General features: G+C 47.3%; 6 protein-coding genes and 1 long non-coding RNA gene across 22 annotated transcripts; 4 read left to right on the top strand and 3 right to left on the bottom strand.

Moving 5' to 3' along the window:
- Positions 1-6165: 6165 nt before the first annotated feature.
- LBX1 (ladybird homeobox 1) lies at positions 6166-7510 on the bottom strand. The gene is made up of 2 exons (XM_048944827.1): positions 6818-7510; positions 6166-6665 (listed from the first exon to the last, which is right to left on the bottom strand). Exons 1-2 carry the CDS (start codon positions 7140-7142, stop codon positions 6166-6168), a joined length of 825 nt encoding a protein of 274 aa, XP_048800784.1. The 5' UTR covers positions 7143-7510.
- Positions 7511-59041: 51531 nt separating this feature from the next.
- LOC125693222 (uncharacterized) lies at positions 59042-65898 on the top strand. 2 transcript variants are annotated; one of them, XR_007377013.1, is made up of 7 exons: positions 59042-59468; positions 59638-59779; positions 60630-60887; positions 61321-61398; positions 64254-64336; positions 64802-64960; positions 65378-65898. It is a non-coding gene; the product is annotated as an uncharacterized LOC125693222 (long non-coding RNA). The 2 variants fall into 2 exon arrangements; XR_007377014.1 differs by lacking the exon at positions 64802-64960.
- A 3382-nt stretch (positions 65899-69280) lies between these two features.
- BTRC (beta-transducin repeat containing E3 ubiquitin protein ligase) lies at positions 69281-176646 on the top strand. Of its 13 annotated transcripts, none has more exons than XM_048944805.1 (16): positions 69281-69415; positions 85131-85199; positions 96060-96167; positions 114450-114527; positions 124686-124775; positions 153117-153348; positions 157627-157813; positions 161580-161676; positions 163146-163283; positions 163760-163878; positions 166229-166478; positions 167159-167277; positions 171235-171345; positions 171951-172029; positions 175047-175240; positions 176233-176646. In XM_048944805.1, exons 1-15 carry the CDS (start codon positions 69368-69370, stop codon positions 175206-175208), a joined length of 1887 nt encoding a protein of 628 aa, XP_048800762.1. In that variant the 5' UTR covers positions 69281-69367; the 3' UTR covers positions 175209-175240; positions 176233-176646. The 13 variants fall into 13 exon arrangements, with proteins under 13 accessions (XP_048800762.1, XP_048800764.1, XP_048800768.1 ...); XM_048944806.1 differs by lacking the exon at positions 69281-69415 and adding an exon at positions 74731-74801; XM_048944807.1 differs by lacking the exon at positions 85131-85199.
- A 4940-nt stretch (positions 176647-181586) lies between these two features.
- Positions 181587-188397, top strand: LOC125693210 (solute carrier family 2, facilitated glucose transporter member 5-like). Its single transcript, XM_048944819.1, is given in 16 exon segments — positions 181587-182678; positions 182680-182827; positions 182830-182879; positions 184452-184550; positions 184732-184892; positions 184958-185082; positions 185183-185328; positions 185494-185626; positions 185857-186044; positions 186126-186236; positions 186520-186621; positions 186889-186964; positions 187461-187588; positions 187687-187869; positions 187991-188042; positions 188045-188397. Coding segments are annotated over 16 exon segments (1764 nt in total). The 5' UTR covers positions 181587-182648; the 3' UTR covers positions 188077-188397.
- A 3828-nt stretch (positions 188398-192225) lies between these two features.
- Positions 192226-215797, bottom strand: POLL (DNA polymerase lambda). Of its 3 annotated transcripts, none has more exons than XM_048944799.1 (9): positions 213530-215797; positions 205306-205483; positions 204785-205082; positions 203984-204140; positions 200677-201000; positions 199935-200108; positions 198917-199045; positions 197054-197222; positions 192226-196776 (listed from the first exon to the last, which is right to left on the bottom strand). In XM_048944799.1, exons 1-9 carry the CDS (start codon positions 213776-213778, stop codon positions 196412-196414), a joined length of 2043 nt encoding a protein of 680 aa, XP_048800756.1. In that variant the 5' UTR covers positions 213779-215797; the 3' UTR covers positions 192226-196411. The 3 variants fall into 3 exon arrangements, with proteins under 3 accessions (XP_048800756.1, XP_048800757.1, XP_048800759.1); XM_048944800.1 differs by lacking the exon at positions 213530-215797 and adding an exon at positions 212411-213068; XM_048944802.1 differs by lacking the exon at positions 213530-215797 and adding an exon at positions 208144-211809.
- Positions 205480-213291, top strand: DPCD (deleted in primary ciliary dyskinesia homolog (mouse)). Its single transcript, XM_048944836.1, has 6 exons — positions 205480-205885; positions 206155-206235; positions 206845-206969; positions 207715-207848; positions 211816-211918; positions 213089-213291. Exons 1-6 carry the CDS (start codon positions 205822-205824, stop codon positions 213191-213193), a joined length of 612 nt encoding a protein of 203 aa, XP_048800793.1. The 5' UTR covers positions 205480-205821; the 3' UTR covers positions 213194-213291.
- Positions 215798-216298: 501 nt separating the features above from the next.
- FBXW4 (F-box and WD repeat domain containing 4) lies at positions 216299-274716 on the bottom strand. The gene is made up of 9 exons (XM_048944820.1): positions 274349-274716; positions 263914-264009; positions 260894-261079; positions 259679-259811; positions 257596-257690; positions 230272-230337; positions 217224-217364; positions 216903-217044; positions 216299-216667 (listed from the first exon to the last, which is right to left on the bottom strand). The coding sequence occupies exons 1-9, from the start codon at positions 274624-274626 to the stop codon at positions 216551-216553; spliced, it is 1254 nt and encodes a 417-aa protein (XP_048800777.1). The 5' UTR covers positions 274627-274716; the 3' UTR covers positions 216299-216550.
- Positions 274717-284436: the final 9720 nt, after the last annotated feature.

The following is a 284436-nucleotide window of genomic DNA, read 5'->3' as shown; positions in this document are numbered from 1 at the left end:
TAACGCGTTCTGCATCTTTGGTTTTAATGCACTAACTGGCAGCTAAGCAGTGAGGGGAGCACAGGGGTGGGGAGCGGAGATGGAAAACCTGGGGAGGAAGCAGGGATAGGCGATATCCATATTTCTCCCTCTCTCTCCTGCGAGTCCTGCCCTGGCTGCCCCCCTCCCATCTCCAAATCCATCGCACCAACTGAATTATCAACTAGAATTTGATTAATATGCAAATCTGAGGCAAACAGCTCCATATAATTCTTTCAGTGGAGAGTAATTAATCAACAGTTAAAGCAAATTAATACATATATCAATTTTGTCAGGAACATGCTTAGTTCAATAGCCCGTAAAATTGAAGTTTGAAGTATTAAGGGGCTCTACAGAAACGTTATGACTAAAACTTTCAAATTGATCCTATTTAGTAATCAATCAGGCTCTCCCCTCGGGTTAATCTGTCTAATTTTTCATCTCAAATCATACACTTTAGTGACATGCCATCTAGCAAACAGTCGATAAAAAGTTAACAAAAATGATAACGACTCCGGCACACAGCGGTTCCTGCGTGCGAGCCGTCGGGGGCGAGCGGGCCGCCCAGCGCCGAGCCTGGACGGGGCGATCCCGGGAAGCCCGACGCCGGCAGCCCCCGCCTCGCCGAGCGCCTAATTAAATATGTCATTATTTTCTCTACTCTTCTCATTTGCTTCTCCCCTCCTCCAGCCCAAGTGGGTTGATTTAACGCCGGGAGAGCCCGCGGGTTCCGCGGTGCCCACATCGAGCCCGTTCGTGGTTCCCTCCCCGGGGGGTTCGACCCGGTGCCCCAGTGCCACCCAGCGCTGCTCTTCAACACCGCGATCCCGTCGCCCGCCCGCCCACTCGGGGCTCTGCTCCGATGCCCCTTACCCTCACTGGGTTGGGTGATGATGTCACTGCAAGCGCTGGTGACGTCACGATGCCTTCGCGCATAACCCGAACCCATACAGCGAGGCGCATGAGGGTGCCTCCCTCCCTCCCTCGGGGCCTTATCCCGGCGTTGAGGAGATCCCGGGGCGCGGGGCGGACAAAGCGCAGCCCTTGGGTGCAGGAGGCCCGAGGAGAGGCGGCACGGCCCGAGGGGGCGGGCGGGGCACGGCGCGGCAATGGGGAGATGCTCCCCGACGGTGCGTCCCGGCTGCGGCTCGCGGGAGACATCGGGGCTTAAAAGGACCAAAGGTTGTGCGGAACTGCGCGTGGATGCCAGCGCCGACGGGACTGAGTGCAGCGAGCGCAGCCCCACCGATAACGCGGCACCGAAGCTTTCCGAGCCCCTTTCCCGGCTCTCCCCGACCCCTGCCCGCATTGCCCCGGGGGTCCCGGCCCCTCAGTGGCTTCGGCTCCGAGCTGCCCCGTGCTGTTAAATTTGCCCCGCGCCTCCGGGCTGCTCTTTGCACTGGAAGAGCTGCGCGGCTCTCCGCGGCTCTCCGGGCCCCGAGGTCCTCCCCGTTTTTTTCCCTTATTCCTGGCAGCAACGGAGCAAATGCGAGCAGGCAGAATGCTGGAGACCGCCCTGCCGGTCCCGGTGTCCCTGTCCCCAAGTGCAAATCCCTTATGAGCCGCTCTCCGTCCCCCGATCCTCTCGCAGCCCCACACCGGGGCCCTTCAGGGGAGCGGAGCGGGGAGGCTGCGAATCCTGCCCCAGCCCCAGAATCGGGAAGAAAAAGCCTTTCCTTTCAGCAGAGACTCATGCATCAAACTTCAATTTTCCGGACGATTGAATTAGTGATTTTTTTTCTCCTGAACTAAAATACACTTAAGTCTTTGGGATTAATTACCACGTTCTGGTCCCTCAGACTGTAGTATTAGTTATCGTTGCCATATTCGACATCAGCCCTGACACCTCATAAAATAAGGAACTGAATTTCACTGACTCAACCTGCTTTAGTCCTGTTGGATAATTCAGGAGGGGGCTTTATTCTCCGTCTGGGAGCGCTGTGTGAAGTGAACAAGATCAAATATGGATCTCCTCTCCCCCCACACCCCTCCCCCCCCCAAAAAAAAGAAGAAATAGAAGCGTGACAACCCCCCCCTAAAGTGAACCACTGCAGATCAGACAACACCCCACACCGCCCCCTCCCCTCCCACATCCACACGAAATGCGAGGCAGTGCCAGCTTTAGGATGAAGGATGGGGAGGAAGGGGCTCTAGAGGATTGGGTTTGGGTCGGAGAGGGGGTAACCGTGGGCCGGGCTGCGGGCTGCGCCGAGCTCCCCCCGGTAAGGGGACAGCCCGACAATGGGGTGCTGCCTGCGCCCCCCGCCCCGCACCCGGCACACGTCCTACGCCCGTCCGTCCCAACGGAGGGACGCAACACAGCGACGTGGGGACATCCGGGACAGCGGCCCACTCTCTCAAAGCCCCCCCAGCGCTCTCACTCCATTTGGCCAAACTTCACATTTTCACTTGCACCGATCCTGAGGTCGTGAAGCCGCCTTCCCCGGGCTTTTCCCATTTGTGTGTCCATTATGTGTAGGGAATCCTTCGCTGCCCACCCGAAGCCGCAGCTTCTGTGGGCTGATTCCTTTAGGAAACACGATTCTCCCCATCTCCATCCCTCTGCCCCAGCGCGGGGCCGCAGCATCCCGGGGGGTGAGAGGGGTGGGGATGGGGTGTAGCGAGAATCCGGACACTACGGTGGGGAGCGTTGCCTGGGGGAGATGGGGGGGGGAAACGGGACCAGTTCTGTCCGCCCAGAGACCCACCGAGGCCGGGCAGGGGCTTGCCGCCCGTTGCTCGGGGTGCCGGCCCCCCCAAGACCGGCTGGTTCAGGGGTACGGGCACTTTAGGGGTTTGGGGGCACAGGAGGGGTTTTGCCGGCCCTCGCCCTCCGGCAGCAGCGCTGGGAGCCGCCCGGGAGTCGCGGTGGGTCAGTCCCATAGGGCCCGATCCGGCGCCGTCACCTACTGCTGCTGCGGAGAGACAGAGAGAGAGACATTAAAACAAGGTGAACAAATAAGGAACCCCACCCGGCCGAGCGACCTGCACTGCGAGGGAGAGCAAACCCCGAGCGATACCCACCCAGATGGGGAACAAATGCTTGGCAAACGGGGGGCACAAGCCGGTCCTTGGGTTTGGAGCTAAAAATATATAAAAGCTTTTTTTTTTTTTTTTTTTTTTTTTTTTTTTTTTTTTTGGTACGAAATGAAATCACCCCAATTTCAGCTGCCTTTTTTCTTTCTTTCTTTTTTTCTTTTTTTTTCTTTCGGTACGCAAATGCAATCGCCCCGATCCCGGCTGTTTGCAAATAGGGCCGAGCCAAAGGAGCACGCCGCAGCCCTTCGTTGGAGGCTTTATTTACCAGCCCGCCCCATCCACGTGTGGCAAACGAGAAGCTCGGCCCCGCGTCGCCTCTGTTTGCACACAGGAGTCCATAGATCCCAAATCCAAATGAACTCCGAGCCTTTTTTTTTTTTTCTTTTAATTTCTTGGTTATATTGAATTGTAGTGTTTGCAGCCTCATTAAATCCATTCCAAGACAAAAGGATAAAAGACTGAGGGGAGGGAGGGAGTGGGGGGGGGAGGGGGGGGGGAAAGGGGGGAGGGTGGAGAGGGAATGGGGAGAAAAAAGAAGAGATAAAGCAAACAAATAAAGCCCTTTAACTAGATCTTCACATAAATGTCACAGTTTCTCAGCATTTACGATGTGCCTGTTTAGCATAAAAACACTTAAGGACAAGATTGAAGGCTTTGCGAGGGATCTGGACAGAAGTCAAAGCTATCGTTGGGAGGGGGAAAAATAATAATAATAATAAAAAAAAGGGGATGGGGGCGTGGGGGCGGAAAACAAGTGCTCTTCCAAACGGTACGAAAGAAAAGTGGATTTCATTGTAATTCATAGGCTTGTTCCAAATACCAAGAGAGAAAGCGAGAAGAATAGAAGCGCACAGATGCCCCGACGAAGGGAGAACAGCTCTGCTCCTATTGTTGCGGAGTTAAACAGTGGAAGGGAGGGTTAACCTAATCCATCAAATTGTCTGGAAATTGTGAAGAAAATTCAAAAACCATATGGTCTCCAAGCGCTCGCCTTCTCTGTGCTGCGGAGGGGCACGCTTGTTTCAGCATGGCGAACCGCAGGAGGCTGTATATGCTCCATTGTCGCTTGTCACTTCAGAGAAGAGGGCTCATTTGTCCCCAGTTTTCATGCTTTACGCTAAAAATTACAACCCCATCCATTCTCAAAGAGGAGAAAGATTTATTTAGCCTCGGAGAAACTGGACCGAAAAAAAAAAAAAGACCAACCCAGCCCGCAAAGCAAAGCAGCCCCGTGCTATCCGGGCACTGCTCGGCGGAGCCGTGCCACTGTACACCAGATTTGTCTTTCTCACATAAATTTTGCGAAGAATAGGGAGAAACGCGCGATGTGAGCCTGCAAAGGAGGGTCACGGTGCCAAATAGGGGAAGGGGCTTCATTTCGGAGGAGGGGAAATAAATAAATAAGAAAAGAGAAAGGAAAAAGAAGAAAAAAAAAAGGAGAAAGGAAAAAAAAAACGGGGAGGGGGGAGGAAGGAAAAGAAAAAAGAAAAGAAATAAAATGAAAGAAAAGAGAGAAGGAAAAAAAAGAAAAGAGAGAGGGAGAGAGAAAAGGAGGGGGTTAAGGGGTACCGGGCCCATTTCCCAGCCCCGCGCCCCGCAGCCGCGCAGCTTCAGGCCGGCGGCGGGCGGCTCCCCCCGGCCGCACAGCCTTTGTCCCGGCGGGTGGGGGCGGCCTCCTCCCCTCCCCTTTTCCCCCCCTTCCTTTCCCCTCTGCTTCGGCCGTCGGGGGGTGCGGAGGTGCGCGGCGCTCGGCCCCGCGGTGGGGATGGAGCGGCAGCGCCGGGCTCGGGGAGAAGGAGAGGAAGAAAAAGGAGCCCGAAGGCTGGAAGTTCTCTCAGGTGCTCCTTCCTTCCCCGCGGGTGCTGCGGCTCAGGGAAATCGAAATGAGAACGGGGTGAGGGTTCCGGGGGGTTCAGCTCGCAAAGAAGGACGTCGGGAGGGTATTAAAATGGTAAAGATTTTATTGTATCGGAAAAAAAAAAAGGAAAAAAGGAAAAAAAAAAAAAAAAAGAGCTATCTGTACAATTCTAAGAGACGGTAAATAAAGCGACACTGTCCCTGTCGGAACTTAAATAGCAGGCCTGTCGGGTTTGTACAATTCAAACGAAAGAAAAAAGGGGGAAAAAAAAATAAACCCAGATCTTAAATCTGTACATTTTATTTTAATTTACAGCGTAATATTTAAATGTATCGATCTCGGGGTTCGCCCTTTTTATTTCCGGAGCATGCAAAAAAATTTCTAAAAAGAGTAAAAAATAATTCTAGGATTTTTTTTAATTATTATTTTCTTTTCTTTTTTTTTTTTTATTTTGTTTTGCTTTGTTTCGTTTCTTACCACCTTCATATCAAAAATACGAAAGGCAGCTTTTTCACAAAAGCACAGCGATAGCAGGAGAAAAAAAAAACGGTAAAAATAGCCTTTAATGGGTAAAACGAGGCAGAAATCGCACGGGGGGCAAATCTATGCTCTAGGGGAAAAATGAAAAAGGAAAAGAAAGGATTATAGTATTCAGCTTGCGTTATAACCCGTCCCCAAGTTCCCAAAATTGCGAAGGGAAAAAAAAATGTTTTTTTTTTCTAAGGGGAAAAAAAAAAAAAGCATCAAATCGATTCGTGCACATTTGAGACATGCAAGGAAGGAGAAGTCGCGAATTTTGTGCGGTCGCCGGGTTAAGGATCACCCAAATTTCCCCGAACGTGGCTCGTTTCGGCGCCCAGAACTCGGCTTGGCGCCGGGTTATGGATGAAAGAATGCCCGTGGTTAGCTGGTACAAAAAGAAATCGTAACCGAAACCTCGAAAAGAAGGGGGAAGGAGGAAAAAGAAATCCAATATATACGTTTAAATATTTATACAGAAGCCGTCCGTAATTGCACCATTCCGAAGATGTACGGGCGGAGGGACAGACCGACTCTGCGCCCTACGGTTTGGCGGTGTGGGTGAGCGCAGCCGCTTATTGCTGTGACCGAGGAGAGAAGCGGCCCGGCCCGGCCCGGGGGTGCCGGGTTGGAGCTCTCGATTTGACGGGGGTGCGTGTGGGGGGAGAGCGGGGCGACGGGCCGGGGCTGGGGGGCGCGGGGGGGGAGGTGGGAGGCCCGCCGGCCGCCCCTCAGTCATCCACGTCGATCTCCACGTCCTCCTCCTCCTCGTCCTCCTCCTCCTCGCTGTCCCGGCGGCTGCGGGGCCGCTCCGTGGGGGGCGAGGCGGGGCGGGGCGGCGGCGGGGCGCCGGGATCCCGGGCGGCGGGGGGGGGCGGCGGGGAACCGGGCCGCGCTTTGCCCCGGCCCTCGGCGCTGGGCTCCAGCTCGGCCAAGGCCACGATGTCCACGGCGGGGTTGGGGCCCAGCTTCTTGGCCGACTCCACGTCGGCCTTCATCTCCTCCAGGTCGCGTTTGAGCTTGGCGCGGCGGTTCTGGAACCAGGTGATGACCTGGGCGTTGGTGAGCCCCAGCTGCTGGGCGATCTGGTCCCGGTCCGCCGGCGACAGGTATTTTTGGTAGAGGAAACGCTTCTCCAGCTCGTAGATCTGGTGGTTGGTGAAGGCCGTCCGAGACTTCCGACGCTTCTTCGGCGTCTGCCGCTGCCCGAAGATCGTCATCCCGTCCCTTCCTGCCGACGAGCCGTCACATTGCCACCTCGCCACGAACAATCCCCCGGCCCCCTTCCCCGGCCCTCCCGGATCCCCCGCTCCTCTCCGCGCGCCCTCGGCTGCGCTCACCGCCGCCCCCCGACGGGACCCCCGCACCCCGTCCTCGCCTTACCTTCGGCCGCCTGCAGCACGCTGACTTCCAGCCCCTTGAAGGTTTTGCTGGCCAGCTCCTCCAGGGCGCACAGCGGCGACGTCTGCGAGAGCAGCGCCCGGCCCGAAAGCGGCAGCCCGGCCGCGGGGTGCTTCTCGGCGGCGGACAGCAGGTGGGCCGTCCCGCACAGCGCGTAACTCCTCCGCACCGACGGCTTGTTGAGGATGTCCTCGATGCTGAAAGGGGTGAGGGGTTTGTTGGAGTTAGCCGGAGGCGGGAGGTGATCCAAAGGGCTCCTCCGTCGTTCTTCCCCCGAGGAAGGCTTGGCTTCTTCTTTGGAAGTCATGGTGGGGCCGGGCGGCGCGGGGCTGCCTTCCCCACCCGCTCCGGGGATGCGCTGCCGCGGGGAGAAGAGCTCTGGGAGGCGGCGAGCAAAAGTTGAAGCGCAGCTCCGGGTCCGGCCGCGGCCACGTCGGGGGGGGAAGGGGGGCGGCCGCGGGGAGCGGAGCGTGGAGCGGAGCGGCCGTCGGTCCCGCGCCGGAGGTGGTCGCGCCGCGCCTCTGTCCCGGGGCTTCGGGAGCGGATTTTTTCCCTCTCTCTCTCTCTCTCCTCACTCTCTCTCTTCTCTCTCTTCTCTCTCTCTCTCCCTCCTCTCTCTCTTCCTCTTCCCGGCTGCTATTTTAAGAAACACCCCAAATCGCTGCACTTTCCCTGCCCTCCCCCCCAGAAAAAAGAGAGGATTCCTCCCCCCCCCCCCCCCCCCCCCCCCTTCCCTCACCTCCCCGGCACGTAATCAAAAATTAAAAAATAAAAATGAAAAATAAAAAAAGATACATAGAAATGTCTTAAAAAATGAAGACTTCGAAGAGGGGCAGAGCAGCCCTCGCACCGAGCCCTCGGACCGGGGGGAAAGAGGCGAGAAGAGACGGGGTAATTGACTATTGCTAACAAGTTATTGTTGATTGGGAGGTAATCAATTATCTTCAATGACACTTTTCGCCCTCTCTCTCTCTCGCTCGCTCTCTCCCGCTCTGTCCAATGCAGGCTTTTGCAAGTTCGGAGACCCATTAATTAGGAGGCGGTATGGAGGTGGAGCCCGGTTGAATTATAATGCTGAATGCACTTGTCATATTCGGGCCCTGCTATTTGTTAGGACATATATATTTTTAAATTACATTACAAAGCAGCCTTTATTGCATCGGGGTAATACGGCACAGTGAATAATAATAATAACAAAACAAAATACGGAGGCGTCTTTTCAAAAATTATTTTACTTTATGATTACTATTATTATTTTTAATAGAGATTTTTTTTTTTTTCTTTTTTCTGTTTCTCCCTCCTCTAAATCTCGGCTTCTACTTCATTTCAAACGTCTCTCTCCGGCTCAACCCGGAGCCCTTGTGCTGTTTTAGTGAGGGGAAGAAAGGGAGAACGTGTCTCCAGGTAAGGCAGTCCTTTCCTTTCCAACGAAACCCGAACACCGCTGCATCGGTGGTGCTGCTGTTTCCCGGCGCCCTACACCAGAGCGGGGCGCGGGGCCGTGGGGGCTCGGACCCCCACTGGAAGTTTCTGCGTGTGGGGCTGCGGTCTCTCCAGCGGTTTGGAGGCTCCCGTGAGGGGAGGGCTTGTAATTTGTTATAGGGCCAGGAGACAAAGCACGGGGACCGAGGGGGGACGGCCGGACCATGGAGGGGGGGGAAAGGGGGGCAAATGTCCGCAGTTCTCCCCGCACGCAACCCGCGGCTCGACGGGGGGGTCCGGGCGCTGCGGGAGGAGATCCCAACGCCGGCTCCGGCCCCGACTTTTCCTCCTCATCCCGGCTGGCGACTCCCAGGCCGCTGTAGGTACCAAACAAGCACAAAAGAAGCAAATGGCTTCTCTCCTTAAAGCGCCCTCTTCCCATTTTTTATGGCTCTCTGGGAGTCTCTTTATGCAGTGACCTATTTTTAAAGGCCTATATTGGGTTATTCATCATATCAAATACTGCGAGGAGCTGGGGGGGAGCCGGTCGGGGGGGGAGCGAATTACAGTGATTCTAAATCGCCGGGCTTCTTTGCTTTGCTAGGTAGATTATTTGCTTCGCATTGCTTGGGTTTTATGAAGTGATTTAAACATATTTTAACCAATTAGAGACTTTCCTCCTCTCCCTTGTGTCCCCTCGCATTATTTTCCAGCGTGGCGTTTTATGTCAGGATCCGGGTTTTATTGAGAACTCAGCCGGGGGTGCTGGTGTTATAATTACAGAAACGAGATTTTATTTAATTTATTTTATTTTTTAAGGATGGGGGGGGGGGGGGGGGGGGAAATGAATGGGGGGGGAAGGGGGGGAACCCAGGGCAGGGGAAAAACTGTGCTGGTAACTGCAAAGAGATGCAAAGATTCCGGGTTTTCCTGCAGGGCCCACAGTCCGCATCTCCCCTTCTCTGCCCGAGTTGGAGGCAGAGATTTGAGTGCTCCCCACTTCTTCTTTTTTTTAATATTTATTTATTTATTTATTTATTTTGGATTCCAGCAGAATCAAAACGGGTGGAGCGCGGGGGGCGGGCGGCAGCCTCAGGGCAGGTTCGTGGGGCTGAGGGGGTCCCTGTTCGTTTGCCTGTCCCTGGCAGACGGTGGCAGAGCTCGGGCGCTGTGCGAGGAGCTCAGCTCAGCTCAGGCCTTGCGCCTGCCCTTCTCCTCGACCTCCCCCCCCAAAATATCACACCGCTGGGAATAGGACATCTGGGATGGGGTCCGACGCCACTCCCCCGGCGGGGCCCGACAGACCCCTGTGCGCTGCGCTCTCGGCTGCAGAGCCTTTGATGGTGTTGGTTTGTCCCCTGCGCTCCTTTTTGCCATCGCTGCAGCTCTCTCAAATCCGTACAGAGACCCCGTATCTGCCCTCCGGGAGTGGCCAAAAACGAGGGGACGGACGGACAAACCGGGTTGCCCCTGCCCTGGCTTAGCGGAACAGCTCAGCAACACATCTCTGCACTGAAATTTATCTTATTTTATTTTAGCAGTCCGATTGGGAACTGGCCCCGAATTAGAGACCCTCCGCACCCCGCAGCCCCATCGCGTCTCCCCTCCCTCCGCGAGCAGCCCGGGGCGAATCCTGCCGCCTGCTCCAAACTTCTCATCCTTCGGGCTCTCCTCCTGCCCGACACGACGGCGGCACTTCTCTCCTCATTTTGGGGTCGTTAGCAGAAAAACGCCCTCAATGGGAGAATTTCACACCCCTGCCCTCGACTGTGCCTAGGAGGGACTCGCCACCAGGCTCCTCCTGGAAAAGTTTGGGGCTGAGAGGGAAGCGGGGCTGGGGGTTCCCAGGGGGTCTCCGGAGCCGTCGGGGAGGTGCCGCGCCGGGACTTTGCCTTTCTCCAGAGGAGAAATGCGAGGGCAGCAGCGGCCTTTCCGCGGAGCAGAAAAGCCGAAACTCCTGGGGACGCGTGGAACCCCTCGGCTCCGAGTGGGCACCTCTGGAGGCGCAGCTCCTTGAGGGTTTTGGGGTAGCAGCGAGTTCCCTCCCCCCTCCTCTCCCCTTCCCCCAAGAGCGTTGCGCGGAGCGGCTCTGCGGGGGCTGCTCGGCTTTGGCTGCGCTCGGCCCGCTTTTGTCCAGGAAAATGTCACAGCGCTGGAATTAAAGCGGGCGGCATAAATCATTCAAGTGTTGATCACCAAAGTAACTGCGTACAAATGACACCTCCTTTCCCGACATAGCTGAGCCGTGCACGGCTCCCAGTTATGCTTGCCCTCTTTGAGTGCCCGAAACGCGTTGCTCCCTGTTAGCAGCGCAGGGAGAAGCAGCTCCGTGCCCTCGGGCTGACAGCGAGAGCGGAGTCCTGGCACAGCATCCCGCACGGGGCAGGGCTGGAGAGTCGGGATCCGAGAAAATAGCCAGGGGATGGGTGGAGGTTGGGCCGGGGGGAGGGGGAGAGGGGTTTCTCGAAGCCCCCTCCCCTACTTTTGGGGCTGCGAGTCCGGAAGAGGAGGGAACGCTTCTCCGTCGTCGATCCCATCAGAAAACAACCCCCTCTAGGTGCGCACCCGCCGGTCCCCGCCTCTGCTGGGGAGGGGGTGAGGGGGGCCCGGGGAGCTCGGTGGATCTGGGGAGAAGCCCCTCGGGGCAGCCGATCTGCGGAGGTCGTTTTGTAGCTGTCGTCCGCTCTTTCCTCCCCTCGCAAACTCTTTCCCTTGTGGGGGGAAAAAACTTCGCTGCACCAAAAATAAATGTGACCCGAGCTCCCGCAGCCGCCAGAGGAGCTGGGGCCAGAGGCAGCGCGCCCGGCCCGGCCCGACTGCAGCGCGGCTCCCGCACACGGCTCTGCCCGGCCCCGGGAAGCGGCCAAAGCCGCGCTCCTCCGGGGTCGCGATGCGGGACACTGGAGGGGTGCGGAGCGCGGGGCGAAGCTCTGCCCGAGCCCACTCGCAGGGGAAGAAACCCTCAGCCCCGGAACCACCGCACAGAGCGGAGAAGGGGTAACAGCTCTGTCGTTTCGTTTACAAACCGACTGCCAGGGAGAGGCAGAGGCGTCGAGGCAGGAGGAGCTGCGAGGTGCGGTCCCCCCCCGCCCGCCTTGTTTACAACTTGTTTCTGAAGCCCGTGAGGGGAGCTGGGCACGGCGGCCCTATGCATTTGAGCAAGAGCCGGAGCAGCGATAAGCGGGGGTGCTCCCGGGCAGGGTGCCTAGGACCTGGGGCAAGGAAAAATAGGGGACCCTAGCTCCCGCAAATCAGACACAAACACAAAACTAACGCAACTCCCGAGACGCGTCCACCTCCTCCTGTCACCCTGCACGGGGTCGGGCGGTTTTCCAACCTCAGATGTTGGGGATCAGCGCAGACCCCGCCTTTAGTGCAGCGATGGACCCTCCATCGGGGGGGCTCTGCGAGGAGCAGCGGGTGCTATGGGCCGCTCTTTGGATACGGGCTCTCACCCGGCCGGGGAGCAGAGGGATGGGGCCCTCCTGCAGCCGCCGCATGGAGGGAAGCAGCTCGGTGCGTTTTTGTTCTTTTTAACTCCAGTATTTTCATTTGCAGACCCAGCAATCCTGTAGGACGCAGGCTCCCAGGAAGAACAGCCGCGACGTGCCTATCCGTGGCCCGGCAAGGCGAGAACTTGATGTATTTTATTTTTAAGTATTTCGATGGATGCGCTCGTCCCTTCTCCATCCCGAGACAGAGCAGACGGGATCACTTCCCCCAGATGAGGACAGCACAGGGGTTCCCCCCCAACCTGCGATTTGGCTCTGGACAAAACTTTGTTGGCCGGGGGGGACAGCGACACGGGGCTGTGACAGCCGAACCGCTCTGGCTCCTCCGAGAGCTGTAATATCTCCTCCGCTCCCGGCACGCGTGAATAATTCACAGGGCTGCCAAATCTATGTGACGTGTGTGGCAGCTCTGAAGGAGACGAAGGCCCTTTTTTGGGGGGCAGGAGGAGATGTGGGGAATCAATTGAAACTTAATATAGGGCGTGGGGGGGGTGGGGTGGGGGGGAGAATGGCGGAAATAAGGCAGGCAACTTCTTCTAATAACAACTGGCTGTTAATAATTCAGGAGCAGTCATTGGATTATAGCGCAATATCCGAAGTACGCGGTGCCGGCACAGTGCGGGTGGATAATGTAATCGGAGCTCATTTCGGCTTCCAATAAATTACAGCAGCAAAAGTTTCCTGTTAAAGCAGTTATTTGTATTTCTTTTCTGAAGGTGATCCCCCTCCCTCCTCCTCTTCCAACAACGGCAGTGAGGAAATTAATTAAAAACTAATATTCCCACCCCTTGCAAAAGCAGTACCGATATGAGGAGCGGGAGGCACTGCCAGAGTTTGCCCATCATCTCTTTCAACTTTGCGTGCTGTCAGGCTGCTCCCCCCATGCTTCCTCCACCTCACTTCTTTTTGTACTATTTCCCCAGCCTTCCTTTTCTTCATCCTACCCCATCCAGCCCCGTAGAACCTTTGCAGACACGGGCACTGCCACGTCAGTGGGGGATTTCCAGCCCATGGACCCCCCCCTAATCTCCCTTGGGCCACCAGTGGGACATGATGGAAACAACACCCTGGCACAGTTCTGTAGAGTCCAAGACACTGATATTGCTAGAGTGATGGGTTGGCCATGCCCAGTTGTGTCACCCTTCCACCTGCCAGGGGAGCAAGCTTGGACCAGATTTGGGCCCCTGGGGATTTCTTAGGGCAGAATTCAACTCTTTCCCCTGTGATAAAATGCTACTAGGAATTAAAATATGACTGTCCCTAAAGTCAGTCCTTCATTTTAGCCTTGCTGTCCTTGTCCCTCTGGGAACCTGGAATGAGGGGGTAGCAGTGAGCAGCAGGGTCAAACAGTACTTCACTTCACTTTGAAATCACATGTGGGTGAGTTTGCAAGCCCTCAGATGGCAGCTGTTCTTTCCCTTCCAAGCAGCAGCGCAGTGTAGCACCCCTCCCTGCTCCCCAACCCAGCTTTCCTCTTCTCACACCCCTGTTTCTCTCACCAGATCTTAACTAAATAAAATAAAATAAAATAAAATAAAATAAAATAAAATAAAATAAAATAAAACCTCAGAGGCTTCTCAAACCTCTCCCAGCCCACACTGCGCAATAGCTGCTCTCAGCTTATGGTGCACCTGTACCAACACTGCTGTGGGGCTGTGCTGGCTCCTGGCTCAGGCGCTGCACCTTGGGGTGATGGGGAGAGAGAGGAGCTCCCTGCAGGAGGCTGGGGTGAAGAAAAATCCCTATGTGACAGACCTCTACTTGATATTTCTCTAATCCCTGCTCAGAAAGCAACTTAAACTCCGAACTCTGAGGTTCAATATCACTGCAGAAGTATCTCATCTTCAGCAGTTCCACTGAGCCTCCCAGGGCCAGGCCATCTCCCTATGCCTCGCTCACTTCACAGCACCCTGTGCACTGAGTTCCCACTTTGCCCTGCCTGCACCCGGGGCTCTTTTTCACCTGATGTACAATCATTGCAGTGCTTGCACTTCACTGCCTGGGCTTTTTTCTTTTTCTTTTTTTTTTTTTTTTTTCCTGGGCACTCAGTAAAGCATGTGTAGTGAACAGCCTCTAGATCTCTCCCATTTTTCTGCTTGAAATCTCCTCGGGGTCTACTTAGTTCTGCTGCTTTTTACAGGTGCGGAGAGAAACTCTTTGCTGATGCCAAATCTGCAGCGACACGCGGAGCCGGATCCTGCCTGGATACGACCAAAAGCAGTCAGGACCCCACGTCTGCAGCTGTTGGTATTGCAGCCTAACCAGGACCCACAAGTGTCCTCAGTTAGAGCTAATGAGGGGGGGGTAAGACCCAGAAGGGCGAGGCGTTAAAAGCAGAAATAGCGCGATTCAAAGGGAGTGCGAAGTGGATGGTGTGGGTGCTGCTCGTGTCCTGGTTCAGCCTGGAATGGCTGCGGTGTTTGTGCGGGGGGCCCGGAGCGGTGCGGAGGTGAGCAGAGCCCGTCGGGGCGGGGAAGCAGCCGCTAGAGGGAGGAAGGGGAACGCTGAGGGATCGGGGCCGGCCCGGTGCGACAGCCTCTGCCTGACTGACTCCTGGCTGTCCCGGCCCATGGGGCTGTTTTCCTCCAGCTTCCCCTCTTCCACACCTCAATCCTGCTTTTTTCAGGCCAGCAAGCAGCGTACCTGCTCCTGCGGCTTCTTTTCGTTCCAGCTAAGAGCGGTGTTAAAGGCCTCCAGTGCCCTGCTAACCTATTGCCAAAATCCCTTATTGCAGCTCAAGTGAGCGTCTGTGAGTTCTTGCACAGAGCAGAAAAGTGACTTCAATTTCTGAAGGTTAAACGTTTGTTGGCTGGTAATGCAAGATACAAACCGTAGCAGATACAGATTTTTCTTTAAAACCTATAGCAGATCCTTAAATGCTGACCTCATTCCACGTGGGGCTGTGGGGAGGGGTGATGCTGAACAGTGGGGGCAGCAGTGCCCTTCTACCTGAGCTGTGGGCTTCTCTGGGGCTGCTCCCCCTGTGGTCTTTGCCCTTTTGCCCTGTACATGCCCACGATCTGCAGCTCAGCGTCACAGAGCTGGGCATGCCATGCTGCAGGAACATGACCTTTTGCTCTGAAGATGGTCAGAGCTTTGTGCTGGCAGCAAAACGGCATACCCGGTACAAATAGAATCGTTCTGATAATAAATCACCATCCATAATAAGAAGGCATCGTTAATAATAAGTCATCCGGGGCCCTCCTGAGACCCGCGCACAACTTACTGCAAAAATAGATAGGAAACATGGTGTGATCATTACAAGGAAGACAACAAATAAAAGGGAAAATGACTTTTATAGGCATTTAGCTCTTCTCTCCTTTCCCCCAGCTTCCAGCCGGTTCTGCTATCCGCCTGTACCAGCGTGGCTATGATTTAAGCTTGGGCACAGACAGACCGAGCAGTGCAGATGCTGAGCCCTGGGATCCAGCACCTGGGAGCTGGGCAGCAATTCTTCCTCCTTTCTCCCGCCCGCTGCTCACAGTGTGATCCCTTTGCTATCCCTATCTCCACAAAGGTCCTGCACGCAGGCGGGCGCTCCCTGCCTATGATATACAGGAGCCAGCTGAGGCCTTGCCCATAAACGTCGGCTCTTTCTGTACCTCTTCAATTGGCACGATTTGTTGCCTGCTCGTGGCTTTGTTCCTGCTCAGCTGATGGGGTGGCAGTCATCGGTCCCCTAATAGGGCTCTGGCAACCTAAAGAATGGGTGTTTGCATCGAGAACTCTCCAGGCTCACAAACGTTCTTGCTCGCGTTTGTTCAAGGCTGAATTTGCAGGCCTTGTGCTGTTCCATCAGCGCTGCTGTCCTGCAGCACAGGGGATAGAGGTTAAGGCTGTTAAAATCCTTCTTGCTTTCTTCCCTTGTTTGCGTTTGCCAGGCAAACAATAGCAGATGTTATATAGTCAGTTCAGTTCGCTACTAGTCCCATTATGTTCTATTTATGTTTCACTTTATTGGCTTTTTTTTTTATTTTCCTATTATTGTTTCACTCTGGGGGAGGCAGAGGATATAATATATTCATCTTTATTATACAAAATCTGTGTGAAGCATTTAATAAAATGCTGTTTCCACACAGCTAGGAATATTACTGTTAGCTATTCTTAAGTTAATGCTCCTATTAAAAAATGTTTGATGGCTGCAGTGACTGGAACTGGTGTGGACAGAAAGCACACGCACCACTCCATAAGGCACTGGTGGCAATCTAGAGACTTCCTGATGCCTCGTGGAAAACTTCTGGTTAGCCAGATTTCTGCTTGCTTCGCATATTTCCAGCACTGTTTCTATTATTAGTGGTCATCAGAAGGAGAAGTTTTGTTTTTTCTCCCCCCTGCCACTCCTTCTCAAACTCCTCTGGGCAGTGGGAAAGGGCCGATGCTTTTCTGTTTTACAGCCTCAGATGGATTATCCCCAGTGCAGGGGACGGACAGCACTCGGTGCAGGTGTCTCCCCAAAAGCCACCCCCAGTCCTCTGGCCTCAGGCTGTGTGCTGCCCTGCTGGGCAGGCTCTGTCCCCCAGTCTTGATGCTTCACTGTTTTTCTATTTTTTTTTTGTTTGTTTGTTTGGTGGTTTTTTTTTTTCTTTTTTTCTGCTTAAGACCTCAGGGGCAGTTCTGCACCCACCCTCAGAGGGTAGGTAGCCTCAGGTAGGGCTTTCCTACCCTGAGAGGCACCCCCGAAGATGGGCAGATACTTATGGACTGGGTGAGTGGTAAAGATAAAGCAAGCCTGATTTTCAACCAGCTCCTCTGCTTTTTGGCTGTGTGGCATTGACAGCTCTGAAATAGAGATGAGTTTCCCACTGGGATCTGTGATTCCAGTGATTTTCCCATATCCCTCAGTCTCCAGAAGCTATTAAGCAAAATCACTTTCTTCCCCACAACCTCCCATTGCAGTTTCTGATCTGATGCTCTGTGCTGCTGTAACACACAGCCCCCGAGACCCCCTCCCCCGGGGCACCTCCCAAACCAGGGTGTCTGCTGAGCACCCCCAAAAACAGCTATGGGATCAGTCTCACAGAGCTTCAGCCTTGTAGGTTCCCCAGCACAGGGGAGGTGGTGGCATGGGGAAATGTTACCTCTGTCAGTCTGATTTTCCTTCTCTTAATGTAAACCCATGTCCCAGGAAAAAGGACAGAGTTGTGTTTCAAGTGCTCCTTGATGCTGATGGGAGAACTATGTGAGGAGCTGATCTGGATGACTCAAAGGCAGCAATGCCCATGCAGCCTGGGGAGATGTGTGGGGAGGTGGTAATGCTGACATTCTACCCTAGAAATGGGGTCTGGAAGAGCCAGCAGAACCCATGGGTGCATCCAGCCCTACGTGCCATGAGGGTAAGTCAGCCCTATTGACAAACGCAGTACCTACCCAGCAGGTGAGTGGCACCTCCATTACTTCAGCTGATGGTCCTGAGGAATAAGGAGTGGTGCTTTTTCACTCTCGGGCCCTTTCCTTCACTCTTGGTCATACTGAAGGCTGTTCTGGTAGAAAATCCTCCTGGCTGTAAGCTCCCAGCTCAGTTTCCCATAACCAGCACTGGATCATGTATCTCTATCACCCAATACCTACACCCCAGACACCATTTCCCCAGATTAACCAAGTTTAGAAACCTCCATGGCCTCATGTCCTCTTCCACCAGCCCCAGAGCTCCACAGAAACAAATGACCACTAGCATCACATCTTTCCAAAGCTGCCCTCCCCTCTGTGCCAGCCCCATTGCCTTCCCCTCCCTGCACTGGTCTGTCAGAGGAGGCTGCAGCTCGGTGCTTTGCTGGCTGCCTCCATTCCTCTCGCATCCCGTTTCCCTGGTTTCACATGGCAGCAGCCCGCGTTTGCCTGCACGGAGCCTTCCTCCGGTTGCTGGCAGCCACGCTTCCAAGCCCAGCTTGCCGTGCTCCCCAGGGTGGCGGGATTGATTGGCTCCAGCCGGAATGGGCATGGCTCTCCGCTGCTTGGACCGAAATGCAACCATCTGTTACACCTCTAGTTAAAAGTACATAAAGTTGAGCATTTGTGTGTAGACAATACCACCCCTGATACGCTTTCCACCACACATCCCTCTCCCGCTTTGGCAGGATCTTGCACCGCGATGGGCCCAGTACAGAACAACCGGCACTTCAGCTCTGCTGGAACGAAGCGGAGTGGATGTAAATCAGCCCTTCTCACTTTGCTGCAGCTGCCTGCCCTCAGTTCTGCCTTGTGCCTTGCCCCTTGCTGGGGCTGAAGCCCGCTCTGTGCTGGCACCCGTGGTGCCAGTGGAACCAGGTGAGTGATCCCTTTGGGCGAAAGCACTGACGATGAAAGGGCAGAGATGAGATGGGGAAGATGAAGCTATCACAATAGCTCAGCCAGTGTACAGCTGTATGGCCCATGAAGCCCTGCACCTGTGGAGGGCTGGAGCTGCCCTGCTCACTGCTGCCAGCCTGGCCACGTGCTATGCTTGCCTTCAGCATGTTCCTGTGTGGCTGTGCCATGTAGGAGAGGCAAAGGGGCAGGGTGGGAAGGTGGCTGCCATCCTCACCCTGGAAACTATTGAACATTGGAGGTTTCTGCTATGGCCTTAATGACATGAGTCCTGGCTTTTCTGTGCTTGCTTTCCAGCTCTGTTCCTGTTTTCATGACTTCTCTTTCTTGAAAGAAATGCTGCTGGGGAGCAAGGCTGCTTGTTGCTCCACCAGCAGCTGTATTTTTCTGTCCATCCTGCTGTACCTCCTCAAGTGATCTTTCCCTGTCCACCACCATGCTCAGAGCTCTCGAGCTGTTGGCAGTTGCTTTCTGAGAATGGGCATGTGTGGGCAGGATGGGTATGGGTTAGTAGGGAAGGGCTGGTGCCAGCAGGCTGGGGGAAGCCCAAACATGCAGTAATGGTCACAATACAGTAAAAGTTTGTTGTTGTTCCATGCCTGTCCCAAGAATGTGGGCTGTGTGCCCAAGGAAAAGCTATGGGGCACAACCAGGGGATGGAGGTGGAAACTGACCCTGACAAGGCTCAGATGAAGTGACAACATCACTTTTGTGACGTTTACACAAGAGCTGTTCTCAGTAGCTGATGGATATTTGGGGGCCTGAGCCCGCTCTCAGGTCTCTCCTGACTCACAGAGGGGCATGTGGTGACGTATCACCGTCCCTGACCTCGATCCTTTTGTGGAGCTGTGGTGGGAAAGGCTAAAGGCATGTCCTGGGTTTAGCTGGGGTGTCTCTGAAAGCTGAGAGCAGGGGAGAGACATCTGAGCTGGGCAGAGGGACAGCAGATGGATTGGAAGGAGCATAACCTCATGGAAATGCATGCTCCAGTCCCTGCAGCTGGCATTAAGGGTCAATTATTTTCAGTGTAACAACTCATTTCTAAATGGAAAGAGAATGACCCGCTGACACTGATAGGACCTGCTGATGTCCATCTCCCAGCCATGGCAGAAGACAACAGCACTAGCCTTGAGCAGCTCACCCTCATTGGCCTGTGCTACCCCATGCCTGGTGTAAGTGACACCCCAACCCTGCCAGCTCCTTGACCTGGGAAGAATTGCAGTCACCCAAGTGGGGCAGCCTGCTGCAGAGGGAGCCTCAACACAGCCCAGAGCCAGGGCAAGGGGCTGCTGTGGTCAGCAGGTGGCAGAGGGAAGGGAGAGAAGCGTGGGGATGAAGGGAAAGATGAAGGTCTTGCTGTAAAAAGATCCCAAAGGGAGCACAGGGACAGGTCCAGCCAGCCTGCAGGCTGGACAAAAGAGATGATGACAAGCAGCTATTTTAGCTGGTGGCCTGCAGCCACCTCGCCTTGGCAGTGAGTTCAGCCCAGCTCCTAAACTGGGTGAAATTCTGCCTTGGATCTGGTGCTGGAGAGGGGAGCCAAAGCAGTGGGGTGAAAGCTGCTACTAGGCTCCCCACCATCTATGAAACACTGGGAATCAGGTTTACACTACACTGAGGCAAAGAACCCAAACTGGGAGCTGGGATGGAGAAAAGATGCTTTGCAACACACTGGTATATATTTTTTTCTTGTCGTTTTATTTGTAGTTTTTTGGTATAGCTCTTGGGGGAAAAACAGCTGGTACATCCCAAGTGTCACTTCTACGTTCCCTGCCTGTTGCCTTTGGGGGGGCTGTGGGATCTGCCAAAAGATGAAGTACTCAACCCACAAAGCTCCCGCTTTCCTTCCAGTGTGGGCAGAAACTCCATGATAGCCAACGAGGTGGGAGCGCGTGCTTGGAGCACAGCCTGGCTGTCAGCATGCTTGTTGAATCAGGATGGAGCCTGTCACATAAACATTAAAACATGTCTGCAAACATAGCTGTTTCAAATTCATCACCCCAACCCGCATGTAGGCACCTCTCTGGATACCCCCGTAGCCAGAGCAGTGCTGCTGGGTGATGGGATGATACCATTAATAGAAGCCGGGCCCCAGGCTGTGCCAAGCAGGCATGGAGCAAACCCAAGAATCTCACACATTATTTGAGTTGAGTCATCATTGACAGAAAAAAATCCTACCCGAAGCTCCTAAATCCATGGGAACAGCCGAGGATGAACTTGGTTGTGCTGCTACTCGAGCAGCGATTCCTCCAGCATCACCTCTGGCACTTTTATCCTATTTGAGTCATTCTATTTGTTCTTGATCCTGTTAACTTCATCCTATCAATTCAAATGCATTTCCATAAACCCTTACGGTCTTCTTCCTGCATTCATTTTAGTTTTTAGGCAAACAGGACAAGCTCTGTCTGTCCTGGAAATGGTTTCAAACTCAAAGAAGGGGGGATTTAGGCTGGATGTAAGGAAAATATGTTTTACAATATAGTGGTGAGGCATTGGTACACCCTGAGATTGCCCTGAGAGGTGGTGGTCCCTGGAAATACCCAAGGTCAGGCTGGAGAGGCTCTGAGCATGTGATGGAGCTATAGGAGTCCCTGTTCAGTGCAGGGAAGTGGGTCCAGGTGGCCTTTAAGGGTCCTAACTCAAATGATTCTATGAAAATCTGCAGGATCCCGGACCCGTGCCTTCCCCATCATTGCTCTGGTTGTGCTCCCCTGAGCACAAGTCCCGTCTCGTGTCACGTACATCTCAGCTGGAAAGAGGAATAAAAGGTCTTGTAGTAAATAAAGATGAAAACCCAAACAGCATGCACGGCGCCGTGTTCAAAGCGCTCTGTGTGTTTGAAATTGGCAGCCCTATAAAATCTGAGTGGGTCCTGTAATGTCTGGAGTCTGGGGAGCGGGAGTTTGAAGGGAGATGGCAGGGGTGAGGACTGCAATGTCCCCTCCTTGGGGCTGTGATGGTGATGGGGGCATGGAAATCACCGCCCTCGCCCTTCACCGTGGCTCTTGGCGGATGGGTTGGGGCCAGGAGATCTCCTCTCCAAATAATCCCGGACAATCAGGAAGTGCTTCTTGTTTGATGAATTAGGTGTATAAAATCCGTGAAGGGCTCACGGATGGACAGACCTTTTCCTTTCTTCATGGGGATAATATTTCATGATTTGGGGAGGAAGGAGCGCAAAGGGGGAGGGGGGGGAATAATTAGTAATTTGTGATTAACTCTTTTCACGGGTATTTTGTTTCTTTGTTCTCTGATGCCGCCTGGAGCCATTTAAAAAATGACTTAATGACAACAACCAAACTAATCACTCTTTGTAACTAATGACTGTGTCAGAACTTGGAAATCAAACCAAGGGTCCTCGGCAAAGTTGCAAGAGAGACACAGAGAACCAGAGAGGGGGTGGAGAGGAATTCTCTCCCTGGTATCAGATGAATGGTCAGGAAGGGCCCCGAGATCTGTGGTGATAAAGGAAATGACAGAAAACCTACCCAGAAAGCAGGCAGCTCTTCTCACTGATCCAAGCCCATTAGGGTTGTTACAAACCCCTCTCCCTCTACCCACTGGATAAAGGTTTCATTCAGTCACGCTTGGGAGCAAGCTGGACTTCTTGTCCAGTGCATCTCTTAGCATAAGTGTTTCTCTGAGCTCCAGCAATGGGCTGGCACAGGGACATCCAGCAAGGTGGGAGAGTTCTGATGGAGCTCGGGTCTCTAAGATAGGTTTATCTCCATCAACGAAATCCAAGCTCCAACTTCAAATGATGGAGGTTCATGATGGGTTCATCTCCATCATGAATCTCCTCCACAATGGAAGATGAAACTTGGGTCTTTAAGATGGGTTCATTGCCATCATTGGAATCACTTGCAGCAAAAGACAAAGTCAAGAAAGCCAGAGGCCTGCTGTGTCCTCTTTCTTTGATTCTCCTTTGATTTGTGCATGAGATCTGCATGGGAAGAAGAGATGACTTCCAATTTCCAATACTGGGGGTTCAAGATGGCTTCATCTCCATCACTGGAAGGTCATCAGGATTCTGATGGAGCTTGCATCTCTAAGATGGGTTCATCTCCATCAGTGGAATGTCATTGCTGGAGATGAACTCATCGTGAACCTCCATCACAGGAAGCTGTAGATCATCTCCTCTGACTGTGCAGATCTTGTGCATGAAATGAAGAAGAATCAAAGAGAGGATCACCGCAGGCTTCTGGCTTTCCTGAGTTTGTGTTTGCTGCAGGGTGATGGGGGGCTGTGGGAGTTGCATGGAGAGAGCTGGGGATTGCAGGAGGTGGGAAGCATGCACAGGGCCACAGAGTGGCATGGAGCAGGCTGATGTCACACTGGGACCTGAAGCTTGTGGTCTCTAATTGTGTCACATAGCAAACAGTGAGAGCATCACATCCAAAGCCCTTTGGAGCTGTGATTGAGAAAGGCAAATCCATCCTGGTACCTGATTATGACACTGACATTAAAAACACCAGGAACCTCTAATCAATGGAGGTTAATTTATTTAGACCATAAAACAGGAATTTACTTGAAAGGGGTCATGGTGTAGCAGCAGCTGAGGCTCCAGCCACCTCTGGCTTGACCATAGCTAAGGTGGAAACCACAGCTCTCCTGGATGGCATCTGCTTGTCTGTTTGACCCTGTACTGGTGTCAGGCTGGGCAGCTCTTGTTACAGAAAGGTGAGAAGTTATGTCTCAGATTGGGGTTATCTTTGGTTTCCCTGCAGTTGGGACTGTCCCCACTTGAATGTGCTCAGGGCCCCAGATTATGTTGAGAATGGAGCCCAGCTTTCTGAAATGTTGCTTGTATGGCTCTGTCCTCCAGTGGTACCCATGCTGGGGGTCCGTTGGGTGGACATGGCCAATGACTATCAGGTCCAGAAGCTTCTGGCCAGGGGTCGCATCAGACAGCTCTGATCCTGAACAGCAAATTTCAGCTCCTGCCTTGGTGTGGAGGTGGAAGAGATTGCCTTGGCCAGTCACTTCTGTTTTCCTTGGTTATTGTTTAAAATGCAGAGATTATGAGGTCAAACTTTCCCAGCCAATATTTTTTCCTAATGAAAAATGTAGTAGGGTATGAGTCAGTGATCGAATCCATGCGTTGAATGTTCCACTCTACAGTGATTTCCACAGACAGAACTTCAATAAATCTTGTTTTCACAGAAATTATATGAGGCCGATGCTCTATTTTTGCCAGTTTAAGATCACTTTTCCCCTCTGCTGTGCTCTGTCCAAGTGGAACTTTCCTCCAGCTGAGCTGAGCCTTTGCAACAGCAACATGACTGACCCTTAGGGCTGCGGTGCGAGCAGGGCAGGGGGATGGCAGTGTCCCCCAGAGTCCCTTTGAGATCACCCCATCCTCCCCCACCAGTGTGGGTTCTGACCCATGCTCTCCCCGCATCGCAGCTCTTTGTCAGCCTCTTCCCCACTGAACGCACCCGCGCATTTTAGCACTGTCTGCAAAGCAGTTTGGGAATCAATATTGCAATCGTGTTGTAAGTGAATTAGTTATAGATCAGCTTGGGGTAGGGCTGGCTCCTAGCTCAGCAGGCCGCAGGGAGGGATGTCACCACTTCAGCAATGCAGAGGCAGCATCCCCACCTGGGGACGGGGAAAGCAAGGCATGGAGCAGTGAGCTGGATGCTGCCAAAGCGCACCCACCTAGCTCTCAGCAGCAATCCATACGCGGCCGTCCTGCTGCTGTGCTGTCCCCATTAGTTCCTTGTCACAGCTCCAGGATGTTCTGGCTCCTAAAATTAGCCTGGGCCTGTGCTCAGGGGGTTTCCCTTGAAATGATCCCGCTGTCTCCTCTCTCGCCTTTGCACCGCTGCAAAAACAACTCACTTCTAAAATAAGCCTCTCCTCCAGCTCCCAGCTTAAACCTGAGCAGCAGTGTGTGACGGAGCGGGGTTTGGGTGCCTGTTTTAGGGGTGTGCCGCTGGAGGGGATCAGGGGTCCTGCTGCTGTGCTCCCAACAGCACATTTTACAGATGTGTAAAAGGATGTGTGTGTAGGTATAAACACCTCTCCTCGATGCACGCGCTCAAACACACAGGATTTCCTCCAAGACACTTCATTAAAGGCCATTTTGTCCCCACCTTTCACTGTATATTATATTTTATCCACAAATCACATCTACTCAATGACTTTAAGGGTTTACTGCTCTTATTTTTGCATTCCCCAGATGTCGGGGGATGTCAACGAGATGGCTGCATTAATCCAAGCACTCCAGGTCTGTCTCCAGAGTGCCCAGGCAGGGGATTTCTCTCCCTCTGTCTCCTGTTGTATTCCTGACAGTAAAGTAATTTGCTTGTATAGATTCTGGCAAAGAGCCCTGCACAAACTCTGGCTGCTCAACAGTGTTGCATTTTTAACTCAAGGTTGAAGAATTTCTGCCTGGAGACCTCTGGGATTTGGTTCCTGCGCCAGGGTTGCTGGCTGCTGGGATTTGATCTGTGTCACAGCACTGGGTGGCTCTGCAAGTGGGGTGCACTGGTGCCTTCCGTAGGATGAAGCTGTGTAAAATGGGTCCCACCATGGGCAGAGCCCTAGCCTCAGCATTTAGGGTGGAGCAGGGCTCTCTCTTGTCTTCCTATTTCTTTAGACAGGCTGTGCTCTTAACTGCTGCTGTGATCTGGCACTGAAGGCACGGTGGCGTCATGCATTCCATTCACCCATCCATTCAGTCACCCATCCGTCCAACCATCCAACCTTCCATCCTCCTGCCCATTCTCCCACAGCCGTTACCACATGGACAAGTCCTGTAATGGCCCATAGTCCAGAGATATTCTGCAGTGCACAAAGGGAATATGGAACCCATGTCCAGGTGTGTACAAGGAAAGCAAGCAAGTGCATGGTGCCTGGCCAGCAACGTGGTGGAAAGCAAAGTAAAATCCATCTGGGTCTGCAGCAGGAAAGGGGAGAAGAGAGGCCTGAGTTTGGGGGCAGAGAATGGTTTGGGGCCAGGAGCAGCGCTGGGTGCAGTAGTGATCCTGTTCCCCCTTGCTCTGCCCCAGCACCCCAAGGTGCACCTCGTCACCTCATCACCCCATCACCCACCTCCCGCAGCAGCTGCTTCACTGCATGCAGCAGTTTCAGCAAAAGCACGAAGAAGCCTGCATCCAATTGAAACCACAGGGGGGACTGGGGAGGCAGAAGGTAATTTCCCGAGCTGGAATATGGCCAGGATACAAGGACTAATATCCTGGCTCTTGGGAAAACAGTCATGGGATCTTTGCTCTCTGTGAGTCATCCCAATCTCTGTTTTAAGTCAGATCTGGAAAAGGGAAAAGGAGACAAAGAGAATAACTCCTCCAGGAAGCTGGGGCTGCAGGACATGCCTCGAAGCTGCTCTCACTACAGGGAAGAACTCCCAGATGTGAAGCTGGGAGATGCTCAGAGGGGTCCATGGCAAAATGGGCGTGGGGATGTAGGGCAGTAGGCTGACACTGTGTACTCATGCTGTGGCTGTGGGCTGACCCCTGGAGACACCGTGACCCTGCTTGGCTCTGAGTAATCTGCTCTGCAACACAAATACCCCAGATTAGCTGTCTGGAAAGGTCTGAGCTGGCAACCAGTGCTAGAGGCTGGGGCGCTTCTGGTGCAAACATAGAGTGCTGCCTCTCCTCCCGTGGGCACATTTTGTCTCCTACTTCTGAGCATGTAGGTATGAGTGAAGACCCAGTACAGGTGAATGCATCCCACAGACCACATTGGGAGATGTTGTCCTAAATCCTACTGAGAGAGAGCAGGAAAAGTGCCAGCACTTTGCTATGCTCTGCAGTTCCACCTCAGCCTCTGCCTGCTGGCAGCCAGCATTGAAACCAGCCAAGCCCTAATATTAACAAACCCTGACCACTGCATTGTGATTAATTGGGTTTGCACATGTAGCAAGAAGTTCAGAGTGGCAAAAATGATTTGCTCATGGGAAGTCCCCAGCCCAATACTTTGACCCCACTGCCTGTAACTGTGGCCTTTTGATCTCCCCAGAGTGAGCAGAGCTGAGATGCTCATCTTGCTGTGGACTGTTTCAGTAAGCTGAGTCTTCCCGAGATGTGACAGCAGCTCCCCCAGACCAAGGAGACAGGCTGGGACTTTCGACTTCTGCAGCCAAACTACAAAAGTATCCACACACCCTTCCATCCGTCCATCCATCCATCCATCCATCCATCCATCCATCCATCCATCCATCCATCCATCCATCCATCCTTCCCCTAACCATCCATCCATCCAACTACCCAACCACCTACCCATCCTTCCAGCCATCCTTCTACTTCCTACCCAACCACCCACCCATTCTTGAGCTCCCAGAAGGTTCCTTGAACCACAACCTGCCCTTCCTGCACAGATTAAAACCCTTTGGTCCATTACTAACAGTGTAGCCCTATGCACCCATGTGCCCAGCTGTGCATGACCAAGGGACCAGCCTAGTGCTAGGCTGTCTGGCAGAAAACCCAGCTCCAAATCTTCCCAAAGGCTGATTGATTCCCCAAGGGCTGCACTGTGTTTTGCAGGAGCAGCACATGTGTGCAGGAGTGGGATGGGGTAGGAGCCATTCTCCAGGATTGCTGGGTGTTTGCAAAAGCAGTTCTATTAATCAATAAGGAGCAGTCACAATAATGAAACATAGAGTAGGAAGAAAAGATCTCAAGCTTTACATCACTGGGGGACCACGGGGCTTCCTTAAAATGGGGCAGGAGAGGTTGGGAATGCAGAGCCTGCAGCAGAGAAAGCAAACATGCTTCCCTAGCAGAGACATGGCAGGACTGCAGCCCTTCGACGGGATCCAGTGACAAGGGGAAGGCTGGGAGAGGACCAGGCTTCTGCAGACACAAAGGAGAAGCCGGTGGCGGCGACTTTCTCTCTGAAAAGTCACGTTTGCCAGAGTAGGCTGTGAAATCCAAGCCGTTCCCAAGAGCTCATTCCCTTCCCACCCCCCAGTCTGGGGGAAGGAGTCATTCTAATTTTGTTTTTATTATCGTTATTCCCTCCTGGGCGAGCGCTGGGAAAGTGGTGGATTGTGCAGCTGCCCTGTGGGATGGGGGATGTGAGGGATGGATGTCAGAGCTGGGGCTCTTCTCACCTTCTCCCCAGCTTCTCACAGTGCCAGGCATGGCTGAAACCAGAGCATCTCCTGCTGCATATCCCCCCACCTCCCCACTCCCCCCTTGGTGGGGTGGCCTCACTGGTCCAGATGGAGGTTGCAGCTGGAGGAGGTGATATTTGGGGGTGTCCTCAGCCCCCTGTCAGCTGCTGGGGCTGGGCTTTAAGCCAGTGTGATGCTTCAACCTCTGCTGCGAGCCTGCTGCACAAAGAGAACACTCATATCCCAAAATACTGAGGAATGAAGTGGCTGCAGCTCAGAGAGCACATTGGGATTGCAGGCACTGGGTCCGAGGTGAGCCCCTCCCATTAAGAAGTATCTGCAGCTCTTCCCCTGGCAAAGGCACTATGGTCTGTCCCATGGAACTTTTCCTTCTACCTTCTGCCTTGAGTTTTGGTTCTGTACCAGCAAAACCTTGGACCTGGAGGAAGGGCCAGCATCTCTCCCTCCTCCTGTGGGCTCTGTCCTCAGTGGGAAGATGTTTCACAGCTGGCCCACCCTGCAGCCCAACAAAGAGCCTCCAGTTCAGGCCATGGGAGGAAGAAGGGAGCAAAGATTTATTCAGTGAAATTAATGTAGTGACAGTGTGTCTTAATAGCCTATTTACCAACATCTCCTTCACTCTCTCACTTAAAGGAGGAAACTCTTCCTACCTTCAGCTGTGCCCATCTCACTGCTCCACAAAAGATGCCTCCAGAAGGGCTGAGTCCCATGGGAACAGGAGGGGCCCCAGTCTCCCCCAAGCAGATCCAATGGGGTTCACCTGAGGATCTGCATCCCACGCTCACTCCTTCATCCTACGCAGACTGGCAGGAACGGTGAGGTTGAGTGAAGCATTTACACGCCAAGTGGATTAGCCAAATTGCATTAAGCCCCCTTGGGGACATCCTTGTTCACAGCCTTCATTTGATTTCTCTTTCCAAAGCCCATCGAGCCGAACGTGATTATGGCCTCTTAATCCTGCCCGCACGCGTCTGCATGGGGTTATGCAGTAGAAGAGATGCCCTTTGCAGGAGGATGGCTGAACCTCAAGCACAGATGTTCAGCAGCTGTAAACCCAAAGCATGGACAGTGGGCACTGCTGCCCGACCCAGGAGCTGTTCTCACCGCTAACGTGGAGGACGGGCTGATGTTCCACTGCTTGAAAGCGGCCATGGTTCGCTCTTATTATCAGCACAAGGAAATCTCAGAGAGCTCCTTGTGCAGAGAGACAGGGATGAAGCTGCAGGGGATTTCCGTGGCTCTTTCAGCTGGCACTCAGCACACAAACTCTCTTTTCTCTGTGTCGGACCGCCTGCCAGGGGAGCAATACCATCCCTGCTGTCTCAGGACCGTATAGCATAATCTCCTTCATAAAGCAATCAAGTTCCAGACAAAAACCAGCTAGATTTCCACCCCACTGAAAGGTTTTGTTTCCAGACCACCGCTAGTAGGAAATATTCCCAAAATGTGCTGCTTTTTCTAGACTGAACAAAAATAATTTAAAAAAACCCCACCCCACAAAAAGTGTTATTTCCCCATGGAAACTGTTGGTTTTGCCAGAATGATATTTTCCATTAAAAACGTCTTGCTGGAGGACTCCCAACAAGGCAAGCTGCCTCAACACTGCTTTCAATCGAATACAGACATCCTTGTTTGCTTTTGTTCTCAAACTCATCCCTCCAAGAGAAGGGTCGGTGGCAGTGCTGTGCCACCTATCAGAGGAGTCCCATGTCTGGATTTTGGAGGCATTCCTTTCCTGAAGCATGGCTCTAGCAGGGCGGCTGTACTGAATGTGCAGATAATCAGTATCTGATTGGATGAGGAGCTGATAGTATCATTGACCTTTTTAAATGTTTTCTCTGGCCTGTCTTTCTGCAAATCTGAGGCTTGATTTTAGGCAAGGGCTTTGTCCACAAGGAAGCATGACCCTGTTAACCTCTGCATTCGAGGGGTGACCTTCCCTCTGCCCAGCTGCAGGAGACGGTGATGCATACATGGACTTCCACACACATCCTACAGAAGTCACACTTGTGAGATGATGCTGGGTCAGAGCTGGGCTGGTGCAGAAATGGCTGCAAAAATGCTGAATCAAAGCAGGGTGAAGCTCTTGTGGGGCGGCTGCCTTAGCCACCCCTCCACACCATAGAATCATTTAGGATGGCAAAGACAGCTAAGGTTCAACCATCAACCCAACCCCATCAATCACATCCCTCAGTCATCTCCTGTGCTATGTCATAGTTTTTGGACCAGGCTTCACTGGGAGGTACGGGGCTAAATTTAGGACAGTAGGACTTAGGGAGATGCAGACAGGAGGAGGAAAGGGGATGATGAACTGCAGGTGCTGGTCCTCACCAGATGGAGCTGTTAATTGAACTGGGGTGGATGGCAATTGGGTGAGGCCTCATTAGTAGAGCAAAGTGGCACTATAAAAACCCAAGGAACAGCAGCGTGCCAAGCATTGCTGGGGTGCTTGGGGAGAGGGTGTGTAACCTTTTCACAAAGGCTTGGGACTGGGTGGTGTTGGTTGCAGCTCAGGTTATCTTTGTTGGGCTGGTCTTGGGAAGGAACTCAAGGGCTGAGGGAGCAGCTCTGGCACAGTGTAGGGGTAGAAGCAGAATTTGGAGTTCTGTAAAAAGCATCCAGGTGTTGCAGCCTAGCAGGGGATGAGATATGGTGTGTGCCTCTATGTTGTAAGTGTTACCCACAAGGAGAAGGTCAACTTCTCCTTGTGTCTTTCAGCTTGCATCTGTGTGCATTTGGGGTGGCTTGAAAAATGCTGAGAGAGAATGAAGGAGTTACACTGCCTGACTTCAGCCTCATGATGTCTAGTGCAGAGGAGAAGAAGGGCACAGTGAGTCCTGAGCACAGCCTGCTCCTATACAGAGGGCACTGATAAGCATGTGTATGAACACTCATTCACATACTTTAATCATGTGGTTATATTTCATTTTTGTCTTGGGGAGTGAGCAAATGATCCATGTTCAAACCCAAGCTAAAACTTCTGCTAAGGAAAAGAACCGTTAAACTACTGCACAGTGAGGATACGGAGGGTTAAAATGTTTGGGATTAATTAACTGATTAATTAAGCCCTCCAACTCTACAGCCCTGCTATTGCAAGAGGGGTGGGCTTGGGAGCATGTGATGTGGGGATACTGGGAGAAGGTGCTTGGCATGAGAGCTTTCTATATATGCTTTTGAGATGATGGGTTTAAAGGCAGCAATGCCCTGCAGGGCCCATGCAAGGTACCCTTGCATCTCTGCTCTGGCTGCTTCCAATCTTTTGGCAGGTAATGGAAGCAGAGCACAGGATCATTCTCCAGCCCTCACCTCACTGGGAGGAGGAGGCTTGCCATTGCGCACCTGAGCTGCAGCAGCACCTACAGGCTTGTTCCTTCCATTCACCCAGCTGTGTCCCCTGAGGATCCTTCTCAGTCCGCATAGGATCACTGCTAATTCTCATTCTCCACGAGTTGGCTGTGATTGCAGCAGTGCCCACGCCCCCTGGGGAGCCACCAGCCCTGCTGCTGGAGCTGCAGCGTGTCTGCAGGGCGCCCGGCGGGTCAGCATCTAAGCAGACAAGATGGATGCGCAGCACAGCTGAAAGAAACACAGCGAGTCCCATTTCAGAGGCAGGAGAAATGGAGCAGAAAAAAAGATGAAGGCCCCAGTCTCCTCTGTGTAAAGTTTTGCTGACAAAAGTTCGTGTGCATCCATGAACTGGGGAATTCCCTGGTTGGGAGTGAACCAGGAGGCAGGGTCAGGGCTCCCATCTGCAGTGCCTGGTGTTGTTGCAGGGATGTCTGGACTTGGGGCACTGAGATGTGCAGCTACTGCTGGTCCTCACTCGTGCCAGAGGTCTGGCATTCTCAGTGTGCCAGGGAGGGCAGAGACAGGAGGAGGATGCCCAATGCTGTGTAAGTGGAGTGGGTGAGTGCTGGGGCCAGGGCTCTCTCCACCTCTTGAAAGCAGGGGTATGTCATTTGGGACTGTGTATTTGGGGGCTAGCCCTGTGGCTTCTCAGCATGCGGAGAAGGTGCAAAAGGAGTCAGCAGACTGCAGCTAATTGTGAGCTGGGGGTGGAGGCTGAGCAGATGACCTTACTGCTGGTTTGGGACATGGTAGGGCTTGAGTAGGGGGTGAGAGCTGCCTCCAGAGGATGCTCCAGCAGAAGGGGTCTCCACAACCTCTGTCTACAAGGACTATTTGAGCTCTTGGGGAGCAAGGACAGTAAAGAGCCTGCAGTCAGGATGCATGGGATTTGGGCAGAGGAAAAGGGAAGGAGATCTCATGCACTGACATGAGAATGCTGCCATGGGTGGGATGCTGGATGGAAGTGCTGGGCTGCTGGGAGGGGATAGGGAGGGGGAGGGAGTGGGCTGCCTGCGTGGCCCCCTGGCACTGACTGCTGATGCTTCTTTTTGTGCTGCCTGACAGCGAGCACCTGGTGCACCCACACGCGGGGCTGCTGGCGGTGCAGGCACACACACATAGCCCTGCAGGTGGGAATCGATGCAAACATATGCTGCCATTAATGTGAAAATGACTGCTGCAAACATGAGGGGCTCTCTATTCATGGCCATCCCCTCTCTCTGTGGGGAGGAAGGGAGGATCAAGTGCAGGCTTTTATCTGAAATCCTTCCTTCTCATGGCCTGGAAGAGACATGGGGTATTAGGCTGAATATGATGTGGGGGGGGGGGGGGGGGGGGAAATGGGATAACAGCCCAAGCTGAGCCGCTCTCTGCCACAAACTGTGCAAGGTCTGCAGTGCTGCCTTCCCCTCTCCCTCTCAACACCTCCCTGGTGCTGCCAATTCTGCCCTTGCCCATTGCTGAGGAATGTATAGGACTGGGGAGAATGCTGTGACCAGATGCCATAATGGTGAGTGCTCCTGGCAGATCTGAGGGGAAAAGTACCAGGAGAGCTGTAAGTTCTACTTTCATGGTTAGAGCAGTGCTGCTGATGGGTATTAGGGCAGTTCTGGTGACCAGAGTGGGAGAACCCAGTCTGCCCCAAAGCATGGTGCGTTCCTTTGCCAACCCTAATATATGTACATGCTGAATTCCCCAGCATCTGCCCCTTGCTGATATCCATTTGTTAGAAGGTGGATGCATCTCTGATTTGGGAAATCAATCACACTTAATTGAAGGGTGATTGTTTTCACATATGAGCCTGCCACATCACTTTCATCTTTATCACATTCCCTTTCTCTCTGGGTTTTGTGTGACAAGATACTGCAGTGCAGGAGGGAAGGGGTCGCTGACCTTGGACCTGGATATAATTGAAAAAAGCAGGGCAATGTCTGCTTTCTTTCCTTGGGTGGATCAGTTTGCATTTCATTCAGCTGTCGGACAGAGCACGTGTGTGAGCCCAGGGCCATGTTCAACCCTATCTCTGTGCTGCAGCAGGGAGTGGTTCCCATCCTCTGGATGTTTGGGACCATCCTCTTTTTCATCTCGCTCTTTGTGGTCCCATTGGAAGCTGTCCTGTGCCTGGACTGAGCCTCTTTTCTGGTATAATATGATGTTCAGTAAGGCTCTGATTGCTTTCAGGAGCCCCCATAACACAGATGGTGCATGAGCCGTCCCTCCTGGTGAGCCTCAGCCCAAGCCCACCCTGTATCCTTTTGGGATGTATCATTCTAAAGGGCTCACAGCATGCAGAGCTGTCTTTCTGTCTGCACCAGCAAGCTGAACTGCAAGCTGCTCCCCAGCCTCCAGTTTGAAGGTCTCTATAGTATTGACTTTCTCGCTCTTGGAAGTGGCTCATTTATCTTATGCTCTGCATTTGTCTTGCCTGCCAGTGCAGTAGTAAGTGACTGGAGTTGGCTGCCAGCTTTTCTCCCTTAATGACACACCACATATGCAGACAAAGATCTGAATCGGAGCTTTGGAGTCAGTCCCCACTTCCTCATTCTGAAGAAGGGTTTCTTAATGCACTTTCTTCTTTGTGGTTTGTCTCCAGGCTTGGCAGTTGAAGAGACTCAATCCCCCTGACCCTAAGAAGGCTGTGATCCAGAGCATGTCTCCAAATCCTGGGCTCATCTGAAGGCTAATGGTGTCAAGAGGAAGGCCCCTGATTGCTCTTGGATGAGGCAGCTGTGAGTTACTTCCACTTTGGTTCTTTTCCTTGCAAATCTCTCCCTTCTGCCTGTGGGTAGGGCCTTACCCAGCTCAGGATGAATAGAAATCTTCCAGACAAACATAGCACGGAGAAAGAATTGGAGTTGAGGGTTCTGTGCGCTTGAGACTGTGGTGCCAGTTCATTCTGAGCTACCCCTAGCATAGTCCTCTCTCACTGGCAGGGGCTGACTACTTGCAGCTCGTTCAGATGCGACTGAGCCAGATCAGAGAGCGGGGAGCTGGTGTGATGGAGCCGTGGGTCTCACTGTGTACTGTTCATCTTCGGTGTCTTTCAGGATGGAGCTTTCTCCATCACTTGGTGGGAAGTGGTGAACTTGCTGGTGAAGGACATGCCAGCTCCCTGTCCAGAAACTGCTGTGCTCTGGAGCAGGAGGGAGGAGCCATCCAGCCAAAAGCAATGACCTTAGCATTATTTGCCTCTTGCGCAAAACTCTGATGAAAACAGATGGAATGTTTGCAAGTCTTTAATAAAGACAAAACAAACCAAAACATTGCCTGGGAATCTGAAGGCAAGTTTCTATTTGCTCTTGGTCTTGCCAGGCATGGCAGGAAGTGGGTTGTAATAGTTGTCTTCTGGGGACAGCCCAAGGAGAATGGGCACCTCAAGGTGGGCAGGGCACGTTGTCCCCACTGAGCATTCTGTCTGCAGGAGCTGAGGGAGCTGAGCCAGACACCTCCACCCTCATCCATCAGCAGGGATGGAGCAGCCCATGCCTCCCTCCTCCTTCCGCTGCTGTGTGCTTTGGACATGCACTAAAAGCAGAGCTGTCGGTTAAAATAAGAGCTGCTTTTCCGGCTCCCAGAGGAACCCTGCTGTGACCTGCGAGGTGTTGCAATCCCTCTCTGCCACTGGCCTGCCTGGGTTTTGCCACCTTCCTCCCCCTTCCATGGTGCTTATCGCAGCGTTTTGGTAGAACTGCCCTTGTCATATAAATCTGAACATAATTCTCTCTTTCCTGTTAAGCTAAAGAAAATAAACGTGTAGGGCTGTTACTGGAAGCCAAGCTGTAGGACTGCCCTAAATTCTCTTCTTATTGAGTCTGGGCTGAAAATCACTCAATTCTGCTGAGGACACACATCTATGCTTGCACGCGCGGGGAGGGGGAGGGCGAAAGAGAGTGAGAGGACGCGGTGTGTATAAATATCTCCAGCTCTCTAGATAGTCGGCAGATTTATTCCGCTGCCAAGCCTGCAGAAAATTGACTTGTTTCATGGAGGCAGGCTATTGACACATTACCGCGAGGAGGGTTAGGAGAGAAAGCGGTGCGGCTGGCGCCCCTCTATTATACGATAATGTAATCAGCATTGTGGGAAATGACTGTGGGTAAAATGGCATCGCTGACATTTATATTAGAGGATATTGATGGCAGGAACTGTGACCACATCTATCGTACCTCCCGTTTGCCAGGATTGACACAGACGGCTCTTGTTGGCTGGATTTCCTCTCCCTCTCCCTCTCTCTCTCCTTCCTCTTAGCTCCGTTGCTCGCTGCTGTCACTGCAGATAGATAATTGAAAAATGGATCTCACCTTTCCAGCAAACAGGAGTGGTTCAGGCAATTACTGCAGAGGTTATCTACTCAATCTCGGGGCCTCGTCTCCGAGAGAGATTCAGAGGAAATTGGATTTTACATGGATGTTTTATTCTGCAAGGGCTTTAGTATAAATAGAGGCAAGGAGACACGGGCAGGCTGCGAGGACCATGTGCAGAGGGGCAGAGTGGGGCTTCAGCGAGGTGGTGCCGGTACCACACTGCCTCTGTGGAATTTCTGGTGCCTATTTGCCCGTTTGGGGATTGTGTTCTGTTGGGGTTTTTCTTCCATGCTTTGAGTATCTTTGTGAGGTGGAAGTTCAAGAAACTCTAACCCCCACCCACTGCTGCCTGACCACATTTTGCCCCTGGAATCTAAAAATAAAAAGGGAGTTATTCCTGAAGGCAATACATATAAGCAGATGGCAAAAATGCTTCGATGACGAGAGGGCAGAGGAGAATGAGATATATTGAAAGGGCTCTGGAGAGCAGCCAGATCTTAAAGGAGAGAATAGACCCCAGGAAGGGGGTATTACCCGAAGGCCCATTCCCCATGAAGAGCATCCTTGAAGAGGACTAGGCCTTGAAGCGGTTGTCTGTACGGGAAGCAAAAATACACCTGTGGTCCTGTAGGACATGCAGCGATGCCAGGCTTTGGGCTGTGCTTGGTAGGAGTCCAGCCCTTGAAAGCAATTTGCAGCTGGCATCCTGGCCATGGGAAACTGCTGAGCCGGAGCGGTCAGGGAAGGACCTTGAGGGCTGGTGACAATTCAGTGTGCTGAGATGAGCCATTGCTGTGTGTGCACATGTGCAGTGTGCACTGCAACTGGTTTCTGCTTGGGAACTGCATGGGAATTGACCGCTGCATAGCTGGCCTTGTAAATAGGCAAATAACAGGGCATTAGTGTGATTGCTGTAGAGTCTATAGCTCTGTGGATAAATGATATGTGTTGATGTCCGGTGTTTTTTACCAGTACTGAATTCACACTGGAAAAACATTTTAAAGAATAGGAAATGTTTTCAGCTTGACAAGACTGAGATGGGATGTCAGGGGGTCAGCATCATGCAGCCCATCCTGCTGTTCCATGGTGAGCTCAGAGGAAGGCTGTGGGGCAGCCAGCACAGCAGATGAGCTGCGTTGACACATCGTGATCCTGAGCACATCCAGTTGGTTGCACAGGACGTGCAGGGACTCAGCATTGAGCTAACAGCTCTTCAACAGTTATCCCAGATAGAGTGAGTTTTGTTGAAGGCGTTCAGCACAGCATCAGACAGCCGCATGAGCCATCTATGAGCTCAGCTGTCCTCAGAGCCATGGGTTCTCACCCTACCATGCAGTTCTGCTGCCCAGCATGAGCTTTTTCACCCTCTCCTCTGCCTGTCCCCTGATGTCAGTGCTGGAGGTGCTCATCTCTCTCACTGAGCAAATCACTCCTGACGTGTGGTGGCAGCCACTTCCCTACTGGAAATTTGTCTCCAGGGTGCCAGGTGAGCTCCTGTTCTTCCTCAGGCAGTGGGGAGGCAGAGGTAGGATAGGATCCCTCAGCCCTCCTCTCCCCATCATGCTGAAAGCCATTGTGTTTTTGTTTTGCCATTGTGCATCTTTTTGAGTAAATGGGACACCAAGTACCTATGGTGTGCCACAGAAGCTGAGGAATGATGGTTTTGAGCTGTGAATGATGCATTGGAAGAGGAAGAGGAGCTTGAGGCATGGTGAAGGGCTACTTTAAAAAACAGTAGGCTAAAAAAATTTCAAATCACAGTGAAACAGTGCATTGGCTTCATTTCCTCCTGAAATTTTTCATTTGAAGAAAAAGGCAATGAAATGCAGCTGAAATGATGTTTCTGACAATGTGCCATTTCCCAGCATGACCCCTCAGACCCACTCGCACCAATGCTGCTAACTAGTTCTGTGTTCCTCAGAGCCTGCAGGAGCCATGTGCTGGTGAGTTCTTGGTGGTGGATCTGAGCTCTGCAAAAATATTCCCAAACACATCTCCTAAAAGCCCAGCAGAGTCTCCTGGTACATTACCTTCTCTCTAACCCCTACAATTGCCCTGGAAGTGGTATTTGCATTCACTGCCTAGCCCAGATTGCAGTGGATGGTTATTGCTTGCTCATAAATAGCTGCTGTGCTCCACCTTGGAGGCGGCTATGCTGCACAAAGCTGGCAAGGAGGCTTTGCTGCTGTCTAAATAAGCTTTCCTGAAGTGGGATGGATGCCATGAGACTGAAACTCTTTTAAAAGCACTGAGCTCCTTGGATGGAGGAGCACAATATTGTTTTATTAGTATCACCACAATGGTTAGCTGTATTAGTAATATCAATCTCATTATAGTCATTATATCTGGTTGGGATCAAAAATGATGAAGCTTTAATAGCTGTCAGAGGTGCTGTGTCCCAGGCCACATGCCAAAGCTTTCCCCGCTGGGAGCACAAGTGTATTCACCAATGATCTCAGCAGCAGAGTTAGTTTTCCACAGCATTACTTTATTTTATGTCCTGGACTGGGGTCCCTTTTTGTCCCTCCAGCCCCATAGGATAAAGAACTGCCTCTGAATTTCTCCCAGTTCCACTTGAGGTAAGCTCACAGACATGATGCTGGTGCATTGGGTGCATGCATCCAGCAGTCAGGGCATGGCTGAGCACTCCCATCAGCATCCAGCACTGTTTGCTGGGGCGTTGAGTCACAGAGCTGCTGCAGCCTGGGTACCTGGGGGATGTGAGCTCATTGGGATGTCCTCTGAGCAAATGGATGGAGAAACTCGAAGGCCCTCTTCCCCCCGGTCCTTGTTATTGCTGCAGATGCATTTGCATGGCTGCAGACTGAACTGCATCCACCTGCAGCCCCTATCTGGATACGTCTGTGGTGGTGTTCTTGGCTCAGTTGGTGCTTAACCTCCCCATGTCCTTGCCCTGGCCGTGCCACCCTCTGCTCCTCACCATTCTAGCTTTCCTTCCCACTCCTCCCGGTATCCCTTACATCAACCCCGGGGCCGGAGGAAGGTGGGAAGGACGGGTGGCATTGATCAATGGCTCCTTCCTGCCCAGCCAGGAACCCAACCCGCCCAACTTTATTGCTGCAACCAGATCCCGACTCGAGGGATGTTACCACAACCCGGTTTGCCCACGGGGGCCCAAAGAACAAATACCTTCCTAACAGCCGTGACTTCAGCCCGCACATGTCCCGCGCCCCGGATGGCTCCTCTGACAGAGGAAGCCCCCGCCAGGATTTACAGGGCCCGACCACTTCCTGAAATTGCTGCTCCTGCTCATTATATCTCAGTCCCGGGTCCAGATCCACGTTTGAAGGGAAAGGAGAGCCCTGGGAAGGAAGCAGGAGGAGGTGTGTGTGTCCCAGTGGGCTGGGGGATGGCAACAGACCCCACTGTGGCCAAGTCTTTTTACTACCTGTGATGGAAAATGAGTGCCAGCTGCAAATCAAGGATTTCAACAGCCTCTCTGAAGGCATGTCAAGCATTTTATGGCTGGAAATACATTCAGGGTTTATGATGGGCTGCCCACTGATCTTTCTTGCATGTTCCCACTCTGCCTTTGGAGGGAGAGGAGTCTCCACCAACTGATCACTTTTTGGGTGGCAAATTGATTGGTTCCATCTGCTGCTTTTCTGCCTTCCTGCTCCCTAGTGAGGGTTTAACCTCATGTCGAGACAGGCTGGGAGCTGATTCGGAGGAGAGCCTGGGCTTGCAGTGGGATGGAGCATATGGTGCAGATCTGTAAGTGTCACATACATCTCTGTGTCTTACTCTCTACATTCTCCAGCACCCAACATGTGCAAACCCCACCATCAGTATCCAAGCTGGGGTCTTATAAAGCAGGTATGGGAATGGGAGCAGGACCTTCTTCTCCCACGTGTGTATATTCCTAAATCCTGCCAGAGTGTCGCATCCCTTCTGTCAGAATCTTTGGAGGCTATCCAAAAGTTTCAAGAGTTGTTAAGGAGGAGAAAGAATCACAGACGTGATTCTCAGGAAGAGTGGTGAGGCATCAGCACAGGCTGCCTAGGGAGGTGATGGGGTCACGGTCTCTGGAGGCATTCAAGACAAGGGTAGATATGGTACTGAGTGACATGGCCCGGAGAGGCACGGGCTGGTGGTTGGATTTGATGATCTTAGTGGTCTCCCAACCTTAACGATGCTACAATTCTGTGATCCTCATCCTCTACATACATATGTATAAACATATGTTTTAGTGCCTATATCTAGCTATTCTCAGCAAGGCAAAGCTGTTGCAGGTGATCGTTTACTGTTGACCTACCATCCTTGATGCACTTCCTCACAGAGTTGTGGATGCCATGGCATACTAATCTGCTTGTTTAGAGGCTTACCAAGCAATTACTTCCAATCCAATGTTGCTCATTAACGTACCCAGCAGGATTTTACTGGTCTTCACTTTTTGCTCATCTCCCAGCTGCTTCTTTTAGCAGCTCCCTGCCTTTCCTTCCATCCACTCTCCTGGTGGATCTGCTTGCCTGACTCTCACCTTGCATAAGCTCCAAGAAGGATTGCTTTTGTCTCTGCTTGTGAAACGAACCCACGCTCAGCTCAGCCACCCGGGTCCTTCTGTTCAGCCGCTTGTTTAATGGCTGCGTTTGATTTCTATTGATCAGTCTCTTCCCGTTGTGCTCACATCATATTTTCCAGCTTTCTCTGCAATCACAAGAGCTAAATCTTCCCCCTTAGAGCGAGAGGGGAAAAAAATGACATGGAAATTTCCCTCCTGTGTCCTTGTGCCAAGAGCTGGGGGTTTATGCAGGAGACAGAAGAACCAAGGAGGGACATGGTAAGAGGAGCTGGACCTGCAGGGTTTTGGGAGGGATATGGCCTGTAACTCTGTTAACTTTAGAGAGAATAGAGTGTGAGGTCTGAGAGGGAAGAGCTGTGCTCCAAACTTAGAATAATGGAATCATAGAATCATTAAGGTCGGAAAAGACCTCTAAGATCATCTAGTACAACCATCCATCTATCACTGCCCATCAGCCATGTCCCTCAGTGCCACATGTGCGTGTGGAACTTGAGGACAACAGGGCTGACTTTAAGTGGGGCTGTACATCAGTTCCTGCCAAGCCCCATGGTGGCCAGCTTGATTTGCACCCTGGCTGCCAGTTTGCCTGTTGCTATGGCTGCCTTCCTTCTTGTGCCACAGCTGCCATTTTGGCCAATGTACCCAACTGGTCATAGTTATGGCCAAGCAAAAATCGCAGCCATTTTGTATATGAATTCCCTGCAGAAACAATGAGTCCCTTGTTAAGCACATGCTGTCTATGGCCTGAGCACCAAGGGAAGGCTGTGGTCACCCAGCGTGCTGCTCTTTTGGTAGCCATTTTCCCTGGGCTTTACTATGAGGTGGTGATACGGAGCCTGGCTGGGGGTCCCAGTGTGGATACCCACATGTGATCCTGCTACCATCTGCTGGAAGGAATTGGCCTGTACACTTGCTCATCACATGGAAGTCCTGTGGGAGCCATGATGGAGGTGGCACAAGAAGGAAGACAATGTTAGGTGAACCTTCTTGCTCACTTGCCACTGCACTTGGAGTTTTGCCAAAGGAATGTGGCCTCCTTCATGCTGCTTAAGACACAACTCCTTAATGTTGCTCAGCTCCCTCCCTCTTACTATGGCCCTTTCTAGATGGGCGCCATTAGCTTTACCGTGCTTCCACTCCCTTCTCTCCCCACTGTTCCCAAATTGCTTCAACCTTCTACCCCAGAAAGACAGCCGTGCATTGAGTAGGGCTCAATGAGTCTGCTCATCTCTGACTGTCTGGGGAAGACAGAGCCCAAATCCAAAATTGCAGCTCAACATGCTCTCCTGTGCAAGCTGGGCTGGGACTGGAGACAGTCGGTACAAGGCTGGAAGCCTGTGTATTTTTGTTATGGGTTGTTGAACAAACCACACAGTTTTACCCTACAGGGTGTCATAAATAAGCAATGAGAAAGCAGAGAAGTGAAAAAGAAAAGGATTAGCCTGCAAAAAACATGCAACAAAGTAAATGAATCAGAAGGACTTGGACTGCACTGTGCTGGGCCTGCTCACTCTGAAAGCAGTGCTTTTGTAAGGTAGGGAAAGTGATTTAAGAGACTGCAGGTAAACATGGGCTTCTGCGTACTGTTCTGGGGAAAAGTGGCTGAATAAATATGCAAATCCTTCTTATGTGACAGCGAGGATGGTGGAAATGATTATGAAATAGATCTAGGGAAGGCTGATTAATAATTTATCCTCAAATGGAAGTTAATTCTTAGCTGAGCAGTGAGGATAATAAGGCTGAAGAATCAATAAGAACATTTACAACTCTGTAAAATGCGTTTACAAGTGCAAAAAGATGGGTTGCTTTGTGATTATGCCTTGAATAAGCAAGGAGAGAAGGAAGGGGGAGCACGCTGCAATGACTGCAGCAATGGCCGTGCCAGTAAATCTGGAGAAGGAGAGGGGCACCAGCAGATCTTGGCAGAGCTGGCACTATCTCTATTGAAAGTAATGTCCTCAGTGAGGTCCATTGGATAGCAGAAGGTTCATTGTTTGTCCACCCCATCTTCCCTGGGCAGCTGAGGAGTGGTTGCCCTAACAGCCGTGATACAGATAAGGAGGTTGTGTCCCTGGAGATGTCCAAGAACTGGGGAAATGTGGTTAGTGGGCATGGTGGGGATGGGCTGGGGTTGAACTGATGGTCTTCATGGTCTTTTCCAACTTTAACAATTCTATGATTATCAGCTTGTCACCAGATGCTATGATGCTGGCAAGGACCACACAATGTCAGTAACGGCTTTCAGCCTGTGGTCTGTGAGCTCCCAAAAAGTCCCATAAAAAAAGTGAGAGAGAAAAGGCAGTGGGGCTGCAAGAACAAAATTCACATTGCCCCTGGCAAGTTTTCCTTTGCGATTTCCTCTGTAATTAGAGCAGTGACATTTTGGGGGAGCAGAGGGAGGTGAGAAGGCAGTTCCCACTGGGGATGTGCCTGATACTGAGACCCTCCCTGCCTTCGGCAGAGACTCCAGATAATAGATTTGCACAGATTTCCTCTTAGTGCTGCTCATTCCCTCAGGCCCTTTGGCAGAGTGACTCCAGCCCCCGGATGGCACGGTCTGTCCGAGCCGAATGGTTCGACAGAGGGAACATGGAGAAAGAAATGTGAGGCTGGAGGGACCCTGATAGAGAGTCTTGCAAGGCAGCTCCCCCCAAACCCTCCCAACAGATGGGTGCCCAACTGCTTATAAATAATACTGCCAGTGAAAGAGGCTCCATCCTTTCCTGACAGCTTGCTCCTGGGTTTGTGTGTGCTTAGAGCTGAAGGAGCTTCCTAACATCCAACTTAAATCATCTCTGCTGTAAATGGAGCCTTGCTCTCCTTGTACCTCCACTGAATACAGAGAACAATCCATCTGTGTCCTTGTATGGAAAACTTATATAACAAAATATTTTTTCTTGCTGCCTTCTGGTCCTTTCTTTTTTTGGGCAAAATAAATGCAATTCCTTCAATTTGCCTCCCAAGGTCAGATTTTCATAGCATTTATCTCTGTGTGATGCCAAGAATGGCACACAGCCCTCTGGAAGTCCCACCTGCTGCGAGCAAAGCAGAACAGTCTGCCCCAGAGAGCCATTCTGGTCTCTCCTCTCAAAGGGGACCTAGCAGAACTTGATGAGAAACAGCAGAAGGCTACATGGATGGTCAAAGGAATGCTGTGGTATCCGCACCAAGCAGGAGCTGAGATCCTTCAGGCAGTGAAAGACTAGAGACAGGCTGGGTGACGGAGGTGAGTGCTATTGAACTGGGAACTAAGGAATGATTATCCGCTCTTTCTTTCAGTACAACAACTGCTGCCAAGCGGAAGCAGCAGGATTAAAAATGGGAAGAGAAATTCTTTGTGCTGTGTACAGCCAAACTGCTGGACTCCTCGCCTTGGTGTATGTGGGTGCTAGCTGCTTAAAGGGGTTCAAAAGAAAGCTCAAAAATGCATGGGTCATTGGGGTGGGAGGAAGGTGACCTGCCTTGCACTCATGCTCGTGTCCTTGTATTTAAGTCAGTTTACAGTAAGACCTAGAAAATACTGAGGGTGACATTTCCTGCAGTAGGTGTGTGCTGTAGGAAGGCTGTTGGCATTATCAGAAGAATCTTCTAGAGATCAAACAAGTCCCCTTCAGAGGAAGGGTGGGCACGCACATGGGTTTTCAACAGTTGATTTATTTTTACAATCCTCTCTTTTCCCACCTCCCCCTCCGAGGTATCTTGGAAGCCAAGACTGACACCTGCCAGGATGTGAGATGCCCAGACAAAATCAGAATGATCCTCTCCAAAGCTGGAGAGGAGGAGGACCGGCTTCTGGCCTGCTGAGATCAAAGGGCCAGCTGGGGCTGTGGCTGTAGGACCGGGCCATTCCCAGGTGCGGGGACTGTTGAGGTGTCAGTCACGTCCCCCCACACAAAGTCATACGCAGCCGCTCGGTGTATGACTTTGGGGCAGCTGGTGGCAGCCAAGGCTCGGCCTGCACACCCCCTTCCTTGAGAAGCATGACGGAAGGGATTAAGTGGCTTGTAAGGTGACACGGGGTTGATCAGCCCTCAGCGGCGTGGTGGGAGGGGAGGTGCTGCAGATGCTTTCCATCTCTGCTCTTGGTCTCCTGTTCACCCGCTACCCAAGCCCAGAGGCTGATTCCGCTGGAGCTATCGGAGCAGTTCCTATGCCTATTGCCCGTCTTTACCTCCGTGTCTCTCCCTCAGGCAGGGTGGAATTGGCTCCTCAGCCTCCTCTTGGTGTCCCAAGCAGTGATGTTCTCAACAGGATCCTTCCAGAAGGTGCAGAAGATGCAGTCAAACACAGATGTGTTTTTTTAGACAGAGGAGGCTGCAGATGCCCCCTGCACATCCTTGCCCCCTTCCTGTCCTTGCAAAGCTCCAGCGTGGCTCAGAAGCAAATGTGCTGCAGGACAAGCCTCTGCTCCTGCTTTCATCCCTCTGCGTCTGTCTTGCTGCAGAGACACAGGGGAGCCATGGTTATTCCCAACAGTACAGCTCACAGGAACAGCTAAATTATTGTATGCTCCAGCACCAGAGAAAAAGCTTCCAGGGATCTGAGGACAAATCTGGCCTGATCACAAGAGAAGGAAGTAGGGAAGTCTGAACGCAGACCTATCTTGATTGTGTGAGCATCACTGATTTGGTCACCTCTCCCTTTCCTTGGCTTAGATCCACCACAGCCATTTCTCATCAGAGTAAGTCATGCTGCACAGAGAGGTTTTTTTTTCACAAGCACAGGTATGTCCAGCATGCTTCTGCCCTCCCATCTCCAGCCATGCTGCCCTATCTTCCCCCTGCACCCAGGTGCCGTTTCTAGATGCCCACTGCAGCAAGCAGGCATGGGATGCAGTGCATGGGTCTGGCTGGCAGGGCCCTAACAGCCAGAGGGGCCAGGATTAGCAGCTGCTATGGGATCCCTGTGTTTCCACATGCTCTGCCAGCCCTGTTATCCTCTGCAGCCTTCCCACCCTCCAGCGACACCCAGAATTTCTGTAACACAGACTCCTCTCATAGGGAGGCACCAGAGGGCAGGGAATAAGGATTCTGCATGTGGCTGTCAGAAACCTGGATCATCTTTCTCACCCTATTCCCCATCCCATGCCAGTGTTTTCTGACTGGAGCACAGATTCACTTATGGGATTAGTCCATGTGGCTCCTTAAGGCTGAAGATGGCCAGATTCTTCCCATCCAATTAGTTTTCATCCTGGCAGTCCCTTTGGACTCCAGTGAGATCAGGCACTCTGCAACTAATGAGTGAATCTTTGCTAAGCCTGCATTGTTCTACGCTTGGAAGAAACGCCGCGCGCATCTCTTCCACGGGAATGGGTGCAATGCAGACCTGGCAACATTAGAGGGAGCTTTGGGAAGGGGTCTGAGAAGAGTCGGGAACAATAACTAGATGTAAATTACATTTTGCGAGTTTGTTTAAATAAGGGATCTGGTTTAATCCCATCGACTGCTTGCTTAGTGTACAGCTGAAAATTAGCATCAACAATTTTATGCGCGCTAATAAATTTAAGCCATTACTCTCTCCATCTGCAGCTTCATTCATATAGTTTAAGAATCAAAGCGATTTCCCTGTAAATTTCTAAGGCTTGGTAATTTACTCCAAAGAATGTAAATAGAAAGTGCCTGAAGGGCCAGGGAAACGGTCTTATAAGCCCTCCCTCCCTCTGCTCCTCCTCTTCCAGCTCATCTCTGGTGAAAGCAGTGCAAGATACCCAACCTGGGGAGCCAAGGTGGGTTATTGGGGCCGTGGGACGCTGCCACCTCAGGTTGGCCGTGCAGGGTGAGATGTGCCAGGGCTGCTTGCAGCCGTCTTGGCATGGGTATGGGGCTGTGCTCAGGGACGGCTGTGAGGAAATCAATCATCTTTTATTGTTCTTCGCTCCTCCAGTTGGGGTGGAACATTCCTCCTAAAGAGAAACTTGTTATCCTCACGGCTGTGTCCCAGCCAAATTTCTGCCGTTGGTGGCTATAAATATCCCAGTACATGAGAAGGGCACGTGGCCATGGCTCCCAGGGCAGCCAACAGCCCAACACTTCCCAGCCACGCCATCAAACCACTGTGAGGACTTTCAAAATGGCTGGGGAGCTCGTGTCCTCCTTCTCATCTCAAACACCAAGGAGAAAGAGGCAGACTGTGGCAAGGAACCCAGGCACTCCCACTGCAGACTCTAGGCTTGGTCCATCCAGCTGAGCAAACACAAAGCTGGGATAAAGATCTCTATCTTAATGTGCTTACAGTATGAAGCCTTGAAACATGGTTGGAATTAAGATTAGAAAGTCTCTTTCTTTATTATTTTTTTTTTTTTCTTTTTGAGGGTTGCAACAGCGCCCTTTTTCAATAAATACTCTAACAACCATAGCAGCCCTGTTGCAAGAATTGTGTGGCCAGGAGCTCTTTTTTGTAGAATAGGGAATATATCTAAACCAGCCCGTAGAAGAGCTTAACTTCAGCAAATCAAGAGATAAAATTAACGAAGCACTATTCTGCTTAGGCAAGGTGGAGTTACCATCTCTGTTTCACAACTGACAAATCTGTGGGTTCTACAGTGGGTCTGCAGCTGAGCAAGAGGGTATTCAAAGGAAACTAGCAGAGGGATCCAGCCCAGACGTGGCAAGAAACATCTTTCTAGGAGTAAATCCAGGCTTACATGTGAGAAACATTTGGCTATGTAAGAACTGGAGCTGTGGGATTTGGACTGGTGTTGGGACTACCATTTTTAAAAGCTCGTACAACACCAAGCACAACAAAGGGCTGATCAGAGCTCTGCAAAATGCAGAAGCTTACTAAATCCAGAGGGGAGAAGGAAGTCTGAGAGTTCCAGATGTGCAATACTTAATTAGAAATGTCTACCTTGTTCCCCTTCTTCTTTCAGTGATCTCAAACAACCTGCAAAGGAAAGCCCTCAAGGAACACTCATTGCAGATCAAGTTAATTAATTTCATTTTCATTTCAAGGTTTAAAAGCATCCTATTTTTTCAATGTTAAGACCAGAAGTCATGTCTTGACCAACGCCATACTGCTTCTCATGAGAGCCAAGAGCACCCAGAGGGAATCATGCTGAGTCTGGGGGCTCTGGAGAGTGCAGGAGAAGGATCATTGTGGATCATCATCACCATCATGACCCATATGATAGGTGCAGAATTATGACCCCAAAGGATGAGCAACCGAGAAGGACCACCGCGAGTCAGTGGATTTCTTTGGAGTCAGATTAAGCGGCTGTTTTGGGATCCAGATGTGATTTACCAGCTGGTTCTACAGAACCAGCCATCATTGCATGGCTTACACCAGCTGTGAATCCAGCCAGCCAGAGCTGAGGCATCTTCATAAGCCATTGCCTGGTGATCCACACTAGGCAATTAGTCCTTGGTGTCCAGGAGCAAGCAAGGCTTTAGGCTGATCTGCAGAGAAGCTCACGGAAGTACCTTTTGCTCAGGGGGACTCATATAGGGCATCTTCATCCTGGAGGGGAAGGGTGAGACAAGCACCTGCCTGACTTTTTGCGAGACCATGGCAGCAGGTGATGTACAGGACTAGGATGGCGTGAATCTGGCCCAGATGTGCTCCCACCAGGCTGTGGAAGTGGAGCAGCTGCACTGCCTCAGTGTGCGATGTTCTTACCACTTCTAGAGAGAGGAGGCTGAATGAGCTCGGCTTGTTTAGCCCAGCATGACACCCGCTGAGAGGGGATCTGATTGCCATCCATAAATACGTCAACGGGGTTAACAGCAGGGAAGAGCCGCTGAAGCTAAAAGAGGACATTGGCACTGGAGCAAACAAGGCTAAAGCAGAAGGGAAGAAATGTAGGCTGGGAATTAAGCAGCAGGTTCGCAACCATCAGAGCAAAGAGAGGTTGGAACAGCCACCGCATAGATTTGGTGTGATCCAAAGTCACTGCTTGTGTAAGGCAGAGCCAGTTCAGTCCAAGCAGGGGCTGCTGTGCTGGGTGCATTCCAAGCAGTTGTCCCCACTCTTGTTTTGTATCCTATATGAAGTGGGGAACTGCTGAGGATGGGTACCTCTCATGTATTGCTGTTGGTAGAGGTGCTGGCTCTGGGATCCCCATCTCCACCAGGTGTGCCAGCTTCTCTGCTGGGATGTGCTCCAGCTCCTGACCCCAGTGGGTAGCTGGATTTTCAGCCTTCTGCACCATTCTGTATATTAGGACAAATTCCTTCTCAGAAAGAGTGTTGAGGCATTGGCACAGGCTGCCCAGGGAGATGGTGGAGTCGCTGTCCCTGGAGGTGTTCAAGAAAAGGGTACATATGGCACGGAATGACATGATCTAGAGTGCTTACAGATATGGGTTGGTGGTTGGATTTGATGATCTTAGTGGTCATTCCAGCCTTAATGATCCTATGATTCTGTGATTCTATGATTTTCTGTTCAGCATATCCAAGGGAGTACTTGCTGTTGTTGTGTTAGCAGGAGCATCTTGGCACCCACCTTTGAAGCTACCAGAGCTTTCAGGGTCATTTCTCTATGGGTGATTAGTAGGACAGCACTACTCAAAGTCATATTTCTCTTTTCCTCCTTCAGAGCTTTGCTGCTTTTGTGTCCCTTCCTCAGACACACCTCACCCCAAGGATTCAGACCTCATTCAGCCTGTTCCCATGGCTCACTCTGCTCTTTGCATCTTTCCTGGCCCAATGCAAAGCCCTCACCCCACCCCATGCTCTGGTGTGCATCTTCCAGTGGAGTCAAGAGCAGTTTTTGCTTGGCTGAAGAGCTCCCAGGCAGTTGTCAGCAGACCTGCACATTGCAAATGAATATCTCTGCATCAGATCCTGCAGCCTGTGGGTTTGGATGCTGAATGACGCTGGGGTACCATATGGTATGGGTAAGTTTGGGTGAATCTAACTATAACAATGCTATCCCCACAATTTCTAGAGGAACCCTCACTAGAGCAGCAGATCCTGCTGCTGAAGGTGCTTTCATAGAATGGCAGTGGTGCAGGCCATGTTCTGTTCTGCTCCTTTGGCTCCTAGGCTGGCAATGACCAGCAGAAAGGCAGCCAGTGAGGAACAGTATGGGACAGCCCAAATGCTGAGGATGGAGTCAGATGGACCCAACCCCACAGGTGGCCCTTTGTACCTTAACAGCTGCACAGTTGCACATGGATGTCTCTCCATGCTGATGCTACAAGGCTGTGGCAGCTCGGGTGGCCCTGGGTTGGATGCGCTCAGCTGTCCCGGCTGCGGAGGGCAGCAACATCTGGGGGAGCAAGAGGGAATGGCTGCAAATTGATGCCTCCCACCTGCCTCCCATTTGCACCAGGAGCTCGGGTGCATGGTGCTGACAGCACATGATGGGTCGGGGCTGCGGGCAGCCAGCTGGAGCCCAGGCAGAGCAAACAACAGGGCTCAGCCATCAGCTGGGTTTCATGCAAAGAGCTGGTCTGCTTCCCTTTCCACCTGCCCTGGAGTGTCTATGGGAGATGTGGGTGGCTACTGGGGTGCCTGGGGATTTGGAGTTCCCTGGTTCCTTTTTTCCTCCACATCCAAATGCTGCAGCATTTTATGAGGAATTGAATTTAGTTCTGTTGTTTGTTGAGTCTGTGCCTGGAATTCCCTCACTCCCAGCACCTCCTCCCTCCAGCACGTGCTGGGAAACTGCTGGGAAGCAAATCCCCTCTGATACTCTGCTAATCCTTTCTGTCTCACCCCTCCTGCTGTGCCATGAGCTGATACCTCTCCCTCTGGGCAAGCAGACCTTTCCCCAGTTATCATCTTCATAGAGAAAAATCCACCTGCAGCACCAATGCCACCTTCCAATCACCTCATCCCAAAGCATCACACTCCCACTGCCTTGGGACAAGTGCCCAGAGGTGCTGTCCATGGCAAACACCGTCACAGCAGCTATGGGAACTATGGGAACTATGGGAACTCCGGCCCCCATCCCACCCTGCCCTCCCGGATCAACGTAAATGTTGAAATATGGCTCTTTTCCACTTCCAGTTATGAGAGGTGGGTTTCCTGCATCGATCTGTCTCTCTCATACACATTCATAACATTCAAATTTATAATGTAATCTTACTCGCCGTTCCATATTTATGAGAAGTTTTGATGGGTGTTTCTTTATGTGATAATATCAAGCAGAATGCTAACCCATCGCCTCAAACCACTGTAAAGTCGTTTTCTTACATAATTGACACCAGCATATTCTTTCATTATACAAGATTTAGCATGCATCTGCTCCACCATTGCACGGCAATAGATGACTTTTTCCAGAGTCTCCTATTATCAATTCAAATTAGCCCCATTTCCCGAAGCTACTGTATGGATTTTACAGTTGACAGTAAGGGAAAAACACAGGAGCATAATGACTCTATTAAATTATTCAGGCCTAGTTAAACCCAGTTCGGTCTGAACTGGAGAGCAAGGAGACAGGGAAGTGGGGGGAGAAAGGGGAAGAAAGCCCTAAACTCCACACAATGCGCTGGTTATAAAATGCAGCCATCTTTACTGTGAGTTATAGTGTGCATCACCTGCAAGAGGCCGGGAAGTCCTTAATCAAAGAGAAAAGTCTGTCGTATCACAGCACATTCGTTTTATTTAAGGTAATTGGGTTCAGCGAGAGGCTAAGAGGAAAAGTTTGGGGAAGAGATGGACATTTATCACCTTTTATCTTTTCCAAATTTTGTTCCTGCTTGGTTTTCTTTTAAAACCATCCCGTGTGGCTTCTGCCTCTGCTAGCCCCATGCTGGTCCTCCTGCAGGAAGGAGCATTTGGGTTCCTTCTGCAAGGAAAACTAAGGCACTTAGGACGTGGTTTGGTGGCCATGGTAGTGATGGCTTGGTGGTTGGACTAGATGATCTTTGCGGTCTCCTCCAACCCTAACAATTCTATGATTCTATGATTCTATGAAGCTCTACAAATGGAAAACTCCAGCCCCAGGCATGAGTGGTTCTCCCACTACTTTCCCCCTGTTATCAACCTGCCCCAGTGCCTGTCCATGTCCTACAGTCGAACACAGAGAACAGTTTGTAGCTTGCCCAGTTGTGGGTTTCTTTGCCCTTTAACCAACAGCACCAAGCCCACAGCACTCTGTTTCCATCCCTGCTGTAGCCTGAACACTTCCATGAATAAAACCTTGCACTAACCCATGCTCATGGAGAAATGGGTGAGCAGTGGAGAAAAACTCTCCTTGCAGCTGCTGGAGGAACAGGAGTGATTCAGAGCCCGTTGTTTTCTTTTTGGGGAGGACGGAGGCAGAAAGGCAGCTGGAAAGAAGACAAAGGTCTGAAGGAGCTTTGTAGGATGTGCTGGCTTAAGCTCAAAAGATGCACCAATAGGCTTCTTCCAGCTGCTGGATGTGCTCGTCCAGGTTGGAAGCAGCGAGCCCTGCCCACACAGCACACTTGTTGCCTGACAGATTGATGTAGTGCAGCATGTTCTCTCTCTGCTGGTGGCTTTATCTCACGCATTGGCTGTGAGATCTGTTATGGAGTGAAGATTATCCTTCAAATCTAAGGGTCTCGTGTTGACTTTCCCCATAGGGTTAGGCAGGTGACAGCTGAGCACCAGACTGTGGATTCCAGGTTTGTGGTGGCTTGAAAAGTCTGGGGCATATAGGAGCAAGGTGGGAGCTGGCATCACCCTGTCCAAGGGGATGCTCTGCTCTGCATTAGAAATGGTAATGGCCTTAAGTTGCACCAGGGGAGGTTCAGGCTGGATGTTAGGAAAAACTTCTCCGAAAGAGTGGCTGGACTCTGAAACAAGATGCCCAGGGGGGTGGTGGAGTCACCATCCATGGAGGTGTTCAGGAAATGTGGAGATGCAGCATTTAGGGACATGCGTTAGTGGGCATGGTGAGGGTTGGCATTTTTAATGATTCCATAATTCTGTGAAATTCGCTTCTGGGATTACGAGCAAAATGCTGATGGAGGATGACGTTACCCTTTGTCCCTATGGTACGCTCAGAGGAGCTTGTAGATTTGGTTGTGTCTCATTTGGGTCTTCCTCTCAAATGGGTCTTTCTCCTCTTCTCCTTTTTGTGTACAGGCTTTCCTCACCCTAGTTTTCCCATCCCTCCAGCAGCTGTTCCTTGCTGTGCCTCCGGCAGCTTGTCCTTGGGAACTTAGAGCAATAGGGTCCAGAAGAGCCTATTCCTGGGGAACTGGGCCCAGTAAGGTGCTGGTTGAACAGGAAAGGAATCCTTTAAAGAAGCAGGGAAGAAACTGGATCAAGTCACAGGGCTGTTAAGCAGCCAGGTTGAGGACCTCTCCCCAAACTCATATCATCTCTCCTCACTCATCAGATCCCCAAATGTTTTAAAGCCCAGGTTAAAACGCTGGGCAGACCCAAGGAGCCCTTGTGCGGTGGGTGACACGATGTCCCCAGCCACATACAGGTGCTTCAGCATGGTTCGAGGGCAGTGTGGGGCTCGGCTCAGCCCGCTGGGTGAATGGGTGTCCAGCTCCTGTCACCACCTGCTCTTACATCCATGTTTCTGCTTTCCAGGGTCTGCCTCGCATCCCCCAGCCCTGGGCTCATGGCTGAGCTTTTCAGAAAACTTGTGTCGAAGGGCGAAGTCTCCGCATAGTTCAGCAGCAGCTGTTTTGCCTGATTTATTGGCTGTTGCAAGGGCCTGTGCAAATGTAGCAAAGTAGTTTATTATCACCAGATAGATCCAGTGCCCCCTGCCTGGCAGATGACGGATGACCTGATCCAGCAGCTTATTTAACACCTGTTCTGCTTTAAGCACGTGGACCCGACCCTTTGAAGTCCTCTGGGAGCGGTGGCGGAGCTCATGTGCTCATGGTCTGAGTGTGTGCTTCAGTATTGGCATGGAATGGGGTTCTTGTGGGCTTGGCTTTGGAAACAGTGAGGGACAGGGTGGGATAGGAGTGCTGGAGTCAGTGATAGAGAAAGGGTGTTCTCGTCAGGGAAATGAGAACAGCGTGACCCCATCAACAGGCTGCAAAGTGGGCCACCATTTTCCAGCAGTGATGCCTGGTGTTATGACAGCTCTTAATTAAGCTCCCTGTTAATGATCTGGGAAGAAGCTGCTTCATTCCTGAAGCCTGTAGGTGGTAGTAAAGGCAGGAGCACATAGTGAAATGATACCAAAATATTTAGCACCCGGTTTGGTTCCCAATGGGAGCTGGATGTGGCCCATGGGAACGCTGACCTGGGGTTTGAAATAGCAGATGAAGGTCAGCTTGGGAAAACACAGCTGATCCGCAAAGGGAAAAGCAACAGATGGGCCCCATCAGCTCCATTCCAGCTTCCAACCCAAAATACCCAGCAGTGTCTTGGCTTTCTGTGGGGGAAAGAATCCTGATCCACTTTCAACGTGAGTTGCTACCTCCTGCCTTGTGAGCTTAATGGAGAGCGGGCTGACTATTTTTTCAAAGGGAATAAATAGAAGGGGATTTTATCATCTTGTTTTCAGCCCACGTTGGTTCAGTGGTGTTGGAGTCAGCACCATTGGGTACAGCCATGAGCAGTAGAAGGGAGACGGCCGTTGGAAAGGTGCCAGTAGAATTTGGGAGCGCAAACACAGCCCCGGGCAGCTCTGCCCATGGTCCAAGTAGAGGCACCAGGGTCATTTTCAGGCCCATGACCCGAAAGCCATCGGCATGATTGGAAGACGTTCAGGAAGAGCGATGAAAACAAGCAGAGGTGCAAAGAGAAAGATTTACAGGGAAAGATTAAAGGAGCTAAGTGCAAGGGCTTAGCCTATTGATGACTCACTGTGGACACGATGATAGCTTGCAAATATCTGCAGGGTATTAGCACCAGGAGCCTGCCCTGGGGGGATGATTGGGTATAATTTAGGGGGACAGGCGGCACAGAAGAGAGGCAAAATAGAGGAGCTTCAAGAATGAGTCAGGAGCATCAGGACACAGAATGGGCCAGGAGCTGGGCTGTGTGCTGGGGAGTACATCTCAAGCTTGGGATGAGCACAGGGCGAGCTGCTGGGCTCTGCACACTGCTGGCCCACATCAGCCCCAGCATGACAGGCTGGCTTGCTGCTGGGGAGAAAAAAAGCTGGGCTGGGCATGAAAAGCAAGCATTCATGGAAACACTGGAGGACTGAGCCAGCGGGCATGGCTGGGAGCAGAGTAAAGCTGTGCCGGAGCAGCACTTGTGTGTCAGTCGGGGGTGTGCCATCCAGATTTTGGATGGCCAACATTGCCTGCTCTGCCTCTGCCCTTCAGGAGCTGTGCAGCTCTCCCATGGCTCCCCAGTACCAGGGGCTCTGCTTGGCTCAGTCACTCTTCCCCATATTCTAAGCTCTCCCCACACCCTGGGCTCCCCCAGCTTCTCACCTTTCCTCTCACATCTTCCATCCCAGCTTTGCACACACTGTGCCATGGCAAGGCTGACCTTTCTCACCTTTGCTCTCTGTTCTTCTGAGGCAAAGACTTCCAACCATCCCAACTGGCACAAGCAGGGATCTTTTCATTTTTTATGATACTGAATACCACTGGCATCAGGCTCTGGGGTTAGTGAGCACCCTTCAGCCACCTCCCTGCGTGTCCCCGTGTGTCCTGGTGGCAGCAGACACAAGGTCACCTCTGGAGAGAGGCTGCCATGTGGCATGGGGGTGTGCCAGCCCCATCAGCTGACGCAAACACCAGGGATCAGTGCCAGGTGAGGATGCAGCTGACTCTGGGGAGGGGACATGGGAGCAGAGAGAATGCTGTTTGCAGGGTCCAACCTTGCATTTGGACCCCCAAGGAGCTCTGCCAGCGGTGTCCACAGGACAATTTCCTTTGGAGGGAGTATGGATTTTCTGCTGCATCCCTCCTGGGCACAGAGACCTGGAGATAAGACCTTTTGCTCACAGATAGACCAACAGGTCTTCCTTGCAAAAGGGTGGATTTATCCCAAATTGCCGTGCATCTGGGCTGGGGGTGGGGAGAGGGGGCTGGCAGGGGGCTCTGGTGGTGGTAACAGCTGGGGCCAGGCCTAAACATGATTAATTAACCTTGTAAAAAAAAAAAAGAGAGACAGAGGAAGGCAGAAAGAGAGTGATAGAGAGAAAGAAAACCCAAGTTACAGTCACACTGAAGATTTATGGGCCCAGGAGGATGAGGAGAGTGGGGATGGGGGAGAAGAAGGAGGGAAGCAGTGCCAAGGAGGTGGATTACAGTTTAATGCCTCTTTGTGCTCAACAATTACATGAAGGAACCATATGATAGTACTGGGGTAGGGGCTGCGGAGGAGAGGAGGTGGGGGTAGGGTGCAGCTTTGCAGCACTTTTGGAGATGGGGGGGGATGTGTCCTGAACACGATGCCACTAGGGGAATGCACGGGTGTGATTTACAGCTGGAGATGAGCTGTGTGACTTCACTTTGCCAGCATGTGGCTGGCAAAGGCTCAGCAGCATGAGACCCCCAGTGCCATGGGGTAAGGAGGGGGCTGCATCCATGCCCCTGGCCCTGCAGGGCTCAAATGGCTCACAGGAAGGGAAAGAAAGGCAATGGGGTGAGATCAAGACAGTTGTGAGCAGGAGCAGGGTGCTGTGGCGAGGTGCCCGGTGCCCCAAGAGGAAGCCAAGATTGAAAGTGAGAGGGAACCAGAGCCGGGACAGGTGACCCACTTTGGGTGAAACAGGAACCAGCTGGGACCTCCTCCCAAAGACGTCCTGGCCGTGCTCGGCCCCCCTCAACTCACCATAATTTATGAAGCAGAGGTTACCTAATCCCAAACAGCCCTTTCACATTCCGGTTTGAGAGCTGTCCCATACCCACTGGAGCTGTGACATGGCACTGACATTTTCCTTCTGCCTCTCTGTGTTGCTTGCAACTTCACTTCTTTTTTTCCTATGATGAGCGGCTGGGTGCAACCTGTCCTCTCTCCCTCCTGAAACCAGCTTTCAAAGCCAGATTTTGTGTCAGGCCTTCCAAAAAATCAGAACAAGCCTCTGGTTGTCAAAAAAATGCAACCAAGAACCAAACTGTACACGGGGGCTTTGCAGAACCATGAGTAAATAAGGAGGAGATTCCTACCAAAGTGAAGAGTTTCTGCATAAGAGCTCAGTTTGCTTTAAGTTTTGTGCAAGATGCCACCCAGCTCTCCCATTGTGCCCCCTGGAGGTGCCCAAGGATGGGCTGGATGGGGTCCGGGGCCCTGATCTGGTGGTGGGCAACCAACCCACTGCAGAACTAGATGATCTATAAGGTCAGTTCCAACCCAGCCTTTCTGTGCTCCTACAATCCTATGAGATAGGAGCTGCTGACCTGCTTGTTTCCTCAAGAGCTCAAACTTTCATCCCTGTTCTGGGCGCAGAAATCAGTTCGAGGGTCTCGGTAGCTGATCTGCCTCCATGAGTTGTCAGAAAGAGGGAGAAGTGCAGAGTAAGGAAACGTTGGGAGTGTTTGGTTTCACTGCAGCAGATGGGAAAGGAAATTAATATGAGGAATTAGGGAGTGTGCACCGGAACCCATCTGGGCTGCCCTTCATCCATCCCTCCACCTGTGGATCTCTCCTAAACACCCATTCATCCGCATGTCCCCCCTTTCCTGCTCGGGGTAATCGTTGGCACTGGGTGCTGTGCAGAGCAGGGCACAGGGCCCATTTGTGCCAGTGTTCTCCCAGTGCCCCTCTCCCTTTGCTTTCTATTTCCCCTGCACAGCTCATGTTGGGCTATAGACTACACAACTCCACTGGAGTCTCAGCCAGATGCTTTTCCAGGCAGGAAAAGCTGCGCTTCCAGGAACCTCATAGGGAAAAGAAATGGCTTAATGCTCAAATACCTCCCCACCATGTCGACACCTTCCTCCCCCCGACCCGGTGCGTTGCAGCGAGCAGCAGGGGACCCCAGGGAGCTCTGCTCCAGCTGCACGCTCATCAGCCAGACGGGGAGCGCGCCGCGGTGCCTCGCCAGCAATGCTCACCACAGTTAATCACACATCTGTGGGCTCCAACGGGCTCAGCCGGCACGGGGAGGGACACGCCAGGTAGCAGCAGGTGACAGAAGTTGCTGATTCTGGTTAAAGTGTGAAAAACGGATGAGGGAAGGAAGGGAGGGAGGCAGTGTTCTGGGAAGAGGGAAGTATCTTCTTGTGCGTGCATATGCAGATAAGTAGACCTTCATCTCTCTTTAGTCACTTCAGGGTGCTCACACCTCCTGGTCCACCTGGAGGTTGCAGGGGCAGCAGAGGTGAGCAGTGTCTTAAGCTCACGGCTGGGAAACAAGGCTTTTGGAGTACCTGCTGTCGGCCACGTTGGAACTGAATGGCACAAAGGTGGCACAAGGTCCCAGGTAGCCCTCCTCCCACCACAGCCCATGCTGTGCCGCCGGGCAGAGAGGACAGGTGGGGGCTGAGGCAAGCTCTGCTCTGCAGCATGGTACAGCCCAGGGCCACATTTGACTCTCTCAGCAGGAGGAAGGCGGGCGAGGTAACGGCTGCTCTTTGGGAGCGTGAGCATCCATCTGGCGTGCTGAGGGCACTTGGGGTTGGCACCCAGGACCTGGCGCTGCCACCGTGTGCCTTTGGAAATGCCAAGGCTGAGCTCTGCCTGGGAAGGAAAGCTTGTCCTTGGTGCTGACCTTGGGACTGAGCCGTTCCTTCAGAGCACTTAACATCCCCTGGCACTCAGCACTCTTGGAGCACACAGCATCCCTGGAACATACAGCATCACAGGACATGGTGCATCCCTGGAGCACACAGCATCCTCAGAGATAGAGAATCGCTGGAGCACGCAGCATCCTTGGAGCACACTGCCTCCCGGGAGCACACAGCATCCCTGTACATGCAGCATCCCAAAGTCCCTCTGCACTGCTGCAGACAGGAGAAATGCAACAGCAAGACAGGAGGCATGGGGCTGAGCAGCCACAAAGAAGGTGCTCCAGTGGGAGTGGAGCACAGTTGGTAGCTCTCTATAAACCTACCAAAACTCAGCAGGGAATCGAAGAGTATTTATCCTTTTCCTCTGCTCTTCCCCACTTCTCCAGTGATGCACCCTCTCCTTTCTTTTGCTACACTGGCCATTTTTATTTCTCTCTGCTGTGGTTTGATAAACAGACCTCAGCCTTCACTGAAACTGAATCTTTGTTATTCTCCTCAATGGACCCACAAACAGGAGATGACAGCACCCCATGGATGCCAGCACACCCTGCAGACACGGAAGCCCGCTGCAAGGTGTGTCCTTGGGAGGAGGGATGCTGATATAACCTCTGCGTTAGTGCTGACAGATGCACAGTTAATGGTCTGTCTTTTTAATGGGTGTCACTTTCGGATCTAAAAACCCAAACTAGTGAACAGAAATCCCCTTGTGCTGAATTAACCAGGCGTGAGCGCCAGGCCTGGCGGAGGATGAGGTTTGTGCTTGGAGCTTTGGGAGCCCTTGGAACACTACCCTTTTCTGAAGGTGCATTTATACCATCGAGACTTACCTGCAGCCACATGGCCTCCCTTGCCCAAGCACAGAGGGTCCAAGGCTGCTCCTCCCCATATGAAGTCTTTGGACAGGGAGGGAGAAAGCTGGATGATGACATGATGCACAAGCATGGACAGGATGCTTTGCTTCCAGCATCTCTCTCTTTTCCTCCTTCCCTCCCCCCTACCCCCCAAACGGGATGGAGGCTGGGTTTCCCCCGGCAGCACCAAAAAGCAGCGCTGTGGGGCTGACTCACACCCACCCCTGGCTACCACATCTCCCACGCCGCTGCTCCCAGCTTCTCCCTACTGAAGAATTATGTAGCATGAAGAAGCAGGCTCCACCATCTTGAACTGGCAGTGAACTTTGCTTTCTACATATAAATACAGATAGCAATCACACCCCAATCAGCACACAAGCTTCAGGGCATCATCACAGCAACTCTAACTTTCCCATTACGATAATGTGATTTTCACTCAGTCTATAATATCACCAGCCATGAATAAAACAACTGGCTTTTCCTCTCTCTTCCCCCTCCCTGCCTCTCTCCTTCTCTCTCCCCCTCTCTCAGCTCACAGTCTTTGCATACTAATGCTGGCTGAGCATGGCTTCATGGTGTGATCCATGATGGATTTGGGAGCCCAGCCCCTGGGTGGATCCCTGTTCCCCACGCACGTGCCTTCATCCCTCTTTTAGCATCCTGAGTGCATCCTGGCTGGCAGCTGCTTTCTTGCCCCATCTGCATCACCTACCCAGAGCCGGTCCCAGCAAATGCCCCGTGCCCATTGTGCAAGTGTTGGTACCATTCTGAATGAGGATAACATGGAAGGGAGCGATCCCATATGTGGGAATGCAAACAATATACATTAATTTGGCTTTATTTCTCATTTTCCTCCAAGCCAACAGAAAGCCAGGAGCAAGTTTAGGCTTTGCAGAACACACTGTTTTTATCCAGCCAAACTGGGTGTTCTCACATCTTCCCCCCACGTGACCTCTGCTGACAAAGTTTTGGGTAGAAGTCTTTCATTTGAGAACACCAGTGGCTGTGGGGAACTGAGATTGTCCAGCCCAACTCCCTGCTGGAGCTGAGCGCTGCTTCTTTAACTCTCTTGGTGAAGGCTGTTATTTCAGGGTGAATAATTAATTCTCCTGAACATCAGCAGCTGGCCCTGGGTGGGAGCTGCACTAGAGAGAGCAGGCAGAGCAGAGGATTGGGTTAGAGGATGCGAGAACACCTGTTCCTGCCTCTTGCTTTCTCCCTAGAACCTATAAAGTGGGAAAAGGGGGAGGCATCTGCCTGGGCTCCCTGTTCCAGGGCTATTTGGGGATGGATGGGGCTTTTGCAGGCTGAAGAGATGCATCAAGTGCTGGGGGTGGCAGAGGGGAGTTTAGGGCTTCCCTTTCCCCTACAGCTCAGTCTACTTCTGTGCTTCACTGTGCCTGCAGTAGCAGAGCTGCTGGCTTCATTTGCTGTGGTGCGGTTGTGGTTGCCCTGGGCTCTTCTTGCACAGGGGCTAGAGATGGTTCCCTTGCCCTTCCCACTGTAAATAGAGAGCAGAGGCACTCCAAAAGCTGGCAAAGCTCTGCCCGCTGATCCCTCAGTGGAGCTATCCTTGCACAGCAGGGGACATGTCCCCTGATGGGTGACAGAGATATTTGAAATGGATGGGGCTGTGTTGGAGGTACCTGCCGGCAGGGCTACCTGGGAGACGCTCCTATCTGTCATCTGATTTATCCAGGTTAAAAGGCTGCAATCAGTCACCAAGGTAGATTCATTCCCCAGTAAATAGTGCCCGAGGGCTTCCAGGACCTATTTTACTGCTAAGCACTCTCTTTCCAATGCTTGAATACCTCTGTTCCCAGTGGAGCCGTTGCTGGCTGATATATATATGATATGGGGAGTCCTGGTGACTTTTTTATTTTTGCTCTGCTCAGCTCCTGGCCTCATCTGAGCTGTGTTGGGCTGCACGATGGATGATATGTTCCAGGCTTTCCATGTCTGGGGGCAAATTGGGGCGAGATGGCGCCGGGGGACCTGCGTGGTGGAGCCTGGTGCTGGGACAGCTTGCGAGGAGAGGTTTGAGGGGAGCGTTACTGTGGGGTGGCTCGGGGTGGGCTCCAACCCAGCACCCCTTTTCTCCCACACCTTCTTCCCACATCCACTTCAGGCTCTTGTCCTGCAACCATTTAAGTCTGGCTGCTTCTTTTCTTTTACCTTTCTCTGACGCATCCCTGCTGTAGTTCATCATCCCAAATCAGTTTGTTCACTTCCTCCCCCTCTTCCCCATCCCTACCCTCTCCTCCTCTCCCTAATTAGGTTTAGAGTGAAGGGCTAATGGAGTATTACTGCAAAGGACTAGGCAAGATTCCCAAAGTGCTTACCTAAGGGGAGAGTGCTTGGATTAATAGATGTGTGTTAAGGCTCTGCATCCTCGTGGTCCTGTGAGCTATAGGAGGGGCTGGGAACACAGAGCTGAGCTCCAGATCTTGGTACTCTCAGATCTCAATATTTTCAGCTCTGTCCAGGTTTCCTGCTGGAGCTTCCCTTAGTTGGGCCATTACTGCTCTTAGATGCTCTCTTAGGGAGGGGTTCCCAGTTTAGCTTGCCCTTTGGCAAATTATTCCCAGGAGGTGGGAAGGAGTCCTTTCTCAGCTGTAGAGGAGAGCTTTCCTGCTTGCAGGGTTAGGAGACTTTTCCCCTGTGCCTTGTGCAGCACCTCGCACAATAGGGCTGGTTTGGTCCCTGGGTGATGCTGTAAAGGGAACAGCCTGCACTTTAAGCATTGTCACCCAAAGGTGCCATGGGATCTGTGCTGGTGGGAGAGAGAATTTCAGGAGCTGTTCACCTGTTTTCATCTCAGAAACGTTGAAAGCTTTATTTTTATCTGCTGGTGTTGTAGCTTTAAAGTCTCTCATGTATTTTGCAGGGTGCACAGAGGCTGGAGCAATGGAGGATGCACGTGCAGGGCTGACAGGCAGTGACAATCAATAGGTCTCTATTGCCTGCAGTTTTGTTCTTGTACGTGTACTCAGGTGCAGAATGGATCAGATCAACCAGGTAGCTTACTACTAGCATCAACTTCAACCTCCAAGTGTTGTGTACCTCAGTATCTCGAGCCATGGAGGGCATTGCACTGGTGCTCCCTGTAAGTGGATCGCTGCTGGGAGGCACCAGAAGAAAAAAGGTGAGTGGTTTCATATGTCATATGCTGCTTGGGTTTGCAGATGAGTGTTTGCTGGTTAAGGGGATGGTGGCACCTGAATTTGGGACAGAGGTAGAAAAGGGAGCTTGGTAGGGTGCAAAACCTTGGCAGGGGAACGGAGAGGAGATAAATGAAGAGGAATCGCTGGGACTGTTCTGGCCACAGCACACAGCCTGAGGGAAGGAGGGCTTTCCAGAAGCTGGGCTTGAAGAAGGCATGCTGTGGTGTCTATGAGACATGGTAGGCAGGCTCAGGCTACCCCGAAAGCTGTGTATGGAGGTGACACCAGGAGACAACTGATGGCATGTTTCCAATACTCCTGGTTTTGTTAGGGACACTGCAAAGCAGTCCTTGCCACATGCATAGCATGTGCATGCATCCAACCCCAGGCCTATGTTCTGCTCATGCTCTCCAGGTGCTCTCAATGATCTCTGCTGCTTGTCTGGAGCCTCTATTCTGGTCACTGTGACCTGCTGGCAATATGTCACCTTAGGTAAGTGCTGGCTGCTCGGGGGTTTGCGTGCTCCTAACTTTGTTCCCTAGTTAGAATCAGAATCATTCGAGTTGGAAGGAACGTTTCCAATGAACAAGGACACCTATAACTTGGTCAGCATGCTCAGAGACCTGTCCTGTCTAACCTTGAGTGTCTCTGGGCATGAGGCACAGCCATAGGAGTAGCTCCTTAATGGGAGGTGTAGGGATGAGTACAGGGTGTCAGAGGATGGGTTCAGCCAATCCATGTTTATTTCAGTGCCAATAGGAGGAATGCTGGAGCTCCTGAGCCCCGGACACGGAGAGGGGTCACTCCATGGTGCTCCCATCAGGGAGGAAGGATGCCTTCCTGTGCCCTGGCAAACCCCTAGTGAAAGACAATCAGGCTCGCTGTCACCGAGCTAATTCCGATGGCATAAAAGCAGTAATGAAATTCACGGCAGGATTAGCCTCTCCATCCAATGGGCCGGCGCCGCGGTGACATATCGTGCTTCTTGCCCGAATGTAACACACCATCTAATTTACGTCGTGTAGCGAGCGGGAATGAAATGTTCATAAAGAATTGCTGAATCTTGTCACCTTAACTGCGGCCCCGGGCTCTGAGGCATCTGTCAGGGAGAGGAGAGCAGAGAAGGAGGCTCCTGCCTTGCAAAGCTGCGACCAGGGCTTTGGGAGCGGGGCGATGGCTGCATCAATCTTCTGGGGCTGAGCGGTGGAGACAGGCTCATGGGGATGGATGGGACCATGTGTGTGTATGGTGTGGGGATGAGGAAGGGGATGCTGGGATTTTCCGCCCCTCCCACACACAACCACATACTTCAGATACATTGGGATGAGAGATGGGGGACAGTATCCCCAGAGATGCATGTGCTTGGAGGTTCATGTCCCCATGCTGGGTCCCCCGTAATTTGTCCGTCTTGGGAAGCGGGTGTGTGAGCATCCCTTCTGCTGCAGCTCAGCAGCCCCCCTGCTCCCCTCCCCAAATGTTTATTTGCAGTTAATTTTCATGGATCCTAATAGCTCAGATCCTGCTAGGGGGGAATCGTGCTGTCTCTTCAGTCAGAAAGTTTGCAGAAAAAAATAGCCCTTTCCTGTTGTGTTTGGAGTAATAGTGTCTTGGTGTCCGGAGGGGAGTTGGCAGGAAAACAGGGAAGTTTATTAAGAGGAATAGATTGAATTCCACTGGGTTTAATTGGAAGTGCTTGAGCAAGCGGAGGAAAGAGTCCAGTCCAGCCCCCCAAAACAGCCATGCTCTCTGGAGGCTGAATGGATCTGTGGGGGCTGGATGCAGCTTGGGGAGCATCTCATAGCTCCATCATCCCCAACTCTGCTGGTTTGCTTACCTGGGGGTCCTCTTGCACTCCAGCCTTCATCAGCAGGTGGGATCCCACCTGGGTTCTGGAAATTCTGAGTCAGGAGTGATATGCCTCTGAAGTGGTGGGATAAGGGGGCACTTGGGACTATTTTACTCTGGAGGCTGGATCAGACAGATGTGAAAGGTAGACTGGGGTACTTTCCTTCCAGTGCTGACCCATTCCCTTTTAATGAAAACCTAGGTGGTGTCATTGGGCTGGGATGGGGTGCAGTTGAGTAGTGTGCACCTGGAATACCTATGTGCATATCTAGGGATAACCTAAACCTGAGATGCCTCTCTCCGTTTAAAAGGAAATGAGGAGTGAATATCCACTGCTGGATGCCTTTTCATGGATGAAACCGTGCTTTCACCTTGAACTGGGGTGGGTGCTGTGGGATGAACTGCAGAACATTTGTGCCTCCCCAGCACTGATACAGGCGTATAAGGAAACACGGAAATGGGTCTTTGTGGATGCAAAATCAACCAGAACAGTGCCAAAACATCCTCCAGAGAGGTGGTCCCTGGAGATACATAAAGGTCAGACCTGACAGGGCTCTGAGCACCTGATGGAGCTGTAGATTTCCCTGTTTGTTGCAGGAGGGTTGGACCAGATTGGCCTTTAAGGGTCCTTTGTAACTGTAACGATTCCACGAAAGCAGTCCCTTCCTTGTGCACCCTGCTGTCCCATGTGGACTGGAAAACTTATTTACCATTGTGAGCAAGCAGCATTTGGGAGCTCACAGTGATTTTTGTTTCACCTTGAATTCAGCCAGAAAACAAAATTCAAATTAAAGAGCAATAAATAATTTATTACTTTATTTACTTTAATTCAAAACATTGCTTCCCTTCCAATCAAGATGTATTACTTCAAATTAAATGTTTCATTAAATCTGAAATTAAACTTTTGGGGGCTGGGGAAAGGATGACTTTTTAATTTGGCCAAAACCATGAAAACTGCCTTTTCCCATTGCTTTAATTACTCTGGACCAAAAGCGACAGGAATTGTGCAAAGTGCAGTTGTGTTTCTGCTCCCACCCCTTGAGGACCAGGGAGTTTGTCTTTCTGGGCTCTCCCAGCATGGCACAAGACTGCAGAACTGCAGCTGCAAATCCGGAGAGAGCGTGTCTCCAATCCAACTCAAACCTTGGAAGGATGCATCCTTCCTTTGTGCTGCCTTTTCCTCCCATGGGTGCAGTGTCACTACTGTCGCTATGTCCTTTGCTACAGTTCACCAAGTTGGTTAGCACAGCATGAAAAGATTATTTGGGATATTTGATGGTGTCCAGTGAAGGGAGAATGCCTCATAGCATCTACTGTGGGCTGCTTTGAAGAGGGCTGGAGTCTGGAGAGAGAAAAGGCTGATCTCTATGCTTTCCACTGGCTGTGGAAGGATTCCCAGTAGGGGAACCCTCTCCTGTGAGCGTCATATTGCCTTGGGAGAGGGTTTCCTCTTGGAAATCTCTTAAAGAGCTCCAAGTTTGCTTTTGCAAATGGTCCTTCAGGTGGCGAATTGCAGAGATGTTCCCTGTGATGTGAGAGCTGGAAGCTGGGTCTCTCACTGGAAGCATCCCTCTCACTTAAGCAGGTGAGTGATGGTAGAGAAGCAACCCATGAACCCTGTTAGTCAGTAACTTGGGTGTTTTGGGCCCTGCTGAGCCTCTCATCAGTGCACAATGGCTTTTGACCTGTGGATTATAATGCCACCCCCAAGAACGATGAGGCACAAGGAAAGCAATGATCATGGGCATTTGCCAGGCTTTTACATACTTACTGAGTAAGTCAAGAGTATTTACAGGAGATCTTGCCGCCTGTAACTTAAAGCTTTAGCGAAACAAATTAGAATTGCCTTCTGGAGGCCATTGTTATAAATTACAGCCCCAACATCTGTCCACATCTGTAGCGTCTAGACAATGTGGCTGGAGGGGCTGCAGGTGGGAGGGGCATGGGGCTGTGCCGGGCACCCCAAAGCATTGCCTTCAGCCTTTGGGCATGGCTGGGTCTGCCCCAGCCCAACCAGGGGGCACATCCCTGCTCCTGCTTTCTCCTGCAGCCTGTGTGTTGACACCAGCAACAAATCTGGCCTTCGGATGCCTTGACTGCTGTTACCTTATTTACGGCCTGGTGGAGGATACGAGGGGAGGCAGTGCCTCCAGGCAGCCTTCTTCTGTCTTCTCCGGGCCCCTGTGCAGTGCTTGCAGGAAGAGGCTGGGTCCGTCAGCTGAGTGATTGTATTTTTTTTTCTTTTTACAGTTCTTAGCGCCAACCTTCTCATTTATATGTAAAGTAGCCATTAGTCATAGCTCTGTTCCCTCACACTGCCTGATGTACAATCACATTTTGCAGTGGATGAATCTTTCCACACAGCTGCTCTGCTATGAATAATCCGTTGCTGGGCCCATAAATCAGAAAAAAATCATGCACCTCCTTTGCCTGATCCTTACACAAAGTCATATATTTTACATGAGGACAAGCTAAATATTCATGAGGCTTTAAAAAGCTTTTCTGGCTGTGAGATACTTGTTGGGGTTGGTTTTGTTCTGTTGGGTCAGGTTTGGTGGTTTGGATTTTTTTTTTTTTTTTAATCCCTGTAAGAATATATCTTTTTCCCCCTTTCCCCACCATCCAGGCAGTGATGCTGAGCCCACAATGATGCTCTCGCCTTTGCCAAGGACCAGGTGACCTCATCACCACTGCTGTCCCAAGGACAGGCTGCCAGAAGATGCTGCAGTCACTGGAGGATGCATCTTTGGGGGAGCAGGAGCCCTCCACGTCCTTGCTCAAGGATTCCAGATTGGCACCCTGTGATGGAGGCCAGGAGACCCTGGTGCTTAAAGATGTGTGGTTTTTCTCCTGTTTCCTGTGTAATTAGCAGCTGCCCATTGCTGGGAAGGACGGGGCTCATCCTCTCCTGCCCTGGAGAGCAGTACCTCCTTACCCTCACAGCAGCTCTGCTATTTGTCTAGGGGCACGGAGAGTCAGTTTGACTCAGCAACCAACAAATAATTCATTGGTATGCCCTGATTGTCATTCTTCTGCCACTATAGCAAATAAAACAGCTAGCAAACGAGCATCAGAACTGGCAGAGAACGAGAAGCATGTGACTGGGCAGAGACAGGAGAGGGGATGCAAATGATGGGTATTGCCTTGTTCAAGCCATGTAGTGAACATAAATCATACCACATGATCTTGGGCTCTCTTCTCTTCCTCTTGCACAAATGACTGCATCTCCTTTAGTTCTCGGCTGTAGGGAGGCATCCTGCCCCTAAGATTCCAAGGTACTGTCCAACTAGTCCCTGCACAAAGCACACGGCCATCCCACATGGGTGGGATGCACTGGAGAAGTTGAGCAGGACTGGAGGGATGCTCAGCTGTGTTGCTTTCTAGGTATGGTATTCCTCACTGCACTCAGCAGCTTTTATCCCACTGGGTGCTGCCTGGCTCCCATTGGTGTGCTCAGTGCTGTGCAACACTGGTTGCTGCAGGACAAAGGGAAAAAGAAGGGAGAGCACCAGACCCCTTGTTCCCTTCCTTTTTGCTGCAACTTGGAAAGAACAAAGTCAAGGGACTGCCAAAGCAGCGGAAAACAAGGCCAAGCACACACAGATGGTGAGCCCACAAATTTAATTTAAAATCATTCTTTATTATTCAAAATATTAAAATTCAGGCAAAAATGCCCAGAGGAACTGTACTGATTACAGTTCCCTAATGTTTCATGGCCAAATTGTACTGCTTCCTCCAAGGGTCACTGGGACAAGAAGTGAAACCCCTCTGGAGTGCAGACAGAGGCAAGGCTTTACCTGCTGTACATCATTTACCCAAACAGTTACTGACCCAATCAGCTTCACTTAAAGCAAAGCACCAGCTGTTCCTTACCCAATTAATGATTGCCACAGCAAATTAACATGGCGTTACACCAGGCGTGGATGTGGTCCGCAGAGCCCGGAATGCACAGAGCAATATGCTAGTGCAAAAATAATCACAGTAATATCTTTACCGTTAGGTAGCATCCTTCATCTGGAAGGACTGGGAGCTCCCTGTGCGGTGTGTGGCTGGCTTTGTGCAACACACTCTGCAGGAAGGATGGGGATTGCAGGAAGGGGATGTATGGTTGCTGTTTCAAGAGAGATTAACAGGAGTTGCCAGTGTAGCTCTGCTGTGGTTGAGGCAGAACTGACCATGTGTCCATCCCTGGGTTCTTGCAATCCAAACAAATTGTTATTTAACTTGTTGTAATTCCAACTCCTTCCTTGGCTCTCTGTCTCTGTGGGCTGACTTGGGGTGCTCACGGATCTGTCCTGTCCCTCTGGTCTGTCCTGTATTGTAGGTCCACAATGTTCTGCTGATGAGAACTGAGCTGGTCTCTTCTTCTACCAAGGTTCAGTCCAGTTTAGGTGAAGGATAGAACTCCAGTTCTTAAGCAGCCATTACTGTTTTGGATCCACTATGAACCTATGCTTTTTATGATCCCAAGAACTTACCTTTAGGTTAAAGACACATTAGTCAGCCCAGAGGGCTTTGGGACAGTGGTATCTGGGGCTGCAGTATTACACTTCCTAGTTTTCCTACAATTGGGCCAGCATCAAACATTAGTGAGAAAATGTATCACCAAAGCCCGAAGCTGCCAAGCTGCTGCTGAGGGGATTCTCTCTTATCCCACCCATGAACTATGCTTACACAAAGGAGCAGGAGAGCTGTGCTCCCAGTACTTGTGACCCTCAGTTGCCTGCAATACTGTTACAGGAGCCATCCCTTTGCAATTATAGGACTCTCTTGTTATAATTACTGTCATTTACATAATTGTGGTAAGAGTTTTCAGCACTGTCAGCATTTTGGAAAATGCCCAGGCTTGTTACAGCCAAGCATTTCAGTGCTGAGTACAATGACCCAGAACGTGACTGGGACAGGCCAAGAATAACAGCTCATATCCTGATGACCCGAGAACTTTTTTCTGGAAGATTTCCATCCTTGAGATCCAGAGCACATAAGGTTATCCTATGACCATCTCCCATGCTACTCATCTAGGGGCACAGTTCCTCCAGCATCACAGCCTGGCACCACCCAGCTCAGGTGTCCCTGCAAGGAATGCAGTAATGGGCACTTTCTATGCATCGTGTTCTCTCTGATTACTTTGTTTAGAAACCTGGAGATGAGATGTTCAGAGAAAATGAAGGGCAGGGTTGGTGTGCAGGGGATGCTGGCAGTGTACTTGCAGCTTGGAGCTTCATTGTATCGCTCCAGCACGGGAACAGAAAGAATGGGTTCAAGCTGAATGTCGACAAGAGGGAGTTGATGTTTGTTGCTGGCTCTTTTGCATCTAACTTGGAAGAAACTCAGGGTAAACTTCTTAAGGTGCAGGATCACGTATAGAAAAGCAGCAAGGAGAAGAATTGGGATCACAAATTATAAAGGAATACAGTGTCATGCTTACTACAGGGAAAGGTAAAATGGAAGCAATTGGAAGGTAAAAGCAAGCAATCCCTCTCTGCTGCTCCATGTAAAGCAGCTTCAGCTTTTGGGCAGGCTGTAAGAAATGCAGGCAAATTGGGAAGAGATTAGACAAAATTAACAAAACGGACAGGACTAGTGGTGATGGCTGGCAACAAGTGGGCTGCTCCGATTTGGTGTGCATAGGGGAGATTACGGAGCAGGGACACGGGGGGCTGCAACAAACACCCTCCTCCATGTGCAGCTGTTAACGAAGGGCCATTGGACAGCGCTCCCTGATTGCTCACTGCTTGATGCAGCAAGGCGTTTGGCCTCATTTTGAGGGAAAAGTGATTTAGCATCGTTATGCCAAGGGAAGAAGAAGCAGCCCGGGAGGCTGGCGATGTGAGGAGGTGACTGTGGAGAGATTTGAGCAGAGCCAGTCTGTGCGATCCCCTCCAGAGCTGCCATTCTCCGCAGTTTGTGCCGCGCTGCCGAGGGGCAGCAACACCCACCACTGACCGGCCGTACACAGTTCTCTAAATGCGTTCGGTACCGGTTCAGTGCACGTAGAGATGTGCCAGTGCACGGGATGAGTGGCGGGTGGTGTCCGGGCTGCATTAAAGTGAGCAGTGACTCAGAAATCGCTGCTGCGTGGGCACGGTGCGGAGCGGTCCGCCAGCAGAGCCAGGAGCCTAGCGTCGGGAACGTGCACTCGGGATCTCCTTTCATTAGCCACGCGTGTGATGTTAATTAGAAACAGCGCAGGGAGACAACCTTTCATCTCGCCGAGAGCGGCCTGGGGCAGACAACGGCCCAAACGTCCCCAGAAAAGGGGCTCTCTTCGCCCGCAAACAGCGGCCTCCTTTCCGCCCCTGCCCTCAAGTCACGCAGCGCTCCGTACTACAACTCCCAGCAGCTCTCTCGCCCGCTGACGGCGCGTGCACCACCCGGCTCCCAGCATACCCGCTGCCGCACCGCCCTCTGGGATTTGTAGTTCTCTCTCACCCTCGGGCCCTCGCCGGCGGCGCGGCGGGAGACTCCATTTCCCGTGGGCCCGCGGGCGGCGCATGCGCTTTGCCGGCGGCGGGGGTGAGGTGGGGGGGGTGCGCGCGGGGCAGCGCAGGTTCCCGTCGGCGCTCGGTGCGGCCTGGCGCTGCGAGGAGGGGCGACCGCGGCCCCGCGCACGGCTATGGACCCGGCCGAGGCCGTGCTGCAAGAGAAGGCCCTGAAGTTCATGGTGAGGGGCCGTGGGGAGCGGAGGGGGCACCTGCGTGCGGGGCGGGGGCGGGGGGCGGCGCCGGGTCGGGGTGCCCTGGGCCGCGGGGGGGTTCCGTGTCGGGAGGGGAGGGGAGTCGTGCGGGGCGAGGGGCCGCGGGGCGGGACGGGACGGTACGCGGGGGAATCTCGGGTTTTTCCCTTCGTTCCCGTACTTTAGGCTGTGCTGTGCCCCGTCCCCCTGCAGCTTTGTTCCGTGTTCCTTTCCGCCCTGCCTGCGCGACCGCGCACCGACACCTCGCTCTCACCTCCTGCTGCGTTGCAGTGGTGGTGGATGTGCGCGGCCTGGGCCTGTGGGCCGCCCTTGGGCCATGGCAGGCACATTTGGGGCTGCTCGCATCTGAGATGCTCTGCGCTTGTACCTAGATTTGAGGCTTCCGACACTTCAGCTGTAGTTAAATTCCTTTTTTTATTTTTTTTTTTACTTTAGTTGTTGATATTTCTAAACCTTTTAGGCTAGAAACATGCAGCTTAGAAATGGAAACACGCTGGTACCATCTGAATGGAATGTAACGTTGTGTGCCTGAAACTACCCTTTCCCTATGGACATCACCTAAATGCCTGGCAGCGCGTGGTGAAAGTTAACTTTGGGTTGGTATTTCCAGTCCTACAGACCTAAATGTGAGCTCATCAGAAGGAAGCAATTCTGTTAGACCTTCAGAACGTATACCCAAGTGAAATCGAGGAAGTGCTACTTGCAAATGTTTTCTTTTTATTTGAGGTTTGCAACATTTGTTTGACTTCTGCTTTTTTAATCCTGCAGAACTCGTTTCTCTTGTGGTTTGGTGACCTTTTTGCTGCTAGCCCTGTAGTCTGGCAGACTTATAGGGTCTCTGCTCAGTGAAGTGGAAAATGCTGTGGATACCTAAACAGGAAAGGTAGCAATTAGTAATAATAAACCACCTTCTTGGGCGTGCAATTGGCCAAAGGACTGTCCCTGAGCCTGCTGTGATCATGTTGGGCCAAGCTGGGTGGTGACAGCCTTAGTCTACATAGCGACTTCTGTATCCTCAGATGTTTCTGTGTGCTGCCCTCGCGCACTGCTTTTGTCATTGTGTGCTTAAGTTTCCAAGCAGTAGCTTAGTTCCAGGCATTTGCAATCTTCCATAAAGTTGGGCCTGGGACCTGAGGGAATCCCTGCTCATCTCACAGCTGGCAACGTGCCACCTGAACAATAAAGCTCCATGATGCTGAGGAGAGACCTAAACATGAGAGAGAGCTGCTGTTATGCGAGCTGCATCTGGTAAGGGCTGCAGATAAAGGGAAGAATTATTGAGGATCAGACTTCACTGAGAGCTAAAAGCTAAACCAAGTTCCTTAATGTTTTATTAAAGTGCCTCTTGAAAGCAAAGTGCATGCAAAATTGCAGTGAAAGAGTGAGCTTCCCTCTGATCCCCTTGAACTTTTTAGGTATATCTGTATGGCTTGAGAATGATGAAAGCTTTTGTTTATACCACATCTCAGGCTTTTGCTTTGACATGCATCTGTGTAGTCCTTCTATCATTTTAATTATGTTGACGAAGAGTTTCTGTCAGACTCAGTGAGGTCTTTCCCTGTTCTCCGTTTGCTGTTGGTGGAGGTGTATGCAGGTAGTTGTTCCAATAAATGAGATCCCATTGTAAATATCAGCTCGCTGCTGCTGGGAAGTCTCCTGTCTGTCTGGAAGTCTCCTCTCAGTCTGTCAGGACTCAGAAAGTGCTTAGGTACTGCAGTAATGGCATTGCTACAGTCATCTGCACGGAGGTAGTGGATCCTCAGCTAATGCTGAATCATTCACAGCATATTACCATGTCATCTGAGTGTGTGATGCACTCTGTGTGCTGCTGCCTTCCCAGAAGGGCTGTGCTTTGGGTTGAGGTGGGCTTTGCTGTTAATTAGTGACTTTTCCCTGAGGCTTTCCCAGTGCTGAGGTATCTCACTGTAGGTGAATACTCAAATGTCTTTTGTAGGTGTGATCTATTATCTCTCCAGCTTTTTTGGTGGTTCTGTTTCTAATGTGAATTTGCGTTGGGTTTCATTTTGTGTTGGAAAGCAGCCCTGTAGGTGGTGTTATTTTTGGGCTTCTCTAGAAAATAATACTTTTTCCACTAAGTGACAGTGCCTCATTTTCAGCAGTGACTTTGAGCAGTGCTCCTGAGTCACAAGGTATCAGGCAAGGCAGACCTGCTGATCTCATGTCTCAGAGAAAAATGTCACGTGGAAAATTCATCCAGTGCTAACCTTATAAATGACATTATCTTGCCTTAAAAGGGGCTATTTATTTTTTAATGTGTCTGTATTCATTACCTTGAAAGACAAGGTTCTGAATGCTGGTGTGTGTGTAACTTTTCAGTGAGACTAAAATCTCATTGTTCTCCCTGGCTGCTATTGTCTCTGTTACTCGCCAATGAAACGGTGTTGCCTTTGGGTAATATCTGCTACCAGTTTTCCAGGTGTGCTTTCAGCTACCGTAGGTGTCATCTGATACTTTCAGCTTTGAGTAATGTATTTAGCATCATTCACCTACTCAGTTTACCTCTGCAAGAAGGCCTAATTTATTTGATATTCAGCTGTGGCGGATGAGCATTATGCAGTACCGAGCAGCTGCTCACCAGGGAGGGCTGTATCTGCTGGCAAAGGACTGCTGCCTATCATACACTCTACACGTCATCTTTCAAAGCTTCTTTTGAGTGAAAGCTAGTTGATAGATTTAAAAGACAACGTTGTAAATTACACAGCCCAGTGCTCTGCAGCTACACCAAGGGTTTTGTTGGAGTGGCGCCTCGGTTTATCTCAGTGCCTTTTGGTGTTTCTGAAACCCTTGAGATACGCGCTGCGCTTCATGAAGAGTGCAGCTCTAAGGGACTGGTGCGTGTGCTAAAAGGAGAGACAGCTCTGCCCATTGGTTTAAAAAAGCCACTGTCATCGACAGAAGCGTGCCTTACAGAGCTCTGCTTTTATTCCTTCAAGAATGCAGGGTTTCTGTTGTCATAACCACTTACAGAAGTACTGGGAACGAGGTGCTCGATGAGGAACTTCCACAGTTGAATGAAGTGTTTACAACTGTAGATACAGTATTTAAAGCGTGAGTGCAATAGGCTCAACTGAGACTTTGATTAAATGTCATATAAAGTAAACTACATCTGCCTGCGTAGAACAGTAGATATTTTTTTTCAAAGTAGCTTCAAATGGTTCTGTTAAGTGTACGAATGTTCTGATGATTATCTTTTTAATTAAAATGAGAAATCTTTGTTTAAAGTGGCATTCTTTTTTTACGGCCTGTTACAGTCTCTGTAACAATCATTTCTTAAGTCTGAACGTTTTTAATTCCAGGAATCCATTTATATAAAACTATGTTTAGACTTAATTAAGGAACGATTCTTACAAAGCTTGTAAATAGCCAGGAAAAAAGGGACAGAAAATAAAACTGACATTCACACTTAATGGAATGATTGTTACAAGGTATGTAATATGCTATAAAAATACAATAAAGCCCTTTTTATAAGAGTTCATATTTTTTGTTCCTCATTTTGAGAGGTATTTAAGAAAAATATCAAGGCTCTATGAAGTAACATCTGTTTGTGCGAATGGACTTGTGGCAACTCCAGTTGTGTTTAATTAGGAGTGCTTGGAGCTGCACCTGACCAGTGTGGGATCTGTCTGGGATAGTTTGGCAAGCAATAACTTGGTGTATAATGCAGTTTCACTTTCTCAGTTTCTCTGGGTGAATCAATTTGCAGTACTTCATTTAATTTCCTGGCTTGTGAATAGGAGGATGTTGATACTGGTGTTCTTCATGAATTTCTTTTTCCATTTAACACTCATTAGTGTTTTCTTTCTGGGCATCGTGATTCTAGAAGGTCCTCATTGCCTTCTTATTTCATAGAAGAGCACAAACTGGTGTCTTTTAAGATGAATTTGTTCATTATTTTTTGTCTGAAGTTCCTCTATTTTGGTATTACATCCTTGCAGGTGCTACTGGCAGGTGACGTGGTCAGTGCAGTGAAGGCTGAAAGATACCAAACCTTGGAATCCCTGGCTTGCTCTTTTCTATATGTATATTCACACACATGCAGAGCAGGTGGACAGAAACAAATCAGAGGGTTCCCTTTGCACAGAACACGTATGGTTTATGGCATCAGTAGCACTCAGATTTTGAAGAGCTGGGACTAATTAACTACTGTTTAAAACTCTGCTTTACCTTTACCACCTTCCTACTGACATTTATGTCGTGCTAACTTTGTTGTAGAATCTTGGGTATCCAGAGGAAGAGTAGCATGACAGCAACGGGAGTAATTCTGTACAACAGAATTGTACAGCAGAAGCTGGGACGGCAGTTGCTTCCTGAATGTGGGGTTGCAAAACCTCCTTGAATTTTAAATGTACTCTTAGTATTTTTCTCCAGTAGAACTCAGGTAACGTTCTCTCAGCTGGAGGATTTGTAGGAACCAGTGTTTATACTGATTTCTTTCCTTCTGCCCCACGCTCACAGAGCTGTTTGGGTTCTTCTGCTCTAAGCACACCCTGTTGGTGCTTCCAGAACTTCACCCTTTGCTTCCCTGGTTATGTTTCATTTCAGCCACTTTGCTTCATTAAATGTGTTCAATTAGAAAAGCAAATGGCAAATTTGCTCTCACATTGCTGAAGTATTTAGTTTCAAGGACTTAAAAAGCAGAATTTGTTGCACCGTGTTCTCTGCACTATTATATGTTCTATAAACATCAGAGAGAATAGGCTGACCTTAATATTTGCTTCCTAGCCTAAATCGCCGCCTTGCAGCAGTTATTTCCCACTGAATAAAAAGTTTAATTTCACGCCCTGATTAGTGCTACCATGTGCAGGTGGATATTTATTTTATGCAGCTAAACTAATCTGCCTTGGCAAATTATTTGCCAGTCAGCAGAGCTATAATTCCTTGTGAGTATTTGGTACTAAATTATCATTCTCGTTAGTAAGATGGAGCTGAGTGTTCTAAGCACAGAGTTTGGTTAAGCAAAGTTTTTCCCAACTGATCTTTAGAAGATGCAAGGTATGTGCAGAGGCCTCAGTGTTCTGCAGCTGTGCTATGGAAAGAGGTAATGGAGGTTTCAGAGGAAGAAAATGCTGGTTCTGTAGTTGTATATTGTCTCCAAGGATAAGGCGGTGGTGGGAAGGAGTGCTGGCCTTAACCACTGACTGAGCACCTGGGGAAAGGAGCCGGTCAGCATGGGAGCACAGGTGAAGGCAGTTCAGGTGATCAGAGGGGGTGGAGCCTGGCTGCACCTCTCTAGACCTCAGTTAAGGGCAGACTGCCACTGGGGAGGGATCTCTGTCTGGAGATCCCTCTTTGGTGAAGCTTTGCCCTATGAGCCCGGAATCTTCTGTTACAGGTGAGCGATCTTCTTCCCTTCCTTTAGAGCACTCTTCTGTCGTGCCCATCCTTCTGTCATTACACCTTTGGTGAAGCACCTTTTGCCATCATATTGATCCAATTGCTACAGGTGGGAAGTGGGTGGTGTTTGGAAATGGCCTCTTCAAGGGGCGATCTTAAGTGAGAGAGAGGGGGAAAAACAACAGAGAAACACTGCAGCAGCTGATCTTCAGGGTGTTTTCAGTGACCAGACGAGCTCTGATCTCCAGGCAGCAAGTGAGAGGAAAAGGTAAAGCCACCATTCTTATCCTGCTGTTTATTTTCAGTGTGAGGGACTGAGCCAGGGGAAAGGGCTGCAACTAGAAATGAGGTGGCAGAAACAACTTTATGCTCTGATCTGATTTAAAATTCACTTCATGCTATGAAAACTCTTAAAGTGGGGACCAGGTGGTATTTGCTGAGTTACGAATGCTGACTGCATGTTTTTTGTCAAGTGGATTTGTTCGTCCCCTGCTTTGTTTCCTTTGGCTTTCTCTCTGCTGGGGTTTGTTTGCACCATAAAACTCGTTAATGAAAGGTGCTTGTTTTCTATTACAAGGAAAATCGTTTATACCTGAAATTATGAAATTTCATTAAGAGTTGAGTGAAGGGATTCCACTGACTTTTTTTTAGTCTGCATAAATGCATTTCTTCTTGTATTCATTTTGAGTGATTGCTACAGTAAGGTTTAAGGTACAAATGAGCATGTGTGTAACCAGTGAGCTGAGCAAATTGCTTCTATTGTATACAGATTTTCATGCTATATTCAGCAATGTGAGTGGCATAAGCCATTTGCACATGCAAGGAGTTTCTTCTCTTCCTTGTCTGCTTATGTTGTGTTGTCTTCAACCTCCACATGCTGCTGACACTTGGGTAATGTTTAGCCATTCTTGGTGGCAAACTACCTCAGGTTCCCAATGCTCTGTTTTCTTCAGCATTCTTCATTTCCTCCTTCACAATTGAGGAGACGCTCAGCAAGGTGTAAATTGCATAGGTGCTCTTGCACTGAAGGACTGAATGAGGTGTTTTTTTGGCTGTGGCAGCAGAGAGGGTTGTAGCATAGCGGTGTCCATTGGCTGCAGCTAAAGAGTAAGTGCTCAAAATACAACTAATGGGCAATTGAACATCAAGCCGTTTTCTTGATGAGCACTGATAAGTGCTGGGAAAACTTCTTGGTTCCACAGAAACTGTTGGATATAAGCATCTTCAGATTTGCACTAGATGGCACCTGTTATTAAACAACAGTGCTTTCTTGGTGTTGACCAAATACTACTCCTGCTTTGCTGGATAGGAAACTGAAGCTCAGAAACGTACGTGGTGTCGTGGACTGCAGGAATTCACACAGGGTCATGCAGTACCTCGACAGGAGCAGGCAGCATCAGAGGAAACCGGTTGTTCTAATAGCCAGCCTTGTGCTTCTAACCATGTTTTGGTTAATTTTACAATTGGCTAACCACCTGTTAAGAGAACACATTTTATCATTAAACAAAATTAATTTTAAAAATGGCTTGAAACTGTCTGTTTTTAATGGGATCTGAATATTCTTTGTTTTAATCTGCCTCATGAGGCTTGTCTTTCTTCTGGGAAGTACGCTGTTACATCATTAAAATACCATCCCCTACTGAGAGAGAAATCGGCCCCATTCACTAAATGGCAATGCTGAAACAATGACAAGTATTTCTAAAAACTGCATTAAAATTCATTTTTTTTTCTTCATCTGTGAGCTCAGTTAACCAATGAGTGCTTGGCCTGCTTGCAGCCGGATGTGCGCAGCCCAGTTTGTTTGTTGTGATGGCAGAAGGCAGACAAAGATATGTCAAAGACTCCTCATTTAAAATTATTCTACTTTTCCATGGTGACTTTGCTCAGAAACAAACCAATTTGCTGCTTTTGGTCCCGCTCTGTACTAAGAATTAAAAACATCTGATCTAATTTCCCCCCTGCCCCGGTGCTGAAGCAGGGTGTGTGCATCATCCTGATGGGAGCAGCAGGAAGGAGGGAAAGGGAAAGCTCAGCGAGCTTCAGCCTTGCTGAGGGATGGATCACAGCTCACAGGCTGTGAGCAGGAGCCAACCGGCACCTCCTGGAGGAACCGGTCTGGCAGGCAAAAGCAAAGAGCCTCAGTGCTGGTTTTGTTCGCTTCATCTTGGGGTGAGAGGGGTTGCAGGGAAGCACCTACAGCAAGACAGAGGTGATGAAAGCTGTAGAAAAGGGAGTTTGGGAACTATCAGCCAGTGCAGAACCCTGGTATGGATTTCTTCCACCATCCGGCTTTGTGCCCATTTGTGAATTCTTGTGGTTTCTTTGCAGGAGTGCTGTCTCTTGTTGCTGGTATCTAAGGACAGTGTTACCACAGATTGTAAGGTATTTCAAGTATAGGAGAATGGATTAAATACTCAAGAGGAAGGCAGTGATGATCTTTGCTGGATACAAAGCAGGGCTGGGCTGCATTCTGGCTGGAAGAGAAATCTTGAAGCTTCTAGGCTTGCCCATTCAGCAGCCAAAAGAGTCTCTTGTTGCTTTAGAGAAAAAGGGTCTGGCCCCCTCTGCACACACATCTTTTTGTGAGAGCAGTGCAGAATGGAGCGGTGTTTGTGTGGGAGTTGCTTTTAGCATTCGGATGTTGGCCTTCAAATTCCATCTGATGGGAGGATTCTGGTGATTCTCCACAAGGTTGGTTTGTTGGATCTGCTCACTGCTCTTCTTCCCGTATTCTGCTTAAGTCTCAAAAGAATTGAGAAATGCAGCCAGCTGTCATTCATCCCCAGCAATGCAGAACAACAAGAAGTGGGTGTAGTCTCAAGAAACTGGATCAGTCTCATTTTAGAAGATGCATCTTGAAACCATCTCAGCAGTTATCTGAAGGAATCTAGACAGTGTTAACACCTTCAAATATGATCTAAGCTGGTTTCTATAGGTAATAGGCTAGGTTTGAAAGAACAAAGATCTCTGTTCTCAGTTTTTTCTTTTTTTTGTTACTTTTGTCCTTTGTTTCGTTTCTTTTGACTGAGATGATTCCAGTGCACTGTGTTGGTTTTGTACTTGAACAGCTTCTTTTTTAAAATAAACAATAAAATGCCTTGAAAATTTTCTACTGGCAAGAGGATTCCTAGGTAGCTATTTCTTGCTGGCCTTTAAAATAAGACTTAAGGCAGAGGCAAAACAGTACAGAGCTCATCAGTAAGAGGGTACCGGGGTTGGAGCACTCTTGTGAAGCATGGCTTCAAATCCCCTGTACTGGCAGGCAGTGCACCCTGCAGTTCCTTTTGCAGCCTCCTTGGAGCAGCTCTTACATGGGTGCTCTTTTCTTTGCTATGGTACTGTAAGGCTGTTCCAAACCATAGTACTTTTAGCTGGAATCCTCATTCATGTTTTTCTAGCTAAACTTCATTCGTGGCATTCATTCATTCTCATTTGATCCAGTGCCAGCGTTGTTCTTGAGTTTAAACAGCTCTTCCTGCTCCTCTGTGTTCATCTGGGTATGTTTGTAGAGAGCAGTCATATCCCCTCTGAGATGGATCTGGTGTGTTGTTTTTTCCCTTTTTCTTTCCCTCATAGGATGTTTCATATAAGGTTTTATTGTCTTAGGAGATCTTTTCAAACAGCTGCAGAATGTGGTTAATCTACCTGGGACACGGGTGGGCAGAACTATGCACAATATTCCAGGAAAGGTTTTTACTGATCCCTTGTACAAAAGCATTAGTACTAATTGGTCTCTGCTGGGAATTTCTCGTGTTATACGTTCTCTGGTGGGACTCACCTTCACAGCTCATTCGCATTGGTGAACCATCACTAAAAAGTAGTGTCTAAAAAGTAATGTGTAGTAGTCTAAAAAGTAATGTGCATCTGAGCCTCTTCCCCTCTTTTCAGTTTTTTATCCTCCAGCTTACAGTGGAAATAATGTTACTTTTTGATTTATATACGTTTTGTGTTCTGTTACTTCCAGATGCTGTGTCCAAGGAAGTTTGTTTTCAGCATATTGGTGATTCTTGGTTTTCAGCTGTTAATATTTTATAATTAATTCCAAGATTAATAGCGGATTTCAACCAAGACCCAACTGTACAGCTTGATGGCTCCCTCTTGAAAATAACCCATGATCCTCTCCCTTTTCAGGTTTTTATCCTCCTTACAACTCTGGTATTAATCCTAATCCCCTCCATTTTAACTAGTAACTTCCTATGTGTCATCTATCAAATGCTTAACTACTTGTAATTTGTCTGGACTTTGGTGATCTTCTTAAAGAAGAAGATTGGGTTGGTCTAGCACTAATTCTAATTTGTTCTAAATTAGGAGTAGATTTACTTCCATGGCGAGTGCTCTGTTTTGGCCGTAGTTACCAGAATTCAGTTTGTACTTTTTGCTTTCCTTCATGTGTTTTTATTTTTCTGAAGTCAGTCCTGCAGTGTTTCAGGCTCACTGTGGTTAGTCTTTTTCCAAATATTTATCTGCATACAGATGCTGCCAGTGACTGCCTTTTGGGTGTCTTCCCTCACTTGTGTTGTCCCTGCCTCATCCTTGCACCGTAATCCTTCCTCTGAGACAGCATGTTTCCCTGGTACTCCTTCTTTTAAATTCCTTCTCTGGTCAAGCAAGGAGCTTTTACATCTTGTTCCTGTCTTGAAGAGTTGAGAACTGTCCGGGAGGTGCCCTTGGTGCAGGGCAATTAGGGGAGGAGCTGGAATGTATCCTACTAAATGCACAGAGCGATAAGTTTTGGGTTCCAAGTTCCTTACAATGAGTGAATGGGTCTCATGCTGTAATTGTGGCACAGTGCTTTGTGAGGGAAAGGGGCTGGGGTAGGACGGCCATACATATGTGGGTTTTGGTCTGTTACCTGGAATTTAGCAGGAATACAGGAAGGTAAAAGCACTAGAAGTTCTTTTGATTTTCATGGAGACTGTAGTTTTGCAAACTTCTTAATATAGGTCACCTATTCATCTTTTTTTTTTTTACTGAAGAGCAGAATTTTCTATTCTTCACGCACTGAGTCTCAGTGAAAAAACTAGTATCCAGATGAGCTTTCTGGCTTTTATATGGATTTAAAAAGAAGTGACAAGATACAGCCTTAAAAGGCACTGTCTTCATTTTCTTGATACTGAGACAAGCTGCCTTCTGGTTTGTACAGTGCACGCTTGTGGCTGCTGCTGTTGGTGTTGGTTATTTGGCACAAGTTGGAACAGTAGCAGGAGACACGTAGTTTCTCTTTGCCATAGATTTTGCAGCCTTGAAGGGGCTGAACCTAGGACTTGAATTTCAGATTTGAAATGTCAGGTGGTTGTGGACGAGGATGCTTTTACGTGTGGGCATGGAGAGGATGTCTTTATGCTGTGGTAGTAAGCGTGCTTGCAGAGCTGGCTGGTATTTGTCTGAAGATTAATGAGGTGTCGTCACAGATCTCCACTTGATTCACAATGCTGTAGCTTAGGATTCCTTTGAGCCCTTGAGAAGGTAGCGTGATGTGTTGTGTGACTCAGGTAGTTTTCCCCATGGCTGCAGCTCGTGTCTTTGTGTCTGTCAAGGAGTGCAGATACACTTTTGGCCAGACTTTGGTCAATGCGCTCCAAGCCAGTTCACTGAAGAACTGGAGTTAGGCATGTGCTCCATGAGGAGTGAATTCATGTAGCATCTGGGCAGAGCTTACTGCTTGAGAGGGTTGCCTCCTTCAGTTTTTATAGCAAGCTGTGAGCTCGGGCAGCCAACCAACTCGTTGCCTCCGCTTATTCTCAGAAATCTTGCGCACGGCACGCTTAAATCTTAGCGGCATCAGGCCTGATAACAGAATCACATACAGGATTTCAGAGTCTCCAGACTCTGTCCCCTTATGTAGAGCACTGACGATGGAATGGGATATTTAGCTGGGCTGTGAGATGGTATGTTATGCAGTAGGAATTTATTGCTGTAATGCATACAAAGTCATTAACAAGTTCTGTGCCGCAGGGGGTACTTTCCTTTTCTATGAAAATCACTCCAGCTGGACAACCCTTGGTGCAAGTGGCCATGCCCTCCCATGTCAGTGACTGACAGATCTAATTCTGCCTTTGTAGCCGAGAGCCCGTTAGTTAATGGAGTTTTGAATATCGGTACTCAGAGGCAACCATCAGAGTACTACAATGCATTATTCCTCTTATTCAGTTGGTATTTATCAAGGAAGGTGTTATGTCTAATGAATGCAATGTTATCTTCAAATAAATTCCTGTCTGTGGGTCATAATTTAAAAGAAATGAAAATTTAAGTAGCCTTACAGTTGCTTTGCAGTGGCAGAGAGAGATGGGTTTAGCTTGCCTGTTTGAATGGTACGTGATGGAAACCCAGAGTCAGTGTCCTCTCTGAGGGAAAGGGAAGCATTATGGGTTATATGATCAGATTAATAAAATCCTTAGTGCATATGTATATTTCATACACGTCCTGTCTTTCCCTCTGTATCTTCTTGCATGGAAGCAGATAAAATGGAGAGGTAGCAGTACTGCCTTGCCAGTAACAGAGTAGGTTTCACTTTATAATTATCGTACTGACATATTTATCCTTTCTCATGGAAGTGAAGATGCAGATATTTAAGAACCCTTCTTGCACAAAAAAGCCCAATTTCCGCTCAGCACTTAATTAGCACTTGTTTATGACACGGCATCTGATTTGATTTTCAAAACAAATTGCACAGTAAAGAGGCTGATATTTAAACTGTATAGTAACCAAAGCTCCAGCTGTGACTCAAATATTGTAAGCCTTCAGGGGTTGTGTTTAGGTCTAGAAAATAGGAACTCAGGCCTGTAATTAAATGTCCTCCAGAAATCAGCCTTTGTCGGCAAGGAAAGAGGCACCACTGAATTTTAAATTGCTGACTTGTTCTCAGAAATCATTCTGTTGTTCTAGGCCTTGCTGGGGACTGCAGAAATCAAGTGGATTAAAAAGAAGAGTAGATGGCTAAAGGAACAGTGCCAGTTAAGTGTTGAAGGAAAAAAGATCAGAGCAGTAGCAGTTAGAGTGCTTTCCAAGTTAGCCCTGTGATCGCCTTCCTCAGGAAGTGGGTACTGAAAAAGAGCAAACTGACCCCAGCAACCCAGCATCTTGTTGTGGAAAATGCTGGAGCAGACGCTAAGAAAAAAAACCTTCTTATGGTACTGTAATCATGAGCATAAACAGTGTGTGCTCATGAAAATCCAAAAATGAGTAGGTCTTGTTGGGCAATTGTGGTGTTGATAGAACTGCCTTGAATGGGTCGTAACCACGGAAGGCTGTACAGTTGACTGATAAAACAGCACAACTTTCCAGCAAGGTAGTTGTCAGCATTCCAGATCTTGTAGAGGCTGGGAGAAGAGGAGGGGCAGGTTTGTGATTTCTTTCTTTTTTTTTGTATTGACTGATAACATGTGGGTTTCTGTTGTGTCATTCACAGTTGTAGTGTGAATGTGTCTGCTGTCACTGGGGTACAGAAATTTGGAAAGCTTTAACCAGGTGTACTTATTTGTTTGTGCCAAAGAGGACATGCCTGGGTCGTTCACAGCGTGCCTGTAGAAAGGCCACAGAAGTTCAAAATTTGGGAGGCTGGTTGTAAAATGAAGTTTAGCCAATGAGGAGAGCGTTTGAATTAAGTGCTGATAAATCAACTCCAGAGATTTTAATGAGGTTACACTTTTCCCTCAGTAATTGCACTGGGTGTGAATGAGGCTCACTTGGGCATGTGTCCCTCTTCAGTGGAGCAGGCAGCAGCATACAGCAGTGACACACCTTGCACTACTGACTGCTTCTCTTCTGTATAGTTCCTTTTCTGGATGAGGATAAGCTTATCAAATGTAGAGAAGACATGCTGCAGTGAGGGGGTTTGCAGGCATGGCAGTGGGCCTTAGTTTCTCCTGTTTGTGTATTTAACTGGCCAGTGTTGAAAAACGGAGTTTACAATTAGTGCTCATCTGCTGAAAGGCCTGATTACTCTTATTGCTAATGCTCAGGCACTAAGGTTGGAAGGAGCCGGTGTTAGCAGTTGTATAAATGCAGTGCTATCTTTGTTGTTGCAGGCACTTCTGCATGCGAGTAATCCTGTTAATGGCAAAAGATTTGTTAATTTACTTGGGTGTTTACAGGGCTGGGATCTTCAAATTAAATGGTTTAAATCATTCTTAAATCAATTACTCAAACTACTCCAGGCTGATGGGCTTTACAGACGTTAAGCAGCCTGCCAGTCCTAAGAGAAAGCTTTGCTGTTATCCTCTAATTTCCAGGCTAGGTGTCTGAAGTGGGGGAAGAAGAAAGGCGATTTTCCCCAGATACATGGGGTGAACCTGAGCAGGTCTCAGGCTGGTGTTTGGGTCTCTTTACTCCTGACACTGGGATTTAACCAAAAGCTTTTTATTTCTGCTTGTTTATGAAGGTTTTTTTTTTTCCTTTAACTCCTTCCAAATAGGGGGTACCATGCTGTGCAACTTTCACAGAGCGACTGGAGCACTTGAGCCAGATGTGAAGCATGGCTTTCTGTAGGGGTCTTGCTAGATATGTCACACATTAGTTTCTTCCATTTTCAAAGCACATAGAAATGTCAGCAGCTCCTCCCAGCAAACCTGTGAGGTGGGTTGAATAAGTGTTGTCCTCATTTTACAGCAGTAGAGAGACTAACCACCCATGAAGTCGGTGTTGAACTAAGGATTAGGATGCTTCTAGCTGTGCTAGAGGTCCCCTAAAACATGCTTTGTTGATGTGTTAGGCACTGGAAGCCCACTCAGCGGGTGAGTGCCATAACCAGGATGTACTTGACTCTAATTTATCAGCTCAGTGGTGGTTACTGAAATTCAGCTTTAACTCAGATTCCTGGCTGGGACACCAGGGCATAATCTTCCTACTGTTTTGAAAGATATAGGAGAATTTAAATTTGAACTGGAGAGAAGCAAATCGAAGTGCTTTTTGAGGTCTATATCCGGACTTTTCTTGGAAGGCAAGATTTTAGTATGTTCCAATTCGCGTTTTTATTTCAAACTCCCAGGCTGAACAGCTTCCTGCCCATAGCTGTGAATGTTCAGCATTCAGGTCACATGTTTTTCCTCTCTAACAATTCTTATTTTCAGTGTTTGTGGACACAGTTTGTGCAAACTAAATATATTGTATGGACGCAAGGGTGGGTGGAGTTTAAATCATCTTGAATAGATCTGTCCTGAAAATGAGAGATGTTTGCAGCTTTCTAGAAGGAGCAACGGGGGCACACATCTGTTGGTTTGGAGGAGAACTACCATGAATTAAGAAAAGGGATTGTGAAATAATTGCCAAGAGTAAGAAAGATGGGGGATTTGTTGTCTGAGCATCTCCTGCCTGGTCCTGTTGCTCAGATATGATTTTAATTTCTAAGCATCCCCCTTTTTTTTTTGGTTGGGGTGGGGGATAGGCACAGCTGAATCTGCTTAGTTTTGTGAGTATTGAGACTCTTTGAGCATTATGTCAGGGAATATTATGCTAGGGAAAGCTTAATTTGGTGTTTGTTTTTTTTTTTTTTAAGTTGTAAATTATGCTTTTTGTTTTGTACTTCCAGAGCAATTGGGTGTCTTGCTTTGGTCTCAACCTGATAATGCGTAGAATCAATAAACGGGGGAAGAAGTTACGTTTGTCCATCAGTTTGAATCATAATTGCTGACAGCATGTGAGTGTAGTTTCCTGATAGTCCATGCTGAGGCTGCACCTTTCAGAGCTGCCCCATCATCTCCACATTGTCCACTGTTGTGTCTGACCGTGTTGAGGGTAGTGGCACTAAGGACACTCTCACAGCCTGACTGCTGTTTCCATACCATGGAACACTGGAACAGGCTGCCCAGGGAGGTGGTGGAGTCTCCTTCTCTGGAGATGTTCAAGACCTGCCTGGATGCCTACCTGTGCGACCTGCTGTAGGGAACCTGCTTTGGCAGGGGGGTTGGACTCGATGATCTCTGGAGGTCCCTTCCAACCCCTACAATTCTGTGATGTGGTGTTATGAAGTGGCCAAAGCATTAATGATGTCTGGTAGGTGCTAATACTACATCCACAACAGGTTGTGCTTATCCAGGTGCATTTCTGGGGGAATTCAAAAGAAATACCTGTATATACTGAGCTGGAATGTAAAATGGTGGAAATGGTTTAAAAATAAGTAAATAGATAAATAACGTAGTGGTGAATTTGCTAGGAAAGTGTTGCTAAAGCAGCTGTTACCTGAGGCAGCAAACAAGAGGTAACATGGGAACCAAACTGTCATATGTGGCTTTAGAAAATCTGCGTTGTTTAAAATGCTCCAGAATTTAGTTGTAGGTTAGCTAGGTCCTGGTGTAAAAGGAGGTCTCTCTTTATGTCTATTCTCTCCTAGCCCCGAATACACATGCCAAAAGATGGATTCCAACTTATATCTTCTGGATACCAAGCATGGCTAAAGCAGGTTGGACTGTATTATTGTTATTCATCTCATGTGAGGGACTGTGTTGGACACCTGTGCTTGTCTCATTAGTGAAGTACATAAATGAGGGTATAATGAAGTTACGGTGCCATGTTAGCTGATACCCTTCATAGCCATCACTGTTTTGTGTTTGTGCATGCTGTGTTTGTATAACATTTCCTCACCGGTCTCATGAACGCGCACCTCCTGTAAATAAGAGTTCAAAAAGCAGCCACCTGAAAGCAAAAAGGGTCACAGTTGGAAAAGAAATCTGCAGCAACAGCTCAAATTACAGAATTAAAATGGGCCTTCAAACACAAAGCTGCATGGCGGTGGTGCTGGTAATAATGGGGAGGCCAATGGGTTAAAACACGAGAGGATTGCATCCAGCACCATTCAGATCTGCCTGGCTGGAACAAGCACGGACACTGGCTCACATCACATACCAATTGTGCTGTTTGACACAGTCTGACACTGTGGGGACTCCCTGCTCGGGAGCGGCCCAGCTCTATATTGCTCTGCTGTTATTAAAGGCCAGCCTTTAGATGTCTCAGCAGTCTGCCGCGAGCGATTGCTGTCAGCTTTTTCACTTCTGTGAGTGAAAAATCCCCCTTCAGAAAAAAAAGAGCTTAATTTACAAATTGCTTGTATCAATCTCTCCATCATGTGTGGATCTTCACAAGAGAAGCTGGCGTCCTTTGGAACACACGGCTTAAAGTTGCTGGTGTAGTAGAAAGCCAGAATGGTTGTGTCGTTATGGCAACAACAACGGGAAATATGAAAACCGCACAGAGAAGCTGCATCCTGTTGTCGTGGCAACTGGAGTTGTGGAAATGATGAAAAGTGGCGGTGAAAGGATCTATGGTGCTGTGAGCCCAGCAGAGACAAAGAGACAAGTCACCTGTGTGGGGCGGGAGAGGATTAGGAACAACAGCAGCATTAAGCCTTAAAGCACAAGAGTTTCATTGCAGGTGCTAACAGGATGGCTTCGGCTCTCTCCAGCCTTCTCTCCTCCAAGTACTATCGGTAACTTGTTTGTGCAAGTTGCTTGCTGCCCTCAGCTTATGTTGACTTCTGGGAAGCTGAGACGAGCTGGAGCGCTTACAGAAGGTTGGGCGTTGAATCCCATGCTGTGTTTGCAAACCATTGCTTTGGCTGAGAGATGCACCACGAAGGTGAAGTGGTTTGGAGCTTCCCTGTGCCTGGAAGTCCCACACTGCTGAAGGTCAGCTGGGACGCTGCAGCCAATGCCTTCCTGATTTCAGCTTTGCTGAGCTGGAGGCACAGCGTCTCGGAGGGATCCCAGTTCTGCAATTAATGTCTCTCAGAACTCAAGTTTGTTGACCTATGGGGCATAGCGTCAGTCCTTCTTATGTGGCAGGCTGAGAGAACAATAGAGAGAAGATTGTGTGCTCTTCTGATTTTTAATTCAAAGGCAAACAGACCTGCATCAGTTCTTACTATGTTTGTTACCAGTGCTCTCTCTGATGCAGGTGGAAAATAGGCATTTTTGCCTCCGAAAAATGCTCAGGGAAAAACAAACAAAACAACAACAAAACAAAATGCTCAGAGATCTTCACATTAGACAGTCTGAAATAATAAAAGAACTTACACGTTCCTTATACTTCTCTGTGTAGCTGCTTTCCTTTTGATTTTGTGTTTACTGTTATTGGTTCTAAAGCCTTTAACTTATATATCCTTACTCCTCCTTGATCCAGCAGAAGTTATAAACCTGAGCTCGTGTCACGAGCAGATGCTGTCTTGGAAATAGCTCTGCTATTCTAATTTCAGTGCTGTGATTTCGCTGCAGGAAGTGTATGGGTAAGGGAGTTGGTACAAAGCATGGCAATTCTTGATCAAAAGGAGGAGCTCTGATAAGCTTAGAATTTTTGAGGTCAGAATGATTTGATTTAGGAGGTGCATCCAAAGGCCCTACCTGTAAGAGTCTTAAAAGCGTGTCTTGGAAAGAAAACCACTTTGGTTTATTTAAAAGCAGTAATCTACATATGCATGCAGATGGAATGGTGTCTATGCATCAGACTTATCCCTTCTGGTGTCTGTTTGTGTTTTTAACAGGATTCTAACGTAATGATTTTTTTTTTTTTTCCTCTGCATAGCTGAGTATTGATCTGCTGCCTGGCTTATACAGAATACGAGAAGTATCCCAATAACACAGTGTATTAATGTGAGCTAAAAGCAGCTTGTGTTACAGATGAGGTGGAGGAAGATGGAGTTCTGCAAGACTGGACATGTACTATAAATATCCATAAAACTGACAATTTTATCTAAAAACAGTGCTGGCTGGATTTGCGTATTCTCAGCCTGCTTAAATAGGAGATAATAGTTGAACACTACCTGAGCATGGGTCGCCCACACTGATGTTGTTACCCTCTGCCCTTTCAAGGCAGCTTTTTCTATTTAACATTGCTGTGCTGCAGTGCAGAGCTGCGTTGTGCTCACATGTGGGCTGGAGGAAGCACAGTACCGGCGGCCAGCAATGTGTGTTGCTTTAAGAAAGGGGTTTTAAGGAAAGCTCTTTTTACTCCAGCAGTTTGCTGCGAGTTTATCCCTTACAAAAAGGTGAACACCTGCAGTTATTTTGTTCAGCCTTGAGCTTCATTTCATCCTGTCTTCAAACGGCAGCGCTGTGCTGCTGGCAGCCCGTAACATCCCATCACAGATGCTGACCCTGTGAAGACAAGCTGCAATTGACTTCTGAGGGGAGGGGGGATTTTTGTCTGGGACTCGATCAATAAGACATGACAATCCAATTCTATATTATATTGATGCCTTCTGTGGTTTAAGCTAAAGTATGAAATTGGGCAAATTAGGCTCTTAATTAGCTGAAACACTTACAAAACATTATTTTGATTACATAAACGAGGAATTTTAAAGCATCATTTTAAGTGGCTTGTGAAAGAGAATCCCTTCCCTCATACACTGTTGTGAGCAAGTACGTATCACCCAAGATACATAATATAATGCGTTCATCTGAGACTTTCTGCTTCCCGATGTCTTTTGGAGTAGAATTTTTAGAGCCAAGTTATGAACCTATAAATGTGTTTTATGCTGGAAATTCTTGGTGCTGCCTTTGCTGGACTGGGACCTGCAAAGGCCGCTATGGTCAAACAGGGCACCTAAGATATTAACAGCCTGTGTTTCAGTCAAGTCAGCTGGGAAACCAGGACCAGGCTGGAAACAGGATTACTGCATTAGAACTGCACTTCCCCAGTTTAAAAACATGCAATGGCTGGAAATATTTTCTTTTAGTAGTTCTGTCATTTGGTGTCTCCTCTGTAACTTCAAAGGTGTGTATTCTGGTTCTGATGGTTCCGTGTGCTGTTTATGATTCAGACAGTAATCCCTCGGATGGGAAGTAGGAGCACGTTTGCATTCTGCAGTTCCTAATTAATGTTTGGCATTCTGATAGTACTTTGGGAGTGCCAAGCGCCGCGCAGACAGGAGCGTTTTGGGGAGAAGCGGTAATGTGATGTGTGCATAACTTAGCTGTAATTGTCAGAGATTTTAAAGAATTATGCAAAGCCACGGGTGGAGGAAAAATCTATCAAACTCCCATTTCTCCATCTCTCCACCAGCATAGGATTCTTCTCCGCGTGTTTTGAGGGGGAACTACAGACCTGGCTGATGGAAGTGTCCCAAGCTGGGAGGGCTTCCACTCAATCTTAAAGTTGGCTTGGGGAATTTTTTTTCTTTTTAACCTCGCAGGTGTTCAGGTTCAGTGCTGGTTAAGCAGTTGGTGTTGTGGCTCTTTCTGCTTTTTGTCACAAAGGCAGTGATTTGCTGTCACTGTCTTCTGCTCAACTCCCTGCTGTATGTTTGTGTTTCAGAGCCAGAGCACCCAGGTCTGTGGCACGTCTCAAGTGGGCAGGCATGGAGCTGAGGGGCCCTGTTACTCGTTACCCAAGCTCATGCAGCGAACATGGTCCAAGAATTGGGTTTTCGAGTTTGCTGAACCTCAGGCTGTCTTATCCTCTCCCGTGTCTTGTGGCATAGCGTGACTTTAAATTGTTAGAAATGGTGACAAAGTCAGGTTTTGGATGTGATGTTGCCTAACAGCAACTTTTTCTACTCTAAACTAGACCAAGAGCATCTCCATCGTCAGCTTTTGGAGAGCTGTTAAACTTAGGCCTTGCTGGGATTGGTTTCAGTGCATTTGGGTAGGTCTCGCTTTTAAGAACGCGCTTGTTGCTCAAAGAAGCACACGCAAGTCCCTACCTGTTCCACTCCACCAAGAAGGGTATGGCATCTGATTCAAAGCTTTGCAGGTGCACTAGTTTATATATGTATCAACTCTGTGGATTAAAGAGCTGTAATTATGAAAACATCAGTATTGTCTGGTTCAGATATGATCTACGTGAATTCCCTCCAGCACTTGGCAGCTGAGGATCTCGCACACCTCCTAGCTGGGAAGCAAGCTCCTCTCTGGGGCAAGTAAGTTCTGCTGCTCTTGAATCCCAGAATCCCTCAACAAAACCAGTAACTGCTCCTTGGGGAAAACATTTCTTCACAAACATTTTCCTAAAAGCCCTGATTTGATCCTCCCAGATCCTGTTCAGGTAAGAAGATATTTGGACGATCTGAATATGTAAACTCCCATATATTTGATATTTAAGAGTAGTTAGTGAACTGGAATCTCTTGTAAAAAGTTACTGTAAGCGAGGGAGTTAGCAGAAAATTAGAGGAGAGTTTGCATAATATGCACGTTCAGGGAAAGTTACTGCACAATTATATGAGAAGTGGGAGGCTAAAGGCAAAGGGATCCTTCCCAGTGCTGTGAGCTGCTTGTGCACTGCAGAGCTTGCAGAATGCACTGAGCCCAGAGCCACAGTGAGTGGGGAAACCTCCGCACTGAATTCAGGGGTGTGTGCAGGTGTGAGCCTGGTACCTGAGGTGTTTGGGGCATGGGAAGAATGCTATGCTTGAGCCGTGCCAGTGTGCTTCACCATTTGATTTGTGACATCTCCTTGTTCTAAAGAGCGATCCTGCAGTGTTCCAGGAGCACATCTTCAGTCTTCTGAAAGTGAGGAATTGGGTTAGTGGAGTGCTTCAAGGTCCTGTAAATGGCTCAGTGGCTTATTACAACAATACAGGAACACAAGCCACTTCGGATGGTCCTTGTACGTATTTGTGGAAATGTGACCAAAGTATTTGAGCGTGGCAGAAGCTGAGAAATTGTTGGAAGCCGTGGTTGTGACAGCAAACACGCGTTGCCCAACACAGGTGTGGTGCAGCATCTTCCAGCTGGAAGTGCTGGGGGGCTCATGGAGGCGTGGGCTGTGCTAAAAGGGGTTCTGCAGTTCCCTTTGTTTTATAACTTCATCTTACTATGGAAAAACCACCATGAAGGCAGTGACAAAGGCAGTCAGAACTATCTCATGTGCAGGGAATGGGGACCTGGGGTGTGAGGTGTGTGAACTTTGTTTTTGGCAGCTGTTTTTGGCTTAATCAAGGCTCACAGCTTTTCATGTCTTTTTCTTATTTTCAACTGGAAAAAAAAATACAAAAAGAACTTTATCCAAAAGTTATAAAAGTATTAATTTGCTCTGAGCCATGCTGGTCTCTTTGGTAAGTTCATAATTAGAATCACAGAATCATAGAGTTAGGCAGGAATTATTTTTTTTAAATGGGTCTTTTTGTCTCTCAGGTATATAACTGCTGCACAACTGGTGAATCTGTATTCATATGTTGAGGGGGTTTAAAGGCATATTATTTACACAACTCACTGAAATGGCTCCTCTGGAAGCCGGGTGGCTCTGTCGTGTAATTACGTATTTACTGTGCCTTGTATCCACTGTTTGGATAGGGGGAAGAAAGAAAAAAAACAAAGACCCAGAGAAATCTACTAAAATAAAATAAAAGGTTTTTTTTTTTTTTTTTTTTTTTTTTTTTTGAAGTTGTATCATAGAACTTAGCCCATAGGATCAAGTGCCAATCAAGCTAAAAAATAGGATGTGTTTGGCAGACTTTGAAAGTATGCAAATGGCACTGGGAGGTGCTTTTTTTTCCCTTTTTTTCTATCTATATCATGTGTTTAATTGAACTAATACCTGTCTGAATGGCAGAGGGGAAATGTACAGGGTCCCATAAGTGAGAGGTTGAAAAGCGGAGCAAAGCAATGAGCCAAAATGACTTTTTAGCAAGAAGCACATTCCTGGGGTTAGATTTCATGACACCTGCATTTGTAATGTAAATAGCAGCCCCCTGCTCTGATACGTTTCATACAATGTGTTGCATTCTGTGGTGACAGGAATAGTGCCTGCTGGCACAACGTGGAAGTGATGTGTTGTATTTTTGGCTTTGGCTTAGTTAAATATGTGGCCAAAAAAAAACATACTAAGAGGAGCTGAGTGGGAGTGAGGAGTCTGGGGCTTGCTTCTGCTTTCTGCAGGACATTTGAACTAATTGTGGCTGTTAAGAATCCTCCTAACATCTGGGCGTGATGTGATGAAGCGTGGTATGGGATCAGCATTCCTAAGGAGTGCTTCCTGCGTTTGGGTCTTGGAGAGCATGAGGAAACAGTGTTCTGAGAGCCTTTTGAGGAGAACTGTACCTCACAGCCATCCTGTGTTGCACTTCTCCAGTGATGGAAATAAGAAACAGGGAAAGACCTGTCTCCTCATATCAAGCCAAGGGCTGGATTAGTATGGAGTGTTTGTTTTATTGCTGCGGACCAGTAGAATTTCTACTTCTTCGCCTTTTGTCCCAGTTCTAGTAATAAGTACTTGTTTCTCTCTGTGCCATGTTATGCAGTTCCCTCATTGTGATCAGTGGGGCCAACCTGCAAAAGCCCCATTTCTCTCAGTTTTTAAACCATTCATCTTGTCAGCGTGTTGTATTCTACTTGTGTTCCTTCATGGAAATGTGTGAACAGGGTCTGAATTACCATCTCCTAAGAGAAGCAGAAATAGTATTGGTTTTTCTTCAGAGTTGAACACTGGATGCTGTGCTAGAAGGGGAGTAATTCTGAGCTAGGAAAGGACTGAGATAGGTGTGGCTAGCAGCTGAAATGAGCATTGGGTACAGATGCTGAAAAAATCAGCAATTAGGGAAAAAAATGATTTCCTTTCTGGCTTTGCCACTGACTAGTTAAGAAGTGCACAAATGTTTGTTATGTTGGCTGTAAAGCAAAGGAGTTGTGGGTATGTGAAATGCATTGTGAGTGCAGAGTTCAGCAGTGCATAGTAGTTTGTTGCCCTTCGGCATGTGGAAAAGGTACGTGCTTAAAAGACATTCATGCTGTGCTACTCTCTAATTAAGATCTCCAAAGTGTTTATAAAGAAAATATCCTTAAACCAGTGTTCCATTCTTGTTGCTGAGTTTAGCGCGGTGCGTTTGTGCTTTCACACCTCCTGTGTGCTGTGGTGGTTAATTGCAGTGGTCCGAGGGTTTTGGTTTTTCCCCGTGCAGAAGCACTGTTGTACAGGGGAAGGTGATGCATTTCTGACCTGTAACATAATTTACTAAAACTCTGTTAGTTACCTGTAGTATATTGTATTTGCGAAAGACCAGAAGAGAGCAAATTTGATAAAGAACAGTCTGAAATTGTAGCATGTAATCTTGTAATGCAATAGGGAATAAACGAAGTAACCAACTCTTGGTGCTGGCAAAAGTCTCACCATCGAATGGGGGCTGAGATTTGTCTTTAGGACGTGAAATAATTGGAATAGAAAGTAGACTATTAGTGGCAAACCATCCGATGTAGTAAAAAATGTTCTCGCAGTATAGTTACAAGAGTAGTTGAATAGGTTAAAATACGGCTTCCCTTCAATGCAGGGTTGCTGCCCACTCAGCTCAGCCTATTTTAATTCAAAGTGCAGCAAGCCTGTGTTAATCACAAGCAGAGCAGCTGCTCCAACCTCCACCAGCAGCCGGATGCTGAACTAGCCTGAAACTCTGCTCTCTGCATTTCTGTAGTGGGAAAACATTTCAGAGGTCAAGGAATGGGACTAAAAAAAACAGTGAGGAAAAAGGAACCGTGGATTTTTGTCAATTAGTTCCCCATCTAATGCCACTTAATGCCTTTTAAAGATGCTTAGCTTTTATCAAGAATCAGCTTTGCCCCTCTGCGCTGGGGTGGTGCACCCTGCCCGGCGTTGGGTGGTCAGCATCAGCATCCCAGTGCCTTGCTGCGGGCCGGCCTCTGTGCTCCGAGTCTTTATTTTGAAGACTCAATGGGCACAGAGTCGAGTTCAGGAGAGGATTTTGTCAGGCAGCATTCAGGCAGGGCCGGTCCCTTGTTTGTGGAGCTGACGGCACAGCGGTGAGCGTCCCTCCGTGCTGGGCGGATGGGGACAGAGGCTGCTGAGATTTCCTGAGATCAGGCTGTAAATGAAGTTGTTCTGTTGGGTCACTCATCTGATTTACACACAAGCTGTTTCTCCTGAAGCACCTGGGGCCTTTTGTTCATGCTTGTGAATAAGCCTCTTTCAGTCACCAGCAGTAATTTAGAGTCTCTGCTTCCTTCAATAGGTAACAGCAAGTACAGCAGTGACATTTTCCCCCACTGCGTGTGCAACTTCGCTCTTCTTTTTAACCTGGGTAGCAGAGTTGTATCGCTCATACAGACTTTGTTGTAGACCGGAGCAGATTGAGAAGTCATCTGAGGTGTTGGTAATTATTTACTGCGTGCTTCCCAGCTCTGCAATAATGCTGAGCGGTGGGAGTGCATGGGTGAGCAACAATACCCTCTGCAGGTGCAGGGACAATGGGCCTTCAGTATTTTCTTTTGTTACCCTGGCAATTGGAGTGGAAGGCATTACCTCGTAAGTGCCCAATCTGCTGCTCACAGTGACTCCATCTCACTTTAGTCACGTCTCATGGAAACTTGGGGGCAAGGCAGTCTAGCATTGCTGCTAACACAGATGTCCTCTTTTTTGCTGCCTCTCTTGCTGTGCTTTGCTCACTACAAATATTTAAAGGAAGCTCCTTCATTCGGCCAACCTACTTCAGTGACAGTCAGCTCTTCTTCGTCATGTGGCAAAATGTTGAGTGAGCACAGGGAATGGGGCAGCCTGGGAGGAAGGAATAAGTGGTTGGGGTGAGACACTGATAAACCTTTATGCACAAACCGGATGAAACCCCAGATTTATTCTTATCTTTTGAATCCTATGATGCATAATGGTAAATATAAGATGCTCACCTACTGAATTTGCTTTGCATCATCAGGGATACCATGTTGTAGTTGATCCCTTTTTGTTGCCACGATGTTTTTGGAGAGCACTGATGACCGATGTAAATACATGAAGAAATTGGTGAAAACAGTAAATGTCTGCTTCATTTCATTTATTCATTCACTTTCAAAACTGATCATCGCAACAGCTGTAATATCAGGAGTGATGCACATTACATTGCACAGAGAAAATTGCTGGCCTTTGGAAGGTTTTGTATGTGGGAGTGCATGTTTTCTGGGAGGCTGGGATGGCAGAGAAGGAGCATGGCTTGGGTGCTTGCTACAGTACTGTCTGCTTTTTGCTTTTTGTCTTCAGGGAGGGCATTATCTTGTGAGGTGAAATGCCATAAAGCACTCAAGTTCTTGAGTTTCAGTATCTTTGTGAAGAGGTTTTGAAAAAGAAAACGAGATGGAGAATTTATTTTAAGGTCCCATAAACTTGTAGAAAGCACGTTTGTATAGGTTGTGCTCCCCAGTGGTCTTTCAATACTATTTCTGGAACAGCAGCATAAATTGCAATAAAGTGCACTGAAGAATGTGGTGACAGGGTTAATTTCTCTGTGGCTGTCTGCACAGTGCCAAATTCTGTATGTTGGTGATCACTGTTCTGCTCAATCCAAGGTGGGTTGCACTGCTCCTACATAGTAAACTAGTGCAAGCTTTTCTAGACCTCTTCAGAGCAAGAAATGGTTGCTCAAAAGGCAGCTGTCATTTCATACCCATTCCAGCTGCCCTTCCCACTCAGATTTCCTCCCCTCCCCCTTAAAAAAAAAAAAAAAAAGGGCAGGAGGGTTGCAAAAAAGAAGGGTGCAAGGGTCTGAAACGTCCAGCATCTAATCTGTCACATCCTATAGATTTCATAGCTGGCTGCCCATTTAAAATAGACTTGCTTTTTTTTTTTTCCTTCCTTAAGAGTAATTAGACAAATACAGCAATGCTTGTGGCATCCAAAACTGTGTGGCTGGTAAAGGCGTTAGCTATCATAATGTGTCCTGAAATTCAATAGCAGTGATTTTAAATGAACAAGCAGTTGCCTGTATTTTGGTGAGCGCTGGCTTTAACTATACAAAATGGCTAGCATTTTCCTTGACTGGCTGCTTTGGCTCCTTTTTTTTGTATTTGTGCTTTGACAAACAGAGCCTCTTTGTGGTAATAGCAGTATTTTATTTAATGACTAACGAGGCAAGCAGAAACACGGAACTCTTATACAGTATCACCAAGTTCCTGTTCACCTTGGCTTGCAGGTTCCTCCTTCTAAACCCAAACATATGAATCCTTTCTTTCCCTGCCGGCGTTTCATTTAAAATTGTTGATTCCTTTTCAGCATCCCTTGTGTTTTGTTGTGCCTGGAATGTGGCTGTGGATGGGGAAGAGGTCTGATTAATTGGAAAGGAACTTTTTATTAGCAGAAAAGCTCTCGTGTTAGCGTTAGAGAAATGATCAAAAATTACTTTCCTGGTCCGTAGTACTTTTTTTTTTTTTCTTGCTATTCTGCCATTGTAAAGCTTCTCTGAAGGGAGTCTCATCAGCAGTTTGTGTTCTCTTAAAGATGTCTCAGTCTTTAAGGCTCGTTTCAGTTGTGTTGATGCCGTTTGGCTACGCCTTGAAAGTTCCTGTAATCTGTGCCATCCTGTCTCATACGGTCCCATCTCATAGTTGTCCTTTCTCTGCAGTGCTCTATGCCCAGATCTCTGTGGCTGGGCTGCTCCAGCCTGGCGGACAGCATGCCCTCGCTGCGATGCCTGTATAACCCAGGGACTGGCGCACTCCCAGCTTTCCAGGTACTTTCCGTCTCTCCGCTCTTCTTTCCTCTCCACCCATGTCTGTGTGCATCTGCTTCTTTTCTTTGTTTGCTTTACTTCCATTTGCTCTGCTTCATGCCGTATGCCTTTCCTGTGCCATTCAGAACTCCTCCAGTATTTAAACCCACCTTGTGTAGATGCAGGGCGGCTCACTACTGGGGCATTTCCATCGCTTCGGTTTAACTTAATTATTTTGCCTGAATTGGCTCGGTACCATCAGCATTTCCATCAGCTTTTAGTTGTGTCCAAAATATACCACTCAATTCTGTTTTGCAAACGGTATCCATTGTACAGTCTCCAATCCTAGAATCGAATCACCGAGGTTGGAAAAGGCCCCCAGGATTGTTAAGTCCAACAGTGATTTCCTTCATGTCTAAATTTTCCGTGTGCCATTTGGAGGACTGAGGGGGGTGGGTTCATTGCCACGCTGCTGGCTGATGCCTGCCTTTGCTTACTTCACGTTTGGTAGAGGTAGTGCAGATGCTTTGACTTTAGAAAATTACTGTACAAGTAAGTTGTCAGTCAGATGGCAGATCAAGGTGCCTGGTTTTCTTTGGCTTCTGAGTTAGTGAGGTTCAAGCTTTTCTCTGTCATCAGACAGCTTTCTGTGGAACAGAATTTGTTCAGGTGTTTTAGATGGCCAGTGAAGCTTATGGAATTCAGCCACTCTCCTGTGGGGAGAGAGTGAGGCAGCTGCTAGGCTGGTGGCTAGAAACCTAACCAGAGCTCTCAGGATCATTGCAAGCGTTTAATGATGGCATGTGGGTATAAACCAGGGAGGAGCCGGGCTGGGCTGCAGAGATGTTCTGTCTGTTGTATATTCTGTCTGAGATGGTTCTGTGTGAACTGCAGTGAGTGAGGGACTAGAGAAGTAATTTTGCAGAGCGTGCTCATGGTAGCATAAAGGTTTGTTTCAAGGCTTATGCTGCAGGATTTATTGTCCTAACCAGTGGCAGAGAGTTTTATTCACCAGCATCTTGCAATACCAGACAACGAGCAGACCAGAATCTTTCTGAAAACTTCAGAATCGTCTTGATGGATGTTTATCTGCCTCTAAAGGATTGCATGCAGAGATTATTTCGCATTTGGCTTCCTGCTCCCAGGACTAGGAGAGTGCTGTGGAAATAATCGTCTCAGTCTCAGGGGAGGCTTAAGTGTCTTGCATCATTTTGCTGCAACTCTTTTTGCTGAGCCAGCAGCAGCACTGCTGGACTCTGGAAGGTGTCCTGCCAGCCCTCCTTTGCTGAAGCAAGCTTTTAGCAGAGCTTTCTGTGGGGGAGGGGGAAGAAGACTTTGTATTAGTCTAAGAGGACTCTGGAGACAACAGGCAGAATTTAGAATCCTACTTCTAATCCTGATTTGCATAATTTGACTAAATCGGATGGGCCTCATTTTTGGGCTTTCTGCTGCTGTATAAATCTCTGATCTCTTTAAGCTCAGGTTTCAGAGAACCTTGGCAGTATATTGAAAACAATCTATAAACTCAGATTGTGACTTTCTTTCTACTTGAATTACTTTTGATTACTCACAATAAGCATATATTCAAAAGGGAAAGGGAAGCTCAAGATGTTACTGATGGATATGAACAGTAACTTTTCTGCTCATACAGCACGTTCTTGGTATTTGGGATCAGATGAGTCAGCAGCTGAACCGTGCACCATGTAGTGCCTTCTTGGAAGTGCAGGAGGGCTCTTGGCATTCACATTCCTGCCGATTTGGTGAGACATTTCCATGGATATTTAGTGACTATGGGAATTGGGGAGGCCTGCCCCACTTGCTGTCAGAAGAGGTACACTGGTCGTCTTTGTAGCGCTCTGACTAAACGTTGAGGAACTCATTTAGTGCCAGTTGAGAAACTAAATGCCAGCAACAGCTTCTGCAGCAATGAGTCACCCGTTCTTCAGCCTGTTTTTCCATGGGCTTTGATTCCCATTAACTTGCATGGTCTGAGGAGAGCTCCCCAGTGGGAGGATTGGCTTCAGCATTTTCAAGTGTGGTGGTCTACATGGGAGTGGTTGGAAGGCTGCTTGAAACTGCGAGGTTGGAATATCTCATCATTTCTTCATGTCTGTTTTAGTATTGAATCTGCAGGAAAGCATTAAAGGCTTTTCTTGTAGCCCAGCAATTTTTCTCGTATTATTTTATTTTTTCCCTAGCAAGCTCGTAGTAACTGGAGAAGCATATCAATGTTCTTTGCTTGTGGCAAAAGAGAAGGTGCCATCTGGAAGGCCACTTAGTCACTGCTGAATTTGTCTGGTTATTTACATGCTTACCTTCAGATGCTCAGACAGCAATGTGGAAACAGGCTCTTTTTGAATAGCTCAGTTGAAGCCCTGCTGACTCCTCATGGGAAACATTGGCAGATAGTCGATCTAGAGATGATTCTGTTAATACATCAGATAACTTCATTTTTCTTCTTTGTGTGTTTTTATTATTGGAGACACTTGTGTGAAAACAGGATCTTCTGGTTGCTCAGCTCTGTTTGTCAATCGTCTCGCAATGGGAAAGGTTTTAAGGCTAAATCCAGCAATGAGGGATTAAGGAGCTAGAAACAGTTTTTGTTTTTTTAACATCTTTTATCTCGAAAGGCTTTGCAACTGATAGTCTAACTGAATTTCATAGAGATCATGGTGAAAGGAGGCAGCAAATTGGAACATGAACTCCTAAAGGCTGTTTTAGAAAAGGGCCAGACATTTCATTTTCAGTGTTGTGGGCGCCAAATTTTACTGCAGAGCAACTGAAAACTAGGTTGCAAGTAGATTCCTCTAATACAAATAAACTTGTGTAGAATGTATTTTCTCCTAGAAATTCATGTTTTTGAAGTTTCCAGATGTGCCAACTGGTACTGGTTTTCATGACAGTTTTATTTGAAGGTGATTACTTTCCCTTTTTGCAATAGTTGCCATGCATGCTCGCAGGGCTCAGTTTATGTTGCCTTTAATAGTCGCAGTTCTTTGAAAATTCTGATTTATAATTACATCCATCAGCTACGCCAAGAGAGTGACTGCATTAAGCCTTCCAGGTTTGCAGAAGATCATAATATCTCTTTGAGTTTATTTCTGTAGGCTGTTGTATGGATGAAGACACTTAAGGAGCAATTTTAAATTCTTGTCAAAGGTTATGCATTGGGGTAATCACAGGAAAGAGTCTCTTTCTTACTTCTTACCCAACTGACACCCCTTACAAGTATTGGTTCCAGTGTAGATGGTAAACTTTATGGGACAAGAGTAATGTGTTACTGAATTGATCACAAATAACTGCATCCAGCTTGGTTTTGCAGAAGTGAAGCGTCCTCCTTGTTGGCAGAAAGCTCTGTCCTGGTTGAGGAAGGAAGGCATGGGCACCCCATGCTGGTCACATTGATGTAAGCAGGAACACACCTGAGGTTCTGCAGTACCAGCGTGATTTTACCATAAGAGTTGATGTCTTGTTGCTGAGAATCATGGAGTCCATCATTAAGGCTGAAAAAGGGCAGTAAGATCATCCAGTCCAGCCATCCACCCACCCCACCATGCCAACCAAACCACGTCCCTCAGAGGTTCTCTAACACCTCCTGGGATGGAGGCTTCCTTGGCAGCCCGTTGCAGAGCCTGACCACTCGTTCTGGGCAGGTTTTTTACCTAATATCCAACCTGAAATATGCAGTAAGTGTGAAGAGCAGTACATTATTTATGGTTTTCCTGGATATTTAAGGCAAGGTCTTGAGGTGGGCAAGCTGTGTATAGGTGGAAATGTGTTCACGTGAAATGCATTTGAAGGAAGTGGTTTGGCTTTGGAGAAGACTTCTGTTGGTAGGCGTAGGTGGGGAGGGAGACAGCTGTCCAGCCTGCAGCCCCCAGCGCAGAGAAGCGAGGTCCTTTGGCCCAGCCTGCGTCCAGCTCCCCCAGAGGCTGTGTGGAACGTGCCTGGGGGCTGTTTGCAGGGAGCCCCTACAACTGACTCCTAATTCTGGTGGCTGATAGCTGGAGCAGCTGGCTGTGGAACCCCCGGCTGGTGGCAGCTCGCCCCTGTTTATGGACGTAGTTAGGTGGCCCCCAACTGTTTACAAGACAGCAGAGGTGAGGCCTTTGATTGACAAGTCAGAAATGCATTAGATCATTCCCTCTGCCAGTCTCTGGTTCATGCTGTTAAAAATGTCAGCCTCTCCAAGTTTGAATGGCAGCCCGAGGGCCTCCGAAGCTTTTTGTTTTCTGAGATGGAAACACAAATTGGATGTGTGCCTGAGCGCTTCATCCTGGGCTGTAATTTCATCTTTTAGCTAAGAACCACAAGGTACATGAGCAAAGCACCCTGTAAACAATAACACCGGGGAAAAAAATAAACAAGGTCGTGTTTCTGGTACGTTGATCCACCGGTGTCCTGACCTCTATCACGTTGAACATCTCCACTCTGATTGCTGTTCCCTTTGGCATTACAATGAGAGGAGAGAGACTGACACAGAGGCAGAGATTTAAAGTTGCAGTGTTGTTGCACATTCCTCGTATTGGCTATGAAATATTGAACTGCCACAATGTGACACCTGGGTTTTTAAGCAAAGTTTCTCGTTGCGGGGCATCGGTTTCTCGTGTTTTTCCTCATCGCCTGGCAGGAGCAATTATAAAGGCATGAGAGCAGGGAAGGGAAGGAGCAGAAGTGTAGCCAAACGAATACATTGATTTTTATTGATTGATTGATTGATTACACTGGACTTCATCCCGTGCTGAGCAGGGGGATGAGCTCAGGGCATGCTGTGGCTGAGCAGCCCTGCTCTGTGCCCTGCAGCGAGGGTCTCATGGAGCACAGTGCAGCAGGATCCCTCGCTCACTGTGTTCATTAGGCTCATCGCTTTGAAAAATGGACCCAAACTGCTGCCTGGCCCCACCTTTACCCCCTCCCTCGTTGGAAGCAGGGTGCTGAGAGCTGCTTTGACAAACAGCATATGCAGCACCGCGTTGAAGGCATACAGGTATTTTTAAAGCGAGCTCCAGCTCCTAAGGATTGCGAACATCTGCTTGGAGGTATTGTAGAGCTGCACAATGCACTAATTGAATTACTCTTTTCTGGAGTTGCAGACTGCACTAATTGAATTAGAACCAGCCTGTGTGTGTGTGCGTGCGAGCAAACGCGTATCACCGCGCATGCGTGTGAGGCCGGGCCGGGAGCCGCGGGGCGGCGATGGTGCGGGCTGTGCTGCCCCCTGCTGGCCAGGCCCGGCGCTGCGCCGCGCGGCACGGGGGCTCGGCGTCTCCTTACTTCATGCTTTTTTCTCTTTATTGTCACTTTTCCTCTTCTTCCCTTCATACAATTTCAACCAGATTATTTATTTGTCCATAAAATTTAATCCATTTCCATGCAGCTTTTTGTCTCCTTGGTACATCCTTCTCACAAACTATATGAGAGATAAGCTGGTATTTATTTTGCTCTAACAGTTGCTCCCTAGATTTTGTTACTTTTCAGAGAGACAAAAATAATTTACTAGAATGCTGTGCAAACTAGGTAGAGCTTAAATCGTGCTTGTCAAAATGCTTAAACAACACTGTGTGATGTGCATGGTTCTTTACTACATCTGTATACTTGTCCTGTGTCTGGAGATGTGAAACAAGGCTTCTCATTACTGCTGAGAACCAGCAAAGTGCTGCCATGCACAGAACTTGGGCATTTCCAGTTGCACCAAAATTTAGCTAACTCCCTTTAAGGGGAATAACAGATAACTATTTTACACATTTTAAAAAACGTGTGTTACTTCTGGAGAATTCCCAACCAATTTTGTTTGGTTTTGATTTGTTTAGGTTTGTAGTTGATTCTCTTTAGCGTTCATTTGTGTGTTCATATACACTTATATCTATGTATACATATATAAGTATGTGTGTGTACATATATAAGTGAAATAGTCGGGTCATCAGCCTGCTTGGATCCCTTCCCAAATGGTCATACTGCTTCTAGTAGACGTTGCCCCTGAAATACCTGAGTAACTCATTGGTCATTCCCAAATACTTGGGGTTCACGTTTTGCTCTCAAATGTAATTTGGCACCACTGTAGGACTTCCTAAAATGTGTCTGCATAGGGAATGATCAACCTTCAGTCTTTTCTGTGCCATCTACAAAAAAGAAAAAAGCTTGTGATTTATTCCCTCTCAAAATATAACCTTATATCCAGCAAACAAAGGAAGCAACTCTTCATTCAGCCAATAAAGCTGCATACATTTTTTGTCTTTCAGCAATATGCTTTGCGCTTCTATGGCGTCTTCAGAGTAATAAACTGTGCAGCAACCTTTTGATGTAGGTAATAACATTTGACCTTGCAACAGAGTATGTTTCCTTGTTGAAATGAGGACAAGTAACACCTTGATGCTTGGGGTTGTTCTTCATTTAAGAAAGAAATGGGTAGCATAGGACACCTCCTGCGGTGCCTTTTTTGGCACACTCAGCAGTGGAGCTGTGGTGTTGGGGGGGGTTGGAGTTGTCACCTTTAAAATAAGATGGGGGTGAGATTAGTGCTGCCTTAAGAAGCTGTAAGTGGGAAGGAACCCATTCCTTCCAGTGTGTAAAGTGCTTTTAAAAACAATCTATTTCTAGAACTGAAATTGTCCTGGGACCAGCTTTTGATATAAAAATTCATAGAAACCTGTTTTTCTGAGTGTGGTAACTTCGTGCCATAGTGCTGTAGTGTTAGAATTCACATTGGCCAGGTTGTTCTGTAAATTAAACAGTGACAGCTTCCCTCGGGGGAACAGCCAATGTATTTATGATGATGTGCTGATTACACAAAATACACTGCAAGCAGAAAACAGCTGCAGAGAACAAACCTCTTAAAAGAATACAATTACAAATAGCACCCTCAGTATTTCTAGTGGAGAGAGCAAAATACAGCATGCTAATGCAGGCTTCCCGTTTGCTTCCAAAGAAGAAAAGAGGCTGAAGAATGGTTGGATGCACATGCAGTGCAGAGAGGTTTGTGAGCCCCTCTGAAGGTGAAGGGCAGGAGCGCACTTGAGGCCTGCTTTTAGCTCTCCTTTCCTAACGTTTCTACGACTGCAGCCCCACCGCACTGGGAGCAGCTCATCGCTGCCTCTGGCCTGTTGTGCTGTGAGCCAGGCGCGCCTGTGCTTCTGCCTCCGTCCTGGTTTAAAGCGGAGACATGATTAGGTTAATAACAAGGAGTTGGCGGTACTGGGCTGATGGGATGAAGCAGGTTGTAGGGATGTTATGGGGGAAAAAAAGTCTCTGGTTTAAGGCTGATCTCTTTTCTACTGCTGATTGTCTGCTTTGAGGAACTCCTAGAAATAAATTTCAGTTGTTTCTTTCCTAGATTGCAGTGTTACATCTTTAAAAGCTCCGACAGCTTGTACGTGTAAGGCAGGGCCCTGTGCCCCAGCTTTAGGAGCTGGTTTAGGATGCAAGGGAGTAATATCATCAGATTGGTGTGAGGAACAATTTCTTCTTGGAAACAGTGGTGATGCAGTGCACGGCTGCCCAGGAGGCGGTGGGCTCACTGTCCTGGGCTGTTTGAGAGCCACGGAGATGTGGCACTGAGGGACGTGGTCAGCGAGGATGAGGCAGCAGTTGGACTCGATGATCTTAGTGATCTTTTCCAACCTGAATGGGTCTATGATTCTAAAAGACTTGAGGCAAAGTATTACTGGGAAAGTAGTGAGAATGGGACTGTGCCCACAGACACAGGGTGTGAGCGGGTCTTGGAGACTGGTCCTTTGGTCAGCCTCTCTTCATCTGCAAACAACAAGAAAGCGGTAACTGGAGTTGCTTTGTGTCCTGTGGCTGAATGCAGGAGAAGAGCAGTGAGGACTGCTGCATGGCGGTGGTGTTTGTGAAGCCTTGTGAAAATGTACAAAATTGCTCATATTTTGCAATCCTTTGAAGCAAGGCAGAAAACTCCCCCAAACCCCAGAGCACAGGTTTTAGTTCTGAGCTGTCACACTTTGATCATTAAAATACAGCACGTTACTTACGGCTGTGTTGTGGTAGAATTCAAGTCCTGAGAACGGCCTTTCCATCTGCTTTTTGAGCTCATTGATGGACAAGCATAATGCCCTTCCGAGTCCGTAATTTCTTGTGTTTGGTGTCTTTGTTATGTTCCGAGGCCAGTATCAATAAAACGCGTTTCACATGCGGGCAAAGAACTTGTCCATTTAAAATGAAGAGATGTTGCCCTTTCAACGTATAGATCTGATTTGAAAGCAGATGAAGTAACAACATTGGCAGTCTAATTTGGAAGGACTTGCTTAAAAGGAAGGATCAGGTTTTCCGTCTATGGATTGCTGGCATCTACTAATAGCCGGTTATTCATCTGTCTGCATTTCCTTCAAATGGTTTTTGAGCCTCCCTGTGTTGTCCTGCTTTGCTGACATGTATCCCATGTGGCAAGAAGGAGTTTTGTATAATCACCCTGCTTTAATCAATAGAATAATTGATAAACCAGATAAGATTTAAACTGATTACCTCCCCGAGTAGAACTCCCCGAGGGCCTTGGACTCTCTTAATTTTGACATGTATGTTGTGTACCCCGTGGATGAAGTGCAGTTTGAATTATCTGTTTTTATTTGCTTAATGACGGGGAGGGTGTTAAAGTCAAATGTTTAATTAACCCAGCAATGGGCTGCGCTGTCACTTACACACACATCCAGCTGATTGAGATATCTCACCGAGAATACTGAATAGGAATGATAATGTGGCACTGAGACGGAAGATTGCTTTTTCAATCCATTTGCTGGGTCACTGCTTTGAATGTCTTATTGGATGAAAGGCATTCAGCCTGGAAAAAAAAATCAGCATTTAAGTACATTTTGTTTTCCTGGCCCCTCTCCACCAAGAAGTTAACTAAAGCGATATGTTGTAGGTTTAATAAGCCATTCATGTCGTAGCAAAAAGCTGCACATAGTGGATCTCAGTAGCTGGTGATCTGGAGCTGTGTAATTTCCTGTAGGAACAAAATGTTTGCTAGCCCCAAGGTATCCAAAGACACACTGTATATACACCTTTATCTTTCATTCTTTGATTGCTTGGCTACCTGCTTGATTTGATGGTCTCCGTAGCAGGTCCAACTCTTCATCCTTACCCAGGGCAGTGAGATTTGCAATGACATTTTGTACCTCCTTGCAAGAAAATGGTGTTTCGGTGTTGGAATTATTTTGTAATAACAGAAGCAAGTTGTGAGCTTTTAAATTGGAATGTTACAGGAGAAACTGTTGTGTTACCACACTTAAATTCCGTATAGACAAACTGGAGCACCCAGGTTTCTTTTCTTGGGTGCTAGTTGTTATCATAAGGCCATATTACAGGGTAGCAAAACCTTAAGACACGAAGTGCTGATCTGTCGTTTCCCTTTGTGTATTTTTCTATTAAAAAATAATATCTATATTTCTACTTGATGAGATGGAAGGCTGGGGCACATTTAGACTCGCACCATTGTATATAATGAGCGCTGACTTCTTTCAGCCTCGTTCCGTAGCAGTGGACGTGCTGTGTGTTGGAAGTTAACCGGCTTTACCCAGTGGTGGCTGGTATCTCTTGGGGCGAGCGTGACTTCGGAAGTTGGACCGTACAGCCAGACCTGCCTGGGCAGGGTCTCACGGGCTGTGAGAAAGGCCAGGGAGCTGGGGCTGTGTCACCTGAATGGTGCTTGAAACCTCTGCCAAATGGAATGCCAAGTGGCTTTGGCTGCAGGATCACCTGGCTCTCATTGTTCATGACATAAAGCCCTCCCTTTAAACGAGTGTGCTGCTTGCAGTTACTGTTTTAGGAGGAATTGTGATTGAAAAATCTGCTTAGGATGCAGGATTTGGGGGTTCTTTGCTGATGGTGCCATTTTGACTTTGGGCAGACATCTGCCCAAGGATGGACTTTTTTTTTTTAAAAATATCTTTTCCTCCTTGCCTCCAATGAAAAAATGGGAAAAATAAGAGAAAGCTGACCAGGAGAAGCATGAAGCAGTGCAGCAAGGTGAGGGTAGGGGGTCTGGATTAGATGTGTAGGAGTGAGCCATGGGTTCTAAGGAAGGGGCGCAAGGAGTCTTGGATGAGCTTTGGTCTGATGGGAGAGCTGGAATGAGAGACTCTGGGGTGGGAAGACGGAGAGAGATGAAAATAATGAAGGTGGGAGATGACCAGAGATGAGAGTGGGGGGCTCTGTAGTGAGAGTGATGAAACAGAACTGGTCTCTAAAAAGTCACAAAATCCTGCTTCAAGGCATGAAAGCTGCAGCAAGAGTAGCCCGTATTACTGCCCATTTCTCAGAGCTCTTGCGGTTCCTGTGCAGATGAATCTGCAATGAATATTGTAGGAAGAAAGTTAATCTCTATCTAGAGAACTTGAATAAGTAAAAAGTTTTAAAAGATTCTCCCATGATCTGCTGGCTCATCCTGATTCTTGTTAGTACCAGAAATATGTTTTTGACACCTTTTTTGGATGTTGGCTCATGTCCACAGCCTGTGAAATCAGGCTTTGTGCTTCCTTCTTACGCACAGGAGAAAATGAGCAAAGCATCTTACTCAAAGATGGAAGAAGGAAAGACGCTGATGAAAGCTGTGGTTCGTGGGAGGGGAGGGAAGAATCCTGCGAACTCAGGAGTGTGTGTAGCTTCAACATTCAGTGCTTCAGCACCCCCAGATGAGTGTAGAAAATGAATTTTTGTGAAAGGAATGTAGCAAAATGACAGCAACAAAGAAACGAGAGCCAAGCTGTGATTGATTCTGTTCCTCTTTAAGAAGCTTCTGTTGCATGTAAAATCCGTCTTCCTGAAGTATGCGTGGCACAACTCTGCAGCCCTGCAGACAAATCAGCCTCGTCGGAAACCACTTAAAGAATTTGAGCCAGGGTTTAAAAGATTGGAGAAATCATTAGGGTTGTTCTAAAGAACAGCAATGGGAGAGGGCTGCTTTGTGCAGTGTGGGAGCAGGTACGCAGGGTGACTTGCTGCTAAGAGGCGACCGAAAGCATCTCGATACCAAGGTTCAGAGCGGGTCTGAGACCGCTCTTACGTAAGCGGCCTGATGGCGTATGCAAAGCATACCCGTGTTCTGTGTATCATAAGGTTAATTGGGTGTTTTCACCCAGGCTTTTTGGGAATATGTGCGCTCTGTTCCTTAAAAAGATGTAGATGGCTTTGAACTACTATAAAATCCTGAGTACAAGATGTACGCTATAAAATCATGCATGGAAAGTGCTAGCTATAAAAGCATGCATACCTGCGAAGGTGCTGATCGATCTGCGCTATTGAGGAAAGGAAATTCTGAAACAGAGCTGGCTGTGGAAAAATGCAAATAATAACATTTAGCCAGAGGTCCTTAAGGCTTCTTAAGCTCTAACCTTGTTGTGAGGAATGGCGAAGTCGAACTGCCTAATGCAGATGTCTGAGTTACAAAAATAACCAGATGTCCTGATTAGCAGAAGCAAATGTTCTTCCCTTAATCCACGTGAAATTATATTCAAAGGCTCTCCGGATGTAATGCTTGTGTAAATAAGGCACCAACAAACACTGGAATAGAAAGGGCCATTGGCCAACTAGCTCGCAAAGCTTGAAAGCTTGAATATTAAAAACAAATTTACCACTGCTGACTCTCTTAAATTCACAGAACAGAAATGTTAAGCAGGGCTGCTTCCCGGGGAACAGGGAAGGCTGTTCTCATTAGCCATGTTTTCTCTCTCTCTCCCATTCTTGTTTGAGAAATGTCTACAAGTAAAGCTGGCTTTTCAGAATTTCCCTAAATGCCTTCTTCCCCGCACCTGGATTTCTTTGGTGTTTTTTTTAGCTGCGACTCAGATTCGTGCTTTTTGGTACATTTCTTTATCAGATCTCGGGTACTTATACTGGCTTCTGATATTTTAACATGAAGCTGAATTTGCTGTACTTGTGATGCTGAGACTCCCCCCTTCTTTAGGCCACCATTTCTAATGAACCAATGATTAGTGAGTTAAATCAACTTGATAAGAAAGCCTTCTTTATGCCATGGATTTCCAGCATCAAGTTGCGTTGCTTTGAAAATATGTATCTTCCTCTAATCTAAAATTATGGATGTGAATGAAAAATAAGGGAAAAACAGGTAGGAGCTGGGAGCCAGCTGTGCTCAACGCCTTTCCTTTTCAGCTCTCAGTTGCTCCAAGGCTGCAGCAGGTCTGCTCTCTTGCCATTATTCTATGCTGAGGCATAAACCCCGTGCAGAAGTGCCTTTTAACTTGAAACTTGCAAGGGCTGGGAAACTTGTCTGTGCTCCATTTTGGGCTGAAGTCACCCCCTCGTGCCTACATACTGCAATTTATGGCTTTCTCTGAAAGGATCTAATCTCAGTGCATGTTCAGAGCAGCAAGTGCCAGAGAGGAATGGGGTCTAATACTTATCTCTGCGTTTTCATTGCCATGGATCTCCCTGTGTTGTTACAGCTGTCATTTTTTGTTTTATATACCAAACAGGCAGAGAATTGCCTTAAAACTTGATTTTTTTTTTTACACTTGGTGTTTTTTTTTTCCTTTCAAAGAACATTACCAATGTTAAGGACTGCTTTTATCTAGCAAGGTGACTAGCCAAATAAGCATGAATTTGAATGCTCTAGGCCTTGTGATAGGAGAAAAAGGAGAAGCTGTTGTTAAATGCTTTTAGTGGGTGCTAGACCCATAATTTTTTTAACGGTAATACTGCTTTCAGGCTGACATTGGCTATGCCAGGATTCATCCAAGCACTGTTTGAAATGGCTGAGATATTTATAAACTGACAGACAGCATTTATAAAATCAGGATGCTGACAGTCCCTTAACGATAACAATGGACTTGGACTCATCTATCACTTACAAAGGTTATTGGAAAGGGAACGTAAGGCTTATATGGGCCTGTAGTCTTAGCCTGGCACTTATTTCCACACATCTCTCTCTCTTTTCTCTCCTCCCTCCCTCTCCCCTTTCAGTGCACTCTGGCTGACACAGGCATCAGACAATTGCAGCTCATTTCCCCGTACCTTTACCCAGTGATGCCTTGTTCTGTCTCCTGCAATCAATGATGCAAATGAGGAGACAACTTCCTAACATCTTAGGGCAACAACCCCTCCACCCCCTCCCCAGACTAAACGAGATGCATCTGGGCTGCTGGCTGGCTTGAACTGGGGAAGAGCAGCATGCAGTGAGTGACAGCCTTAACCTGGGGCTGGGTGGGGTGAAGCAGCCCTTCTGCTTCGTTTTCCTTCCATCCAGCGCTGCTCTGCAGGCACGGTGCTGGTGTTCTTGCTTTCAGCCAGGAAGGAGCTGCGGAACGCAGCAGCCCTTTGCCCTCGGTGAGGAGGAGCAAGTGCATGGCAGGGACCCTTCAAGAGGCAAGAAAGGGGATGCCAGTTATTTTTGAGCTCTGCTAAAATGCTTGATTCCTCTTAGGAGATTGGGGGTCAAGTGCCATCAACAGTTTGCACTAGGAAAGGGGAAACGTGGTATTTTGCCCACGTGTACTAAAGCATCTATTTTAATGTGGCAGCAACCGCCGCGATGGCTGCATCTGGCATCCGGTTTGCCCTTGAAACGTTTGCTCTACTCTAACCGTTTGGACACAGTGTTCCCTCTGCATTATTTGCTTAGGGACCTGAAATACCCAAGTAGATTTCCTCCATGTGGTTGGATGTGCTGATGCCACTAAAAGCGTGCCCTGCCCTGGCTCCTGTTGGAGCTGATGCATTCACAGGCTGTGGCTGGAGAGAAGCTCGACTGGCTGGAGGGGGTCTATTTATCAGGGAACTCGATTAAAATACAGACTGCGCATGACATCAGATTTGTAATCATTTTTTCCACAGCAAGCAAGCATTTTCTGTATTGGATGCAGGTGTTTAAAGCAATAGTGTGTTTTAAGGGCCAGTGCAGCACAAATTCTGGCCTTTGGGATAATGACAAGTGTTTTGCCTGCATAAACAATATATTTTTTTCCCCCTGAGGTCTGCACACACCTAGTTTCCCTCAAGCTCATCATCTCTGTCAGGTTAATCAATAGGCACCGTATGGCAGAGGGTCAGTAATCAGTGTCATCGTGCCTTTAAATCGTGTTGAAAATTTGCTTAAAGCCTGGGCCAATTAACATCGAGATGATGAATGGATGGGTAGATGGGAAGAGCCTGGTGCTTAGGGGCTTTGTGAGAAGGAGATGCTCAGCTGTTGAGCAGCAGACACCAGCGAATAAAATCAGCCATTCATGTGAGCTCAGTCCACCCACTCTTAATGATAATGTCAATCTAGCAAAATATATACACATTGGAGTTGTCACGAGTTCATAAATCAAAGGAGTTTGTCAAAGGCATTCAGATTAACGAGGCAGCAGCAATAACAAGTCAAATTTGCATAGAGAATTGCCCGAATCTCAGTAAATTATGATCCTGTTTTTCATTTGATTATTTGCTAATGTCTCAAGAGGGAGAATGATTATATTAGCATGCAAAATCTACTCCAGAAGTAGAAATCCGAGGTATAGCAGACCAGCACACGATGACAATTAATCAGTTTCTGCATACTAGCGTAAACGCACAAGGCCCAGAAATGAACTCCTTTTTTTATTATTATTTCTCCTTGCTACTGATCCAAATGGTTCAGCTTGACAGAGACTTTATATTGCTTTAACAGTGTTCTGAATTGTGCCTGCAGGCAAGACATAGTTATGCAGCTATAACCAACCTATCCATCTGCCAACCAGATTGGAATTCTCCTATCCAAGGCTTCCATTAACCCCCACTGACAGCTCCAAACAGGATTAAGAATTTGAAAGCATAAAAAATAGTTGTGCTCTTCGCATAGATGCACGCTTCTCCCCCCACCCCACCTCCCCACGCTCGGAAAAAGGCTGCATCTGTACCGCTTTATAATTAGTGCTGGGCAGCACGGCACCGAAGAAAGCCTCCCCCAGTTGGCAGGGCTCTGATTTCCACCGCGACGAGCGAGGCGGTACTAAAGGTAGCTCTGCCCAATTGGTAGTCCCTGGGAGTGCATTTATCCATGTATTATATCTCGTTCCCAGCAGTGTTTTGCTGGGCTGTGTACACAAAATACTGCGTGTCATCTCCCATCAAACGCCTCAGCCTGGGGATTTCGTACGCATCGTAGCATGGTGTGTTTAGTGGTGGAGGAGGCGTCATGGGGAGAGTTAAATAGTAATAATTTCGTAGTGGTCTTTAAGACAACCTGCCACGGAATTCTATGCTGTTAATTACAGGCTGAAGTTTTAAATGCAAATCGGATTTAAAAGGCTCTCATTCCAGGCAGTAGTGGCCATTTTAGGAAAAACGAGCTGCGGAGGGCAAAGCCTCTTGTTGTAAGAGCCTCCTGTTAGAGGCAGATTTTGAAGGTTATGTAAACGTCAGCTTGGGTTTGCTGCCTTCTTGTCCTGGCACTTCCGCCATCATTGTGTGACCTTGGGAAATTATTTTGCCTGTCTGTGGCAACCCTGTGTGTTTATCTCACCAGGGCTGATCGGTCTGGGGTTTGGAGACTTTGGTGTTTCTTGTTGTACCTCACTTGTCCTTGTGTGAGAGACCCTTGCATGTGGGTTCTGCAGCTGTAACCAACCTGGTTTTGGCCAGGCTGGCTCCAGCCTGGGAAGGAAGGCTTGCCTTTGGGATTTTATCCCTTTCCCCTGCATTGGCTTTTTCAGCTTCTGTGTGCACTGCTTTTCTTTGCTTCTTTCACCCTAATAAATTTCATCGCTCGTCCCCTCTGTATCGAGCACAATCGCCGCACTTTAATATTCCCAGTGAGTACAACCCAAGGTACCGTCTGGATACCAAATGCTCCTTTCCAGCTCTGTGCTGGGATGTGCGTTTCAGCAGCCACGAGAGGGTGCTCGGAGCAGTCCTCCCTTTGTTCCTCTCCTGTGGCCGGGAGCATCGCTGAAGTCCTGCCGAGGGAAACCTTGTTGTGACCTCGCGTGTGTTTATCCCTCCTCCCACCTTGTTCAGCAGGGAGAAATATATAGAGGTGCCGTTTCAGTCAATTACGTTATGCTCTTCCCATGGCCATGGCTGAGTGTTGCCCTATCAAGTGCGAATCACGTCCGCGCAGCCACAGTTAGTCCTGAAATATGCAGGATTCTGTACCTGCACCTGGATCGATGGGTTTCCTATTCCTGAGAAATGAGCGGGAGTTCCAAACATCTGTGCTGTTCCTTAAGTGTGATGCTTTCCAGTCATTCTGTCTTCACCAAGCGGAACTTACTTGCCGACAAAAGTGCATGAGCAGCTCTCCTCTTTAATAGGCTGCGATTGGAGCTGCTGTGTTGGTGCTGTAGGATGGTGAGGCGCCAAGCTGTGAACCACCATATGCACTTGGCAGTCTTTGTCTGGTCTTTGTTCAGCCAACCTCTTAGCCTTGCCACCTATAAAGATAATGAATGCAAAATGGTCCTCTGCTTGCTCTTAAAATCAGATGCTCGGCTTAAAGGAAAAGTAGATAACTTGATGCTGTGCAGGAACTAGGAATTTCCGGCATCAGCACTGATTTTTTGTCCTTTTTGGTGTTTTTGGAAGGGGAATCTTGGATAGTTTGAAATGCAGAAAGGATGCAAAATTTCAGTGCCATAGAAAAGACTGGGAAAACATTTTGGCACTTGCAGTAGGGAAGGGGTCGACTGTTGGAAAAACCATCCAGAAAGAGTAAGCAGTCCCCCCAGACCCCCTAACCTGGGCAACTAAATGCATTTCCAAGAAATGCACAGCACTCACCTTGCGTTCCTGTGGTTCTTGTACTTGGTCTGTTTCTCCAAAGCACAGAAATTAAAATCCTCACTTGAATTTAGCCACTTACCAGGCTGTATTTCATGAGTAGCAGAGAGCAGCTTTAATGTCTGACCTTTCTTTTTGGAGATATGTGATTCTAGCTTGTGTGTTTTTACGATCGCAGTCCTTCCTAGGCTGGATTTAATGCAATAACTGGGTCCTGGCAGAGACCTCGTATGAAAACTTTTAAAAACCAACCTCTCGCAGCGATTTATCAGGGCTGTTTAGGATTGATTTCCATTATAAAACCCTGGTTACAGCATCCCAGATGCCACGGTGCCTTGCGAGTTCTATATCTTGTTTGGAAAAACAAGCAAAAAACGCAAAAATTTCTAGTTGGTCTGCAAGCCACATTTTGCACTGGGTCCTTCCCACCGACTGATGACATCCCAAACATTTGAGTTTTTGTTGTAACTGTTTTCCCTTATCTGCTGTTTCTCTGCCCGTACCTCCTGGCTGTGCCTTTCTCCCCTCTGCCAGCCCTGCAGCCACCTCTGCCTGAGGAGCTGGCCCTCAGAGAAGCCAGGCAGGTTCTTTGGGGGCAAAGGGGACAGCAGCACAGCATGCACGCTTCTGCTGGAAATTCTGCACCCTGAGCTCATCTGCAAGGGACTGGAAACCCACCCTTTTCCTGGCAGAGCTCTCCCTAAGCAGTTTTTCTGTCTCTCTTTAAAACCTGCTTAGTTACTCACTACTGAATGTGTGGGAATGTGGCCTAAGGCTACGAATACTGTGGTGATCAAACTGATTTGAGATGTGTGTGGGATTCCCCCAAAGCTGGCTGCCACTACGCTGCTGGTGCGTACTGAACCCGTGCACAGGAACTGCCATGGGAGGACGGGGTTCTCCCACGTAGACAGCAGTTTCTATCAGATGTTTGCTAAAGTTCATGCCTATCCTGAGAGAAGCTTTAGCCCATCTTTGCTCTAAAGCAATTAGTAACTGGCTTTAACTGTGAGGTTAATACAAAAAAAACCTCTCCTGTTGCGCTTTCTGCAAAAGCCCTCGTAGTTCTTCTTTCCTGTCCCCTTCCCTTGCTTTATTGATCTCTTCTCTGGTTCTGGTAGCTTATGTTTTGCAGCCTCAGACTTCCCAGGAACGGTACATGTCTGTAGGTGGAGTCAGGGGCAGGAGGGAGAAACGTAGCCATGCGACCGTATGCTGCCTACGCTTTAACAGTCTTGTTTTCATCAGGTTCCACTGTTTTCAATGGGTATACTGGGGTGTCTAGGAGCACTGGTGCTACCATGCTCATCCAGCCGTTATTCCAGCTTGTCAGAGAGGCAGTTATTGGTAATTTCAGAACAAATCCCCAAAGCACAGGCTTCTTCCATAGGTACCTGCACAATGGTGCGTTGCTGTGTTGAGGAGGAGATTCTTTTTCTGCCATAACAAGCTGTTTGGCTTAGAAGTACATGTTAGCCTCCTGTATGTGCATACATAAAATGCTATAGCCTGCGTTGTACAAATATTCTGTTTCTTTTCTCCTCGCAGAGTAATACTAGGGATAAGAACTGAATTAAAGCTTACTTTCTTTCGCAGAACTCCTCTGAGAGAGAAGACTGTAATAATGATGAGCCCCCTAGGAAGATCATTCCTGAGAAGAATTCACTTAGACAGGTATGTGATCAGTCTCCTTAAGAATGCAATAAAACTTTTTAGCTATTTGAATCCTTAAATGCTTTTGGAAGCTGAAGTCTGACTTACACTGGTGGAAATTCTTTCTTTTCTCCTTTGGGGTCTGAGCGAGTTACAGCGTACCCAGGAAAATCAGCCATACGGATTTAGCTTTCAGGAGAGTCTCATGAGCCTTTCCAAGGAAATCTTGATTTCTGCGTAGTGCAATCAGCTGGAACTCTCTAGTTTCACCTTTCTCCAGTTGGTGTTCATGCAGCTCTCCTCAGCCTTTTCTTCTGTTCTGCTTCCTGCCTTGTTTGTAGTGTATTTTATCTTGTTTCAGGTCATGCATTCAAGAAAGTCAGAGCTTTCCAGAACAATTAAGTTTTCCATTACCCTTGAAGGTGAATTTTCTTGGAGGTGATGTTCAGGTTAATAACCTGAAAAATGACTAATTTATTTTCTTATATGTTCATATATATTACTAATTGGTAGAAGGAAGAGTGGGATGATAGAGCTTAATATCTTTGCCATTTATCTATAATAAAGCAAATTTCTTACCAGTTCATCAACAAAAGACATAGTTCAAAGCATGGTGATCAGCTGCATTTCGTGTATTCTTGAGCCTTCATCTTCCTGCCCAGTGTTCAGCAGGGTAGATGCTGGACAAAATCCTTGGTCCTTCTGCTTGCTATGTGGCGCCTTATGTGTTGAGCACTTCTGCTTGCCTGTGGACAAGTACAAGCTGTAGTCTGAAAGCAAATGCCCCCTTGTCTAGATCATTGGAGTTGGCTGCCCGAATCTTGTGCCTGTGGTGGAAGGAATTTTGGTTCTTTATATAAGCATAAATAGAACTGTCAAAGCATTTTGGAAGCTCAGATTGTGCCTTTTCTCTGTTAATGATGGTCAAGGAGCAGTTGGGAATTTTCCAGCTCTAAGTGGGGAAATCAGAGACAAATGCAGCCTTGTGCTTTTTTCTGTCTTAGTCAATGAGTAAAGATCTGCATATCCTTGAGGAAGCGATTAACCTGCCTTACATCTGTGCATATTTTGTAATACCAAAAAGATCTGTCCTGCAAATGCTGTCAAAGCAGTAACACACAAAAAGTGCTGAATTCAGTACCTAGTACCTTAGTGGAAAGATGCTAACTTGGTAAATATTGAGTATATGGCTTCATATTTTCTGTCCCTCCCTTTGGATACTGCTGTTGAAATTTCATTATTGGGAAACATGGGCCTCCTGCACAGGAGCAACAAATGTGTGTGTGTGGAGAGAGGGGGAGATCTGTTTGCTTCCATGGTCTTTCTACTGAAAGTGTCCCTGTGTTCTGTCCTTACTGATTTGTTAGAGAAAGTGAATGAGATGGAACAGACCGCTTCAGGGGAGGTGTGATGTGTTGGTATGTTCACCTGCTGATGTATGCAAGCAGAGGTGCCGTGCTGTTTCTTGGTTGCTGTGCTGGTATGCAGCCTTGGCCATTAACGTGTCCTCAGGAGGCTTTGTGGAACAGACGTACCAGGAGGTGGAGGTAACAAAAAGGTGCTTGTTTGTGCACCTGAAGTTGTGCGCAGGGGCTGAAGTCCCCCATAGCTCAGTGCTGTGGGCTTGTTACTAGAAATGGAACCCTTCTGTTAACTCAGGTGGTTGTCGTACAAGGTTACCTTCAGAAGTGCCAACATGTGGAGCTGTGCAGGTGGGAACCATGGGAACCATGGCTTGCCAGGAGGGTCTGCAGAGCACAGGGGACACGGAGATCAGCAGTGGGAACAGAAGCAGGAACAGGCAATGAACTTGACTCTGATAGCTGGAACAGGAAAAAGATCTAAGCTGTGGCAGGTTTTGAATTATGGATGCAAATGCTCAGTTCTTGTTGGGCGCGTGATCTGACAGAATTACATTTTGAAGGGGTAAACTGACAATTGTAGGACGAAAACTTCAGAAAAAAACAATGATGAGTGGCAAAAGTTTCTGGCAACTTTATTTAAGCTAACAAACGAATTTTCACACTGCAAAGTTATAAATTAATTTTAATAGGCTGATCCAGATGGTCCATTTGGAAAATGGATAGCTTGATCTGTTGAAAATTAAACTAAATTTATCTCTCTCATACTTCAAACTGAAGTAAGCGTGAGAAGAGTGCCCATTAAGTCCAGCTCATACAGATGGACCGGCAGGTCACACATGGGACTAATCTGATTCATTTTAAAAATAAATGCATGAGTTATTGAATCAGGTTCCTGTTTGAAGCCCTGCGTGTGAGCGTGTGTGTGTGCGTGCCGCCCTTTCAAAGGGACTCGCAAATGCTTCAGTGCCTTTTTAACCTGTGTGTTTCCATTTTAATTCAACTTCGTTGCCAAAAAACATAATTAGTTTTCAGTGCCTATCATTTAGTGTTAGCCCCAAACGCTAGATTGATTGGGTCAGGCATTTGTTATTTTAAGGGCTACGTCTCCATTCTTCATTTATGAAGAACACGAGCTCAATAGTCTTGGGGAGAGAGCCGGCCTTTAGAAACCGGGCAGGGGAAGCTCTCTGGGGGCCCCTCCAGCCTTTTAGCTTCTGGGTGTTTTTAACAGAGCCATGAATGCAGATTTGTAAATTTATTGCGGTGCCATCTGTTTTTTTTTTTGCAGGAACCGTATTATTGTTGGCTCCTATCTGTCTATTGTGGTGGTCACTCCCCGGGAGCTTGCCCTCGCAGTCCTAAGGAAAGTGATGAATAGTGGGGGTCAACATGAATAGGTCACAGGGCAGCTGTCCAGGGCTGCCCTGAACTTGATTACCTCTCTGGTTTTTAAAGAAGACGGGCACAATGCGGCTTGCTTAGAGCCCTGCCCTTCGTCCCCTGGCGGGGTGATGACGAAGTGCCTTGCGCTGTGCTCCTGGGGGCTGTCGGGGTGCCACGGGGGGAAATGCCGGCAGCTTGCTGCGGCCTCCCTCCTGCAACCCTCTGCAAAGCTCACCTGGCTCTCTGCTGTCGCTCATCAAGCCTCCAGATGGAAGTCCCGGGAAAAATCCCAGCCTGCTCCCCATTCAGGCAAGCCCCTCTGCATTTTCAGGGTTGTTTTCCTGCTAGCGTTTTGGCACAGAATGTTGCCTCAATTCGCTCCTATGGATTTGAGATCGTTTTGTAAAATTACACGTAGCACCTAAGACATGCTCTAGGTGCTGTTTTGGTGTTCAAGTAGACACATTCCACTCTTAAAGGGCTTAAAGTCATACACGGGCAAACTGTTAGAAAGCAGCTAAAGAAGGCAGTGCAAAAGAAAGACAAAAAGCAGCAGCAGCCAGCCCTTTCTGCTGGCCTCGTCCTGCCCATGGGGCTGCTCAGAAATGCTCTCCAGGAGTGTTTCATCTGTTTCTGCAGTGGGAACAGCCGCATGGTGGGAAGGAGCAAGGCTCCTCCAGCTCCCTCCAGCCCTTGGGGAAGGCATTGCCCTTCTGATTCACCTGGCAGAGTGCAGGTGCAACCAGGTCAATAGCGTTGTCCTGCACACCTCAGCTTTTACCTTGTTAGTGCTTGCAAGTAGGGAGGTGCTGGTTGAAAAAAGCCTTCTGAAATCACTAGAAACACATCCTGAACTCACTGTATTTATTATTTATATTTTATTCTCAAACAAAAGGAAAAAATAATTTCCGTTTGTCTGTAATGCTCCATGTGTGGTAATGAATGAGCCAACCTGGGCTGTAGTGGAGCTGGAGTTACAGTGGAATGCTGCCTCGTGGCAGAAAGGCCACTGGGCTCTTTCAGCAGTAGTGCTAATAGGAATCTGTCACCCTGCTGCATTTCTGCATTCCTGTGTAATTGAGTAAATTGCAAGTGTTGTCTGCTCCCCCTGTCTTTTGTGTCCACGTCCACTTACCATCCAAAGAACGTGGGCAGTGATAAATAAAGCGCTGAACAGGACTCTCAAGTCTTTGAAAGCAGCGTGTTGCCAGCCCCTTAGTTATGTTTAAGTGTTTATGTTTTTCTGTATTCTTTCTCTTGTGTGGCTGGAACCCTGGGGATCCAAAGCCATGAGAGAGGCCAAGGAGCTAACAAAGTAGCTGTCCCCTTGTTAGCTTGTTCCTTTCTTCTTTAAAAAACAAGATGAGAACCATCTGGCTCAGGGCATTACATTTTCCTCCCCCATGCACCTCTATAGATGAAGAGTTTCACCTGCAGCGAGGGTTTACATTGATTAGGGAGGGAGCAGTAATTCAAGCCTCCATCCACTTCAGTGGTACTTTGCAGTCTTTAAAGGTGCTGACCCATTGAGTTAAACTGTCAAGGGAGGATAAAAAAGGAGCTTCATCCCGGGAGGTAACAGCTGCCAGGTTTTCAACACCTTGCACGCTGCTGGAGAAATGTCACAAATTGTCAATGGGAAGAAAAATCGCTTGGCTGCCATCTTCCCTTAATGACGCGCCTTATAAAATGAAAGATTTAAGGGTAGAGAAAATCATCGAGTAGCTGTCAGGAAAAGAAAAATCCGGGGGGATTTGGAACAATGGGCCCAACGAGATGGATCCTGAAAGGCTGCAAATGCTGCGTCCACGTTGCAGAAAGCGGTTCTGATGGGGATGGCCATTTTTGCATGGCGGGACAAGAGAGGGCTGGGCGGCATCACAAAGTCTAACACTGCTGTGCCTGAATTAAAGGGGAAAAAAAAGAAGTCATCTTGATTCATAAGCCAGTGAACTGAGAGAAGACATACTGTATTTCTGCTCTTTTGAGGACAATTTGTTTTCAAGCAGCTACCAGATGGCTAAATACCACGACATTTCCTTTTTTTTCTTTTTTTGTTCTTTATTTTAACAAGAGATGTAGTTCTCTTTGCTCTTTGTTTTTGTTGGTCTTAATGCTTTTCCTTGGCTGAACAGACCCTGTGGTGTTTGGGCATTGTGACATTACTTTTTTTTCTTTGCCCCTGTGCATTGATGGATGAGGAAAGAAAGATCTTCATCTTTAATGTAATTTCAGATAGGAGGCAGATTGGAGTGAGGCTTTTTGTTTGTATTGTGGTGAGGTTTTTTGTTTTAGGGGCCTCTCTTTTTGCTGTTTGTTTTAGGTAAGTCATTTTAATTGTACTGAGTAATTAGAAGGTACACACAGCCAAGGGAGCTTTGTTATGGTAATTGCTCAAAAAAACCCCACTCCCCAACTACCATCGCCATGTGTTGAGACACTTCTTCCCTCTAGTGGCAATATTAAGGACTCTGCCTTTCGCAGTAGGCAAGGTGTAATTGCAATATGACAAACTGTGCTTTGGGGAAAACGCCGTGAATGATCTGGTTTTTTTGTTTGGCTGGTCATTATTTCGGCTTATGGCTTTCTGTGGCGACTGTCCTTCCCGCGGGCTGGGCTGCGGGCACCAAAAATTTAGGCTTCGGAAAATAATTGCGGCAAATGGCTGGTAATGTCTTACAGCTTGCCTTGATTCTAGTCTTCTTTTTAATTACCTGCTTATAAAAACGTTTTTAAATTTGTTGAGATTACTTAATTCTTTCGGAAGAAGCACCTCATTTGAAATAAATAAATAAATTGCGTTTATTTTAAATAGTCCATGTGAAAGACCTTTAAAGGGTAATTAATGCAAGTCTCCTAAGGCTCTAAGTGAGATGAAAGCGATCTTTCCAAATCTGCTGGAGTGATTTGTTTATATAACTTCCCACTTCTGCTCAATTCTTCGGAGTCTAATAACTTTTTTTCTAACCGTTTGGCAATTTGTGCTCAGCTACAGAAGCCCTTGTTCAAAAAGAACAGTTTAATAATCTTTTCCCTGAAAATGACTTGGAGGGAGGGTGTGGGTTTTGTCGTTTGGCCGCGTTTTTATTAGTGTTATCTTTCTCTGATAAATCATGTAATTATTAACTATTGGGGGGGGGGGGGGGGGAAATCTTATTGAGCTCCTGGGCTGCAGCTTCTATTAAAAAGTGGAGTTTTGTTCAGGGACTGGGGATTCTCTGAATAAATGGCCGGGGAATTGGGGTTGAGACGAGGCGCACGCTCGCAGCTCAGCCTGGGGTTCCAGCCGTCAGTTGGCATTCCACCTCCATCCCGAGCCTCACCAACGCGGGGAGGATGGTTCCATGTTTGTGTCAGAGAGCAGCACCGTGCGTTCTTTAAAAAGAAAAATGTAACCAAAGACTCCTATGGAATGAGATCAGATCCAGCTCTATCTTTAGTGAACTATAGCCTCACGTCTCTGTGGCGTTTTGAGCCTTTGGCTGGGAGTGGATACGGCTTTGTGGTCCCCTGCTTCTGACATGATTTGGTGCCACCATATATTCCTAGGGTTTTTTTCTCATTAGAGCTTGTTTTGCTGTAGGGCTGCTTAACACCGTTCTCAAACGGCTTTTGCAAGGTTAAAGGAATGCGGCTTGGTAACAAGTTTGTGTCATTTTAAATATATACCTCCTAGTAAATAAGGAGGAGCCCTGCAATCAATCCCTTTTAGTGTGTTATATGTTTCACCTGACAACTAAACCCTCTATTGATTAACCATTACTTTGTTAGATAATCTTGTGTCATTGAAGCCTCTGTAAAAATTAAACTCTTTAAAATGTTTTACCCTAGCAGCAGTGCGAAAATTGAAAACTTGTTCAGAATTACAGCCGGCTTCCACTAAGAAGGTAGTTTTCAACAAACTGGTTTATGTTTGCATGCTTTATATGCAATATAAAAACATATTAAAGCACTCCAACGCAAAGCTATCCGCCTGTGGCATTGAACCAGGCTGCCATTTCAGACTGCTTTCCTTGGCAAGGAAACCTCTTATCTTGATGAAAGGTGAAGAGAAACCTGAACGGTTCTGGTGCAAATCAGATGAGATGCATAAAAGGGTCGAGCTTTAAAGATGAGCTGAGAAATTTGCTTTTCTGAGGGCTGGTTCGGGGTTTGATGTTCTCATTTTTCTTCCGGAGTAGTCAGTGTTCCTACAGTCATCTGAGGCAACAAAAGGAGTGCTCTGATATTTTGCAGTGTATCGTGAGGCACCATGAAGTGTTTCAGCTGGATTATCTCTGTTATTATCCAGTGACTTGACAATTGTTCTCTTTTCTGTTCAGCCTGCTCACTAGAAACTGTTGGTGTGCAAACACAACGTGACAATGCCAGATGAAACCACATCTTTAGTGATCTTGTGTCTCACAGCAGCTGGTAACTGCTGCCTGCAGAGAAACAGTAGGAGATATCCATACAGCAATACCTCCATGCGCCTCATGTATTCTCCTAGCTCCTCATGACTGCTCTTCATGAGCCAAATGCTGCATCTTCTCAACATTACCATAACATTTCCTTTGAGACCCGTTAGAGCGACATGACTGTTTCTTTTTTCCTGGATGTTAGGGCAGAACTAGATCACAGATTATAGAATGGCCTGGGTTGAAAAGGACCGTAATGATAATCCAATTGTGAACCCACTGCTGTGTGCAGAATTGCCAACCACTAGACCAGACTGCCAAGAACCACATCCAGCATGGCCTTGGATGCCTCCAGGAGTGTCGTTCAGTATTTTTGCTTGAGGTTATTTGACCACATTGTAGATCTTGCATATGCATCTTTAGCGTCTCTATTCATCACACAGCTAATAATTTCTCACATTCTCTGAGAATGTGAGAAAAAGACCAGGAGAACTTTGTAAATGTGCAAACATAGTAACGGGCGTTGAAGTGCTGATCGCTGCTCGAGTGTTTGATTCTCAGTTCTGCATCCTGATGGGTTGACTCCTCTTAGCTTTCCTTTAATTGAGAAACAAAGAGCTGCCAAAGGACTGAATGGTTGTCTGGCAACTTGATGCTTACGTAGATTTTTACATAATAAAGTTACTGTACAAATGTTGGTCCTCACAATAAAAATATGTTCTTGTCTCATTTGTGTGGCTGAAAAGCTTGAGAGGGATGTAAGACTTGTTGGTTTGTGCTGCAGGGGCAGAGGGACACACATGGGAGTGCCCAGTGGAAGATGCTGCAGAATGATGGCAGACAGCACTGATGATGTCCAGGGGATATCCTGGCCCATACTCTGGACATGTTCTCCCTGAGCTCATTTAATTCCTATTTTTACTTCTGATGTTTCTCTCCATAGTATCCCATGGAAGCGAGCTGCAGATCTCCAGGTATATAATCACAGAATCATGGAGTCATTTGATTTGGAAGGGACCCCTAAAGGCCATCTGGTCCGACTCCCCTGCACTGAACAGGGACACCTACAGCTCCACCAGGTGCTCAGAGCCCCTCCAGCCTGACTTTGGGCATCTCCACAGTTGGGGTATCCACCCCCTTTCTGGGCAACCTGTGCCAGTGCCTCATTGACTGTATTGGAAAAAAACTTCTTTATATCCAGTCTGAATCTCCTCTCTTTTATTTTGAAACCATTTCTTGTCCTGTTACGGCAGACTGTGCTAAAGGGTCTGTCCCCTTCTTTCCTATACTCATTCTTTATATACTGAAAGGCTGCTATCAGGTCTAATGAACAGGTTCCTTTTGTTCCTCTTTATTGTTATTTTTAAGTACTCCATTAGTTCCATCAAGTGTCACCAGATCCTGTGGGATTTGATGAACGAGTTATGTTGGAAATTGTCTTGGTGCTGTCCATGCTAAGCTGTACTACGAGGGTAAAAGTAATAAAAAATAAGTGGTATAGTGGAATAATTATTTGTGTCTGTCACGTATCCTACTTTTGAACAGTGATGTAGTGAGCTCCCTTCTCAAAAAGCTCTTTTTTTTTGCCTTTATTATTTTACATACTATATTTGGATTATCCACTCTATTTGTGTATGTGGTAGAAGGCTTGCTGTAAGCTTGCCTTTTAAAAAGCTGGCTTGTTACCAAGCCTTTTGATACCTGTTCTGGGAGGAAAAAGACTAAAAAGATGTGAGTTGGTTCATGGTTGAGTTCAGGAAGCCACAGGCTTCCATGTTTCTTTCAGTAAATGCTTTTGTGACTGAGCTTTTCATCTGCAAAGTGCAGTTGGTATTAGCTTTCTTTGAGCCTCTCATTGAAATTGCAGTATATAGGAGGTACGCTGGGCAGAAATGCTGCTACTGGAATGTTGGGAATGCAAATGCAAACGAGGGAGATCACAGATTTACAATAAGTGGGTTAAATTACACAAATGTCAATAATGAACAAAGAATATTACCAGCTCTTCACGGTTTTCCACCTTCAGAGCCTGGTGGAATTTAACTGATGTGATGCTGATGAAATGAACTCTGTGTGGTGTTGTCTGAACGTCGGCACAGAGCAGATGGTGTCAACTTTTCTGTCCACCACTTGAGCCACTGCATCTAAGCCACAATTTATTATAGTTTATGCCATTCTGATCCTTCTTCTGAGAAAAAAGTGCTGTGCATACCAGAGTGATAGTTTTATGACGTTGGCAAATATTTGCAGGAGGCAGAGTTGAGTCCCTCAGCCTTCTGTTTGCTCGCAGCCTAATCCTGGTTTGAATGCAAACCTCCCTGCTGAAAGATGGGAGATGCTGAAAGATGCACTCTGCTCGGCCACGTGGTGCTGGAAAGGATTTGGGCCTGGAAATTTCTGTTTTCCCTTCTGGATGCAGGCAGGAGTTGCAGTCCCTTGTAAGCAGTGACAGACCAGTCCTGCTCTGTAGTGTTCCCCCAGATACTGCCCTGGTTAAGGCAGCTGATACCATCTGCTGACTGCCACGCTGTTTTTTTCCTGTGTCTTTTGGTCAGCACATAAATTGTGGGTTCTTTGGGGGTGGGGAATAGTCTTCTGTTAGCACCAGGCATAGCACACTGGGGTTTTAATCAAGTACTGGGACTTCTAGGAACTACTGTCCTCCTCCTTTTAGCAAAGGTGAGCTTCATCAAGTAGTCATTAACAAGGTGCTGAAAACCTCCATTAGCACTCTTGAGTTCTTCAGACATTTTAGTTTAAAGAGTCACTTCATCCAAGTTTAATTTTAGTCACAGTAACAAAAAAAACTCCCTTCAATCTGCGTGTCTCAGAACTATAAAACTGCACAGCTTCTCAGAGAACAGGCATGCCCTCAACATAGATTTTTGCTGTAAACTAGTTTATTTTGGCTTGAAATTATTACACCGTAGGAAAAAGGAAATGTAGCAGTGTTGTCGTGGATTCTGGTGCCAAAAATATGGTGCCTGAAAGAAAATTGTCGTCTTCTATTCATAACCATTTTAATCTTTCTGCAGACCTACAACAGCTGTGCCAGACTGTGCTTAAACCAGGAAACAGTATGTCTAGGAAGCACGGCTATGAAGACTGAAAATTGTGTGGCCAAAGTAAGTAACAGAATGGCTTTGGTTTTGAGAGGTTCTTTAGCATTCTATTCACTGTTAATCAAAAAAAATTCTTGTTAAGGATGACAGTTAGGAAAAGTGTTTAAATGGAAAGTAACCACTTGAGGTAGGTTTTTCCATCCTGTGGGGTAGAGTTTGAGATGTGCTGTTTTCCTCTGTTGGAAATGATTACTTGAGTCCTGAATGATCTAGGGTAGAAGAGTTTATTCTGCTACTCAGGTAGGCTTTTGCAGTGGGATGACCTGTTCCTGCCATGTGATTAGCTGTGGCAACTACACATGATAAATGTCCAGATAGATGCTGATCTATATATATAAAATATACGAAGCATGAGAACTCTGTGTCATGGTGCCCTTTCTTAGCTGCCAGAAGGAATGTGTGAAAAGAGTTGTTAATAAAAGCCCTTTAACTAAAATCCAGTGAATGCTCTATTTAGGAAAGGAAGAGGGGAGCACAGTCAGAATGGTAAGAAAATAGATATATTCATGCATCAGAGAAAATACATTCCTTGAAAATTGTACTAGGTGTGATTGGAACAGAGGAGGTGCCATTAGCCACCCTCTTTTCTTAAAATTCAGCATAACTGGAGTAAAATAAGATACATGCAGAGTTATTTGTGAATGGAAAACATTTGAACCATGATGCAATAAGTATAAAAAGGCTGTGTGAAGGATGTACTTAGCCTTGTGTAAGCTTCGTGTTTCCACTGTGAGGAGGGTTAGAATGGGCATGCAGGACAGATCAGTGCACACAGCCATCTGTTACTGAAACCAGCTGGCATTTTGTAGCTCTCTGTCACCACGACCTGACCACTCGAAAGCCTGTTTTCTCTTTCACTGTTTTAAATTCCTTGATATTCTTGAAGTCCCCCTTTTCCCCTGCTTTAAAGGTGCATTGTCTCTTCAAGGCCTGCTTTTGTATTGACTTCTAAGCTAATCCCAGCTAAATCTTTGGAATTTTTCTAGTGAAATTTGGACGTCCCGTTACTTTTATTTTCTTTTTTTCTGAATTGGCCACCATAAAAGTTTGCCATGGTGCATTCAGGTGACTTAGCACTTGTAAACTGCTCTTGCCATGCGAGGTTGCCTTTCAGTGGGCATGCGCTTCAGAAACAAGTTACCAATCCTGGTACGAAGTGCTAATATTGAATCCTGAAATCTGCTTTCCTAGCTTAAGACAGTTGGTTTTGCATGTTGCTTCCTCAGGCCCTTCACGATACAAAGTGAAACTCTTGAATTAGCTCTTAGTGAATTATATCAGCATACAGCACTATTCTGATGCCAGTGGAGCAACTCACAGCGAGCTAGCTAGGAGTAAACCCACTCAATGTCATGTACTGTACACCATCCTGATCTTCTTACTGAGGAGCAGGATGTGCAGGAATTACTGCTAATTTAGGTGATGCCTCTTTAAACTGAGATGACATACCTTTAACTTCCCAGTGTCCCAAATAATTGAGTGTCCTGAAGCAGCCTATTCAGTGGGGTCATGGTAAGAGAAATAGGCAAGTTTGGAAGTAGATTGGCAAGTCTTGTTTCGTGTTATTGAGGATAAATCTGAACTGTCACTCTGGAGATAGAAAGTTGTATGTTCTTAAGTATTGTGTCTCCATACACTGTATGATTATATAATATATGTAAAAGAAGGACTCTTACAGGGATGTATTTCCCCTAGAACTGCATTGTCTGGCTGTTGTACCCCTTTCCCCGCCTTCCCAGCTGCAAAACAAAGTAAAATAGGTTCTAAGAAAGCTTATCTTTCAAATTCCAGAAGTGTTGAAGCGTTTAAACTCCAGTTAGCTAGATGCAGATGGCTCTGTGATGGCATAGGCAAATGGCACAACTGTTAAATGTTCCCTCGGTGAAGGGCTTAAATGGGATTTAAGGAGTTCAGAGGCCTTCTCCTAGCCTTATGCACATGGCGAGTTTTATCCTCCATGATTGATGTCTTAAGGCTTTGAACATTAAAATCTTTTGTCAAGAGGGTGAATACTGGAAAGCATAAATGCAAGTTGCTTTGTCTGCAGCACTTTTCTGAAAGTACTGTAAATTTTTTTCTTTGCTTGCTTGCTTGCTTTTTTAAAAGTGATATTGAAGGACAAAAAGGGTTACTTGGGAAATGATGATTACCTTTTCTGATTCTGCAATGCAATATCAGCCTTGACAGGAAAAGTTGTTCAAAATGTGCATGTCTAGACTGCATAGGAGTGATCATAAATTAATAATTATATATTTAGGTGCACAGATGTCACTGGGAGTTCTTCCATTAATCTTTGGGCATGTTATTGCCACTGCCTCTGAGTGATCAACAAGTGTGATATATATTTAACCTAATGTCTTTAAAAGGCAAATGTAATTTCTAATTGTGTTTTTATAGATGCTGCTCACACACAGAAATCCTCCCTTTGGAAACTGCAGAATATTTGCAAGAGCATTTCTTGTTACAGTGGTACTGGTGTGCAACCATAATTGGATGACTTTCTCAGAAATTGGTGCAAGATGCTTAAATAAGGTAGAAATATAACATGAACCTGAGCTGCAAGGGCAGGGCGTTTGGTTTTAATGAGGGTTATTGAAAATTGTCCAACTGAGCATCTGTTCCCATTGTTTGTTCCATATTTTGTTAGCCAGTATCTTCGGGTCAGATAATGGTGTTGGTGTGTGGTGCATCCTCAGTTAAAAATCCCCTGGCATCTGGTCTGTCCCTAGGACTCTTGTGATGCTCCTGTCCTGTATCCTGGACCACTTGATTTGTGCAGTGACCTTCATGCTTTGCCCTGCAGTGAGGGAGGCTCTGCTTGTCTCCATTCTCCTTGGCTGAGTCTTTGCTTAGATGGGTTATATATTTTTAAATAGAGGTCTTGCTGTTTCACCCTTTGATAATGTGGGCTGTGCTAGGTTTGACTTCTGCTGCTCACTTGGAGTCTGTTGGATAGTACACTTCCTTGGATCGTGGAAATATTTTCCTAATTCAAAGTGCTCTTTTGCTTCCCAGCAGGAGAAGGAGCTGATCTGATGGAGTTTTGCAGTCAATACCCATTTCCTGTATTCATTAGATAGGTTTTTTTTATTAACTCATGCAGTCAGATCAAGTTCGTCTGCATCTGCTGCATAGGGAAGCGTTCTCAGTTTCATTTTGCACATTAAATTCTTCTCTGTATGTGCCAGAGCCAGACAACCTATGGCATAGCAGCCACAGACAGCGCAGAGACACCTTTTAAATGTCATACAGCATCCCTGCATATCTGCTTAGCTCTGAGCTGGGCAGCAGCTGGGACAGGTTCCCAGCCCCTGTTATTACCAGAGGTGAACAAAATTGGAAAAAGCAAAATGCAGCTGAGCACTCCTTGCTCCTTGCCATGCCCATGTATGATCCCTGGTCCTGCCTCTTAAGGTGTCAGCAAACCAAGCGTGTCGTGTCCTCCAGGGACATATTCTTGCAAAGAAGCATAGTATTATTTAGCTGTAGCTGCACTCTTACATTCAAGGGGGATTCCAGTGAAGAAGAGGGGGAGTGGTGGAAGGAGCTGCTAATTGGAACCAGCTTTTCTTTGTGAGTTCTTTCTGCATCTCCACTTCAGAATTTTTCGGGTTAGACTAGTCCGCACAGTAATAACACTGAGCTCGGGATTTCTGTATGAAATGCAGTGGAGAAACCACGACTACACTTCAACAAACAAACATTTAGGGTTCCAGGCTGGATGTTCCAGTTGGCAGTAGGACAAATTGATCTGAAGAGTGTCCCTCTTGGACTCTCAACTCCCTTTATGTCACAGATTGATGGCTCCTCTTTCCTGAGAGTGTCGCTGCATTTACTTTACATGAGCAGCACATGCAGCTTGGAGTTCTGCTGTGAGACACTGCTGAGTCAGTATATCTTCAGATAACGTAGTTTTCCAATGCTTCTGAAACCTTCCCAGTCCTTGAATTGATAGTAGAGCATTGTAATCCTGAATGAATATTATCTGACAAACTACGTTGTTTCTTGATACTTCTTCAACTGGTTTAATGAGAAAGTATGTTCCTTCACATCCTAAATTTATTTTTGTATTATGCTTTTGCGCAGTGATGCAGAGAAGCTGTCAGCTGTCATGCTTCCAGCTCCAAAACCTTTGCTAGCAGTGTTCCCTTTTGTATGCTGGGGACATGACTGGGACATCAGCTTCTGAGGCCGTTGCCTACAAATGCGTGCTCAGCCACTGTGGGCCAGGAGAGGTCCAGGCATGCCACTTATGCCATTTCACTCTTCTGTTCTGTGTTGTCTCTGTGGAAGAGGGTGTTGTGAATAGCTGGTGTTGCAGGGACATGGCTGAAGGTTGGTTTGTGTTCAAAAGGTGCTATGAAACATGAAGTTCAGCGCTGGATTCTGAGTATTTAGACAACTCAAGCGGTATACAGAATCAGAGGTTTGTCTTCGACTGTTAACATAATGATGGTTTTCTTTTCATGGCAATGTGGCTACTTTTATCTTAATTGTGGGTTTCTAATTATTTATTTATTTTTGCTCAAGACAGTCTTTAGGCTTTAGCTTTGCCTCAGTCTAATAACCTCTTTGCAAATGGCTGAGGAAGAAATGTGATATCCTGCTCCCCCACCCTACCCCACCATACACATTCTCCAGATTTTGATAGACTTGTTTTATTTATTTCCAAAATTATATCCGCAGGAAACAAGCTGTTTAAATTCAGATTATGCTGAAGCAAAATGGTCCTGGTATGAGAAGCAACGTGCTGTTTTATGAGCGCAGAGTCCCTTTTCTCATAACTGATTGATAGTAAATATTTTCCTGAAGAATTATTGCCAACCATGAACAGTGCAACTGTTTCACTTTTTTTTTTCCGTGCTACTTGCTGTACCAGCCATTGTCTGTAATTAAGATCTACAATTCACAATGCAGACGTTTGCACTTCCTCTGGGTCTGAGCTATTTATAAGACATTTCAGCTGTTCAGAGTTTCTTTTGAGTGTTAAACTACATGTAAACAGGCTTTTTTAGTCTTCAGTTATGCAAACACTATGGTTGTCATTTCTGCTTCTCTTAGCACCCAAAATGACTTTGCGTGTCAATGAAGCCACAAATTAAAAAAGAATTACACTTGTTTTTTTTTAAATGAAAAAGAGACTTTGAAGAAATGTTATTATAAAGCTTACTTGTCGTAAAGTGCTTTATAGCTTAGGGTCTCAAGGCGTATTCAGAGATCAGCTCTCAGTGAGGACGGTCGTGTGATGTGAGAAATCTTGATACCAAGAGTAATTTCCAAATTTTAGCCAAGTCAGTGGAGACGTTTTTATTTTTTGGATCCCCGGGTTTGGAATTTTGAGAAAGCAGATGGTGTGGTCAGTGAAGCTGAGTTTAGCATAACTTTAAAAGGTTCCTGAATTAGAAACTCCCTTTCAGGTTTGACTTGCTGTAAAGAACGCTTTTTCACGACAATGAACGTCAGCTGGAACAGGTTACCTATGGATGCTTTGCACATCATCCCTAAAGGTTTCCAAAAGCAGGCTGGATGGAGTCCTGAGCTACCTGAGCTGCCCTTTCAACAGACTCTGCTTTGAGCAGGAGGATGGACTGGAGAGCTCCCAAGGTCCCATTTAAAGCTTGTCCTGCAGTGCTCCAAGTATGCAGGTACTGGAGATGTGATATAAATCTATAAAAATGACAGAACATCCTTGATTAGAATTGCCCTGCACATTGGTGGTGTGTGTTCTCATATGCTGTGCTTCTACCCTAGATGTTTGCTATGTGATTGATCCTCTGCATAAACAATTGCAGTCCTGAGGTCTTGATTCAGGTCCTGCCACATTAAGCTTGTAGGAACCATTCACCAGGGTAAGAGTGTAGGATCATAGAATCATTAAGATTGGAAAAGACTTCTAAGGTCATCCAGGTTGACTGTCTACCTACCACCAATACTGACTGCTGGACCATGTCACTTAGTGCCACATCTACATGTTTCTTGAATGCCTGCAGGGATGGTGATTCAACCACCTCCCTGGGCAGCCTGTGCCAGCATCTGAGCACTCTTTCATTGCAGAAGTTTCTCCTAATACCCAACTGGTAACTCCCCTGGTGCAATGTGAAGGCATTCCTTCTTGTCCTATCACTGTTACTCAAGAGAAGAGGCCAACCCACACTTCACTACAACCTCTCCTCAGGTTGTTGTAGAGAGCAATCAGGTAGGGATGTTTTGTGATGGAAATACAAAACAGTTCAGAAACCAAGTCAGTGAGGGATTTGTGGTAAGCAGAGGTAAAGGCAAAGAGAAGCATCACCTCTCAAGAAGTCATCTGCAGTGACAGCACCCTCAGATGGCAGAGGATACAAACGTTACAATCATTGCATTACCTAGAATTGTCTTCAGTATTTTTCAAAAGCAAGAGGTTAAAAAAGTAGTTTGAAAAATATGTCCAAATCTTGTGCTTAAGCTGGAGATGTGAAATGCTGCAGTAATCTTGTAGCCCACGGTGAGGATGCCGTCAGTGGGGCCACGCATCACGTTTCAGAAGGCAAAATCAGTGCTGAGTTGAACCTAGCAAGAGAGGTGACAAAAAGGAACCCATCTTTATTGACAGATCCAGATTAATGGGAGGCTCCAATGTCCTTGCTGTTCGGAGCAGACGGGGAGGGGAAATGGCACGAAGCAAGCTCCTCATCAGGCATGTACTGCAGCATTGCCCACTGATGCATGCCGGATCACCCGCACGCAGAGATCACATGGCTCCTCCAAAAGTCAAACGATCAATTCGCCTCGTTTTGGCTCTGTACTTAATGCACAAACAGTGCGATCTGCAGGGCTGTAATTGCATTGTTAGGGCCAAGGAACAAGCCTGTGCCTTTTCAGCAGACAGCTGGCAGGGAAAGAGGCATGTTGTTAGGAAAGAGAGAGGCAAGGCAAATAAAATTACTGCTAACGCTCAGAGATCGGCAGGAGTCCTACTTGCCTAATCTTACCGGTGGGAGCAAGCGGCTGTTGTAATCCAATTATAGCAGCATAAGCAATTTGTTAGACACTCCGCATAATGTAACAATTTCCCAATAAACTCTGACTTGTAATAACGTCGGCAAGAGCCCACATAAATCTGCCCGAATGGTGGGGGCTGGAGCGTTCGGCTGGGGGCTTGTAATTTGTGCCATCAGCACGTTTTGTGGAGCGGTGCGGTGCAGCCTTTCAGTGCAGGAATTTTAAGGAGAGAAGCGTGGCACACCCCTCCGAGAGAAAGCCATTAGCCAGGGTCAAAAGAAATGCCAAACAAAGCTGGGAGGGAGGGAAGATCGCCCCCGAACTCAGGGCTGTAGCTGATGAGGGTTTACAAATGTTAAAAAGCAGTAGTGAAAATTGTGGTGTTTTAAATTACAGCGGGGGGAGGGAGGGGAACTAGAATTACATCTGTTTTGGAGGGGGAGGGAAGAGAATACCCTCCCTTATATTTAATCCGTTTAAATATTAAAAAGAAGCTCACATTGAAAGGGATGCTCCGTGCTTGCAAGACACGGAAACCACAGATCCTGTCCCAGGCAATTCATAATCTACAATGGGAAAAATGAAACTGTTTCTGGTATCCGGTTCCCCTCCCGTTGTCTTTCTTGCAGCTCCTAGCTGGTTTCATGCATATTGGCACAGCATCTTGATGATGTGTCTGAGAGATAAAACGTAGGTCTAGAACCATTCACTTTGAGCGTGCCCCAGTGAATTTAACTTTTTTGGCACAATGATGAATGTCCCCTCTGGTTCATGCAGATCTACACAAAGAGCTAATCTAATTTAGATATTATTTAAAAGTAAAATCAGTCTGCTCTGTGCTCTGCCTGTCACTCTTGGAGCACACTGTGAGTCACAGCATTGTAGACAACAGTTTAAGGTTTGTCTTTAGCAAGATTTAAAGTATCATATTTCTGTTAATCCTTCTGTTTAGCATTTCTCTTTGCTAAGATGCTGATAGGCAGCAGCCAAAATAACGTAGGTCCCTTTTTGTACAGCGTGGAGACTGTCAGCGGTCCAGGATTTTGAGAGTAGCTTGTAGCAGCACTGCAGTGTAAAAACGCCTGACTTCATGCTGCTAACAATACTTCATTCATTTCTTAGCCATGGGATCCTGTGAGGTTCCAGTGTGGAATGACATTTCTGCTCTGACTCACTCCCAAGTTGTTGCAGCATGGTGTTTTTTTGTAGGGGAAGAACAGTCTGTAGGACAGAACAGAACCAGTCTGAAGAACGTGCTGGTTTCCCTTAGTGCATGGAACTCCTGCTCTTGATTGCTGGGTTTTGATGCGGGGCTCCTGTGCTTAGCAGAACAAAACCCAAACAAATGCTCCAGCCCAAAATGTTGACCTTGTGTGTACGGCTCACACCGTGCCATGTTTGTCTTCACTCTATTACAATATTTCCTGTGTTTTGGAGGTGTATTTATGTATTGGCCTGTCATATTAGTGCTGAAATGATTTAATTTATTTGAGCAGTAAATAATAGTGGAGATGTTCAGGCAGGCTGCTGCATGGGTAATGCTGCATATTTTGCCCTTCTTTCTGCAGAAGTCAAGTCTATTGTTCTTCCTCGTCGCTGTGTGCCAGCGGGTTGGGATAACAGGCTGAGATGGCGTGCGTTGCCAAAAGTATCCTGATAAATGTTTCCTTTCCGTGTAACCACACACCAAAAAGTGTGTCTAAGAGGGCAGGTATTCTCTTCGTTTACCGAAGCCGCGTCGATAAACTGCAGCGCTTCTAATAAAGGCACTCAGTGCCCGGGTTTAACTAATGGCTGATTTTCACGGCTTTGACAGTGAGCTGTGTGCGTTATTTTCTCCTGATATTGTAAAAATAATGAGAGCAAATTAGAACAATCAGTTTACCCAGATAGCTGCTGATTGGAGGTGATGGGCAATATGGCAGCGGGTAATCCATCTTCGGGCTCCTGTCACATTAACTTCAGCAGTGTGGAAAAGATCAGGCGGGGCGAACGGGAATCCTGCCCAATCAGAAAGCCGAAATTAATGAGAAGAGCATTGTTCTGTGATCAACCTTTTAATTAGCAAGAGTGGAGACGGAGGGAGTGATGAAGCTGGCAGCACAGCTGCACAATGCTGGGCATGTTTTTGGCGAGGGGGAGGAAAAACACGGGTTTTAAATTACCCCTTCTGTGCTCCCTGTACACCGGCAGTGTGTCTTCATTCGAAACCCCTTAAAAGATCTTAATAAACAGCCGCATCCAGGTTAATATTGCAAACGTGGCTGTTACTAATGAGTAGCTTAGAAGTAGGTCCTTTCGGGGGTCATTTAGGAAAATGTTGATCACTGTTTAAGGAAAAAAAAAAAAGGAAGGAGAGAGACGGGGTTTGGTGTTGGATTTAAAGTTTCACTGCATCAAGGAAAGAAGAGGAGGGAGACGGATAAAATTAGAGTAAGGGACTGCCTGTTTTATTACTGCCCTCCTTATTTAGTGTATGTTTGAAATAAGATTCCTTGGCATATATTTGCAGTGAGACTCCTTAGTTAAAAATACTATGCATGCCGTGCCTCTTTCAGCAGCAAAAAGGAGCAGAGAGCAGATACTGCGCTGCTTTCCTGCTGCTCCTTTCTCTGCTTGCATTTTGGGAGGTTTTTTTGGTAGTTTTTTTTTTGCACCAATATTTTTCAGTTTATTCAGTTATCGACAAGTTGTAATTTGAAAGGTTTGGCAGCTGTTTGCTGAGAAGATTGACTTGATTGTTTTTTTTGTAGAGGTTTGATAAAACAGCAGCTTTCTCAAATACAGTCTAAAAGCCGAAACAGTAATTAATGATTGTCAGCTCTGAATGAACAGCAGTCTTTCAAAAATAGGTATATTTGTAAAGGGAACAAATGCTGTGGAGGAAAGAGTGGTGTTAGGGGGTGACTTGTGGGAAGGAAAATCAGAAATACTATGAAACAGCATTTGTGTTGGCAGTGCAGAGGAATCCAGCTGATTAACACAGTTCATGTTCGTCTTTCCTTGCTCTCTGCATTGTGTTTTTCAGGCATTGCCTCTCTTTCCCAGTGATTCCCAAAGAAGCTGTATTGGCTGTGGAGTGAGGCTGTGCTCCTGCATGTCTGTGCTGCTTTTTGTTCCTTTTTCTTGTTAGGACACTTAAGCAGGCTGCCTTCATGGTAGGCATCCCACTTTCTGGCATGGGAAGGTGGTGTAAGTGTTGTAGCTGGCGGTTCTGCCTGCTAAGGATGTCTCATTTCCCTTTATAACAAACAGGTTCCCTTGTTTATAACTGCTACCGTTTAACCTCTTGAAGTAAAAGTTTATTTCTCCCTCAATCTGATTCCCCACTCCCTCCCTGCGGCCTGAGGCAGAAATAAAGTTTGGTGTGGGACAGAGGGTATTTGCTAAAGGAACAGCTGCTCAGTATTTTGTTTTATTCGTGTTGTTTGTTCTGTGCCCCAGGCTGTGTTTATTGCATGCCTTTCAAGCCCTGGTCAGAATATGGAAATACGAACTTCCTCCTGGGGATTTCCCTGCAGTCTGAGTGCTTCACAAGCCTTAATTAATCCTCCCCATGTTTCTTGGGACCAGGGCTGGACTCACAGCATCGTTTTTTTGCGGAGGAGTTCAAAGTTGCTCTTACGACTGAAATCTAGGGATGAAATATTCGTAATAAGCACTAAGGCCTAACAGGAAGTTTATTAGACTAGGAATTATGGCTCCAGATTTTGAGATACCTTTAGTCTTTGTCATATCGTGCTTTTCCATCTCAGTTCTTCTGTCTGTGAAATGCGATAATGCTGCTTAATATTTCCTTGCTCGACATCTGGGGATCTGGAAGTGTGATACCAGTTGAAGGGTGTTTTCTGCTTGAGCACTGCTTTTGTTTATATACACCTAATGCTGATTTGGGTTCTGCTCCTCTGATACCTTCTCTCTTCCTAGGTCTGTCTGGGTTAGCCATGGGTCTTGGGGAACTGGTGCCTCCCAGCCACCAGTGGTTGCAGCCAAATTTGCAATCAAATACAGTACTTATAGGAGGCAATGGCAGTATCTATGAAAAAGTGGTCATTTTCTAAGACAAATGCTTATTCTTCTTGTTGCATAAACACCAAAAGATGTCAAAGCCTTCTTCCCCCCCTCTCCTCTCCACTTTTAATAAAACAGAAAAACCAGTAAATTATTCTACAGCTGCTTAAATCAGTTTGTCAGTTCCCTAAGAGATTCCCTTGTGGCCTGAAAACCAAATGGCAAATTCCTGCCCCAGAGTAATTCTACTGCAAGAGAATAAGAGGGGAAAGGCAACGTGCTGCAGAATTCACCGGCTCCTGACACCTTAAGTATGGAGCTGCTACCGTGACTCTGTAATGGGATGTCCTAGCATGGGGCATAATATCAGAATGAATGTAAATATGCCACATGTGAATTAATAGGCAGCCTACGGACTGGTAGTGTTGACATACATGTTAAAATGAACATGCAGCAAATCTTAATTCTTTATTAACCTGATACATTTTTTTCCAGCTGCTGGTCAGATTTTGTAACTGTCTGATTTTGTCAATTTTAGAAGTTCTTGGTAGTTTTTAGAACCCCGTTTTCAGTCAGTTTTATTTAAAATGGCTTATGTATTTTTCCCATCACTTGTTGGGTTTTGCTTTCTCTCAGTGCAGTTTTCCCACTCCTTCCAAGTGCTCTCCCTGCCCTGCGCTCTGCAAGCTGCCCCAGGCTGGGGGATATCACTCTCCAGGTGTTTTACTTTACCTCTGTGGCTTGATCACGTTGGAGCTTTTCTTCATGTGTAGAATGCTGCTGCTTACCATCATATCTTCCTCAGGCCCTCCTTGAAACACTCCTTAGGCGAATGTAATTTCCTGAACATCAGTACCAACGCAGAAGGGAGCTCCTTAGAGCGGGATGCCTTCTCCTGTTAAGCTGGTGGTGGGCTGACCCACACAAAGGCCTTGATGTGCAGCCTGGTCCCCAGACTGTGCTGTCTGTGCTCTGAGAACAGAGCTCTACTGGCCTGTGCCATCTGAAGCCATCCTTACCCAATTCCCCTGGGAACTGGTGCCAAAGTGGCTCCATGGATCCTGTGCCCACCCATGTGCTTCCTAGAGTCTTATACTTGGCGTATATATGTGGAGAGAGCGCACATATCTACTTTGTATATAAGTCTCATGTGCTTTGTGTGGCGCAAAAGTCTTTCTGGATGCTATTTTTGAAGCCCGCTTTTATTAAATATTAGAATATTTCCTACCTCCAGCTGAAATCTCTCTGTGTTGTGCTTGTTTCAGTTACCCATGTCTTCCTGTGCTCTAGGCAGGCTAGCAAAACTTTGCTCTTGCTGTTGTCTTTAAAATTTCTTGCTATTTTTAGCAAGACAGGTTTGTCTCAAAGACAGATCATTTTGTATTAAGTTTTTAACAGGCAAACAGTTATTTACAAAGTGCTACAGAATATCGTTTCTCTTTAGCAAGATTATAAAACCTTGCCCATACTAATGGAATCAGTAGGTGTATTGAAGTACTAATCCCTAAAACGTATCTTGCAGTTCCCATGAAGGTGGGGATGGGATGTGTGAACTTACAGGCTGCATAGCTAAGTTGTCAGTCAGGAAATGAGAGCAGCTCTGTTGAGTCTGCAATCTCATCTCCTACAATAATGTTTAATAGAATAAAACCTTGGAGAATGGAGAACTTGATTCCTTACCTTCAGTTTACTTACAAATATGTTATTGTCTTTACCTTACTTTCTGGCCGTTTGTCACCTCAGTAACTTCTTTGGATCAAGCAATGACAATTAGGATCCCTGCTAATGTGAAAGACTAGATCAGCAGCCTTCAGATGCTGTCCTCCACTGCGTCACATTTACCTTCTGAGTTTCCTGATAAGTTAAAGAGCTCTTCTCATGTTGGACCTCAAGTGGCTCAGTGTAATTAGTATGGAGGTCAGACACTTGCCTGTCAGTCAGTTTCTTGCAACAGACCACCATCATCTGGCAGGACAAGTTTTGATCCTGCTAGTCGCTAAGAATTGATTAGGAGTCATGCTGGTCTCCAACTAATACCTGTCTGATTGCTCCTTGTGGTTCTGATAATATTCATGAAACGTGTGAAAGTGTGGGAGTATATGACAGATATCCATTGCAACCTATACCCAGATCAGCTAAAGGCAGAAGCTAGCAGAAGACAGCAGCAAAGTTGAAATATATCTTTTCTTCTAATTGTGGAGACAGTAGACAGTTGTCCCTTGAGACAGAAGAGTTCACAGTCACTGCAGCTCACTGCCCAGCAGGTCACAGCCTAGTCTTCTCTGTCAGTGGTGAGTGAGTTGAAGGTATCTCCTCTCTAATCCTCCAGCAGAAGTGCATGCATATCAGGGACTCTAAGATCACTTGCTTTACAACCTGCCAGATCCCATCGTCATCTTACATCCAAACATGACATGAACAAGCAGCTTAAGGCTTTGCCCCACATCCTGTGGGAGTTGTGAAAGTGTGAAAAGAGACCTCCTCTGTTCCCGTGTAATACATTTGTTATAAACACATCAGAGACTAGGAGGGGTACCCTGTCAAACCAGCTGCAGTCACAGTGGATACAGCCTTGGGGCACTCTGAGGTTATCTGTGAATCTCCTGGAGCTGAGACAGATGGATAAAAACGTACTGGAGTAGTTTTCCTGTGTATCTGTGAAACTCAGCAGATCAGCACCTAGTGGGAAGGGTGTAGGTTGGACATTTCATAAATCTCAGGTATGCTCAAGCTCAGATTGAAAATTGACAGCTGCTTTTTCTGGCTGACGCAGTGGCCTATCGTCCGTGATAGAGGAATCAATATACCTTTGTATATTTAATAGAGCGGAGTCCGCGGTCTCATCTATGTTCTCTACTCATTGAAGGTCAATTTGCTCAGTTACTAGTCAACAAGTCTGCATCTGTGCCGTCTCAGATGATGTGTGAGCTATAAGGTGGTGAATGACCTCCTGCACAGCGGGACGTTTCCTGGTTTCTATCATCCTACCTACTGGGACCTCAGCTCACTAGTTCCAGCTCCCTGCTCTTGCAGGTACTGTGCTGTCCCTTTGGTGAACTCGCTGGGCTTTATTTTACAGCCACTTGAAGGTTGAACTTTTTTTTCCATTCTGGTACCACCAGAAGATCATTCTGCAGCTCAATAGTTCTGAACACTGGAAATCCTCTCCAGGCTGCCGAGTTAGCTTGCTCGTAATGGGATTGTAGCTTTGATTCTTCTGCTTCTTTATTCCTTCCGTTTTAGAAATCCCTTCCCTTTATTATGTTTATCCCCATATGTTTGTTGGAAGAAATCATGCTCTCTTTGTGTTTATTTATTAGGATGGATTGAATGGGATTGTCTTCATTTGAAAAAGAGGAAAGAGTAGTGATGAAGAGCATCGTGCTCTCTTCCAAACACCCTGTCTAATAATTGTCCTGAACTTTACTGTAGCAATTAACACTCACTTTCACTTTGCATGCAAAGATCTAATTCTGGCTGATGTTTCACTGTTGTATTAAAGCATATATAGCATATTTTATATATATATATAAAATACATAAAGTGACACAACCTTCAGTTCTTCTTAAAGGAAAGGAAGCTTGAGCAAATGACTCTGTGCTTCTCCTTGTTCCTGGGTGCTGTTCCTCTTGCTGTTTCTCTCCCTTCATTCTCCTGCAGCGTTGTTCTGCCCTTTGCAGCATTCAGCGAATAATCTTTGCCTGGGTTAGGTCTCACCAATAGTCACTGCCACTAATTGGCAAGTTTTAAAATTGAGAGTTTTCTCAGAGGGAACCTAGATTGTGAAATAACTCATGTTGTGCAGTAAAACAAACTGTTCCATATTTTCCTTCATGTATATTTAACACAATCTATAATTTACAAAAATAGATTCAAATTAGTCTGCTTGTGGAAGCTCATATCCAAGACAACTTCAGCAGGGCAGGCAGTCCCTTGCTGCATGTGACTGACGGGCTTAGCTGAGGCTGCAGCTTGGGAGCAGACAGCAGTACTCACTGTACAGATTGCTGAACCTTATTGTTGAGGAAAATTAAAAATGAGCAACCAGATAATTGCTCTCACAGACCTGAAAGTAGCATTCCAAGTAGCTGCAATTACTTGTTTTACAGTAATAACGAATCTTGACAGATAAGTAGTCCATACATGCTCAGCTCACAAAGTAGTTTGAAGTTAGAGAATGGAAAAGGTGCTCTGTGCAGCCAGGCTATTTGGGCTCTGTGTGCAAGAAGCAAACCTGCCTGCATGGTAGAAATATGTCCTGAATTTGTGAAACATGATAGGTCTTTCCTAGTTATATGCACAAGTCCAGGTTTAACTTTCTTCTCCTGTGCTTCCCTCCTCTTGCTTCACAGCACAAAACAAAACCCTTGCAACGGTGGCTGCAAACTAAAATAAAATGCATGATTCTTAGAATGGTTCAGCATTGTCTTTTTTGACCCAATTCTGTAATTGCTTTTGTGTTTAGACAAAGTTCCCCTACATAATATCCATTTAGGTGAAAACAAAGGTGAAAAAAGCTTAGCAGCTACACTATGAAAAAACTAGATTGTTAATTAAGTAAGAATGGTAATTTCTCGGCCAAAAAAAAAAAAAAAGCCCTCTTTCTGTCAAATAAACCTTCCTTACAAGTCTTTGATTGTACGTAATAAAAATGTTGCTTAATTAATGCCACTTATGTGCATGCATCGTTTTCTTTTAAGTCCCTGGATTTTACAAACGTGTGTGATTCTGTGGAATCAGGTTGTTCCCCTGCCATGTTAGTTTAGATTTGCCTGTCGTGTGCTTGATAGTAATTTGTAATCTCAATTCATGGGCAGTTTGCAGTGCAAGTGTTAGAAGACTCTGAAGATGACTGGACCTCACAGTCTTTTTTGCTTAAGACCTGAATTTTGCAGTTTGTTTGGGTCATAAATGCAGAAATGCCTGAATACAATCAGCTGCAATTCAGAGACAACACACATTGTAACAAAATCAACAGGTTTTGGCAAAATTTGAGTAGCTGGATGGGCAGAACGGAAGGGGAGATCAGCAATCCGAGCAGGGCATCTCAAGCAGGGCAGTATTTTGCATACTGCATGCTCTCAACTTGCAAAACCAGAAGAGCAGGCAGATCTGCAGTGCCCTTTGGAAGAGTCTGGTATTTGATTATTGCAAAGAATGAATAATTGAAAAGCAAAGGCTTGTGAAGCCCGGAGCTGGAAAGCTTTAAAAAGTAATTCTCTGTAAAGTGTCTTTAAACAGAATTTTAGATTTCATGTATAATAAATGAAATACATCAGCATCAGACAATTCTGTTTTGATTTCGGCCAAAACCTAAACAGGATTTTCCAAACACCTGGGATGTACAGGTGAGTGTTGACTTGAGGATTGTCAGATGAGAAACACAGCATCACTTAAGCTGGAAGAGACCTCGGAAGGTCCGACTTCAGCTCAGAGTGTGTCAGCATTGGATTCATTACAAGGTAACCTCCACTCTTAGCAACGTGCTTCTCCCAAGTTTTGCACACACAGAACTTCTACTCTACAATTTGAGGGGTAAGTCTCCCGTGGCACCCACAGATCTAGGCAGTACAGGTGTGCAGCTGAGTACTGCTCAGCCACATCGTTGGCTGGGCTGCTCTGAGGCAGTCCTGTCTGTCCTCCTCTGAGGCGTGCTGTCCCTCTGCACGCCCTTCCACTGGCGTTCAGTAGGTCAGATGAATGCTGTCATCCTCTCCTGCCACATGGGAGAGGTGTGGGAAGCAAGCAGAAGTTGCCAGTGCTTTTCTCCAAGTCCTCTCAAGGGGATAAAAGAAACAGTGTCAGATGCTATCTGTACCGTGAGAGGGAAGGTCTGGGTGTCAGGATCTGGGTGCAGCAGCAGAGCAGTACAGAAAGTTCGGCCTGGAATGGCAATGACAGCTGTCAGCTGGGGCTGAGGGACGCAGGCAGGTTATGCCAGGAGGTTTGCATGGTTTTTGTCAGGTGCTTCTGTCATCTCCTCGGCTCTAATTACTTCTAGTCCTTCTTACTGGACTTGTCAGAGAAGTGGCAATGTAAGTGGGATAGCCTGACATCCTTTGTGTTTCTTCGCCTTGGTCACATACTAATACTAAAATTGCAAACTTCTAAAACCAGGCAGTGCTCAGAAGTCCCCTGGTGGTTAAATACTGAAATTGCTGTGGTAAGTAAAGAAACTAAAGTGTACCCACTCTAGGGCACTCATGTGCAGGGAGAGGATTTGTTTCCACATTTGCATGGATTTTAAGATGCGTAGATGGGTGCTGTGGCTCACCTGAGAAAACTTAAGGTAAAGTGTTTTCTTGATGTACATGAAATTTTGATCTTGTTTTCAAAGACCACAAAAATTATTAGTCTGGCTGCTTTTTTTCCTAATAGATGATGTCTAGACCCTGCTAACAAGTCTTTATTTTTTAAGGGTCAAATGTGTTTGCCAGAGAAGGCTCTGGGGAAACCCAATAGCAGCCTCTCAGTATCTAAAGGGGGCTGTAAGAAAGAAGGGGATAGACTCTCTAGCAGGATCTGTTGTGACAGGACTAGAGGAAGACGTTTCAAACTAAAAGAGGGGAGATTTTGACTGGATATAAGAAAGAAGCATTTTGCAGTAAGGGCAGTGAGGCACTGGCACAGGTTGCCCAGAGGGGGGGTGGCTGCCCATCCTTGGAGACACCCAAGGTCAGGCTGGAGGGACTGTGGGCACCTGGTGGAGCTGTAGGTGTCCCTGTTCACTGCATGGGAGTTGGACCTGATGGCCTCGAAGTGTCCCTTCCCACTCAGATGATTGTGTGATGATGGATGTTTACATGTGGCAGTGAGGTGTGCTGTTCAGCTCTGCTTGCTTCACCAGGCACTTTCCACACAGCGACCTCCTTGGACTTCACCAGCATGCAGCCTTGCTCTGTCTCAGTGTGACTTGCATTAGGACACATACATTTAACAAGAGATTCGTGAAAAGCAGAGGGGTGACTTGCCTACGGCAGCTCAGGAAGGCAGCAGGAGAGTTAGGAATAAAACTGAAAAGGCTTGGCTCCCATTTTCCTTTCTCAGTTTTACTTTGTACTGCCAGCTTTCAGTTTATCAAGAATTAATAAGTAATAACCTGTGATTAAAAAGGCCTGACACTCCTTCTGTCATTAGATGTTTCTCTGTCTTCAGCGTTGTGCAGAACTCAGCAGGGTTGCACCTTTTGAGTTTCACTTAAGCTGAGTTGCTCAATATTTAATGCTGAAATAGAAACACCTAATTCACAGCTGTAGGCAACCTGTCAGCTACACTGGGATGTTTGTCAGCTGCAAGGTAGGGCGAGGTAGCAAGACTTTCTTACATTGTGAAAATTGAAAATTTCAGCAACTTTTTCATTTAATTTCTTGCTACGTTTCACATTCTACATACAGCTGACATGAAGATCCTTCAACCGGTCCTAAATTACATTTTAAAACACAACAGTTAATTATAGCAATCTGACTATTTCTAATCGGTTATGGAGAGAAATTCTTCTGACACTTGTTCCTCCCGAGCTTCAGACAAACTGGTGAATGTATTCTTAATTATTCATGTGACAGCAGAAAGTAAAGCAAATAAAAATCATGGACAGCACCACCCAAGGTTGGTTTGGATGAGATCATACAGTCACAGCGTAGAATCTATGGCTCTTCTGTTTGGAGAGTGCTAGAGGGAGCTCTAACCCCTTGATGTAGGGAACAGGAGCAGTGTGTCTGTCCATCTTGGTCCCTGGTAAGTCTTGAATTCTCATAATTTTTTTTGTATCAGAAAGTTGTGTTGTGTTTTTTCTGGGTATGATCCCAAATTGACTCCTTGCATTTTTCAAGCTGAGAAGATGCAAGTAGTGTGTTTTCAGGTATGCAAACACTAGGCTTAGTGCAGGCTGTTGTGAGCTCCCTGAATATACAGGAAACAAGTGAGAGATAGCACTGAGATGTTTAACAAATAACATACAGTGGTGAAGTCTAACCTTCATGTACACTTGTTTTCAGAAAGGAGGACAAGTCTTACAAATTAACAGGGAAGGAACGCTCAGAAGTGGGATGAAAAGAAAGATAAGCCTATTGTTGTAGAAAGGGAAATGAAGGTAGATTGAAACTATTCCCATTGCTTGCTAATCTTAAAAGAAACCACAGAATCATACCTTTGTGTGAATGGTTGAATGTTACATGAGAAATGCAGAATAGTGAGGGATCAGATGAGACTCACTGTCCTGTTCTGCCCCATCTTACTGGGATGTTTACATTGCTTGTCTATTTCCACATTCCCTGTGTAATTGATTCTGTTCTAGGCAATGGACTATTCCTCTCTCCTTTAACTTGAGGGTTTTTCTGGAAGCTTGTTGGCAGCTGAGCAGTGAGCCATGAAGGAATCCCTGGTGCCATTGCCTGTGACTCAGGATCTGGGCTGTGTGATTTGAGTGCAGCTGATAGGGGCAGTCTGCTCATCTCTGAACCAAACACACCTTGCTGTTTTGGTCAGAGCCTTTGCTTGGTGTTGCTGAGGGGACTGTTTCGTGCCTTTCTTCTCCCATGTACATACGGTTACCTGTCTGGCCTAACCCAGCGCAGTGCGAGGTGTGAAAATGTGGACTTCACCAGAGGATATCTGTAGGTTGTGTTTTTGGAGACTGTTGCTCAGATAATAAATCTCTTACCACATATCAGCAAAGCAGCTTAAGATACAAAGTCACGGGAAGCTTTAAGCTGGGATAACACCATCTGGAGGTCTCCAGTCCAACTGCCTTGTTCAGAGGAAGATTGCCTTCACAGCCAGCTCAGTTTGCTCAGGACTTTGACCGCTTCTGTTTCTCTCTCTCGTAACAACCAAAGTTTTGGTAGTTACCACCTGTGCCTATTGCCACTTTTTCTCTCGTTACTCACTTCTGAACAGATTCCATCTCATGTTCCCCTGTAACTTCTCAGGAGACACCCTCAGCCTTTTCCAGACCAAACATCCAGCTTCCCCAGCCATCTTAGTGCTCTTTCTTGGGAATCGCCCCAGTTTGCCAGCAAGGTAATGTTTGACTGCAAGTTTAACATAACAGCTAGTATTGAGAAGACAGTAATTATTAATGGGTGAAAATTGCATGATTATCTAGAAGAGACCATAGGAGGCTATATGAAAAGTCTGTCTAGGTGTTTACTGGCCAGCTTTGACACTCTGCAAAGGTATTTGCCCCTGTTTGTTGCAGGGAGTTGGACTAGATGACCTTTAAGGGTCCCTTCGAAATAAAACAGTTATATAATTCTGTTCCATGGACTTTCTTACAGCTGCCTCTTTGATGGCTGCCAACAGCAGGAATGTTGGTGTCAATGAGTGTGAACCCATTAGATGTCCTCTTCTAGACCTGGCTGTGCTGGTAAAAAAGAACACCACACAGCCTTTGTCTGGCTGCTGCAGGTTGCTGCCCTCCAGGATCTGTCAGCAAAACTGCAACCCTGCTTTCAGTTAAGATGAGGTGTTTTAGCTTAGACAGTTTAAATAGCAGGTCTTTGCTAACAAGCTTATTTTGACTGAAATAGGTTAGGCAGTGTGCATGCAGCCAACTCTGCCAGCAGATCTAAGGAGTGTGTTTGTAGTGACCAAGCATTGTTGTGACGGTTGCCATTCTTTAGATCACTGCTGCATTTTTGTTTGTTGCGTATCTTGGTCGTATGGTGCTTTTGTGCTCTCTTTGTTGGCGGTGGCAATGTGCATCTCCAAGGAGGTTCTTGGAACATAATGCTGCTTTGAGCTGTGTTCTCTTGGATGAGCTATTTTGGAGGGCTTTTGTTCTTGATGATAAAAGCTTTACCTAGAGGATCATAGCATTTTCAAAATCTCTGTAGCACTGCTGAATGCAGACAGTATTATCTTTCAGGTTGTTCTCTCCCTCTACTTGTGGGTTTCTTCCCAGTGGTGTAGTCTTCAGGGTTTAGCCGTGGTTTGAACCTCTTTAGTCCATCTGCCTGTTCCTGGCTGCTTTTCTCTCCGAGTTCAGGGAGTACTTGGAGCAAAAAGAAAATCAACCGTAAAGAAAAACTTCACTCAGGCAGTAAATCATGCTTGGATGTTTTTAAAACAGAAGCAACTGTTCTAGAAAACTATGAAACTGCTGCTTAGAGCATAGCTTATGCCTTTCCCTGCCATAAACGAGCCCTTTGCTGCTGCTGGCCATTACCCAATGACTTCAGTAGACTGGTTCTCCAAGTGATAATGTGCGTGTTCCTTCCCTCCATTAACAGTAATAACATATAATGGTCCCAGCAGTTCAACATAGGTTCTGGTAGCCATTCTGAGAAAGAATTTCCTTTGGTGACTTCCAGTGAAAGTAGTTTCTTACTACTGTAGTATCTGCTTTGACATCGGTGTATGATCAGTTCATACCTAATGAAATGATCGCTTTAAGAGTGACGGCGGCTGCTCCTCCCTGCCCCATATGTCTGGATTTGCATTCGGTCAGGGATCTTAGTTTGGGAAAGTAACATATGCCAGTGCTGTGCTGATGCAAGCAGATTTCTCATCAGTGCTTGTTATTTTCAAAGGCAACTTGAAGATAAGGGAGGAGGAGGAGAGGGACTCCCAATTCACATCCGTTGCTGGCATCAGAGAAATTTTATTTTGGAGGTTTTTACCAGCACTTAAAATCTAGATGGGAGACCTATATCAAACGAAAGTTTACAATAGGAGCTACGAGATTCCAGACAATTAAACTTTATTAGTCTGTCTGAAACATTAACTATTATCTTAAAAGAATAGTTTTTTAATCTCCTCTCCCTGTTGCTGTTTACTGTGTAGCAGTGTGGGAGGGGAGCAGCTTCTCCAGCAAGGTGTTATTGCAGTTTGTACAGCCGCTGTGCAAGTGCACATGGCCGAGTCCTGCCTCCCCTGTCCCTGGAGAGACCCAAGATGTTCCTCTTCGGGTGTCTGTGGCTTTCTCTGGCCCTAAAACAATGCAGCATTTTCCTTCTTCTGTGTCTGAGGCCATATCTGTAGCTGGGTGCCCTTCAGGCTAGTATCACATCATAGGCACTTGGATGGTACCTCTGAAAACGATTGCCCCCCCTCCCTGGATTTCAGCAAGTGCGGCTGGTTGGGCTGCTGTGTCCAGTGTCATTCCAGTGATCTTTCATCTAGACTGATCCTTTCTTATCCAGGTTCTTTTCTGAAGATGTTTGGAGACCAGATGTGGGCAAGCTGCTAAAAGTCACGAACTGGCAGAACTGTGAGGTCCTTAAGTGTCCAGGGGGCTGCTAATTTCAGTGTGAGCCTGTATTTTGAATTTTCACTTGAAAATGAACGCTCACGATGCTGCGCTTTCTTTCATGGTGCTTTCTTTTGACTCTCAGATGTGATTGATGATCATCTGCTTCTGAGTTCTGATCGTTTTTCAGAATGTTGTGGTGAGCTGTGCAGCGTGGAAGCTAATTCAGTACTGAGCGACTCCGTCCGTGTGTGCGCTAAACCCATGGTTAACCTCGCAGAGTCTGTTGTGCGAGATGGAGGCAGACGGAAACGGGTAGATTCTAAAGTGAGCTTTTAAGATAAAAGTAAATGGAGTGAGTTGTTAAATGACCTAGGATTGTAGCTTTTCTGTCAAGTCGAACATCAGAAAAGCAGATTTGCTCTGCAAAGGAGAAAAGTGAGCTTTTTTAAAAGGAGCTGCTGTTCTTCTTGTGCCATACGGGTGCTGTGGCAGGAGAGGTCCTGCTCCTTATGGGGAGACCCCCACCCCATTTCCTAAAACAAGGCAGCACTGCCATAGGGAGCTGCATTAAGGAGCTACGACTTCCATCCTCTTTGCTTAGCCTTGGCGATCTGGGAATCTGTTCTGCAGCATTTGGCAATTATGAACCTAAAAAGAAAGAAGCCAGCCATAGAAACTGAACCTGTGTCCTGTTAATTATGCTGTTACTGCCTTCAGGCGTGCAAACAGCCCCCTTCAACAGGACTCTGAAATACTGGCTCTGCCTTGTAGGATGGAGAACTGGCAGAGGTTCTCAGCTCCATTTCAGTGCTTTTGCTACGTTGCTCCGTTGGGGTGGCTGAGTGCTACGGGCAGGAGCAGCTTCACATCTACTGAGTGGCTTTGAAGGAGCTGTGCAGTGTTCTGGGGCTGCAAGCAGCTTTGCAGGCATCACCTCAAAACATCTCTCCACCACTTGGACTTTTGAATCCCCTGCTTTTCTCACACAGCTTCCAGCATGCTGCAGAATTCCTGATCTTTGTGCTGCTGCCGCAACTACAGGTTTCATGTCTGGTTTCACCACTGTGGTTTTTTAATGGAGTTAATTGTGAGGAACGTTCAGGATGTGTACACTGGTGTGGCTTTGCTTTCACTGCAAAGTTACCATCTCCCCCTGTTGTAGCCGTACACCTGCACGGTACTTTTCTTTGTCATCCCATTGCTCGTTTTCCCCCCCAGTGTCTTTTATCTTGTGAGTGAAGTTTGAACAGTACGCAGAAAGTTAACTGCCTGGAGTCTTTTAAATATAAGTAACACGCACCCAGTAATAAGCTGTCGGTTGTTTTTTTGCTGCCTGCAAAGAAACATAAACACAGCGCTCATTTCTGGCAGGTTTTTACTGTCAGAGTTTCTCCTATTATATTTATCTTACAATTTGCCAGGGGGTGAAGTTATTAAGTTTTAGCAGCAGCCATCGATCAAGTTCACAAGTTAACACGATAAAGGCTCTGTGCCGCTCCGATCCGGGAAAATGATGATCCTCACTCGGTAATTAACTAAATGAGAAAGTTAAATCTTACTTGAGAGCTGGGAGAGATGAAAGAGAGGTGTTTGTCAGTTTCTCAGTGGAAATTAGAAGCAGTTTTCTGCAATTCCCTAAGCTGCTGCTCTGTCATATTTTACATAAGCACTGGGAAAACGTCTTGTAATTAGTGCTGTCATGGAGGATTTTTTTTGCTGAAGGATGTTGGAATAATTCATTAGATTATCAAGAAAGGCTTGTGTCCTGAAATGATTAGCACAGTGAAATTTAAACCATTAACGATAACAAGTTTAGAGCTTGCTGCAGTGCAGAGGCACCCGGGGTATGTCTGTGCCTATTTCAATCATTTCTTATAATTAAACATTATGTCCTCTTTTTTCCTCCCCTTCACTAAGACCCATCCAAAATTCCTGTTAAGGTGGCTCTATCTTGATCAGCGACTTAACCGTGGCCAGCAACACAAGCAGCTGGGGGGGGGATACTGCAGCTGCCAATGAACAGTAGGAGCCACCTGTCCAGGTCGGAGCTGCAGTCCCTGTATGGAGGAAGGGGGAAAAGCCCAGCATGGACCCTTGGTACTGAGTTGTCCAAGGAAGGTCCCTTCATTTGGTCTGGAGAGATGCTCAGTGCTGACCTCATCTCTTGGTCGTGTTGGAACTCCAGCTTGAGGACGTCTGGAAGGTTGAGAAGGTCCCAAACCTTGCTGGGATCATTTAAGCCACACATGATATTCTGTCTTTCTCTTTTTCTTAAAAGAGTTGTCTTCTTACATCAAGAAATGTGTAAACTAAATTCACCCATGCTGTGGAAAGTGCCTTAACAAAGTCCTCTGCAATGATTAGAAGATGTTATGGGGACTTTTTTAATTAAAAAAAAAATGATTATTACTAGGTTTTGACCGCTGCTACGGGTTCTGACCATTACTGTGGGCTGTGAAATATTGTGCCTGTAACACCATCAGAGAACTGTGCTGATCCTTACTGTTGTGCTTTAGAAGGTTTCTTAGTCCCCTCTACTGATCAAAACCAAAAATAACTTTGGTTGTCATATGTGGGTTACAGCTGTAATATAGCATGGCCGTTGTGTCTACTATGCAGAGTAGGAGATTTATCTAGGCTTTATTTATCTTGTTGAAATATGGCACCTTCCTGTAGTTGCAAACCATTAGTTAGATTGAATTCCTTTCATATACTAGCCCTATTCTACTTCTCAGGGCATACAAATATGCTTTGTGTGAAATGTAGCCATTTGGAGAAAGGCTCTTGTAATTATGGGCTGCAGAGGAGCACGGTACGTAGATCCTTGAGGCAGTACCAACCCGAGGCAGCCAGTCCTCTGGGTTTCCCAGCACAGCTCACAGGCTTGGGCACACCAGTGCAGAACATCTTGGTGGCTCTTGCAGAGGAGTTGCCACTGGGGAAGCTGGAGCTAGCTGAGGCACAGTGGAGCCTGCACCTTCATTGTACACAGCTTTCACCTGTGATGATGGGCTACCACTGCTTATTCTTCGCCACTTCGGCAAGTGAAGCTTATAAAAAGCATAAGCACTAACGTGGCACTTGGATGCCTGTTTAACATAGCAGTGTGTCCTGCTTGTAGGTCGGTGCTCACTTCTTCAGGTTAGGTCTGCTGTTGTGCCTGGAAAAGGAACCATTGAAGAAGAGACCATTGTGTGCTGCAGGAAATAGAATCTGATTTGTCATGAACTGCAGCTGAACAGAATGGTTGAGTCATCAGGGTTTATTAGAAAGCTAAATGAATTCTCTTGCTGCTTGTAACCGGTACCTCCCCAGTGTTTTAATGATACAGATGCTTGATGTCATTGTTGTGTCGTTGCTTTTTTTAATAACAGACCTTTTTCACCGAGCTCCTCAGTGGATTTTCAGGAATCTTCAAATTGAAATTTTGGAATCTTCTTCTTACCCTTAGCTGCAGATGGACAGGGCGATCGCAGGATTTTGAATCCTGCAGAGCTGGGGTATTCCTGGCCTGCACAGTCTTTGTGGTCCTTGGTGTATGGACCATGGGATCCCTGGGCATGCTATGGTGACCTTGGGTGTGCTTTTTTCGATGGGAGACTTGAGCAGGCAGGGACACTGATGATGTCTCAGGTTTATATGGTCAGAATGTGGCTGAAGTAGGACACACACACCTAAAAACACGTTGTACTCCTGTCTGCTAATTCAGACATACAAACACATAGAATGCTTTTCTTAGCAGATCCATAACGTAAGTGCAGAGTTTGTCTTCAAGTTACAAGTGTTGGTCAGTGGGCTTTTTAATTTGTTCTTTCCTACCTCAGAGGCTGTTTTTACTTGGGACCCAAACAAGGTGAGTTGCTTTGGCCCACCGAAGCCATCTGATTTTAGGCACACAGGATCTGTTACTTGTTTTTGTGGGTTTTGCAACATCTATTTGATGTCCCAGGCCGACGTTTTAGAGGTAAGTGGGGGCTGGAGGCTGCTGGAAGCTTGTCAAGGCAGGGGCAGAGCCTGCTGCAGCCCCACACCAGGAGGAGCAGCCCCTTTTGTCTTTGTACTTCACCTGCCTACTCTGCTGCTCCGTCTTACAATTTCTCAAATTAAAAGCTGGAGACAGCCTGTTGTGGGATGAACTTCCCAACAAACAAACAAGAGAAATTAACCACATCAGGCTTGTAGAACACAACAGCTCTCTGCTGTCTAAATCCAGCACTTTTACGGGGGTGTCTGTTTTGCAGGCAGCTTAACTGCAGCAGAAATGACCGGAGTCCCCCAAGACCAATGTTCAGCGCAGTCCATTGGTAATGATTTTTTGCCTGGCTGTTGCCAGCTGCGGACTTTGCTAGGAAAACTTCAGTCTTTCACACCAAGGATGTCATTCCCACAGCCCCTTTTATAGAGGTTTCTCTATATAAAAAGATGTCCCAAGAGAATGTCTTCCTGCTGCCCAATACTGGGTTTGTTATTCACTTGCAGTGCAGTCCGTGGGATGACCGAATGAAATAGGGTCAATCAGTCATAGCCCTTGTCTTACACAGTCCTACTGAACACACACACAGCTCTGTGGGGAGAAGAGGGAGGTTGAAAACCCTGAGCTGCAGAGTTCAGTACGGGTGGTGTGTACTCCATGTTCCGAGACTTGACTCTGAAGTAGTAGAAATTGCTTGCTACAAATGGCGGCTAATTACCACCTTTTTCCATCTGAAGAAAATCTGTCCAGCTCTGCTGGAGAGGCTGAAATTTAGGTGGCTTTGTGCTATACAATGAGATGGAAGCGGTGAATAGTTAGGAATATTTTCAAATGATGGTATTTTTGGTATTTCAGAGAATTGCTGGCAGGGCAGGTGGGTATCAAAGAACAAGAATTCTTTTCTCCAGAGCAGTTAGGAATTCACACATTCCAAACCCTAACTGGATAATGTTTTTATCTGCTCTCTAAACGCAGTGTTTCAACACGTGAGAAGAAGTATTGTTTTGTGTTTTGTGTTTTCTTCCAGTAAAATGAGTAAATCCATACATTTTAGTTGTAATTACAGGCAGATTTAGGTACTCATCTTTTCCTTTAAAAGGAATGAAGTCTCATGGTGAGGTTGGTGCCTGGAATTTTATCATACAGCAGAAATACGGCGCCCCTGAATCAATGGTTTATATATTTCACTGTCTGTAATTCGTTTCTAATGATTTGATAATTAATAATTTGATAACCTCAAATTACATTTTGTAAATGCAAGCGGTGGAGTATTGCTGACTTTTCTTACAGAGCTGCTTGGTGTTACACCACTGAGGTGAAAAAGGGAAAATCATATGTTTTCAGTGGGAATAATCTACAAAAGCAAAATGAAAATTATCCTTGCTTTGGTTAAACGTGTGCCTGTGGTGTGTATTCCTAGACTGGGGATGTACAGAAGTGAGTGTGTGGGGATAATGAATCCTAAAAAGATACAAAAGTCTCAATTTAGCATTTAATGCAAACTGAGCAGTGTAGGAAAAAAAATAATGTTAATGTTTTCTGGACAAAGGATATCCTTACAATGCAAAATGTGCACTTTTCTTCCAGTAAAATCGTTTAGGAAGCAGAAATTACATCTTGCCATCAAGAAGTAAATTGAAATGTCAGTGTTTTGTATTGTCCCTGAAACTCTTCTTTGAGCTGAGCCTTTCTGACAAGATATTAGCAGTGCTTGGAAAAGATAAGCTCTTTTATTCTGTGAAGGAAGCATGTAGCAGATATCAGGGTGTGCTTTAGTTGGTTTAACCCTTACAGTATGACTTTATACTTGGAAGAAGTGCTCTTTTTTTTTTCCCCCTCATTTGTTCTAGGCATTTCCTATGAGTTGTAGTAGCAGTCCATTCTTAGAAAAGTGAAATATAAATGCAGTTTTCTGTTGGTGTATTGAAATAACTGGTAACTGTAGATTAGGAATCCAAATGCATTTTGCTGTCTGCAAGACGTAAATAAAACAGTGTTTGTATTAAATTGGCATTCATGGTTTCCCTTCCAAGCAGTCCTTTGTGTGCAGCTCAGGCGTGGACCAGGGCCTTGTTCTGCTGGAGTTACAGCCCTGCTCTCAGCTGCAAATGGGATGCACAGTCCTGGCCAACTTCATTTATCAGAGCACCCGATCTTGTATGATTTGTGTTTTTCTTTCCTTTCACAGACAAAACTTGCCAATGGCACTTCCAGTATGATTGTGCCCAAGCAGAGAAAACTGTCAGCAAGCTATGAGAAGGAGAAGGAGCTCTGCGTCAAGTACTTCGAGCAGTGGTCTGAGTCTGACCAGGTGGAGTTTGTGGAGCACCTCATCTCCCAGATGTGTCACTACCAGCATGGACATATAAACTCTTACCTCAAGCCCATGTTACAGAGGGACTTCATCACTGCACTGCCAGGTACTTCTGCAGGCAGAGGAAGTGTGCTCCTTCCTCTTGTCTTCCAGAAAACTATTCTCCTTGGCTTCTTGTGCCTCTGGCCTGCCCTGCTGAAGAAGTCTCTTCTAGGGCCATCTAGCAAAATTGTAGCTTTTGAATGAAAAGCTCTATAGGAATACAAAATACAGGAATGTTTTGTTCTGTGTTCCTACCATCACTGAAGGGATGATCTAACATCAGCATAGTTTGGCCAGGAGTGAATGATAGCTCTTATCTGTATCTTAAGGGGAGTTGTCACAAGCCAGAAGACAGGTAGTTGTGCTTAGAATGTCTGCAATGTCTGATTCATTAATAATGTTTTTTAAAAAATTAAAACTACTCCTGTTTTCCACTGCTCAGCCAAGGTTTTTCTCTTTTCTTATGTAGACTATTTTGGTGCTAGTAAAATGCCTTCCTGAGGCCATCATTTTGATTATCTGTTTATTGCCCATAGTGAATGGAGGACATGAGAAAAAAGAATGGAAAATGTTCAGTGTGTTTTTTACACCTCTGTTGGACTTTCCTTTCAAGATGTTGTCCCAGATGTTCTCACACGTGGCATTGGGTGTATTTCAGAGAACGCACACGTAAAATAGTGTCTTGACCCCATCTTACAGGTGAGAAAGTGAGGCAAAAGGAGATAAGACATGCGAACAATAAGCCATAGAATTTCAGAGCCAGATGGGAATTCCTGTCTGTCGAATTTTTCCAGACTGTTAGATCATACCTCAATAAATAGTCAGTAGGTTAGCAATCCCTTTGTTTCAGGTGAACCTGAGCAAGTCCTACAGCTGTTCCATCTAAATAACCAGCTGAAAAGAGGAATTTCTTGCAAAAATACTTGTTCTGTGGATCCCTTTGGAGAAATGATCAACTTGGACAGTTTGTTCCATCCAGTCATTCGATCATTCTTTGGAGGGGATTTCTTAACCTGAAATTGAAAATGTCGGGTTGGAAAAAAGGTGGAAAAAAATAGGATTTAACTGAATTGTGCAAAGCATAGAGGCAGTGTGAGAGTTTTGCTATGAAGTTAAGTATGCAGTCTCTGGATTTTTAAGCTCATTGTGTCCAGTAATCAAATGGTTGTTGTAGCATTAAAAAAAAATCTTAGTTATGCTAAGTACCTTCTTTATGTTAGTTTTTAGTAGTCCAGTGGCAGTAATCTTGTGTACTTAGAGCAGCATTAACTTGTGAGGCTGTTCTGTTTCAGAAAGACAGAATACTTGGAAAGCACACTGGTTTCCCCACTTCTAAAGTAAAAGCATATATACAGTTAGCTACACAATTTTTCCGGGTCTTCCTCCACAAAGCTCCATCAGAGCAAGGAAATACCGCATATTTTCTGTTGTTTAATTTCATCCTGCAAGCCTTTTTCTGATCGTTTTGGGCAAACATTAGAAATATTTTCACAGGCATCCAAAATCTGCCTGCCGTGCCATATTTGTTAGTGGTCTTTTCAGAGTTATCTAGGAAGCAGCTCTAGCTTTGAATTTTACTGCCTCCAAGTACAGAACAGACAGGATATTAGGCAGCTAATGTCTGAGAATGTGAACAGTTGTGGGAACTGTGTGCTTAAATAATATATGTGCATCAATTTGCATATTGGCAAAGTGCAAATGTCCTGGTGAATATGGCTCTACGGGAGAAAATGAATGGCAGGGAATCAGGCTGGCTCAGGCTCTGCAGCCTGGGAGGTGCAGAATGTCCTCAGTGCAGGCAGCTTTCTGGTAAGGGTGATAGGAAGAGGGAACTGCTGAGGAAAGAGTGCTGAACCTGAAATGTTGAATTAAGTCAATTTAAAAAACCAAACCAACCCTAACCTATTTAAGTATTTTGTAGCTTTCTGGAATTCTCAAGTGCTCAGTATTCTGGTTTCATTTTTATGCCTTCCTTCTCTTTCCTACTCTCCCCCTCAAGTAAATAAAACAATAAAGATTCTCCAAAATCTTCAGGCATCTTATCTCTGTCCTCCTTGCACTGTGCCACAGAATGACCAGAGATGGTTTTAGGTCATGAGCAGGCTTGGCTAATATAGAGAACAATTGACTGAGGTTATTTTCCCAGCGCTTTGGACGGAATGAAGGTTGGGAAAACGCAGCTTAACTGTGTACTTAACAAACTTTGTTCCATTTCTTTAAAAAACAAGCAAAAAAACCCAAACAAGGTTCTTGCTTAGCATTTCCAAGCTGTTTAACATTTTTTATGAGCAGTCATTTTCATAAGGGTTTGGCGTGTGAGATAACTGAAACATTCTTTTAATACTTGATGTGGAGGACCAAAGGGCTAATCGTGTTTTACATTAGTTTAGCAAAAGCTTTTGTGCATGAAGAATTTTTTTAAAGGAAGCAATGCTCCAGTAGATATGTATCTCACATAATAATACCATTGAGTTTGCTGCCACCCCAAAATAGCTTTGATTCTGTGAAGACAAGGAATAGTGAGGTTTTGGCCTTCCCTTCCCACATGTTAAGTGGAATGGAAAAGATTGTCAGAAAGAATGGCAAAATGTGGCATTTCTACTCAGTGGAAAGAGCTCAGGACTGCAGAGTGGGGAAGCAAGGAAACACCTTCAGTTGTCTGCTTCTGTCCTTCAGAATTGGTTCAGGTTCACCAAAATACACAGACATTCATACATAGACATAGGTCTATGAATTGCTGTAGTATAAACCTGGATTTACAAACACTTTTCTTTGAGAGTTTCACGTAATGGCTGTGTTTATCTTTTCAGATTAAATACATAATAAAGGTTGCTGATGCTTCGGTTTTGCAGGTTGACATCTAATTTTGCATCTATAAAGATAAGAAATGTCAGCCCTCTTGCTGCATTCTGGTTGTGTCTGGGATCATTCCCGTGCTTTTTCTTCTGAATGAATGGGAACATAAAATGCTGGGCAGAATGTCTCACCCAATGTGCATTATAAATCTCAGATGTTTGATAGGATCGAGAGAAGACATGCTGAGTTTTCTCATTTTCATGTGTCAGTAGATAATTTTGAGATGTTTCAGTTAACAAAACCAAGTAGAGATTGGGCCTTTTGTTTCTTACGAGCTCCAAAGGAATCAGCTGATTGCTCCCAGTTTGGGTTTGCTGATGTATGGGCATGTGACTTTACAAATGCATTCACTGTTTTTTCTTTGTCACTGACAGGCAGGGCCTGCTCTTTGAGGCTGTTGTTTCAAAAGCAAGAAAGGACACATATAACCATGTCCTACATGTGAACTAGAGGGTTTCTAGGGTCTCAACCACAACTTTCACAAAGCCTCAGCAATTGGACCTGTGACGAGGGAGGATCCCTTGACACTGTGTCTCACTTATGAATTAAGCAGCCTCCAAGAGAAGCTGTGCTTATGCAACACCTCATTTAAAAGGCATCTTATCTTTCTGATGTCTGGTAGGTGATCAGATCTGAGTGGGAAGGGGCACATTTTTGCTAGACCCATCTGTCTGTTTAAGAGACAGAGCATGGTGTTGTGTGGAGATATTACACTGAGCTGGTAGGTACTACCCAGGCTGTAGAGCCAAAGCCTTGCAAGCATTGCTGCCTTTTTAGCTCAACTGCTTTGCCTTTTACTCCAACCATGTTGAAAGAAGGCCAGTCATGGTATTCACACTGGAAAATATTTGCACATTATACAATTATGGTGCATATTTTTCCTCCACTCGCTTTAATAAATGAAGCTGGTGAACCTGCTTCACTTTCTCCTCAGACAGCCTCTTCTTTCCGTTCCACTTCCCCGTGCATCTGCATATCTTTCCCTCCCCCATGTCTAAAGGTACCACTACCCTTCAGGGCACACATTGGGAATATATATTTTTTTCTTCATTACGTTTAAAAGCTACTGCTTTAGCAAAAACAGCTTTTGAGCCGCTGGAACATGAGAACAGCTGTAGCAGTGAGATGAGAAATGGTCCTAATATAGAGAGATTTTGGGGGCTGCGTCGCTGAGTTGGAAATGCCATCCATAGAATATCCCCCTAGTGCTAAAACCCATCGAAATAGATTGGAATGACTTCTTGGATTCTTTATTATTTTTAATGACTTGTTGTGTTATATCCAAAGGAAGTTGGAGAACACTGCTCACTCCTGAACTTAGCTGCAGATGCTCTTCTGCGCATTTGGTCCAGCTCTGCATGCAGAAGAGTGGATGGAAAGGAATAGGAGAGAGGGGGTGTATTTGTACTCGTAAGGGAAGTTGTTTTAAACTGCCCTTCTCCCCAGCAAATAATGCCTGTTGTTTTTTTCCTTCCTCCCCCTGCAGCTCGGGGATTGGATCACATTGCTGAGAACATCCTGTCCTACCTGGATGCCAAATCGCTGTGTGCCGCTGAGCTGGTGTGCAAGGAGTGGTACCGCGTGACGTCGGACGGCATGCTGTGGAAGAAGCTGATCGAGAGGATGGTCAGGACAGACTCACTGTGGAGGGGGTTGTCAGAGAGGAGAGGATGGTGAGGGAGCTGTATCTTTACCTCTTTTGCCCCCATTTAGGATAGGGGGTGCTCTGTGTTTCAAACAGTGTTTGAAGAAGAATACGTAGCATCCTGAAATAGCACACTGGTTCCAAACCTGACAAATGCAAGAGGGCAGATTCAGGGGTTGGGGGCTTAGGGCATCGTTTGGCTGTGCAGACAGCGAGGGGGCTTTTTCCTCACTTTCCTCATCTGATCATGCTCTTATCCCACTGTGACAAGTGGGATATACAGAGTGAGATTTTTACGCCCAGCTGTCATTCGGTTCAAATTAAGAAGCTGTGTACGCCCCAGGGGAACACTAAACTAGTCAGCAGTTCGGAGCAGAAGAGCTTTTTTGGGGGTGGCAATGGGGCAGCATGTGCTATGTATTAGTTGTTTCCTGATGGGTCTGTTTGTTTTCCTCAGCAGATTTTCACTATTAGATATCTGTTTAATTTTCAAACTGGAAGCTGAGGGTAGGTACCACAGAGAATAGGGGACTTTAGAAATGCAGATAGATTAGTTAATAATCAGCTGGAATAGCCTTACTACAGTGTGGGTCTCACTCAAGTTTGAAGCTGCTCTGTTAACATTTCATTAGAACTTTCCCTCTCAGGGGCTACGTCCTTTAATACATAATTTTCTTTTCCAAGGGTGTCCCTAGGATGTTGGCAGAAAGGAAGCTGGGTATGAATATTTCATAAACAAGATAAAAGTGACAGCTCAGGCATTTTGGTTGCTATTAAAAAGAAAAAGATACAGAATTGCAAACAAAGACTTCTGTTTCACGGTTAATTTTGTTGTACTGCTTGTCTCAGAAAGTAAAGGCAAGTAATTCACAATTATGAAATGTCCTTTAAAAATAAATACTGTGTTGATCTGCTTCCAGTTGTACAGTGCTTGTAAAGAGTATAAAATGAACACAGACGTGGTACTGGTAACTTTTTCATCCTCTGTTTTTCTGTGTCATCCCAGATGTTTGTCTAATGGTTCTTAAAAGCCTTTAATGATGGAGATTCTCTGTGCTTTGCCTGGGCAAGCAGTATCACTGTTTTGCTAACCGTGCTGCCCAGAGTCCCATCCAACCGGCCCTGAATGCCTCCAGGGATGGGGCATGCACAGCTTCTGTGGGCAGCCAGTTCTGGTGAACATCATCCTGCTATCTACAGCTCAGGATGTTACATTTAGCCTACACAGACACAGAGAACAGTTTCCCTTTCTGCTTTTTGTAGCAATCTTTTGCATAGCTGGGAGATGATCGTATTTCCTACACATGGGATGTGCTAATGAATGCTCACCCTGTGTCTTCTTGCCCTCTTGTCGTTCTCAGTTTGCTTTGAGTAGCCTCACTCCAGTTACTCTTCTTACTCTTCTCCATTCTTGGAGGATGGTGACTTCAGCTGATCATCTTCCTTCTGCTGAGGCATCACCAGAGTTTAATGAGGATTATTTTCTCTGCTTTATGGTGGATGCTCCATTTTAGGCTTTCCAGAAGAACACGAGCTTTTTTTTTTTTTTAACAGTGGTTTTATTTTATATATAACTTTTAATTACCCTTTCTGTGGAAGTTCTCCTTACCTGTTGTTCCTCATCTTGAATGCTTATAAGTAGAGAACTTGGCACTCATCCTTATTGAATTAAATTCTGTATACTGGTTAGTATTTCTCCATTTTGTCAGATGCATTATGAGTTTAATCTTGTCTTCCGAAGTGCTTGTATCTTCTCTCAGCTTTAGCATCATTAGCCACAAAGTAAATATGCTCCCTATTCCATTCTTTGTCATTAATGAAAATGTCTAATATGACACATCTAGGAGAGACTTCATGCAAGATCCCAGTTGCCTTTCTTTTTGACAGCGCACGGCTGGTAAGCTGTGCTTGCTGGCCATTTGTGTGTTCACCCTTGAGCACTTCCACCACTATACTTTCTAGCTAAGTTATGAAACTGACCTCTGAGAAGAAATTAGGTCCGTGTGACATGATTTATTCTGGATTGATCAGTGTGGCTGTTGCTGGTCAGCTTTTCAACTTCTAGGAACTCATCTAATCGTGTGCTCTATGATGAGCAGTCTGTGAAGTTCGTTTGGACAGTCCACCATTTCCTTGGGTTTGCCTTCTTCCTATCAAAAATCCTGCTTTCTATCTCAAAGGACAGTCACTCAATGTTATTCTGTCAGGGAGCAGCAAGCGTTACCAGATTTAGAGAAAAACAAAACAGAAGCCCAAGATTGGGTACTGTTGTTTCCATCTGAATACTTGATTGAGTTGGCCAGTCATCAGAAACTGCAAACAATAGTTGCTTTTATCCCAATCACTGGAATACCAGGGAAATTCCAAACAGTCCCTCAGCTGATCTATATGCAACTGACTTTACAAGTAGCAAGACATTGTGTATGGCTAGCAGGGCCTTCTAATAGTTCATGTAGTAAAGGTGCAAACAACAGACAGGTTTTCAGGCACATAGGCTTGTATACAGATTGTTCTAGACCTACCCTAAGTCTTCTGTAGCGTGCTGTAGCTGTTCTGCACATCTCCATTTCCACCCTCCCCAAGCCAGTAGTAGTAATTTTCTTGCACTTCCAAACTGGATCATGTAAGGATCCACCTAATTGTTGGTTTGCACGCAGCCATATGTCCCTTCTTCACAGAGATTTGTCCCCAGACTGCTGGTTACTGTTGGAAAACTCAGATGATTCCTTTGTCCTAAGTAGAAAGCAGCTTTCTCTTAATTTGAATGTAAAGTAGTTTCCCTAATTGTCAAAAGATCTTTTCTTGAGCATTTGTTTTGTTTGTTCAATCCTATAGTTTACCTCCCCGCTTATACCTTAAAATTGTAATGATTTAGTCTGGATTTTGCCCAACGTATGTCAGCCAGTTAGTGCAGCCTCTCAAATGACTTTCAAGACATGTTATATGGAAAGGACAAGAAAAGAATGCACAATGAAGTATTGAGCAATTAATTATGCCATAATGGAGCGAGGGAGGGGGAAGTGGAGAGCTGGCCCAGTATAAACTCCGTGCCTGCAATGCCAGGATTACACTCGGAGGCATTTGTGCCTCTCTCCATTTTGTGAGGCATGTTGCCAGGCAGAGCAGCAGTTAGTACGCCCATGGTGGGGTTTACTAGCTTCCACACCGTGTTTGGTGGCTTCTTAACTTCAGGATGAGGAATTTAAGTTTTTTACACAGCAGGTAGTGATTGCCGTTTATGGATTTTTTTGTAGCAAAAATCTAGCTTGGGATATGAGTATTCCAAATCAGTGTTGAAATGAGGAAGGCACCACCGATGAAGCGTTGCTTACCAAAATGAAGTAGTAGCAGTAAAATGTCCGTGTTCCAGAACTGATGCTGTTCCTGTTAATGTAGATCAAAGCTAGTCCTGAATGCACAGAGAGCTTGAGAGTTCTTCAGCTTCTCATATTTTTTTGTATGCTTTATTTTAAAGGTGACCTCTGATATGAATATGTATGCAGTGGGCATGAGCCATTCTAACCTCTTATTGAGTTGAAGGGGCTCGCGTCCAAAATAGCACATTTTCCTTCCCCTAGTGAGGAAAAACTGCTTTGTCATTAATTTTTCAGTGACTAGATGCAACTTCAACATGTCACAGGACAAACAAACAAGGAACCACCCTGTGTTACTGAGTAAATGAAATTAGACTGTGAATCTTTGTGTGCTTTTCAGCAATGGGTACCCATTTCTAAAATACCAGAGAGATCTTCCTCCCCAGTGCTAAAATGTGATCTGTGTTCTCTGTCTTCCAGGGGTCAATACCTATTTAAAAATAAACCCCCTGATGGGACTGCTCCACCCAACTCCTTCTACAGAGCACTTTACCCCAAAATTATACAGGATATAGAGGTAAGGAGTGACTGCCAGGTGTGATGGGCTTTTTTGTTTTGTTTTCCTTTTTTTAACAACCTCTCTCATTTATTCATCATGCTCAAATTCTGTTTCATGCTGATGAAGTATTTCGTTAAGTACGATGTGTCTGTGTTCATTGGGAGTTTGAAGATCTGGGCTATGTATAAATTCCCAGGCCATCGTCACTGCGTTAGTCAGAGGGGAAGCTGCGTTGTTCACAAGTCTCCACACTTTGCACATCAGATGTCATAGCAGCACTACCATCCTGACTTTCTCTGTTCCATGGTCCTTTGCCCCATCCATGCACATGAATCTAATAAGGTGATAACAGATGGATCTCAGGAATTGAGTCAGCGAGAAAGTGCAGTCCCTAAAAAACCCAGGGAAACAGGAGGCAACTGGGCCGTGTTGCCTTGTATTTGGTGGAGAGCCAGTGTCAAGTGCCCTGTTCTGACAGTTGCATAGTGGCAAAAGAGGTGGTCAGGCACTGCCTGGGCAGATTTGCACAAGCCCTTAGAGCTCAGCTGAGACATTCTCTGCAATTGTCTAGTTGCAGAGTCACAGAATTAAAGGTTGAAGTTTGTAAAAAACAACTTCTGGGTCACTGCTCCCTCACCATGCCAGAGCATGCAGGGGAGTTTGGCCACAGTATGTGTTCCAAGCCTTTGCCTGTTTCATTGGTTTCATCACATGCTGCTGCTTCTAGAAAACTGCTGTGTCATTCTACGGATCTGGCTGCAGGAAAAAATGTAAAGTATCTGCTGTCTTCTGGCTCGGAAAGCAAATGGTACCCTGGGCTCCATCAGGAGAGGGCTGGCCAGCAGGGACAGGGAGGTGATTGTCCCCCTCTACTCTGCTCTCGTGAGGCCCCATCTGGAGTCCTGTGTCCAGGTCTGGAGCCCCCAGTACAAGAAAGACAGAGAACTGTTGGAAAGGGTCCAGAGGAGCCACAGAGATGATCAGGGGACTGGAGCACCTCCCCTACAAAGACAGGCTGAGGGAGCTGGGCTTGTTCAGCCTGGAGAAAAGAAGGCTGTGGGGTGACCTCATTGCAGCCTTTCAGTACCTAAAGGGAGCCTACAAACAGGAGGGGAATCAACTCTTTGAAAGGGTTGATAACTGCAGGACAAGGGGAAATGGTTTTAAGTTGAGGGAGGGAAGATTTAGGTTGGATGTCAGGGGGAAGTTCTTCACAGAGAGAGTGGTGAGGTGCTGGAACAGGCTGCCCAGAGAGGTTGTGGATGCCCTGTCCCTGGAGGTGCTCAAGGGCAGGTTGGATGGGGCCCTGGGCAGCCTGGTCTAGTATTAAATGGGGAGGTTGGTGGCAGGGGGGTTGGAGATTCATGATCCTTTAGGTTCCTTCCAACCCAGGCCACTCTGTTATTCTGTGAGATTCTCAAGCAAACGAAAGTAAGGGAGAGTTTTGTCTTTTATTTTTACTTCTCTTTTGTCTCCTGTCTCTCAAGACAATAGAGTCAAACTGGCGGTGTGGGAGGCACAGTTTACAGAGAATCCACTGCCGTAGTGAGACAAGCAAAGGCGTTTATTGTTTACAGTACGATGATCAGAAGATAGTCAGTGGCCTACGAGACAACACTATCAAGGTGAGAACTCTCCAGAATGACATGCCAATGGCACATAATGCTAGTGCCATAAACAGTAGTGTCCTGATTTCAGTGGCACTTCTCCAACCTCTTGTTGCTAAACTATCCTTTTCCTTCACCTCTTGCCTAAGCAACATGTATACCTCTTATATTAGTCAAAAGAGACTTTGTTTTCTTTCTGAACATAATTCGTTAGTTGACTTTTCAGTCAGTAATTACAGATTATATAACTACTCTGCATTAATGAGGAGGTAAGGCCAGTATTCAGAGCAAACCCAGTAATACAAAAGATGCTAGCATGTTACACCAGCCTGCATGTCACCACAGCAATGAGCCCATGCCACTGAGGTAGTTCTGCCTGCAGTGTAGATGATCCGTTGTAGTGAAAAACAGACCAGTTTTTTAAGCAGTAGGTGCTTAAAGTATGATGTAAACCTTCCTTAGCTGTCTGTTTTGTAATGTTTGCTCTCTCCTAGATCTGGGATAAAAATACATTAGAATGCAAGCGAATTCTCACTGGACACACGGGTTCTGTCCTGTGCCTGCAGTATGATGAACGGGTGATTATCACTGGATCTTCAGACTCGACTGTCAGGTGTGTGCTTGTGATTCAGAGCTTCCATTTGCTTCAGAAAGTTCAGCTTTGTGAGCTGCTGAAGTGATCTTTTCTTAAATCTGTGCTGTTCAATTACCTCCATAATCTAGTTCAGCACATTTGCTCAGGAGTGCACTGTCCTTGTTTATCAGATGTCCACACGAGTGGTTGTCAAGGAGAAATGACAACCTAAGCAAAGGTCAGCCAAGGTCAAGATGACTTAGGAAAACAATTTGGCATTTCACCAAGGTGCTGCTTGTTTGGACACTCCCTGGGAATGCTTTTACATCCTCCATAGGAATAACTTTTTAAAGTTGGTTAAGTACTCAAAGCAAGCTTGAAGGATTAGTCAGCTGTTGTCCCTTAATTTTAACAAAGATGTGTGACTAGATCTCCTGTGAGTTTTAATTAAGTTTCAGCATGACGTTTCTTCCTGGTCTTTCTAACTTTGTTTCCTTTCCAGTCTTCATTAAGAGGCTGGACACTTAAGTCAGCACATGCAGTGCACATTTTCACTATGCAGATGTAAAGTCCACTAGACATATTACAGGATCACAGAGAGCCTAAATCCTGCAGTGTAAATACAGGCACATTCGAATTAGTGAGTTGCAATATGAACTTGGACACAGAGGAGCAAGCCTGTCTTCTCCATGCTGTTGCATATCCTCTTTTTGTCAGAGAATCAGCGATGCCCATGCAGTGAAGTTACAGATGACAAAAAAGCTGTGCCAATGGCCTTTTCTGAAGCTATTACCATGTGTTCCTATGGCTGCAGGCTGCTCATGGTTATCACTGTGCTGCATGCAAACTACCACTGTTAAACGAGTGACCATTTCATTTAGTACTTTACACGTGATGCATGTATGGTGTTGTTAGGTTTTGGGATCCTAATATTTGTAGAAATCCAGAATTTTTGTGTGAGAACTGCTCAGTGCTAAATACAGGTTGCAAAAGGAGATGCTTATTTCTGTAACAAACACTATCATTTTCCATATCAGGCCAGGAAGGCCAAATTGCAGACTGGCTACTTGCCCAGAAATACTTTGTTTTCCACTGTAGCTATAAACGTTTGTGCAGACCCCCAGGGCACATAGGATGCATCACTTTTATCCTTGGGTCTCCTCAAAAAGAGGGGCTTTGTCCAATAGACAGTACAGATGGGATCTTAATGCTTCCGAGAGCTCAGGGATGCACTTGTCCAGAGAAGTCAGTAGGTCTCCAGCTCCTGTTCAGTTTGGCAACCTTGTCTGCAAACTGCTTGTATGCTAATGGCTCAGGTCTGCAGTCTGCAGTCTTTTTAACTTTGCATTTTGTAATTGGAAGTGTACTTTCCTTTCTCATTTATAAACCAGAAGTTGACTTGCTTCAGCTTCTATGCATTAGAAAATGAGGCATTAGAATCCTTTCTCACATCTTGCCTTTTCTAACTGCTCACCATATTGGCAGAGGAAAGTTTCAGCTTTTACAGTGTGATCTGCCTAATGATGCAGCCATTTTCTGCTCTCACACAGTGTGTGTGGGATACAGGTGTGATAGTGCCAAAAGAAATCTCTTTGTGGAGAATGAAAAAAGCCTGCAAACAGGACAGCCCAAAACGTTTTTGAGGATTAAAATCTTAATTTCAAGTCCTAGAAGTTCCATATGAAGCCTTTGAGTAGTTTTCATCTTAAATGATCTTTCGGTACAAACAGTTGGTTCCAATAACATTAAATCAACATGAATGTTCTGTCTTAATTTGGGTATTCAGCACATTCTTAGGATGTAGCTGTGTACCAGATGCATTGCAGAGTAAAAGCAGCCCATTGTGCAACTTGTAGCAATTACATTTGTTTGAAAGGCATAACCTTGTCTTCGCCTCTGTGTAAGTTATCCTATGAGATGATAGTCCTGTGAGAGAAGTAAAAAATGAAACCTATCTCTGAACTTCCTTCTCCACAGGTCACGTTTAAGCAGTCAGTGTCTGGGAATGGAGAATGGTAGGCTGACCTGACCAGGAGACGTCAGTCTCTAGGGCTGTCAATCTCATACCTTTTCTTGAGCACGAAATTCTCTTAATTAAGGAATGCTTTTTTTATTTTTTTTTGTTTTTCTGGCTGGGTTGTTTTTATGGTGTTAACTGCATTGCAGGGATTTTGGCTGCTGGACTGTCTCAATATGTGCGTAATCAACAGGTTTATGTAACATATCTTTTAATGAAATATTTAATAGATTTAGCTATAACCTGTGGCATTTGCATCTCTAATATTGCTAGAGAGTTAATTACCTCTCCCCTTCCCTTTCTCCCTCTGCAGAAAAACTACTGTACATTCTTTTAACTCTCTCCTCTCTGGTTTGAAATCTGAAACTGCAGGGTGTGGGACGTGAACGCAGGCGAGATGCTGAACACACTGATTCACCACTGTGAAGCAGTACTGCACCTCCGCTTCAATAACGGCATGATGGTGACGTGTTCCAAAGACCGTTCCATTGCTGTGTGGGACATGGCTTCACCAACAGACATCACCCTGAGGAGGGTGCTCGTAGGGCACCGTGCTGCTGTCAACGTAGTGGACTTTGATGACAAGTACATCGTATCAGCGTCAGGTGACAGAACCATAAAGGTGAGGTATTTTTTTGAAGGCTTGTTTATTTGCAGCATTGAGTATTTACTAACAAAAAGCAATGACCAGACAAGGAACAGTCTTTGGCTGTTATTACACTGATCTTCCTTTAGAAGCAGTATTCTTCCTGCTCATTTCCACTCATCCCTCATCTGTTGAGCTTGTGTGTCTCGTTGACAGAGCTGTATGGCAAGTCAGACCCCGGTGCAGATGCAGTTGAAAAAGGACTCCTTTTTCCCTGTGTTCTTTTTCAATTTGACTGGTTCCACAATCTGTTTCAGCATTGGTAATACAAAGAGTCGTCAGAAGGCAACACGGGGGCAAAAGCAAAGGTGACTGAGTAGGAGTCCTTTGAGTGTTACTGCTATGATCCGGATCTGCTGCATTAAAACTGAGGAAAATCCAGTTCCTGTGTAGACTAAATCACTCTCAGGCCGAAGACTGTTTTTGGAAGCTAATTCTAGTACAGTATGACAAAAACCTTCTATGTGCTGTGTCCCAAGCTGTGAACACTTTCAGGCAATAGTCACAAGTCATCAGAGGGGTAATTTTCCTGTTCTTACGGAAGTGTGTTCAATTAAGAACATTCTAGGTGCACCTCTGTATCATACAGATACCATCTTTTGTTAGTCTCTTCTTAATAATTTTGTCTCTGTGTGGTTTCACCTTTCCTGTCACAGGTATGGAACACTAGTACCTGCGAATTTGTGCGCACCTTAAATGGCCACAAACGAGGCATTGCATGTCTGCAGTACAGAGACAGGCTAGTAGTGAGCGGCTCTTCAGATAATACTATCAGGTGAGAGACACACTCCCCGTTGCAGAGTTCTTTGCAAGCATGTTGTCTCTGAATCCCTGGGATGCATGGAGGTTAGACAAGCAAAGTGCTCTGTACCCTTGTCTTCCTTGAAATATGCTTCCTTTGGTAGAGAACATTGGGAACTACTGGGAAGAGATATTAGAAGTCTGTTTTACTGTGTTGTCTTTCATTCTCTGTATCTCAGGAGTCCTATACTAATCAACAAGTTGCATTGCTCTGACAATTCTGGTGTATGAAAGAGCTGGCAAGTAACACTTTCTGTGATGTCCTCTTGTGATATTTTAATTGGGCTATGTGTCTAGTTAAAGGGGTCAGATTTGCAGTAAGAGGCATTTAATCCTCTGCAGAAATCCTCCTGGGCTCTGGCCAAGCTCTTCTTGTGGTACTTGGCACCGGGTTAAGTTTGGAACAGCTGGTTTAGAGCATGAAGTTCAGTTTGCTGCCTTTTGCACTTCTCCAGCTGCCCTTGCTGCAATCTGAGATTTAACTCCTTCTGGTATCGTGAGCCAGAATTTCTGCCTACATCCAGCAGCTGCTGGCAGAGGGGTGTCCCACTAATCTCTGGGTGTACTGAGCAAGCTGGAATGGGAGTGTAAGTTGTGTGGGGAAGCGGCTGTTGTTCAAGCAGGAGGAAGAGGAGCCTCCATTTTGTATTGCTCACTGCTTTGAAGAATTGTGTTCCTTCTGATAAAACTGGAAGTCTGGACAGCCTAAGCAGAAAGTCTTCACTTTTGATGTCGGAGTTTATTTTCCTTAGTGAGAATGATTCATGCAGATGTTTGTGGACTTTGCTTGCAAAACGGTGCCTCTCTGTGCTTTGTGTTCTGGAAAATGGTGGTCCTTTGATGGTCATCACTGGATTGTTGCACTAGGTTTTAGTGTGTGATTGCCTGAGAGCATGAGCTAGAGAGCTGGGGCTTCTGTCCTTTTATCAAGGCAATAAGTATTAATAGACATTGTGTAAGAGTAGCACCATATATGCAGTAAAAACTCCAGATGGAAAAAATAACCCACTGCTTCTGTACTGTGAAACTTGGTCTCAGAGTAAGAAATAGTTAAATGCTACACCATTTAGGGAAGGATCTAAAATATGAGTAATACTAATAAAAATAAATGTCAGTGTAGTGATAATGCTAAAGAGGAGTGTGATTACTTTTATGCTTACATTGGACAAAATCCCTAACTGACAGATAAACTGTGCTAGAATTTCAAGAATGTTGGCAGTGAATCTTAATGGAAGTCAGATTTGGCAGCTGTGTGTGGGCAAGGCACAAGGTTTACCTGTTCACGTAGCTTTCTCCCAGCCATTAGCAGAAGGCACATGTCAGTGGAAGAGTGATTAAGCAAGGGCAGGTTACTAAGTCCTCTCTGTGGGTGGCTTGGTGTTTTGCATGTTTGATTTTAATCCATTGTAAAATACCAGATGTTGTGCTGGCCTTTAGTAGGGATTGCCTTCTGGTATTGAATTTGAAGTTGGCCATTCCTCGGTTACGGGGAAACTGTTTTTTTTTGCAAAAGGAGCTGACTCTGTGTGATTACTCATTCTTCAACCATGAATCTAAGGAAGTAGCTGAGAAGTCAGTATCTTTCTTCTGTAGAGAGACTCCATGCATAAAAATGACTTAGGTTTTTGGTTTAGGAGAGAGTTCTCGCAAGTGTGAAAGAATACAGCTACATAGGCATCACTGTTATTGTGCTGATTTTTACCAGTAAGAAAGTGGCCCATCATTTTAATATATATATATTTTTAATCCAGTCAATTAAGTATCTTAGCCACTAGTGCCAAGGCAAAAAAAAATGAGCTGTATCATTCTGTGTTCACTTTTAAATGAAGGGCTGGCATGGGTGCACGTATGTGCATGTATTCAACCACCACTGTGTGCACACGAGGATCTGCTGCTGGACTCTTGAAGAAGGGGATTCAGGCTCATCTGCCTCCTGTTCATCTTCCTACTCTGCCAGGAGGTCAAGAGAAGTAAAGGCCGTGGTAATTGGAGATGTTCTACTATAGAAGTTCTCCCAAAGCTCTGGGAAGGAAGAGTGGCTGTTCCTTTGCCTGTGTTCACTTCATAGCGAAATTTCTAAGTTAGTTCTCAAGCCTAAGGGCAGTCTTGTTTCTGTTTGATCCTTTGACTATTTAAAGAAGTAGAAATTTGAGGAGCTTACCAAATCTGGAAAGTTCCCTTGGAACCAATTCTAGAAATGCTGTTCTTACACAGCAGTTACTCTTTTTGTGTGTGGAAGCCCATTGCTCTCAGAGCTAAGGGCTGCGATCATCTTTTCTAATCACAGTCAAATTCAGGTGAAAACTCAAACTAGAACCTGATAATACAAGTCTAAGTTAATGTGATGCAGCCTTGCCAAGCTGCTGGCAACCTCAGGATTGATGGCAAGGGGTGGAAACACATGGCACAAAAGTCCCTGGCACAAGATTGCGCTTCAGACCTTTCTGCACCAATTCACTTCTGGCATTGTGCATCCTGTTTGCAGTCCTTGGCAGGAGACGTAATGCTCTCTGGCCAGCCAGAGTGCCTTTGGCTGAACTTTACCATGGGTTTATTTTCTCTGACCTTAACTGGTGCTGGTGCTAATGCAAAACCATTGGAGTCTTCACAGACTGATGAACACTCAGCTTCATAGACTGAGGAATCATCTGCTCCTCTTTGGCCTCAGATGTGTAACACCTAGGAACGTGGTTTAGTGGCCATGGTGTGTTGGGTTGATGGTTGGACTCAGTGATCATGGTGGGCTTTTCCAACCTTTATGATTCTATGATAAACTAACCCTTACCCAGTACAGTTATAGGAAGAGTTCTGTTCATTCCCCAGTCGTCCATAGCGAGAGCAGCTTGTTGTGGCAGGACAGATGAAATGATTACCCACCATCCTTGTGCACACATCCACGGGATCTGGATTATTCCCTGGGGGACCTCAGGATTGAAATATGTGGGGACGATTTATCTCTCTTAGTTTCTCAAGGAAAAGTGACCTGACCCCACAGCAGCTGTACTTCTTTGTGTGGTGTCATCCAGACAAATTCCGTGAACCATGAACCTCACTACCATGCAGTCCCTGTCAGTCTGAACTCTAATTGAACGAGCATTCACAAACATCTGTGACTGCTTTTTCTCAGCTGTGTGTCAGAGCCTCAGCAGATACTGGCATTGAAAGATTCCTTTTGTTGTGAACCAAGTTTATGTCATCTGGAGGTGGAACACCTGTAGGTGATACAAGTCAAGAATTTCAGTTCATGTTGGCAAATGATTTTTCTTCATCTGTTCTAACTGGCAATCCCCTCAAAGAGCTGACAAAAGTATCAAAAGCATATAGGCTTATTTCTTAAAAAATGGTTTGACCACCGGAAGAAAATGCATTATGAATAAATAAACACAAAATGCCCATTTTAGCTTATGCATAAGTTGTCTTCATTACAGAGCAAATACACCTTCAGTGGGAGAAAGTGACAAATATAAAGGGCTTGTTAGTTCCTTTCACTACTGTATCCACAATTCGTCTGACGTTAGTCTCCAAATGAGAAATAGGCATAGACAGGGACGTGTGCCTTGTTCAGGTGCTTTTACCTGTGGAACAAGGTTCCAGGAGGACTGATGAGTCTCTCTCACTTAACATCTTCAAATCAAAGAAAGACACTTTTGTGAAAAACTGACTTAAAATAAAGTCAGGCTCCTCATGAGGATAGTAGATGGTGAGCGTGGCTGATCTTAAAATGTTTGGGTAATCCCCCATATGATGCTGCCACGTGACAGAGTCTTGTTGAAAAACATGGCATCTATTGAACTGCAGGAAAAGGAGTTTGTTTGTTCTTTGTTGCTTCATCATAGACTTTATTTCCTAGTTTTCATTAACTACAAGCAAAGACCAAACATTTCTTTGAAATGATCAGAAATTCTCAGTGCTTCTTCCTGATCTCTTCCAGGCTGTGGGATATCGAGTGTGGGGCGTGTTTGCGAGTTCTGGAAGGCCACGAAGAGCTGGTGAGATGCATCCGCTTTGACAACAAGAGGATAGTCAGCGGGGCGTACGATGGGTGAGGCTAGCTAATGTGTTGGATCCTCCTGTCTTTCTCAGTGTCTCTCATACGAATTTGCTGGATCTTCCTCACAGAAATTAAATTTCTTGTCCCTCATACCCAGAGGTCCTGGTCAAGGCCAGTGAGTCAGGCTGATTCTACAAAGTACACCCGGTGTTGTATTTTCTTTTTTAAAGACTCAGTGGGATTTGATGCATGTGGTCCATTTCTTTAGCTCCTAAGAATATCAGACAGATTTGATCCGAAACATCTTCTAGCTCAACCATTGCTAAGAACAGTGTTTGCCTTCTGTGGTTGTCTTCTGATCCATTTGTCACTAGGACTAGTGTTCATTAACCCTCCTGTATGTTTCTTTTAGTTATTATTGCCTGCTTTTTTATATTTTATCTTGTCAACAGCGTATTATTTTCTCCCTTGAAGCTGTATGAGCATTACAGAGGAGAAGAGCAAGAACCACATTTCAGGAGCAGAAAGATTTCTGTAGCTTTCCTTGAGCTGCTGTATCAGCTCGGCTGCACTAACTGCTTTTTTTTGTTTTCTGTGAGCACTTCATCTTTTCTTTTTAACAGAGCCATGGTGTTTCTCTGTTTTTTCACTACTAGGAAAATTAAGGTATGGGATCTGGTGGCTGCTTTGGACCCCCGTGCTCCAGCAGGGACACTCTGCTTACGAACCCTTGTGGTAAGAGCTTTGGGTAGGGGTGCTGGAAAGGGAGCAGGAAAATGTTCTTGCTCAGGGCTGTCTTGAGCTTCAGAAATCCAAGTTATTTTAGCACCAGCCTGCAGGATCCAGAAGTCATTTCTAGAGATCTGGTTTGTTGTTTGGAAGTTAAAAACTAAGTCATTTTTGAGACTTTGGAATCCATGTGTTAGTGGCTTTACTTTAGTGGGCCTATTCCCATGAGCTGTTGACAGGGAATTTCTTAAAGAAAAGTAAATTTCAAATTTGAGGGAGGAGGGGGGAGAACACAAAAGCAACCTTTGCATTGCATTTCAGTGGCTTGTGTGTGTTTAAGGAGAGAAGGGCTACGGACTGGAACAGACAGTGAGATTGCCTCATCCTTAAACAGCAGCTTCTGATGCTCTCCAGTGATATTTAGCGCAGGTCTGATGATAGCGTGATAAAAATGTCACTGCATGAGTGTTCACAGCATTCACCATCATGCTTAACAGTGGCTCTGCACTGATCTTAGAATGATGCAGGAAGGTTGTGACAAAAACACCAGCACAGCCAAGGCCATGGGGTGCTTCCTATTCCTATTCCTTCAGCATTCCTCTGACATGTTTGCTGTTTCTGCTCTGACAGACTTACGCCGGGGTTACAGAAAGATTTTGGTCCAGTGCTGAATCCATGTTGAAAAAGAAGTAATGAATTATTGTTTTCTTTTAGCAAATAAATTTTTGGATGATGTTGGAGTGTGGTGGACATCAGACCTGCTGCTGCTCTAGCTGTCCCACACCCTCATCTACCACCCAAACTGCTACAGTTGCTGTAGATTTCACTAAAGTATTTTGCTTCACATTTTGCACAGGCTTTGAGGGTTGACAGGCAGTAGGTCATTAAGCCACACTAGCTCTTTTCCAATCCTGTATTTGGACCATAAGCTGCAAAGTAAGAGTCGGTGAGAGCCTTGGATGGCTGCAGGTACTGTGCTGAAAAACCTCCTTGGTAGCCGAAGAAAACTACAAATAGTTTTGTGGCTGAAGTCCAGAAAACCCTTTTGTCGTCAGCCACCCAGCTGCAAACTGTGGAATAACTCTGTGCCCATGAACACGTATCCCAGGAGTCCAAGACTTCAGCGTGACATTAGTGGTGTTTCTGCTCCAGCCCGAGACAAATGTGTGCCTAGTAACCTGTAGACTTAATTTCACTGGTGCGATTTCCTCTGCATTTTCCAGCAGTGGACAGCCAGAGTGCCCCAGCTAATTGTATTATAAATCAGAAGCGGTGGGATGGAAACACTGTAGGAATCTCAACACGTGGATACTCATAAATCCCTTTCTGATAGCAATGGAGGAAGCCAGAAGAGGAGGGGCAGAGGAGGCTGTTGTAGTGCTTTTAGGGCTTTTCATGTTTATGGCAACAGGGCGTCCTTATACACGCTTACCCATAGCTGTTTTTTTTTTCCCTCTCTTCTCTCGGCCTCCAAAATTAAACCTGGCTGCACAATGAACATCGTGAGTCTCCTGCTGCTCGTGTTCAATTTTCAAACAGTAGGAGGAAAGTGCACAGATAACAAATGCTCGCTGCATGCCAGGTCCCTCCCGTGAGCTGGAGCAGCGGCCACACAAGTGTCACAGAAGCTTTCCAGGCGCAGAATAAGCAAACAGCACAACTCTCCTTCTGAGCTGAAGGGCCCAGCTCCCTGCAGCCTGAGCTCAGGGCGTGCAGCCTGCTTATTGCCACTGCAACCGTGCTGGGGAGGGCTGTGTGGAACTTCTGGGGCAGTCTGACTTAGCCTCCAGGAGCTGGGAGGAAAAGGACTTTTCAGAACAGTTTGTAGAAATACCTCTCTCTTGGTGCCTTTGTTAAGGGTCCCTCGGTGGATCTGGTTATTGTTGTGGTACTTTTTTAGCAACTGCTGCTTTGCTTCACTGATGCAAAACAAGATCTGGAAATACTTTTCTTTTTGGAACTGAGTAGAAGCCCATGAAGTGCTTATCAGGTACACTTATTGGGTCAGAAGATCAGGAAGGTCCCAATGGTTGGGCTTCTATAACAAAATTGTCATAAAAACAGAATCTGATTTTGGAGTGTGTATATTTAATTTGGAGCTTTAGAGGCTCCCTTTAAGGCAGCTGTTCTGTTCTCTCCATGCTTTCAAACCAAGCTGTATTTTCAGAGTCCTGTGCCATAAGACACAGGCTTCCTTTTTTGTAGCTAACAATTCTCTTTTGTGCAAATATTTGAAAAAGCTATAAAATGCTTCTAAGCATTTTTTCCTGACCTTAGGCCACAGGGAACCACAGAGAAATGTATTAGAGAGAGAGGGCTTGTCCTGCCTGCATGGTGTCCTCTTTTTCCTCAGGAGAATGCTGCTCACTCCTGTGGCAGTAAGCACCAGGAAAAAGTGCCTAGCACAAAAGGGAAGGCCTAGTGGATTTGCTTTTTGATATCCAGGATCTTTCTGCTACCTTCTGTTAATTATAGTCTGAACTGTTGCCAAATCATCATGCCATTTCCACTCAGCCTCTGAGCAAAATGCAGGCTATAAAGAATGCTCTTTCTAGATCATATTTTTAGAACTACTTAAGAGGAATTATTACTGTGTCACTGGACTTTACAACAGGCTCCTTAGTGTCCTCCAGTATTAAGCTCTCCCCTCTTGAGCAGTAGCAGTGGTGCCAAGCCTTGACTGAAAAATCCTAATCCCCCTGTAACCTACTGCATCTGGGAACACCGTGATTTCAGGAAGGAGCCAAAGAACAAGGCAGGCATTGCTCCCATCAGCCTCACAAGGCTGCCTTGTATGGTGGAGGGAGCTCGGTTTGTTCACAGTGCATTCATGGGGACTGAAGGAGTAATGCGATAAATGTAATGTAAAATTCCTGGCGAGCCAAGAATGCAGATATAGCAAGCTTGTTTCACCAAGGGTGGTTTAGTTCTGGGGCTGGACGATGTGTCATAAGAGGTTTATTGACTGAGAAATTAATATAATGCTAGAATTTGTGAATTCACATGCCGTGTCTTCCATTTAGGAGCATTCTGGAAGAGTTTTTCGACTTCAGTTTGACGAGTTCCAGATCGTCAGCAGCTCACACGATGACACCATCCTCATCTGGGATTTTCTGAATGACCCAGCTGCCCAAGCAGAATCCACTCGTTCCCCATCCAGAACATACACCTACATCTCAAGATAAATAACAGTACACTGTACCTCACACTCGCACAGGTAAAAATTATCTCAGAGATGACACTGGATGTAATGTGAGCATGCAGCTCGAATACGTAGCTGGGTCTATCAGTATTTCTCATTTTGATTGGACAGTAACTGCAGTGTCCTGTAAAAGGAAAGGAGTGGTTTCTGTTGCCTTGCAAGAAGGCCTTTATCCAAATATTTGTGACATGCGGTGTCCGTGAGCTCCCCTGAAGAACTCCTCCACTGTCCATCATCATCAATAATTAAATCAGCTATTACTGCTGTCTAGAAGGAGGAAGGGTTTCTGCAGAGCGAGTAGAGCAGCTGCTGCCTAACAAGAGGTGCAGATGGCCTGACCCTGGGCAGTTTCACCAGGCAGGAGCGTTTTGCCAAGAGGCATCAGCTTTATTCCCTCCTGCTGAAGTGGTGACCATCCTTCTCACTCTGCAGCAAGCTGATTCAAGAGAACTGTTTGGCTAAGGGAGGAGGCACTGAGGCACAAGACCGGGCAAATTAAGTCGAGGTGCATCAATATGCAAAATCATTTACTAACTGGGCCCAGCACTTCTTTTGCTACAGCATGGGTGTAAATTGCTCATGTCTGAGCCTGGCTGGTTTGCTTATTGCCTTATCCCTTTGTCTTGGCCAACATAGTATGGGGAGGAAATTGTGTTTCTTAAGTTTGGGTCAGTTGCAGAGTGGATCTGATGTCTGTAATCAGAGTGGCATGGCATGATTGCCCACTGTGATGGGTACCACTGCTGTTAGTAGCTTGAGAAAAAAGACAGAGGAGCTGGCAGGCTTCTGCAGGGAGTGTTCTCAGTGACATTTTTCCATGAAAATGCTCTGTTCTGGAGCACATCTTATATCTTGTTTGATGAGTAAATACGCAGTGATGTGTCAGGGCTGTCACATCAGCTGCCTTGATTTTCTCAAACACTCTGATCAGTAAGACGTTATTTTCAATCATTGAAAGGCTTAGTACAAATGGGGTTTGTTTGGTTTCTTCTCTTTTTTGTTCTCAGGACTCATTTAAGCTGCAGTATTTATATTATCTGCCAATGCCAGGACAAAAGAACTATCCACGTAACCAATACTTGCCGAAGAGAGAAGGCTCTCAGACTTGTTTCTGGAACAAAGTTGGCATGCGGTTGATCTCAGACAGGGTCTACTCAGCGTGGCTGACTGCTAAAGTGCTGCTAAATCAGAAGATGACTTTTATCTTTCGTGAACTAATAACATTTTTAAACCTCTCCATCCATCCCTTTCCTCCCTCATCCCCGTTTTCCTATTCACTCCCCTTCCCTTTACCCTGTTTGGTTTCCCTCCAAACCCAGTCACAGATGTCCTGTGAATATATTTAAGATGTTGCCAGAACGTGTTGCTTTGCTGTTAAGCAGAAGACTTACAGCCACAGTTCACCCTGCTGGGAGAGTCACCTCAGGGTGGGAGGGTGGGTGGGGAGGAGGCTGCTGCTCTCCCGCTGAAATCCATCTCCATTGCTAGGCCTTTGTAAAGCATTCAGCTCTGAAGAGCGACAGAAACGCCAGACCTCACTCCCCACACCACTGCAGCTTTTGGCTGTTCTGACCATTCTTTTGGAGAGAGGACCCTTGAAATTTGACTGTGATGAGCCAAATCCATCTCTGTTCTCTCCTGCCTGCTCTGCTAACCCTCTGAAAGCTGGATGTGCATTGTAGTCTCCTTTAACATCTGCTTGGTTGAGGAATGCTATTCAGTGAAAAGTTAAGCTCTCCTCTGCCAAAGTCCCAAGCATGAGGGACTGGGGCTGATGTCCAGTTCCCCCTGTCCTGGTGCAGCGTTGTCTGAGGGCAGTATTTCACTAACAAAGGAATCATTTGTGCATAGGACAATCTGACCCCCGTTTTTCTCCCTGAAGGCAGTGTGTTGCCGGTGGCTTAGGAACCATTCTCTGCTCTGGCTGAGGTTTGAGGCTGGGGCAAGGAGGCAAGCTGGATATGCCCCTGCCTTTCCATCCAAAGGCACGGTCCCCTGGTGATGGCAGGTGGGCAGTGGTGGCCGTGAGCACAGGCAGTAAGGTTAGCAGTTCTGCAACATTTCTGGGGCTGGCCTTGCTAAAAAGCCTGAGGTGGGAGGGATAGGATCGCCTTTGTTGTCTAACCTGTGTGCGTGCTGCATTGCGGTTCAGGGACACGGGATGATTTGTCCCTTTGCTGGTAGCTGAGCTGGATCTTTGCTCCCTAGCTGAGTCTTTTGCAAATTGCTGTTGTTTAGAAGATAAAAATAGCCCTGGAGGAGAGGGACGTGTGAAACAATTCTGCATGTCTCTGAACTAGACAGAGATCTGATGTGACATACCTCTTTTTACTGAGCTGAAGGGAATTGCAGCAGGCCTGCAACTGGATCAGGAAAGGGTGTATATCAGTCCCTGGCCATTCCAGGCCATGCCCACGTCTTGAATAACCCTCACTGCTTCAGTGGGGAGGTGCTCCAGTCCTGCAGTAGGAAACAGGGTCCTTTGTTTCTGGGCTGGAAGGGTTTTAAACAGGCTTTCTAACACCCTTTAAACTTGGAACTTGGCAGATGGGACATTTTATTCAGCTATTCTCATCAGTTTCACTTTGCTAGGGAAGCAGTTGTGTTGTGTCTAATTGCTTGGGATGTGCTTTTTCTACCAATGAAGTTTTGCAAGGAGCTGGACCAAGAGTCCCCAAAGAGCAGTCCAGAGGGCTTAAATTGTTCTGGTGACAGTCAGGATGGACAACATGGCAGTGGATGTAGGGAGGAATGGAAAGCAGGTCCTGAAATGCATGGGCAGCAGTGCTGAGCACCCAGCTCCTGTATTTTCATTGAGCCTGGAGACTGCCTCAGTTCAAAAGAGCAGCTCAGAGCGTGTGATGACACTCCTGTTCTCTGTTGGAACTGTTGCTGTAAAAAGGATCTCACAGGTTAGCTCTACTCTGCTCAGGTAGCACTGCCAGTATGACCTACCTCTGCAGAGTCCTGAATGTTCTGGATCATAATAATAAATTCATTTGCAACTAATTTTGATGCTACTTTTGAGTCTAAGAGGGTTGCTGTGGATTTCAGACAGTTATACATATCAGCTGCACTGCAGTCCCAGGGCAAAACTGGAAGGGGAGCAGAGAGCATCCAAGTTTACATCCCAGACTTCTCTCAGTTGAAGTTCAGAGTCTAATTTTTAATCCTACTTGCACACAGTTCCTCTTAGTTCAGTTACTACAAGGTCTGCAGCATGGTTACATATCTGTAGGGGATAAAGCTTGGCTTCAGATCTGGTAGTCACTTTCCTCATCTTGTCTGGTTGTCCTCTGCCTTTCACATTTAGGTTACTGTGGAAAACAGTGATCTGTTACTCCAGCCTCTGACAGCTGCAGAACTTCTAATGTTTTAGTTGCATCTTTGTGGGTAGCACCTGCAGAAATGTGTTTTATTCTACTGTCTGCAGAAATCTGGGAGAAGCAGAAGGCTGGCTGGCCAGGCGCAGGGAGCGCACCGCTGCAGACTGCTGTGGTTGTCATAGCCCTGCTGCTCCATGCTGCTGTGTTGTAACTTCTAAGTGCTGGGTATTTCAAGTGGTACTGTAGTTCAAACTCTGCTGTCTAAAGCTCTTTAAGGTACAGTTTGGGAGCAACAGCTGAGCTCCCATTTTTTGGCAAACATAGGAACGGTGTCTCCCCTTCAAGTAAGGGCTGTGTCTGGGTACTTTGTACAGAACTGCAGGAGGCTGAGGATTCTTAACCCATCCCTGAGTTGTACACGTTTTCTGATAGCTAGGAAGGAAACCGAAGTGAACTGATGTAACTTCAACTTGAAGCTGCCACAGGCTGGCACTTGGTGGTGTTCATTTGCACACAGGGAGGAGCAGTCTGATAAGTACATCTCCCAGAGTCAGAGAAGAGTGGCTTTTTCAAACTTCCCCCCTTAGCATACGTGTGCTTGTGCATGAGAGGGCAAGAGCACCTGTGAGAGAGGTTTCAGCATGAACTGAATGGGTAATCCCTCAGCCAGGTTGGAGTAATTGCAGAGCTTATGATGAAAAGAGCTAGCACCTGCCTACAGAAAGGAGACAAAAGGGGCTGAAGGTGTCTGTGGGCTTTAAGTGTTGCACATGGCTTTGAAATGAAATACCTCTGCTGCATAGAGGTGGTCACTTCTCCCACAAGCAGGGAGCTCGCAGAGCCTTCCCCTTGCGCTGCGGGATCCGAGTGCTGCAGGTGTGGGGCATCCAAAGCAGGACAGTCCCTCTGGCCATACCATCTCCTGCTTATGACTCCTTGACACTGTTGTGCTGCAAATATTTCTCATCTTCAGAGGAATTCAGCTTGCTTTAAAATATGCAAATAGAAAATGGCACAAAGGAGTTTGCAGCGAGGGAACTTGTGTGGCTGTCTCCTCCCCAGTAACCTTCAGGGACAGACACGTCTGCTGCCGGAAGGGAAGGATGCAGGTGACAAGTCGAGAAGCCTGATCATCAGAAACGTTGAAATGCTTTACACTTGTTCCTGAACTGGAAGCTGACTTGGACCACCGTGCTCCACCTACCTGCCACCTGCTCCAGCTCTAAAGGATCCTTGTTTTCTTTTTTTTTTTCTTTTCTTTTTTTTAACAACACTGAAAAAACTGGAGACTACCATGCGCGTTCCCTGCCCCAGGTATGTTCCCTGCCCCTGTCACGCACTCCTTCCTCAGTCTGAGCAGGGCTCCAGGCTTGGCTCTCAGTCCTTCAGCATCCTGGCTCTGATGGGGCAGCACGTCTCTGAGAGCGCCTTCCTTTCACACCTGTAGGTCTGACTTGTGGCTGATGCAGTCGGTGTTTGTGCTGAGGCACGGCACTACCAGCTCTCCTTGGGGAGAGATGCGAGGAGAGGAGCCCCAGCCTTCCTGCTGCAGGCCAGGGGAGGAGAGGAGGAGAGAACCGTGTGGCTGAAGGCTAGGAGGGAAGCGTGGGGGTGAGGTGGAGCTCTGCACGAGCGGGGACAGTGCTGCAAAAACAGGGTTCTTAGCTGATGTATTTGGCTCACGAGGATGAAGGATTACTGTGAGGACATCAGAAATGCCAGGAGGTCATCAAGCAGTGCCTGCAGGAGTGGGTGGGTCCAGCGATGCCCACGTTTAAGCTGCACTGGGGGCACGGGGTGAGAGGTCTGAACTGCAGTGACCAAGAGGACTTTGCCAGGTCTCCCAGTGGCATGCATGATGCACTGATGTGCTGAGCCTTGCCCTGCTGCTGTTCCCCAGGGAGTAATAACAGCTTCCCAGAAGGAAGGGCAATGGCAGGAGACCTGGCTGTCCCTGGAGAGGTCTCCATATGAAATCCCTCCTTCATCCTGCCAGCACATCCCACTGGGTTGATTGGCGTGAGGGCCACGGTCTTTGTCCTCACTTAATACCAGAACAGAAGCGGCAGGTCCCACGGGCACATTCCTTCTGCCCATCCCCAGCAGTGGGCTGGGAGGGATGGTTGCCTGCTGAGGCTGAGATTTGGTTCCCCTCCTTTCCCCCTCACTCCTGTTTTTTTTAATGAACTGTAGCCTAACTCCTGGCACGTTCCCAGAGCTCCTCTCCCATGGTGAGCCTTGATACACAGCCAGAATAAATCATCCTTTGTCTTGTCAGAAAATTCTCCCCGTGACTTTGTGCTTGTTCCCAAAGACCGCTGGGCTTCCCTGCTTGTCCCGTGGATATCTCACAGGAGTTGTCACCACTGGTTAATCTTCAGTGACGTTAAACTGATACACTGAAAATCAGAGGGATGCTGATGTGCATGGATGTACGAGCCCTTAATGTGTGGTAACTGACTGCTGGATGGGTCCCTTTTGTAGTAGGTGGTCACCCCAAAAACTGTCCTGTGCTGCATCCCTGCTCAGACTGAGGGCTGGGGGGGGGAGAAGGACGTGGCTTCTCCAGAGTTTTCGGTTTGTTACTCTGCTATATTTGTTATCTGGATTCTTAAGTAACGAGTGCTTTGAATTTTGTGATTATGTTACGGTGATGTGTAGTTAATGTACTAATGTTCACTTGAGCTAGGGTCATGGTAACAGTGTGGTTTGTTTTTTTTTAACTGTTCAGAAAATAACTTAAATACAAATACAAAGGTTAAGCTGTGAACCTCTCCTGTGTTCCTTTTGGGATGAAGGACAGTGTTGGACCATCAGGGCTGTGCCTTGCACTTGGACATGCATGAACCTCCCTGCCCCAGCACCAGCCTGGGGGCTGCTGCCGGGCCTCTGTCTGTGCTCTGGAAGGCAGAAAGAGGGGGAAAAAAACCCACCACCACCACTTTTTCCTAAAACCACAGCATACTTTTTAATTAACAAACTCCACTGAATGACTGGTGGCCTCTAGCTGGGTCGAATGCGTCTGCCCTGTAAGTCAGAGTGGATGCGAGGCACCGAGCCACAACCATCTTGCCTATAAAAGTATAAAGACTGTGCTTTTCTGGGTACACTTGCAAGATCCTGGTAGGAGAAGCACAAATTTGTTTTATAAGCTAATCAGAATCCTGCTGTTCAATAATGAGTGAGTAATTGACATATCGCAGCACCGCCATGCGACACAATGGCTGGGGATGCTGAAACGCTGACAATTCAAACGCGAGCACCCTTGGCCTCAGAATACCTTTCTCTTACAAATGCTCTGCGGATGGCAACCTCAGATCTTCCCGTTTTACTTCACAGCCCCTTTTAACACAAAGGCGACTGCGGTTTTAAGATCCCGGCTCCCAGGGTGGGCACAAAACAAACGCTTGCCGCGCGCCCGCTGCCGCTCTCCCTGCTGGCTCCATTCTTGGGAAGCAGCAGGGGATGGAGATGGTGAACCTCCTGCTTTCTGCTGGGCCGGGAGTCCTGTCACCTCCAATCCCCATCTCTCCTTGTGACAGCATTCCCAGCAGCCATGTGCTTTGTTTGGAGAGGGTTGGATTTTTAATACATACATCGTCGATTTGTGCTGCTTTATCCTCTGCTGTTCCTGTCCTGCTCTATCCCTAGCCAACCCTTCCTCTCCTTCTCATCGATGCCCAAAGACAAGGGTCATCGAATCACAGAGTGATCGAGTTGGAAGGGACCCCTGAGGTGAGAAAATCACAGAATGGTTGGGCTGGAAGGGACCCCAAAGATGGGAGAGTCACAGAATAGTGGGGCTGGAGGGAACCCCAAAGACCATCCAGTTCCAACGCATCAGAGTGAGCTGGAGAACTTCCCAGCAATTCTGCCTTCACATCCAGGAGCACAGGATCTGAGACAGAAAAGCAATCTTCATTGTAAATTTCTGCAGGAACAGAGTGAGTGCCAGGCAGCTTATCTTAAATAGATTCAGTGCTTAATTACCCTTTCCTTTTAAAAATGTGTGCCTTATTTCCACTTCAAATGGAGAAGGAAAGTAATGTTTGCCATATCTCCAAATTAACAGCGTTTGATCGACCCACGGCTTTAAAATGAAATTTTCTGGTGGTGGTTTCTTTCTTTTTTTTTTTCTTTCAATTTTATATGCACACTTCAGCAAGGAGTGTTTGGGGAAGAGGGAAATCAGTCGGTGTCGGCCTGCTGGGCACATTAATGGTGGGAGCCTCGTGGCTGCTGGGGATGTTTGCTGAGGTGAGGGGCTGCTGTGCCAGGGCTGCTGGGCTTGGAAGAGGAAAACCTGGGCTTGGAAGGGCTCCGTGCAGGTACGTGGCCTTCCTGCAGTGGGAGAGCACCCAGATAAGGAGGTGACTGTGAGCGGTCCTGCAGGGGTGGGAGTGGGAGGGAATGGGATGGATTGGGGTCTGGCTCCTGCTTTCCCCCCAAAGCACACGGAGTCAGGGAGGACCGGGGCTGCCTGTAAGACGCAGTGCTGAGCTGCATCCCAGCACAGAGCAGTGGGGGTTGCTTGCCAGCGCTTGTCCCCATTGCACCTTGTGCCACCATCGCCGGGTCAGGTCGCAGGAGTGTCTCCAATTAACCCGGCTCCCCAGTGGCCCTTAATTGACACCTCAGGCTTCCTCCTCACCCCCCTCCCTTCCTGCCACGTTGTCCCCACCTGCACATCCACCAAAGCTCTAGCAGCTGCTGGGGACCAGTGACAGTAACCCAGATTTACTCCTAAATCCAGTGACAGCCCCGTGACAGCAGCCTTGTCCTTCTGCTCTGAGGACAGAGCCCTGGAAGTCCCACAGATCTATGCGGGTCGATGTCCCAATGAAGACATGGGGAAACTGAGGCAGAGAGAGATGGAGGGGCTCTCGGAACATCAATGCAGGACACAGGGAGTCCCGTGTGGAGGGACCTGTCCCACGGTGGGGCCAGCCAGCCTGGCCTGTCCCTTTTAAGCTTTTGGAGCTGTTGCCAGCCTGGCTTAGTGGGGTCCCCATCCTTTTGACTGGCTGTTCAGCAAATTAAGAGCTTGCTATTAGGCTGCTAATTAAAGGCACTTCATTAGCAGCAGGGGAGGCAGCTCCTGGCCGCAGCAAAATTGGATTCCTCTGAGCTGCCATGAGCTGCATCTCTACTCTCTGGGGCTGGGGGCTGCACCCTGGGGCTGGGGGCTCTGCCACCCTGGTCCCGACAAGGGCAGATGCCCCCATTCATCAGGACACGTGGGTCACCAGCCCTCCTACCCTCATCACTGCAGATGGGGCATAGCTGCCTCGCAGCCCGATGTGATGGTGGGGGGCTGATGGCGGTGCTGGGAGATGTGGGCATCCCCTTCAACCCTCTGCCTCCAGTCCTGAGGAGCCCCATTGAGGCAGGGAGGGTTCCAGACTCCTCCTCCGCCCACTTTGAAGCCTCCAATGAGCCCAGGGGACAATACTCAGACTGCCTTTCCTTCTTTTCCTTTCCCTTCCCTCCTTCCATCTGAAAATGGGAGAGAAGAGCCAGGCACAGGGGCTGCCTTCCTCCCCTCCTCCTCATCCTCAGACCGATGAGAAGGGGACCTCGCGGCCCAGCAGGGACATCAGTGGGGTGAGTGTTGGGTAGGCAGGGGTCTGGGTTGGGGGCTGCCCCATCCCCATTCCCCACATCCCTCATGGTGTGTAACCCCCCCCCCCCCAGTTCCCAGCTCGGGATTCCGACTGGGATTAGTGAGGATTTGGTGTGCGTGAGCCGGGAGCTGCTGAGTGCTATGGATCTGACTACTGGGCTCAGAAAGGGGGGCTGGGGGAGAGGAAACTCCCAGGACTGGGATTTGGCTACTGGGGAGCTCTGTGGGGCTGGGCTATGTGCTTGGAACAGGGCTCTGTTGCTCTCCTCTCCCCCAGCGCCTCACCTGCCCCCTGCTCTCCGTCACCCTCCTGGTATCCTTCGGCTCCTCCATGCTCTATGGCTACAACCTGGCTGTGGTGAACTCGCCAGCGGCGGTAAGGGATGGCACAGCCCCACCGGGATCTGCATCCCTCCGTGGAGGCGGTGGGACCCCAACTCCTGCCCAACAGTGAAGTGCTGGCTCTTCCCTCAGGCTGTTGCCTCAGGGCTGGCTGTGATGCTGTTGGCCCCCCGCCTTTCTCCTCTCCAGTCAGTGCCCATCTCTCTGCCCCACAGCACATAAAGGCCTTCTACAATGCCACGTGGTCCCAGCGCTATGGGCACGGGCTGCCCCCTGGGCCCCTCACCCTCCTCTACTCTCTGACCGTCTCCATCTTCGCCCTGGGCGGGCTGGGGGGCTCTTTGCTGGTGGGGACTCTGGTGGCACGCTATGGCAGGTAAGGGGGTGGCACGGGGCAGATGGGGCCGTAGGGGCTGCCCCACTGCTGTGTGTACCCCATAGGCACGGCACGCTGGGACGCAGCGCTCTGCTCGTCCTCCTGGCCGGTGGCCTCATGGCCTTCAGCCGACAGCTGGCAGCCCCCGAGATGGTGATCATCGGCCGTGCCATCACTGGGCTGCACTCAGGTGGGTGGAGAAGACCCTAACCCTAACCCTGAGAGGGTCTGGGGTTGTCTGTGTGGCCACCTCGCTGCCTACCACCTGGCCCTGCTGTCCATGCTGTCAGGTATCTGTCTCAGCGTGGTGCCCCTCTACCTGGGAGAAATCGCTCCCAAGAACCTGCGGGGTTTCCTGGGCCTCCTGCCCAGCATCTTCATCTGCCTGGGGGTGTTCTGCGCGCAGGTGCTGGGGCTGCCTGAGCTGCTGGGCCAGGTGAGCAGGATGGGGTATCACCCAATGGGGTACTGCCCAATGGGATGTCCCCCAGTGGGATGCCCTCCCAAAGGGTTACCCCCCAATGGAATGTCCCCTTTGTGCCCCTACCGCAGGCCCTGCACTGCCCTCCCCATGACACATCTCCATCTCTGCTCTCCCCAGGACAGGTACTGGCCGCTGTTCCTAGCGGTGGTGGCTATCCCTGCCTCCCTCCAGCTCCTGCTGCTGCACTGCTTCCCAGAGAGCCCACGGTTCCTACTGATAGAGAGGAATGATGTCTGTGGGGCAACTGAGGGTGAGGGTTGTCCTAGGGGGGAGCCACCTGCGTGTATGCGTCCTACCACACTACCCTGACAGCCCCCATACCCCGTATAACCCAAATCTTCTCTCCCACTCAACTATCCCATAGCATTTCCCCGGTGCCCATCACTGTGGTGTCAGGGCATCTCCCTGACTCCCAGGGATGCACGGCCCACTGGATCCCCCCATGCCGTGTTTATGAGACCCATCCACCCTCACCCACAGCGCTGCACCGGTTCCTGGGGACACCTGATGTGCAGGAGGTGCTGGAGGAGATGAAGGAGGAGCAGCAGTCCCTCTCCTCGGTGCAGACGCTCTCTGTCCGACAGCTGCTGCAGGACGGCTCGGTGCGCTGGCAGACCCTCTCGGTGGCGGTGGTGAATGTGGGCATGCAGCTCTCAGGGATCGATGCTGTGAGTCCTGGTCCTGAAGCCTGGTTCTGCTGGGACACAGAGTTCTGTGCCCCCGCTCACATTGAGTCCATTCCTTGGCAGATCTGGTTTTACACCAACACCATCTTCCAGAACGCAGGGATCCCCAAATCCCAGATCCCTTATACCACTGTGGGCACCGGCGCCATTGAAGTTGTTGCGGGGCTGATTGGGGTGAGTGAGGGATGGACAGACAGACCTCAGCACCCAGCGCCATCGAGCCTTGGGTCAGATAGACCCCATATACCATCTGTGCCACTCTCTGCAGGGGGGTGGCAGGAAAACGGGGTGGAAGAATGGGGTGAGAAGGCTCAATTTTAGGACATACATCTGAATGAGGACATAGAGGTGCCACCAGGAGCACTCCATGCCTGCAGCTGGACCAGGACCCACAGTGTACCCTCACCACCACCGTGGGATCCCCATTGTCCCCTTGCTTTCTGCTCTCCCCTGGCAGTGCTTCACCATTGAGAAGCTGGGCCGGCGGCCCCTCATCATCACTGGGTTCTGTGCCATGGGCACTTGCCTGGCAGGCATCACCGGCTGCCTGCTGCTTCAGGTAGGGCTGGGACATTGCCATCCCATGGGCCTTGGGTGCCTTAATGAGATTCCAACCCCGGGCAACCCTTAATGAGGGCTGGGTGGTGAAAGGATGAATCACAGACATAGAATGCATAGAAGCGTTAAGGTTGGAAAAGATCACTGAGATCACCAAGTCCAACCCTCCAGTGGATGGGATGGGTGCTCCCTGAGCTGGCTCTGCTTTGCCCCGGACCACCCATCTCTCTTCTGTACTGGTGTCCCACCATCCCGTGTCCCACCACAGACTGCCCTGCCCTGGATGCGTTACGTCGCCGTCGCCTGCGTGGTGGGCATCATCGCTGGGTTCTGCATGGGGCCAGGTGGGCCTGGGGGCTGTGGGGCCGGGGCTGGGGACAGGGGACAGCACAGAGCTGGGTGCTCCAGACCTCAGGCACAGAACCTGCCCTGCTTTACCCAGTTGATGTATTAGCAGAGCCGTTAGCAGATCTATAATTCATCCTCAGCCCAGACTTTATTCACTGTAATTACATCTTTAATTAGGATTTTAATGGCTCATTGTTCACAAACAATGATGAATAGGACTTTTATAACAAAAATATACATATTTCTATTCTGGGCGAGCTGTGAGTAAGAGTCCATCGGGGGCTGCACTCCTCCTGGAGTTATTATCACTTTTGCTTGCTTGTTCATTTCCTTCCTTGGAGCACCTCTCATGAGGATGACTTGAGCATCCCCAGCACTGGGACCCCGAGCACAGCACCAGGACTGAAGCTTCCCGGTCCAGTACCCATCCCATTGTCCCAAAGGGCCGTGACATCCTGGTCCCCTGCCACTGACCCAACCATCCCTCTGCAGCTGGCGTCCCCTTCCTGATGACAGCCGAGCTCTTCACGCAGTCCCACCGCTCGGCTGCCTATGTCCTGGGGGGTTCTCTCAATTGGCTCTGCAATTTCACCATTGGCTTCATCTTCCCATTCCTGCAGGTAATGGCCTCGGGTTGGGCTCTGGGATGGCCCTGACCCCTCTGCTCCCCCAGGAGCCGAGACCAGCCGCCCCAACCCTTCCCTCTCCTTGTCCCCAGATGTCAACCGGTGCCTTTTCCTACTTGGTTTTCTGTGGGATCTGCCTGCTGGTGGCCCTCTATGTCTACCTCATTGTCCCCGAGACCAAGAACAAGACCTTCGTGGAGATCAGCCGTGTCTTTGCTGCCCGCCAACCCCTCACCCCACCGTGCCATGCGGGGCTGCTGAGGCTCCGTGGATACGGGGCCACGGAGAGCAGCCTGGAGGGCTCAGAGCACAGCCTGCCCTGAGCCCCAGTGAGTGCTGAGAGGGGAGCAGGGACAACGGTGGGTGTTGCTGGACGTCTTGCCAACCCGCAGCCCGACGATGCGCATGGGAGCAGCGACTGGTCCGTATGGATCCCTACTGCCTGGTCCAACACCGTGGAAGCAGAGATCACGGCCCCATAGCATCCTCCACGTCCCCCTCCCGACTCGGCTGCTCTCGGCAGCAGAACAGAGCGGTAAATATGTGCAGCATTACATATGTATAATGGAGTGTAAATAACCCCAAAAAGTGCATTGTAAATAGACTCCAAGTTTATCCTTTATTAATGAGGCACTGAGTGCCCTGCTGTTTTAGAGCAGCGAGACTTTCATAATATCAAAACCTAAATTACACTTGTGTCTCTCATTCCCAGCAAATGACAGCATCATTTCAGGCCTCTTTGCCACTGGTATTTATTTATTCTGGTATTTATTTCTCTCTCCCACCCGGCGTGCTGGGCAGCCTGGGAGATGCCCCGTGCCCTCCCCGTGGCAAGCAGTGACCCCTCGACCCCTGCGTGCCGGTGTGACCCACGAGCCCTGCTGTCATGTTGTAGAATCATTAAGGTTGGAAGAGATTTCTAACATCGAGTCCAAACAACCTCCTACCACCAAAATTGCCCAGTGAACTGGGGCTGAGGCACAGGTCTCCCAGAGAGGGGGTGAGTGGGGACATTCACTTCCCTGGAGACACCCAAGGTCGGGCTGGATGGGCTCTGAGCACCTGACGAAGCTGTAGGTGCCCCTGTTCAATGCAGGAGAATGGGACCAGGTGGCATTTAAGAGTTCCTTCAACTCAAACAATGTGGTAGTTCTAAATAATCCCTCATGGGGTTGGGAGAAGTACAGGGCTCCAGCACTGCCCAAACCCACCAAAAGGATTCAGCCATACTCAGAGGGCACTGAGGATGAGGGGATGACACAGCGATGGTGAGGGGAAGGCTTTGAAAAAATCAGAGGTGTTACAGAGAAGTGACTTCAGTGCCATGAGGGTACTCACGGCCTTGCTTGGATCTGTGTTAGCAAAGACAGAGGTGATCTGCCCCGGGTGCCTTCCTACTGTGTGCCCAGTGCTGAGGGAGGGAGCATTGGGTGGAGAGGAGCGGAGATTTCTGTCACTGCAAACCACAGCACGTTTCCTGGGATCCAACGCTCCCCATCCCAACCTCTCCAAAACGCGTCTTTGAAGGATGAGCTATTCAGAAAATAGCTATACGTGCACAAGCGTGCTTCCCTATAGAAAGAGAAGGAAGGATCCCGTATGGCGGAGCGGGTCGGTGCCGGGGCGGTCGGGGCGCGAGGTGCGCGCCAGCAGATGGCACTGCCGGGATTTATGGCTGCAGCAAGCTGCCTCTTGGAGAGCGCTCATGTAGGAGATGTCCTATTATATGGGCAGTTGACTTTAATAGTCATTGTGTGCTTAAAGCACAGCAAAACAACAGTGGGAAAAAGAAAAAGAAAAAAAAAAAAAGAAAAGAAGGAAAAAAAGAAAAGAAATCCCCACTCCACTCGGATGGCCCTTTCCCCCCCCCCCCAGCCCTGCTAGTCTATTTGTACAGTAAATTAAAAATATGAATCACTTCTCTCTACTGCCTCCCCAAACACTCATCCTGTCAGGCGCTGTGTTGTCTTCATTTGTATTACCTTAATTTAATGTTAATTATGTTCTTCATTTACAAAGAACACGCGTCCGCACTCCCCGCCGGGGGATTTTCCACGCTGCGCTCTGTGCAGAGCGGGAGATTCTGCGGAGTGCAGGGATGGGGCGGCAGGGGTGCTCCGTGCCCCCCCCACTGCTGCTATTGCCTCTCGATTTATGGGAGCGCATCGCTGCCGCCGCACACAAGCCGTGTCCCACTCCTCCCATCCCCCCACCCCCAACAAATCCTTCCCAAAAGGCGGTCGGCCCGCAGAGGGCAGCGATTTTATGGTGGGAGCGCACTGGGGGTGCGGTGTTGAGTGCCTCAGTTTCCCCATCGGCTGTTGGGGAAAACCCCAAACTCCCAACTTGGGAGAGGGTGGGATGTCCTGGGATGTGCAGGGCAGAGCTGGGGAGGCAGTGGGCAGAATTGGCTGGGAGCACCTGCTGAAAGCCCCCAGATGCCCTGCAGAGGCATTAGAAATACAGACATTAAATTAAAAATCCTTATTCTGCGTTATTACCCAAAGAATAGAAAAGAACTGAAAATGACAGCCCCCCCATGAAGACCCATGATCCCAAGCACCTTTCTCCCTCTCCCCACCCCCAGTTTCCATGGAAACAGCCAAATATTGGGGGGCGAAGCCCTGAGTGCTCCCAACCACAAATTATCATCAGCAGCAAGCTGGGGTCAGGTCCCTGGTGGAGGACTGGGGGTTTCCCCTCCCTCCCACCACCCCATGGGGCTGAGGCTGCTCACTTCATCCCACCAACGCCTCCAGTGAGCCTTGTCACAAACCCTTGGGGTGGGACATGGGGGGGGAACCATCCCACTTATCTCCTCCCCTCTTACCGAAGACCTTTTGCTGCCCCAGATGCCATCCAGGAGATGCTGCGTCCTCCAGCAGAAAGCCACGGCTGTGTCCCCTGCAGTGACTCGCTCGTGCCAACATTTTAATGAATGACAATGGCTCTTTTTTTTTTTTTCCTTTTTTTTTTCTTCTATTTTTCTTTTTTTTAGCTTTTTTTTTTAGCTTTTTTTTTTGTTTCCTTTCCCTCTCTCTCCCCCATAAGCGCCTTAATGCGTGCGCTCAGCCCGGCCGATCCCCACAGCCACGGAAATATTAGGTTGACGGATGTGGTCTGTCGCCAGCGCTCCCTGCGCGGGTCCGCCTGTCAGCCCGCCGATGATGACATTAACACGGGAAGAAAGTGATGACAAATGCCCGTTATCAGGGAACGAGGCCTGTGACAAATCGCACGGCGCCTCGCGAGCAGCCCCATTACGCTGTAATAAAAAAAGATGGATGGCTCCGCGCACCGGGGCCCCGCGCTAATGCGATTTCGCCCGGTCTCTCCGGGTTCTAATTAAGGCAGAAAACGGAGAATGAGCAAGAGGGGCCCCCCAGACCCAAATCCCCCAGTGGCTGTGGGTGCTGGCCGTCGGAGTGTCCCGGTGGCGTCTCCTTGGAGCGTCCCCATAATGTCCTCTTGAGATGTCTCAATGGTGTCTCCTTGGAGCATCCCCTTGGGGTGTCCCCTTGACGGATCCTTGGGGTGTCCCAATGGTGTTCCCATAGGAACCCTTGAGGTGTCCCAGTGGTGCCTCCTTTGGGTGTTTCAATGGCGATCTCTTGGCGTGTCCCAATGGTACAACCTTAGGAGCAGGGTGAGCTGCTGCAGCTTTGCAGAGCATGGGAAATGGGGAGTAGAAAAATGCTATCTGTTGAAAAGCATGACAAGTGCCCATCCGGAATGGCAGAGACCACAGCAGCAGAAGCCCGGAGACACCACAAAGACCACTGTAGTACCTGGCACAGCAGCAAGAGTGAGACCTTCCTGCTGTGGGCATTGCTTCCTGGGAGCAGCAAGTGCCTTCGACCACCCAAGCTCCAGGGGCCGTACTGTCCTAGCATGGCACCCATGGCTGTGAATTGGCTCCTGCTGCTGGGAATGGCAAGGGTAGAGGGAGGGAGCTGGGAGGGAGGCAGGCGGGGCCGGTGGTTGCAGCTGGGATCGGTGTCCCCAGAGCTCAGACCCACGGCCTGGCCTGCCAAATGGGAAGGCAAACTGTGCTGACTGCAGGAACAATTGGTGAGTTCTGCACCCCGGGGTTCAGCAGGAGGCAGAGGGAGCAGAGCAGGGGGACAAATTCAGGTTCTGCCGTACCTGCACCAGGTCCTCCCGCTCCCTGATGGCTCACTGCTCTGCTGCTGATGGTCACAGAGCCATCCAAATCCCCTTGCTGGGATGAGCGTCCTTCCAGGCTCAGTGCTGCCGGCTCAGGACCTCGCTGCGAGTAAACCTGGAGGAGGTGAAGGGGATTGGTGCAGGAGCCGGGCTGCAGGCACGGGCTGAGCCCGCCCCTGGCTTGGGGTCACTGCGCCATCTCAACCCACCTCCTACCCCGGCATCCCATCCCCGCGACAAGGAGCTGCACGGAGCCGGGCCGCCTCCACCTCGGGCATCCCCGCGCTGCCCTTACCCGGTCCTCCAGCTCCCTCTGCTGCCTGTCCCCTCACCTCTCCCTGATTTCCGCCTCCTTTCCCGACGAGGTTCCTCATCATCTCCCCCTCCCACCCCACCTGCGCAGCTCTGGACCGTGGCCGGGGCCGGTTGTGGGGCAGGACGAGGCTGCGAGCTCAGCCCTACAGCACCAGCCGGCAGGGAGCCCGGCCCCAAAGCCGGCTGCTCTCAAACCGCTCCTTCCCGCGTTTGGGATTGATTTTTTCCCTCTCTGAGCCCAGCGTCAGCAGCCCAGGAGCTGCCGGGCTGTTTCTTTTTTCGATTTGACACGAGCAGGTAAATTATCGGCAAGTAACACGTCTCCTATCCGAGGAGACTGGAGAGCCTGCCTCCCCTTTCCCGTGGTGGCGGGAGCTGAGTTATGGCTCTGCTGGAGAGAAACGCCTCTGTAAACGCGGCTGTTTGTGCCGCCGTGTGGCCCAAGCAGAGCTCACTGATGACGGGCAGCAGGAGAGCCGGCCCTACAGCCCTGGGATGGGGGGCTGCGTGGTCTCAGATCTCGTGGCACTGCGGGGTGAAGGTTCTCATGCCTGGATAGTGCAGGCAATCCATGGCACAAATATTTGGTGCCAAACCAGGCTGTTCTGGGGGGCATCTCTCTGTGTCTTTGCGCTCCCTGGAAACTGGGATGCTGGTTTGGCAATGCATGGAGCAAACAGCCCCAAGAAATGCGAGGGGGGAAACTGAGGCACAGAGCGGCAGAGCGGCAAATGGAGACCTTCTGGGTTTGATCCGGGGCCTCAGGACCAGGCCTTCTGAAAGGGCTTGGGATCGTCCCCTGCCAGCCTCAAGCACTGGCTGCAGCACAGCACAGGGGTGAGGCGTCTCTGAGCAACATAATTGCTTTGGGTTTGTTTTCCCCCAAAAATGAGTGAGGGGAGGGCTGGCTGGGTGGTGGCTGAGCTCAGCCTGGGGCTCTGCATCTCTCACCTACAAGCATCCCAGCAGGTCGCACACAGAGCGTGCATCTCACTGCTATGGGGACACAGCAGACATAGGGGCTGCGTAGGACCCCCAGGAACCGCCCCTATGGGCAGGGGTGCACTGGGCACACGGCTGCTGCCCTGGGACACCTCACAGGGTCCCCCGTCCCCCCCCAGCTGCACCCCAGCAGCCATTCCCTCTCGCTCCACGCCGCACCGACGTCGCCCGGCCATCAATAGCGCTCGGTTAATTAATTTGATGGGAACAGCAGGGACCGCACTTTGCATTTAGTGAACTTCTGAGAACTTCCAACCTCATCTTCATAATTGGCCTCATAAATTTGAGGAAAGAGAGAAATCAGCAAAGCCGGAGGAGCGAGGGAGGGCGGGAGAGGCCCAGCACGCGGGCGGGCAGGCGCGCGAGCAGCGACTCTATTTGGTGTCCTTATTTAATTTTATTGCACAGATCCATCTTCGCCCGCCCCCTCCCTGCCTGGCCCTCTCTCTCCCGCTCTCCCTGCTGGGTTCACCTAATCATGATAAATTCATATTCATTTCCCTGCCTGCCCCGGCGGGGGGAGCAGCTCCGCTACGTTCTCCCGGCCGTGCTGCCATTAGCAAATATTTGCTCATGGTACAAAGTGCCACCATTTGGAGCCCAAAGGGCCCCTCTGCACCCCTCTGCCCCCTGTAGGACAGGCACAGGGGGTGAGGCATCCCCCCCATGGGGTAGGGAGCAGGGCGGGAAGAGCTGCCTTGATGTGACTCAGCATGGCTTTTTCTTCCTTTTACTTTTGGGGGCAGAGAGAGCTGCTGGGTGGGACAGGAATTGCCTGACAGTGTACCCACAGTGGGGGCACACAGGGCAGAAGTGGGAGCTAGGGGCTCTGCAGCAGGAACTCAATGCCTGTCCCCACTCAGTCTCTTCAAGTGCTGCTGTGTTCGGGTTTCTTTTTAATTTTCAGGATGATCGGACTCACAGCCAGGGAGGACAGGAAGGGGGAAAGCACTGAAGGCCCTTCCTGGGGTGCAGAAACCAATCAACACCCCATGGGAGATGCTTAAAGCAATCTTAAAGCTCACCCTGTCTGCAGCCATCCTGGGAGCTCAGCACCCACAGGCATACACCCCATCCCAGGCACCCCAGGAGCTCTGTTGGGGCCCTGAGCTCTGAACCTTCTTCTGTGTGACATTAGAAGAGAAAGAAGCTGTGCTGGGGACACGTAGTGGCCAGCTCCTGCTCTGCTGCACAGGCAGAGGAGTGGTCCCAGAGCCACACCTGGCTTTGGGGAATGCCAGACTGGAGGTAATCCCTACCTTGAGGTCTGCAAGTGACTCAGAAGATGCAGAACGGGGGCTCTGTCCCCTCCATGCAGGGCAGGAGGCTCTGCCCAGTCCAGCATGATCCAGTCAATGGTGCTGCTCTGCCTGGCCCAGCACAAGGGGGAAGTGGGAGCCTTTGGAACCCAGAAGCATAACTCCTGGTGACCGGCAGGGCCATTGTGCTGCATCTGCAGGGGAAATGGCCCCATCCTTGGACCACACAGCTGCAGCTGCTGCTGGCCACGGGAGGGCTCTCTGCCCTCTCCAGAGCTCCTGGGCAGGGAGCTGAGGGATGGGAGGACAGGGACAGACAGAAGACCCTTCCCTCAGACTGCAGGGGGCTGGCAGGAGTTCTTCATGTCCCCATCAAAGTTGTGCTGCCCAGAGAATGGCCCCAGCCCTCCCCCTTTGTAAAAGCACACACAGCCAGACCAGAGCTTTGCACGGCTGCTGCAGCACTCAATTGGCACCACAGAGTGAATTGTGGCCCCATAGGAAAGGACAAAGGGAAAAGAGATGGGGGACAGCAGTACTGCATCTCCCCCACCAGTAGCATTGTCCCCAGCACTTGACTCTGGCGAGAGGGGCAGCCCCAGTCCCCCAGGGAAGAGCTCACCACGGCACCCAGAGCTGGATGAAAAAGAGAGAAAGGATTTATTACACTTCATGTTTCAAAGCACCAGTGCATGCCAGAAGACATTCGTTTCCACCAGGCGTTCTGTAGAAGGGCTGGGCTGACCAAGGACACCGCCTGAATTGAGTCCTCCCCAGCAAATACCCAGGCCCCACTGCAGCTCCCCAGCAGCCAGGTTTGATGGCCTAGTGGCTGCCCTGGCAGCAAACACAGCTCATCCCTGCACGTGACAAAGATGCAGCAAAGTGTGGAGTGGGGGTGGCCAGGTCCCCTACAAGATAAGGGAGTGTAAGGCCAGATTAGCCCCAGAGACTGAGGCAGGAACACCCTGGCCTCACCAGCAGCTGATGCCGCAGAGCACTGAAAGCCTCTGCAAAATTCATCTCCAGAATATAAACATAGTTGAGGTTTCCTGAGAAACAAAATTCACTCCCTTGGAATAGAAGGGGTTAGCACACCTGTACACGTGCACACACACACTGGCTCTGATCAATACAGACCAGGTGACTTCCTGGTCATCACACACAAAAAACGGGAAAGCTCTGCTTTGCCCAGATTAACACTGAATTATCCGTGTTTCTCTCTGCTTCCATGCTTTGCATGCACCAAACACACAGCCTTTCCAGGTTACATTCAGCACCATTACAATCCTGAGCACAGTCACCCTGAAGCCAAAGGGGCCTTTTCTTTCCTGCACAGAGGGGAAAGGAGCCCTTGTGCCCAGGCCAGGAGGATCGCAGCACTCTGCACTGCAGGATGCTCAGCACACGATGGACTGAGAACATGTAGATGGAGCACACTGGGTTTTTACATATTCCTCAGGGCTCACCTGGCTCCAGGGGAAGCTGCCTGGCACTGTGTAATGAGACCCATCGGACAACACAAGTCAGACAGAGAGAAGACATAGCAGCAGCACAGGGAGACCTTTGCAGCTCTCACAGCAGCAGATGCCAGCAGCAGCAAGCAGAGAAAAGGGGCTCGTTTCCAGGCCAGGCAGGATCCCTGTTGCCTTTGTACACAGCTCAGAACAGAGATTATGGGGCATCTGTGCTCACACAGAGAGGAAGATGCATCACTCTCCCCCACTACCCAGGCACCAGGAGGGCTTTTGGCATAACGATCTCCAAGCCAGCCTTCTGGAGCTTCCCTAGAGAGAGCCAGGCCAGGGTTAGCTGATGGGCAGCGAGCCCCTTCAGTAGCCAGGGGCTGCCTGAGAACCGGGCACAGGCAGATGCGTGACGCCGGGCAGCCCTTCCAGCCTACGCCCTCTGCTGGGTGAAGCCACAAAGCTCTGCTAGCAGCAGGGCCCCAGCTTGCCAGGAGTCCGTTTGCTGCCATCCGTTACCCAGTTCACAGCCACGGCAGAACAGCACTGGAGAAGCCAGCACCCCTCGAAACATCAGCACAGCTCGGAGTGCTGGCTGCCAACCGGCGTCACCAGTCCCGTTCCGAGGGCTTTCGGTAGGGCAGCCCCAGCTGAGCGAAGACATCTCTCTCGGTCGGGGTGGGCAGAGCGTGGCCGGATGCCACCTTGACACCACCAGGGCCTCGCACCACGGCCATGCTGAGGGCATGCTCTGAGAGGCTCATGCCCTTGGTCTTGGCCAGGGCACGCATGGAGCGGTTGAAGTGGGCCGAGCCGGTGAAGTAGAGCAGGGCGCAGGCAAACTCACTGTAAGGTACCACGATGATGTCCAGACGGCGGTGACGACGGGCTGGCCCAGGAAGGCGGCACACCCCCAGATACTTCTTCTGCTCACCGTTGTCCTCCTGACTCACCAGGTCATCCGTCAGGAAGCCTGAGGAGAGGGAGCAGGCAGAGGGGGACTGAGCAGCAGACCTGGAATCCCCATTCTGAACTTTCCACCATCCAGGCAGCAGCTGAGGCGTCTCAGTGTGCTGCAGGGTCCCTACAACAACACAGCCTCAGTCCTGATGGCCTCCCAAGATGGGAGGAGCGATCACCTGCCCCTTCAACAAATGCTACTCATGCGTAGCTCTGACCTCAGTCCCTCCTTGGCTTGGCTCTGCTAAGACCAGCCTCGAGCACCATGTGCCAGCCCCCAGCCCTCTTACCGCTCTCGTGGAGGTTGTCAAGCAGCTTGCTGAACAGCCCACGGTGGGACTGACCATCCGGGTGAGTGACCAGCACGTCCACATCTCCACAGGTGGCCTTCCCACGACGGTAGGAGCCACATGCCACACACACGAGTCCAGGCTTCAGGGCCAGGGCTGCTTGTCTGACCTTCACAAACAGAGGGGGAAAGAGGGGAGAAGAGTCACAGACTACTCTCTTAATGCCCTCTCTGTCCAGACAGCAAATGATCTTGCACCTGCCTCAGCCAGTCCTGCAGCTCCAGGGTCTTCTACAGAGCTGACACTTGGCAGGCATGGCAAACTGCCCCAAGGAGAAGACTGGCCTGCTGTCAGAAGCCATGTGTGCTGGGATGGCTTTCATACAGTCCTGCAAACGCCCAGCCCGCTGCCAACAACACAATGATCTATTAGGCTGCTGCCACAAGTTGGCCATTGGTATCAGCTCTTGGGGAAGGCCTGGCTGCAGCTGGGTTGGGACAAGTTGGAAGATGCAGCAGTTTTAGGGAGGCAGCATCATCAGAGATACCACTATTGCAGCCTTCTCCAGGCTGGATCCCAGCTCTCACTCTGTGTGGACAGAACCAGTTCTGATGGCTTCATTCATTAAATGCTTAAGAAAGGCTCCCATGTCCTTGGACAGAAGTATTCTTGGACTGATTGTGCCAATCACCCTGTTGGCAGCAAATAATTAGGGGCTCAGCAATTCCCAGTGACGAGGCCAACACAGGGGCTGAGGTTCAGGAAGGTAGTGTCCATGCCCACAGTCCCTTGTCACTCTTGGGGATCATCCTTCATTAGCAAGAGATAAACCCATTAACCTTTGCCCCAGAGGTGCTTCAAGAAGCCACAACCCTTTCTCATGCGGAGCAAGCCCTCCTCTGGTGTCCTTGCCCCCCTTCTGGCTTTAAATGAAGATTTCTAGAAAACTCCCAACCCCACCCAAAAGCCTAAAAGCTCATCAGCTCTCACTGTGACAGGCGGCACAGACAGTGACTAATCCCTTATTCTCTCTCCCTGGCCTGGATCAGAGGTGTGTGCCTGTGTATGGAGGGGAGCACAGTAATCCCATCAAGATAACAATAGGCCCAGCCCCAAGAGCCAGCTCCTCAAACCAGCCTGCATGGGAAAAGGACCACTCACAACCAAACTGGCTAATCCGGCATACGGGACTGACACCCCAGCAGGAGCCTGGCAGGAGGGTATTCTTTGTGGCCAGGCCCTGTGGCCGAGTGACAGGGTCACGCTGCTTGCTGCCTCCATGGTGATCAGAGAGTACAGGGGTAGCAATGACGGAGCCCCAAGCTCTGCTCACATTAGGGTACACTGACTTAGCACCCCACGGTCCTGGAGAGCCACGGCTTACTAGAGCGAGCAACCCCCTTCTGTGCCTGGATCCCCTCTGCTTCTACCAAGGATATCCAAGGTCTGTCTCAACACCAACAACCAGCTCACAAAATGCTCATGGACTCATTTGGAGAAGTAGCAGCAGGGAATTAGCTCAGGTCTTTGGCCAAAACCAGATATCAGAGAAGATGAGAGGCGGGAAAGGGGAGCTAGAACCTGCTCGAGCCATCATGCCACATTAGTCTTTTTCGAAGCACTGTGAGGAACTGACAGCTGGGAAGTATCCTCCTTCTTGCCAAGCACTCAAACCGATCGTTCTCACAGGTTAAAGTAAGTGCTTGGTGGGCTTATACCCAAGAGCAGTCACCCAAGCACTGACAAACTCAGAGAAGTTGCTCAAGAACTCAGCTATAACAGAGGGACACTTCCACAGCCTGCAACTTCCTGTCAGATCCCAGCAGCTCCTGCACTCCAAGGGCTCAGAGGCAAGCTACTCACAGTCTGCTCTATTTCTGCAGCTTCCTCCCGAGGCATGCGCTCCAGGAAATCCTCATAGTGCTTCAGGCCCACGGCTTGCTGGCTGGTGAGAGACGCCTTTGTGCGGACATCATCCAGCGTCCGGAACCCCTAGTGCAGAACACACCTCTGCTGAGACCTCATTCTTCAAATGCTTTCCACTAGCACCAGGGCAGATTGTATTTAACCTGTCTCAAGACCAGGCTAGTCACAGTTTCTGAAATTGCATGTAGAGATTACAGCCTCGTTACTGGAAAGAAGATCTTTAGGCAATCCTCACACATACTCCTAAGTTCCACCCACAATGACTTCAAAGCTTAACTGAACCTGACAGAAGGATGCTGTTCTTAAGGCTTCTGTGCTCTTTACAGCTTGAATGACATCAAGTGGTGCAGGTAAAGGAAAGCCTGTGGTGGAAACACAGGCATATTTTTAGACAGCAAAGAAGCCATTCACAAGCCAAAAATACAGGAAGGCAGGCTTCACTTGATCTGTGCTCAGGAAACAATGAGCCTTCTGAGAAGGAACTTAACCAGAGGGCTGGACAGGCTCATGTTGTCACTTATTTTACACCAAGGTGGGTGGCTGCTCTAACAGCTATAGGAGCCAGCCAGGACAACAGGGCAGCGACTGGACTGGGAACTGACACCCAAGACATCCTGGCTCAAGGCTGGCTCCTAACAGTGTCACTCAGTGAGCAGAGATGAGTCTGCAAGCAGTGATGGCAACAGAATAGACAGTGTGTGTCCTCCTCCACTCTTCCTATCGCACATCTTCGCCATCTACCCCATGACCAAAGTCTTGGCTGCTTGCACTCCATTCTCCCCAAATACACCCACAACAGGACCCAGCCTCACAATTACTCCCATTAATGCAGATTTGAATCCTATCTGTGGATACTGGCAATCGGAAACTATTTGTTAAAGTAATTCCCCTGCTGTACTCACAAGCAGTCCTCAAATCACAGCCCGAGAGCCACTGCATAAAGCTCTAAACTTACCTGCTGGTACCACATCTGAGCTGTCTTGACTCCTGCTCCCCAGATGTTGGAAAATAGCTCCAGCACAGGCACACTCTCACTGATATGATCCAGCTTGCGCAGATGTCCACTCTCCAAGATCTCCAGGATCTTCTCTGCCATTCGCTTCCCAATCCCAGGAATTTTACAGGCTTCCTGGAAAGAAATCAGAGGTGACAGAGGCCACACACAAGCTGGGGAGCTGTTACCACTCAGAACCCAGTCAGATCAGTGATTGTTAAGTGCAGGATTAGTTCTGTGAGCTGCTCATCTTCAGATCTGGCTGACATAGGTTCAATGCCAAGTGAAAAAAGACAAGCATGCAGAACAGGACTGAAACACTACCACACTGAACAGCTGGGCTGTCACAGTCAGCCAGCTCCAGATTCAACTGATTTTATATGTTATCTCCAATGCTAGCCCATTGCTGAAGTTTATTAGGAAAGTGGAAATGGCCCTGCCTTGAACCTAGGGAAGGCATTTATCTCGTGGGTGCTCAGATCCTACCCTAAGAGGCTCTGAGTTTGAATATGGGGTAGAGGCTCTGATTCCAAGATTCTGCTGGTGGTGAACGAATCCAACTCACTAAACAACAACTTACAACACAGTTCCCAAGGCATGAAGATCAGATACTTCACAAAGAAACAGGAACAGATCTGCCTTACAAAAGAGATGGGATGCAGAGTCCATCTCTCTGTTCCACTACTCTGGGGAAGTGTTTTACCTGGTAGGAGGTAACTGGTTTGTGGTAGCTTTTGAGTGCATTGATGGCTTTAATGTAGCCCAGAGATCTCCACTTGTCCCCCTGGACAGAATAGGCTTTTGCCAGCACTTCCAGCTTCTCTGTGATGCACTGGTTGTGATTCTCCTTCTTGCTGTGGGAGGACTGTGCACAAACCCACTTGCTGACAGGCTGGGCCACTGTGGAAGAGCTGCTGCTGGTCTCCTCTGACAATTTCACAGGATAGTGGCCAGAAATCAGTGCTTCCAGATCTCCCTGAGTGACACTCGCATCTTCTCCTTCGCTGTCTTCATCATCACAGACTTTCTTTAGGGAGAGGTAGAAAAGCAGTCATGTGAGAATAAGTGCATGCCTCACATATGTCCCGTTAGCACAGCCTGCTCTTGGGAGTAGGAAGTCAGAGCGCTAACCAACCTCCAGGGTATGCAGTGCTCAAATTGCCATCTCAGGAAGTTGTTAGTTATATGCATACACAGCTCTAAATGTTCTAAGCTACCCAGGCACCCCTTGAAAATACACGCACATCTCACAAAGCACAGGAGAACTGAGGTTGCAGCTCAGATACAACCCAAGAACACATGCACTCCCACTGGGGAACTTATTGTTGAACTGGTGTCTGTATAGGCACATCTCTCACATTCAATCTCTGTGCCTTCCACCCCACCATGCAGATCACAGGAGATATGCCCTGTACTCTGTTTTCACTTTGCAGACAAAATCTTAACAGGGTACTAAATTACAACACCCCCCCCCCCTCTCCATTTTCCCCGTGGCTATCTGCAAGAGAAAAGGGGAAGGAAGGAATGCCACAAAGGACTCCGCATTCCTCAGTGACAGAAGAAAGAACCAATGTATACATTTGCTGATACTCTCAGCATTAGGATGCCTCTGTGTGGACTTAAGAAACAATGACCCCTGGCTTCAGGTAATGAACAAAAGGGATAGAAGGAGGAAGCTGAACAGAGGCTTTGAAGACTGCTTTGCTCATTTGGGTTCCCCTCTCTCCTTATGTATAAACACAGGACTCTATGGAGATATATGAGCTCCTGTACCATGGAAGTAAATGTGAAAGGAACAGGGCTGTTTGGGATTTGTTCTGAAGTTACACGCTGCACACAAGTCCCGTTATGAGTTTCTGCAGAGCATCAGCCTAAGGCAGAGCCACATCTTTACAACCTGTTCCTGCTGGTTAGGGAGGCCTGCAAACAAAGTCCCTGCAAGATACAGAGCTGAAGCCATTAGGCTGAAGAGGCAGGATGTTCCTGTGCTTTCCCTTTTGTAATCTCGTTTTATAACTCTGAAAATTGGGTCAGACTGAGGATTTGATAGACTGAAGTAGTTTTATTTGCTCAGAAACCCTGTATGCAACTCCCTGAAGACAAAGTTCCCTCCAAGGGCAGCAAAGCCTCAGAGTGTTCAGATCGCTTAGTAAGCCCCTTAAAAGCATTTAAGGAGCATGTTATCCAGCACAATGTAAACAACACTGCAGCTGGAGCATGCAATTCCCATTCTCTCAGCCAGCAGTGTCACATAGGTGAAACAGTACATAAACCCCAGAATCTCTGTGCTTTGCCAAAAAAGCTGATGGACTTTTTACAAGCACGCATACAAAACGACAGCCTTGTGAGCCTCTAAGCTACTCCACGATCCTACAGCAGGTGGCTTGCAGAGCTGGGTGAGAATGGGTTGTGCCGGGTTTGTCTGTCCCAGAAAGGCAGCCTGAGCCTGGTGCCTGAGGCAACACTTCACTGGACAGAGAGCAAACAGTGACAGGGTTCCATAAGTGAATAACTGGCACCACTTCCTACCTTGTAGAAAACTACAGCAACTTGATGGCAATCACAAGGCAGTTGCTACAGCCCGACTGGCAACAGGACTTCTGCTGAGTTCACATCCAAACCCCGAATTCTCAGAGCAGTCCCCATTCAGTATGATATACTGGCACGCTCCTTGCTGCCTAGAGAACAGCATCCATCCATGCTGAAAAACATTCAGTGCTTAAACGGATGCTACTTCCACACTGAGATTTCAGTTTCAGCTTCTCTGTTGGTGTCATTTTTTTAAAGTGTTAGGTATTGCCTTTAGAGCAGAACCAGTGGCTTCTCCTCTCAACCCACACAGCCCTAAGCTTTGACCAAGGGAATTTACTCAGGTGCCTACAGATACTGTTTCTGCACGCAGACTAACAGGAAGTATCGTTGCTTGAGGGGATTTAAAAGAAAAAAAGGCAGCAAGGCTTCCCACAGACTCCATCAGCTGTCTGACCACCACAAGTAAACGTGAGAAGAAAGGAGGACAGTTGCCACAGGATCCATAACAGCAAAGAAGTCCCTTTCTTATTCTTAAGTGTGAGATTTGTTATTAATGACTGCCACTGGAGTTACAATAAATGGCAAAGATAGGGTAATTGCAAAGGCGATACAGTGAAGAAGCAGTAGCCAACTCTGTCATACTAGACAATAAATGTGGGGAGAAAAGATCTCCCAAGCACGTGTTTGTGAAAAAGGAAAGCCTAAAATAAAGGTGACCCTGGTGGGATGCCAACTAGAAAGTAATTGTAGTGTTTCATAAAATAAATTCAGCACCTATGATCTGGGGCCAAGTCAGCAAACACAGCACCAGCTGCCAGCATTACAAGGTAGCTGATGTTCTAAGAGGTCCGGGTGACTTTGTTGCAGATAGATCTGGATAATGCCAACACAGAAAAGAGTTCAGCAAACTTGGACAGAAACGCAGGAAAAGACGACAAAGCTGATGGCAGACCTGGAGAAGCTGACTCACAGCACAGGCCACCAAAACCCCAACACAGATATTTTAAGCACACCATCACAATCATTCTAGTAGCAATCTGATCCACTGCACATGTGTCTGAACAGAATTCTTGCCAAGGAGCAGAGAATGTGTCAGTGTGGCTCAGGCAGGAACATGAGATGAAATATCAGTGCTTCCTGAAGGGAGATATTCTCAGCCAGGGGATACTGCTCAAAAAGAGGCAGGGGAAACACTGGAGCGAGCCTTGGCCTGACAGGAGCACCTGGACTGCTTCAGCTAGAAATATTCTGATAGGGATGGGAATTTAAGGGGTGTTTTTTCTACTTAAAACGTCTAAAGAGATAAAGAGAAGCAGTAGCCACATCTGCAGTCCAAGACTGTCAACATCAACCCACTGAAATAGCCCAAAACATCCCTTTGCTCAGAAAATCTCTGCCCTGCATAAAGGCTCTTACCAAAAGTAGTACACAGGACCTGTCCACTAAAGCAGAAGCAGAGCCTGTATGGGAAGCCTCACCTCAGATGGTTGCTGCTGTGCAAGGCTGCCCAGGTTTTGCTGTGAGGAATCCCCCACCTGTGCTTTAACATTTGGTTCTGCTGCACTCTCCTCTGTTGAGGACTGGATTTCTTCACTGCCCAGGAACTGCTGCTGCTGTTCTCCCTCTTCCTGGTACCTGCCATGGATCAGACACCTTAGCAGAGGAGTACTTATCAGCTCCAAGAAGTTTGTCCAAAAAACCTTTAGACATATTTTGGAATGAAACAAACAATGTGAATTTTACTCCCAGATTATTCTGGCTTTGGCTCAATCCCCCCAGTTTCAATCCATTCCACTGACCTGCAACTTCCACTCCAATCTACCTCAGCCTTAAAACACTTCTGCACTTCCATCATAACACTTTGACCCTAAAATGTGGTTGCTGCTGTTCCACTCCTTATTTCTTCTTGTGCCTAGTTGTCAATTCTCTGCTCTTCATCTGCAGTAAGAAACAGTAATTAACCCCCAGTATTTCTAAAAAAAATAAGAAAATCTTTCTATCACTGATAGATTAAGAAGAGCCTTCATCATCAGCAGTAAGCAACAGGACTCCTACTAGCACTCTGGGCTCTGCTCCAAGTTCTGCTACCACATAGAACGGCAACCAGTCACAGAATCACTAAATTTCACTATCTGTATGGCAAAAAAGGATTTTGAGCCATGCCCAAGGGAGCCGTGAAGAGATGTAGTCTGAGATTGTGAGCAGAGGTCAAATTTTAGTGCAACTCAATTTAGGATTGAGGCACTACATGGAGGAAAAACAGCATGGTATTTGCCTACCTCCGAGGGATAAAGACACTGTAGCCAGCGGTATTCAGCAGCTTCTGATCTCTAATGCAATCACTGAGCCAGGATGCCTTCACCAGCTGCAACCTCGAAGGCAGCTTGGCTAATTTGAGGAGCCGGAAGGCCCGATCACAGTCCATATCTTCGGCTACAACGACGTGCGTCACCTCCGAGCAGAGACGGCTGTGTACATATCCCCCATTCTGGACAATCTGCTTGTGGAAGATCTCTGCCCTAGCTTGGCCAATGCCAGCTTGCAACACGTAGGCAGCGACTGGTTTCAGCCACTCCGCTGAGGAAAAGCACAAGGACAGGAGATCAGTGACAGAGAAACAGCATCCTGAAGCAAATGGGCTACATATCTCAGACCACGGCTGGACACACTGAAGCAAGCCAGCCATACCTCTACAGAAAATGCACTCGGGGGCCAGAAGAAGGCTTTCGGGGCACAGTACCTTCAGCCAGCAAGCTGGGATGCGGCCGTTACATCCCACACCACGGGCACAGGGACTTACCCTCGGGCTCCTCCGTTCCTTCTTTCGGGATCTTTGGAGGGATGCTTTTCCCTGAGTCATCCCTCACCTTCTTCCTCTTGGGAAAGGCTTTGACAATCCCTCGCGGTTCCATAGGCCGGGCTGCGCCTCGCTCCCCTGGGGAGCAGTGAGGCTGCGAGGCTGCAGCTGCTGAACAGCGCTAAGAAAGGAGAAAGCTGCTGAGAAGAGCTGCGTGCAATCAGAACAACTTAAGCTTTGCACCTTTTGCTCATAGACTTTGTTAGTTTGTTGTTGTTGGGGAACCGAGCTCCGGGGCTGGAAGCGATCCCCTGAGGTCCCCGAGGACTGACAGAAGGCCCCGGCACGCAGGGAGGGGAGGGGAGGAGAGGGGAGGAGAAGGGAAGGGACCCGAGCCCGGCATCGGGCCCAGGCGCCGCGGTAGGCCGCGCTCACCTACGGGTCGCCGGCAGAGGCCGAAAGCACTTCCGGTCGGCGACGGAAGTGGTCGCGTTGCCGCGGCGACGGGCCCCGGCCGCCATGGCGGTACCGAGCTGGCTGGAGAGGCTGCGGGCCGCCAGCAAGACCGCGCTGGTGCAGGACGGTAACAGAAGCGGCGAGCCGGGATGGGGCCCTGCCTTCTCCTTTACTCCCAGCCGGGGCGTTTTGGGGCGGCCCTGCGGGAAGAGAGCGCGGCCTGGGTCCTAAGGGAGGAAACGGGTCTGCAAACGTAGGGATGCGGCCCTGCGCTGCTGCCCTCGCAGAAGGAGACGAGGTCCCGGGAGAGGGGGTACGGTCCCAGGCGAGGGGACGGGGCCCTACTCCCAGGAGTAAGCCTATTCCTAATGACTCTCAGCCCTGCCTTACTTCTAGGGAAGCGGAAGATCCACTACCAGTTTGAGGATGGGAAGGAGATGGCTGAAGAGTATAACATGAAGACCGGCCAGTTAGTGAGTAAGTGGAGTGGTAGGTCAGTATTTGCAGGGCTGGAGTGGTGGAAGACACTGTCTGGGCAGGAAGGAAGTGCTCCTAAATATTCCAGAAAGAATTGTTCCTGGAGCTCCCACTCCCTTCTGAAGGGACATAACTGTGGTTGATTAGACCCAGAGTTTTCTCACTTCCTCGAGCAAACCTTGCTTCACTCCCAAACTGCTCGTCACTCACAGCAGACATAATTGAACTGAACGGGATTGCCAGCTCACACAGCCAGACAGGGGCTGCGGCACATGCTGGGGTGAAACATGCTTTTTGGTGGCTTTTGTGGCCACAGACAGACAAGGTGTTGGTTACAGATCTTATCCAAAACCACAATTGCGGCACAGCATCTGTTGTGAACCTACTATGGCTTCAATATCAAATAGCAAAAAAGAGGCAGTTAGTGCACAATTCTTGGATTTGGGAGTAGTCCAGCTAACTGATCCACTTATACAGAAGTGGAAATAATTGAAATTAAGGAAAGAGGCTTATTATCATTTCAGTTTAGGGTGCTGCGCAGCTTTGGTGGTAATTTGCTGGAGTTCTTAATATAAAACAGAGTAACAAAATCTCTTCTCCCTTCTACAGGTAGAAGGTGGCGAGAGAAGAACACCCTCGGGGGCACTGGCAAGTGGCAGGTTGAAGTGGGAGACCCAACTTCACCTCTCCTGGGACCACTGGAATCAGAGCTCATAAAGGAAAGCAGCTCTAATGTATGTAAGAGTCTACAGGCACCACTGCACCTAAAACTGTCTACCTAGCCTTGTGCTTACAGCAGTAATCTGTAGTCTGTAGATCACTCACTGCCCCAAGAGACAGCCTTAACCTGCCCAGCGCTCTACTCCAAAGCATCCCAAAGGTCTGAGGAGAAAGAGGGCATGGTTTAGGTTCTTCTGAGGTCTTCAGGAGATCTGTGGTTCATATAAGTAGAAAAACTGCATTGCTGTGGTAGCCAGCTATTGTGCTAGCTTCCAAAAAGGTAGGCTGAAGAGTCAGGACAAATCAGTGGATAGAAAGTGAGGTGATAATGGGGACAGCCAACAGAGGCAGTATGTAACGAGCTGCTCCTCAACACAGCACTGCCTGTTTTAACCTCCTGTCCCACCAGCATAGGAAGCAGAGGTTTTAGTCTCTCATTTTCTTTTCTGTAGACCTGAAACACAAGAGCAGCTGTGCGCAGCAGACTGGGGCAGAGGCCCAGTTTCACTGTAACACTGCTGCGGGACTCCCTTGGTAAATGCCTTCAGCCTCCTACAAGCAGAGCAGAGCAGGCTAGCAGTAAGTGCTAGCCCTTCAAAACAGGTGCTCTGGCAGTTTCTTGAGTTGTTCCCTAACAATCCAGTGGGAAAGAAGAAATAGTCCCATACAGAGCCTCTTGGGGTAGTAAAAGCGAAAGGGTACAAGGAAGAGAGAGGAGACAGCTGGAGGGGCCTTGCTAAAGGTACTTGTTTGCTGTAGCCTGTTTTCATGAGGAAGGACACCCTGACCAGCTTCCAGTGGCGGATCCGTAACCTGCCCTACCCCAAGGAGGTCTACAGTGTCTCTGTGGAGAAGGAGCAGCGCTGCTGTGTCATCCGGACCACAAACAAGAAGTCAGTAAGAACAGCACTGCCAGTGCTGAAAGTCCCTCGGGGTGGGCTGGCACAGAGGGCAGGGTGGTGTTGGCAGAGGGGTGATGTCCTCTCTTGCCTTTGTTCGAGGAGCCATACATTAGGCAGAAAGAGATGTGCCAACTGCAGTTTCCACTTCCAGCCGCCTCAGACTGAGCAAAAAGCCCCTCAGGCTCAACAAGTGGACTTTGCAAACTTATGTCACAGTTCAGTACCAAGGTGGTTAGTCTGATCTGTTCCTGTCAAATATCATTCCCAAAGAGAAAGGAAATAATACCTTTGCAGACCTGTTGAAACTAGAGCTTCCCATCCTCTTCCTGAGACACAGTACTTTGATTTAGTCATTGTGTCTCAGAATGCATGGACCTGCAGAATTCAGTAAGCACAGTGTAAGCTCTGAGCACTCAGACAGATTGCACCTTTGAAAACTTACTTTGTAGTCAAATGACAATGATAGTTTTTTTCTGGAGGTAGCAAGAAAAAATACAGGCGATCTAAGAAAGGAAAGCACCACAATATTCTGCCAAAAGAAAACTAAGAAGGGAGGGGAAAAAAAGCCTCTTAAGCATCGTTTAACCTTTGTCATTACCTGTCTACTCTTAAAGAATGAGATGCACTGTGCCCCAAAGCCTTAACTGCCTCAGTGGAATAGGCCAGGATAAGCAGTAGTGTTGGGGAGAGATAGCAAAGAGGGAGTGTTAGGAAGACAAGAGAGAATATTGGACAGGCAGTGAAAGCTATTTACAGACTGGGATAAATACATCAGTACAAAAAGCTGGGCAGCCTGTCCTTTGGTTGCCTTTCCTCCCCAGCACTGCTGCAGAACCCGTGAGGATCAGGTTCGTGGGTAAAAACCGCAGCGTTGCTTTCCGGCCTGCACCCTGCCCTCTTTCAACGCTCCTTGCTGCTGGCTGTAGGTGGTGCTGTTGGCAAGGAGCTCGCTCTGCCTTGGGAACTGAACAGCTATCAGGACAGCAGAACCCACAGTTTTCAGGCAGTGGTTTACCACATCAGAGACCGTGGCAAGGGGAAGTTTGAGCTCTGTACACAGGCACACCTGGATGCTCAAAAGCAGGAGGAAGCTGACAGTAGGAAGGGGAGGTCTGCTCTGTGAAAGCAGATTCAGCTCTAATACAGTAGGTTTCTGTCCTGAATCCACAGAGAAGGATTTGCAAGAAAAGAATGGTGAGACCTGTGTAGCAAAGATGAGTGAGATTCTCACCAGGTACAAGTGGGTACCCATGGAAAGCGGTGCTGTTTGAGTCTAAGTCCAAGCCCCAGCTATTATTGGCAAGCTTATTTACTTCCCATCCTACTAATAGCAGTGTGCATGTGGGAACCTCTTTGCCTGCTGTTAGGTTATAACGTACACTAAGGTTTCACCTGTGTCCTACCTGACTTTGAGGTTTTTTGTACCATTCTCAGGATAACATAGAGTTGTCCCACAATCGTATGGCAGCTGCATGTTCACAGGCTAGTGTCAGAGATAGCTGAAGGACATGAAAGCTGCTTGTGGCCTGCAGATGAAAGTTAAGGGCTTTGGGAATTAAAGCTGAAAGTCACCTCAGTGGGGAGCAGGGACAGACTCCAGCACTGGAGTACTTGTACAGGCTCCAGGATATCTTATATCATTTCTCCTGGGTCTTGGCCAGGGCAAGGCACCACTCAGCAACTAATTCCAAGATAGCAACAAAGGCATGGGGCGGCCACAGCGAGAGCGTGCATCACTATGGGAGAGAAAGGAAACCTCAGAGCCTCTCCAACCCTTGGAAGTCAGCCACGCTGCCTCTGAGCAGCAGAGCTGCGCTGACCGCCAGCCAGAGGCACAAGCATCAGGATGGGTTGCCAAGTCACTACTGAGTAGCTCAGCAATAAATTCTCAGCATACCAGTAGCAGTTTTCCCTGCAGGCTGACAAAAAGTGGATTTCCAGTAGGGAAAAAAAATAGAGGTGACTTCACATACGCACTGTGGCTCTCAAGCCAGGACCGAGGCTCAGAGTGCAATACTGCCCTTGGCCATGGGGTGAGAGGCGAGGGCAGAGAATCTCCCTGCTTCAGCAGAAATTACCTCCCATCAGCTACCTTCCCAGCCCAGACGGAGCTCTTCACATCCACCAGTCACTCCCATTCCCTCTGGCCACGGCAAGGGCTGCTCAAGTGGGATTTGCTTAAAACCTCTTGCTGTAAAATAAATCCATTAAACTAAACTCTAAAAACAAACCCAGAAAGCCTTCTCCCCAAACGCCAAACCTGATTCAATTATTGTAGCAAGAGGCAGTGGTAATGTTAGGAGGAGGAGGGGGTGGCCAGGCAGATCTGGTTTCCTTTGATCTTGTCACAGATTTTAGTTTGAGGCCAGCCAAAGCCATTCTTCTTCCCTTCTCCTTAGTCCTGGGGCAGCAGAATGCTGCTGTTTCATTGATAACTCCCAAGGCCTTTTGAAACAGTGTTTTTTTTCTGTGTACTGCTTTTTTTCCTTCGGGTTTTTTTGGGCTTTTTTTTTTTTTTTTTTTTTTTGGTCTAATCGGTAAGAAGTTAACACTTCCTTAACATGTCTTTGTGTTCATCTAATCTCTGCTGTTTAACCTTTGACATCTCCCTTATTATCCATGTCTGCCACCTTTTCCAAATACCGACAGCAGTGACAACACAGAACGGTTTGAGCCCTGCGGTAACAAGCTGCGTACATTCCTCCCACTGCACCAGGAGGGCCATTTGCCCTTTGTAGCTGTTTTCACCGTGACTTGGAAAATAAACTGCAATTTGGGCAGGGTAGCCAGGGAGGCCAAACCTCATACACAACCAGATGAATGGAGAAGAACCCCTCATGGCATGACAGCAACTGCTGCCTGTTCATGTTCATCTCTGGGCACCTCAGTACCAGCTACCAGTCAATTCCTTGGAGAGAACTGCCAGTTCTTTGAGAGAATTACCCATGAAACTGCTGGCAGAGACTAAAAACCCAACCATGCCTCCCGTTGGACACAGGACCAACAACTGCAATCCTACATGGAAGCAGCAGATGCAGGGCAAGCCATGCCAACGGAGGAGGATCTTGGCCAAGTGCAGAATGAAGATCCACAAGGTTCTAGTCCCCAAAGCAGGAAATCTCTCAGCAGCATAGACAGCTTATAACCCCTCAATTTCTATCAGCAACATATCCCCTTCACACTGAGCAGAGCCCAAAGTGTGGTCAATGGAGAGACAAGATGGTTAGGGAGCTGGCAGAAACCTTCCTATCCCTCCTTGGATGCAAGACTGGGAAACTGGGATAGAAATCGGGGCAGTGTTGCTGGGAGTGCAGAACAGCAGCACAGCCAGCATGGGGGCTGCATGGAGATGCTGCAGAGTAGAGGCTTAGGTGGCTGTTGGCATCTATGCTTGGAGCTCTGTGCTCAGGGCAATGCCTGAGAGCCACAACATCATCAAAGCAGGATATGATCTAGGAAACACAGCAGGAGCAAGTGGGAGACAAAATAAAACCTTGAAGCTTTCAGGAAAGTAAGTCACAGGCACAAGAACTTTGGCAGGTAAAGGGAATAAAAGGAAATGAGCAGGCACAAAGATAAGGAACATCCCTCAGCAAGGCTGAGCGCTCTATCCCTGATTATGCCTGGCACTTCTTGAGGGCAACCTGGAGGGACCAAGCCTGCTCCCATATACCAAAGCTCTTCAGAGCTTTCCAGCTCCAATACCCAGTTTAGAGGTTTGTTTCCAGTGCTCCCACCAGCCTGGGAGCACCAGCAGGCACACAGCATGGCACAGGTTTCTCATGCCAACCCTGACAGGTCCATTCCCCCCTGCATTTACCCTGTTGAGACCCTGCTCCCTGCAGATCCTTGTTCATGAAACAAAGACAGGCACAGTGGAGATGCAAGAGTATACCTTGCAGAAAAACAAGGAGAATAGGAACTCCATCCTTCTCATTTCTGTCTTATTGCGTTGTAGGTACTACAAGAAGTTTCCTATTCCTGACCTGGACCGATACCAGCTCCCCCTAGATGCAGCTGCCCTGAGCTTCACCCATACTAACAACACTCTGATCATCACGGTGAGTTTTTAGCTACACAGAATACCACTTTGCTTTTCCCTTTATGTCCAAAAACAAGTTAAAATTCTTACATGTGGAGAAGCGAGGCAGAGCAGGGAGATATGCTGTGGGTCACTGCTGATCCCCTTCTCTGTCACAGTCACTGGCATTTTTAGATTACGCTGGACATGCTGACACTGGCCAGGACAGCCCAGGCCACCAGAGGGGCCCTGCTTGCTCATCAAGGTGACTTGCAAGTGGAATAAGGTCTATTATAACAGTGCCCTATTTTCCATGTACTCCACTCCCACTGGCCTGAGCAAGCCTCCTCTCTCAGCAACAAAAAGTTTGTCTTGGCTCAGATCATGCTTTCATGCTATGTGCATGAGTGTTAAAGACTCCAAGGTCCTGCTGCACTTGGAGGTCTCTCAGCCTTAAAAAAGTCACCTGCTGCTTTGTGCCAGAGAAGGGACACATGGTGGAAGTTAAGAGTCTAACAAAATGAGCACTTACCTGCTGCAAAGAGCATCCAGAGGCAGACATGCTTTTGAGCAGCATGTGCTCATCTTAAACATGGAAGCCAGCTACCAAGAGCGCATCCTCTCTGAGGGAAACCTCACAGCAGAGCTGGGGGTGTGCAGGGGAAACAGGCCAGGAGGCGCATCCTGAGTGCTTCTGAGCTTCTGTTTGCTATACACCCAACCCTTGCCAAAAAGCACCTGCAGCCACCACTAAACTGCAGCTGGGCAAGAGGGCTCTGAGGGGAGGTCAGAGGAACTGCAACTCCTATTTCTCTTGCCTTTAAAAAAAATGGAGATTATATATATAAAACACGTGTGAGCATATGACCAGTGAGCACACCAGGGATATACACAACACAGCTTGCCAGGATATTCCAGAGGTGCTGGTGGAGGCCAAGACTCCACATGCAATTAGGAAGTTCTACTTGCACTTTAACTGACACTCCAGATCTTGGCAGATGTCCCTACCAGGAGGGCACCACCTCTCCAAGCCCACGTTAGAGGTAGCTGATAATGGAAAGACCTCCCTTGTCAAGAGGGCCCAGCTGTGTAGTTTACACCCAGCAAGAGCTGTGCTAATGGAGACCCTGCTGCTTACAGCCTCGCTCCAGTTAGTTTGCTTGGAGCAGAGGCTGAACAGGAGTGCTATGGGCATTTCTCTGTTCCACAGTACCAGAAGCCAAAGGAGATCCTGGCTGCAGAAGAAGAGTTGCAGAAGGAGCTGAAGAAGATAAAGGCAGCAAACAGTGGGGATGGTGACTGCAAGACCCAATAGGCTGTGGCTGCTAAGAGGCTCAGGTATCGGGGACAGTTCTGTCACAGCCTCATGGTTTTTATTAGAAAAGGCAAAATAAATACAAGTTGTGTTGTTAATAGAGCTGTTCAGAGGGATTTTTGCAGGCCCAGGGAAACTGCAAGGCAGTCTGTTTTTTGCCTTATTTACACAGACATTTATAATCCTTCTATTAGTTGTGGGAAGATGCAGCAAGCAAAAAAAGCACGTCACAGCTGCAGTCAGCTGCCCTTTCCTCATCCTGTAGTGGGAGAAGCAACATGAAAGCTGGGTAGTTCCCCGGGAGGAGAAAAAGAACGCTTTCCTCACACTTGTTACCTGCCTGGAATGTGCCTGGAAGCAGCTCCCTCTTGTGCTGTTGCACAGGGTCCTCCATGCTGTTAAGACGATGTTCTGGTGACTCTGGTTTCTCTGCCAACAGCTCCAGTGCTTAGGCTTGAGCAAGCACAGCATACGAAACAGGTGAAGAGCTGCTTCCTTATGGCCAGCCATGTGCAACGTGACGTGCAGGATGCAGGGCTGTTGTGCAGAGTGAAGGAACTCACATGCAGCTGCCTTCATTTGCATGACATGGAGGTGAATGTGGTGACAGGAGCCACTGGCCAACTCAAGGGTAGCTAAACCACATCCTTTGCAGGAGTGGGCCCCAACCTGTCCCAGTGCAAGCCCCACTGTAAAGACAGCACCCTGTGCACGGAGATAACTCCATCAATGCTGGTTTTACAACTCACCCTGCAGCTGGCTACTGTCCTCATTGCACCAACCATCCCTGTGCTTAGACTTCTGCATGTCCTTTCATCCCCAGCTCATATTTGAAAAGCTTCTGCCCACAACAAATCCAAGTGAGTGTGCTATGGGCTCCCAGCATAGCATTGCTTTCAAATCACAAAAACTCCTCAGAGCCTTGCTGACATCCTCAGTTATACCCTCTCTACTGCCTAACTTTAGCTCCCATCTGCACCCAAGTCTTCCCAAGGCACCGTCGACAGGCAGAGGTCAGCAGAGGCAGTGTGCCAAGCCCCACTTCTGGTTTTCCCATTCCTTAATGTCACTTGAGGTGGGAGGGTGCATCCTTCAACCAGCCAGTGCTGGCACCACCATGGAGTTGTAGCTTTGCTCTAGGTTTCAACCAGAAGGAACCTAAGAGCAAACAGAAAAGTGCAGGATCCACCAACAGGGGCTGCAGAAGGGGAATGGCAGGACTGGCAGCAGTGATGTTGCAGGTGCGTCTGCTACAAGATGCACCAGGGACACTGTTCACATAATCTGCTGACATGCTCATTCCTACTCTGAGCCTTGCCCAAGTCCCAGTGCAATAAAGTACCTCTCCTCCCACCCAGTATTAACCCCAATCCTTCAGAGCCTCTCTCTGGGGACTGTGTCAGAGATATTAAATATCTCCATCTCTCCCCCCCCCGTTTGCTATTTCATTAAAAGACTTGGAACACTGAAGGATCTGAGAAAACACAGACCTTCCTCCCCACTTCCAAGTTCTGCCATCTCTCTGGTCTTGTGTCTCATGCCTAATCATGTACCTAAAGCCTCTTCTCACATGCAGAGCATGAAGTGCTCCAAGCAATACACCAACAGTATTTAGCAGCCCCTGACACAAAGCTCCATCTTTTGGACAATAGCTCCATGTTACCTATAGCCCAGAGGTCTCCTCCAGAATCATTATCCTGGACCAGCTGTCTTTGGGATTTACAGATCTGCATAGATGGAAGATTGTTCCAGTAGTGACATCTTTTTACAGCAGTAGATCAGTGCCTGGGGCACTTAGATATCTATTTTGCCACTTAGACTCCAGGAGAACATGTGGCACCACAGTAGCTACACGGAAGCTGGCAGTAAGTTGGCATAATTGTCAGCAGAGCTGGATCACAAACTGTGACAGGGAGCTGTGCTGGAAAGAGCTGTGTGAGAATATGATCCTGCAGCAAAGCCAATTACTTTGCACCCTGAGTTGCTGTCTCACATCCACTGGGAGTGGAGGGCTTTCTTAAAGCAGGTGAGAACCTGGTTGATTCCACTCTCTTCTTGCTCCAACAGAGGCTCCAGCGTACATCTTCCAATCACTGTGGATCACAAGAGAAAAGCAGCCTCTTGGAGGCAGAAATTGTCTTTCAAGTCCTAACAAAGCACCATCCTGGCTGCTTTGCCCTAAAGGTGCTGCCAGCTTGTGATACAAAAACTCTCCTTTACCTATCCAGGATACCCAAACTCACAGCCTAATAGAGTTAATGCACCTCCTTTTCTGAGGAGGACCAGACAATGCTGCACTCATCCACAGACATCCACAATCATTCAGACAGCACGGAATACATGAAAGCTACAGCTGGGAGATTCAGTCCTGGTCAGGTTCAGAAGGCCATTGCAAAAAGTTAAGCTCTCTTAGATGTTCCTACAGAATCCCAATAAGTCACAGCAAGGCCTTGGTGTTTGCACTAGCCCAGTTTGCTCTTTGTATGCAGGTAGCAAGTGAGTTACAGATCTTGCTTTTGTTTCTTGTTTGAATAAGTGGTATGAGAGCCAAGATCCCAGCAACTGCCTTCAACACAGAAGTGCCACAGCATCTACCCAGAGAGAGATCCTCCAGACATACAGTTTGTCTGAAAACAGGGCCAGTCTCCTCTACAACCAGCAGATAACATCACAGCTCCTTTGGTACTTGAAACAAAACAAACAATCTCTTCTGTTTCCCTTCAGAGTTTTATTTAGCAAAATACAACTGTTTCAGCCCTGCCAAGTGCACTGCCTGACCTGATGGCCAGCTAGGGGAGGCGTACACTGAAAGCAGGGCTGGCTCTGCCTTTTAGCTCAATTCTTTCTCTTGGCTGAAAAGAACAGCACAAGCAGCTGTCAAGAGAGCAAGCACAGGTGAAAAGGAGTCCCTGCTCCAGGCACCTTCCCTTCCGCCAAATCAGTGTACCCCACACAGACTTGCTTCACATGGCTCAGTTTGGCTGATCTCAACCTGACCAGCATCAAAGCTGATAGGGCATTCTGGCTCAACCTGCCCCTCAAATGTATCCACAGGAGAGTTAAAAAAAAACAAAAAAAAAACAAAACAAAACAAAAAAAGAAAAACAAGAACAGATAATATTACAGACCCTGACTTGCACAAAATAAAAAAAGGAAAGGACAATTGGCCTTTATTTCCACTAAAGGGCAGATGAAGTTGTTAAGCCTTGCCCCTTCTGGAATCTTTAACATAGCCTTTTGGCAAGTAAAGAATCTGTAGATGCCTTGGGGCCTCTCTCACCTCTCCTGCCCTGCTTTTCCCTGAACCAAGTGTCAACATTGCTGAGTTGGGGCGACCAGAAGCGGTCACGGTGCCCTTCATGAGGCCGTGAAGTCAAGGACGTGCAAGGCTGATGCCAGGGCAGCATACAGATGGGTGGTACTGAAACGGAGGCAGTACACTGGGCTGCTGGTGGGTGAAGACAGGTGAAAGCTCTGCAAGAAAACAGGACAGTCAGCTTTTCAAAGAAGAGGTCAGCCCACAGACCCCAACAGGTTTTTCAGGCCTAAATGGTCAGATGCCCTGGCAAAGCAGGAATAAAGGCTAGGCTCACTCAGTCCGAAGACAGCTCGACAGCCTCTGTCTCTTCTTTCAATGAGACAAGAGTACCTGGCTGCCACAGAATGAGCCAGAAGCCCTGCTGCTGCCTGGCCTCCAACCAGCCCTCACCTGCAGGCACTGAGTCTGCCGCTTATCCCACAGGCGCACCACTCCGTAGTAGGAAGAGCCGCTTGCAATCATATGGTTCCCATCAGTCCTTATGCAGTACAAGGCGCTGTCATGGGGCTCTTCCCACTCCCGGACACATTTTCTGCAGTGACAACACAAAACAGAGAGTGGCTGAGCCTCCACCACCCAGCGCCTGGACTGGAACTGAGGTCCCATTTGCCTGAAGCAGCTAACCGAGCCGCAGGCACGTCCCCAGGCACTGCACAAGAAGAGCCCAGAGGATCCTTGCACAGGCCCCAGATGCCAGCAGGATAGGCTCACCTGGTGCTGGTCCGTATGTCCCAGTAGCGGATGTAAGTGTCATACCCACATGAGAGGAGAAGGGAGGGAGTTTCATAGAAGACATCAAGCACTCCAGCTCCATGGTGAAAGTCAGTCCCTAAGCAGGTTAACAGCTGACCGCTGCAATGAAACATAATTGAAGAGTCATTCAGAGCAGGGAGCCCTTCCAGTCCAGCAGGCCAGAGCAGAGATGTCACAGAAGTCTCTTAGATCTCATTTCTGTGATTTAACAGAATGCAACAGCCTGCACAGCTTTGCTCTTCCTCCTCCAGCTTCTGCTACTGGTTGAGCTACAAACTGCCAAGGATAGCAACCAGCAGGAGTCACAGCTGGTCATGATAAGACATGAGCCAAGGTAGAGCTGACCCCTAGCAACAGGGGGTCATCTTCCTTGGGAAAAGTGACCAATACGCTGAATGACGAGGCTCCATTTCCATGGGAAATAATACTCAACTCCAGATAATCTGCAGCAGCCACTCCCCTGGTTGACTCCGTCCCAGATTCTGTCCTGCAGCACACTGTCTGCTAGAGTATTTCCCAAAATCTTTGACACACAGCTCAGATCCACAGCCAAAACAGACTCCTGCCCCTTGGTCACCATGGTTGCTTTTCCTCACTTTGTTACATTATGCAGCATGATGCAAACACCTTACCTGGGGCTGAACATGACAGGCCAAGAGCAGCCACCCTAGGTATGCTCTGGAGATGATTTCCCAAAGGCTAGCCTCTCCCCTGTCCTTATAAAATTCCTTGCTTGCTGTGGAAAAGCTAAAACAAAATCCCCATGAAGTTCAAAGTTTGTGGCCATATCACTCAGCTGCTTCTTCACGTTAAGCAGCAGCGGCTGCCTGGTGAGGGACCACTCTACAAGGGGCCTCCCAGCAAGGCTGGGAGAAGTTTGAGGCCCTTCTCTCGGTCACATGAAACTACACACTGCCTAGGGCACAGGCCACAGGCTGTCTCCACTGACACTGCAACCACCCCAGCAGCCAGCAACACCTGTCCATAGCAGACTCTAAGGAACAGAGGGGACAATCTGCCCAGCTGCTGGAGATGGCCACCTATTGCAAACCCTCCTCTTCTTCCTCCGCCTCCTCCTCACACCCTTTACATCAAACATGCTGGACACAATAAACCTCGAAGCACCTGCTTTTCCACCCCTGCCACACGGCCGCCCTCTCCAACAGGCCCTTGGTTCTCAGGACAATGAAGCGGCCCTGAAAGCCGACAGCACGAACCCCGCCGTGGGGTCACTCCCAGCATTTCCCACCATTATTTTGTTACTTTCTGCTCCTTGATCCAGCATCACACAGTTCTGAGGCACATCGCCAAATGCCTTAATTCTGTCTGTAATCTGGGCTAAAGCCCTCGTCGGGGGATAAAGACCACACAAAAGGAGAAATAGAGTCCCAGGAGATGTTAAAACAAGTAAACACCTTTGTGTCAGGAGACAGAAATCGCTGATAAAGCAGATTAGCGCCTCGAGCCCTGGTGTCCCCAGATCAGAAGGCGAGCCCTGGCCGATCTTTGCAGCCAGCACGCTTCTATGATCACAGAGCTGGCGGCGTGCTGGGGCCAGCCTGTTTCCCCACAGTCACTCTCCAAAGAGCAGATTATGTAGAATAACAATTTCTTTGTGGCTGTGTAATTCCCTCCGTGACCGTGGCTGTGGGCAGCTACATTGGCCCTTGATGCCAGGGCCCTAGCAACCATTTAGAGAGGCCAACCAGCCCTAGCAATGGCCCCCCCATGCAAACCTCTCGGACAAGCTTTAACATCAAGTGCATGAATTAATCCCCCCCAACACGAATCCAGGGGTGCTGGCTTATTGGACTTTGTATTTCTCTAGGCAAGGGATCGAGGGGATTCCAGGCATCAGGCCTTTGCAACCTTCTCACAATACGTTAACCCTTGGAGGGTTACTTACAGACCAACCTAGCTGCAACTCTGCACCTGCACCTGTAGATCTGGAGGTCGAACATTCAGTCTGAGCTGAAGTAGATGTGTCCTCCAGCTTCACTACAGGGTGTGGGAGGTTTGGACATCTGAGCTCTGGCACTGCCCTGCCCCTCCAACTGCACTGATCCACTCTATCTGCCATTCTGCAGTCAGCAGGACAGACAGACAGGCACAATACTGTTCTCAAGGCCTCCACACAACCTGTTTGATCCTATGAGCTGTATGTGTGGACAGGTATCAGAAGACACACATAAGAGGAAGCAGCTGCTCTCTCAATCATGAGCCCTTGGTTTACCTGCAAGAAGCAGAAGACAGAATGGCCAACCTGAGTCCTCTGCTTGCTGCCAGAGGAAAAGCAGGGAGCAGTTCATAGGAAATGAGCTGTTTCAGTGGCTGTGCACAGACAACTCTACCCAGCAGCACATTTGGTGAACACATGCTACCTGGCTGACACTTGTTTGTACTATTTACCCTCCATCATTTTTCCCTACTAATACACTTTTAAAATGCACAGAGAGGCACTGTGCTAAGGAAAGGTAGCAGGATGCTGAACAACATCCAGAAATCTTTCATGTGCTGGAGCACCTCTTCTTTCTCTCAGGTGCCTTAAATGGATCTCCTAACATGCTCCCACCTCTGGCAAGCTCCCATTACATCCAGATTGATCCTGGCCACACAAAAGCTTGTCTCCTGTGTCCCCAGACCAGGCTTCAGTATGCAGCACTGCAAGACAGCAGCAAATTTTAACGCCAGGCTGTTAATGTTTCCAAATGAAAAGAAAAAAAAAAATCAGTATTAAACATCAAGGAACCCCGGGGAGAAACCAGAGAGTCTGGATTCCTGCTTTCCTGTGCTGTGCTGAGCACCACCCAGGTGCCTTGCTCCAGTGCTTCACCATGCCTTCACACTTCACCACAAGTGGTACCCAAGCACCTCAGCAATTGGAGTTCCTCCAATTCCCTTCCAGCCTAGACAACAGAAAAGAAAACAAACAAAATCTCCAGCAGGATTAGTTTTCCTTAGTAGGCAAAAAAGCAGCATAGATGCATACAAGTCATTTTGCAGTTGCAGGAAACCTTGTTTTGCTTGTTTGTTAATCAGTTCAATCCTCCTGCCCTAAGAATAGGTCAGCCAAGACAGCTTTCAGCTGGGAGGTCCAGCCCCTGCTTACAGCAGCAGCCCTTTAGCAGTTTACAGAAGCAACACATTAGTTGCTACAGTGAAAAGCTTATAACCTGACACCAGGGGAAAATCATACTGTCTTGCACACTGGGCACATAAACCAGAAAAAGCTAAGTTTTGGCATGGGTACACTAAAATAAATAAAGACGCTGAATGTGATTAATATTTCTTCCATTTTTCAGCAAATTATGTGACTCTGGGCCAGCAGTTCCAGGAACCAGGCCACCATGCTGAGCTAGCCCCATATCCTCCAAGCACGTGTAACCATGCTGAGCCTTTGCTGGGAAGGAAATGTTCTGCAACCACAGGTGTACCAGTCTCAGGATCACAAGTTAGTGCCTACAAATTCTTCAGTCTTCATTATCCCAACTACTCCCTGCCTTCAAAACCCAGTCCCCACCAGCTTCCACTTCCAAAGGGGGCAAAACCCACAGCTGTTCCCTGAAAACCCAAAAATGATCAGGATGACCTATCAAGGCGCAATAAGAAAAGCAGTAGATACACCAGCGCATCTGCAATAGTTTTCTAACAGCTCATTTGGGCAGTGGGCACCTACTCAAAGAGGCACAAAAAAAGCCCACAAAGTTGAAATAATCTACAGCCTCCCAAGCAAAAATGATCATCTGCATGATCGTAAGAATTCAGGATTTCCCAGAGACCTTGCTGACAGACAGAGCTCTGAAGAAGTCTGCAGCTCCCTACCTGCACTCTGTCCAGTTGCTTCTGGTCTTGGCCAGCTATCTTTGATGTACTTGAACTACAGTCCAAAAGCTGGGCTGAAACAATACACAGTTTTCCCCCCACCCTAAATTTTTGTCAAACCTGATTCACTAGCATTGATATTACACAAATACACAGCAAACAAGTTTAGTATTAAACGCATTCTAGGAATCTGCTGAATTCAGAACATCTGTTGAAAACAGATATGCCTGAATTTGAGGACATAACTCATTCGCTCTGGAAACCTCATCTGTGAGCTGTGACTATCCATCAGAGAGGAGAAGCCATTGCACAGAAGTAGGCCAAAACCAAGCACTGCTCCATACGCATATTTTAGCATCAAAATCTACTTCCAGCAAGCCAGCTGGGAAGCATTTACTTAAATAAATAAATAAATACTGAAAAGTGCACTGTTCTATTCAAAACAGTGGGATATTTGAATAGGGTATCAAACAGAGAAAGGAAACAAAACCCATTTAAAGACAATTATCTGGAGTGCAGCATTTGTACAACCCCTGTCATCCAATTTGGAGAGAACACCAAAACAGAAGGGAAGGGCTAAACTGCCATCTCTTCCAGGTGCTTTGCACCTGGGCCTGGGACACTCAAGGGATGCAGCAGGTTCTGCTAAGAAGAGAAAGGCTTGGTTAAGCAACATCTATAAATGTACACAGGGAGAAACAGAGCTATTTGGCAAAGCTGTTTTTCACAGAGTTATCCCACCCCAAGATTACTTCGGCACTAGGCCAAGGTGACTAATTCTCGCAGGGAGGTGTGGACAGGACTGGGGAATTCTGGGGGTGACCTCCATGTGAAATGGCTCTGAGATGCCATTATAAGTGAGTTGAAGTGATTTTCAGGAGAAATGCCTCTCTCAGCTTCCCCAGCACAGCTGAAGGGCCTTGAGGCAGTAGGGGGGAATGACACCAACGATGGTTTGAGATTGTGTCGGGGGGGAAGAGACAGAAGAGGGAGTTTTGCCTTCTTTTCTTCTGCTTTCTCTGAATTGGCCCACACACGCTTTAAATGGTCCAATAAAAAGATACAATTTCTTTACCTTTCCAGCTCGGGGACCCTGTGAGTTTTTGTTGTGCGGGTTCCCGTAAGGTTAAGTTCAGAGGATAAACTGACACGCTGGGCTATGGGAAAAAGCCAGTTTCTTCAAATAAAGCCACAACGGTGCAAAAGAGACCCTGCTGGGGCTTTTATTTGGGAAAACAAACAGAAATGGCACCAAGCCCTTCTGCTTTACGGACCAATTTAACTATAAAACCAATGTTCTCCCTCTCGGGGGTGAAGAGGGTAGAGAGACAGGACATGACAATAGTCCAAAACCTTGGGGGGAGAGAAAAAAAAAGATAGGACAAAAAAAAAGTTGTCTGTCCCCTTTTCTTTCTTGTCCATGGCTCCTTTTCTCAGCACACGTGTGTTCTTGTAAAAACGATTAGATTGCAATTTGTATAACATGGTGACCCCCAAATTCAGACATTTAACCCCTTTTCTCTGCAAAGAATGTCAAGAATGTCTTCTGTGTCTTTCTTTCCAACGGGAGGAGCAGGGGGGAATTCTCTCAAACTGTGATTTCTTGAGGGAAGAGAAAAAGAGGAAGGCAAGGAAAAGAAGCAGGGAATTCTCAAAGCCTCTCGCCTTTTGCCCCACTTGTGTGGGAACAGGAGGCTGTATTGCTCCCTTTCTGGACTGAGCTCTGCAGGTCTCCTTTAGTGGGGAGACAAAAAAATGGAGAGTCCAAATCAAAACAAAGCCATCTGTTTAAATGAGCTACCACTAGCCAGTGGCAGAGGGGGTTCCTCATTCACTCCTTCCCATTCTTCTCTCTTGCCTCTGTTGATTCTTTCTCAACCCAGGGAAAAATAAAGATTGCTTTTGCTTTGGCTCAGAGGGATGAAACTGATTGATGCATTTGGAGCGTCCAGCCCCCACCCGCGCTCTCCAATTGTTCAGGGCCTTGTAAAGTTGTCATAAATACGCCTGAACAGGAGTGCAAAGGCCACAGCATGCCCTGGACATGTAACATCCAAAGGGCAGGAGCTGGCCTCACGCTCAACCGCAGTGCGAGAGAATCGCAACTGCCGTGGGGAGAAAAGGATCTCGGATAAATACCTGCATGTTCTTCCTCTTACAAGTGTTTTACTTCTGGGTTAAGATGCACCAGAGTCCTCTTAACAAAAGGAAGGCAGAGAACGTCCAGCTTACGTGACAAAAGGTTGAGAAAAATGATGTTAAAAAGTAAAAAGAAAATCAATGAAGAACCACAAGGCCCAAAACTGATTTGAGACTGCAAGCATACCACAGAAAATACATTGCACAAGCAGATCAGACAGAAGCTATTCATTATAAACCAAGAGACAGTGCTCTGACCACAGAACTGCTAAGAGGAGCACTCATCCAGGAGAGAGCTACTTAAGAGGCACCCTATAGCAGTGAGCCTCCTCCAGCACTGGCTCAAGTAGCTGGCTGTTGGAGGCGTCCTGCCTCCAACAAGGTCTGAGATCTCAGAGCAAGGAAAACTAATCCCACAGTTTAGAGCTGCAGAACTGGGGTAGGAATTTCAATGCGGCCTTGTCAAAGGATTAATTCATGCCTGAAGGCAAGAGGACAGTGTGCCTCTAGTCTTGCTTCTCAAGTCACAAGCATGAGCAGTTCCCAAGGAGAGGGACCTGCTCTTCCTTTGCCTAGATCTACAATTGAGCTCCCCATTCTGCTGACCTTACTGCAGAGGGAATGGTTCTGAGCACCAAATTAGAAACATGATAATCATTGTGCAAAACTAAATTAATATGAGCAGATCAAGAATGGGTGTGCTTGAAGACTAAAATGTCCCTATGATAGACTTCAGACTGTCACATCACAAACCCCTTTCCCTTGAATTTCAGGAAGGCACAACACTTCTGTTCCCACTTAACAAAGTACATATTAATGGGAATACTCAAAACCGATGCTTCAAAAAGAGTAAACAAAGTCATGTGTGGAGGGGAAGAGGAAACAACACAGCAATAAATAAGCAGGATTGCCCCAGAAAAAGAGAATAAGAAGCTATGTGAGGAAGGGCAGTTACCTGTGGATCATTCCATTGCTGAGAGGAGGCAGTCAAAGGTTCACATTTGCTTTCACTTATCTGAGGCAAGCACAGCTCAGAAAGCAGTTTAGCTCACTGTTGGACAAGTTTTGAATCACTTACTGTGATTTAAGGACTTTGTTCAGCCAAGACAGAGATACTGAGAAAGAAATTCAAGCCTAAAAAGAATGTGGTGCCTTTTTCACACAAAGCCTGGAAAGAATGTTTTCACCAAGGAAGATGACTAGTGTGATAAATTCATAGAAAAGCATGGCAAGAGAAGGGATTCTTCATCTACAGTGTGATATTGTCATTCTTCTGTCCCCCAAATCCTGTGAATCTATTATAAGTGCCAGAATATTTCCTACCACTCATCTTTCCTGGTCCCACTGAGATATCCATCCTCTACTCTGTGACTAAATAAATCCAGTTTTAATGCCTGGATGAAGCAGACTCCCCACCCTTTTTGGAGACAGTCACCTTTCCTTTTGATTTAGGAACTTCAGTTCTGAGTCTGTTTGCTCCCCCTTCACCCAAACCTCTGTCACTGAATTGGAATCATAGAACACTCTGAGCTGGAAGTGACCCACAAGGATCATCGAGTCCAATTCCTGGCTCCACACAGGACCACCCAAAATCCAAGTCCTATGAGCACACTGTTCAAACACTTCTTGAACACCAGCAGCTCAGTGCTGTGACCATTGCTCTGGGGAGCCTGCTCCAGCCCCACCACCTTCTGGTGCAGAACCTTATCCTAATTCTCAACTTGACCCTCCCCTGATGCAGCTCCATGCCATTTCCAGAGAGTGGATGCCACTAGAGAGTAGAGATCAGCGCTGCCCCTCTGCACCCCTGTGAGGAGCTGTAGAGGGTCTCAAACTTGTTTAAACCTTGAAGTCAAAAGCTCTGAAGAGAGCACTCTTCAACAGAACTCACTTTAGAACACGACACTTATACATTTTAGACCAAGCTTCTATAAAAAAAGCTTCTGATAAAACATTTAGCACATTTTATAACCAAGAGCTACTTCTGCAGATCTTCATTTCATTTACTTCCATGCGTAGAAAATCTGAGTATGATAAGACACAAAGACAAGAAGGATTGGATTTAAACAGGAAAGCACCAGCAGCAATCAGATTCTACCATTAGTCCCCAAACAGCTTACGAACCTCGTATAGCAGTCAGCCCTTAAGCCCACCAAGTACAAAATGAAGCCAGGACCAAAGTCTGCTTTGGGTCCACATTTGCAGGACCCAGCACTTATGGTGCACAGCACACAACCAGTGCTACATAGCAGGCAGCTGTCACATTACACTTGCTGCTTAAGAACAGCACAGGGAGCAAAAGCTTTAAAGCTCTCCCTCCTTGTTGACAGCTGTGCTCAGGTTCCTTCACTCAATTGGTTTAAGAGCCGCCAAAGTGGATGCAGATCAACATACACTGAGATTTGAGAGACAGCAACTAATTCTTGCCCACCCTACTTCACAGACAGATGCAACCTAGCAAGGGTCCCATGGAAACACATACCAGAGATCAAGCAGCAGCAAGCTCACACAAACTTCAGCCAGCTGCTTATGCTGTAATGCTGTCTCTTACAGGGAAAGACCACAGTGCAATAGCATGAGAGGCAAATGCGGATTACCAGCCTGCTCAGCAGCCCACCCCTCTGCTGAGGGCACCAGCCACACACCTGAATCTCCCTTCTCCACTCCCAAGCCACTTTCAGGAATCCTCTACTCCCACCACCCCAAAACATGCAGACATCAAAGGCACCTGCCTTGAACACCTGAAGATCAGGGGAGCCTGACGATCAAGAAATGAAACACTGTATCTTCCCTTTCCACGCACTCTCTGCCTTTTTCTCCCCATCCCTTTGAAAAAGGTGGCAGAGATAAATGGAGAACAAAGAAACAAGAAAAAGCCACAGCTCTGGCCCACACCCTGCCTATTACTTAAGGGGGAAGGAACTCTTCCGAAAGAGGAGGAAAAAAATGTGCTCAGACACAATGGCTCAAAAGGCCAGGCAGCAAACCGGGCCACTTTGTACTGCTAACAAGGGAAACCTAATTACAGGAAGAGGGCAAAGAGGGACAGATAAAAGGGATACAAAATTTCAACATCTGTTGCCATAAAGGGACAAGAAGTGGGGAAACGCAAAGTGTCAGTTTGGTGTCAGTGACGGCGTAAAGCCACTTTCAAAGGGCTCAGGAGAGGGAGAAAAACTGAACGAGAAATTAGAGGGCTCTTAAAAAAAAAAAAAGAAGAAGAAGAAAAACACACCCGAAAAACAAGAAACAACTCTAGCAAAAATGCTTTCAAAAGAGGGGAGGAGATGGACAAAGAGTGGATATTTAAGCGGTAGAGGAGGTTTGCAGGGCACAGTTAACATTGTCTGAGTTTACACAAAGGCTCTCCTGCCCTGTGCCTGTCACACTGTGTCACAGGAAAGGATGAGGTGGGATTTGTGCATTCCAAGTGTTTACAGCATGAGTGCTGCCATACTGCAACACTGGTCCATTTCAAACATCATTAGCATAACAGCTCCAAGAGCTGCTGCAAAGTGACATCCAGGGTACCCTGCCTCGCAGAGGAGCATCTCTGAGGAAGGGGCACCTGTCTCTCTGCACGTAAAGACATGCAGACAATCATGACACACTGGGGAGCAACAGCACGCTGCAGGCAAAGGACAAATGCTGACTTTGGGCTGTTTCCAGAAGTGTCACCCTTATCTCCCAGGCAGTTAGGTTAGACTCCCAAAGGAGATTAGAGGTGGCAAGAGGAACAGAATCTGAAGAAAATTTCTTTCTCTCTTGCTTGCCATTAGTGATCTCTCTTATGCTAAGCCACATGCTAGCACTGGCAGATGAGACTGGAAGGTCTGGGAAGAGAAAGGCAGGTGCACTTCCAGCGGAAGCAGAGGTGCATGATCAGAGAGGCAGCTGCCCCCACTTCCCTCACTGGTGCAGAAAGGCAAGGGAGCTTGCAAGAAGCCCAGAAGTCAACAAGACCTGATACTTGCAAGGACACAGGCTGGCATCCAGTGGCCTATATTACTAATAGTTCTCCTTTCCTGTACAGACCTCTAATCATCTAGGTTATTCACAGCCCCCTCAACAAACACACCTTGATCCTGAGTAGCAATAAGTGCACAGCAGTTTCCCCACATCTAAAAGCGATCAGGTGGCACAATGTAGCATCTGTGAGATATGTCCTCCAGAGGTGTAGCTAGTCAGCTTCAAAAGCAAAAGAAAAAAAAATCCTTATTACAGGAGAAAGGGCCAGGTGTAGCAGCAGCTGGAATTTCAGCCATCAGAGACAGTCTTGGCATTACGCGGTCATTCCCCTGCTTCAGACTCCCTTTGACAATTGCTTGTTGCTGCCTGTTCCAGCTTTGATCCAACGCCATCATAAGCAGAGTTAGAAATGAAAGACAGTTGTGGGGGTGGGATGCAGCAAGAAGCATTTCCTTTCCCCCACGAAAAATTTCTTTGCCTCTAAACCCAACCAACCTTTCTCAGTGCCCAGAACACGTTTCCAGGTGAAGACATTAACCCTTTTCTCTCAGAGGGGCCCCAGGGTCAGGGAATAGCGAAGGTCATAAATACGAAAATACACCATGACCAACAGCTACAAGCACCAGCCAAGGACTTATCTGGCCTGGAACTAAGAAGATCAGTACACAAAAGGTTATTTAAGCTTTAAATCCTTTTGTAGCATGTTCTATCTCTCTGCTGCTGGAGAAAAAGACCACCTACCCAAGGGAAGAGAATACCACAGACACTGCACACACCGCCATGCACCAGGTAAATAAACTGAGTGAGGCCTGGAACAGCACCAAATACCAACATTAAGGATCCTGCAGTTTGAAAGAATGTATCTTAAGCATCACTCTCCCCTGCATCATTGCATCATTTTTTGATAGAGAAGTTGCCTCAATTCTGCTCATAGCAATATGTCCTTGCCACGTTCAGCCTCAGGTCAGACTCTGCAGGTCAGACTCTGTCCCTTCACGATTGTAAGGAAAGGGTAAACACCTAACTAGGAGGCAGAGTCTGGCTTCAGCTGCATGACATTAACTGGACACACTGGACACAGGAGGAGTCCTTCAGTCCTGGGTAGCTCAAAGATCTTGAGTTTCCACATCATACTCCCAGTTCAGGAGTGTTCAGCAGGTAGACAACATGCACAAGCCCCAAGGGAAGAAATCAGCACTTCCTTCCAACACGGTTGCTAGCAACCACTGGAAGCTTTAATAAACAGTCTAAAGCTCTCCTGGGAAGAACACTCTATGGAGAAGTCAAGATCTTCAAGGACAACTCCATATTCTTTCACTATGAATGATCACATCAAGCTTCACATGCCGGTTTCCCAGCAGTACTCCTCACCCAGCCTCCTGCCCTGCACGTGCTGACGAGACTTCCAGCTCACACGCAGATCCCCAGGGTGGAAAAGCCCCAGTGGCATGGTGCATTCCAGCTGTGACAGGCGAACAGGGAAGAATAAGTTTGACACTGCAGCCATTGCAACAGAGGCCCAGTGGCCTAGATTGCCTTGGCTTTTTTATTTGCCTGTCACTCAGGCTTTGACATTATTGAAAGATCAAACTCCGTTGTGCCTGTTCATTACCTTAATCCTATTTTCTACACAGCTTTATTATCTCTTCAGGCTTCCTTGGGAAAGCCTGTCAAAGAGGCTGGGGCAGGGGGAGAGGGTTGCCAACCTCTTCACTCCTGTCAGATGCCTCTATTGAAGAATCATCAGCAGATTTGATGGGCAGGGGTATCAGCGCAGCCTGTATCCTTCTGGAGCACACCAAGGGCACCACTGGATTAGGTAACCAAGAAACATTTGCCACTGCTAAAACACTAGGGCCCACTCTAGCCCAGCCTTTGCAGGATGCACCTTCTGCCAACTCTTCATTTTTATTACCTCAGAGGAAAGGAAACAAAGTGTTTTATGCTTACATTTGATGTAGCTGACTAAGACAATCTAAATTACCAAAGCTATAGGTTAGCGGACAATTGTCCTTAGACCAGCTCTGAATCTACACCAATCTCCTTCTACCCTCCTTTTCCCAAACACAGCCCTGGTGACAACCCTTGGGCCCCTTCTGTCATTGTTCCCCTCCCAGACCTCGCCAGCTCTCCTCAATCCTGACAGCACTGCCTTGATAATCTGTGCTGTGCCACTCCTACACGGAGCATACCAGTTCTGGAAAGCTGAGCTGCCGTTCAATAATCCTGCCAAATATTTGCTATCTGTCCATCATTACACAAGGACCCTCAGGCTAAGAGTTTCAAATTTGTCAGCAGTTGAGTCTCACGTCAGGATTTGAGCCCAACATTTCCCCAGTCATTAAGGTCAGCACCTTTACCAGACAGGAACTACCCAGTGGCCCCAAATCAGAGGCCACAGCAATTAACCTCCAATGCTTATTAAGACAGAGAGAAGACAACATGCCTAAGTCACTTCAGTAGATAACCTGTCGCCATCCTCACCTCCCTGAGCTGCCAGAAACACCAGCCAGGAAAAGATGGCTGTAGAGCCTGCATTCACATTTGGCTTCTCAACATCGTGGACAAGTTTGCAAATGGAAGGACACAGGATCACTTCTCTCCCCTCCGGCTTGAACTGATGCATCAACTGAGATGGATGCAAAGGAAGGTGTAATGGGAATGTTCTGACTGTATTTGGATCGTGAGAAGAAATCAGATAAAACAAAAGCAGCTTCATTGGATATCAAGGATTACTGTGCCATAAATTGGAGAGAAATGTGAAGCTGCACCATACTGAACCAAAATCACTCCATCACACACCTTTCTACACCCTGCCCTCACATCTCATATTTCATAGAATCTTAGAACCCTTAGATTTGGAAAGGACCTTTAAGGGTCATCTAGTCCAACTCCCCTTCAATGAACAGGGACATTCACAGCTTGATCAGGTTGCTCAGTACTTTGTCCAGCCTGGCCTTGAATGTCATATTTAAACATCTCTTGCCCACACACACCAAAGGAATGATCCTATGCCATCTTTAGCCTTCCATTTCCTATTGCCAAGTCCTTCCCCATTACCTATATGCCCACTCACCTCTCGAAGTCCCAGATTCTCAGAGGTGACGTGTGTCCGCAGCAGGCCGTTCCTGTCACAAATGAGCTGTTTAAAAACAAACAGAAACAATTACCAATCCTTAAGTTATGAAGAAAGTGTGAGCAAGATGGAGAAAATGGGCTACAAGGCACACTTTGAATTTTGGCTAGAGACTGTTTCAGCATGTTCCACTGCACTTCACAAGGGCAGGTTGCAGAAGAGGGAGAGGTGCTCTGAAGCTGTCAGTGTAGCTGGACTGAGCTTCCCAGCTGAAGCAGGTCAAAACTGCAGAGAACTGGCAGGACATAAAGATGTATTTGCATGTGTGGATGGAAAGCCTAAACCAGGAGCAGCTGTAAATTGCAATGACATTTTCTAAACAGCACATACTTGGGACATTTCATATATAGTCAGGGCTATAAGCTGCAGAAAAACTTCATGGAAAATTCCCCATTACTTTTCAATTCATGTCTTGTGCCTGTGTGTTGGCAGCTTCCCAGCACAATCATGAATTGGCTGCAGCATCACAGACCTAACAAACCACAGAATAGAGGTCTCCAGTCCAGCGCCTGCTCAAAGTGAGGCCAATTTCAAAGCTGGATCAGGATGCCCTCTCTAGTACTCAACACTGCTAGAGGCAGCAATATTCGGCTTAGTTTGCACCTTTTAGCAAGGTCCGTTACAAAGTCCTCTTTGGGTGATGCCACGTCCCCGCTGCATATGCTGAGCCCAGAGATTGGCTAACAGTCACTGGCTTCAAATTAACTGATAAGAGAGGATCAAATCTCCAAATTCAAGCAGCAGAAACATGGGTGCTACAGCTATCCACATCACATTGCTTGTTTTGTGCCAGCTTCCAATACTCAGCGTAAAGAAGAGAAACAGACTCATCAAAGATTCCTAAGTAATCTATTAATGATCTCTCACAAAGCCATATTTACTACAGCTGCTGAGAATAAAATGTCAAAACTATGTTTAAGTCACTGCAACGAGGATAGTTGCATGACACTGGGGATGACAGCTCAAAGAAGAAAGCAAAATAAGAAAATAAATATGTAATGCCAGCAAAAACAGCAGTTCTAAAACATTTCATTGATTCTTCCTTTGGAAACCAAAAGGTGCCTCCAAGACTAATGTAGCAGGAATGGATTCTTCCACAGACCATGACCTTTGTGAGAAGCACTCCTACCAGCACTACATGGCATCCAGCAGCAAACAAGCACTCAACTTGATCAAAGCCAAAGTAGAGCCATGTGAAAGAAGGGCAAGAACTCAGTACTATTTCTACTTCCAGCTCCATGTTTTAGCTGAGCGATTGCTTTCTCCAAGTCATAGAACCATTAAGATTGGAAAAGACTCTTAAATCATCTAGTCAACCCACCATCACCAAGCCCATTAAACCATGTCCCTCAGAGCCCTATCTCCTCATTCCTTGATCACAGAATCACCAGGTTGGAAGGGACCTCAAGGATCATGAATCTCCAACCCCCCTGCCACGTGCAGAGTCACCAACCTCCCCATTTAATACTAGACCAGGCTGCCCAGGGCCCCATCTAATCTGGCCTTGAACACCTCCAGGGATGGATGGGGCATCCACAACCTCTCTGGGCAGCCTGTTCCAGCACCTCACCACTCTCTCTGTGAAGAACTTCCCCCTGACATCCAACCTAAATCTTCCCTCCCTCAACTTAAAACCATTTCCCCTTGTCCTGCAGTTATCAACCCTTTCAAAGAGTTGATTCCCCTCCTGTTTGTAGGCTCTCTTCAGGTACTGAAAGGCTGCAATGAGGTCACCCCACAGCCTTCTTTTCTCCAGGCTGAACAAGCCCAGCTCCCTCAGCCTGTCTTCATAGGGGAGGTGCTCCAGCCCCCTGATCATCTTCCTCACCTCAGGGATGGTGGCTCCACCACCTCCGTGGGCAGCCTGTTCCAACGTGTAAACAATTCTTTCTTAAAATAAGTCTTTCCTAATATCCAACCTGAAATCATGAGGCTGAAGCAGCACTGCCAAGCATGTTGAGCAGAAGAGGCAGACAGCTATCACCTGCAGCATTCTGCATTTGGAAACAGGGTTTCTGCTCAATACCTGCCTTCCCTCCACCAAGAATGAGATATTCCCCGACTGCAAACATCTCCTGTCTCAGAGGAAACAAGCCAAAAAGACTCACTCTGACAGCTCACGAGCCATACCCCATGTCTGGAAAGCAGCACTTATGTCAGGGAGTCCCTCATCTACAAAGCTAGGTGTTGGATTCTGTCCCTCCCTTCCCAAGCATAATCCATTAATAACTACTAAAGCCAATTACCGTGGTTAGAAACATAATAGCAGTCAGGGAGTCAGTCAAGCAGGCAATTGGGTGCTTAAGATTTTTCTTTCGGGGGACAAACTGACTTTGTCCCAGCAGAGAACGCCCTCACGTGGGAGACAGACCCCTTTGTGCAGAAGGTATGCAGCAAGGCTTTGATGGTCGTCACAGGTCTAAATTAGCATGGAGGCACACCAACAGGGAGAAAAAGGTGGGAGGAACGGCAAGGTCTAATCCCTGCTCATGCTGTCAGTCCTGGACTTCAGCTTTCCCTCCTCAGTTCTTACCCTCAACCCCCACCCCACCCAAAAAAATAGTATTAGATGAAGAGATTTCTCTTCAGCATCACATACAGGCCTCAGGGCCACAAACAAGTCTCTTCTGGGTAAAGCTGCCTCCATTTAGTCAACAAGAATTTTGTCTCATACTTCAGCAGGATCAGGTTTGCAGGCCTTATCTTTAACAGGCTGGAGCCCATTAGCAAGCAAAGATAAGACTTCTCCCAGAAGTGCTGGGCATCTTCACTGCCAGGATTAGAGAGCAGCATTCACAAGACTTGCACAAAGAAGCAGTGCAAACGGGTAACTGACAAAGCCTTGGAGCAAAGGGAACTGGAAAGCTGCATCCCCAGGTATGATACAGGGCCTCTCACCTTGAGTCTGGTCTGCAGTTTCAGACATCCCAAAACAGGAGCCTCATAGAGGTGACAGCTTGAAACCAAGCAGAAGGGCAACACGAGCATGATTTGGTAGGTCTGAAATAATAGGCAAATTGGAGCTATGGATGTTCAAAGCCTCTGAAAACAGAGCTTAAACCTACCACCAGGTTTGCTTCCTTCAGTTTACCTTTAGCAAGGCTTTTTGTCTTAGGAAAAAACACAGCATGCAGCAGAAACCTGTGAACTAGAAAGTCCAACCTCTTGACAACTGGTCTGGTCAGCTGCCCAAGACAAATAACTCAAACTGAGTTGCTGAAAAACTGGTATACAAGAAAAACAGCTGAAGACTTACAAGCTTAGTAAATGTCATTTATTTTGCCCTACAGTGCTTTTGAGAGTCAGAGACTGAAGAGAGACTAGACTGGAAGAAGAAAACAGAAGATAACCTACATGTGTTACCACTTGGATGATCCGTGTCTCAGGTACATTACTGGTGTATGCAGACACTGACTAGATACATCCACCCACTACATAAAAACTGCTGTGTTCAAGTTCCAGATGGGCTACGAGATGCAGAGGCTCCTTCCCCACTATGCTTTCTTCTGTCTTGTGAAAATTGTTGTGTACCATGACTACAGTCTCCCTCCAACCCTCTAATGGAAAAATACACAACGTAGTAGGACTTCAATCTCTTCTACCAGATAACCAGCAATAGATTGAGAGATGATGACCTCAGCCTGTGCCAGGGAAGGTTCAGGCTGGATATTAGAAAAAATTCCTTCTCCAAGCATTGGCACAGGCTGCCCAGGAAGGTGGTTTAGTCACTGTCCCTGGAGGTATTCAAGAAACGTGTAGATGTGGCACTTAGGGATATGGTTTAGTAGGCATGGTGGTGATGGGTTGACAGTTGGACTTGATGATCTTAAATGTCATTTCCAACCTTAATGATTCTGTGACTTCCACAGCAGCATGCACTGCTTTCATAGGGATTCCTCAGTAGCTAAAACCAGGAAAGCCAACATAGTAGTACAGTTATGACAATCCCACGCCTGCCCCTAAAATACTAGCTCCATCTCACTTACAGCGTCCCTCTTTACCCCATGCTGGAGGGGTGCACTGCCAGATGTGGTTGAACCAGTGGAAAAGAGGTAGATGTACAGTCTTTTTTAAAAGATGCTGTTTGTCGTAAGGCTTGGAAATAGTCTCACATCCCAAATAAAGCCTTCGCACTGAACCCAATCTTCAGAGAAAGCCTGAGCTGAGAATCCTGTAACACAAAGTCAATGAAGGAACTTGGGTAAAAAAGGTCTTTTCCATCCTCTTCTCAACTCCCAGCATGCCCAAGGTTTGCACCCTTTCCCTGTACTGTAAACAGATTGTTTCCCAAGTCCTATTCTGCTGTTTGGAGATTCTGAACCCAGAATCTGCCTGACACGTGCAAGAGCCTGTTCCTTTCTCCTTGCATGCTCCCCCACCCTCTGGAATTGGTCATCGTTGTTCCATTTTGGAGACTATTATATACAGAGACTCATTGGACCGGGAAACAAAGAAGTTATTACTTGACAGAGCCCTGCAGCTGGGAATGTAGAAGGCGGGGGGGAGTGGTGGGGGAGCACTGAGGGAGATGGGATGGGGGGACCAGCAGTAGCGCTAAAAAAAGGACCAACAGAAAGGACTGCTCAGAGATGGGAAACGTCCTTTTGAAAAAGTCTCAAGTTGGATGAGAAAAGAAGGAGAAGAGAAAGGAAGTCCAAAATGGAGAATGGAACAGAGGAGAGAAAGCAGTTGGTGCTGCTGGTGCCGCAGGTTAAACACACGGGTCTGTGGGTTTGTGTAGCCTTTGATTCAGCACTGACACGCTTTGGCAAGGGAGGCCACCAGAGCTGTCAAATCCTTCACCAACGTGCCCATCAATTGTATTCAGCTCTCCCCGACCCGCACTGGCATTTTAATTACTGTTGGGTAAACTAATTTGTACAAATGAAGGCAACTCTGCCTAATAGAATATGCAAGCTCTCTGACCTCTGACAGGCGATGACACAAGATACAAAGGAGGCAGAGGAAGGCTTTTTATCAGAGCCTTATTACTCTCTATTACTCCAATTAGTTAAGCTCCAGTGCTCCTAATTGGGGGAAAAAATTGCAATTAAATCAATTTTTGATGGGCTGAAAGTGGGTTACCGAACCGCCCTGCCTGTGAAACACTGATATTATAGCAGCAAAGGTCAAAGTCTTTGTCGGCACCTGTGGGGCCCCCACCTCCCCTCTCTAAGCCCCTCTGTGCCCCCCCAACACACGCACGCAGCTCGCTAAGGCGAATCATTAGAACATGTCATGTCTTATCGCAGTCGCCAGCATCCTGCTAACCTCATCAGTTGACATCATTAAGGAACGTAACTCCTCCAGCATGAATACAGTGCTAAGGTCACACAAACTTGATGGAGCCCCTGCTGAAGAGCCCAGGAGGCTGCAGAACAGATGTAACAGTAACAACGTTCTCAAGGGGAGAGAAGGGGGTATAAAACTGCACGGTGAATTTCAGCACCTCCAGCACTAGGCTTTTCTGACAGAGCAGATGAACACAACAGGAGAGAGACAGAAACAGTACGTGAAGCTGGTGCTCCTTCCCCAAAAGCATTTCACTTGAAGAAAAAGTGCAGCATCAGTTTTTATGAGCAAATGTACAAAAAGTCCCATGCACCCTTCACTGAGGCAACACTACATGAAGCCAAGATTGGTTGTGCACACATTCCTGGTGCTGCCCCTTCACACCCAATGGTATATACTGCCCCACATAAATTCCACTAGCTACTTCATCCCTCTTGCACGATAACCAGAAAATTGAACCAAGCAGAAGTCAGTCAGGACAGCTGGATTATATGCTGACAGCTCAGTAACAGTAAACTAAAAAAAAAATACTTGGCAGGAAGGGCAGTCGCACCGAAAGTCTGACCATTACTAACAGGCCAAAATAATGACTTTGCAGAACAGCAAGTGTGGGGAGTTGAAGTCTATTTAGAAGAAGATGGGACTGAAAAGGCTAAAGAGGCTGGTGACACTTAACTGTACAAAACCTGAAATAGCAAGCGCAAGTTGCATTCAGTTTCCCTGCAATATCACTCAGGCTTTTGGCTCTAGACTAATTCTTTCCATGCTCCTCAGTCCTTAAGAGCCTTGCTGTCCTTCTTGTCCCAAGTACTGTACTCCTGCTGCATTCTGCCATGCAGTGCTCCAGATCCAGACCTTCAGTGCAAGGAAAAGAACACAAGATGCATCACACCAACTTGAACGTTTCCTATCTGCATTTCTGGCTGCTTTTCTGGGCTCAAGGGTATCCACCCTTTACCTTGCCAAAGTCTAGTTTCAGGAGTCTGCTTGTGATAATCTGCTCAGGTCCCTGCACTGCTCACCCAAACTTGTCATAAAAAGAACTTCTGGGGTGCTCTAGAGCTGAGCTTACATTTGGGCTCAAGTGCTTGCATACATGTAAAATATTCCTGTATTTCAACTCAATAACAGGACTGAGTTCACCTGAGCAATAGAGACCCACAGCTGCATAAGCCTCACCTTTGTTCAGCACCGAATAATGTTGCCAAAGAGAACCTGCAGCTGGAGGCAAATGACCAGACTTGTTCCACAAACAGACTAGAAAGTGTTGGCATGTTTGCTGTTGCTTCCTTCAGCCTCGTGTGCATGCCATAGTGTGTCCCAAGGCATCAGCCAGCTCGGGGTTGAACTCTGTTCCAGATATGCATCGTAAATAGCACACAGAGAAGCTACAGAAGAACTCTGCCTAGTCCTCATGGATACCCCACCAGGGTCTCAGCACAGAAAGAAAAGAAAATGTGTAAATATGACTACATGAACACCTCAATGTTTGAAATAGGAATTGCTGTGTTCTGGCAAGAAGACCAGTGACACAGGCACCAGCAGACAGGCCAATAACTCATTTACATGTTGCCTTGAGCCCCAAGTGGACAACTGGAAAGCGGTCCCCAGAAAGAAGGCATTTGCATTTTGTACTGAAGGGCACTGTAAAGAAGCTGGGCTGAAACAGAGAAGGCTCACATTTGAGGCAGAACTCCAGCACATTTAAGAGAAGAAACGCTCACGTCATTGTCTCCCACATCATTTACTGTGTATCTCAGAGCAGAGAGAAGGTCAGCTCCAGCCCTCTCTCTTGGCTTCTACCTTCATGTCTTCCTCTAGATTTCAGAGCCATGCAGGCTGGAGGATATAATAAGCCTTTTGTATCTCCAAAGACCCAATTCCCAGCACAGCAGAAGAATTTGCCTCTACTCCAGCAAGTTGATTATTAGCTGGTACCCAACCTGGACACCTCCACCCTGCAGTCAGTGCTTTTCAGTCTTTATACCTTTGCAGGTGTAAAATACTTACTAGCATGGTATGTCCAATACTCTTCAATTACCCTTCCTCCTTCCCCATACTCAGGGTTTACCGGGCATGGAGGGTTGGTCTGTACACAGTTTTCTGTATGAGAACTTCCTGCATTCTCAAACTCAATTTAATCCCCAATCAATGCTCAAATTTTTACAGTCATCACAGAGAGAGGGGAAAAAAAAAATTAAAAATAGAGATTCCTTAACTAAAGAAGTATTACAGAAGACTCACTTCAGCTTATCACCAACAAAACCTTACAGGGCATTTTTACTTCTCAGAAGTCAAAACTTTAGTAAGGCAAAGAAAGGTACTACTAAGGTTACATTCACACTTTGAGGAGTTCGTGGTGAAATAACCACAGCTGGTATCTGGAGAGCTGTGTGCTTCTCCTTCCAACACCACTTAGTCATCTGCAGCAACCTCTTCCCACACTCTGCTCTTGTCCTCCTCCTTGGAGCAGCCAGTCAGAACTTGCAGAATACACAATATTGTCGCTAGGTACCCACCACATAGCAGGCCCTACCCTCGACTACAGCACATGCCACTACAGCAGTACAGCACAAAGGAAGTGCAAGGCAACTTCATAAGGTCTCCATCTTTGCTCAGCACATTGTTTTTTTTGACCCAAATGTACATGGTCCCTGTATGAGATGCATGCAAAGGTCTTAGACACTGGACACCACCCGCTCCTGGAATAAGGCAGGGCACCTACGGATCATCTCAGGCAGATCTCAGCTCTCACCCACCTGCACTTTTACCACTAGCCTTCACGTCCTATACCAATCACCTTCCTGTGGCTCAACACCTTTATTCCTTCTCCCTAGCACCCATAGGGCAGACCTGACCCTCACCCTCCCTGGAACCCACATCTCCCTGAAGCCCAGTCCTCTGGGCCCACACACAGCCTTACAAGAAGCCCTGAACTCTGGCCCTAGCTTTCTCAAAGCCTGCCCAGGTGTAAAGCTCCAGTGATTCCTTTTTCTTTGCCATTTTCCCTTCCTCCTCCCTTTCCCCTTATCCCCACCAACACTTTTGGGCCACACAGTGAGCTAGGAGGTTGGAGCACATGAGGACCACTGCAGCAGTCATGCTGTTTCTGCTCCCCCCTCATCCCAAGACAATTTCTAAGAGCCATTTCTTATCCTCCATGAAATGATTTCAGTTAATTGCCTGGTGGGAATCACTTATAGGTGCAGGAGACTGTCCCCTCAACACACACCCTGGCCCCTAATTGGCTTATTGAAGTTTTAACGGGGCTTTCACCTGGAGAAGCTGGTAATTATTCCCTTCATTCCCCTGTTGCTTGTACCTGTAGCTTCACACTTGGGGCCTGCCTGGCTCCACGGGGGGGGCTTTGTTCCCTCTTAACTACAGGCCCCACACAAATGCGCCCAGCAGCAGGAGAACACAGCAAAGTGGTAATTTTCAGCCCAGCGTAATTAGCCAAGGTTCTTTCAGTCCAAACCGCTGAATGGGGAGGGGGCTGCCAGGGAGGGTGTGCCATGTGGGAACGGTAGGACAGGAGCTGCTCTCAACAGGAGGACAAAGGCTTCTCGGGGGGCTGCGGGCTGGGGTGAGGAGGAGGGGGTTGCAGCCTGGTGGCGCAGTGGAACATGCACAACATGCATCTTCCCTCAGTCTGCATAATGGGGCAGTGCGGGATGCTAAGAAGGGGCAAAGGAGGAAAGAAATCCAACGATGCACATCTGAAGAGCTGCAACGCATGACAGATTCTTGAAGGCTTGGCATAGAATCCACTACCAGAGAAGGATTTCTAAGTCTTTGCACTGAAATTAGGAAAGGTAAGAGGCTTCGGGAAAGAAAACTGGATATCACAGGTCCCAGACAGGATAGAAAGAACTGTTCCAAGAACAGATCCTCTTGCACATGTGTCCAGAGTCAGGCAACAAGGAAAACCAGGAGGACAGGCTCCAGGTTCTCTCATTGCTAAGCCATTTCCCATTAGCAAAGCAAAATCACTTTTCATAGTGGGACCTCGGTTATGCTAGCTACCTTTGTGTTACAAGCCTTTGGTTCTGCAAAACCTACCATAAAACATTGTTTTCTGCTTGTGGAGTGGTCAAACCACCAGGCTTGCAGTGCATTTGCTCCTGTGCCACACCAGAGCATTTATCCATCTGGTATCCTGTAACAGTGTCATCTATGTGTTCTTTGAATTATTATGGCTCTCTTCAGGATAGAAATACGTCTTAATTGGTCAGCTCTAGGGCTGTAGACAAGTTAAACCTGTTCAGCTGACTTAGTGATTGCACCTCCAATGCAATCAGGTTTGGATTTTTGGGTTTGTTTTTTTTGGTTTATTTTTGATGACGAATTGTATTTTGAACCTCTTCTTGTGCCCCTTATGACTGCAGTATTCTACTGAAAAACAAGAATTGTCCCAGTCTTAAAGCTCAGTCCTTAATCTGCAATGAGGTGTATGGGGCAAGAAGCCAAGTGAAAACAAGGCCATTGCTTTCATCATAGCACCAGTTACATAGGAGTACTGAGCAAGCCCTCAGAGATGATACAGTCACAACAATCACAACTAAAAGGAAGAGACTTGATAAGTAGCAAGGAGTCAGGCAGCACAGCTCCTAGGGCACAGACCCACTGCATCTGAGCTGTCTAAAACCATACGTAACTGTGATCAAATACCATAGCAGGCTGCAAATTGGAGAAGCAGGTTGCATGATTCCACCCCAGAATATTCTGGTTTCTTCTCTGCTTATATACATCTTTCACCTTTTACTAAAGATTCCAACAGGAATGTCGATTTCTGAATTTCAATCCAAGTTTTTGCAGCCTCAAAGTATTTGCTGTGGGGATGAGTTCAGCTAGATACCATGTGTCCTCATTTCATCAACACTATAGACTTTTTCCTTAAAAATAATCTTCAACACTTCCGAACAAAATATGCTTGACATGAAATCAATGCTGGCATATGAGAAACAGGAACCAGAAATAAACACAGGCAGATCCAAGCTGACTAGGCCAGTTTCAAGGCTACATGAGGAAATCTACCAAAGAGTTGCAACACCGGTAGAAAAAGAAATGTAAAACCTTAGAGAATCTAGGGCTTTCTCTTCTTGAAACTTCATACTCTACCACAAGGGGAGATGTAAGAGTGATTTAAGTAAAGGCTCCAGTTGTCACCACTGGTGAAAAGTCTAGATACACACCAAAGAGCAGCAAACATTTGAAGAATCATGATGCAAAGCAAGAAAGGCTCTGCTATTTTAGAAATATCTCCTTTCTATTTTTTAAGCTTCATGACTGCCAAAGCCAATCCCAATACATTTTCAGACGTGACTGGCAGAGTTTTCAGAAACAACTATTATTTAAAAAAAAAAAAAGCATATATAATCAGAGCTTATCTAAGCTTTTCCATTAGAGTATATGACAGAAAATGACTTTTCAATAAGCCAGCAATCCTTGCATGCCAGGGAGGTCAGGGGGAGGGGTGAATCCTTTCAGGTTTGCCAGAACAACTAAAACCCAAGAATGTTTCAGTTTAAAGGTAGGGGTGGGAAGGAATCAGTTTTCCTGGTGCCACAAGCCAGGCATTATATTTCTCTTATTCCTTTTCCCACACAGACACACAGCCCAAATCCAAACCTTCCAATTTAGAATTTTGAAAAGAAGTGGTCAGGCTGATGAGGAAAAGGAAGATTTCTCAATCAGCATATACTTTCATCACCTTCCCACAAAGAGTAGTTCTTATTCCACATCACAGAGGCAGGAGCTATACCTGTTCACAGTTACAGAGGAAAAAAAAATCACTTAAACTCAAATAATTACCAAATTACCAAAGTCAAAATGAGTTATTCTTATCCAATAGGAGAGGACCGTGGGGGGAAATACTGCTCAGAGGGTTTTAAGAAGCCAAAAAGCAGGAAAGGTGAAAGGGGAGAAGTGTGTGCACACCACATGCTGTACGCAAAGAGGTCCAGGACACTGAGGCATGGAGACACAGGTGCTTTGTGGAGGAGGCGAGCAAAGCCTCATCTGTGTTTAACTGAGCCATGAAATGACTCCTAGAGCTTTCCTGCTCTGATCATTCCAGCCCCAACACAGACACACTTGCAACAATCTCAGTTCATTTGCCCTAAAAGCTCTGGGCAGCTTTCCTCTTGCCAGCTCTCCACTCTGTGCAACATGATCTGCTTCAGGGTTTTCATGCTGAGCATTTGGAGCACATTAACTGTTTGCCCCTAAGTGACCAAGATCCTGGACAAAGCCTCTATACTCCATCTGCATATTCAGGACATGCTTGGTTTTGGGCAAGCACCAGAGTGAGAAATAAAATCCGCCAGAATGGATATCCCCAGCCCTGTGTGCAGAAAAATGCACGTAAGGTTTCATTAAACAATCAGGCAACACACATCTAAAGCATAAGGACATTAAGTGGCTACTTCTGACAGAACTCCAGAACTATCCCCAAAAAAAACATGTGAAAAAGTTTTGCAGAACCAGAGCTCAAGCCATCCTGAAGTCAATACACAATAAAGCAGATTCACAGCACAGATCATCAGCTTCAACATCTGTAATCACAGGCTGAGTAGCAGGGCAGACCATGAACCACTGAATTTAAATGAGAACTGAGATTAGCCAAGTAAAGACAGGAAAGGAATCAGGCAAGGTAAATGCTGTAGAATCAGGGAAAGGACAAGTCAAGAAGTCAAAATATTGATCCCCGGCCCAAAAAAGCACAGAAAATGGAGTAGGATGGAAAGGATCACGCTGGAGGGCACTGGGAAGAAACCTCTTCAGGCACACATCTCTTAAGTCTGAAATGGAATGGAGAATTCCCTAAAACAAATTGTCCTCTGATGTCAAGAAATACCTGACATGGATATGAAATGCCCCATTGCCCCCTGTCCCCCTGCTATCTAGACGAAGTAGGACAAAGGCTGGCAGTCAGTCCTCTGACACTTCAATGAATAAAAGCTGGGAAGCTCTGGATGCACAAGCAGCTCTGCGGGCTGGAGTGTGAAACCACAGTTTCCTCTTTTTCCTTCCATGGCCTGCCCAATTCCCATGCATTTTGAGAGTTTATGAAGCCTCATCCAAAAATACAGTAAGAACCATTTTTTCTGGCAAGTCCAATACCCACACGAAAAAATGCCAGAACCAAACTTGCTCACTTGTCCTCCACTGAAATGAGCGTTATCAAAAAAACAGTATTTGATTCTGCAGTGTTTGGAGGGTCCCAGCTGAAGCTGTCAGTGATCTTTAGCATGTGGATAAACTTAGGCTGCATCTCTGTGGACTCCAGCTATAGTCTGCACAGGGAGGAAATGCTGAGCTTACCACATCTCAGGGATGCCCACTTGTGAAGCTCATTCTTAACTACTAGCAAATGTGATCTCAACCACGTGTACTAATCAATACTCCAAGTAAGACCAAAACCAAAAAGGAAGAGAAAACCAATTCCATCAGACAGTCCCGCTCCATCCTCATCCCTCATTAAATCTGCCTGCACACGTGAAGCAGATCACCACACAAAGCACAGGTGCAAAACTCAAGATAGCTTTCAAGGAAGCAGAAACCAAGCATAGCAAAAGTAGCAGTTGCTGCTTGGCCCAGCTCAATCTGTAATTGCTCCTTCTGATCAGTCTACTTTTATTCCTTGGTCTCCTTTTCTGCTTCTTTGGAAGTGGAAGAGAAGGGAGGTACATACACACAAGCACTAGACTTCTTTTTCCCCTTGAAAAACAAACAAGCTGTTGGGTTCTAATTTGAAAACCTCTACCCAGCCCTCACAATAATAAATCTCTTGGACTATTAATCACCTTGGTACAGATCTCTCTTCTCAAAGGAAATGGGCTCTCTCTCTCTTCATTAGGTGCCTGTGTCTACCAACCATAGCAGAACCTCATTTCAAATCCTCTTGATGGACGGCTAGAGTTAGAGGAACATACACCTCAATCTCAGAGGAGAGAGGTAAAGATTTACTAATTAGGCAGGACAATGCACATAAAACTGGCTTTAACACCTGACCCAAAAGTAGCACTACATCTTGAAACGTCAGGTAATGTACAAAGCTCTGTAAGTATATCCCTCAAGTAGGTATGTGCAGAAATGGTGAACGGCATGTTGTGAATCCACAACACATCTTTATAGCAAGAAAGTATCTTCTATGGTTGTGCTCCCTGCAGGTGAGAAGGAAGCAAGAGAAGACCTGACAAATCCTAGGTAATCAGCTACAGCACACGGGGACAACACTACACGGAGAGAACTGACTTCCCAGTCTGGAATGCTCTCTCAGTGCTCTGAAAGAAAGCTAGCTCTGAAAGATCCGTTATTTGGAGAAGCTGAAGCTTAGTAACAGGCAGGAGGCACCCTAGCATGCTGCCTTTTATAGAGTATCAGCACACAAGCTAGAGGCACAATTGCATAAATTGAGGAGACATTCCCACTCTTCAGAGGACCTAGTCTCCCTTCAAGCCTGCCAACCTTCTCCAATCACTTGTCCCTTTTCAACTCCAGCCCACTGGCCCCTCTCAAATCACTTCTCCACCTCTGCTAGTGTTTCAAAAGCAGGTTGATTTGCTAATCCAGAGCCAGACTGTCTCTGATGCATTTGCTCACATTAAACAGTCTTTCAAACATTTGTGAGAACTGAGGGGTCTGGAAAGGACTGGAATAGGAGACAATATACTGATGTGTGCCAGACCTCAAATGGAAGAAGCTTATCTCTTAGCAGTGTTCTCATTTTTAACAGTTCTTCTTGAAGATATTCCTGGGGGCAGCATTTTGCTCTGTGCCTCACACTGAAGAAACAGAGAGAGGATCCTCATACACGTAGCCTTACAATTCAAGGGATGTCCAAGCTGATTTTCATTCCAGCATTCTACTATCAGAAAGCTCCCAAAGCCATCAAGCAGAGCAAAGGCAGAGCAAACTAAAGACCTGAGATACACCAGGCTTATGGCAGATTTCATTCTTGAGCACATTTCTCCATGTAGGTTTAAATGCTTTCAGTGAAGAGGATGCTAAATGCTCTGCGATTCCCAGCTGGTAAGTGTGACAAGCATGTCTAGGCATGATGAATACAAAGTACCATTTGCTTCATCTTTTCAGACAGTACTAAACCATTAGCAGGGGTGTGCATAGGAACATGAGGAAGAGGACTGATTTAAAAATGCAGCTTCCAGCTTGTCTGCCTCAGGCTTGTCTTCTACAGATGCTGAAGCCAGGAGGTACACTAGACATGATGTATGATACAGCTGAATCTAGCAAATGCTTATTTGTGCTCAGAGCTATGGGCACACAGTACACATCAGTGAGATTCTAAACTTCAGCTCCTAATGGTCAGACCTTGCAAACTCATATTTGCAGGGTCACAATCCACCCCTACAATTACTGAGTACATCCTCTGTTAGGGTTCAGCATGGACATAAGTGAAAACTGGTCTTGCAAAGGCTACGGATTTATAGGCTTTGCTATCTCTTGCATACAGGAATTGACTTCTTGCTCAAAGGGAACTGAAGGAGATGCCAAAATTCAGAAGAAAGGTTAAATTAGAGATATGCATTCACGAATTCCATAAATTCATATTGTCTGCAATCTCTTTCAGGGCATACAGATGACAGTGGCTTCCCAAGATGAAGACACTGCTGCTGTAAACATCCTTCCACTCTCCATTCAAGGAAACACCTTCTGTGCAGATAGGAGCCTTCCCTCTGAACTTTTTTTTTTTTTTTTTTTACACATTCCAATGCTTGTATATTCTTCCTCTCAACCTGGAACAGTAAATGCTGTAACTGTAGACTGGCAGAGCAACATACATTACATGCCATGCACTTGAAGCAAGTCTCCTCCTCTTTTTTTTTCTTCTTTTTTTTCCACCTTCCAGTGAGCACACAGTCTTTGTTTAAAATAAAGAAACCATCTTCCTCTACTCCTAATCCAAAGACACAATGCTGACATTTTGCCCCTAAACTATTCTTATAGCCCATTTGTACGTAAAGATGTATATATGAAGAACACTCACGCATGCCTATTTCTCAGGCAGCTTCAAGCCACTGGAACCGCAGAACTACGCACAAGCCCCAGTGCGCTTACAGGATGTTTCCCACCAGCTCACTCCAAACTCCTCTTGGATACAACAGCTCTAATCAGAGGCAGGAACAGACATACATGCCTTGAATAAGTGCTTTACACAGCATGGTCTTGACATGCAGTTCACAACAGACCTGAATTGATTCTACAGATCTTAACCATAAAATACGTAACCACATGCTTTGGCCTAATACATTTTGAATACAGTTATAAATTTAAATGAATAAAGAGTAGCATCAGAAAGTTACTGTCACCTGCAGCCTCCTGCAGACTTTAGTTTTCTTCAGAAAAACTAAGACTAGTGTCTCATTTCACATGCAGTCATCTCCTCCTTCTCTTCATAAACAGAGAACTGGTGCTTTTCCTGCTTCCTGGAATGAAACTTTCACTCTGATTAATTCAGTGTTCTCTCATTTCTCCCCCAAATATATATAAATACATATAAATATATAAATATAAATAAATATATATATATATATATATATATATATATACACACACATATATAATTTTAGAAGAATGGAGGGCAAGGGGGAATCCCCCAAAGGGGCCCAGTGCTTCCCGCCTTGTAATGAAACCCTGTAATGGAATGCCCTGCACTCCAATTAGGAAGAAATGCTAATTTTCTCCAGTTGAGCACCCCCTCTAGATGTATCTAATTTGTTTCACTGCTTTCATCTCTTCCCTCCATCACATTTTCCTTTAAAGGTTATGATCTGTTTGTGCCCTTCATGCCGCGCCCTGACAAGACACCCCTATGAGAGGTTGCAGGGGCCATGTCGCACTTCCTAACCCCCTTCCCAAACAAAAACCAAAGCCTTTTTTCCCTCCACTGCCTTTTTAAGAAATGCAGAAAGTTGAAGGGGAGGAGTGGGGAATTGGGAAGACAATAATTAAAAATAAAAAGTAAGCCCTCTTGCTGATTGTGTTGTTGGTTGTTTCCAACAAAAGGTTAGAGACCTTTGCACCGTGACAAACACCACTACGATCAGTGCCAGGCCAACTGGGAGAAACAGAATCACACAGCTTTCCTACTTCTGCAGATCTATTTTAGGAACAGCTGACATGCAAGAATACCCTGGTGCAAAAGGTTTTGAAATGCTGAATTGTCTCGCTCCTTGCAGGGCTGGGTAATGCAATCTCTCCCCACCTGCCACAGGGATAGCCTGGCCAGAAAGGACGACAAAAGCTGGCTGAGCTGAGGAGAAGGCCTCAGTACAGTACTTCCCACTCATCCCTGAAGGGTTACAGCTTATTGTGGAAGCAGGGACTTGAGATGGGAAGCACGGGCCTTGCAATAGCTCCTGCAGGCAGCTGTGATGTGTGCTGGCATGGTTCTGGCTGGCTGTGGGCAGGAGAGACCAATCTGGACAGGAGCCTGCCCAGAAGAGCTTTCTACAAAGACCGTACCTGTAGCACACATGGGATGGACATCTAGATCACCCTGGTGGTAGCACACTAATTCCCTCAGAGATTATAGGGTCCTTTCCACTTAAGTAAATAAAATCCAGCCACGATCCTACCTCATTTTTCCCCAGCAAGGCCTCTTTGCATCCTGCCAGAGTATTCTCAAATGAAACAGTAACCCTAGGGCTGAACCCAGGTCACCACAACACATGCACCTTGCTCCAAAGCTCATCTATTCATTATTCCTGTTCAGCTTCTACCTCCCTTCAATTCTCTCCTTTGATTCTCAGCCATTTGATAGGAAATCCCTGTTGCACATTCTAGATACAGGTTTCACCACACATCGCTTGCCAACACTCTACAAATTCAAAGAGTCCAAAGAACCTCTTAGGAGACAAAGCAGCTGAATGAACTCCAAGTGAAGTTGAGGAGGAACTCCTGGGTTCTACCTGTGGCAGAGCCTGGAACCACTGTCCCCTTGGAAAGACGGACAGTAGAATGGGCTGCACGGGCTGAGCACTGATCAGCCACTCCTTGGACAATAAGATGAAGCTGGAAAAGTACTGCAAGAATGTTTTCTTTTATTAATAGGCACTTTGCTAATACTGCCCAAGATAGTCAGCTCCCTCTCAGACATTTCCTGCTGCAGCCACCGAATCCTGTTGGTCAGAGAGCTATATGCTCCATTACAAACTATTTCCTCTGTACATCTGAATGCCTCCAAAGGCTTCTGCAGAAAGATTTCCCCCTTCTGCCCCCTCCGCAGGCTCTGCTCCCTCATAACTCGACTTTCTGGGACCACAAACTGGGAGTGGGCAGGAGGCACACAAAGATTTACTCTTCAGAGCTAGCACCCTCGGCCTTTCCTCCCCCACAAGTCCCCTCTCTATCTGGTCCATGCGAACAAACTCCGAGTGGGAAAGGGCGCTTGCAAGAGGCCTGTGTCTGCGCCGGCTGCCTTTCATCCAGAAGACGCCTCTTCCCGTTGGAAAATACAAGCATTGTGTGAAAACATTTTAATATATTCATGCACATTCCTATAGCTTGCAGGAGCGAGCGGGTCCCAGCACCCTCCCCTCCCTGCCTTCCAAATGATGTTCATAGGCAGCGATGCACTGGGAATGCCACCTGTTTTCGCAAATGCCTGCGACTATGTAAATTGTGGGAAGATGTGGGCCAAGCGCTGCGTTTTATTGTGCTGCAGAAAAGATTTTACTAATTACTTGCCTAAACTCCAAAGCAGTACGCCTGCTTTTTTACAAAGGAGGAGAGCGGGGAACGTGGGGGTGGGGAGAAGAGGAGGAGGGGGAGAAAAGAAAGAGGAAAAAAAAGAGTGTAAAGGGAAAGAGAGCGAAGGAGAGGGAACGCAAGGGATGCATTTCAAAGTTTCTCCAGCAATTGGATGGGGGGGAGCTGGGCCCAATGTGAAATCATAGAGGTCAAAGGTGGGTCTCCCTCCCTTGTGAGAAAGTGGTGAATCAGGACGGTTTATCAAACGATCATTTTCTTTTGAAACTGGGAGGCAGCGGCTGGGACAATTCTGCAGATGTGCTTGATGAGTTTGGGACAAAAATGGGCCGCCTCCTCCCTCCCTCCCCCCTTTAAGGTCTCCCATCAGGGGTTGCTTCTCCCTCCACTGCTTCCAGGACCCTCCCCTCCCTTCTTCAGTGGTCAGCTGAGACCCCCACCCACTGATCGCTTTTGTGTTCCTGGCCTTTGGACACACTGACAGGGCCCTTTATGAGACCCCAATCAAGACCCCCATGTCACAGGTACCTAGTAGAGATACCAGACCCTTTTCAAATGAGGAACAACAAGGAAAATATGCTGGCCCATTGTCCCTGCACGGCACCAAGGGAGATGAAAGGGACAGGCTGCTCCCTCTCCGCAGACCACCTGCCAATCAACCCCAGTTATTAAGGTCACGATGTGGAAATTCTTTTGACCTACACCTAATCAAAGATGCACCAGGGCCCTTTGAGACAACATGGAGGAAGGTGGGAGGGCAGGCATCCCCCCACCCTCCCCACCCATAAATACAGTGCAGCTTCCAAAGGGAATTCAGTAGGAGTTACCCAGTTAGTGCTGCGGCACGCTTGTCCTGAGTGCCACTAGGGAGTTCAACTGGCCTCCATGCACTCAGCTTCAGGAGAGCTCAAATTAAAAGCTCTCCTCACTGAAGAGTTACAGACTGAGCTACACCAAAGGTGGCTCAGAAGTAATAATTAAGGACCACATGTGACAAGTATTAAGCATCCACTTCCCATTTCTAATAGCTTTGGTTTTCACAAGCTCTGAGCTTCACAAACATGTTCAGCATCATCCAGCACAGCCTCTGAAGAGGAAATGAGCCTATGAGCTTCCAGAAGCACCTGGAAGAGTGGACAGATACTAGCAGTATGTGTCCTTAATATCCCTTGCATGACACAGGATGAAGTTACCTAGAAGACTTTGATGGTGGTAGTTGTTATGACTATACAGAAATCATTCACAGAGAAGAGTTAGGACCCACCTGGAGGTGGGCAATCAGATGGTGGTACAAAATAGAGCATGGATCAGATGGGATCAGAGAAGCATATCCCACCACACAGCCTCAGAGCACTTGGAATACAGACAAGATCACCTGTTTCTGAAAAGCTGTTCTGTGTCACTCACTATCAGTGACACAAGAATTGACAGACTGCAGTCTGTAGTAATTCACACACAAAGGAAAAAAAAAACAACAAAAAAAACCCAATCTCCATAACAGAAACATTTTTCAGCATATATAGGAAGCTTCTGTCAGTGCATGATTTTGAATAATGTCCTCCAGAAGAGTTATGTGATATAAATCGTGTCTGTCATCACCACCAGCACACAAGGCCAAAGCTGGTGAAGCAGAAACTTCTGGTATCTATCTTGATGCACCGTATCTATCAGCAGGTAGGCAATCCCCTTCCCAATCCCACTGCTAGCTTGCTGTCACATCCTGTTGGTGTCCTCCAAAGCCTATCTGTTAGTGAAGGGCAAACAAATGTGATATTGTGGAGGAGTGAAGACAAGAGCAATGTGACAGCCACAGCAGCAAAGCTGCAGGTTTCATCATACTAAACACTTAACTCATGTGTTGGCTCAAGTTCCTCCACCACTTGCTGAGATTTAGCTCATGAAAGACACCGGTTCATTTCTTCTCTGAGTCTGCTAACTCCTACCAGAGAGCCCACAGAAATTAGGAGGCAGTGGTGATCATCTGGGTGGAAGATGAGACAGAGGAGATTCCAAAAGAGCTTGGGATAGAGGCTGCAGTTCACATCATGTTTACACAAATCCTGCTGCATTTCTTTTCTACTGCAAATCACTTCCGTTAAGTTCTAATTCAGAAGTTAGCTATCAGATTCCTAATACTGTCTCCTTGTTTCTCCTTGTTCCTTGGCTCTTACACAGTTACAGAATCAGGTGGAAGACAGTTTTTTTTTTTCTCCTTGACATTCAGCCAACTAGTTCCTACACCTTACCTACAGTATGGCATGGCCTTGTTTAGGCTGTTATAAGCCAAGATCCAAACCATCTATCTCCTCTACCATTACAGTAAGCCACAGTAGGCAGAGCAAGACAAGAACTCAGTACTACAGCACAGAAAACACAGGTGAGCTTCTTAATTCAAGGCAATGATCTCCACTATCTCCCTCCTTTCCAATGGCAATGGCAGGCTGAGAACCAGCCTGCTGCTCTCCTCAGAGTGAAAGAACCCTCCTCTGGAAGGGCCAGGCTTCTATCTTAGGACACTGCAACTCCTCTTCCCACCTCAGGGCATGAGCTTGCATCTTCTGAGCGACATCCCTGGCCTCATCTGGGAGGAGTAACAGTGGAAGCTGAGCCTAGTTAGAGGCACCTGCACCTGGGGCTCTCACCAAGCAAGAAAGGTCCATCCCTTTCTGTCCCTACCCGCCCCCAAAAGTGACTTTTTGAAAGACAGGGGAGGGAACAGACACCACTCTAATTGTAGGAGTGAAACCTGGCATCCTCCTGCCCATCTACCTTTGCGCTCTCTGATTCTCTTTGAACCTCTGGTACAGCTTGTCAGGTCGCTGCCCTCACAAGAGATCAGAAAAAAAATAGGGCAGTGATTACTGCTGTACACTGATTTGCAAGCTGGAGAAAGAGAGAGAGAAAAAGAGAGGGAGAGAACAGCCTCCATGTGTCAAGCTATGAAAGGACTGTGACTGAAGCCGCCTGAAAAACAAACCCTTAATTTAAATGTTAATGAAAGTGCTGAAGAGACATCAGAGGCTTTCCTTTCTCTACAAGGAGCAGAATCACCACGTCTAGAATTTATGGCCCCCTTCAACTCCCCTCTCTCCTTCTCTGCTCCATCAGCCAGAGGAGTTAGGAAAGGAAAAAAAAAAAACTAATTTTAACATTAACTCCACACTTCCACCCTGGGATGCAATTGCTAAATTATCTGTCGGCAGGACACTGATCAAAGGTGGAAAAACAAAGGCACACTGCACAGCCGAGCAAAGGTAAACAGCAGCTGAGGTCTGGTGAAGTTACCTTCTCCTCCTATAAGTTTAAAAAGCAAAGAGAAAATGACTCAAACTGGAAATAGAAACCTCAGGACATAAGGCTGTCAGCCCCTTTAACTGAGTTTCTTCTGTCACACTGATTAAACAGACACAGATTTTCCTGTGCAAACCAAGCAGCACAATAAAGATGCTTCCCCCAAGCTTTCTGAGACAGACTTTCCCCTCAAGGAAGGCAAAGATGAGAAAAAATGTCAGGGGAAAAAAAATTTTAAAAAAGCCTCAATATGCAACAGCTCCAAAGAATTAGAAACAGATGTCTGAGATCTAACTCAGCTACTGCCTCCCAAAGCCTGCTCACCTGCCCACAGCCACTAGTGAGCCAATTCACACAGAGACAATATATACATTAGACTATCAGCCAGAAGTGACAACAAGGGAGTGCGCTGTAAGTCATGTAAGTTTCAGTGTGCAAAGCAAAGAAACTGAAGTGAAGAATGGTGACTTGCACAGTTTGTCAGCATGTACGTGATACAGAATTGTTTGCCTGCATGATATTGGAGGAGACAGAAAGAGGATGTGTACGTTCAAATGCTCATCCATGTGAAGAAGGGAAAAGAGAATCATTATCATGCAGTTAAGAAAGTAGAACAAATTCTTCTTCCCTTCATCAAGGGAACAGTCAAGGCACACGGATAAGACACAGGTGTCATTTTAGCTCCAGATGGTAGAAACTGGAAAGAGAAACCGATACTCATTTCCTGCTCTTCAGCTCAGGGGTGAAAGAGCACCAAGTTAGTTATGATTATTGCATGTATCTAGAAGTCTGCACAGATCACTTTCTGAGGTCAGTAAGAGATGGTACTTAACACCACCACTAACTCTGCGAGTACACCCAGGGATCTCGCAGTTGAGTAAAGCCCTTCCTGCTCCTTCTTAAGAAACAGCTGCAGGTCAGAGTCCCCTCTCAATTATTCAAACCGACCAGACTCTGCAAGAGATCCCTAAGGACAGCAGAACTATTGCTGCCTGCTATTTTGCTGGCAATGCACAAACCAGAACAAAACCCAGTTACTTGCCCCGTGTCCTAGCAGATTCAGGGAGGTTAACTGCACAAAGCTAGGTCAAAACAGAGCACCACTACAGAACAACAGCTCATCTTGATATGCAGTAAGGGATATCCACTGATAAAACAGAGCAAGAAATGAGGGCGGGGGGAGCATTATTAAGCATTTTAACTGCTGCACATTAGGGCTTCATTTGTACAGTTAAAACCATTGCAACACGGTTCTGACTCACGTGGGTTGTTTTGCTTTAATGCAAACTGCAAGACCAGATTGTTCCATTTTCACAAAAAGTTTCCAGATAGCCATAAAGAGAAGAAGCCTTCAAAATGAATCATTTTGATTCTTCCCAGTGGAAGAGAGGGCCTGTCATTAACCCTTCTCTTCCTTCCTTTCCCCAGCATGTTCTGGGTACGTTTCAGTTTATCTGAAGTTGTCCAAGATATTAACTCCCCATAATATTCCACAGGAGTGGCAGCTAGGTTAACAGAGATTCAATCCACCATGTAGAACAACAGGAGCCAGGTTTCAGCTACAACACTGCATAAATAAAAGAGACCAAGCTAGCTTCTTTAATTCAGCTGCTCCCAGAGATAGTCGTTTTGAGCACAGATACCTTGTCTTCCTCTTCTCTGAAGTGAACATTCAGAGGTTTGCAAGGAGAGGTTATGTACTGCAGTAGGCCAAATGACACAGCTGGACAGGGAGACCATCTTTTAGGCTTACACACAGAAACACATTTCTGCCACAGTAGGGCACATTACAGTTGTGCATTGATTCCTTAGATTGTGCTGAATGTCTCCTAGCTCTCTATCTCTGGTTGCACATTGAAAACCATTTTTGTGCCTCCATCATCTTTTTTCTTGGTTTTAAATTTGGAGTACAACTCAGGAAGATCAGCTCTCACCATAAATATTCTAAAATCTAGATAGCAAATTCTAGTGGCTAAATCTTGCAAGAGAAGCCAGGTTACACTGAAATACTTTTTTAAACCTAATATCAAAGAATTTCTGAATCCAAGACTAACAACAGATTTAACATCAAGGTTCACTTTTTTTTTTTTTTTTTAGTTATTTTCCTTCCAATGTTTGAGCTTCTCTATCATTAGAAAAAAAAATGCACTGCTCCTTTATTTAGGGAAAAAATAGTTGCATTTCAGTAGTGCAACAAATATCTGGGTTTATATATACACAAAACGTTATATGCAGCAGCAGCCATAAATGCCAAGCAATTGGACCTCATTTTCCCTATAAACCTATCACTCAAATTAGACAGTGCACAGTGGTCACTTCCCTTCCCTGGCTACTGCCACTTCAGGGAATCACAAAGCATGAAGGTGCCACTACTCTGCTAGAAGTCCCTGGGTTTGCCTCACTTTGCACATTTGAATTGGTCCACTGCATTCAGGCCTGCCCTGGTCCCTGAGCACACTTAAGGCACTGCAGTAAGTGCTAGTAAATGAAAGTTTAACATCTGCATGACGCAGAGTTCAAAAGGCAAATGAGCTGGGGGAAGGGGATTACAAGCAGCTAAGAAGCACGGTTTTGTGTATGTAGCCTCTCTGTAAGAACAGTATTTTACTCACCTGCGCAGAAGAATAGCTTTGGAGACCAACTAAACAGTTGTCAGAGCAAGCTGAAGCATCCTATTTTATGGATATTATAAGATACTTCTCTAATCTTGATGCAACAGGCAATGTAAGACCTGCTGTCCCAATTGCACTGACCACAGCACAGCTATTCAAAACACCTGTTAAAAACCCAAAAAGGCAGCATTGCTCTCCCCATCCCCACTACCTTGCAGGACATTATTAGGGAGCCCTAAAGGAATGAGGCTCCAATATCAATTGTCAATTGATGTGAAGGCACTTCCACAGCTGAAAAGGCAGCACAAAAGACCAATCATAATTTTTTCCCCACAGAGAAGAGAAAATATTCCTACTATTCCATAGTAGCTACACTATAGCTACTATTCCTAGCACCTTTTTTTTGTTGTTGCTTTTCCTCAAACTACTTACTAATTTTTCCCTTAATGGCACCATTCTGCTTGAAGGCCCTAAGGCCCTCCCAGCATTCAGCCCAGCATCACCACACAAAGAGCAAGGAAGCCTCCCCTGTAGCTCAGCACATTTGTGAGAGGGTCTCTCTACAGCTCTGGGGAAACTGGGAACAACTCAAAGCAGAATAGCTGAAAGAGATGCCCAAAGCCAGAAAAGCTGCACTTAGGAGCACAAATATCTATGCAGGGCAAAGCAATTGCATGGCTGTACGAGCCACCCTGACCAGTCCCTAGCAGCACTGCTGTCATGTCACCATACACATTCCTGTTGGGGTTGCACTGGTCCAGGTCCTTCCTACTGAAGTTTAGTCTGGAGGTATGGGCACTGTCCATCAGAACAGCAGCCCTGCAGAGCAGGATTACAACAGCCAGCAGAAATCCCAGCTGTGGCTCAGGACCACATGGGATACTAATGAAACTTCAGTGACAGAAAGAGAGATCACTGAAAAGCGAGAAGAAAAGTTTCACTCCTGCCCATTAACAGCTGAGGTTCAATAAGAACACAGCCCTGACTACTCTAGTCTTAGCTCTGGCAAACCTTCAGGCCAGAAAACAGCAGCCTCTCCAGAACAGTTTCTAATGGCTGGAGCTAGAGAAGCTCTGTGCTCTATCCCATTGCACACAACTGCTTTGAGCTGTACCCAACCTCTGTTTGTACAAAGTAGAGAGAGCCGGTGGACTCTGAGCAACGATGGGCCAAAATATTTCTGTGGTTGGAGCCTGATTCTACAGCAGTTCTACACCAGCATAACTATCCATTCTTATGGAGGAGCTCCCAGTCTACACCAGCAAGTGAGAAGGTGAAGCAGGAGGGCATGTCAGACGTTTAGGAGGAAGCAGAGGCTACAAGCCACGTTCAGCCTCACTGAGGAACAAATGCATTCAATGTCCAAGCCAGAAGGATGGTGACTGCAGAGAAGGAAAAGCTTCACAGACAAGCACAATGAGAATTCAGATGGGTGAAATATGGGCTCTTGCAAATAAAACCACAGAGCTCCCCAAAGCAGACCTTGCTAGAAACCAAATATTATCTTTTTGATACTCACCCTCATTAGACAACAAGCAATAAAACCTATTAGTGAAAAATTCATCTCCTCTGCCCCTTGCCCTGGCCCTCCCCCACCACATGCCCTCCTGTTCTGATCCTCTCTCTCTTCTAGGATGGCTGTGATTTGTTCTGAGAAGCGACAGGTTTATAGGTTAGCCGACACCTTCTCTCTGTGGAATTTTAATTAACTTCTCCCATCGTCAATATGTTAAGGAGCAGGGTTCCCATTATACGAGGTCAGCAGCGTGTTTCAGGCCCCTGCTATATCAGCCGTCAAATTGAAGAATTAATGACGTGGCTAATTGGCTCTAATTCTCCACCCCCTCCCCAAAATATGGAGGGGCTAGATAGAGCAGGGGGAAATAGGGCTGGCTACTGGGGGAGGCTGGTACAGTCCACAGTCACATTAAATAAAAAAAAAAGAGTGCACAATTTAGGCTCGCTTGTTCATGGGGTAGCTGTTCCACCATCTCCCATTTATCACCCTGCAGGGAGGAAAGGGGGGAGTGAGGAGACAGTGGGTAAATACTGTGACAAGGAGTGCGTGCAGCGTGCACACCACAGAGAGGAACGCTGTCCTCCTGACAAGAGGCCACATCAGTAGGTCATCACTTAGGAGCAGGAAGCAGCATGCCACTGGGCTCTAACCAAACATGGTGCAAGAGCCAGAGCCTTGTAGCTCTGCTGTTAGTCTGCCAGAAAAGGGGCCCTTGTAGCACAGAAGCCAGCAAGGGGCTTCTATCTAACATCCTGCAGTAGCATTAATGCACATGGCACTTCTCAAAAACATTATCTATTCCAAACACTTGGAGCAATGGGATGGTGGAAGGGCAAAATCATAGTGGATCCTGAGGTCACTTCCCTGATAATGCCACTTGCTCTGTACCGTTAAGTCTTTGCTGCCTGCAAAACAAGCTCAGACACTTGAGGAAGATAGCAGTTATGGGAAATACTTTGCTATTGCACGAGTCTAAAATTCACTCAATGCAGACATCACACAGACAGCAACAACAGCTCTACATTCCCTTCCTTTGGGAAAGGCTGAGTAAGAATCTCTTCTGTATGCAGCAGACCAGCTAACAGTGGAAAGAGACAGACGGATCACTGCTGGCCAGTATAAGATTTTAACAAGGAGAGTTTGAATTTCTCAGATTTTCGCTTCTTCAAGAACAGGATCACCTTGAAAAGCACCTTGGAAGACACTGGCACTACCCTTACCTTCCATGCTCAAGTTACAGTAATACACCATCTCCATGAGAAGCACAGCACTACATGCAGTGGAGATTGGAAAACCTCACCACTGACCTCTGCTACTTTCCACAGTTCAGTATGCTCAATTTACCCTGAAAACTGAGCGCTAACCACAGCACACAGCTCCAAGTTTCCCAAGCCAAAAAAACAGAAACAGTTTTTGCCTGGCATCTCTTCTGCCACAGAGTGAGAATACAAGTTGGCATCTTCTCAGTACACAAAACCTCAGAGACTCAGCCCGCTGCTTCTAACTAGCAAGGCAGAGCAAGTCAGAAAGTTTGCTCTGCAAGTAAGAATGAACAGGTCCCACCCGAGACAGTAACAGGAATGCAGGGCTATTTTTGCAGCCTCTTATGAAGGGACCACTCTGCTGTGCTGCAGAACAAAGATTGCACGCTATTCCCTGAACTGCTGCTGCAGGCAAAAGCACCTGATCGGCTGCCACGCAGAGCAAGTCCCTGAAGTGTCACCCTGGTGCCTCAAAAACACTTGCAGACATACACCCTATCCAACTCCTTAACTTCTTTCCGTCGGAAATTGGGAATAAAGAGAGCTCAGTTACCTTAATAACGGGCTGATAGCAATGGACCACACTCGATCCTCTGTCTGCACTGTATGTAGACACTGTCCGACTCTGCCTGCGGACAGGGACCAAACCTAAAGAGAGAGAGATGCACGTTATGCCACGTAACCCAGGAGGCAGGATGCACACCACTAATGCAGTGCTGGAAGAGCTGCCAAAACTGCCTCGCTCACCTTCCCTGATACCCTCTCTCTGAATTCCCATTACTTATTTCTGAGGAGCAGAGTTTTCAATCACTGGCAGAAAGAAGCACTTAACGTTACAATGACTCAGCTTACGAATATGATTTTCCATCCTGCTTCACCACAGGGAACAGAGAAAGCACCTCCATCACCACGCGCTCTCAGGCAACACTCAGCACAGAGATTTCTCTGCCTTAGTAGTTAAATAAACAAGAAGTGAGATTTGACCAGGCCTCTGCTGTTCCCTTTAACGGTGCGGGAAGACCTTGTGCCATCCCTGAAAATATTTCCATTCAATTTGTCTACAAAATTAATTGTTCACTACCCTGTAACGCAGTTCTGTATAAAGCCATTCCAATTGGACCAAATTTCTTAAGTGTACCCCATTTTCAGAGGCCCCCCTTTGCTCACTGACGATGTGAGAGAGATCTCTTCCCTCCCCCATCAGTGAATCCATGCACACCTCCATCCACAAATTCACCCTCCCCGCTACCTTTGTTTCTGGGTCCTTATAAAGTCTTACTGAGCCTCTGCTTGTGTTCTTCACTTTCCCCACCTTGCCCTCATTCTTGGCTGGTGGAACTTGAGCTCCTCAGTTCTCTGTAACCAACCCCCAATGTTTCACTTCAGGACTTCAAAGCTGGGAGTGCCCTATTTGTTTGTTTGTTGATAATGCCCAGGATTGCAGGCTATTCTTGTCAGTGGGGAATTTAGCACCTAGTGTCAGCAAAAGCAGCAGAAAAGCTTAACTCTTTTAAGGCATCCCTATCTCCTACAGGTTAAAAATATTGCTCAGAGCACACTATCTGGTGCCTATCACACAGGAATGTACATTAGCAGCTCTTCAGGGCTTAGTCCTAATCAACACTCAGCAGAGCTCTCAATAGCTTAGACACTTAGAGCCCCTTTAAAAGGCCAGTAGGGATTCCCTTCCACCCTCCAAGAGTCTCACTCATGCAAACAAGGCAGCCTACACAAGAGATAATAAAAAATAAAAGGTGAACATCCCGAGAGCCTATCCTCCAGGGAGCACTGGGTGGGCAAGATCTCACACTAGCTCCAAGAAAAAGAGACTTAAATTTCACCCTAGCCTTCAGGAATTTGTTCTCAAGGTCAGGGAAGGTCTGTCCTCCAGCTGCCAGGGAAGCACCAAGAGGGCACTCTCCCAGCAACGAGGCTCCACAGAACAGAAAAAAGCAGCCCTGCTTAAATGTCAGACAAGGCAGTATCAAGGCCTTGCTCCCAGGAGCCAAGTAAGTACCTCAGACCTTCTGCATCAGGCTGGTCTGCCTGAGGGCAATTTTATCCAGGAGTACACACTCATACAGAGGAACCAGCCAGAATAGATAGAGTAGCATTGTTGAGCAGTCTTGCCATTTAGTTATCAATTATCACATATTTCCTATAAAACCTTAAAATTGACATTTAGATCTTCTTTTGCCCCTATCTTCCCCTCTCATAAAACAGGAATAGCAGTTTTTCCTCTTAACTCCATTAATGGTTTAAGATATGTACCAGGGATCAAGAGTGCATCCTGTGCTGAGCAACAGTCAAAACATTCAACACGCAGCATTCACTACTAACCATAAAATGAGAGACTGGGAAGATGCTACAGATGCTGCATTGTGCTAGCAGGACACAGGACAGGGTTTTTTCCAGTTTAAACCAACAGCTGAATATACTAAGCTACTGCTAAATCTTTCCAAAAAGCTTGGCACAGAAAGCATCTCTGAGATGTGAGCCTATGCCAAGATACCCAGTGCTCCTCCTGCAGAGGGAGGGCTCACAACAGTTTTGTTGACACTTAGGTGTTTGTGGCATAGGACCTCTGAGGTCACCACTGCAGCAGCACCTGCAGCAGCCAGAACATCTCTGCTCACCTTTGCTGTCCTGTCCCGCGAGCCACTGACAATGAGGCCACCTTGGAAGTCCACACAGTTCACCTCTTGCTCATGTGCAGAGAACTTGACGCTGTAGGAGCCATGGAGCTTGTGAAGGACAATATTTCCATCTCTGAAAAACACATCCCCAAACAGAGAGACTGTACGAGCTGCATCTCTTCTGGCTAGCCACGTACCTTCCACTAACATTTGGCAATGCCACTAAAAGACCAGCACTGATCTGTCATGGGAGCAGAAACTCAAACAGCATCATTAACCCTCTACTTCTCACACATCATATGTTCTCCCAAAGTCCTATATGGATTCCACAACGGCCATTCAAAGCCTGATCTGCTGCACGTGACGTTTTTTCTGGTAAACCTTCCACCAACCAATTTGTGCTAAACCACAGAAAGTAACAGAGCATCCTTCTCCCGCTTTCCCTCTCCTGCTTTTGGTTGGCCAAAATCCTGGCTGGAAGCTGAATGGACAGAGTAAGGGAACAAGCAAGAGGTCATTCTCTATCACGTGAGAGCCTCAGCTTTTCATTCATTTCAGAGCAGCAACACAAGGTATTGTGTTTTGAATTAACTGTAAGGATACTTAGACATTTTTCAACCAATACAGTAACTGGGACTTTAAACGCATGCCTTCATTTTGACCTCAATTTTAGGCTACAGTTCATAGGGGAAGTGTGAAGGCATCCAGGACAGCCAGCCATGCTTGCATCTCTCAATTCTGTGCTGAAGTATATTAACAGCTAAAACATTATATATAACAGTTCTGTCATCTGCTATAATCAAAAAAGACCAGCCAAATGTAAATTAATCAGAGAAATGTGTGTGTGCCGGAATGCTTGGCAATTTCCCCCCTCTCCACAATTATATCAGTAGGTCTAATAAAGACAAGCTTGTGTCTAGAAAGATTTATGCACAACTGAAGCCTCAGTTCTGAACATTAGAACACATTTACCCTGGTTGTAACAGGGAAAAGAAATGAACCCTGCAGATCAGTCAGGACTGTGAGGCTCTATACAGAGTAGAACGTTTTCAGGACAGAACCAAATCATAAGAGATGAAGCAGCAGGAGCTGAATACAGCCAAGCACAAAGATATTGTTATAAAGACTGACTTGTCTGCTCTGGGCTGGAGTTGCACAAAACCTTTCCAGCCTCACTGCCATGCTCCATGGGCTCCCATCATTGACCCAACTTACCCCCCTCCACTGACGATGTGGGAGTTGACAAGAACAAAGCGACATACGTCCTCCTGGTGGCCAGAGAAAATAGCCTGAGGGTGACGCTGCAAACCTGTACCATCTGGGCAGAGCTGGTAGGCCTGGATGTTCTCGGCTTGTGACAGATAGAGGTACTGGGCATCCAGCTCCATCCAGGGCATCAAACTGCATCAAGGTCGGAGGATTGAGAAAAACAAATCCACAAAAATTAATCACAATAGTAATAATAACGCACACGTAAACAAACTACAGAAAATTGTGAAGTTGGAGCTGCTGGTCACATATAAAAGCAGGGCTCAATGCAGCACAGCTAAGAAGTGATATTTCTTTAGCAACATACAAAGCAGATCACATTGCTAGCATTTTTCTAACCAAGAGCTGAGGAAAATGAAGTGTGGAATCTCTGAAGAGAAGATTGCCAAGACTCTAGTGAGTTTAGATAGGAAATACTTAAGGCTCCCTGACCCCTCTTCACGAGCCCTGTACTTTTAAAGAAACTAGACTATCAGGCATTTGTGAGCTATGTCAAACATTTCTAAGAGACCTTTCAGTACCAAGCTCTTGGCGCAAGCAGTCCTGATTGTCCACATTATTTGTTGATGCTCAGCAAAGAACGCAAAGTTGCCACTGTTTCACATGCATCTCAGCACAGGAACAGGTCACGTCAAATAACGTCTTCCCATGAAGTCCTGCACCTACTACACATATTGCACACTGTTATGCAAAGCCTGAGGGCACCCAGAAACTTTGTGCTGCCCAAGTAGAGGAGGTACTTTTCCACATTCACACCTTTTCCACTGCTGAGCTGAAAGCAACTGCAGAGCAGACTCTCTTGATTTATGTTGCCCACCTCTCAGATGAGCCCATACACCTCTTCTGCCTCTTGCTATTTATGGAACAATGACAATTTCCTACATGGGGTTCCAGGCAGTAGACTGCTAAACGATCTGTTTGAAGACTGAAATTGAAAGTGGAAAATATGCTTCAAATCCTGGGAAACCAAGATAAAGAGGACACTCAAGCAGTGTCTGAATCAAGTTTCTCATCACAACAGATTCATTGATTCTTGAAACAATATCAAAATAACAGAACAGCCTACAACGTACCTGCAGGTAGTAAGCTCTTTGTTGAAGATCTTGCTTTTTGTGTCACCTCTAAAGAATCAACAAATAGGCCTTCTGGACATGGGGTCAGATATAAAGAGATATGGGGCTCACATCATATGAGGCACGGATGTGTAAAATTGTCTCCAGTCTGCACAGCCATTGCCAAGCACACCAACACCCATGAAAATGTTGAGCAAAACCAAAGCCTTTCCGTAGAACATCCTTTCAGCTTTCAAACTACTCAGAAAAGCTGTTTCGAAAGCATAAAAATATGTCTCTCTCTTTCTTGCAGATCATTCATTCTTAGAAGTCACAATTTTCTGCATTAGTAGAGGCATTACACACAGCAGCCCCTCAAATCATCACAATGAGGGACTAGAAGCAAGCAAGAGAACAATGTGGATTACTAGACAGAAGGTTCCTGCTTCCCTGTATTGCTCTCCAATAAGAAGCTTGTCACAGGAATAAAAAGTTGAGCACAGGTTATTTGCGATTTGGTCTTATGCAAGGGAAAAAATAAGAGGCATCTTTGGAGCTGCAGCTTTGGTTTGAGGCAGGCTTTGATTTTCTTTTCTTTCCTGCACTCCCACGCAGTTCTCTAAAAGCAAGTGAATATCCAGCTTCCCCAGCCCACAGCCAGTTTCTGTAGCTCTCCTCCTGCCATAGTTTAGCTTTTTACCCTTTTCTATGGGTTTTTCATAAGGAGGAGTAGCAAATTTGAAAGTAGGACAAATGAAAATCAGGGGATACAGCTTGGATGATGGCCTTATTAAATCAGTCCTTGCATTTTCATTTGGGAAGCTGGTTTAGTAATGATCTCTAACAACCACAGAGCCTGTCTTCACAAATGGTCACAAGCACTTCAAAGGCAGGTATACAACCTGCACCAAGAACCACTCTGCTCATTACAGCTGTTCCCAGGACTTCACACAAGCAGTGGCACATTATCCACCACTTCAATCTACACAGCACAAAAAGGCATGAAAGCTCAGTAGCAGGTCCCTGTTCTTCAGCAGCTAACAAACCATAGTTCTTCTCATTTTTCCTTCTGTCTGATGATGTGAAAGCTGAAAATTTAGATGTGCTGTTTAGATAAGAGACACATCTCAGGCTTTGCTTTGAAAGCTGAGTATGCCTTTGCAAGAAAAGCTTTAACAACAACCTCCTCTCATTAATGTCAAATATCCATTTTGTTAGTGAAGGAGGGAAGCATAAAACAGAAGAAAGAAGAAGCACAAAGTAAAAGAATAGCAATTAGCATTTTAGATTTGTACATCCAAATTGAGAGCAAAGATAAAGCACTGGACACAACAGAAGCATTCTGAGGAAACATGCAAGTCCACATCTGAGATCAAGGTATGCTCACTGTGAGAGCAGGGCAGAAAATCACTCATGGTACGCAGCAATAGACAGGCACACAATAGTCTGGAGTCTGCAGGCAACATTACTAAATCCAACTAGAAATGCACAAATCAGAGCAATGCCAAATTCAAGCTCTTACTGAGAGAGGAACTCTCAACTGGATGCCTCATCCCTGGAGGTGTTCAAGGCCAGGCTGGATGGGGCCCCAGGCAATCTGATCTAGCGCTTGATCAAATGGTTGGCATTTGACCCCTGCCCACAACAGGAGAGTTGGAACCAGATGATCTTTGAGGTTCCTTCCAACCCAAGCCATTCTATGATTCTATGAACTCAGAGTGAAACCCTAGAGCAAGACAACAACTACAGTTACCCCACATCCAGCTAGACAGCATAATCCAAAATAGGCCAGTGACATCACTTGTAAAACCCCTTCAATCAGGAGTGTGAAACACCTCATTTTGGAGCACAGAGGCAAACCCAAATCCCCTCAGCAACAGAAGGAACCAAGTAGAAGAGAACAGAGCCACTTGCTTGCATTTCCATTTCAGGACTGTCTCCCTCCGGCAGCGTCCGTGCCTCCAGTTTTGAGAGACTTTCACCCTTTCCTTCACTGGAATGCCAGGTGCTCTGCAGACAAAGGAAGAAAGATGAGATTAGCAGCCGTGACTGATGCTACACAGAGAACAAATATACCCAAGCTGCTCACAGGTTCTCACTCTGGTTCCACAAATGATGAGCTCATATACACTGATGGTGCCAGAGCCACACTAAAGGAAACGCATTTAGGAAAGTTGATGAGAAAGGAGTTCTGAGCAGAGTGAGTGTTCATCAACAAAGAAAGCCAACCACAGTGCTCACTACTGTACAGACTTCAGATCTGATCACGACCTGATCTGGTACATAGATAGAGGTTAAAATGAAATGTGATCAAGTCTACACACAAAGAAATTACCAGAACCAAAGAAACAGGACACCACTCTTCTAGTGGAGACTAAAGAAGGACAGTAAGGATAGGGACAGCAACATACAGGAACTGATAGAGGAAACACCAGTCAAGAGAATACTGAAAGTAGAAGCTAAAAGTGTCCAGTCAGAAGAGTAGTAAAGAAACTGCTCCAGACCCTTATCTGCCTAACTAGAAATCACAATAGATTCAGCCTACAAATAAAATTCATTCATGTGCATAACCACCCAGTGCACACACACCCCAAGTAAGATGGGCCATCATTTGCAACAGCTCACCAAAAGAAAAAGAATTCCACCTGGTTGCTGGGAAATTCCCAAATTTCAGTCAAAGTTACTGCAGGTTGCTAAAAGAGAGACTCATACCCAGTCACTGGGATACAAACCAAAATTATGGAACAAGCCAAGATCAGCAGAGCTCAAAAAGTGATAAAAGGTAAGTACCACAGACACCTGGGACCCAGGTCTCTTCAGTGACTACATGAAGTTACCCAATTGAAGCAGCTGTTCAACAACTGCTTTGCCTTCATGATCTAGAATTGATTGAAGATTAAAAAAAAAAAAAAAGTAACATTCAGCTGTAATACCAACCTATCATAGTATTAATTATTCAATGTCATTGGTGGAGCTGCTAAGGTGGAAAGGATCAGTAAAGTAAATAAATACATAAATAAAATAAAAAAGAAAGAAATAATTGAAATTATTCTTTGTAACTGGGTGTTGTGAGCCATTTACTAGGCTACAAAGTGAGTTTTTTCCCTTCTCATGCATTTCTCAGCTGTGAATGTTCCCAACCACATGGGATGAAAGGAAGACCCTTAGATCATTGATAGATGGGGACTGGTGCCCAGCGAGGACCAGCTCCTCTTCACATTTCTACCATGCCCCCAATCCAATTCCATTTTTGGGTACTCTGTCATCTTTAAAACAAAGATTAGCTCTCTGTAAATAAACATCTCCTGTGGTTGTTAATGGGTGTAGGAATCTCTAACCTGGCCCTGCAGCTTGGCCAGATTCTCATTTTCCCAGCCTTCCTTCCATAGCCTCGGGCTCTTCAGGCTTTTTTTTTTTTCTGCTCACCCTTCCCTCCCCTTTTCTATGCTTTCCGGCACTTAGTCACCATTATAATTTGACTGCATTCCTGGGCTTTTGACCCATTTTAAACAAAAACAAAAACCACACACAGAAAAGATCTTCGTCCCTTAGACACCTGTGCAACTAGAAGTTTATGACCAGTAGCACCACAACAAACAAAAGTGACTTTAAGAAGCTACAAGCTCTTTATTTCTCCTAACCCTTAAAAAGTAAAATTAAATCTCTAGAGTTAGCCTAAGCTGCAAGAAGAGGAATTCCATTTAAAGAGAGCGCTTGCAGGGGTTTGTGGGGCCATACAGCGTCTGAGACGAGGAATGCACGGCACTGAGCAGTCAGGTCAGGTCCAGCAGTCGCCTCATTGCTTATTACTCTCCCAGACAGAGAGCCTCTCCGCCTACATCCAATTCCATTCATTACTCCAGAACTCTTCTCCTCCCCACGCTCAGCCCTCAGTTAAGTTCTCCCCACGTACAGATATAAAGCACCAGTTTGCATGGTGATGGAAAACGCACTTGTGCCACAACCCCCAACACATACTGGCCCAGCCAGATATCCTGAGCTCAATGCACAAACCCTACACAGGCTAGATGCAATTTCCACCATTTAAAAAAAAAAAAAAAGGTGAATCCAAGGTCAAAAAAGAAGCCTTCATCTGAAAAAAACAGTCACTTTCCTAGCTGGGGGTGGGTAGGCCTTGATCCTTCTACCACTAAAAGAGAAATGTCAGAAGAGACTATTGCGTGCTGGCTCGGCCCACACCATCAGTAAACTGCTGTAGTTACTCCTGGAACAGACACTCTGCTCCTCCATGCACGTCAACAGTTTTTGCAGGAAAAGGGCAAGGACAAAACACGTTGAAGGGAAGGACTGTTTGTCGATGATGGGGGTCTGAGTTTGTTGTTCCTTTGGGAGCGGGTTGTTTGTTTTGGGGTGGAGAGGGGGTGGGGGGTTACTGCTAATAGATGTACATCCAGCCTGCCTTCATCATATAACAATTCTCAACCAATCTAATTTTAACCTGTATTAGAAGCACTCACATATTCCATACATTTCCACTTATTTAAAATAGAAGCAGGATGTGGGACAGAACATAAGAAGGCCACAAGAAGGGAGATGTGAAAGTTGAACTGATACGCTCCTTTGCCAATTCCATGGCAGCAGAGACCAAACTGCAATGACTTTCAGTGTTGGTCAGAGATGGGTGCTCCCCTGAGCCAAGAAGGAAGTCAAACTGAGGCCAGTGATGGAATCCAATGCCGACATATAATTTAATCTGCTTCCTCAACAGCAGCTCCAAGAATACACCAGCAAGAGTGAGAAGCAGCACCATCAGCACACTAGAGCAGTTCTCAAATATTAGAAAGCTAAGAAGGGCATCATTATATAAATTTAATCATAGGATAATGATAAAAAAATAATAACGATTCTTTTCTCCCCTACAAGATCTATGTGTAAATCTACCAATTTCTCCATGGTGACCTGAGAGAATCAAATCACCACACATCTACACTGAGTGGTTGACTTAATCAAGTACCTTCCACTTCAGCAACTGGATTGAGCATTCAGAGATTAACAAGACTAACCCAGCTCACAAAGGGTGATGTTGTGGAGGGACCACAATCCAAAAACAGTGAATAACTTGACCTTTCTTAGTATACCACACCACAAAACACCAGCTGGTATTCAATACATGCTTAAATGTTCTATGAAATGCAGCGTTCAAGTTCTCATGGAAAAGTTCCAGCAGTGAAGTTCCAGGCTGCAGGAGGCTGACTCACTGAGGAAGGACTTTTACTAGGAGCAGTACCGTGCTGCATCAGAGTGCAACTGAAGCGCAGCCCATCCTAGAAGGATGACACACAACGAAGTGAACACTGTGATGTAAAAATTGAGTGACATTTAAGCAAAACACTCTTAAAACCCAAGCAATGTTCAAAGTCCATCATTTTATCATCTGTGCTAAGGGTGACTATTATAAACAGTCTATAAAGCCACATGACCTGGAACACACACGGCTATCTTTTTTCATTAGCAAATTAATCCAAAAAGCAGTCTATCGGGATGCCAAACCATGTGGCACAATATATGACCTAAGCTAATGCATGCTTCCAACTGCATGTGCTCCTGGTGGAAGTTTCCTTTAGAATGTCTTTGTTTCAGTATGAAAGGGAAGCTGAACATTTGTCACAGCATGAGAGAGAGTTCCAGTATAAAAGTCACCCCAACCAACCCACTATAAAAGAATTTTCATTTCTCCCTTCCTACTTCACCCTACCCTTAAGTATTTTGCTCAAATTATGGATTTCCTCTCTTTCTTGGCAGAGTTACCAGAAGAAATACAATACTCCTTCTGGAGCCCGCTTCCCAGCTGCTGAAGTGAGAGACTGGGACTATCCTTCCCCAGCACCACTGACCTCACCTCAGCCACCATGGCACTTACGGGCCTGGACCCCCAAAAATCAGCAAAAGAAGGAATCACTCAGCCACAGACAAAGCACGTCTCCTTCTAAAGCTTCACTTCCAGCAGCTTTTGCCTTCAATGATCCCCTCCCCAGCCAAACTCTTTTGCCACGAGAAATGGCATTTCTGCAATAGCAAGAGTTTCTGAGTTCTGCATCTCGGCGAGATTCCCACTGGCCGGCTACAATTTCAGCATGTGCCAAAACAATGGTGCCTGCAACAACAAATACCACGTTACAGAAGGTAACACCAATATGTCATACTGTATATTTTCCCAGCTGCATGGGGCATCCTAACCCACTGAAGTCCTTTCCATTTCGTTACATTTTCAATGCTGAAGAGGTCATCTGGAAATGCAAGTCTGCAAAGATCCGCAGCAGAGACTGAATCTCTTCTATAGAGAAAATCTGTTGTCTGCATAAAAGCCGTCACCAGGCTGCCTCTAGCCTGACTGAAAGGGTCATACAGAGGAACAAATAGGTCATAGTGGCTAAGCCTCCCTTTCAACCTTGGCCCTGTGGCAGAGATGGTTAACACAGGGACCAACTGCACTTATTTGTGTAATCGGGACACACCTGTTGAGTGGCAGAGTCTCAGTGCATTTGCAAGTCATGGGCCACCAACAGACAGCCAAGAGGGAAAAGCTATTTATGTCAGGAGCTCCTGTTGCTGTCCTCAAGAAGTTGGCATGCTTTCAGTACAGCTCTTCCAGTAAAAAAATTCCACCTGAATTCCTTTAGCACATGGCCCGTTTTTAGCTTACAGCCAGGTTCAGTCTGTCTTCTGCACTCAACCCCTTCCTATGTGACGTGGGTTCAAACAACACCAAGACTGAACTACCAACTTCTCTTGCTGCTCCTTGCCTTTGGTGGTGCCACTAAGCTACCTTGGTCAGACATTAGCAAGCAATGCGAGCAGGCTGCACGGCCCCACAGATCCTCAAAACCACCCACCTGCAGGAAGAAGCTGGAGACTCTAATCAGAATCGAGTTCCTGTACACACAGCAAAGACGAGCATCCTCAGAGAGATTCCCAAAAACCACCACCTATCATCACCTGATCTGAAGCAGATCACCCCCATCAGATCCTTCCTCCTTCACTGATGATCTCGCAACCTGCAATGGGAACTCAGATAGAAACTCCAGGCAGGATTTTGCTGCTCTCAAGGAGCTATGTAGTCTGTCTGGAGCTGATATCTAGGCTGCTTTGGAAAAAAAAAAAAAATGAATAGCCCAGGAAGATCTGAGCAAACCCACAGCTGCTCAATAGTTGTCATGTATTCCAAATTGAAAGAGTGGACTGTTAGGGCCACGTTTGTACATAATGAAATAGCACACAGCTTTTCACTCATGCAAGTTACAGGAATAACAGCAGTAGACACAGCGTACATTTCCAAAGCCCTGAACTCGATAAAATTCTGCTGCTGCTTTGAACTTGTGAAGATTGTAAAGGGAGGGGACACAGGCTCCTTACAATTTCCCGTTCCCACATCAAGAAATTGTTTTACTAAGTGTGCCATTCTGGCTGCCCAGAAGAAATAGTTTAAGACAGTAAGAATGTAACAAGAGTTCCTGAAACGCACCAACTTTCCCAGCACAAAGCAATAGCTGTGTGCCCTCTTCCAGGCTTTAGCTGTTATTGCAGTAGCCTCCCCAGAACGTTCACCTCTGCATCCTCTGCACCAGCTCATCGCCTACTTCAGTTGTGACTTAAAGCTGGCAAAACAGCTTTTAAAAGATGAAGGAAACTGAAGGAGCTTTCCACGCTGCTTCACACCCCCTCCCCCCAGCACTGAAGGCAGAGGTCTCAGATGATTGCTGCAGTTTGCATTTGGATTTGACTTACATAGATTGGCCATTTCCTGCTCCTGCAGGTGTATATATTTATCAGAGATCTGGAGAAAACACTGCTTTTATTAAGTCACATAAATGCTCACACTAGTTTTTAAATACTCAAAGAAAATAAAGTCACCCACCAATTAATCTATTTTTCTGGACCGGAGAAGATCCCACAGTGCCATTGGGCAAGGCAGGATGGGAGATGGGGGAGAGAAAACAGGCAGCAGAACGTTTCTGTATTTTGACAACAGCTATTAATGTATTACAAAGAGCACATTGTCAAGCTATTTAGGTTGCAACTTTTAACTTGCCCTTTAAAATTCCTTTGTAACAAAGAGGAAATAAGTTTAGCCCAGCTGCAACATTATTCCTTTCTTTCAGGCTTTAAATAAAGAACCACCTTGCAATGAGCTCTCTGGCTCTCCAATTTCTCCAGTCCAAGGTGGTCCAGAAGGCAGGCACTGGCTGAAGGCTCACAGCACCCTCTTCTATTTCTGGCTCTGACACTGACCTGCTGCACAGAGGGCAGCTTGGTTCACATCTCTGTGCCTTGCTGCCCTCCCAGCCCTTGTTTACTCTGTCTATTTAGGCAGCAAGCTCTTCAGGGCAGAGACTGCTCTTGCTGCGCCTGTACAACAGCTGGCAAAACAGACACAGGCTACCAGACACAACTGTAAAATCACTATACTCACCAGAAACCCCAGAGGCCTTGTGCTACTGCTCAGCTATGGTTTAGCTGCAAAAAGAATTATTAAGCCATACTCTTCTGTGAAACGCTGCCATGCATTTTTGGAAGAAAAATGCTCCATTCACCTTACGTCATAAAGACGGGTCTTGACTCCGGCCTGAGCAGCTCCTGTGACTGAGTGGAGCAAAACTCCTCTGTGCAGGGACTATCTTCTTACCATGCCCACAACAAGGCCTTATTGCAGTACAGGTCTACACATAAAATTAACATGACTGTGCAGAGCAAAAGGCAGCCTGACACAGAGACAGGCGCCAAGAACCGCATACAGCCCAACCCGCTGCAGACTTCCAAACCAGTAACACAATATTCTAGTAAGCATTTACTTACTACAGATTCAAAGAAGAAAAAGTATGTTTTTAACACCAAGAACGTACTTAAGAACCTTTCCAAGTCAGGCCCTGCTATCCCTAATATACACTCACTCATCTGATGCAGATCTAGCGGTTCCCCTGCTGAGGAACGAAGGTGATGGAAACGTGGCACGAGGCAAACTTCGTTCTTTGTATGCGCATGATTGAAACAACACCTAAATACTTCACTGCACACACAGCTCCTCATTAGCTGAATCCATCAGAAAGGGCAAATAGGAGAGGCTTGTCAATGATGTGAAAATGCTTTTCAACATAACAACTCATGCCTAGGATTAAGTTCATATCTTCTTTTGACAACATTAGCCAATCAACTGAACACTGTTTAAGCCTGAGTACATGTGCCGAGATAAAAATAGCTGGCAGAAGTGGATAGCCAAGATGGCAAGAGGGTAATTTTAAAAGTTAAGTCAAATTGTTTTAGGTACTACATTTTTTCTTTCCCTTGCTGCTCTACAGCTAGGGTTTTGCAACCAGTTTCTAATCAATATTCTCTCTTCTCTAATTGGGCATGAAAAATTCGTATAAGCAAGCTCACTGAGTGAACATTTGTTCCACATACAAGCTAAAGCCTGTTCCCTCAGATCTTCTTGTTACAATTACCTGAAGATATACCTAACAGAAACAACATTTTAAAGAAACGGTGTCATTTTCAAGCTAATCAGCCTTTAAAAAATGGGAAAGTGGAGGAGGGGGGGATAAGTTTCACAGCTATCTTACACTCTAAGCTCAAATTTATCTCTATTTACAAAGCATTAACAGATGGCTTATCAAAAGCCATTTAACAGCAGAAATGATCAAACTAGTTCTGAGATGTTTTTTTGTTTTAAGCAGTAAGAACTCCCTAGACTAGTTTTTAACTTATGCCAGCCTCTCAGGGACCATCAGTCTAAGATCTAATGTTAGAACCATGCACGTTATTTCATTAAGTACATTTACCACAAACGGTTCCAGCCTTTGCTTTCTCAATTGCAGACAGAATTGCACAAATACATCCTGAAAGTAAAAAACAGTGTTCACCTCATGCAATGCTATCCAGAACGTGCAACAGAAGCCCCAGCCCTCAAGCAAGCCAAGCATGACATACTCGAGGTTGACTCCATATGATTAAGAAAGCACAGTCGTCAAGAAGGTCCAACTACCACCATCTTCACCATCATTCTATTTACTAATGATGTTCTAGCTTTAACACCTGCTCAGCTCAAATTTAATCTCCAGTGAGCAACCTACCAGTTTCTTACCCAGAATTACCATCAGGAAGAGAGGCAATGTGCCTAGAAGCTTACCTAACTCTCCTCCCCAGCTTGTATTGCCTGGTCAAATAAAGTATAAGCTTTCTCCTCAAATCTTCACCCTTCAACTGCAATAAGAGCAACACTGGAGATTGCTCTTGATCTTGGAGACACGTGACACGTGTGAGGCACAGGCAATGTAAAAGAGACATGGCTATTTAAAACCCTCAAGCTGCCACACAGGCTATTAAACTCTTCATCAAGCACAAACTTCATAACTGTACCACAACCCAACATGTGCATTCATTGTGATTCTTTTGGAGCTGTACACATACCCAGACCCCTCCACACACCAAAGTATGCTCTTGTCTTTTATCTGTTGCCAGAACTGTCAAACTCACTGGAGCAAGACTCTTGAAACTGCCCCCAGATGCTGGATGTCCACACAGGGAATACAAGCGTTTGGCTTTCAGGTATTGCCCAAAAGAACTGGCACACTGTCTACTTCAAAGAACTGAAGATTGCATGAGTCTTTCATGAAGTTAAAAGTAACAACAGGATTCATTCTCTGGGATATCTCTCAGATCCTTCGTGACCAGACTGTAGTTCCACAGAGCATTGCTGGTGATTGAACTCCCTTGGACCAAGGCAGCACCAACCAATGCTAAAAGCAGTGCTCCGTACTAGAGTTTAAAGACAATTTGCAAGTAGGGCTCAGCACAAAAGCACACCCTAGAATAACTAACAAAACAAAACAAAAAACTAACCAAAGCAACTCTGTGTTCCCACAGTGAGTCTAACGGCACTGAAATCCCTGGGAGCTCATGACACATAAGTACCCTTCCCTTCACTTAAACCCTCTGACCTAACAGACTTCTTCTGTAGCTGTTTATAGACCCACATTCCTCTGCAGGGGGAAGTGGTGGTCCTTACATGTGCTGCACCTGCTCTGCTGTACACCTGATCCCTCCAGCAACCGAAGCAGCATAGTATCACCTTATTCTTAATGAAAAATACAGAACTTCATTTCCTCAGGAGACAAAATCATATATCATGGTGGATGGAGTCCTACGCACAGCCATTCTGCAGCACTTACTCCTGCTTACCTCCTAGGGAACTGTGGTTAACTTTCCAAGTCCGGTCTTTGGCTGCAGCGTCCCTTGGCTGCAGGCCTAAATCTACAAAAACTGAACGGGTTAAAATCCTGGCCTGAAAACCCAACAGAGATTTTCAGCACCACTGAAGTCCTGCTCCAAAGAGCAAGGGCCACAGCTGCTTCTCTCTGCCTGTGTTACTGACAAGATAGCACTATGAGACATTGAAACAGGTCTCAGACATCCTTTACGATAAATATCAACAAAGTTCTGGACCTCAGGCTGGCAGCTATAGGGAAACACAGGAAGCGATTCATAGATCCTTAAGCACATGGACTCCCCTTTGGGATCCCTGAGGTAGCAAGGGAAGCCCACGAGGTGCGGATGCCTCCGAGTGGCATTCTGCACGCCAGCAAAGGGAGAGAGGAAACACAACCTGTGGGTTCTTACCAAGTGCCATCAAGGCCCAAAGCCCAAAAGCACCTCCAGAAAGATGCTGGTGTCACACACAGCAAAGCTACCAAGCCTTGCGCTTCTAATAGCACATCTAGGCTCATTCTCCAGGCCTTTCCTCAGCTGCCAGTTCAGATTCTGCTCCCTCTCAGCTACTTTTCCAAGGTCTTTGAGACCTCAGCAGCCACAGGCAAGGCAGTGCGGCTCAGGAGCTGTGAGGGAGAGCCCACCTCCCCCGGCTCAGAGCTCTTTCGAGCTCAGACACTGCTTTGTGCAGGGGGACCTCCGGGGAGCCGAGCTCATCTGGAGAGGCCCTTGAGCTCCAGTATCTGCGGGCCGCTCCTGCCGGACCTGGTGCTTAGCGAGCCCTCGCCACGCTCTCGCGGCAGCAGGAAGCGCTGCCCCCCACACGGCAGCCCTGCCGGCGCATCCAGGCCCAGAGCCCGCCGCCGCTCGCAGTCCCTCCCCTGGCAGGGCGGCCCCGCCGCTTCCCCCGCGCTCGCCACCCCTCTCGGAGCAGCGACGGCGCAGCCGCGCTTCGAGAATAGCGCCCCTCTTCCCTCCGCCCCCTTACGGCAGCGGGGAGCCCCCCTTAGCGACTACGCCAGGAGCGCAGCACGCCCCTTAGCAACCAGCTAGGCCGCGGCATCCCCGGCCTTTCCTAGCCGCCGCGGCCGCCTCCCCCCCGCCCTTCCGCCGCGGAGGCCGAGCTTACAGGTCGGTGCCGAGCTGGGTGAAGCCGGAATTGAGGCACCCGCGGGCTATGCGCTTCCAGAGGAGATCGCGGCTACTGAGGAAGCGCAGGCGGCGGCAGACCTGGCTCAGGCGGCCCAAGGCCTGCACGTCCAGGTAGGAGCAGATGAGGAGCAGCAGCTCCTCGGGTAAGGCCCAGAGCGGGGAGGAGGGGGGGGAGGAGGAAGAGGAGGAGGGGGGGGAGGCGGCCCGGGATCCCCCCTCCGCCCGGGGGGATCGGGGGCTGCTCTTCCTCCCCATGGAGCAGCAGCTCCTGCCCCTCCTCCCCGGGAGCCGGAGCTGCTGCTGCCCGGGGGAGGCCAAGCCATGGACGGGGGCAGCCGCTCCCCAGTCACATGGGGCAGGAGCCGCTGCCTGTCACTGCCCCCCTCCGGGGGAGGAGGCGGCGGCGGGCGGGGGGGGGACAATTAGGAAATTAATTCATTAACGGGAAGCACCGGGGATACCCCCACCTCGATCCGCCACGAAACAGCCCCCCCGGCCCGTGCGTGGGTTATTATTCTTTGTAGCTGAGATTAATAACATCACCTTATCGACGCATTCGTTAATAACGTGAATAATTAACGGCCAGAATGGTGATCGTGAGTAACCGGAGCATCTGCTCCACCACCTGGCTGGGCGCAGCACTCCTGCAAAGGAAGGTGAACAGCAGGGTGGTTACTGCTCATTAATTACCCTTGAGCAGAGTCAGGAGTTCTTGTCACCCACCAGATGACAGCAGGGGTCGTTTGGTGTTACACTGCAGTTCTGGACTCCTAGGTTCCCTGAGCCACTTAAAATAAAGGGTCTTCCTTATGAAAGAAAGGCCCCTGCTGCAGAGGATTTAAGGCTGGCTGGTCACTCAGACCATTTGGTACCATCTATTCCATGGAGCAGGGGGTGAAAAAGTGCTCACGCTTCGTACATGTATGTGCATTGCTGCAAAGAACGGTTCATAATAACTGAGTCATTGTTGCCATCCACAGGAGCCTGGAGTACTGACAGCACAGGAGGATCCTGGTCCAAAATGGCAAAGTAGCCCTCCACAGACAGTGGAGCAGGAAAATATGAGTACAGTGTTGTTTTATTCTTTCTTACAGTATTTTCCACTCTACAGAAGCCTGAAATGCTTAAGGAAACTTCTGCCTCAGAATTAAAAAATATATGAATTATGAAAAGTAAATCATCTACCTAGAATTCTTTGTATAGACATCATTTACCAACCTCAAATTGCAGGTCCTTTTGCACTGTAGAATTGGAAAATAAATTTCAGCATTTAATGAGGTTACCATAGCAGACAGGCCTTTTAGACTTACTTGCATCCTGTTCCAGAAGGTCATCTCATCTGTTTAATCTCAAGCACTCAAATATTCATTTATCTAAATCAGCTCTGGAGGCCTTGTATTTGAAAGGTTCAAAACTGCCAGCTGAGGAGCTGTCTGGTCCACTTACACTGAGTTTCAATGCACCCTGGAAGTCAAGGAGATTCTAAAGGATCAGAAGACAGCAAATATTTTATCAACATTTATAATGAGTGAATCAGATGGCCAGAGCAATTAAAAATTTCAGCACCTCAGATTAAGTTCAGGTAAAATAACAGCACATCTGGTACAGGACTGAAGCGGCCACTCGAAAGGGAGGCGATATAACAAACGTTACTTAACAAAAGATTATGGAGAATTGATGTGAATTCTGTGTCTCTTTGATGACATTAATCTTAAACATGTAACTGTAATTAGCTCTTTTGTAATAGACTTTGGCAGTCTGAAACATTAAATTTATTACAAGCTGACTGACTCCTCTGTCGTAAATTGTTATTATAAAGAGAAGTTTATTATCAAGTTGGTCTTTCTCTGGTAGGATTCCACAGAGACAGCATATGGATCCTCCATTTTTGGATGTTTTTATTAGTGACCTGAAAAAAAATCTGAAGTCATTATTAGCAAAGTTTTTAGAAGGCATAAAGCCTCGGGGAAGAGGCCACTGGTGCTTATGGCTGTGTAACCTTATGTTATGTTTAGGCATAATCAACTCATATGTATTTCAATCAAGTCAAATGTGAAGTCTCACATCCAGGAACAAAGAATGTAGGTCACACTGAAAGGATGTAACTCTATCCTGCAAAGCTGCAATTCCGTAAAGACTTCATTAAGATGAATAATCATCTAAACGTGAGCTCCTTCTGCAGTGCTGTGAGCAAAGGGCTGGGAAACAAACAAGAGCCAGGAGGTTGTTTCACTTCTGGTTTTGACTCTGTTGTGACGGCTTTGGAAATCATTTGTCCAGCCAACATTTCAAAAAGGATGTTGAAAAACTAGTGGATTTTCTAAGAAGAGCAGTAAGAAGGATTGCAGGGCTGTCAAACATGTTCTATAGTGAGAACCAAAGTGCTCAGTCTGTTTAGCTTTCTAAAGAGGGTAAGGTGTGAGGGGATCATACCTTGTGGGCACTGAAACAGGAAATAAAATCTGGTGTTACCAGGATCTTCAGTTTAGCAGACAGAGTGATAAGATCACTTAACAGAAAGTGATGGGAAACAAATTTATAAATATATTTTTGTTGGGAAGCTATTTTAAACAATATCAGACTTTTTTCCCCCTTGAGCAAGACTGACTAGCCTACAGCAACTGAATCTTTAAGCCAGGAATTGATCTAGCGACTCCTAACTTGGTATATCAGATCAGTCAGAGAGGCCCCTACTTGTTTTAGGCTCTGTTAATATGCAAGTGCTTCATCTGCCACGTCTGACATCTCCTTGCACATTATGACACCCTTATCCCAGTGTACAGGAGCCTTGTTTGTGCCCGAGTCCTTCACCAAGGTGCACGTTGGAAGGGGACTGTTCAAAGTGCCACGTGCAGTGTAGCATGTGGCAATGGCAGATCCAAAATACTGAGAAGTACATCCACAGAAGTAGGGTCTGACTTAGCGCTCTCCAGATTGTGTCCTAAGATATAAGTAACTGAAAGATTTGGCTAAGATGAAATATGTTTACAAGCAGTGATCATACAGAAGGTCAAATAGCATCCAAATAGGTGTCACAAAAAATGTTACAAAGAAACCAATGATACGTTGCTCTTAAAAGTAATATTGTTTTGTAGTGTGGATAGTTGCCTTACAACAATAATTTAGCCCAAACACTGTGGTCTGTTACTTTCTTTCTCTGCAAGAGACCTACAAGCACATACACTGCTCAGATGTGGTTTCAGCAGATGTGACTGCTGTGGAGCTGTCAGTGCTGCGCATGGAAGGCTGAGATGGCCCTTGTCTTCTCAGCAGAGCTGAACAAAGTGCATAGGTAGCTGTCTGCAAGAGCAAGAAGCAAAGAAGTTTTGGGAGCATTTCTAAAGTGGTACGTGTAACGTGATTATTTCCATACAATGGTCATACTCTAATAATGAAGTCAGTGCAGGTGCCCAGTGCAGGATAAGTCAATAAATAACACAGCCTTCACAAATCTTACAAAGATTCCGGTCCTTTCATGGCTCATGACCTCCCTGCACCTCAAGAAAATAGAGTGTGGTTCCGTGCTGAAGCAGCAGATCATTCCAGCATCATAGCTTGCAGGATTTGTAAACTGAAAATGAGGGCTGACACCTGTAAAGCTTATGCTTCAACAGCGCAAGTCAATGAAATCCAGCTCGGAAGAAATTCCATTTCAATACCTGCCTGTCTTTTCTTCTTTTTTTCTTTCTTCTTTTCCTGTCTTCAAGGGGTTTTATTCTTCTTTGCAGTGCCCTCAAATACACCTTTCCAGCTAAAGACACAATCATGTGGACAGCTCTTTGTTTTGTTTTTCCTTCCAACCAATGCTTTTGTGTATTTCTGAAACTTAAGACACCTCCTCTGCTACTACAGTACTTATCTGTAACACCATCGCTTTGAGGGATTAAAGCAGGTTACTTGTTACACACTTAGATCAAGAGTTATCTGAGTAGAAAGTCTATCCCGTTCAGGTTGGCGGAATCCGTTTTTGATCTTGAGTTGTTTTGATTTTCTCTGAGAGCAAGTAACATGTTATTTTAACTTCTGAATAAGGTGTGCTACCTGACTGTGTCTCTTCTGTTTGGCAGAAAGGATTAGAAACCTCCACGGAACTTGCACTCTATTAAAGCAGAGTGCTCGCCATTGAGAACCGAGGAGCTGAATTGTTTTCAGATTATATGTGTGTGTGTGTCTTTCCCACATCAAAGACTTTGATGGAAGCTGTTCACGCTATTGTCAGGAATGCAGGGATTGGCACAAAGGTGATTAGCAGAATTGCTTTTCTGCAGTAGAAGCACAAAAAAATATCAAAGGATTAAAGAGGATAAAATTAAAAGGTTATGCTGAATTTAAGAGTGAATTTTCTTCTTTTTTTCCCCCGGTTTATATGTATCGATTTGGTTTTACCTATAAAAGGGCTGCCAGAAGAAATCAGAACTAGAAACTATTTGGTATGAGTTCTGTAAAAGGACGAGGAAAAATCTTCCCTTAACAATAATCCCGACAGACCCTATGCTGTGTAGTTCCAAACCACAGCTACAGGGAGCTCTCAGTGAGAGCGAAGGGCGCGCAGCCAGCAGCCATCCCTACGAGGCACTTAGCAGCCGCAGGATCGGGACCTTTATTCATAGCCATGCTGAAAATTATGAAAACAAACAATTCCATAAATCAGTTTGTCAGCGGTGATGCTGTGTGTTTACTTTTCTCACTGCACTCTGCTGACAAAGATACTAAACCAAGGGGGTCGCTCTCATTATCCACTTACCAGGCACATGCAACGCTTTTGTATTTTCATCAGCAGCCAAGCCGCTTCGATGGCTTGAAAAATAAGACAATGAGAATAGACTGTCAAATATTTTCGTGTATCAAATTCAACAGTTGACTGTTATGGAAGTTCTCTTCAATTGCAGTGCAGCTAAAAAAATAAAGTATCACCTCCCCAAGCCAGCAGAATTGCGTCATTTTAGACTCTGTTTGTTGTTCGTTTCATTTTGAACAGTCTTCTATCAGCTTTTTCTAAGTACCAACCCTACACCCGTTTCTTGTCATTGCATTTTGAGTTTGGTTTGTTTGTTTTGCCAGTCTGCTATTTTCTGAAAGTCACCCGGATTATTTTATTTGTTTTTAACCTCATTTATCAAAGTATTATCTGAAGCATCTGTTCGGAAAATGTTCATTTTAACTGTTTTCCCAACAATGACCTTCTTCCTACCCCTGAGGCCACATCAAGTTGTCACTCACCAGACAGCTGTGGAATTTGGAATCATTCCTTTTAAATGCTTTACAATTCCAAATGGTAGATTTGTAATGGCACAATATGATTGCCACAAAGATCTTTAAATTTCCCAATCCTCCCGGCTTCAAAGGCTGGACCGTCCTTGATCTCCTGAAGGAATGCTTTTGAATCTTGTGCTTTTATAGGGGCTACCTATGAAGATATTTTAGGGGCTTTTTCCTTTCATACTTAGAGTCTAAAGAACTAAACATCCAAATTCCCGTTGGCTTCTTTGAGAGTAAGAACAAGACTTACAACTAGCAATTTTCAACTCAGTTTTCATTAATTCCACGGGTCGTTCCAAAACATTTTGGAGTGTTCAGTGAGCAGTCTAAGAGTAACCTCGCTCTAACAGTGGCAATGGTACTGTTTTATTCTGCATGTTCCTGCCACCTATGTGGCTTGACCCAGACCCTGTCCATGGGTAAGTCTGGTGGTATCCCAGCTCTTTGTGCCCATGGTCACAGAGGGGTCCCTTGGAGGGTGTTCTGCTACCGTACCTGAAGCTTTGCTTACGGAGTAAGATAAGGTATGTGGGTGGACCCAATCCTACAAGCAGCTTTGGGTCTGTCTGGAGCAGACAACCAAGACAGAGTCTAATTACTTGCAACAATTACAAATTTGCAGAATTACAGGATGCGACCTCTGCTGTGGCCTCAGACCCTCAGATCCCATTGTAAGCAGCAACCAAGGCACTGCTGTAAGTCTAGGTTTGGGTATCCAATATTGCTAATGCTGACAATTTCCAAACAGTCCACAGCCTAACCTCAGGTTTTGTGACAACAAACTGCAGGAGCAACTAATTACTAACCCAGTTTATGGGTCAGGGAACAGGCTTAGATCCTCATTTACACAGGTTTCTTATGATCATGTAAGCCCTACCTCTCCACCACTATTTTTGTTTGTTTATTTAGATCAGTTTAAAAAAAAAAATCCCACATCCCAAAATAGAGAATGTTTTCCTTTGGAACAGGAAGAAAACACACTTGATGGCTATAACATCTGCTGGACCATGCGTGGATGGTGGTGGGCACCTCACACAGCCCTGTGACAAGCACATGTGCGTACAGCGTGTCAGATTATAAATCCAAGAATAAAGAGTCATGAAAACCTCCCTTCTCCAGCCCACCTGCCACGAAAGTGGGCCTTTCACTGAAAACGAGGATTGGGAAAGAAAATGCCAACATTCCTGGGATTCTAGTCCAAATCTCTGCCTCCGATAGAGGAGGGCTGTCAATGGAACACACACTGATTCGCTGTCCCTATCCCATCAGGACACACAAGCCACCCTGTGCACAGTAACGTTTGCATTCATCATTGGCTTGATCTGAAATTCTGCAGAATTCTCAAACATTTTACTTTTGTGTCGTGTTCGTGCCTGGCAAAATATGGGCTGAAGGTTCCAGCAGGATGATCTTGCTGCTCGACAGCCCCACCAGGGTGCAAACCTTTCTGCTCTCAGAATGGAGGAAAGGAGAAGCCATATGCACTGCGGATCAGCTCTGCCAGGATCACCTGAGTGCCACAAGCGACAAATTTGGTCCTATTCTTTCAGATGAGTAGGAGAGGCTCTCAGCATGAGCCTCCAGCAGGAGCCATGCAGACCTGTGCTGCCGTGTGCCTATTTTGCACCACTCATCTGCACCCAGCAGGTGCCTGCAGTGCAGGTGTGAGCGCAAGCTCAGACAAAGATTCAAATACCAGAGCCTTTCAGCCTGAACCTGACACTGCCACTTTAAAACCAGAGACGCTGACATCAAAGTTTTCCACTCCCCAGAAGGAATGGACTATTTTCACCCTTCCAAATGATGTCTCTCATCTCTCTCCCTTTCCTACAGCCCCGTCTCTCTCTCTCACACACTTTTTCTAATGCCATCCCTCCCTCTCCACTTCAAACCATGGGAAAAACCCAGGAAAAGAAGCCTGCCGACTCAGGGAGCGTTTCAACGCATTGTGTTTTCCAGCTAGACCTGAACAGACTGAAATCAATTCAGCTCCCGCTCGCTCGCACTCTCCCTCCCTCTCCCATGTCCCTTTTTGTTTCTGCCTTAAGAAAGCCCGGTTTGGTTGTACCCATCCCCATAGCAATCAAGTGACCGGCGGGTTTTATTGCTTGTAAAAACACCGTATCTTTTTCATGGGAGTCGGGTTCTCCTTTGGGTTGCAATGCCCAGTGAGCAGTGGCAACAGCCTGCCGAATCTTTGATCAATTCTCACGTATCCATCTGAAGTACCCTTAGTAGACCCGTCAGAAGAAAGGAGCTCGGTAATTAGTATTTTAAGATAGTATATCAGCCTCTTGTTGTATTGCTGGCGTGGGGTTTGTTTTAACAGAAGTGCGCAGAAATACCCGTATCTGACCCAAATGGCTACGTGCTCTACGAAATACACATTATTAAAGCAGAAGTCCAGCTGCTGCTGCATTAATATCCTCTGATTTTTATGTGCTCCTACCTTTTGGAAGGTTTCGGTTTTCATCCTGAAATTTTCCAGGCTTGCTCCCAACGCCGAGGTTATAACGGCAGGATGGGAACCAGAGCAGAATGCAAGGAGGTTCTCTGGAAACTTGACGAGGCGAGATCCAGCTGAGCAGAGCCAGCGGGACCAGCAGCAGGGCGAAGTGACGTGGAAACAACCAGGGTGACCGTGTCACTTACATTTCCATCAACCACCTGCTGACAAAGGGACAGAATTAAGGTGTGTGTACAACCTGGCCTAGTTATGCCCCCAACCTTTGGAATAGTTATGCAGTTAATATTCCCTTAACATCATTTTTTTTCTTTCCCTGAGTTATCCAAAGTCTCAGAGTCAGAGGAGAGGTTGCTATAAACAACACAACAAAATTACACAGTTTTGCATCAAAACAGATTACCCAAGACATCGTCCACATGGCCTATCCATAGCTTCCGTAATACAGAAAGGCTGACCCCAGAACAGAGATGCTCCACATCTAGAATCAGATTTTACTCACAGAGATCATCCAGATGGTCATGGCATGGACCCGTATCATCGAATCACAGGATGGCTCACACTGGAAGGGACCTTAAAGCCCATCCAGTTCCAATCCCTGTGGTGGGCTGGGTGTCACCCATCAGATCAGGGCCCAGGGCCCCATCCAATCTGGTCTTGAGCACCTCCAGAGATAGGGCACCCACAATTGTCTGGGAATGCCAAGTGCTTCTTCTCAACCCCAGTTGGCTCCAGTTGACTACAAAATGGTGGAAGGAGGGGGTCTCAATGTGCTTTAATGATCAAAGCCAGCACTGGAGATACCTGCTCTCAGCAAGGCGCTCCATTTGGGCAGTGCCATCCATCACCCAGACCTAGGTTGGGTTTGGTTCTCCATATAAGAAGTGGGTACCTGCAGGTTCCAGTTGGAACAATTCTAAATAAATCACTGTTTTCAGCCAGCTGCACAGCTGTTCAGAGCTGTGTTTCAGGAGAATAAGTGATTAATTATGACCCATCTTTTGTGCAGTGCAGACTTTTCGGTAAAGGAATGGAAGAGCTCAAGCGTGCAGGTCAGCAGTAATTTCGTTTGGCTTATACACATCACTATGGAGTGAGGATGTGGATGTGCCTATAAATAGTCTGTGTATTTAATAAGCAATGCAATGTGTAAACACAATTTGCCAATTACTTCTTCTATAAATGAATATGTGCCAAGCAGCATATGTTATAAGAATGACAAAATGCAATTATTTTTTCTGACTATTCCAACTGCTTATTTTATGTAATGCAAGGTTAGAATCCAAATATAGGCTGCTTCCTACACTTGTAGGTGCTGGAACTGCCCAGTATCTCCTGTTGCCTTATTCCACAATTGCTGAACTTTCCTAGCCTGCAAATAATTGCCATGATTGAATGCAAATGCCATCTCTTGGGACTCCTGCAATAGGTTCTGCAAGAATGCGGCTCCCCTGGAAGCAGCCAAGAGGGATCCACTTCCCTGCACATCTTAAAGCATTATTTGGGGAAACCTCTTTCTTTCCATCAAAACTCTGTAACGTCCCTGTGAACCATTGGAAGAGGATTGTAAAGAGTGTATGGACTCCAAGAAGAAAAAAAAAATGAAATATAACAAGAGAACTGGGCTGAATAAAGACATTTTCCAGCTCCTATAAGCAGATGGACAAGAGCAGCAATCTGAACTTTGTATGGAGGCATAAAGGCAGCAGATGAACACTGCATTAGAAAGGCAGAGAACTACAGTGAGAAAGCAGAGAGATGGTGCTGAGAGACTTTCGGAGGGGGGTGAGATGATTCGTTGGGCCAAGTGACCTTTTCCCATCCAGCAATTTCTTCTGTCCCAGTGCAGAATGACAATGGGATCCCAATGGCAGCTCAATCTGACATCCACGTCTGTACCCAAACAGCTCCAACGCAGCCACACGGTGCTGCCGCGGCCATGGGATGCAATGAAACAAGCCAGACCCAAGATTCCAACTTGCCCTCTTTTCTGCTGTTGTTGTTATTGCTGTTTGTTTCCATTCACCCCCTTTTATTCCCCATTTTTTTCTGTCTTGACTCTGATGGGGGCTCTTTTTGTGCCAAACAAGCCCTTCTGATCTCTTTGAAAGCCCAGCTCATGTCATTCTTCCAGATCATCATTGTATGACATGTTTTTATATCAGGCTGACAAAGGAGCTATTTGATCAGGGGGTATGGTGTGTGATTGTAAGAAATTCAGCTAGCCGGTGGCAACCATTGTTCCCCAAAGCGGCTCCCTGACCCCATTCTATTCAAGGAAAAACTCCCTTGGAGTGGCCTCTATTCATTGAGTAACACCAGTCCGCAGTCTCACTCCAGGA

This window comes from Lagopus muta, chromosome 5, assembly GCF_023343835.1.
Source record: "Lagopus muta isolate bLagMut1 chromosome 5, bLagMut1 primary, whole genome shotgun sequence".
Classification (NCBI taxonomy): Eukaryota; Metazoa; Chordata; class Aves; order Galliformes; family Phasianidae; genus Lagopus; species Lagopus muta.
This window is presented reverse-complemented; position numbering and strand designations above follow the sequence as displayed.

What these genes read in the sequence shown, in the direction of transcription:
- LBX1 (XM_048944827.1), bottom strand. Translation starts at nt 7,142, where the DNA reads ATGACTTCCAAAGAAGAAGCCAAGCCTTCCTCGGGGGAAGAACGACGG. An exon ending in CGTGCTGCAGGCGGCCGAAG is followed by an intron (nt 6,666 to 6,817) that starts GTAAGGCGAGGA and finishes GCTCGTCGGCAG; the next exon opens with GAAGGGACGGGATGACGATC.
- BTRC (XM_048944805.1), top strand. Translation starts at nt 69,368, where the DNA reads ATGGACCCGGCCGAGGCCGTGCTGCAAGAGAAGGCCCTGAAGTTCATG. An exon ending in AGAAGAATTCACTTAGACAG is followed by an intron (nt 114,528 to 124,685) that starts GTATGTGATCAG and finishes ATCTTTCTGCAG; the next exon opens with ACCTACAACAGCTGTGCCAG. An exon ending in TTGTCAGAGAGGAGAGGATG is followed by an intron (nt 157,814 to 161,579) that starts GTGAGGGAGCTG and finishes TCTGTCTTCCAG; the next exon opens with GGGTCAATACCTATTTAAAA.
- DPCD (XM_048944836.1), top strand. Translation starts at nt 205,822, where the DNA reads ATGGCGGTACCGAGCTGGCTGGAGAGGCTGCGGGCCGCCAGCAAGACC. An exon ending in GACCGCGCTGGTGCAGGACG is followed by an intron (nt 205,886 to 206,154) that starts GTAACAGAAGCG and finishes CCTTACTTCTAG; the next exon opens with GGAAGCGGAAGATCCACTAC. An exon ending in ACAACACTCTGATCATCACG is followed by an intron (nt 211,919 to 213,088) that starts GTGAGTTTTTAG and finishes TCTGTTCCACAG; the next exon opens with TACCAGAAGCCAAAGGAGAT.
- POLL (XM_048944799.1), bottom strand. Translation starts at nt 213,778, where the DNA reads ATGCAAATGAAGGCAGCTGCATGTGAGTTCCTTCACTCTGCACAACAG. An exon ending in AGGAACGGAGGAGCCCGAGG is followed by an intron (nt 205,083 to 205,305) that starts GTAAGTCCCTGT and finishes GCTTTTCCTCAG; the next exon opens with CGGAGTGGCTGAAACCAGTC. An exon ending in CTCAGATGTGGTACCAGCAG is followed by an intron (nt 199,046 to 199,934) that starts GTAAGTTTAGAG and finishes GTTCTGCACTAG; the next exon opens with GGGTTCCGGACGCTGGATGA.
- FBXW4 (XM_048944820.1), bottom strand. Translation starts at nt 274,626, where the DNA reads ATGGGGAGGAAGAGCAGCCCCCGATCCCCCCGGGCGGAGGGGGGATCC. An exon ending in ACCCAGCTCGGCACCGACCT is followed by an intron (nt 264,010 to 274,348) that starts GTAAGCTCGGCC and finishes CTTTGTCTGCAG; the next exon opens with AGCACCTGGCATTCCAGTGA. An exon ending in GCTATCAGCCCGTTATTAAG is followed by an intron (nt 230,338 to 257,595) that starts GTAACTGAGCTC and finishes GTTTTTAAACAG; the next exon opens with CTCATTTGTGACAGGAACGG.